Source organism: Schistocerca piceifrons, chromosome 2 (assembly GCF_021461385.2).
Source record: "Schistocerca piceifrons isolate TAMUIC-IGC-003096 chromosome 2, iqSchPice1.1, whole genome shotgun sequence".
NCBI lineage: Eukaryota > Metazoa > Arthropoda > Insecta > Orthoptera > Acrididae > Schistocerca > Schistocerca piceifrons.
Window position 1 is genome coordinate 728,558,802 of NC_060139.1, and position 288,358 is coordinate 728,847,159.

Sequence of the window (288,358 nt, forward strand, 5' to 3'; positions counted from 1 at the left end):
CAGCAACATCTCTCTCAAGAGACCACAGCACGTCATAGAACAGTGGTGCCGTGAGCGGCAGACACACGCACTTCCATTCGCCATAGTGAGCACACAGTGGTATCGCTATTATATCACTTCAGTAATACCATCGCGGACAACAGAACCATTCGTCAGGGGGACGGAAACAAATGTGTCTGTCACTCGTCGTATTTAGAACGAACGGAAGTTCCTGAGATTAAGAGCTCACTCCATCAGCGGGAAACATGTTCCCGCATCAGCAGATTCATCACTTGAGGGACAGAAGTGTTCGAAATCGGCGTTATGAGACGCGGGCGTTGCGATGATGGATGCAACATCGTTTCCGAGAGTTGCAGCTGACTATTCGTTTGCGATCAATCGCCGCCAGAAATATATTGACGCTCACCCCATCTGACCTTTCAGTTCCTTGTGATTTAATACTACACAAAGCAGCCGACTTGTCCCAGATTATCTGTGTTCTTTACTTAATATGTCGTATCCAGAATACAGTGCACTCGTCATGACGCCGTCCATGTAGTACGCCCAGAGTGCTGTTAAAGTCGGTCTTGCTAAGGTGAAGACGCTAAAATTCAACCGTTCTTTTTGTTCCTGTTTCTAACATTAAATAACACACAAAATATTTATGGTAGTAATTAGTAGAGCTTGTTTGCCCTACGCAAGCTAGGTTTGTTATTCATATTTTCAAAGACTCTTACGTTAAAGACTTTTTCTTCGTTTTATTTATGACATAACCTGAGACAAAAAGAGTACTAGGTAGTTGGTAGACTCCCTCCCTTTTATCAGTATCCACACGTGAGAGTGTGTAACTCACATGTCTCGTTCTCATATCAAGCTATTTCATAACGTACGTATGTGTGTGAAATTTTAAGAGATTTCCTAAATCACACTGAAGCACCAAAGAAACTGGTATAGGCATGCATATTCAAATACAGAGATATGTAAACAGTCAGAATACGGCACTGTGGTTGGCAACGCCTCTACAAGACAACAAGTGTTTGCGACGGTTGTCAGATCCATTACTGCTCCTAAAATGGCAGGTCACCAAGATTTAAGTGACTTTGTTATAGTCGGCACACGAGCGATGGGACACAGCATCTCCGAGGTAGCAGTGAAGTGAGGATTTTCCAGTACGACCATTTCACGAGTGTACCGTGAATATCAGGTAAAACGTCAAATCTCCGACCTCATTGCGGCAGTAAAAAGATCCTGCTAGCACGGCACCAACGACGACTGAAGAGAATGATGATTATGAAGTCCCATACTCCGTAACAGAGCGTAAGGGACGATGCGGGAGACACGCACTGCCGTTCTAGGCCATTTCCTAGTGGAGGTGGTTTGCCATTGCCTTCTTCGGACCGTAATGGGAGTGAATGATGACGATGAAGACGACACAACAACACCGAGTCATCTCGAGGCAGGTGAAAATCCCTGACCCCGCCGGGAATCGAACCAGGGAAACGAGAACGCCCAGGAAATGAGAGCGCTACCGCGAGACCACGAGCTGCGGACTCTGAAGAAAATCGGTCAACGTGAAACAAGTGCAACCCTCTCGCAAATAGCTGCAGATTTCAATGCTGAGTCATCAACAAGTGGCAGCGTGCGAACCATTCACTAAAAGTTCATCGATATAGGCTTTCGGAGCCGAAGGCTCACTTGTGTACCCTTGATGACTGCACCACACAATGCTTTACGCCTCTCTTCGACCTGTCAACACCGACATTGGATTGTTGATGACTGGAACATGTTGGCTGGTCGGACGAGTCTCATTTCAAATTGTATGGAGCGGATGGACGTTTACGGGTATGGAGACAACCTCACGGATCCATGGACCCTGCTTGTCAGCAGGGGACTGTTCAAGCTGGTGGAGGCTTTGAAGCGATATGCAACGCCTGATACGTCTAGATACGACTCTGAAAGGTGACTCGTACATTAGCATCCTGTATGATCACTCGCATCCATTCGTGTCCATTGTGCATTCCGACGGACTTGGGCAATTCCAGCAGGACAATGCGGCACCCGTACGTCCATAAAATTATTGAGCATATCTGGGATGCCTTACAACGTGATATTCAGAAGAGATCTCCACCCCTTCGTACTCTTACGGATTTATTGACAGTCCTGTAGGATTCATGGGGTCAATTCCCTCCAGCACTGTGGCTCCGCAAAGTTTCCCGGCTTAATAATTCGTTGTATATGTACCGGGTCTCCAGTAGGAACATCTCGTCATCTGGTCACAATAATTGGGCGGTTCTCCTGGCCGCCATCTTCAGGTGAGTAGGCCATCGCAATATCTCGCCTGAACTGAAGTGAAACACACCGTGGCGGCTCCTTTATACACCAACCGTGGGTCCACTGCGCGTGAACGAAAATAACTGCCCTCTAGCGACAGGCACAAAAGCGCACCGCAGGTGAAAGCTCGCGAAAACGATAAATCGATATCAAACACTACTGACAGTTTTTGAAGACCGAGACAAGGACCATTGTTTCTTAATGTCAAACAGAACAGGATTCCAACTCTTACTTAAAGGATACACCTTACCTCTCTTTATAATATTGTCAGATAGCCGGATTTCAGTGGCTTCTTTCACTACACAGTCCCAATACCGCGACGCAGGGCCACCACTTGTGTCTCATCGTACACCAGTTGATGTCCTTCCGTAAGACAGTGTTCCGCCACCACAGATTTTTTTTCTGGCAGCAATAAACGCTTGTGGCCATGATGCTCCACGCAACGATCCTGGAACGTACGAATTGTTTGTCCAATATAGACTTTCCCGCAATGGCAGGGAATCTTGCAGACTCCAGGATTTCTCAAACCTAAATCATCCTTCACTGAGTCCAACAGGAATCTGATGTTAACTGGCGGAAGGAATACACTTTTTGTTGTGGATTGGCAGGAGCCAACCCACGGGATTTGGAGGAAGCCGAAAGGCACGCGTTCAAGCTCACGCAGGCTGGCGTGAGGTCTGGAACAGGACACGGAAATGAGACTAGTAAAAAACGTACGTATCTTCTGGAATACTTAACTTTAATCCACAATTGATGAACATCGCTCTTGAAGGTACAGGTTTTACAGCATCAATAGTAACTGGTAATGGCGCCTTGCTACGTCGTAGCAAATGACGTAGCTGAAGGCTATGCTAACTATCGTCTCGGCAAATGAGAGCGTAATTTGTCAGTGAACCATCGCTAGCAAAGTCGGCTGTACAACTGGGACGAGTGCTAGGAAGTGTCTCTAGACCTGCCGTGTGGCGGCGCTCGGTCTGCAATCTCTGATACTGGCGACACGCGTGTCCGACGTATACTAGCAGACCGCGGCCGATTTAAAGGCTACCACCTAGCAAGTGTGGTGTCTGGCGGTGACACCACACTTTTAATATTAAATTTCTTTAAAATTCCACCTATTTTTGAAGAATGCTCCCCGCATAAGGTAGGAATGCCACAGATTTGCTAGTATCTTCCGTTGGTTTCCGCGGAGGTCCAAACTGTAGAGCACGACGGATCTGATTGTCAGTATAACTATTCTGCTTGAACATAGCTTTTAGATGCTCCAGTTCTTGTGTCAAACTATCTGCATCTGAGATGGCGTATGCTCTTTTTACGAATGTACGTAGGACCCCGTTGCGTTGCTACGATAGATGGCAACTAGATGTATGAAGATATCGGTCCGTATGCGTGGGCTTACGATAAGCACTTCGTGCTAATGTCCCATCATCCCTCCTGTAGACCAAGACATCTAAAAATGGAAGTTTTCCATCCTTTTCAACTTGCATTGTGAACTTAATATTGGGATGCAGGCAATTAAAACAGTATAGGAAACGAGTTAGAGCATCCCTTCCATGTGGCCACATCATAAAAGTATCGTCGACGTATCTCCAGAAGCAAGTTGGTTTTAAGAACGCCATCTTCAGCGCCATGTCTTCAAAATCTTCCATAAACAAATTGGCGACTATGGGGCTAATGGACTGCCCATAGCCACTCCGTAAGTTTGTTCAAAGAGACACAAGTGGTTGCCCCTGCATCGCGGTATTGGGATTGTGTAGTGTAAGAAGCCACTGAAATCCGGCTATCTGACAATATTATAAACAGAGATAAGGGGTATCCTTTAAGTAAGCGTTGGAACCCTGTTCTGTTTGACATTAAGAAACAACGGTCCTTGTCCCGGTCTTCAAAAACTGTCAGTAGTGTTTGATATCGATTTATCGTTTTCGCGAGCTTTCACCAGCGGTGCACTTTTGTTCCTGTCGCTAGAGGGCAGTTATTTTCGTTCACGCGCAGTGGACCCACGGTTGGTGTATAAAGGAGCCGCCACGGTGTGTTTGATTTCAGTTCTGGCGAGACAGTGCCACGACCTACTCACCTAAAGATGGCGGCCAGATGGACCGCCGAAATATTGTGACCAGATGACGAGACGTTCCGACTGGAGACCCGATATGAATGCAACCCTCTAGCACTACTTCAGACTTTAGTCGAGTCCATGCCACGTCGTGTTGCGTCACTTGTGCGTGCTCGCGGGGGCCCTACACGATATTAGGCAGGCGTACCTGTTTCTTTGGCTTTTCAGTTTATGTATTACTATGTAGCCTTTTTAAGAGAACATTAAAGTTTGTTCCTGGCGTCAAATAATAGCTGCAGTTTGGTGCACACCAAAGTGCAGCAAATGTCGTGTTGGAGTGCATGTGAGAGAAAGTCTCTGGTTGATCGCTTATGTCAGAGGAAGAGCTTTAAAACTACCGTAGGATACCGTTGACTATCATAGGTAAGCGTAAAATTCGGCAGGTTTGCTAGTAACTTTGGTCAGTTGATGTACTCGCCCCATTGCCTGTATATTAGGAGTGTTGCCTACCTACTGGGCTTTACTTCTTAATGAACGCTTTCTTCACGTGTGCGATCAGTGGCTTACTAGATTCCCCAAAAAATCGGAAGACATGAACAGTCTATAAACTTTGTGATGATGTATAAAGGGCTGGATAACCTCTGGAACATTTTTTTCTACATATTTATCCTCCTGTCTGTTGCTTAAAAGTAAATAAGACATACAGAAAAAGTGAGACCGTCAACGTTTAATTCATGTTTTAATCGAAACTTACTGATTTGTAACGTGAAACAGTGCGATATTACAGTAAAAATAAAGTATATGATACAGATTTATCATTTAGCGGTAGAAAACACATTTTCCTCATAAAGAGGTAAAATAAAAGAATCACGAAACAGAAATATATCAAACATCGCTCCACTTCTTCGAAGTTACATAAAACATGTTTCTTTTATTGTTATAAAGCTTTAGCACCTATCGATAATAACAGGGAACTCTCTACTTTGATTGCGATGTAGAACGTTCTGTTCAGTATAAAATAAGAACAATAATTATATAAATATTTTTTGTTTGTGCATGTAAACTGTGCTTTGGTAGATAAATGAGCAGCAATTACGCTAACCGGTAATTTTTATTACTTCTAAAATGCAATTTATATTCTGTAAGGTTATTAAATACGCAATGGATTAAAACAGAATGATGTGCAGTTCTAATTATGTGCAAAACAAACACCAAATAAACAAGAAAAGGTAGTCCTTGGTATGTTGCTAGCAGGTCTCAAGGCTGCGGGGGCTGAAAGGACCAAGTCCACACAGAATTTCCAACAACAAGCTTTATTCATCAGGTATCGAAACAACCAACACTGGTAATAGCACAGAGACACAACGATATTACAACTTACTATTTGTTCAAATATACGAAAAGCCAGAAATTCAGAAGACTCTTGCAAAACAACAAGCCTAACGTTTAAGGGTACGTAGGCAGAAGAAGCACTGTTACTACAGTGAGTTTGACGGTGTTAAATCGCGTAGAACAGGATCCAACAATAAGCACCAGACGAATCGCAAATGGACTTGGCGTGGATCGACGTCATGTCTCGTATGTCGTTCATGAGATTAGTCAACAACCTTTCTAGAGACAAAAGGTGCAAGTCCTGGGTCTGAACGACTTCCCTGGGCGTCTGGAATTTATTTGCTGATTCCAACAACGAGTAGGACGACAGCCGCACTTCCCTGAAGGTGTGTTGTCTATGGAGGATTCTTGCTTTACCCGTGCTGCAGCTACGTACGTCTTTAATCATCAAGAGCGATTCACTGTGAGCATGTAGGCGCAAATTGTGAATGGCTCACTTATTGATCCTTACAACCACAAGGGTTCAATGCTCACAAGTACTTTGTGTTTTTGCAACAAGTAGTTCAGCAGTTCTGGAGGATGTACTCTTAGAGTTAGGCAGAACATTTTGCTCCAATATGACGGCGCAACTCCACATTTTACATTTGCATCTGAAATCACCTAGACAGGGCATTTTCTGATGGATTGATTAGACGCTCTGGGACAACGAGGTGGCCTCCATGTTAGCCGGACTTCACACCATTAGATTGTTTCCTCTGGGGGACAAGATAGAGTGTGTGCAACGTCAGTCGAGGATGGCTCATATTATGGCAGCAGCATAAGTGATTCAGATTACTCCTGAGTTATTGCAGACAACACCAATCCCTATATCGCCGCTTTTTTCTATGCCGGAGTCAAAACTTTGGCCAGTTTGAACATTTACTTTCTCTTTTTAGGATATGTTCGAGCATGGAACATGGACATGTGATTGCTTTCATTTCTAAAGAAGTGCTGTATGGTACTACAAGTGCGATGCATATGTATGTAATGTCGTAAGCTTTTCTTGTTCTCATCGTGACGATCATTTAGTCCAAACACTTCGTACACGTATACATTGTCTGTGAATTACGATTCACTTTGAGTAAAGACGCCCATACGTCAGTTTTCAGTTCCGGTCATGTAGCGTTGAAAATAAGTAGCTGCGACCCCTAGTTCCCATACTCAAATTCCTTCACCTTCATCTACATCTACATCTACGTGATTACTCTGCTATTCACAATTAAGTTCCTGGCAGACGAGTCAATCAACCTTCAAGCTGTCTCTCTACCGTTCCACTCTCAAATAGCGTGCGGGAAAAACGAGCCCTTAAATTTTTCTGTGCGAGCCCTGATTTCTATTATTTTATCGTGATGATTATTTCTCCATATGTAGGTGGGTGCCAATAGAGTGTTTTCGCAATCGGAGGAGAAAAATGGTGATTGAAATTTCATGAGCAGATCCCGTCGCAACGAAAAAACGCCTTCGTTTTAACGAATGCCACTCCAATTCATGTATCATGTCTGTGGCACTGTCTCACCCATTTCGCGATAACACAAAACGAACTGCACTTCTTCGTGCTTTTTCGATGTCAACCGTCACCTACACGCACAGCAATACTCCAGAGTAAGACGGACAAGCGTGGTGTAAGCAGTATCAGTAGTAGATCTGTTGCACATTCTAAGTGTGCTGCCAATGAATCGCTGTCTTTGGTTTGCTCTATCACAACATTATCTATGTAATCGTTCCAATTTAGGTTATTTGAAATTGTAATCCCTAAGTATTTAGTTGAATTTGCAGCCTTCAGATTTGTGTGGCCCCGAGCGGTCTAAGGAGCTGCAGTCATTGGCAGTGCGGCTGGTCCCGGCGGAGGTTCGAGTCCTCCCTCGGGCATGGGTGTGTGTGTTTGTCCTTAGGATAATTTAGGATAAGTAGTGTGTAAGCTTGGGGACTGATGGCCTTAGCAGTTAAGTCACATAAGATTTCCCACACATTTGAACATTTTAGAACATTTGTGTGGCCGTGTAATCGAAATTTAGTGAATTTCTTTTAATACTCGTGTGAATAACTTCACACTTTTCTCTATTCAGTGTCAATCGCCACTTTTCGCACCATAGAGGCATCTGATCTAAATCATTTTGGAATTTCTTTTGGTCATCTGATGACTTTACAAGACGGTAAATGAAAGAATCATATGCAAACAGTCTAAGATGGCTACTGAGATTGTCTCCTATGTCGTTAAAATCGATCAGGAACAATAGAGGGCCTATAACACTTCCTTGGGGAACGCCGGATATTACTTCTGTTTTACTCAGTGACTTTCCGCCTATTACTACGAACTGTGACCATTCTGAAAGGAAATCACGAATCCAGTCGCGCAACAGAGGCGATAATCCATAGGCACGCAGTTTGGTTAGAAGACGCTTGGGAGGAACGGTGTCGAAAGCCTTCTGGAAATCTAAAAATATGTCATCAATTTGGCATCGCCTGTCGACAGCACTCATTACTTCATGAGCATAAAGAGCTAGTTGTGTTTCACAAGAACGATGTTTTCTGAATCCGTGCTGACTGTGTGTCAATAAATCGTTTCCTTCCAGGTAATTCATAATGTTCGGACACAATATATGTTCCAAAACCCTACTGAAAATCGACGTTAGTGACATAGGCCTGTAATTCAGTGGGGTGTTCGCGAGACCTAAGCAATTTTCCAGTCTTTAGGTACGGAACTTTCTGTGAGCGAGCGGTTGTATATAATTACTAAATATGGAGTTATTGTATTAGCATACTCTGAATGGAACCTGACTGATGCACAATCTGGACAGGAGGGCTTGCCTTTATTAAGTGATTTAAGCTGCTTTGCTACACCGAGGATATCTACTTCTATGTTTCTCATCTGGGCAGTTGTTCTTGATCAGAATTCAGGAATATTTACTTCGTCTTCTTTGGTGTAGGAGTTTCGGAAAACCGTGTTTAATAACTATGCTTTAGTGGCGCTGCCATCAGTGACTTCACCGTTGTTATCGCGCAGTGAAGGTATTGATTGCGCCTTGCCACTGGTGTACTTTATGCATGATCAGATTCTCTTTGGGTTTTCTACCAGATTACGATACAGAATTTCGTTGTGAAAATTATTAAAAGCATCTCGCATTGAAGTACGCGCTATGTGTCTAACTTCTGCAAAACTTTGCGAATTATTGGAATTTTGAATTCTTCTAAATTTGGCATGCTTTTTTCGTTGCTTCTGCAACAGTGATCTGACCCGTTTTGTGTACCGTGGGCGATCAATACCATCACATATTATGTGGTATATATCTATCAATTTCTGTCGATACTATCTCTTTGGAATCGTTCCACATCTTTTCTACGCTTAAGTGATGAGATCGGAAGGAGTGGAGATTGTCTCTTAAAAAGGCGTTAAAAGAATTTTTAACAGTTTTTTTAAATACACTCCTGGAAATGGAAAAAAAAACACATTGACACCGGTGTGTCAGACCCACCATACTTGCTCCGGACACTGCGAGAGGGCTGTACAAGCAATGATCACACGCACGGCACAGCGGACACACCAGGAACCGCGTGTTGGCCGTCGAATGGCGCTAGCTGCGCAGCATTTGTGCACCGCCGCCGTCAGTGTCAGCCAGTTTGCCGTGGCATACGGAGCTCCATCGCAGTCTTTAACACTGGTAGCATGCCGCGACAGCGTGGACGTGAACCGTATGTGCAGTTGACGGACTTTGAGCGAGGGCGTATAGTGGGCATGCGGGAGGCCGGGTGGACGTACCGCCGAATTGCTCAACACGTGGGGCGTGAGGTGTCCACAGTACATCGATGTTGTCGCCAGTGGTCGGCGGAAGGTGCACGTGCCCGTCGACCTGGGACCGGACCGCAGCGACGCACGGATGCACGCCAAGACCGTAGGATCCTACACAGTGCCGTAGGGGACCGCACCGCCACTTCACAGCAAATTAGGGACACTGTTGCTCCTGGGGTATCGGCGAGGACCATTCGCAACCGTCTCCATGAAGCTGGGCTACGGTCCCGCACACCGTTAGGCCGTCTTCCGCTCACGCCCCAACATCGTGCAGCCCGCCTCCAGTGGTGTCGCGACAGGCGTGAATGGAGGGACGAATGGAGACGTGTCGTCTTCAGCGATGAGAGTCGCTTCTGCCTTGGTGCCAATGATGGTCGTATGCGTGTTTGGCGCCGTGCAGGTGAGCGCCACAATCAGGACTGCATACGACCGAGGCACACAGGGCCAACACCCGGCATCATGGTGTGGGGAGCGATCTCCTACACTGGCCGTACACCACTGGTGATCGTCGAGGGGACACTGAATAGTGCACGGTACATCCAAACCGTCATCGAACCCATCGTTCTACCATTCCTAGACCGGCAAGGGAACTTGCTGTTCCAAAAGGACAATGCACGTCCGCCTGTATCCCGTGCCACCCAACGTGCTCTAGAAGGTGTAAGTCAACTACCCTGGCCAGCAAGATCTCCGGATCTGTCCCTCATTGAGCATGTTTGGGACTGGATGAAGCGTCGTCTCGCGCGGTCTGCACGTCCAGCACGAACGCTGGTCCAACTGAGGCGCCAGGTGGAAATGGCATGGCAAACCGTTCCACAGGACTACATCCAGCATCTCTACGATCGTCTCCATGGGCGAATAGCAGCCTGCATTACTGCGAAAGGTGGATATTACACTGTACTAATGCCGACATTGTCCATGCTCTGTTGCCTGTGTCTATGTGCCTGTGGTTCCGTCAGTGTGATCATGTGATGTATCTGACCCCAGGAATGTGTCAATAAAGTTTCCCCTTCCTGGGACAATGAATTCACGGTGTTCTTATTTCAATTTCCAGGAGTGTAGATGTACTTTGCGTTTCTTTTTGATGGTTTTAGGTGTTTGATACTGCCTTTCTGCCAAACGCTTTTGGACAATTTTTTTTCCCACATCCCTTACTAGTGACGTACGGTTTAAAGTAGCCAATGACTATCGAGTTTGAGATTTTGTTCAAATGAGACGGGGCCGCTGAAATAATCGTAGACTTTGTACCTCTTCGTCAACCAGTGACCGTCACACATCTTTCCTGAACTTGGCATATCTTACAGTCGGTTAAAATTTGTGATCTCGCTCCCTATACAGCCTGCACTTTGGGAGGAGGTTCAGAATTTTATTCATTAGGAGAAAAAAGGGGAGCATCTCACACAAGGAGCTTTGGGCATTCTATTGTGTCCGCTTTCCTGTTCTTGTTCTTCCTTGCGTTGTTGTAGTCACCGTCGTCGTCTCGTCGTCGTCCTCGTTCCCCCTTTATCCAGCATCAGGCCCAATTGGGACGTTTGTCGTAGAGTTCCACTTTCCTCTGTCTTTCCGCCATTCCTCTTCTTCAACTGTTTTCTTCCAGTCATGATTCCTTCTTCATAAAGTCGACTTTATTGAGGCAGTCCCTCTTACCCTCAAACGTGGTCTCCACCACGATTCGTTTTCGTCATCCTCCACTCTCTTTACGTGTCCAAACTATTTCAACCTGTTCTTCCCAGTTCTCTCAGTCAGATTTTCCACTTCAGCTTCCGTTCCTAACAACTTCGTTTATCACTCTCCCTCTCCTCGTTTTGCCTGAAATACTTTTCAGGAATTTCATTACAGTCGCTTGGATTTTATTCTCCTCTTTCTTTATTATTGACCAGGTCTCCAGTGTACACATATTTTGTCCCAGTTCAGTTAGGACTGCCTGTGTGCAACTCGAAACTGCGATGGTATCTTGTGGTGAGTTGTGGCGTTATGATTCTTGATGTTTCGAAAACAGCTGTGTAGAAAGTCAAAGCCCTAGCATTGCTGCAATAGACGTCCTAGCCTCAAATTTAACTCTATGTTTCTGGCACTCACCGGAAAATGGTATTAGTGCAGAGAGGCGCCATCAAGTTTTTTGAGTCCACCGGCTTTTGTGGGCGAGAATTAGTCGAATTCGACCCAAATATCTGGATGTATATTCTTGGTTGCTTCTCCATGACGACACCTCAGCCCGCAAAGCGAAGATTTGGGCAGCAAATGGACCACAGTCCTGGATCACCCACCGTATTCGCCGGATTTGGCCCCAGCTGAGTTCTGGTTATCGCCCAAATTGAAGCTATCAATTAAAGAATACAGTTATGACGCAGTTAAGCACGTCCAAGAAAATTATATTGCGCTACTAAATGCAACTCTACATCTACATCTACATCTACATGACTACTCTGCAATTCAAATTTAAGTGCTTGGCAGAGGGTTCATCGAACCACAATCATACTATCTCTCTACCATTCCACTCCCGAACAGCGCGCGGGAAAATCGAACACCTAAACCTTTCTGTTCGAGCTCTGATTTCTCTTATTTTATTTTGATGATCATTCCTACCTAAGTAGGTTGGGCTCAACAAAACATTTTCGCATTCGGAAGAGAAAGTTGGTGACTGAAATTTCGTAAATAGATCTCGCCGCGACGAAAAACGTCTTTGCTTTAATGACTTCCATCCCAATTCGGGTATCATATCTGCCACACTCCCCTATTGCGTGATAATACAAAACGAGCTGCCCTTTTTTGTACCCTTTCTATGTCCTCCGTCAATCCCACCTGGTAAGGATCCCGCACCGCGCAGCAATATTCTAACAGAGGACGAACGAGTGTAGTGTAAGCTGTCTCTTTAGTGGACTTGTTGCATCTTCTTAGTGTCCTGCCAATGAAACGCAACCTTTGGCTCGCCTTCCCCACAATATTATCTATGTGGTCTTTCCAACTGAAGTTGTTCGTAATTTTAACATCCAGGTACTTAGTTGAATTGACAGCCTTGAGAATTTTACTATTTATCGAGCAATCGAATTCCAACGGATTTATTTTGGAACTCATGTTGATCACCTCACACTTTTCGTTATTTAACGTCAACTGCCACCTGCCACACCATACGGCAATCTTTTCTAAATCGCTTTGCAACTGATACTGGTCTTCGGATGACCTTACTAGACGGTAAATTACAGCATCATCTGCGAACAACCTCAGAGAACTGCTCAGATTGTCACCCAGGTCATTTATATAGATCAGGAACAGCGGAAGTCCCAGGACGCTTCCATGGGGAACACCTGATATCACTTCAGTTTCACTCGATGATTTGCCGTCTATTACTACGAACTGCGACCTTCCAGACAGGAAATCACGAATCCAGTCGCGCAACTGAGACGATACCCCATAGACTCGCAGCTTGATTAGAAGTCGCTTGTGACGAACGGTGCCAAAAGCTTTCCGGAAATCTAGAAATCCGGAATCAACTTGAGATCCCCTGTCGATAGCGCCCATTACTTCGTTGAATAAAGAGCTAGCTGCGTTGCAGAAGAACGATGTTTTCTGAAACCATGCTGATTACGTATCAATAGATCGTTCCCTTCGAGGTGATTCATGATGTTTGAATACAGTATATGCTCCAAAACCTTACTGCAAACCGACGTCAATGATATAGGTCTGTAGTTCGATGGATTACTCCTACTACCCTTCTTAAACACTGGTGCGACCTGCGCAATATTCCAATCTGTAGGTACAGATCTATCGGTGAGCGAGCAGTTGTATATGATTGCTAAGCAGGGAGCTATTGTATCAGCGTAATCTGAAAGGAACCTAATCGGTATACAATCTGGACCTGAAGACTTGCCCATATCAAGCGATTTGAGTTGCTTCGCAACCCCTAAGGTATCTATTTCTAAGAAACTCATGCTAGCAGCTGTTCGTGTTTCAAATTCTGGAATATTCCAGTCGTCTTCCCTGGTGAAGGAATTTCGGAAAACTGCGTTCAATAATTCCGCTTTAGCGGCACAGTCGTCGGTAACAGTACCATCGGCACTGCGCAGCGAAGGTATTGACTGCGTCTTGCCGCTTGTGTACTTTACATACGATCAGAATTTCTTCGGATTTTCTACCAAATTTCGAGACAATGTTTCGTTGTGGAACCTATTAAAGGCATCTCGCATTAAAGTCCGTGCCAAATTTAGCACGTCTGTAAATTTTAGCCAATCTTCGTAATTTCGCGTTCTTCTGAACTTCGCATGCTTTTTCCGTTGCCTCTGCAACAGCGTTCGGACCTGTTTTGTGTACCACGGGGGATCAGTTCCATCTCTTACCAATTTATGAGGTATGAATCTCTCAATTGCTGTTGCTACTATATCTTTGAATTTGAGCCACATCTCGTCTACATTTGCATAGTTAGTTCGGAAGGAATGGAGATTGTCTCTTAGGAAGGCTTATCCGCTTTTTTAAATAAGATTATTTTGCGTTTGTTTCTGGTGGATTTGGAAGAAACGGTATTGAGCCTAGCTACAACGACCTTGTGATCACTAATCCCTGTATCAGTCATGATGCTCTCTATCAGCTCTGGATTGTTTGTGGCTAAGAGGTCAAGTGTGTTTTCGCAACCATTTACAATTCGCGTAGGTTCGTGGACTAACTGCTCAAAATAATTTTCGGAGGAAGCATTTAGGACAATCTCGGAAGATGTTTTCTGCCTACCACCGGTTTTGAACAAGTATTTTTGCCAACATATCGAGGGAAGGTTGAAGTCCCCACCAACTACAACCGTACTCCAATAAAGGACTGCAATGACCGTTTGAGAACACTTTTAAAACGATTTCAGCTATGTTTTGATTCCGGGGGAGACCATTTTGATTAAATACTGTAATTTTATGAACATAATATATGGCCGTTTTTTTGCATAGCCACAGTCCTACCAGAAACGGGACACATTGTGTATGTGTGTTAAGTATATCTTGTACACCATTTCCTTACACTTTGTTGGTAGCTACCTTCCTCGGACTAGGCCCGTCACACACTGTTAAAATGCACTGCTTTGCTATCTTGTGTCGTCCTATTGTACTTCTGTACAGCCTGATTTGTAATTGTAAGCTACCTGTCCTGTTAAATTCTGGATAGTTGCAAATATGTATACTGAAACATACGCCGAATAAGACACTCTCTTCTGCATCACGTTTGGTGGCAGGAAATGATGTTACAACGCTAGCTAACAGCAATTGTTTTAAGGGAATCTAAGAGAAGGACAGGTGTAGCTTACTTTACGCAGCGTAATGACGGAGGACACAAATAACCATCTGAATGGATTTCATGATTGTCCTTATTTGTCATGAGTTAACAGAATGGTTGTAAAACGTGTAAGTAACTCAGATTGTAGCCAAGTTACGTGCTTGGCTCAGTCTATTTCCTGTTTATCTTGTTCTTCTTCTTCCTCTTTTTGGTGGCCTTTGCCCTGTATTTTCATGTGGTCGACCTGTTAATTACTGGATTTATAAATTGTTAGTGGTAGAGGGCGACCGGATGTCCTACCTATCGATAAATCTGTTAATCTTACCTCTCCTACTTTGGACTCTGTAACTTGTAGACAGAAGACATCTCCGGCTGATGAATCACCTGATCGCTAAGAAAGCAAGGAGAGAAGTAACTGAAGCGTACTGCTGGCTTCTATTTTGAGAAAAGTTTATACCGATTGTAATAGTGGCTGAGAAAGATGGGCATTTCTGCAGAGAGTAGTAAGTCTATGACGTTACGTCAGGTAGTTAGATGTAGATTGGAAAGTACACACACTATCGTAGAGATATTAGAATCATTAAACAGTTGCAAGGCATCACGAATAGGCCACGGAATCTTGGGCTCAAGAGAGTATCATTTTATGTAAAGCACAATCACGGCCACAATGTAGCACGCAACCGTCCATGCATGAAATACGTGGTCCACTAGAACACGAAAAAAAGAATTTAACATGCTGAAAACAGTTCACTAGAATAGCTTGTGATGAATTCAACGGCCTTAGTGAGCGGTTGGACCAATGAACGAGCTTCAGTACCGTGCCTCGACAACTGGCCATCTCACTGAACAACGAACATTAAGTTTGAACGCTGATAACTGCACGCTAAAGACCTGGAAATTCTGCAAATACTAATACGCAAAGCGGCGCAGTGGAAGCCAGAATTTCGGCAAATATTTGGACGGAGAACTGAGAATAATCAACATTAGTGAGTTGAGTTCTACGTAATCCGTTTCTCAACCATAGCTGTGCCTCTGCACTCCGAGGTGCGCCGACGCGAACCCCAAGCAAGGCAAGACTATATGTCGCTTGGTCCATTTCAACTGCCATTTCCCAGCTGAACGCTCGGCACTCACGCTTCTGTTTGCTTCGAGTTACCGCTTGCGAAAATGTTTCGCGTAATATACCCCTGCTGAGTTCTTCAAAGACACTGGTAGCCTGAGAGACGGACAGCTCGGTACGGAAACATCTTTTCAGAATGTCTGCGATTTAGAGTATGCAGAAGAAAAACCCATACACTTACCAAAATACTAGATAACTCAATGGCGCTAGGCTAGCGTTCCAGTATTGAAGCCGCCACTTGCAGAGCAACACTGTATTTGCACTTAGTAATCTGATATAACGTTGCATACATAATGACTTAACGTATGCGAATAATTTTAATAACGACTCTGTTCTTCTGATGTTACAAAATAGGGTGAAAATGAAGTGGCTAGTTCAATTTATAGTGGAGACTACAATTATTGAAGTCCAAGCTAGTTGAATGAGAAAAACGATAAAATTGTGGAAACATAAATTAAATACTGGCAAACAAATGCAAAAGACAGACGCACAGTATGTGTCAGGAAATACTGAACAAGAATCGAAAGTAAGTGATAAACTAATCACACTATCTGCTTCTTCATAAGTTTCATGCAACTATGTTGTTCGAAAACTTGACGCATTTTCATTCGTACGTCTAAGAAACGAACCCTACGTTCTTGAGTAGATACTTATAAATTAAATATGAAGGATCCTGCGTCAAAGGAAGGAATTTCATTCATGGATTGGTTGTTCCTAATATTAAACTGTTGCTTTCTACAATCAACCGACCATTGTTGCCATGTGTTCCTGATTATCCAATGACATAAATAAATCGTAGCCATACATACCAACAGAATATCGTGAATTTTATAATGAACACTAGCTTGAACCTCCACAACAGCTGGTGACAAATTATGTTGCTAAACCGCCACACATAGATACAAGATGTTTATTCAATTTCTAACAGCGTAGCTTTGTGGTGTAACAGAACTGTCGTGAAATTATTTTACTTTTATTTCAAATAACATATTCTGTGTCGAAATTTGTGAATCATTAACAATAGCAATTTCTTTGTTACTGAGGATCCCTGGCATAGGATAGGAAGAATGAGTCCTATAACCTGTTAGCAGTTTAAAACTTTTCTGTTGTACGGGTTAAAGTTCCTAAATTCGATACAGACTGTTGTTGTTGTGGTCTTCAGTCCAGAGACAGGTTTAATGCAGCTCTCTATGCTACTCTATCCTGTGCAAGCTTCTTCATCTCCGAGTAACTACTACAACCTACATCCTTCAGAATCTGTTTAGTGTATTCATCCTTCGGTCTCTCTGTCCGATTTTTACCCTGCACGCGCCCTTCCAGTACTAAGTTGGTGATCCCTTGATGTCTCAGAACGTGTAGTACCAATCGATACCTTCTTCTAGTCAAATTGTGTCACAAATTCCTTTTCTCCCCAATTCTATTCAGTACCTTCTTATTATTTACGTGGTCTGCCCATCTAATCTTCAGCGTTCTTCTGTAGCACCACATTTCGAAAGCTTTTATTTTTTCTTGTCTGTTTATCGTCCATGTTTCACCTCCATACATGACTATACTCCATGTAAATACCTTTTAGAAAAGACTTCCTGACACTTAAATCTGTACAGATTTCTCTTCTTCAGAAACGCCTTCCTTCCCATTGCCAGTCTACATTTTATATCCTCTCTACTTCGACCATCATTGGTTATTTTTCTGCCCAAATACCAAAACTCATCTACTACTTTAAGTGTCTCATTTCCTAATCTAATTCCCTAAGCATCACCTGATTTAATTCGACTAAATTCCATTATCCTCGTTTTGCTTTTGTTGGTGGTTATCTTATATCCTCCTTTCTTCAGTCTATTAAAACCATTTTACAGCCTTTTGTTTTCTGAATTACTGCCGTTCATTTCAGAACCAGCACTTCTCCATCACTTTTAAAAATTGGACAAGATGTAAAAATACTTGCACTCAGTAGCAAGATAGCCCCAAAACATATCCATAGTTCTCCTCATTAGACTGCCCCTTACAGAATGATTTCATCTTTTCGTGCAGCATAAGACCGACTGAGTGGAGAACCGTTGTTACAGACAGGGAATCCATAGTTCTCATTAGACTTCCCCTTACAGAATGATTTTATCTTTTCGTGCAGCGTAAGACCGACTGAGTGGAGAACCGTTGTTACAGACAAGGACAAAAATATTGTTATTTAATATCTCAGAGCTAATTCTACTTTTACCTCCTACAGAAACATAATTGCTTTGGGTGGAATACTCGATATTGTATCGTATTAATTAGCAGACTACACATAAATCGGTATCCTTTTTATTTTATTTAATTTTAGTGATATGTTACATTACAGCATCACCGGTCTTTTGCGGTCTAGCTGTGTTGGTGAGGCCGTAAAATTCCACAGGGCAGTGACTGCATCACTGCTATTCACTTTGGGAGTGTGGAGATGGGTCTTGGCAGTAAATTTCCACAGGGCAGTGACTGCATCACTGCAAGCCACTTGGGAAGTGTGGCGATAGGACTTCTAGTTTCGTACCACCCTCTGACGGTTACAGTACACGGTTTCGTACATTTTGTGCAGTGCCAACGAAGATTTAGCTGCGAGTGCGTAGGTGAGTACCTATCATTCTTGTGTATCTCAGTCTTTAATGAAGCGACTAAAGGAATGCAACAAGTTTAGTGTGTGCGTTATTATATTAGTTTACTACCTTTTGGTATCTAGACTTGAGAGAGAAGGGAAGCATAGCTTTCTGCAGTATCGTGCCTATTGTTAAGGCAGTCACTGACGTCGATAATGTTAATTAAAACTATTTACGGCTCTATATGTGAAAAATAGCAGTTATTATCATTTGAAAGTAATTGAACGAATATAGTTAATACATCTGATGAAATGAAAAGGCAATGAATATTTTATTTACGACGAATTGAGTTTCATAAAACCGTGGATTACGAACGATGCCTTAGGAATTTCGGGAAAATTAATATTGAATTTTTTCGAGCGTTGCTGCAACCAAGGTCACTATTTCGGGAAGAATAATGGCCCGTGATTTTATTTGAGTATTTCGTTGATCGCAGTCGGACATCCACGCTTCATTTTTCACGAACCACATTTACATTCGAAGAGTCCCCAGAAGTTTTAACTGTGTGGTTAAGAGACATTTTAAGATTTCAGGCGACCACATATTCTTTCTACATGCTCTGCAGCTGAACGACGTGAACGCCAAGACAACCATTGGGGCATTTATTCATTTTCAGTATTCATCTCACATTACTTGACGGATAATAGTTAAATAAAATCATGATCGATACTAATTAAATTGGTCATAATTAAAAGTAAACTCAGCGGAAAACCAAAGAATAAAATTCCAAACTTTAAATAAGAGATAATTCCTGCCACTAATAATTGCAGTTTATGTGATTTGGCCTCTTAATATTTCAATACAATGACAGCTCTCTGATTGGAACGCACCTCCTTGACAGACGCCATTTTGAAGGCTGCGTCTAGCGCCGCCACCTATCGGAACTTCATGAAGAGGGAAGTTCCATGATGTCCGACAAAAAATTCCGCACTTTTTAACCGAATCTGGCTGAGAAAAGTGTGTTAAATTATTTACTGAACGACTCTCTTAACACGAATTGATGGACGTAAGAATCCAAATAGAAATATTTTGCAAAAATAAACACAATAAAATGTATGATGACAGTGGAAATGAATCTCACATATTTGAGAACTGTTTTAAAATATTAACAAACCAACTCATAAGTTAAATTTTGTTAATCCTGCAACTTAAGACTAACATTATTCTTTGTCTTTTGAAAATCTGAAGATTCCCTTGTTTTTCCACATTACATAAATTTATTTGTTATTGGAAATTTTTTAATCAAAGAGTGCTGAAAATGAGGAAATCTGAATGTTCAGACTGGGGTTTTGACGTCCAGTTTTACTCAGTCCTGCGCCTAAATGGGTGAACGAACCAAAATATCTATCCGGCCTACAGTCTAAATGATCGCTGGCTTCCTGGATGAGTCAGACGCTCGAGCTTTAGACCGGAATGTTTTATTTTGTTGCCTTGTAAAAACGTGCAAACGAAAGAATCTGTTTGCAATCGAGTGAAATAACCCCGCCTTATTTCCATTTAAGTAATAACAACTGCATCCTTGGCGTGAGGTGTTGACTTCTCGCGACAATATTTCGGCTGCCTTCGTATAGCCATCTTCAGGTGAGTGCCCGCCACTGGACGGTTGCCAGCCGAAATATTCTGGCAAGAAGTCTCCCTGGTCCAGCTGCAATCCCGCAACCTCATAGAATATTCAGTACACAGAGAAAACTTCAAGAATCGTAATGTTATCTTTTATGCAGACGCATTTACTCCACAGCGTAAAGTGCTTTAAAAATGTTACATGCGACTTATCTTGAGAATGATTGAAAGGTTTTCAGCAGAAATAGCGGCACGAGAGTTAATAATATTCCCGATGCAATCCCGAAAAATAATGGAATGTGGAGTGAATGATGATTGATAAGAGGCCGCCGAAGTTTAATCAAATATTAGTTTGACATTTCGGTTCTTCGGCAAAAATTTAATGTGATCTATGATGATGCGCCTTTGGTTTTATTTTAAACCCAGTTTGTGTGAAAGTATAATTTATTTTGCCTGATTACACAGTATTGTCGACGCCTAGCAATTAGAGGGCTGTTAGAGCTATGACCCTTTGTAGAGTCAGAGAATTTTCAGCGAAATATCATGCAACGTGGTAGTGATGCACAGAAAGTCCAAACTAATAATATTTAAGACTGAATTTCCAATTGTGCCATAGAATGATTGGACAAAACTACGAGAACACTGCGATTAATACATGCTTGAACATAAACTCAGATGCTAGCCAAGCCTGGAGGTTGCTCTCGTTTATTCGACTGCGGACGCCACCTGTGCAGTGTCCTTAATACGTTGCAAATTTCAATCGAGCTACGGACAGTGCTCTGTGTGGCTGTCAGTACATTATGTCGGAGCTAAATGAATTCGAACGCAGGCAACCGTTGGTACTCGTATGCTGGGTGCTTGCGTAACCAAGGCAGCCGATGTGTTTGGTGCTCCAAGAGCCACTCCGCTCTATCGAAGATTTATACTACACACAGGGAAAGCCGAAAACATTTTCCGCCAAGTCAAAACGCGAATGAAAGTGTGTGTTCAGTGATCGTGACGGACGGTCATTCAAGAAGAATTTGACAAAAATAGGGAGACATTAGCTGCAAAAGTCACTGCAGATCTGAGCGTCGCAATTGCGACCTTGTCAGCAGAGAAACAACATGAACGGAGCACTACAAGCTGGGAATTGCAGCGGGAGGTGGAATTCCAAAACCAGCCTTCAGTGATGCAAATGCCCTTAACAGGAAAATGTGGTGCTGAAGCCATAAAACTTGGAATGTTGGGCAATAGATGAAACCGGTTTGGTCGGATGAGTCATGTTTCATACTGTTTCGAACCACTGGGCGAGTTTACGTCCCAAGAGTGAAATGTGGTAGAGTTTCGGTGATGATTTTGGCAGCCATATTCTGATATTTCATTATCCCCGTGGTTGCCCTGCAAAGTCTCATTACTGCCAAGGATTATGCGACTATTTTGGCTGCTCAGATCCATCTCATGGTACGATGTTTGTTCCACAGTGGTGATAATATGTTCCTAGACGACAGCGCCCCTGTACACACAGCTCGCACCATCCAGGATACGTTTTGTGAACACGAGGATGAATGAGGATGAATCCTGGCTGTTACAGTCACCAGATCTCAATGTCCATGAGCATCTGTAGTCTACTCTGGAGAGAAGGGTACGTGATCACTATCCACCTCCATCGCCGTTACCTGAACTTGTCATTATTCTAGAAGAAGAATGGTATGTGATTTCCTTTTTAAAACCACACAGGACCTGTATTTATCCATCTCGAGAAAACTGGAAGCTGTTTCGAATACTATCTGTTTTCCTTCACCGAATTAATATCGTTATGTTTTGTGATTTTGGTGTTTCCATATTTCAGTACCGAGCGAGGTGGCGCAGTGGTTAGACAACGAACTCGCATTCGGGAGGACGACGGTTCAATCCCGCGTCTGGCCATCCTGATTTAGGTTTTCCGTGATTTCCCTAAATCGGTCTAGGCAAATGCCGGGGTGGTTCCTCTGAAAGGGCACGGCCGACTTCCTTCCCCATCCTTCCCTAATCCGATGAGATCGATGACCACGCTGTCTGGTCTCCATCCCCAACCAACCAACCAACCATATTTCAGTCCACCCCGTGTATCTTACAACCAAAGGAAATTGCCCGTAAATCTTGGTCACAATTGTGGTATAAGAACTATTTTTAGTTTATATGTGGAACAGAGAAAAAAATTTAAAACCCAGTTTGTGTGAAAGTATATTTTATTTTCCGTCATTAGAAAATATTGTCGATGCCTTGCTGGACATGGGCCTCGTAAGATGGCTGCGCCTGTGGATGGGACTGATATCTATCCTCTGATCACAGGATACGCACATTAGTCATCGCTTTTCCAACGGATCTCAAGTTTAAATGGTTCAAATGGCTCTGAGCACTATGGGACTTAACATCTTTGGTCATCAGTCCCCTAGAACTTAGAACTACTTAAACCTAACTAACCTAAGGACATCACACACATCCATGCCCGAGGCAGGATTCGAACCTGCGACCGCAGCGGTCACGCGGTTCCAGACTGAAGTGCCTAGAACCGTACGGCCACACCGGCCGGCGATCTAAAGTTTCTACAAGATGTTCACGTTCGTCTTTTATATGCCTGATGTGGTGGAATTTACGTATTCGTTCGCGTACTTCTTAGTTATATCGGTAACTGATAAGCGTTTTTCTGAAGTTGCAATTCCTCTTTCTGTCGTTACTAATAAGGACTCACAATTCAGAATCGTTCATCCGTGCCCCTGTCATCGAACTGTTCTTGTTGCTCTCTACAGTTGCCCTCCTTACTTTGTATCTTAAACTTATATTTATCATTTAAATTTCTCGACTTAGTTTTTAATATTAATTACCTCAAAGGATGGATATATAATGCAAGGAAGTAAGCTTTGAAACTTATTTGGTGAGACACCATTACTGAAGCGATGTTATATAAGTCCCTAGTACCCATGGAGCCTGTTTTACCGAGCGATATTTCAAATTTATTGCCTTCGATTGCCTTCTATAATTGAAGCAGAGGGTTGTTGGAACAAATCTTCGGAACAAGAAAGTATTACTTGATTATATGCAAGTGTCACGGTGCAATTGTAACTATTCATGTCGATTTCAGTATCGATTACCAAAAGGTTTATAATTCATTATCGTTTGGCGTAATATATGCATACATTAAATAAAACTGGTGTCGTAAAACACCTTTTCGTACACCCGTGTTAGTATACACTGAAACTATTTCTCCTGGACTCTTAATAGCTCATGTTTGAGTTTTATCGTAGATATTCTACGTTTTATGTATTTATTTATTTATCCACTGATCATCTTACAACTATATAGGATTATCATTATATCTGATGATATAATGATAATAAATAACTCAAATATACATACACAAAGGATTGTACGACAGATGGTCAACCATGGAAAATCTAAATCAGTAAGGCTGTGCAGCAAAATCTCCGTCTTCTCGAATATGAAATCGGTGTGTTAAAAACTGCGCTGCCCCATTTGATTGGTCTCAACTGTACAATTTTCCTTTGATTATACACAGTTTTCACAAGATAAACTACAATATCAAAAACACTCTTGGTCTGTTTCTTTGCATCTCTCTCCACTACCACACACCCGCTGGCTCCAGGACAACTAACATGCCGGTATGCCCCTTGCACTCTCTTCAGTCTACTAATCCTACGAACATATATATACTACTGTGGCTCATGCACGTCTCCACGCCCTTACTTCATTAAGTCTAAATTGGCACCCCTCCACCCTTGTAATGACTGAGATGTAGAGCTAAGGAAAATGGCAATACATTAGTACCATGCACTGTAGAACTTTGCACATGATTTTTTTAAACGCATTACATTTTTAAGTATGTGTGTCATTGTGACAGAGTGTCAATTTACTTTATTAAATCCTACTCTGATATTTCTACCTTTCTGTGCGTGATATGAATTTCTTATGAAAAATGTTTTAGACGCCTTTCTCAATATATGTGTTTCAGTAATATTTTTCTTCTTCTTGTAATATGTATCATATATTTTTTTCCCACATATAAAATTCTGTTGAGATTTTCCTGTTCTTCGTTGGAAAATATGAGTCTAACTCGATTTTGCTCAATGATTATTTGTAGAACTATTAGTGAACTAGTAATGCTGGACTATTATTTTTAATTGTTAGTCTTACTGTGTTATACTGCAGTGTGAAGACTGGTGTCCATATTCTGTACCTCTGATTTCCGCTAAAGAACACCACTGCAAAACGTTTAGGGCTACATTAGGTATCTTAAAATTCTGAGAAAAAGAGAGTGATGTATATAAAACTTTGGTAGTGTTATTTAATTGTTCCGTTATATGCACAGTACATATCATTCAGATAGGTAAAAGAGATTTCGTAAGAACAGAGTATTAGAAAGTACAAGAATAAAGTTCGTATCAAGTATATAACAAGTTTTGCAGAATTGACTTGCGAGGGTACAACTATTTCCAAGCCTTCTGGCTGAAAGCACATGTTTATGTGGTTTCTGTTGGGAAGATGTACCAAACCTGAGGATAATTCAAAGACATTTTGTGAGCGAACTACGACCTCTTCTATTGAATTATTCACCAATGAAAAGCAATCTATTGTTAGAACGTCCTGTTAACGAAGAAAAAATATTAGTTTTGCATAAGAGTGATGCTTAAGCTACACCATGGAATCGAAGGCTGGGACATAATATATCCTCGCAGACAATTCGTGCTTTCATTTAGAGATTAGGCCAGACGATCCTCCGACTTTCATTCCACTATAGTATGTGAGTCTTCTTGGTAAGTGATCCCTTTAAAATTATGTTAGCATAGTCTACTGACCTTACGCTCTTTAAAAAGGTTTTATTGACCTTAACTGCTAATACAATAAAAGACGTGTTCCTTGCACAAGTATATTTTCTGGATTTTTATGTAAAATAAATATTATTTTTTTCCATATCACGATGTATAACAGTTGCAGCCTTCACACTGCCTGTGTCGTAAAATGATCTGTATGTAGTTAATCATTGCTTTCTATTTTCGTTATTTTGTTACATTCATTCTAATGACCGCAGCATGATAAATTACTACGGTGTTGGGCCATTGTAAGGAAGCTGAAGTGGGTATATATCGTACACCAAATCGTTTTGCGAAACAGTAGCTGAAGGAATGATGAAACATCTAAAAATTCATCTTATTTGGTTTCCTGCATAACAGATCGCTTCACAATACAGGCAGTTCGCTGTTTACCTGAGATGGCGTCAAATTATCCGCTCATTACCTAATCCTATTGTTCTGTAACTGGATTATGAATTATAAAACTTCAAGTTTTAAAATATTCTGTGTTCAATACAAAAATTTCTAACTTTGAACTAAATTACGCATGCTATGCATACTTTATTTGTTGTAAAAAACTTTCGTTCTTTTGAAACTGTTTTAACTGGAGGCTTATTTCTTCAGTACTATCAACAATCATGAGATGGTTTTTGCGAGAAATCTGCACAGCTGCATAATGTCGTCGTGATACATATGGCAATCAGCAAATGTATGGATTTCTACGTAACGGAAGTCATGATATTTTGTATCGTGAACTGATTGGATATCACATTGTCACGAGGGGAGGGATATTATTTACTGCTAATTAGAACTCGTTAGAATTGAAAGGCAACACGTTAATGACAACAGTACCGTTCATCACACTGATTGGTTAGCAGTAAATGAGAAAGTTCATTTATAATTCTCTTGTCACTTCTGTTATTCAAATGGCACGATGCCCTCTATACTACCACTTCCGTCGTCAATAACACACAACTGATTTTTGAATTTATCTAGAACAGTGAACGTAGGACACATTCTGGTAGGTATCTGATATCAAATATTAAATTCTGAAGCAATCAACGGGGACTGAATTGAAATGGTATTTTGAAAACGTAATCAACGTTTTTATAGAGTCAATTTTCATATAAATTCAAAGACTCGGCTGGGTAACTTCATTTTATGGAATTATCTGAGAACAGTACACGAAAGGATACGTATATTCCACGGTCACTGTTTATGGAGAATGTAAATGTGAAGCTCCCCCCCCTCCCCCCCCCCCGCTTGTCCCCACACACAGTCAAACATTTTAAAATTTTCACAATGCTTTCTTGCGCTCGGCTTCAACAATAACTCATATCGTCTTATAAGCTTGTGAGCAATGAAGGTCATTCACGAAATTGGCTCTCCCATCCGATTACCAATACTGCTTGCTGTTTTTCTTTAGTGTTGCTAGTGATAGTACTGAAAAAATATTATTTACTAATATGCTCCAGTTTAGAATCGGATCAAGTATTTTACTCACGAACGCCAGGCAAAAGGATTGAAAGAATTATTTATATCGTGAAATTTTGCTTTAAACACGCGTTTACAAAAGCCAGTCGACAGTTTGCAATAACGATGCCCAAACATAAACGCCTTCACTGCTTAGAGGATACATTGCAGAACCGCAAAGATTAGAACACGTGAGGCTTTTTTAGCGTGGTATAAACCTATTATCTGAACTCTCTCATATATATCATGACAAAAAATTATGATAACTCAGTAGTTCTAAGAAATAAGGAAGAAACTAACTTAAACTAAATATTATATCTAAAGCTGCAATCTGAAGGCACAGTTTGCCCATTCTGACTGAATGTTTAGCCACATCGTCTTTCCTTCCAGACAGTGACAAGAGCAAATATCGTAATTCTGTAAATATATGTCTCTTTAATATATGGTATGATTCCAAAAAGGACAAATATATAAGGTGCTCCCAAACAATAAAAAGATATTGTCTTAAACAGTGCCAAAATTACACATTAGAACACTAACTTTACTTTCTGGTAAATATATGTAGTGTAAATCGTAGCATTCGACGAAAATATCATCACGCAACATTTCGATGACACGAGTTGACTTTAAGCGTGATGTCCTTCTCCTTCTTCTCTTCTTCTTCCTCCCTCTCATTCTTCACCTCTTCTCCTCCTCTTTTCACCAGATTTGACGAGATTCGAGTAGAAGCAGATGCTCAGGACTGGAAGCATAGCGTTAAAATAACGTCGCGAAAACTGTCTGAACATTACATGGAACATCTCAGGAAAACGCACCTTAAGTCCATGTTCCGCACCATAAGTCCACGTTCACCATCGTCCGTGTTAAATGAGCAGTTTTCACGTAATGAAAAGAATGCACAACCGGTCAGCAAGAGATACAGCTCTTGCGGAAACCACGGAATTCGGGCTGTGCAGTGGTGTAGCCAGCTGGTGGGTCTTGTAGAACGACTTTGCTGCCCTGAACAATGTCCTCAGCCTAGAACAACTGCGTACCGACATTAATTTGCAAGAAACACTTGTTTTTGATCTTAACAATGGGCACGCTTGTAAGGCCATAAATTCGAATTAACAAACCTCGTAGATTTACGTGTTAATTTTTTCTTTCCGATTTCAGCATTCAAGATTGATATTTGCGTTCTGTAAACTAGTTAAAGTCTTTTGAACATCTCTATCGGAAAGCCTCAAGTAATAAAGACGTTTACGTTTACTACTAAAATTTCAGAGCTCTTCAAGACTTTTCTGCTATCGTTCCTGTGGTGTCACCGCCAGACACCACACTTGCTAGGTGGTAGCTTAAATCGGCCGCGGTCCATTTAGTACATGTCGGACCCGCGTGTCGCCACTGTGTGATCGCAGACCTAGCGCCACCACAAGGCGGGTCTCGATATACGATAGAGCACTCGCCCCAGTTGTACGACGACATTGCTAGCGACAATACGGACGAAGCCTTCCTCTCATTTGCCGAGAGACAGTTAGAATAGCCTTCTGCTAAGTCCATGGCTACGACCTAGCAAGGCGCCATTAGCCTTACCTACTTTGAGAGTTATGGTATAAATGTCTCCAGAAGAACGCTGTATTCATGAACGAATAAAGTTAAGTATACAGCAGCTACGTACTTTTCTTGCTACCGTTCAATAGTTATCCTGTTCCAGAATTCACGCCCGTCTGCGTTAGATAGCTTGCCTATCGGCCCCCTCAAAATAACACTGTGTCGGCACTTCTGTCGACACATCAGTTCCAATAGTCATGCTGTAATTTGAATTAAGGAGGCATTTGTAGCACTTAGAGAAGATAATGAAGAATGGCACAGATCTGAGCAATCGAAGATGCATTCGGCGTTTGGAATGGAGAGGCTATTGATTGATAGAGGCCGTGTTCTGCCTCTTCATTACACGAAATAAAATAATCCATTTCGTACAAGTCGATTTAATTACCAGCGATCACTTTCGTCTTGAAGAATATAAAACTGGATTGTAATGTTCCTTAACTAACTTGTCAGTGGCATTGTAGGGTCATCAGGCTCAGCAGTGTAGAATTAACAGCGTTGGCTGAAGCGCTTGAAAACAAATACCGAAGCACGTGAACACGTGCTGATTTACAGAATCAACAATGTTACCTTATGGCTACTGAACTTCAGAAGAATTTCCAGATGTAGGAGACATCTGAAAGAGGTTTTCAGCAACATAGGAACGGAGTCGCCCTATTCATACGGAGAGATGACAGACAGGCAATAGTGAGTTGCAAGGTGTATACATTTTAGTGATTATTTCATAAGACTCTACATATTGTTGCATCTGTCTCTTACATCTGAATAAAAGTTACTCATGAGCGCACATGAGTTATTATTGCTCAATGTTTTGAATAGTAAGTTTGCGCTTTTGTTGTGTAGTATGTAAGTCAACAGCTGGACTCAAGTAATAGTTTCGCGTTTTCAGAAATGAATTCTTCGCATTGGATACAGAATCAGAATTATTGGGCCACTTCATAAGACATATTTTTACCGAAATTGAAAATAAATGAATTATAGCGTTAAAATTCAATGATGACAACTTAAATGAGCAGCCAGTAGGAAACGTATGTGCTGGTGTTGTTGGACTACACGGTGAAGTATGCCTGAATAGCCGCGTAAAGGCAATTTTTACACAGCGGGACGACCATTTAGACAGCAGTCTGGAAGTACTGCTACCACTACACTATTCGTCTGACAGTGACACGAATAGTATTTACGATAAAGGGTAAGGAAGAAAATGCGCAGGATGCCTGCACTTAAGCGTACACAAATCGACAAAACGGGTTATACTTTCCTACAGTACCCTCGAAAGACATTGTGAATAGGCTACCAATAAAAAGAGTTACCAATACTAACTCGAGGAAGACTACAGAGGAGCTCGCTCTTTGTATTTCACCCATACTGCAATTGGTACACAAACTGCTAGCTAATGATCCAACGGAGAGCTTAACGTCACGAAAATTTTATGATAATTGCTGAACAGGATGATAGTATATGGAAAAGCATCATTATGAGTTACGAAACGACACTGATTTTGTCTTGCGATTTGAGTGTGGGCAATGTTCAGAGATGACACGCCGAGAAACGTACATTTAGAATGAATGTGGCACCCAAAAGAGGACATCTTTTTGTGTTTACTGTAAGCTACATGTGTTTGGCCGACTTTTCTTTGTCGAGGGACAATCTAGCATCACGTATAGTTCAATTCTTGGGACCTCGATAAATTCCACATGGTAAAAGGAGAGTTACTCTCACCGCCAGACAGATCCACACGATTTTGTCCTTTAAATGCTAGACGATACTAAATCGTTATCTGGGTGATTGATTGGTCGTGCCAAACCCCTTAATGTGTGATTTCTTCCTGAGGGGTTTAGCAAAGCATGCGTCGCTGCCAGAACTGAGAGGCGTTCGAGGAACAGATCTGATTGACCAGATTCGGCTGTAAGAGACAATTGTCTGAATGTCTGCCGTACTGCAAGTGAAGTTCGCTTCTAGTGAATCCGAGATAGGCGTAAAAAATGATAAATTTTGCGCTTGAGTGGATGGTCAGATGTAGCGTAGGTGGACAATCAGCCTTATGAAATTACCTGGACACTGTCTGGCGAGAAACAATATCTATTCGATACACGACGTAAGAAATGTCAAACACTTAGTTCTAGTGGGGCAATGAGTGAACCAAACGGCGAAAGATTTCCCATCTTACGCAAGAGGTTCTCTTAACCGCCTGGGTTATTCGAGCACGTCCCCCGACCGATCCAAACTTCCATATAACTCACGCAACAGAGTAACGCCCCTTATCCATGAATCCACTTGCTCGCAGCCTAACTGTATTCTCGCAAGGTTTCGGATAGTGTTGTGCATCCGCACTGAAATATCGAAACGTCGTATGGCGTATACACTATATATTATATACGGATATTTTCTGTTCTTTTAGACACGCATGACCGAAATAACAGACAACATCCATATATTATCTAGCCGAATCTGGTGCTCAAACCGGCTAACGATATAGCATATTAAACGTATTGTGTACCAGTTGTGATTGAGCTGTGTGCACTGGTATATCTCGAATCTTCGAGCAGCTAGAAGGCAAGTCCTAGTCCGAAAAGAAGAGAGTGATACGAATCAAAAGAACGATGAACGAAAAAAGAATAGATCACGTCAGTACTATTCGTTGTAGCATTCGTTGTCGTCTTGGGAAGCATCACTGCGGTGTGGAGGGTGGTTCGGGGATCCAGTTTCCTCACTGCGGACAATGGTTTAAGTTTTGAATGTGAGCTCTACACTTGTAGGGTGGGACTGTATGTATAAAGATTTTAAAGTGTGCTTGAAGGAAGATCAGTGATTCTTCCAAGACAATAATCAAAGGCTACTTGGGCACTTATAAAAAATATATATATTCTTTTATTCTGCACGAAATACCAGACCATATTAACAGGACGTAATAGACGTATTATACTAAATCGCGGAGTGCCGTAATGTGTGTTCAAAGGTAGCTGTGGAATGTACAGTCCAAACTTGGATAACGTAAACAATGAAATGCCAACCAAGTGGGGAGATATGCTCATTCCTTTTTGATAAAGGCAGAGATTTCAGCAGAAGGAGTCTCGAAACATAAAAATCCGGAGGTGCTGCGCCATTCCCGACATTCTGAGACAGCATAGCGTCCAACGAGACCCACCAGCGAGCTGAGCTGGCCGCCGCACGTACCGCTTACGATACGAGTGCATCGTGTCCCCTCGGCCCGGCACCGACGTCCACACCCCCTCCGTGGGGGGCGGAGACGTTATAGTGCCCCGGCCAAGGGGACACGAGCAATCCTCACGTGCGCACGAACTTGTAGACGACGCCGAAGACGAGGACGCTGACGAGTACGAGGACGAGCGCCGTGACGACCTTGGCGAAGGCGTTGAGGCCCGACTCGCCGTCGCGGCCGAGGGGCGGCCCGCCCCCGGCGCCGCCCCCGCGCCCTGCGGCCGACCCGCTGCCCCCGCGCTGGTCGCTGCGGCGCCGCTTGCCGGCCAGGCCGCGCGCCAGCGCCGGGAAGGCGAGGCTCTGCGTGAAGGTGAGCTTGTGCAGCGACTCGCTGAGCGAGTACGGCCCCACGGAGCCACGTGCGGCGGCGCGCAGCAGCGCGTACTCCAGGTCGAGCGCGTCGAGCAGCGAGTAGCGCGCAGAGCTGCGCCGCCGCTCGCCGGCCACGCCACCGCTGTCCGAGGTGCGCGACGAGCAGGCGGCGCCGTTGAGGCCGCACAGCCCGTGGTAGCTGCCGCCGAACGCCGCCGGCAGCGCCGCGCCGGGGCCCGACGCCGCCGCCACGCTCGTCAGCGACGACGCCGACGACGACGAGCAGGACAGCGGCGCCGACGCCGCCGAATGGTCCTCCAGCGTCTGCAGCTCTGGCGAGCACCGCTGGGGCAGCTGCAGCGACAGCAGCCTGCCGGCACAGGAGGGACATTATACTGAAACGGGTTTCAACTAGAGTTCTAACACTACAGTAAGCTACTGTACAAAACCACTAGGGCTGTTCAGAAAGTAAGTTCCGATTGATCGAGAAATGGAAACGGCTGTGATAATCAAAAATGTTTTGTCTGCAACAGATAGCTACAGCTTCCAGCCACTGCTCTACACAGTCACCACTCCGACTTAAGACATTTGTCGTAGCCATGTACCAACTTTCCAATACCCTCGTCATAGAAGGCAGCCGCCTGTGCTTCCCGCCAATTCTCTACGCTCATCTATAGCTCGTTGTCTGTGCGAAAATGTTGTCTTCATAGCCAGTAGTTAATGTGAGCACAGAGGGAGCCAATTACGGGCTGCATTACGGGTAATCAAACACTTCCCATCGAAAACGCTGCAGCAGCATTTTCATTGCGACCGTGAATTGTCACGTAATAGAAACCGTATGACAGTTCTGTAGTGTGGGCTGCATAACATCAGGCGAAATCTCTCACCATGACCTCGTAATTGGCGGGAGACATTATTTTCTACGCATCTTTATGTGCTCACCATGCGCTCAGAACCGAAAGGAGCGAAGTGATGCAACCGACAGGCATACTAGAGACACTGTCGAACACGTATGCGCAAAGCTTTATTATATTGTTACAGTGGTTTTCATTTCTTGAGCGATCGGAACTTACTTTCCGCATATCCGTCTTATAACTAAGTGCAGACTACGGTAGTGTCTATGGTAGCTTCGGTCAGTTGTTGTCGAACCCGCGCTACCTGTACATTACGTGTGATGCATACCTGTTGGGCGTTACATATACGCGCTCAGTGTCTTACTAGACTCCACTCTAAACCGAAAGTGGTGAACTGTTGTAATCTCCCCACGGAAAATTACCCTCTACCACGCAATAATTAATAATGGTCAATCAAATCATCCACATTTATTTACGTCTGAAAAGTATCTGATCAGATTTTCTAGTAATATATGCGCCGACAGCTCGTCGACGCCAAGGTATTTTTCTAGTACGTTTATTCTTTGGAACAACAGAGGTACAGATATGTATACTCCATGGTTATTACAGTGGGAGAAAGGAACAGCTTCGGAAGTATTGGTTGGAAGATTGTCGGATTGCTAAAGGAGATTTTATTTACGGTACTCTTCTTCGCGCTAAAGCGAGCTAGGAAAGTTTGTGCCGCTAGCGTGATAGGTAGAGAGAAGAAAAAAACCTGTAAAAGAAAATTACATGAGACTTGGAACCAACAGAAAACGGAACATGTACGGAAATGGATTCAATATACAATTTTCCTTAGAAATAAGGTTTGTGACCATTTTATTCTAGAGTGAATGACGAATGAGTTCTCTGTCTGAACCATTGATGATTGTCTGGGCCCTGTAATTAATTGGGAAGTTTCAGCTGTGACGAAGAGAGCCTGCAATCTCTGAGTTTTTATAAATCGTCCAAAAAGGCTTCGTCCACATCTGAAATTTTAGATCTGTCGTAAACTGAACGAATTGTTCAAACGATCGATTTTCCCAACTGAATGCAGCGCTTAATAATAATAACAAATGTAAAGATCTATTCTAGCAAGCCAGCCGCTGAATATTAAGACGAAGGGCTCCACCAGAGACTCTACTAGGCTGATTTCACGTAATTAATATATTTAAACTGTACACAGATAAAGGACAGAGAGAGAGAGAGAGAGAGAGAGAGAGAGAGAGAGAGAGAGAGAGAGAGAGAGGCGAATGAAATTCTAGAAATTACTCAGAATCCTCAATTAGCATAATTGTTTGTCTGTCTTTTCACGGATCAGCCTAACTAGGAAACACGAAGCCCTGACTTTATTGTACCGATTTATGTGTGAGAGGGAAAGAGCGATAAAGGCGACAGATACACTTCTGTACAGACAAAACATTACACCAAGTTAGCGGCAAGCTGCATTCACATAGACTTTCATCATTTTCAGAGTAGAATTCATTATAATGGCCAATCCGTGACAGGACACGTTTTTGGACGTTGTTAAAATAATTTTGTTCTCTGTTTCATGTGAACTACGACGAGACAACTTAACTTGGAAAAGAGAAGAAATACTCGCAGGCAAAATAAAGTGGGTCTACAAATAAAAGCAGCACGCTGGGCGCAGACTAAGGGCCAGATCTATAATTATTTAGTAAAGCTTGCTAGTATTGAGGAAGTAGACGTAGATTTGAACATTTACTATTTGTGTTCATGCCAGACGTAGTTTGATTGACCTGCCCTAGTTGCATTTACCTGTATAAGTACTATAAGAAAGTAGCCACAGAAGTATTCCTGTGTGAAGGGAGATATATACATATTGACTGTAGAACATTTATATTTAGAGCAGAGCAACACGCAACAGCCTTCAGCTGTGAGCACGGATAATAGTGATCTAGTAAGAAGTGTTGTAGAACCGATCGCTACAGATAGCGCAATAGAACGCCCGGTAGACACGGCTGGAGATTTAACAGCAAGTATGCAACATGGATTAGATCCATTAGTAATTATCATGAGACAGATGCAGATGATAACCGAGAGCATGAATAATATGAAAACCGACATTAACGCGAAACTAGCCTCAGTTACTGAAGGGCAAGAAAATATGAAAACTGACATTAATGCGAAGTTAGCCTCAGTTACTGAAGGGCAGGAAAATTTGAAAACCGACATTAACGCGAAGTTCGCTCAGTTAATGAAGGGCAAAATGATTTGAATGCAAAGTTAGCCTCAGTTACGGAAGGGCAGGAAAATCTGAAAGCTGAGATTAAGCAGCAGTTACATGACAGTTTTTCCGAATTAGAGCAGCGGATAGAGGCGAAGACAAAGGAACTTAAAGATCAGGCCGAAGAGATGGAACGAAAATTAACTGCACAAATAGAATTGGTGAAAGCTCAATGTGAGGAATCTACTCAACGCGTACGTGTAGAAATGAAGGAGTATGTGGCTATTAAGATAGATACCGTACGGGAACAGGTGGATATGGTTCCGCAATTAGTACAAAAGCAAGATGCCATGTCATGTGCAATTGCGCAACTTCCTGAATTGGCACGTACGCAGACTAACCTAAAGGAAAGTGTTGAACATCTGACAGAACGTCAAGACGTTATAGACCACCAAATTAATGTATTAACGGGTAAATTATCCGAAATCACATTAGAAAACAAAAGGCTAATGTGTGAAAACGTTGAGCAAAATGTTAAAGCAGCATTCCAGAGTCTATGCGGCAAACAGGAAGAGAATTTGTTTGCGAAAGGACTTGAGGAAGTGCGACAGCAGTTAGGTGCTGATTTCGAGCATTGGAAACAAACGATAGAAGAGTCGATACGCGTTTCACAACAAGGCTCAGAACAAATGAATACCGGCCAGCAGCAGAAGTTGGCAGCGTCTGTAGAGCCAGTTACTGCACATTCGCACACGATACCGACTTGTGTGAGTAACTCGAATATTAAATTGCCACGAGCTAGTTGTTCGCGTGAAGTTTTATCTGACGGAGATTACGAAAGCCTTTGCCATGCTGAAGAAAAAATGATAAAGCATCGGCAATTTCAGATTTTTAACACTGACAAAAGGGGGGTCCATCCGATTGTTTTTATCCGAAGTTTTAGAGGAGCGCTACGCAGAAATTGGTCGGAGTGGCAGAAGATCAGTTTCGTTACTGGGTATATACAAGGTACGGGGGCGATCTGGGCCTCGGACATGACTTCTGTTTGCTCGACATATGACGATTTTGAGAAAGCGTTTTTAGCAAAATTCTGGTCAGAAGGGGTACAGGAACGCCTAAGGCAGGAGGTGCTCTACCCAGAGCCTTTCTCTTTTTCAAAAGGAAGCCTTAGGAAGTATTTTGAAAAATATATAAATAAAACTAGATATTGGGACAGACCTATGCCTTTGCCAGACATAATAAACATACTTAAGGCAAGATTACCAACTAACATCCGGAATCAATTAATTTACGGGAACGATAAAGACTTGGAGTCATTCCTCACGACGTTAGATCATATAGACATTATAGAAGAGAGCAACCAGAAAGCCCGTAACAACAGATTCCAATATAGGGAGATAGAACCTCCGCCAAATGGTAGGCAAGGGAACGCACAGAGATCGATAAATAGTGGAGAAACCCCTCAAAATCTCAATAATAATACCGGCAATAGTCTTGCGAGGGGCTATCCAAGGAATAACAGGAATGGGAAAAGATACAATCCCGTATGGGGGAACGAAAGGAATTTCAGACCGCAAGCCTGGAACAATAACAGTAATAGAAAGTGGAATCAACCGGGGGGAATAAACTCAAATAACCAACATCAGTGGGGACGGACATCTACGAATCAACCGGTAATTACCGAAGTGACGGACGATGTCAACCACCAGGCGAATCAAAATCCAACAAACTTGTAAGGACCCACTCGTGCCCCGGAGGAGCGGTCAACAATTGGTTGAGGGGCAACAGGATATGTGTACCAATGCTAACGTATAATGATGGACGATTACTGGCAGATGAATTGACCGAGGGCTTAGAACCCCAAGATGAGGATAAGGAACAGGTGGCAGTAGCCGAAGTGCGAGTCATTTTGGAGACTGTACCGATAGTGGCGGTTTTAGACACAGCTGCAACCACAAATGTTATTTCGGAGGCTCTATTCAACAAGATCAGAAATATAAGACGAGTACCAATTTTTCCAGTTCAAAATTGCAGAATAATAGGCGCCGTTGGGGCTAGATCGGCTAATGTAAAAGTGCAGTCACTACTTAGTGTAGAAGTCGGAAATGTAGCAATATTAAGCACATTCCTTGTTGTGAAAAATTTGGTGGTAGACTGCATTATCGGAGTCGACAGCCTACGTCAATACGGATGCAGAATAGATTTTAAAACAGGAAAAATTTGGTTAAATGTAAATAAACAAGAAATTGAGTTGGACTTGTTGAAAAAGGAAAGCCTTACCAGAAAATACAATAGTGGGATCAGTGTGCAAGTAATCAGGACTGCACAAAATTCTAAACAGCACGTGAATAATGAGTTCCAAGTCAAAGGAGATTTAGGCCAATTAGTGTATGAGAAGTTAAATGAATCCGACTGCATTATTGAAGATCAGAAGAAGCAGCTCAAAGAATTATTATTAGTGTATGAAAACGTGTTTGACGGAAGGCCAGGAGTTATTAAGGGATACATATGCCATCTCTACGTTAAGCCACACGAAACGTATTGTAGAACGTTCTATCCTGTTCCCTGGAGGTTAAAGGCTCAAGTTCAAAAAGAAATAGATCGCATGTTGAAATGGGGTTTGATCGAACCCTCTACAAGTCCATACTGCTCCCCATTGTTGGTCGTGCCAAAAGCAAAATGAACGCTCGTAAAAAACATAACAATAAAGTGTGTGTGTAGTGATAGAAACCTTTAAATTGAAATAGTTAATCAGTGACATAGAGTATAGAAATAGTGACTAACTATTATTATCGAGTGTTGTAAAGAAGATAGTGGAGATAGGCTTCACCTGTGGCTAGGGTGAACATAGAACTTTAGCATTGCTAATGTCATCAAGAATGATTAAGGATCTAACTGACCTTCAAGAAGAATGAAATGTTTCCCGCAAATGACGCGGAATAATCAAAAGAGGTTCCGAGTATAATCTCATGTGAACGCTTAAATGTGTAAACGTGTGAAGGTATGTGTTGTGGTAGTGAATCGTGAGCAAGCCAGCCGCTGAATATTAAGCCGAAGGGCTCCACCAGAGATTCTACTAGGCTGATTTCACGTGATTAATATATTTAAACTGTACACAGATAAAGGACAGAGAGAGAGAGAGAGAGAGAGCGAATGAAATTCTAGAAATTACTCAGAATCCTCAATTAGCATAATTGTTTGTCTGTCTTTTCACGGATCAGCCTAACTAGGAAACACGAAGCCCTGACTTTATTGTACCGATTTATGTGTGAGAGGGAAAGAGCGATAAAGGCGACAGATACACTTCTGTACAGACAAAACATTACACCAAGTTAGCGGCAAGCTGCATTCACATAGACTTTCATCGTTTTCAGAGTAGAATTCATTATACTGTCTAGAACAGGAGTGTCCAACCTTTCAGCTTACATGGGCCACATTGGAAGAAGACGGATATAAACGATCCTTTACTCTAAAATAGCAAGATGGAATTAATTTGATACTTTATCCATGAGTTTTCAGTGGAGGAAAAGGTTTAAAAATGGGTATAGGTGTAAATATGGGCACCCCTCACAAAGAGGGTATAGGAAGTGCTGCAGTCTGGCGACCGGGACTGTAAGCGGTGCCTGCGGTAGCAGTTCTAAGTTGGAAGCATAGTTTCAAGCAGCGTAGTTACAGCGTCGGTTATTGCGTGAATTGGTGTTTGCTCAGGACTGCAAACGTTTGGCAGGTATGTGAAACCGTTTTCTTTTTATATCCTTCTCGTTAGTTTAAAACAATTTCTCAGTGATATTCGGAATAACGGAATCCTAAGCTACTTTTAGAAGCAAGTTTTACGTTACACACGCTTTTAGGATAGACGTGATAGTGGCCTTGAGGCTTTGGTTGGTGTAATATGGGCCCATTGAGTTGCTGTAAAAAACGGCCCCTATTTAAAGAGGACCCATAATTACACCATCTCTTCTCTTAAACAATGTAAAATATTAAAATGATTTTATGGGGATATGGTTAGCCGAATTCTGTTTAAAGTTCATATATACAACTTACACAGCAACAAACAAACAAACAGAATTTTCAAATTGCGATAATAGGCCTTAGGGCTTTTGTTCGCCCTTGCAGAATGCCGACAACAAAGAAGCGCTATGAATATAAGAACCAGAGGCATCAGTAGGATAAATCTCAGATGGTATGTGCCATAGCAGCAGTGAAAGCAAAACGGTTATTGTGAAAGGTGCTGCAAGAACATTCGGAGTGCCTCGTACCAGTTTGCAGAGAGTTCTTAAACTTGATAAAATCCATGAGCAAGCGGTTCAAGAGACAAAGCTTGGAAGGAATCCGATTTTAACTGCAGACCTCGAAAAACAGCTAGTTTCTTATCTCCTTGAGATGGAGCAAAAATTCTTTGGGTGCACTTTGGCGAGTCTGAGAAGAATGGCATTTTTACTTGCTCAGAGAAATAGTTTGACAACCCCTTTCGAAGGAGGAGAAGCAGGACGAGCTTGAGCTGACCTTTTTCTTGAGAGACACAAGGATCAGCTGTCAATTCGTAAACTTTGTGGAACTTCATATGCCGGAGCCTTAGGCTTCAATAAAGAGAATGTGACGCTTTTCTTTGATTTATTGACAGAACGCTTTCAACAAACACTCATATCCAGCAGACTGAGTGTCCATTGCCCTAAGCAAAAATTCAAAAGTGATAGGGATGAAGGGGAAGGAGCAAATTGCAGCACTAACGTCTGCAGAAAGAAAGGCTACGATTTCAGATTTCTTGCTTAAATGTGTGAAAGTTGCTTTGTGTAGTCTACCATTTTGTATTATTGTAACCAATTTCATTAAAATATTTCAAAAGATTTCTTGCACCGTTTGGTGGCAGCCCGCATTTTCAGCTCTTTTTTTAAAGTTCCATTTTACAAGCTTTTTGTAAATCTCTGTTTTCGAATTAAAATAATGGATATTAATCATTGTTTCGCCTCTCATCATTTCTTGAACTTGTTATAGTTGTTAATGAAGGTATAAAGCCTAGAATTTTTACAAAAGAAGGTAACTTTAAGTCAAAAACAAAAGAGGGTGTTCATATTTACACCTTTTCCTCCAATATTTTGTGTATAAGTAACTTCAAAAAATGTGAGTGAATTCTTATGGGACTTAACTGCTAAGGTCATCAGTCCGTAAGCTTACACACTGCTTAACCTAAATTATCCTAAGGACAAACACAAACGTCCAAGCCCGAGGGAGAACTCGAACCTCCGCCGGGACCAGTCGTAAAGTAATTACAAATTATAGAATTAATGTGTCATTTTACTTTGAATATGGAAACTAATGTATCAGTATCAGGTTCAATAGAGGTGGCTGCAATTCTTATGGTATTCTCAGGATGTTAATCTGAGTGTTGGGCGTAATTTTTGCTGTGTGCTCTACTCTTGAAAATAACTTTTCATAGACGTATGTCGTTTCAAACAAGGTTGACATATATAGTGCATGATGTGCTACAACGGATATTTGTCTCTGGGCAGGTATAATTTCAGAAAGTGCAATAAAGAGACATGGTCAAATTTTTCTTTAAGTTGGATATAAGACTGCAAATTCTACGCATTCCACCTAAAATCTTGTAATAACGAATCTATACTTTTTGTGAAAGATGTCGTATAAATACAAACATTTTTAATAATTTTTGAGAACCTTTCTCTTGGAGAAACCGTCTTGTAGCTAAAAGTACTTTGAGAATGGAAAACAAACAGCATCGACCGCAAAAAAATTATTTCAATGGTAACCGGTGTTGGTCAGTATTTGACCATCCTCAGACCCTCATATCATGACGGTACGAGCGGCGGTGAATGGAGCAGGTGTTCTGCCTCAACGAACGTCAACTGCTCAGCTGTCTTTTTGCCGATCGCGTGATTGGTGCCCCTCCTTGGACCGCATTGATACTTGCTTTAGACAGCATGCGGCTCGTGGGCCGCAGGTTGTACACCCCTGGTTTAGAAACAGAGTGTGGAAATATAAATGGCTGCCTAGCCTACGAAACATTTTTGTTATTCATAGTTATCCTTCCGTGTGTTACTTAAAAATAAACAATATTTTCAGCAAAATTGAAATGGTAAATGTTTAATTCAGGTTTTATTCGAAAATGGTTCATTTGGAATATGAAAAAGAGGGCTGATTAGTAAAGACAAACAATACATATTTATCGTAGAGCTCTAGAAAACGCCATTTCCTCAACAAAAACAAAAAATATGAAAAATCGCAAAACAAAAATGTATGAAACATCACTTCAATACTTTTTCGAACTATGTAAAAAATGTTTCTGTTACCGCATTCATAAACAACTTTGGCATTTTTCAATAATAAGGAGGACTCTTGCCTTTGATTACGACGAAGAACGTTATAATGTGTACAAAATAACAATAATTTTGTACATTATGCTTGTGCATCAAACAGTGTATGATGTTTCTAAACGGTTCATCCATTTTGGGAACACTACACGATGGATAGACATTGAGTCCTAGTTATAACATTTCAGTATGAGTACAGGCAAATGCGTGTGATTGTTAGGATTTAGTTTTGTTTCAAGCCATAAACCGATGTAGCGTGGAAAAGCGTTTAGCTGTGACATTGATACATTGATTCTGGCGTCATTGTGTAGAACTTACCGAGCACTACCAGGACTCAGACTGAGACAATAAAGGTATCCACCGAAATATCAGCTAAAATCGGTGCTAAATTTAATTATAAAATAATGAAAGATGTTGTCTCATATGACTCTTGTATATGCTCGGAATTATAGAATACGGAAGCCAGAGGAAAGCTCGGGTCGAAACGATTGCAAAAATCCTGAAATGTCCGGTGCCGAGCGAATGCGAGTGCTATGACAGCGTCGAAAAAGAAATCAATAAACTGTGCAAAGCAATTGCATAGCTGACCCATCGGGATTATGGAGGACAACGATGGTCCAAAATCGTGATTTATATATTGTTTTACCATTACGCTACTCTGCGTAACCACTGTATGAAATACATTACTCCACTCCATTTTGGTCTGATGCAACAACACTGGTTAATGTTCCGATAAAAGAAAACAGTCTCTGATGCAAGTGTTTTATTAATAATGACGCGTTTTGCATCGGTACCGCCTATCTTCAGATTATCTTCGACAGTAGTGACCGCTCTTCAAGATAATCTCAAAATGCGCTAACCACTGGGAAAGCGTCGTTACTACGTAAACACCAGCAACAGAGTAGTTTCTATTTTCGGAACGTTGTATGAAAAAGACATAATTAATCTACATATTCATACGAAACTCACATGATTTCCCTCGAGAGTATGGCGCTGTATCTCATACTGCCGCAAGGGGCGTACAGGTCTCGAATTCCTCGATTGGCTTCCAAAGTCACCAACTCTTACAGTATGTAATTTTTTGTGGGTATTTGTGAAAGTTTCTTTGCATGTTACACCGTTTGCAACACCTTCGGGTTAATTGTGACGCCGTGTAGCGACAACAGCTAATGCAATAATCACAGATATTTCCACAAAAATAAGGGGGCAGAGTTTGCCTATGCACAAGTCGTTTGTCGTGCATCCGGCGAAACGCACATCGAACACTGGTGAAAGGTAAACAAAAATTTTGATCTTATACCTAATTTGCATGCATGTAACAGATATATCCTTGGGAAATCGTATGCTTATATTCAAAATAGAAAGGTAAAAGTATTTCTTTTGAAACAAATTATTTTCGTAGACTTACATTTTCAACAATTTTAATAGATGTAATAAAGATGTTTCGCGAGCCAACTTGGGATGGACGGAAAAATACGAGTGAGGTCCTAGAAAGAGCGTGCTCGCAATTCACGCCACATTCCAGCTTCAACCTGAGCGGAGACGGCAGAGACCGTTTGCTAACAGGATCCTTTGTTATTAATATGATAACGAATTATCGACGGTGTATCTATGGTCATTTGGAACGATTATTGTTATTATTATGCGAACCAAATCGACATGTTTTTGTAAGTTGTACTCAGTGATGGTTTCTAACGTTTCGTCCAACTGTGTTCTAAGGAAGGTCATTGTCATGCCCCATGAAATATTTTTGGCAGCGCATGTTGTCCCCTAGAGTACATTGCGAGACGGTAGTAAATCATTTCCTGCAGTTATTTTCGTAGCGTTCACAATAATCATCGAAGACGAGTCATTAATGAAACTGTGACTACGCGATACCTAATTATTCAAGGAACGCCTCTAGAGGAGAAAAGATCAGTGACTTTAGAACTTTTGTGGCATGTGCTACACGTGTATAATTTAACAGTTAGTGGAATTGTGTGACATCTTAAATTCTGAGTTCATAATATTTATAGTGCTTCGACCTCAAGGGCACAGCTGCGAAGATGGCAGACATAGTGGATGCAATCCAGCTGAAAGGAAATGTGACAGAGATTTTCATCGCCACAAACACAACGTAACTTCAGTGATAAACAATGTATGTATCGAAGATTTTTTATAGTTTGTACATCATTATTTTTTTATTTTCTTAAATGTAAGGAATTAAATGTATTCTGGAAATAAGTTGCTGTGCTCTCGTATACAATAACGTATAAAAGAGAATGTTTTGGTCCTATTGGAGAAATTCTGTCTGTGTGAAAATTTTGTTAAGACACAAGAAACAAATTTATTCGAGTTATTAGAGCTGGGACATGGTTGTGCAAAGAAGAACGGGAGGGACAATGTCGTTTAAATTGTGAAAAAGAGAAAAAATTGTGAAAAAGAGAAAAATTTGTGAAAAAGAGAAAAATTTGTGTAAAAGAGTAATAATTTAGCGGAAGGGAGGCAGTTTTCTTTGTAATAATAATCTAAGGTATTACTGTAGACTGCGATTATACTTCTCAGACAATAAAAGCAGTTTGCGCACGGAAAGAGTAACGGAACCCTGGAGTTGCCATCAAATTCTCATACTTACTTTTGAATGCATTATGGGAACAGCAGTGATCAATAAAATTGTAAATAATTACTATTAAAAACAGTCTTGATCACAATTTATTTTATTTTATTTTATAAATTGTGATCAAGACTGTTTTTAATAGTAATTATTTAAAATTCTCATACAGCAGCATTAATGCAGTAAAATACCAAAATGTAAGGGGATACGCGATTTTTTTGTAAGTTATAAACGGAGAAGTGAAGACAGAAGAGAAAGACGTCGCAAGAGGCAAGATCTAAAGACTTAAAGACTCTTAAAAGATTTTTTCAGTGCGTCTCGTTCTGCGGGACGGTGCTCAAGAGCCGAAGGGGGAATAAGCAGCATTTACGTAAGTTAATCTGTTAATTTACAAGACAGTTCGCCACCATATTATCGTCTTTCCATGGAGGAAGGAACACCTAACGTACTGCAGCTCTTGCGACAGTCGGCTTCTGCAGAAGATGCATCTCAGGTGAGCAAGCAAGTACGTTTCTCTGGTGGCACCGTTATTTCGACGTCAGTGACTATTTTGGAACAGAACATTACGTAGTACACTTTTTGCAAAGATAAATGACAGTGAAGAACGCTGAAACCGAATAAGTTATTTGAGAACAAGAACAATAAATCGGACTACCTTAGATTTTTACAAAAATGGTTCAAATGGCTCTGAACACTATAGGACTTAACATCTCAGGTCATCAGTCCCCTAGAACTTAGAACTACTTAAACCTAACTAACCTAAGGACATCACACACATCCATGCCCGAGGCAGGATTCAAACCTGCGACCGTAGCGGTCTCGCGGTTCTAGACTATAGCGCCTAGAACCGCACGGCCACTCCGGCCGGCAGATTTTTACATTCAGATGTAGAATTATCTCTCAGTCAAGTATTCCGTCTCACTATTTAGCCGGTGCAGCGATATCGTACTCACTTGACAGAACTATATTAGATAGACATCGTGCTATTCAACTGCTGTTTGTAATTTTGCAAGTTTTTTTGGAAAAAACGTCTATTGATACCATCCCATGGCAACATATATTAACAAAACTGGACATTGACACGATCCCACAAACTGCAGTCAACAATCTTTCGATAGACACTTCATGTCTCAAGTTTCATTCCGATTGTCATTTATCACAGTCTTTTGATTGTCATTTCACGTACAGATTGCGTAATAAATCTGAATTATTCACATTAATTTGCACATTTTTAGTCCTAAACATGAAAAGTCGATCTGACTGTATAAACACACAGCAGTTAGGTAGAGACAGAGAAGCAATTTATCTATCGCAATTGTTATATAAATACTATAGCGATTCAATATTTGTACCTGTTTCATATAAGTCTAATTGTGTACTTGTATGCGAAATTAAGTCAGCCTCACTTAAATACGGCGAAGCTATTAGCCGTATACTGAACTGTTTTGGCGAAACAGTAGCAGACGAAGAGGTAGCATCCTGCGTGTGTTCATTGAAAGTAATTTCCAGTTTTACTCAGGTTGTCTATCCGGCATATCCTGCGTGTGTTCACTGAAAGTATTTTCCAGTTTTACTCAGGTTGACTATCCGGCATATTAGTTTGATAAATCATTTTACAATTCCGCGTCACCGCGATATTTGTATATGTTTCTACGTTGGTTACTGAGGTGCCCCTGAAATTTCATATATTCCGATTCCTGCATATTTTAACCTTCCAGCAGACAGTGCTAAGTCTTTCCTCCTCCCCCCCTTCCCACCCCTCCTATTGCATCCACACTATTGGCTCTTGACAGATCGTCAATCTTTCTATGAGCGTATTTGCATTGCAACACTTCGCAGAATGCTTTACGAATGCGGTAGATGGAATGTGGATTCTCGCCGCGCTCAGTGTATTTGATGTGATATGTGCCCTTTGGGCTATGCCGAATGGCGAGCACGACAGAGAATTGCGGGAATCTTGGGACTCTTGAGCGCCTTCGGTCCCTCGGGACAGTGTGCTGTGCGAAGGTAAAGTGATATGTCTTACCGAATGACGAAGATAAACTCTAAGTGGCTGAAAATATTGGGGAGAGCTATTTAGAGCTAAGGTAGCCTACCGGGGTCCGTTGTAAAGAACAGTCGTTGTTAACCAGCTTGACAGTATGATGAAACCCCAGGAAACGACGTCAAAATAAGCAGTTTACGATTCCCTGCTACTTAAAATAATGACTCCTCGATACTCGATGACGCCTAATCGAGTGAACGCTCAACTCCTCTCATTATTCCTCCCCTCCCCCCCCCCCCTCATTCCCCTCAGTTTATATTCCACAGCTCTTACCAAGAAAAATTATGGACAAAAAGCTATGGAAAAATTACTCCTACGTGATTGCGAAAGTGAAGACTGGACATATGTTGAGGAATTGAAACTATAAGTATATTGGGTTTATTCGAGATGTTTTTAAATCAGTTGATGTCCCTGAGCTCAGGGTAGAAGGCCTGCATCCCTTTCCCTTTTACAGCAGATATTCAAGCAGCTGTGAAAGTGTACATTCCATTTATTGCTTGCCTATGACAGAACACTAAGGCTATTGGAGCAATGCACAGAATGTGCGGTTCAGAGAAACGGGCGTGTGTGAATTACAATCATTCCCTCTGTGTTTATAACTTATCTGACGTTAAAATGAGGGAGGCTCTTCAAAATTTTTAAGCAGAATGTCACTCTACACAGACTTTTATATTTTGTGTCCTCCTATATGCGTGAACGTAATTAAGAATGGAACACACTGAGTCAGACTTCATTAAGTGATCTGCCTTTTAGAACTCAATTTTTAATACTATGTCAAAATTAATTTCAAAGTAAATTAGTAAAGACAGTGATAACCTTGCTATTTTTTGTTTAAATTACAACACCACCACCATATACTTGCGGATTTATTCGCTATTTGCTTCTTATAGCAATACTCATATCATTCCAGAGTGAATTTTCATTCTGCAGCGGAAGGTGTGCTGATTTGAGACACTTTGACCCGTTCTGTGTGCCAGAGCGGGACTCGAACACCAAAGCTTTGCCTTTCGCGGTCAGATGCTCTAGTGGTTGAAGCAAAGCCATCGCGGCGGTTCGTTAATAGTGCCTGGGTAGCTCAGCCGGTAGAGCACTTGCCTTGTAAAGGCAAAGGTTTTGGGTTCGATTCCCGACCCAGCATACGGTTTCAATTTGCCACGAACTTTCCAATAACTGATGAGTATGTTGGTGTAATGAAACAGTAATCTTCACCTTAGGAAATATCGATGGAAAGTGACGTAATGGTTTAGTTTGAAGTGTAGGGAGAACAAACGCGGCACCGCACGCTCACACAGAGCTCGCCGCGAAGCCACGGCAGTAGACGCGTTGCGAGGGCACCCGGCAAGTGCTGTCGTATCATGCGTTCCCAATCGCACAGAGCTCTCGCCTCAGTGGTTTGCTGTGCGGCCTAAGCCGCAGGCGGCCGTTTGCGTGCTGCGCGGTCAGTGCTCTTTCATAATCGGATTAAACGGCCACGAGCATGTGGTCAAACTGCCCGATAAGAGAATAGCTGGCTAAAGCTCTCGCTGGCGTCCAGAGTCACGCGCACATGCGTAGGCATCCCGCGAGAAAATGTTTTCCAACTCACAAGCCGCTGCAAAAACCACTCCGCATTTCGATGACTTTGTGAGCTACATGTATGAGAACAGTCAAACATGTGATTCAGTATTGAGTCAGCAGATGACTCAATATCTCCAAACATAATATGCTTTTACAAGTTTCTTTCTGCTGGCTACTCAGCCATCTGCCTTCTTAACTAATAAAATGCACTGAAAACTCAGCATACGTTTGCGTTTTCGTTTCTTCATTCGCTTACTGTTTTCAATTTTTCCTCGTACCCTTTGCAATTTTATTTTCTCACATCGTCTTGAACATATTTGCTAGTTGTTTCCATTCCACAAAATGTAGTAACGTTCTGTACAAATAACTAAAGATTCACTTAATATCTCACTGAGCTCATGATATGTTTTTAGTTAAACATCTCTAGCCTCTCCTAAAGTGAGTGAACAGATTTCTCTAAACCGGAATTGCCAGTGTCATGGAGGAGCGAGACATCTTCACCTAAGCAGTGATTAAAGAAAGCATTCGAGCGCCACCATCCATTTTCAAGCTTACTGATGGGGCTGCCAGGGCAACGAAGTGAGTCTCTTGCAATCAGACTCACAATCGCAGAAGACGTGCTGAACAAAATGTGATCAGTTTCTGAAACCACTTTTCTGAGAAAGAGTCACAAGATGGATTTCAGCAAACAGATGAAGTAGCTTAGTCAGTAGCGTACTAAAATCTCATACGGGTTATCCGGATTCGATCCTACCTGCAAGTTCGATTTTATTTTGTTTTGTTTTCTTAATTGTTTTAAAAATTACAGTAACTTTCAATCTAAGTTAATGACCTGAATTATCATCAACTAAATCATCAAAAATTGTATTTTGTTTATGAAATGACTGTCACAGGCTACATAAAAAGTGAATAACACCCATTAATGCTGTATTTTTGAAAAGTTGAATAATGTCAAATACATTTTGATGGAGGTAAATTAATTACCACTGTCACAAAATTCTGGGTGGAGTTTCAATTAAATAAAATTTTTTACATTATCATGTTCAGTTGTCAATTTTGTATTTTACGTGCAAGCACCAGAATGTTAATTGTCGTAAAAACATTGAAAACAGAAAAAAATATTTTGGCATCTTGTAATGTGCAAGCACCAGAATGACATTGAAAACAAAAAATATTTTGGCATCTTGCACAATTTATGGAGGACGATTGTTTACAGGAATAATTCTTTTTTAAAAGTTCTGTTGGAAAGCATGCCTCATTGACATCCCTGAAAACTTCTTATTCTTCAGAAAGCCTGGAAGCATACCAAGCACATCGGATAATTCCTTAAAGATTAGCGATAATAGTGCATCGAGAATGGCTAGCTCCTAGCCGAAATCTAGATCTGCACAATAAATTTAAAAAGGACGACTGATCGCTACAATCTATAATTTACAAGTAAATACAACATTCCCAGTGATGGAAAAGTGAATGTCAATTACATCCTGCGGATCCAGGTGAAGTTCTGAATTTCGTAACGCCTTTGGACGTGCATATTGTGCTTGGTGTGCGACCTTGATCTTTATCCGGAGGTAAGAGTGTGCTACGGCGCTCTCGTAAGAACGACTCAATACACGAAACCCCGGCGAGAAGTGAACAAACGCGCGCTCGAGCTCCACAACAGCGGACGTCCATACCTCACGGCTGCGCGAGCCGAACTGCAGGTAGGATCGAAACTGGAACGGCCGTATGACATGCTAGCACTCTACTGAATGAGTTATTTCACTTGTCCAATGGAATGTTACTTCTGATTATATAAGAGATGTGTATGAGCTTACGCTTTACGCTTTCTAGCCCTTTTTCTCAGAATATTATCGATAGTGTTCTTTAAGCTTTTATGAGTGGACCCCCGTTGAGATGTACTACCAGCCTGCAAAATTTCATCCCGATTTGAGTTTCCGAGACCGGAAGGTCCCCTTGTAAGTCAACTTCGCCTGTCAGTATAGAGTATTCGTTTTGCGTCCACGCGTCCACACATTGACATTTGACGTGCTGCTCAGGGGAAAATAAGCATTAATGGCTTTCTCTTTCCACGTATACTTGCCGGTACTAACAAACATAAAACGCACGAGTTGTAATTGCGATACTTATTAGCCTGTGAACGACGTAAATACTGATGTAATGTTTTTCAGTAAACCGTCCTCAGTCACCAATTGAAATATCTGCAGTTCTACTCGTTACATCCTGCACACTGATAAGCCAAAACACCATGACCACTGGCCACTGCGACGTTGGATGCAGCCTGGTAGTGTTGCAGGCATCTAACGCGGTAACAAAATTATGCAAGTGGAGCAGAAACGGACAGAGGATCACTTTAACGAAGATATACGCTGCAAATGGGGAAATCCATTCAGATAAGCGACTTTGAAAAAGGGCAGACTATCATTACGCAGAAACTGTGAACGAGTATCTCGAAAATGGCGAAGCTGGTCGAATGTTCACGTGCTACTGTCGTGAGCATCTACGGAAAGAGGTAGAAGAATAATGCAACCACCACTAGGCGCTAAACGGTTGGCCGTCCACGACTCTTCATAGAACGTGGTGTTCCGTGACTTATCTGCTCTGTAAAGTAGGATATATGGTGATTTGTGGCATCTCTGCCGAAAGAGCACAATGCTGGTACACGCACAAGTGTTTCGGAGCACATTGTCTGCCGTACATTGTTGGATATGCAGCTCCGCAGCAGACTACCCCTACTTATTCACATGATATCCCAACGACATCGTCAATTACGATTGCCGTGGGCACGAGACCATCTGGATTCGACCGTCGATCAATGAAAACGTGTCAGCTCTTCAGGTGAATCACATTTTTGCCACACACGGTCGATGGTCGTCTCCACAAACGCCGTCATCGAGGTGAACGTCGGCTCGAAACGTGCAGCGCGCCACAGACGCAAGCTGGTGGTAGCTGTATTACGTATATACTAACAAGTAAGAGGGACGTTCTCCTGCGCTTGTATGAGACCTGTGGTAGTAATTGAAGACACGCTGACAGCTGCGGACCACCTGCATCTCTTCTTACCCGATGGCGATCTCATCTTTCAGCATTGTAAATGTTAGTGTTTCGGGGCCAGAACCGTGCTACAGTGGTTTGAGGAGCATTGTAGTGAACTTACGTTGACGTCTCGGAGACAAAAATCTACCTCATGAAAATCCTATGGAGACCATCTGGGTCACTATCGGGCGCCTCCACCGTGCGCAAATCAGCGGCCCGTCATTTACGCGGACTGCATGACTTGTGTGTAGATATTTAATGCCACATACCTCCAAAAACCTACCAAGAAACTGTCTAATAGCTGATACTCAGAATCTGTGATGTATTTCATTCCAAAGACGAACAAACAAGCTATTAAGTAGGTGATCATAATGTTTTGACTCATCAGTGTGTATCGAACTCTACAGAGGCGTTCATCAAATAAAGAGTATTAAAAGGTTACTTCATTCCATTTGGAACTGATATGCATCAACATCAGTTGATCTGTGACAACCACAGGCCTAAATACACTATTGGATTGTTTGTAGCATGGAAGCCAACAACTTCCTAATGTTGTGCTAAGGAATCTCTTGCCATGGCTGAATCACGTGCAGGGTCAGCGCATGAAGATTACCGATGGGAGGCTGGTATGTATGTATATTTCTTTCCATCGTATCGCAGACATATTGTATGGGTGACTGTTCAGACAAGTCAAGGGCCCGGACATTCCTCCAGGCATTTGTGGTGTGAATTGCAGGAATATGTCATTTCGAACCTGATGGTAAAGATTTTGACAACAGTGTTTACTACACTTTTCAGTTACTGGCGTGCATTCAGCATCCATTCAAAAATTACCAAATTACTCCTGTTGTCGTTTCCAATACATCCCTACTATCTTATCTAGGAATTGGAGAGATATGGGTCTCGAAAATCGCTTGTTTCTTTGAGCCTTCATCTGATCAGCCACGGACACTTGTCGATCTGCCAGCCACAAAGAGAAGTGAGACACAGCGCTGAACACCACAAATGGTTCAAATGGCTCTAAGCACTATGGGACTTAGCATCTGAGGTCATCAGTCCCCTAGACTTAGAACTACTTAAACCTAACTAACATAAGGACATCACACACATCCATGCCCGAGGCAGGATTCGAACCTGCAACCGTAGCAGCAGAGCGGTTCCAGACTGAAGCGCCTAGAGCCGCTCGGCCACAGGGGCCGGCTGAACATCACAGAAAGTCGCTCAGTCTACTAGTTGACTCCGGCTATACACCATATTGTCTATGGTACGACATCAGTGGTAATGGTGCACGAGAACTCCAGATCTCAACTCAGCACCCGGTAATTTGTTCCGATGGTTTGTCGTGACACACTGCCTGAAACGTCTGCCCGGACTTCAGCTGTTGCCATTTTCAGAGCCATTCTAACTATTCTACCGTCTTATGATGATGTATTCTGGTATAACCCATGCCCACTCTTCTATCCACACTCTTGACCACTGTCATCAATCGTTCTGCAGTCATTACACAACAGCTGTCTGTGATATCCGTCGGTATAAACCTGCCGTATCTTACAAATCAATGATTTCAATCTCAGATGCTGAAAGTTGGCGACAAAATGCACATGCACATCCATGGAGAATACTGTATTACGATATCCATCTGAAAAGATCCAGTAAAATTAGTCACACTGAATAGCCATCAAATACTCGCTCCTTTCTTTATCTATATAAATAGGTTTTCTCTGTACTGAAAATAAGTTAGTATAAGCCTAAAATTTTAATCAACGTATTCCACAGGTTTGGAAATACTGCAGTATCAGCCTCTTAGTGTTCAGTCAAACTGTTCATTAACCGACTCATCCCACTTTTGTCGGTATAGAGTAATATGTGCAGTGTATTTGGCACAGAGTGTGAGTGCAGATACTTCTATTGGTCACTGGGGGCAGTGCAATGAAAAAGATTACATTGGCATTTATATCATTTGCATACTAATCATTATAGCTATTACAAGTCATATGTTTTAGGTTGGTTAGTACCTCCATGTACGTGTGGCACAAGAAAGCTATTGATGCTTATTTTCCCTGAGGCAGTAGGTCAGGTGTTGAGGCGGGGTTACTTGGACGCAAAACGTTTAATCTATAATGACAGGCGTAGTCTACTTGGAGATGCGGGTACGACCATGGAGAAATCATCAGGTCCTAAAGCTCGTTACGTGTTTGTGAGAAGACTGCTCGACGCAGGGAAAACGCAACCAACAGATTTATGTGTGTACGTATTAAGGTATCTCACATAGAAGTATCTGCACGTATACCCGTTCACCGTGTGTGTTACTTAGTGTGGTGTATGAACGCACCTGGCGTGGTCGGGATGCAGCAACGCGCTGGACGGCCTCCTGGGTCCAGGCGAAGGCGAACAGGCGGTCGAATTCCCTCCCCCTGCCCCGCCACCGCCAGGCACACCAACAGGGTGCGCGCCGCCGCTGCAGCCGGGCGGTGCAGGTGGGTTCGTCGGGCACGGGCTCACCTGCGGCAACATACAAGACTCGCTCACTATGACCCAAAAAAAAAAAAAAAAAAAAAAACACCTGGCGCTGCTTCAGAAAACTGATGTGTTGGTTTCAAAACACGAATAAATCGATAATCTAATTAATCTAGCTGCACACAATCCAAGTGTATCGTAAATGTGTCATAAATACGGATGTTACAATATCAGAGTAGATGCTATATTTGATATCGACAGCCAACACCTAAAGTTGTATCGATACCTCGATAATATTGGAACACTTGTAATGACACCGACAAAATCTAAAGGTGTTTACTGCTTTAGTAGGTATTTTTAAGCTTCTCCTTAATACAAAGGAGTTTATTTAGAATACAATGCGAAATAGATAAGCTGTCCTATGTTTTCATGTAGAAACTTGCATGCAAGGCTGATTCTAGAAGTCGGTCAAGCGGGGGGAGCTAATGGGGAGGGGGTGGGGGTGTTTGGGGGAATGGAATATGATATAACAAAAGTAAAGTTGGAGTTCTCTACCGACAAATTGGTAAAATGTGGTGTTGCTTAAAGTAGTCTTTGGTAACTGTTTTGGAGTTCAGGATAAAAACTGTGTATTAATAAGTAATAAGATGCCTATTTTAAATTAAATGATATTTATTGGTTTAAGTGGTAAGTTATTTGCCACTCTTATTATTTTGTTAAAATGTGTTTGGAATACATTGCAACATTTATTGCTACATAATTATAAAAAAATGATTGAATCTCTTGAAGTAATATAATCGCTGATTTCTGAAGTCATTTTATCCATTATAATATGATATTCCATAGGGAGTACCCCCCGTCCCTTGCCACCGCCCCTGCTTGCATGTAACGTAAAATACATACTTACACATTTTAGGACGAATATTCCACACACAGAAATTAGGCATTTACAAAGGTAATCAGTAAATACAACCATTCCAGCCTGAAACAAAATAGTACCTACACACTGTGCTACACATTCGCACTAGTATTACAATGTAGTATCATAAGCTTTTCTTTAAAGCAAATGCATTCGTTTAGAACAAGACTTTTAAGGGTAAAACATTATTCTAGAATATGTACGTACTGCGATGCGTTTGCATGAGTATAAAATCAGTATTCCAACTACTTTTCCAAGCCAGTGGGTATATATTTAATACTACTATGTTGTTGAAACCTATTTTGTTCATTAGAGGCAGCAAATGTCACCTGGTTTTAACCATTGCCATTTTGTTTTCTGTGTAACACAAAGATAGTGCACAAAATTTAATTATCATTAAATAGTAGTGCAAACTTATTATTTCCCCCAACAGCATTCAATACTTAAGGAACTGATAGCCTGACATTTCTTGCAACTGAAATTATCGAATACTTGTTATCGTAACTGACACCACATACTGTGTACTCAAACAGCAGAGTCGGTATTTACTTAGTTCAGTGACTTTTCCCAGACGGCCGAGGCCACCTCCGGGATTAGGGTAGGCAAGCCCGCACCGTATCGAATCCACTTCAGGGATTAGCGAAGTTGGGCCAGCCAGTCTAGGTACGGTTTTTAGGCGGTTTTCCACATCCAAGTATGTAAATATTAAGCTGGTCCCCAAACCCATGCCCTGCCTCTGCTACACAATTCGCAAACAATTGGAGAAGGCTCTCACACTTGATCATGAGATTTACTGTAGACGAAGACAGATGGGGTGCTCAGATTCCATCCTCGTGGAGTGGTGGCGTCAGTAAGGGCATCCGCGCACCAACTGTCGCTAATATTACCAAACCCGTGTAATTGTACCGATACACTAGAGAAATTGGAAAACGCAAGAGAAGAAGAAGGAGACGAAGGGGAAGAAGACTCAAATTACAAATATCGTTAAGTCCCTGTAAATCAACAAAGGTTGGGACCACAACACGCTCTCATTTTCACTTTCAAACTCTGGCAACGGTACGTACAAGATGTCCAAATACTCTGTTACCTAAACCTACAGTGTGACAGTACAGATCCGGGAAAACGAATAGAACAAGGTTTTATACTACGATGATTGGCTTATGTGTTGTAGCATAACAACCAATCATATGTGCCATGCATCCATCCATCATTAAACACTCGTAATTACGCATTATACGTACACGGGTTGAGACAGCCAAAGACAGGCCACCCTAAATACACCCAGAAAGAATAAGTACAGGGTGTCCAGAAACAGCCTGAAAAGCTTGTAAGGGTGTTCCAGGGTAGGTTATGCTGAGAAACAATTGTTAAGAAAAAAATGATATACGTTGCTCCTTTTCTGAGTTAATTAGAATTGAAGTTAGCCAATCAGGCCGTTGTGCGCTCAGATTCAAGCGTCCAGCTAGAGACGGTGTCGCCAAATTTGTTCTTCGTTTGGTTCCCTAAAACCGATCAAGGGGGCGATAGAAAAATAAAACATGGGACGGTAGTATGTATCGCACCCGAGCCAAAGACTGAGCAGTCTCGTGCGCTGTTATTTACGCGATGAGAACAACTGACACTAATTGTATTTGGCAGGCCTCTTGAATTTGCACGCACAACGGCCTGATTGGCTAACGTAAATGCTAATTAACTCGGAAACGGCACAATGTATCGAATTTTCATCGTAACAAATATTTCTCAACAGATCGTATCCTGCAACACTCTTACAAGCTTTTCACACTCTTTCTGGCCAACCTGTGTATTGACGAGCGGTTTTCCCGAAGTTATAGCGGACAATGCGGCGAATTTTCCGACTATCTCTAGTAATTTTTATCGTTTATAGTCGCCGAATTGCGACTACCACTTTATTTTTTCTAATAGAACTGTACACGTCTTTCTGTGATATTTGAAAGATGCGTCTATGAGAACTTCAACAACATAACTCATATGGAATTCTATCAAATAGTATCAAGATAACAGCGCACGAACAACTGTCCAGCCGTTAGGAGAAAAGGTTCCACAAACGTCTACCCTGTTCTACCAAATACAAATGAGCATGTAACTCGGGTACGGTTCGCGTGTTTAGTGTCACGGCTGTCTATCAAATGCTCAAAATGTTGACCTTGACCATTGCTGCACGCTATAAAGTGATTCTGGAGAAACAGTACCGTACGGTGAATTTCAATTGGAGTTAACGCCAGCATAGACCCATGTTATGAAGTATTTCATGCCTTCGGGAATTGTCAGTGTTTCTTAATAGTCCTCTTGTTTTAATTTTCTCTGCAGATAAAGTATATAAGCGTTAAGTCTGGTGACTGTGAAGACCATTTTGCATTTCCCGAGTGAGTGTTTGTCTTTACATGTACGGAATGGGAGAGACATCTGTCATTTTGGTCCCACACTAATGCGTCATGTCCGTGGGCTCTCTTCCAATAACTACGGCAGCAGCACATTTTAGAAACTCAAGGTACCTGAGCGTATTAAGATTCCCATCAATGAAACAGAGATCAATGATGCGGATCTTGACAAACATGCAACAAGAAAGTTGTTTTTATGCACTTCTTTGAGTCAGCGTAGGTTTTCAGATAACAATTAGTGCATATTGCGAAGATTGACTTTCCCATGGTTTGTAAACGATGCTCCTGCCTTAAGCAAAATTTGTACAGGTATGACCCATCACTATACGCTTTTTGTAGATAACATTTGGAGGACTGCAATCAATTTTTAAAGTCATTGCCATGAATCTGTAGATGTAGCGGAATGTGAAGGGAATGAAATGCGGTGGCATGTAGTGTTCACGGAACATATGTTTGGTTGATTCCTGTTGTACTTCCCAGATGCCTCTTAGGAACATTTGTATTGCGTGGTACTGCTGATGAAATGTTAGTTTCATTTGTCTCATCGGATGCTCTTCTATTTCTTTGCCGTATTTTATTCTCCACGCTTAAAGTTCTAAAACTCCTTTTTATAATGTTTGCAAAGACAGTGCATGGAATGTTCTGGATACACTTCGGCATACAACCGCTCCGCTGCTTTAATAGTTTGCCAATATTTGCGATAGAAGATATTTACTTTTTCGACTGTCGTATCACTGTGAACGCCTCAACAACGTTATGAGTGTGTTATCTGATTCCTACAACGGCACAACCCAGACTGATGGGCTTCGAGCGCACAGGCAAACACAAGAACCATATCTCAGTGTCCACGTGCTTAGCTAAGTGGTAACGCGCTTGCCTCCCGTAGAGCGGGCTCGGGTTCTATTCCAGCCCACGTTGGAAATTTTCTCCTGGGTGTTGTGCTGTCCTCATCGTCATCTCATCATCGAGGATTCGCGAGTCGCCCAATGTGGCGTCATCTACACTCCTGGAAATGGAAAAAAGAACACATTGACACCGGTGTGTCAGACCCACCATACTTGCTCCGGACACTGCGAAAGGGCTGTACAAGCAATGATCACACGCACGGCACAGCGGACACACCAGGAACCGCGGTGTTGGCCGTCGAATGGCGCTAGCTGCGCAGCATTTGTGCACCGCCGCCGTCAGTGTCAGCCAGTTTGCCGTGGCATACGGAGCTCCATCGCAGTCTTTAACACTGGTAGCATGCCGCGACAGCGTGGACGTGAACCGTATGTGCAGCTGACGGACTTTGAGCGAGGGCGTATAGTGGGCATGCGGGATGCCGGGTGGACGTACCGCCGAATTGCTCAACACGTGGGGCGTGAGGTCTCCACAGTACATCGATGTTGTCGCCAGTGGTCGGCAGAAGGTGCACGTGCCCGTCGACCTGGGACCGGACCGCAGCGACGCACGGATGCACGCCAAGACCGTAGAATCCTACGCAGTGCCTTAGGGGACCGCACCGCCACTTCCCAGCAAATTAGGGACACTGTTGCTCCTGGGGTATAGGCGAGGACCATTCGCAACCGTCTCCATGAAGCTGGGCTACGGTCCCGCACACCGTTAGGCCGTCTTCCGCTCACGCCCCAACATCGTGCAGCCCGCCTCCAGTGGTGTCGCGACAGACGTGAATGGAGGGACGAATGGAGGCGTGCCGTCTTCAGCGATGAGAGTCGCTTCTGCCTTGGTGCCAATGATGGTCGTATGCGTGTTTGGCGCCGTGCAGGTGAGCGCCACAATCAGGACTGCATACGACCGAGGCACACAGGGCCAACACCCGGCATCATGGTGTGGGGAGCGATCTCCTACACTGGCCGTACACCACTGGTGATCGTCGAGGGGACACTGAATAGTGCACGGTACATCCAGACCGTCATCGAACCCATCGTTCTACCATTCCTAGACCGGCAAGGGAACTTGCTGTTCCAACAGGACAATGCACGTCCGCATGTATCCCGTGCCACCCAACGTGCTCTAGAAGGTGTAAGTCAACTACCCTGGCCACCAAGATCTCCGGATCTGTCCTCCATTGAGCATGTTTGGGACTGGATGAAGCGTCGTCTCACGCGGTCTGCACGTCCAGCACGAACGCTGGTCCAACTGAGGCGCCAGGTGGAAATGGCATGGCAAGCCGTTCCACAGGACTACATCCAGCATCTCTACGATTGTCTCCATGGGAGAATAGCAGCCTGCATTGCTGCGAAAGGTGGATATACAATGTACTAGTGCCGACATTGTGCATGCTCTGTTGCCTGTGTCTATGTGCCTGTGGTTCTGTCAGTGTGATCATGTGATGTATCTGACCCCAGGAATGTGTCAATAAAGTTTCCCCTTCCTGGGACAATGAATTCACGGTGTTCTTATTTCAATTTCCAGGAGTGTAAAATAAGGCTTGCAACCCTGCGCCTAACTTCCCCGGACAAGGCCTACCGGCCAATAATGCCACACGGTAATTTCATTTCATATCTGAGGTACGTTATTACGTACAATAGGGCAGACGTGTGTTGAACCTTTTCTCCTGACGGCGGGGCAGTGGTTTGCGGCGATCTCATCTTGGTACTATTTTATCAAGTGCCGTACATGTTAGTCGTTGAGACGGCTGGTGTGGCCGTGTGGTTCTAGGCGCGTCAGTCTGGAACCGCGTGACCGCTACGGTCGCAGGTTCGAATCCTGCCTCGGGCATGGATGTGTGTGATGTCCTTAGGTTAGTTAGGTTTAAGTAGTTCTAAGTTCTAGGGGACTAATGACCACAGATGTTGAGTCCCATAGTGCTCAGAGCCCCCCTTTGTTAGTCGTTGAAGTTAGAAGATTCTTTCAAATGCCACAGAAAAAAAGTATATAGTTCCCTTAGAAGAAAACACAGTCGGTGCCGTAATTTGGCGAATATAAACGATAAAAATTACTAGCTAACCTCAGGAAATTTGCCAAATTGTCCTCTTCAATTTGTTGTAAACCACACGTTTATATATTTATTCATCGTGGATGTTTTGGAGTGATCGTCTTAGCTGCCTCGCCGTATTATTTCGATTTATTCACATACTATGACCTCAGATTTGCTAGTTATGTAGAACACAAAATGTTAAACCACATTTAAAACACACAATGAAGCTCGACGTTGGACTTGAACGGACGATCTCAGCGTTATGAGACAGCAACATCACCCATGGAAGTGCAGGGCATGGTAACGTGAACACACAAAACATGCTTGTTCCTCACTTGGGAAAGGGTTTCAGGAGAGAAAATCGATAACATTCGTTACTACATGTTACATTTGTTACATAATGACGTGTTGCTAGAAGAGCTTGAATTTGTCAAATGGTTCAAATGGCTCTGAGCACCATGGGACTTAACTACTGTGGTCATCAGTCCCCTAGAACTTAGAACTACTTAAACCTAACTAACCTAAGGACATCACACACATCCATGCCCGAGGCAGGATTCGAACCTGCGACCGTAGCAGTCGCGCGGTTCCGGACTGCGCGCCTAGAACCGCTAGACCACCGCGGCCGGCTTGAATTTGTCACCCTATTCACTAATAAAAAGTTACTTCTTAGGTAAGAGATTACCTCAAGAAATATAGCCCAAAGTATGGTATAGGAACTTGCTGGGTTAAGTATCGGGTTCTGTTCTTCTAATCCGGTACACCCCAATTTATCTGTCACAAGCATCAAAGGACGTAGGAACACCATTGTTCTTGAACGATGTGTTTTGATGAACGTTCACCATTACATTCTCCTGAAGTTCTGGCGATAAATGACTAAGGACGCGTAATACATACGTGGTGGTAGCATGTCCGGCCCAATAAGGTAATCACTAAGAATATATGTATGGTGTTTCATTAGAGACAACTATTTGTAGACACGGAATAGGTTCTCTCGTGCCAAGATGTGTCTCTTGTACATTCCTTCTCGTGTAAACACGGCTTGATCCAAAATCCATATCCTCGCAATAGATCTGTGAAAGCAGACCGATATTTATTGAAACACTAAAGAACCATTTTTGTAGAGGCGACAATGCATGTTCTCAGAGAACCTCTCACGTGATTCGGACACCATGAGAGACCCAAGGTGGTAAGTGTCCTCGTGGAAAGTCCTCGGAGACACATTACGCAGAAAATTCCTCGTCTCTCAAATTATCGGAAAATTGTACTCAGGAAGAAGAGAGACAGCTTAGCTATAGAAGTTGTTAACAACCTCTCGAAGAGAATCCCAACTAAATCCACATAAAAACATGTTGGAAATGGCTCGAAGAATCCATTATGAATGGTATCATATAAAATCTTCTTTATATAGTTACAAAATAATGAAGCAATTTGGTACAGATGGTAATACGACATTTCTCCTCGTTTTGGTGCCAGTAAGCAGCACCAAATGTTTGTGAAAATGTTTTTGATACACTCTGTACATTCTCCAATTCGCTGTGCAGTAAATGATCGAAGGTGTCTCTCATATTATAAAACATTTCCGCTGTTGTTCTGTTTGTCTATAGGGAGATTAAAAGTTGCCTGCATGTTTTATCATTACAAGAAAATACATGGTGTTCACAAAAAAAGTCGAATACTTTGAGAGGTTGTAGTACTCATCGGAAGAAAAAGAATAAATCCAATGAACATGGATCCATAGATGTATACTTTCTGAGATAAGACCAAAAATATGAGTCGGAAAAGCATAATTTCTCCGATAAACACGTCTTTACAGGAGGTGTTTAACGTGGCGTTCAGTCGTGACAATGCACCATCCGGCATAAGGAATGATGCACCCTTTGAAGTATACCCGGTTGTTGTTGTACGATTACCTGCTGGCACGCATTGAAGACGCAAACCTATAGTGTTCGCTCATCGTTGACTGGCGTGGCGTAGACCAGTTCCTTCAAATGTCCCCGTAACCAAAAGTCTAGGGAACTGAAGTCTGGTGAACGTGCAGGCAAAGATGCACCCCCCCCCCACCGCCAGCCCCGACGAATCCAGCGGTCCTGAAATGCCTGCGTCAGATGTTCGCGCACATAGTGACGAAAGTGTGCTGGTGCGCCATCATACATGAACCACATTTGTATTCGTTGTTGCAAAGGAACAGCCTACAACACGGTAGGCAAAACATTAATGAGAAAGTCCACATAATACGCCCCAGTTAACCATTATGATAGCACGTACGGCCCTGTTAACCTGTCGCCAAGTATTCCCGCCCTTACATTGACTGATAATCGGTGTCGATACCTTCTTTCCTGAATTGCTTGGGGATTTGCTTCTGTTCATACATGCTGATTACAGAAGTTCATACCATCATCTCTTTTGAACCCTGCCTCATTGTTAAATACAATCTTGGATGTGAACAGTTGATCTGCGGAACACTTCTGCAACAGCCATTGACAGAACCGCCGTCTGCCATAATGATCCTGTAGCCTTAAGGCATGAACGCGCTGTAGATGATATGAGTGCAGCAATTGTTCATGAAGTACCCCAGGATAGGAGAGTGAGGCATGTTTTCTGCTGCTGCTATCCGTCGGACACTGGTCCCAGAGATTTCTTCCACTGAACGTACCAACATTCCCCCATGTCACGCGTGCGGACTGTGCAGCTCGTTCCAGTGTCCTCTACCGAGGTGCAAGGATACATTTTTCCCTCAGATGGTGGAAAAGTCTGTAGAATACCTTATCAGGGAGCACTCTGCACTGTGGAAAATTTTCAGCGTAGAGGGCACGGGTTCGAAGGCTACGTCCATTTGCTAATCCATAGCAGAATGTCATATCCGCTTTTTCGTTTGTCGAATTGTAGACGTCCATTGCTAACAATTGGTGGAAGAGAGAAAATGTAAATGTACTACGTCGTTTGTGTGTACAAACAGCGCTATAACAGTAAACATGTAATTGAATCCGCGTTTGGAAAAAGGTAAAACACCATGTTACGTGCCCAGGGTTCACAGTAATGTACAATAACGCACACAAACACGACGAAAACTAAAGTAACCTGCAACACGACTCGAGCCACACAACCGAGTACTCTGAGTAAGACATCGTAGTACCCTCTGCCGACACGGCTGAGGATGCGCCAATGCATTGACTGTGCTAACATCTGCAACCAAGAGTCGCGCAGCCCTTCCTATAAACACCTCCCGCGCCCGGGTTCCCGGGTTCGATTCCCGGCGGGGTCAGGGATTTTCTCTGCCTCGTGATGACTGGGTGTTGTGTGATATCCTAAGGTTCATTAGGTTTAAGTAGTTCTAAGTTCTAGGGGACTGATGACCCTAGATGTTAAGTCCCATAGTGCTCAGAGCCATTTGAACTTCCTATAAACACGTGTTTATCTCGTAAACTATGCATTTCCGGACCCATGTATATTGGACTTATTTTTCTTGTTTCGATGAGTACTACCACCTTTTAAAGTAGTCAAGATTCTTTTTCTAGTTCCTGTATAAAATGTCAAGCATGCGAACTGTACAATACCTCCACTGTCAGTCTTCAAAGGTGCAAGGGTACATGTGTCTCTCACGCGCTGGAACTGTATAAATACTGCTTCCTTAAATTAACAGCTTTTTGAGAAGAGAATGTTCACTTTTCGTCAGTAAGTTCCTGTATGTTCCCCGCGGATGACGGAAATATTTCATTGTAGACTACAGGGGTCAGTTACTGCCTTTCGACAGAATTACGAATTCTTCAAGCTCTGTTTTTAAAATGACGTCATGAAGACTACGCTCCTCTTAGCAGAGATTAAAAAAGGTCTCTTTTAGAGATATATACCGTTTTTGAGAAATTTTCCAATAAATTGGCATTCCATGCGTTTTTCTTACATCTGGTTTTATTTCTTTATTACACTTGGCATTACTTTGTATTACTGAAAGAGGTGGTGCAGTTACCACATTAGACTCGTACTGGGGAGAGCGACGTGTCAAACCCACGTCCGGCCATCCTGAATTAGCTTTCCCTTGATTTTCTTAAATTACAGTGCGTGGATAATATCTTTGAGAGGGCGCGGTTGACTTCTTTCCCAATCCATTTTAGTCAGAATTTGTGTTCCGCCCCTATTGCCCACGTTGTCGACGGGACGTTACACTCCCATCTTCCTTCCTTTTCATTTTTCTTGTTTCGCATTGTTACCTCTACATGTTTAAAGTCCTTACAGCGGTCGTTGGATTGTAACAAAATCCGTTGTCGGATTCAATGCACTTTCATGGATTTATTGTCTTTCATTTATTGACATTTGAAGAGAGTTACCGTTCCGTTCACCATGTGCAAAAATGGCTCTGAGCACTAAGGGACTTCACATCTGAGGTCATCAGTCCCCTAGACTTAGAACTACTTAAACCTAACCTAAGGACATCACACACATCCATGCCCGAGGCAGGATTTTAACCTGCGACCGTAGCAGCAAAACGGTTTCGGAATGAAGCGCCTAGAACCGCTCGGCCACAGTGGCCGGCCTCACTACGTGCAGATATTGTCTAAGGCATTCTGGACGTTGGGACTGTTATTGAGTGATCATTCTTCACTATACATATTAACATGATCAGGGAAGAGCTTCACGGTCAGCTCGATTACAAATAGGAATATTATCTGCAGTCCTTCTGCATTTTCTTCTCTCACCTCACAGCAGGGACCTACACCGCATGCCCGCCTGCCATCTTCAGCACTGCATTGCCTTCTGTTCGTCCATAGTGTTTCTACTAGATCACATATTAGAACAGAAACTCCATGTTGTCGTATATTTGTTACCTGTTGACAGTTCAGCACAGTGTCGAACGCTTTTCTAGCAAGGTGCAATGCACTGTCGTGCTTCAAGAAAACGAATTTTCTCTGCCGGCAGACCTATAAGTCAGAGCAAAATATAAAATCTTCACATATTGAAACTGGTCCGGAAACGTACTTCAAACTTTCTCTAATAGCGGGAATGTTGAAGTTAGTGGAGTTAAAAGAGTTTTGCGCCCAATGACGGCATGAGAAAAATGGGCATGTCGTAATTACAAAAAAAAACAAAAAACAACCATAGTCTGATACTTTATAGACCTCTATGAAGAGACAGAAATATATGCTCATCTGAAAAGAAATAACCAAGGGAAAAACCCTTAATGGGTAATGGACATTAGGGAGCACCAATTTCTTCTATATCTGCCGCCCGGTTATTGATAACTTCTTTAAAGATCTTCCATAGGTTTGCAGCTGTAGCTAGTTGTTCGTAAACATACTTCTGTAAGTAAATGAAGATGCGTCTAGACTATGCGATAGCACTCAGTGGTTTCCGGTAGTTCTAATTTTACTCGTTAGAGGTCATAACCTTACGCTAGACTCGGACATCTGGAGCATTGAAAGTATTTTACACTTTTATTGATTCCAAATAATTACTTTCACCTTTTATGTTTAAAAACATGCACTCATAATTCTGAAGCACGTCGGAATATAACAGTTTTATCTACAGCATGTTAACAGTTTTTGAGATTGAACGTTTTTATAATTACGAAACACCCATTTTCTCATGACGTCATTGAGCACAAAACTTCTTTAAATCGACTAGACTTCACTGTGTTTATCATTTGATGTTGATGCTCTACAGCATAACGAAAGCTGTGTATTATTTCTGACTTATACTGAATACAAAAAATGGTTCTGAGCACCATTGGACTTAACGTCTGAGGTCATCAGTCCCCTAGAATTTAGAACTACTTAAACCTAACTAACCTAAGGACATCACACACATCCATGCCCGAGGCAGGATTCGAACCTGCGACCGTAGCGGTCGAGCGGTTCCAGACTGTAGCGCCTAGAACCGCTCGGCCACCTCGGCCGGCGCACTTGATTATGGCCTAATATACAGGCCTAAACCTGTCTTGTGAATTTAATACATTTCTAAAAAAAGCAACGCTTTTTATTAAATGATCAGTGTTGATTCAAAAAATGCCGCACTATCAAATGGTGATAAATGCGTGACTATTTCATTGTAGCAAATTTCTGCAAACGTAAGATATTTCAGCTTAATATACGTTTTACACAATGTTACCGCCAAAAACATATTTAGCAATTTGGAACGGATCTTCATAAGATTAGGCATTCTTTAATAGACGGTAGGTATTCACATGCCGCTTGAAACGAACGCGGCTTATTTTTCGGTCCTGCCACAGGTGCCAACGATGACAGCCGCGTAGCAACGCAGGTGCGCCGCGCCACTTGTTGCTTCCTGCTTTGTGTAAGCCCACTGGTGAAACGTGATGTAAACAAACTCGCCTAATGCGGAGGGACATAGGCCTTCAGGCCGACCAAGCGAAATCGGATTCTCCGTGAGGGTATCACTGTGCCGTTGAGATATGACACGCAACAGCTATAGGTGTCCCTGAAATGAAACCGAAAGAGAGATGTTAAAATAACTCTCTATGGCTGTTGAAGTCAGTAAAAGCTCTAAAGGTGCAAGACTGGGGAAACAAATCATTCGTGGCGTTGCGAAAAGAACCATTACTTCATTCGCTTTGCGTGATTTGCGGAAACTGTGAGAAACTTAAAATACGATAGGAGTGCCAGAGCTTAGAAAATTTTTCTGGAACAGAAGAGCAGTTTGCAAACCACCGTGGCAGCTATGTGGTTCTCTTTTCAAGAAAAATATAAAGGAGTACTCTAAGTAAATCATTTATACAACCCGCATTTTTCTTCTTCAAGTAGAAGTAACTCAGATGAGACACATAAAGAGCTCAGGATACATATAATCTTAAGATGATTTTTTTTTCTTTTTGGTCATCAGTCTACTGACTAGTTTGATGCGGCCCGCCACGAATTCCTTTCCTGTGCTAACCTTTTCATCTCAGAGTAGCACTTGCAACCTACGTCCTCAATTATTTGCTTGACGTATTCCAATCGCTGTCTTCCTCTACAGCTTTTGCCCTCTACAGCTGCCTCTAGTACCATGGAAGTCATTCCCTCATGTCTTAGCAGATGTCCTATCATCCTGTCCCTTCTCCTTATCAGTGTTTTCCACATATTCCTTTCCTCTCCGATTCTGCGTAGAACCTCCTCATTCCTTACCTTATCAGTCCACCTAATTTTCGACATTCGTCTATAGCACCACATCTCAAATGCTTCGATTCTCTTCTGTTCCGGTTTTCCCACAGTCCATGTTTCACTACCATACAATGCTGTACTCCAGACGTACATCCTCAGAAATTTCTTCCTCAAAGTAAGGCCGGTATTTGATATTAGTAGACTTCTCTTGGCCAGAAATGCCTTTTTTGCCATAGCGAGTCTGCTTTTGATGTCCTCCTTGCTCCGCCCGTCATTGGTTATTTTACTGCCTGGGTAGCAGAATTCCTTAACTTCAATCCTGATGTTAAGTTTCTCGATGTTCTCATTTCTACTACTTCTCATTACCTTCGTCTTTCTCCGATTTACTCTCAAACCATACTGTGTACTCATTAGACTGTTCATTCCGTTCAGCAGATCATTTAATTCTTCTTCACTTTCACTCAGGATAGCAATGTCATCAGCGAATCGTATCATTGATATCCTTTCACCTTGTATTTTAATTCCACTCCTGAACCTTTCCTTTATTTCCATCATTGCTTCCTCGATGTACAGATTGAAGAGTAGGGGCGAAAGGCTACAGCCTTGCCTTACATCCTTCTTAATACGAGCACTTCGTTCTTGATCGTCCACTCTTATTATTCCCTCTTGGTTGTTGTACATATTGTATATGACCCGTCTCTCCCTATAACTTACCCCTACTTTTTTCAGAACCTCGAACATCTTGCACCATTTTATATTGTCGAACGCTTTTTCCAGGTCGACAAATCCTATGAAAGTGTCTTGATTTTTCTTTAGCCTTGCTTCCATTATTAGCCGTAACTTCAGAATTGCCTCTCTCGTCCCTTTACTTTTCCTAAAGCCAAACTGATCGTCACCTAGCGCATTCTCAATTTTCTTTTCCATTCTTCTGTATATTATTCTTGTAAGCAGCTTCGATGCATGAGCTGTTAAGCTGATTGAGCGATAATTCTCGCACTTTTCAGCTCTTGCCGTCTTCGGAATTGTGTGGATGATGCTTTTCCGAAAGTCAGATGGTATATCGCCAGACTCATATATTCTACACACCAACGTGAATAGTCGTTTTGTTGCCACTTCCCCCAATGATTTTAGAAATTCTGATGGAATGTTATCTATCCCTTCAGCCTTATTTGACCGTAAGTCCTCCAAAGCTCTTTTAAATTCCGATTCTAATACTGGATCCCCTATCTCTTCTAAATCGACTCCTGTTGCTTCTTCTATCACATCAGACAAATCTTCACCCTCATAGAGGCTTTCAATGTATTCTTTCCACCTATCTGCTCTCTCCTCTGCATTTAACAGTGGAATTCCCGTTGCACTCTTAATGTTACCACCGTTGCTTTTAATGTCACCAAAGGTTGTTTTGACTTTCCTGTATGCTGAGTCTGTCCTTCCGACAATCATATCTTTTTCGATGTCTTCACATTTTTCCTGCAGTCATTTCGTCTTAGCTTCCTTGCACTTCCTATTTATTTCATTCCTCAGCGACTTGTATTTCTGTATCCCTGATTTTCCCGGAACATGTTTGTACTTCCTCCTTTCATCAATCAACTGAAGTATTTCTTCTGTTACCCATGGTTTCTTCGCAGCTACCTTCTTTGTACCTATGTTTTCCTTCCCAACTTCTGTGATGGCCCTTTTTAGAGATGTCCACTCCTCTTCAACTGTATTGCCTACTGCACTTCAAACGTATCTCGTCGTTCCTTAATACTTCCGTATCCCACTTCTTTGCGTATTGATTCTTCCTAACTAATGTCTTGAACTTCAGCCTACTCTTCATCACTACTATATTGTGATCTGAGTCTATATCTGCTCCTGGGTACGCCTTACAATCCGGTATCTGATTTCGGAATCTAATTGAAATCTTCCCGTATCTCCCGGTCTTTTCCAAGTATACCTCCTCCTCTTGTGATTCTTGAACAGGGTATTCGCTATTACTAGCTGAAACTTGTTACAGAACTCAATTAGTCTTTCTTCCCTTTCATTCCTTGTCCCAAGCCCATATTCTCCTGTAACCTTTTCTTCTACTCCTTCCCCTACAACTGCATTCCAGTCGCCCATGACTATTACATTTTCGTCCCCCTTTACAAACTGCATTACCCTTTCAATATCCTGATGCACTTTCTCTATCTGTTCATCTTCAGCTTGCGACGTTGGCATGTATACCTGAACTATCGTTGTCGGTGTTGGTCTGCTGTCGATTCTGATTAGAACAACCCGGTCACTGAACTGTTCACGGTAACACACCCTCTGCCCTACCTTCCTATTCATAACGAATCCTACACCTGATATACCATTAAGATGTTTAAAAATGTGTAGATGCCTGTCCAGAGTTGATGGAAGTCATTCTTAAAGTTTATTGTGCATTACGGAATGGTGTGTCTAATCGTTAAACCTGAAATATTTTAGGCAACTGAATTTGAAATCACCGGCCAGCCATTCTGGTATTGGTTTCTGTGGTTTGCCCAAACCACTTAAACTTTATATCGAGATGCCCAAACATATATATCATTGCTCGAAGGAACTTGGACCACACATAGAAAGAACAGCTAGTGAGGATAGCTGAAAGAAATATGCCATAACACGAACAGAAATGACATATTTATTCAGAGACAATACTTGCACTGAAGTCAGCGAATTATGAAGGTCCCCGTGACATTACAAACGGCGATACATAGTCCATAATACCATGTGTGATCAGCGCGGACGGCAGCGCACGCTCTGCAACGTGCTTCCACGTTGGCCATAAGGTTGGTAAAGAGTTCGTGTGGTAGGGTGTTCCGTTCCTCCATCACGTCTTTGTCAGTTGCTGGGTGCTCATTGGGGCACGTGGTCGCGCTTCAATACGTCTCCTCGACGCAACTCACGTGTGCTTTGTGGGATTTCAGTCGGGGGAACGAACACGGCAGCCCATTCGTCAGATTTCCTCTCGCTCCAAAAGCTCCGCCACGTGCGTTTTTCGATGAGGTCGCACATTGTCATTCATAAAAATGAAGTCAGTGTCGAATGCACCGCTGAAGAGACACACATGTGGAAGGTGTACAGTGTCACACTAACCTTGATCAGTGAATGTATCACATTCAAAGATTTGGAAGTCTGTACGCCCATGCAACGTTATGCGCCCCCCACACTAAAAGACCTGGACCACAAAAATGATAATGTTCGCCAATGTCCCTGGGTGCGTTACGTATTTCCCATCCTCCAGCATTTGGAACATGATCGTTTTGGTGGTCCAGGTGTTATGGCATAAGTGTACTGGCCTCCAAATCTTTCAGCATCTTACACCTACTAGTCAACGTTATTGTGACACTTTTCTACGTCTACATCTACATAGATACCCCGCAAGCCAACGTACGGTGCGTGGCGGAGGGTACCCTTACCACTACTTGTCATTTCCTTTCCTGTTCCACTCGCAAATAGAGCGAGGGAAAGGCGAATGTCTGTACGCCTCCGTATGAGCCCTAATTCCTCGTATCGTATCTTCGTGGTCCTTACACGCAATGTATGTTGGAGTCAATAGAATCATTCGGAAGACACCCTCAAATGTCGGTTCACTAAGTTTTCTCAATAGTGTTTCTCGAAAAGAACCTCGCCTTCCCTCCACGGATTCCTGTTTGAGTTCCCTAAGCTCCTCTGCAACACTTACGCGTTGTTCAAACCAACCGGTAACAAATCTAACAGTCCGCTTCTTAATTGCTTCGCAGTCCGCTGTGACCGAGTGGTTCTAGGCGCTTCAGTCCGGAAGCACATGGCTGCTACGGTCTCAGGTTCGAATCCTGCCTCGGGCAAGAATGTGTGTGATGTCCTTAGGTTACTAAGGTTTACGTAGTTGTAAGTCTAGGGGACTAATGACCTCAGATGTTAAGTCCCATAGTCCTTAGAGCCACTTGAACCATTTTTTGAATTGCTTCAATGCCTTCCTTCAATCCGACGAGAAACGGATCCCAAACAGTGTAGCAGTACTCAAGAACAGTTCGCACCAGCGTCCTATATGCGGTCTGCCTCACAGTTGAACCGCTCTTTCTTGAAATTCTCCCAATAAACCGAAGTCGATCATTCATGCTCGTTCCACCTCATATCGCTTTGCAACGTTGTTCCTACATATTTAAATGACTTGACTGTGTCAAGCAGGACACTAGTAACACCGAATCCGAACGTCACGGGTTTGATCTTTCTCCTCATCCGCATAACTTACATTTTTCCACATTTTGGGCTAGCTGCCATTCATCACGCCAACTGGAAATGTTGTTTAAGTCGTCTCGTATGTTCCTACAGTCACTCAACGTCGACTCGTTACCGTACACCATGGCATCATCAGCAAAGAACCGCAGGTTGCGGCCCATCCTGTCAGCCAAATCATTTATGTATGTAGACAACAACAGCGGTTGTATCACACTTCCCTGGGGCACTGCTGACGATATCCTTGTCTTGATGAACACTCGACGTCGAGGACAACATACTGGATTCTATCATTTAAGAAGTCACAGAACTGTGAACTTATTCTATATGCTCGTATCTTCGTTATCAGCCTGCAATGGGCAACCGTGTCAAATGCTTTCTGGAAATCGAGAAATATTGAATCTACCTGCTCTCTTTCTCTACGTGCATCTTTTCAGTGGTGCTTTCGGACCTGGCTTCGTTGTTATGGACGCGAATGCATTAACATAACGAACAGCTCAGGTGGGAGCGCTGTTGGAGCGAGATGATACTTAGTGATTAGTCTGACGTGTCCAGCCTCCCGGCTGAAATCCTATCGGGGACGTATGGGATGCGTTGGGGAGGGCTACTGCAGCACCTCCACGTAGACAAATGACTACCCAGCAGTTGTCAGTTGTCAAACGTGCTGGTGGAGGAATGGATCGCTGTACCACAAGAACTACTTATCAACCTTGTGGCCGGCATGGGAGCACGCTGAAGAGCATGTGTGGGACGTCAGTGGTGATAACACATCCTATTAAGAACCATGTCCCGCCGTTTGTAATGTCCAGGGCACCATCTTAAATTTTGATGACTTCAGTGTAGTTACCGTCTTTAAATGTAAGTGTCGTTCTCCCGTTTCATGTCCATTGTTTTGCTTACCTTCCGCACTATGCAGTAGCAGTTCTTTCTACAAATTTTTATTTGTGGGACAGCCACAACCGTTTCCAACATGTTCTCTGAAAATAGATCCTCCACAATTGTAAAACTTTTTTGCTGTCTTGCACGACGGAAGTCGCTGTACACTACATATACATCCACACTACATCTACATCTACGTGAATACTTTGCTATTCACAACTGACTGGCAGAGGGTTCAATGAACCACCTTCAAGCTGTCTCTCTACCGTTCCAATCTCTAACGGCGCACGGGAAATAACGAGCACTTAATTTTTTTTTTGTGCGAGCCCTGATTTCTCTTATTTTATTCTGTGCGAGCCCCGATTTCTCTTATTTTATCGAGATGGTCATTTCTCCCTATGTAGGTGGGTGCCAACAGAATGTTTTCGCAATCGAAGGAGAAAACTGGTGATTGAAATTTCATGAGTAGATTCCATCGCAAGGAAAAACGACTTTGTTTTAATGATTGCCACTCCAACTCATGTATCATGTCTGTGGCACTATCTCCTCTAATTCGCGATAATACAAAACGAGCCGCCCTTCTTTGAACTTTTTCAATATCATCTGTTAGTACCAACTGATACGGGTCCCACGCCGCATAGCAATACTCCAGAATAGGGCGGACAAGTGTAGTTTAAACAGTCTCTTTAGTAGACCTGTTGCACCCTCTAAGTGTTCTGCCAATGAATCGCAGTCTTTGGTTTGCTCTACCACAACATTTTCAATGTGATCGTTCCAACTTAGGTTATTTGAAATTATAATCCCTAAGTATTTAGTTGAATTTACAGCCTTCAGATTTGTGTGACTTATCGCGTAATCGAAATTTACCGGATTTCTTTTAGTACTCATGTGAATAACTTCATACTTTTCTTTATCCAGGGTCAATTGCCTCTTTTCGCACCACATAGATTTCTTATCTAAATCATTTCGCAATTCATTTTGGTCATCTGATGACTTTACAAGACGGTAAATGACAGCATCATCTGCAAATAATCTAAGAGGGCTACTCAGATTTTCTCCTATGTCATTAATATAGATCAGGAACAATAGATGGCCTGTAACAATTCCTTGGGGAACACCGGATATTACTTCTGTTTTACTCGATGACTTTCCGTATATTACTACGAACTGTGAACTTTCTGACAGGAAATCACGAATCCAGTCGCACAACTGAGGCGATATTCCACAGGCACACAGTTTGGTTAGAAGACGCTTGTGAGGAATGGTGTCGAAAGTCAATTTGACATCCCCTGTCGATAGCACTCACTACTTCATGAGTATGAAGAGCTACTTGCGTTCCGCAAGAACGATATTTTCTGAATCCATGCTACGTGTCAGTAAATCGTTTCCTACGAGGTACTTCATAATGTTCGAATACAGTATGATTTCGGAGTCTTAGCTCCATCGTCAGATGAATCTGAAAGCTAGCAGTAGTAGGATGTCATGTCTATGCCCAGACAACTATCAGATGTTCACCTACTGGTTGTTTGGACAAAGACATGACGTCCAACTACTGCTAGGTTTCAGGTACATCTGATGGTGGGTCTAAGACCCCGAGGCCGTGGCAGTGCATAGTGACTTCTGTCGTGTGAGATTTCGGTGAGTAAAAGCTTTTCACAACTGTGGCCTATTCGTTCACCATCAACAATTTCTTTGTATGTAAGGTCGAAGTTTCATCGAGCTACGTTATTTGGCAGTGGCACATCATGCGAAAGTTACTTTCGTTCTTTAGTTACGCACATTAATAATTACTACTTACTAATTACTGGACAATCACTATCGCAGATGCAGTATATGGATCAACATTCTTTGTTGCAACAGGCTTCCATGCACTCCATTTAATTATTGGAAAAATCTTCTTAACAACATGCCTACTTCGACACTCAATAAACCAATTCTCACCAAGACACCATTCTGGATTTGAAGCTGCAACATGATATACTAAGTAGTATAGTATGCCTCGCTACTTTTGAGCAACCGAGAAAGAGGCAGGTTGTCGACGAGAAGCTAAAGTTTCTTCTTTATTTTTTCTCAGAGAAAATTCTTCCTGGGTCCCTCGCTGATAATATATCAGGAAAAATTTCTTGGACAGTTTCAGCGAGCATGAACACTTGATAATCAGCTTTACAGCTCAAGACTATTTGCGTTTAAATGAATGACCAGCTGTGGAAGAGTTAGTTCTTCAGAAAGTTATATATTAAACCATTGCCCTGCTACACTCCTGGAAATGGAAAAAAGAACACATTGACACCGGTGTGTCAGACCCACCATACTTGCTCCGGACACTGCGAGAGGGCTGTACAAGCAATAATCACACGCACGGCACAGCGGACACACCAGGAACCGCGGTGTTGGCCGTCGAATGGCGCTAGCTGCGCAGCATTTGTGCACCGCCGCCGTCAGTGTCAGCCAGTTTGCCGTGGCATACGGAGCTCCATCGCAGTCTTTAACACTGGTAGCATGCCGCGACAGCGTGGACGTGAACCGTATGTGCAGCTGACGGACTTTGAGCGAGGGCGTATAGTGGGCATGCGGGAGGCCGGGTGGACGTGCCGCCGAATTGCTCAACACGTGGGGCGTGAGGTCTCCACAGTACATCGATGTTGTCGCCAGTGGTCGGCAGAAGGTGCACGTGCCCGTCGACCTGGGACCGGACCGCAGCGACGCACGGATGCACGCCAAGACCGTAGAATCCTACGCAGTGCCGTAGGGGACCGCACCGCCACTTCCCAGCAAATTAGGGACACTGTTGCTCCTGGGGTATAGGCGAGGACCATTCGCAACCGTCTCCATGAAGCTGGGCTACGGTCCCGCACACCGTTAGGCCGTCTTCCGCTCAAGCCCCAACATCGTGCAGCCCGCCTCCAGTGGTGTCGCGACAGGCGTGAATGGAGGGACGAATGGAGACGTGCCGTCTTCAGCGATGAGAGTCGCTTCTGCCTTGGTGCCAATGATGGTCGTATGCGTGTTTGGCGCCGTGCAGGTGAGCGCCACAATCAGGACTGCATACGACCGAGGCACACAGGGCCAACACCCGGCATCATGGTGTGGGGAGCGATCTCCTACACTGGCCGTACACCACTGGTGATCGTCGAGGGGACACTGAATAGTGCACGGTACATCCAAACCGTCATCGAACCCATCGTTCTACCATTCCTAGACCGGCAAGGGAACTTGCTGTTCCAACAGGACAATGCACGTCCGCATGTATCCCGTGCCACCCAAGATCTCCGGATCTGTCCCCCATTGAGCATGTTTGGGACTGGATGAAGCGTCGTCTCACGCGGTCTGCACGTCCAGCACGAACGCTGGTCCATCTGAGGCGCCAGGTGGAAATGGCATGGCAAGCCGCTCCACAGGACTACATCCAGCATCTCTACGATCGTCTCCATGGGAGAATAGCAGCCTGCATTGCTGCGAAAGGTGAATATACACTGTACTAGTGCCGACATTGTGCATGCTCTGTTGCCTGTGTCTATGTGCCTGTGGTTCTGTCAGTGTGATCATGTGATGTATCTGACCCCAGGAATGTGTCAATAAAGTTTCCCCTTCCTGGGACAATGAATTCACGGTGTTCTTATTTCAATTTCCAGGAGTGTATTTTTTGCTCAGAAATTACAATATTCTCTCACAGACCAGCACTGCATTAACAACAGGTTTGTATTTCCTTATTTGATCTTAGCCAGAATCTATTAATGTTAAGTGAGCTGCCCTGCTACTGGTGATCGTCGGATATCTTCTCTCTGCGATGGACTACCGTTTGTAATGTTGTTGCTGAATGTTGTACCCTCACGAAAATCACCAGAAAACCATCACTTTTAAGCCAGATATAACCTACCATGATTTTAATAAATCATTTAAGTTGCAGAGAGTTTAATGAAGGCAACAGTGTAGAATCATGGTGCACATGTTGTGGTATTTCATCATACCAGGTTCCAAAGCATCCCCGCTGAATGATATTTCTGTTACCTTCATACAGTGTACAGTATTTGTCAGATTGTTGGAGTACCGGAGTAAGACAAGTGAGATGAGTGAACATGCCACTGCAAACGAATTCATCTTACACGTCGTTCTGGCATAGGCTCGGGTATTTTTCTGACGAAATGCCTCTTCTTGAACGTGCTATGGAGGGGCACTATCTTGGCTTCTATGACGTCCGTGGCGTAGTGTCCAGGCTGCAGAGTTGACGCTATTCAGAGCAGCTCTGATCGCTTATGGTGTCCATGGTGCACCAGGTGTTTATGCCAACAGTTCCCCCACTATGACGTTGTGTAAGACGTTGCACGATACGGGCCTCATGTATATGTGTGTGAAGCAAACTCCAAAACCATAGTTGTTTAAATTCGATACATATCTGAGAATTCGTTTTACTGCTCGAGTCCTCCGCGACAGAATGAAGGAGTAAATCATTGCGATTTCAAACTGCATGTATTCTACTAAGACCCTGAATTACCGACATGTGTCACCGTCCATGTCGTCAGCGTCCTCCAGAACCCCCATAAGCGGGCTAAAGCAATCGCTTGTAATGACTGATAGCAGATTCCTTCATGGAAAAATTGTAAAAGATTCAACTCGGTCTCAGTATCCCACTCTTACGCAGCGCTCCGATAGTCGTTCGCCGAATTCAAGCTCTGCCCGATGTTCAGTCCCATGACAATTTTCATGACTGCTCTAAAATCATTTATTCATCTCATCCTCTATTGAATACAGTCGCACTAGTAGGAACTTTTACCCAAGTCCTTGTAATTCATACGTGACTTTGTGTCTGTTCCCTAGGCAAATAATTTTGATGAATCAATCACAGTAGTCACATATTCACTCACCTTGTACCCCAAGGAACACCACCTGCATTAATGTCATTTATAGTATAATTGAAACAATTAGAAATGTTATCTGACCAGGTACATCAGCAGTATGACTAGTAGCAAATATAATCGCTGGACACCTATTATTAATCTTATTAGGAAATACAGGACCATCTATAGCAATAAATCTAATTTCATTACTAATTATTGGGCAAATACTCCTACTTATCTTAGAATCAGCCGTAGCTATAATTAAAGCTTATGTTTTCTCAATTTTAAGAACTCTATATTCTAGAGAAGTATACTAAACTTATGTTAACAATTCACTCAAACCAACCATTCCAATTAGTAGCCTATAGACCTTGACCATTAACAGGAGTAATTGATGCAATAGTCCTAGTATCAGGATTTGCAAAATGATTTCGCCTATTTAACATCAACCTATTCATAATTGGATTTGGAATTACCTTATTAACTATAATTCAATGATGATGAGATGTAGTACTGGAAGGAAAATACCAAGGATTACATACAGGATTCATATCAATTTCATTACAATGAGGAATAATCCTATTTATTGCATGAGAAGTCCTATTCTTTGGATCATTCTTCTGAGCCTTCTTTAGCAGGAGACTAGCACCAGCAATTGAACTAGGCATATTATGATCTCCAATAGGAATTCAACCCTTTAAACCTATAGAAATTCCATTACTTAATACCGCCATTTTTTAGCCTCTGGAGTAACTGTAACATAACCACAGTGTTATGGAATCTAACCACATTCAAGCACTGCAAGGGCTATTCTTCACAGTACTATTAGGATTATATTTCACAATACTTCAAGCATATGAACATTGAGAAGCACCTTTCACTATCACAGATGCAGTATATGGATCAACAAACATTCTTTATTGCAACAGGCTTCCATGGACTCTATTTAATTATTGGAAATTCTCACCAAGACACCATTGTGGATTTGAAGCAGCAGCATGATATACTTCATAGTATAGTTTGATTATTCCTATATATCACAATTTATTGATGAGGAACATAATTGTTTTTCTAGTATAATTAGTACATTTGACTTCCAATCATAAATATTGATATAAATCAAGAAAAACAATCATAGTTCTATCTTCAACAGTTTTCATTAGATTCATTATCCCAATAATCGTTATAATCCTTGCAACAACACTATCAAAAAATTAATGAATACCAGATAAAAAGATTACCATTTGAATGTGGGTTTGATCCAAAAAGATCAGCAAGAATACCATTCTCTCTCCAATTCTTCTTAATTGCTGTAATCTTCCTAATCTTTGTTGTATTAATCGGACTAATTCTACCATTTTTAATTATTTTAAAATCATCAGACATTATAATCTGAACAGCATCAACAATATTCTTCATTTTAGTCCTATTAGGGGGGTCAAATCATGAATGAAATCAATCATGCTCTAATTATAAGCTATTTAGGTATAATAAAAATAACATTACTGAAATAAATATCCAAAAAATAAAAGTTAAAAGATAAATTTTAAAATTTGAATTGTATCAACCTTGAATGAATCCAATTAAGTAAATAAATAATCTGCACAACCCTGACCGCCAAATAACTTACCCCATCCATAATCAAATAATTTTGTTGAATAATAACCTAAATTCAAAGGAATATATCTAACAAACTTAGTTGAAAGGAAAGGTATAAGTCACATAGAACCAGCAAATCTAACAAAAGAAAGCATTCTTAAAGAAAACAAATTGTGAGAAAAATCAAACTTAGAAATAAGATAACCCAAATAAACACCCAAAATTGCAACTGTAATTGACAAAAACTTTAAATAATAAGGCAAAGGAATGACATGAGGAATAGGGAATGTCAATCAAGATATAAGGCTACCACCAAATAGAGCAACAAATAATAAACCAATTATAGCAAATGAAATATAATAATCCTTATTGTCAAAAGAAAATCTTGAGTAAAAATTATTATCTCCAGATATTGAATAACAACAAAATGAAAGAATAAGAAGCAGTTAAACCAGTGGAAAAAATAAAGAAAGAAGTTAAAAAGTAGTTCATCTTAAACAAACCATCTCAAGAATTGAATCCTTTTAATAAAAACCAGCTAAAAAAGGTATACCACATAAAGATAAACTAGAAACATTATAACAAACAGAAGTCAAATGCATAAAATGAACAATTGAACCCATAAAACGAATATCCTAAGAATCTTATTAATTAAAAATTATTGAAGAGCCCATAAATGAAAAAGCTTTGGATGACCATTACCCAAATTTCTTGTTATTAAACCAAGTTGTCTTAAGGTAGAAAGGGCAATAATTTTCTTTAAATAAAATTCAAAATTAGCGCCCAATGCAGCCATAAACATAGTTACGCAACCAATAAAAGTAAAAGCCAACCACAAATATAAGTATTTAACATTGGTCTAAAACGAATCAAGAAATAAACCCCTGCAGTAACAAGAGTAGATGAATGCACAAAAGCAGAAACAGGAGTAGGAACAGCCATAGCAGCAGGAAGGCAAGAGCAAAAAGGAATCTAAGCTCTGTTGGTTATGACTGCCAAAAGAATTAATATAGTAATAAGCTTTATTTCAAAAGAGCCAGAAATAAAATCATAAAAATAAATATAGTATCAACCACCAAAATTTAACATTCGAGCAATAGAAATTAAAACAGCAGCATCACAAATCTGATTAGAAAAAGCTGTTAACATACCAGCACTATAAGATTTTACATTTTAGTAGTAAATAACTAAACATTTACATTACAATAACTAAACATTTACATTTTGGTAATAAATAAGTAAACAATAAAAAAACCAAACCTAAAACATCTCATCCTAATAAAATTCTAACTAAATTAGGACTAATAATTAAAAACCTGATTGAAAGAATAAATATTAAAACAATAATAATAAAACGATTTATATTTTTTTCATCGAATATAAAATCCTCTCTATAACAAATTACCATAGAAAAAATATATATAACAAAAGATATAAAAAAAGAGATATTCAATCCAAAATTAAAGTCATAACAACCATAGAACGATTTAAATTAAAAAGTTATCACTCAACAAAAACTCTATAATAAATTATTAAATAATAGACACATAAAATAAAAATTACAGTTCTTTCAAAGAACAAAGGAAAAAAACTCAAAGAACAAGTACAAAATAAATTCATGGCTTAAAATGAAAAACTTCATATCATTGTCCCATAAACCAATATTTTAAATTAAAAAATTAAGCAATTTAAACAAAGAAGTATTCGCCCTTGAAACAAAAATGCAAAAGTAAAAGATAGTATTCCCAAAAATAACCAAGAGAAGAAGTATAAACCCCAGAATATTAATTCCCATGCTGAGAATAAGAATATATATATATATATATCTTTTTTAGAGCTGTTTATTATATATATATATATATATATATATATATATATATATATATATATAGTATAAACAGCTCTAAAAAAGATATAAAAGTTAAAGCAAAACATCTGAAAGAAGACCAAGACCTAATTCAATTAATTCAGTTTAATAATTTAATGATGCAGGAGCAACTATGTTTGACAATCTTAAAAGAAATCACCACAAAGCCACTGTAGGCAACAAATTATACATACCCTTGTTAGTAATGGCTCTGAGCACTATGGGACTTATTATCTATGGTCATCAGTCCCCTAGAACTTAGAACTTCTTAAACCTAACTAACCTAAGGACATCACCAAACACCCAGTCATCACGAGGCAGAGAAAATCCCTGACCCCGCCAGGAATCGAACCCAGGAACCCGGGCGTGGGAAGCGAGAACGCTACCGCACGACCACGAGCTGTGGACATACCCTTGTTAGTAATCTTCATCTACCTAAATGGTCATAAACAATATTAGACAAGCAAAACAAACCAGAAGAACATAAACCAACACTGACTATTAAAGAAAGTGAACCTAACAACCCCATCAGTTCATAGTTACAATCTACCAATAACCATTCTTATATGAGCAACAATAGAATAAGCAATTGAAGCCTTTAAATCAACCTGACAAAAACCAATAAATGCAACAATAACTCCACCAGATAAAATCAAAGACAACCAGAAATAATTAAACTTCAATCCCAAATAAGAAATAAACTTGATTACTTGAAAAATTCCATAGCTACCTAGCTTCAATACACCAGCAAGAATTGTTGTACCAGATATAGGGGCCTCCACATGCGCCTTAGGGAGTCACAAATGAACCAAACATATTGCCATCTTAGTTAAAAAGGCCAAAATTATAAAAAACATAAAATATAAAACAATAAGAAGCAAAATCAACCAATAAAGGAAAATACAAAGTATTAGACTAACAAAAAAAGTAATCTAACTACCAAAGTATAAAAAATTAAATAAACATCAGCCTGCAAATGCTCAGGTTGATAATCCCAACCTAAAATCAAAAGCAAAGCGGGAATAAATCTACCTTACAAGGATAGAAGACTTAATCTAGCAAATGAACAATAAAGAATAATTATTAAAATCAAAACCATAAAATCAAATAATTAGAGTGATAAGAACTTAAATTAACTGAAACTGTAGCAGTAATTATTAAAGAACTAATCCAGAAACTCAACAAAATTAAACTAAAAGAAAAATAATCAATACCAAAATAATATCTAATTGTATTTAAATCAGCATAAGAATATACACAAATCATAAAAACATAACTTGACAGGAACATTAAAGAATGAACCAGCCATTAACAATTATTTAATAAACAAAGAGGGATCAGAAACAGTTATAAATAAATATTATAGCATAAAGACAAACCAAAAGAATTGAAAAAATCATTACCATGAGATCGATTTATTGAAACCAAAATAGTAACATCTAAAGTCCCTTCACGAGCAGAAAAATTAAAAAAAACATGAAAAAGTAATCATAAATTCAATATGAAAAACAATAATCAACATAAATTAAGAATGAACAATATATTCCAATGTCAGAAGAACCATTATTGAATGCTTACATTTAGAAGAAAAAACATAAACATAAACACCAGCAAAGTATACCAATAAAGAGGTAAAAATAGAGAATATAAATAATAGTTTTAATATCTAAAAAAAACACCATTCTTCTAAACTTGAAATAAGTCTAGCCCCCACTTTTAAAACTTCATGGGTGAAAAAGCTTCCTTCACTGGCCCCCAAAACTGATATTTTAAATAAACTAACCCTGAAATGATTAAAATAATAATTATATCACTATCAAATGTAATAAATATTAATTTTATTAAATTGAGACACCCAATATCAATAATACTCTTAATTTTCCTTCAAACTTTCCTTGTTGGGTTAATAACAGGAACAATAATGGAAAGTTACTGATAATGATATATTTTATTATTGACATTTCTTGGTGGTATGTTAGTTCTATTTATCTATATTGCAAGAATTGTATCAAATGAAATATTTCAACCTAAGTACTATAATCATCACTTTAACAATATGGGTCCTTATCATATCAACACTAATTATTTTAGTCATAATAACATTTATAGGCTTCTTCAAAAATACCAAAACTGTAAATATTGATAACTCAATCAATTATCAAGAAATAACCATATCTTTAGAAAAATTATATAATAGACCAATATTTATACTTACAATAATGATAATTATTTATTTATTTTTAGCACTATCAGCAGTACTTAAAAACACTAATATTAACCTGGAGCGTATTTGTAAAACAAGAAAATTTACTAATGAATAAACCCTTATGATTAAGACACCCTTGAATTAAAATTGTTAACAATTCCTCAGTTGATTTACCTGCACCAACAAATATTTCATTTTGATGAAATTTTTGGTCCCTATTAGGGCTGCGTTTAGTAATTCAAATCGTAACTGGACTATTTTTAACTATACACTATACATCAAATATTGAAATAGCATTCAGTAGTGTGATGCACATCTGCTGGGATGTAAATAATGGTTGAATCATTCGAACTTTACACACAAATGGAGAATCTATATTTTTTATTTGCATTTACTTACATGTAGGCGAGGAATCTACTATAGATCTAATATGTATATTCACACCGGAATAATTGGGACAGTAATTCTATTCCTGTTATAGCAACTACATTTATAGGATATGTTTTACCTTGAGGCCAAGTATCATTGTGAGGTGCAACAGTAATTACTACTTTATTATCAGCAATTCCATACTTACGAACATACTTAGTTCAATAAGTATGAGAAGGATTTGCTGTTGATAACGCGACATTAAATGGATTCTTTACAATTCATCTTGTACTAACATTTATTATTGCTGCTATAGCAGCAATCCACTTATTTTTACTTCATCAAACAGGGTCTAATAACCCTTCACAGCTAAATGGAGATATTGAAAAAACTCCATTCCACCCATGTTTTACTTTCAAGGATTCTATCACATTTGTATTAATAACATTGTTATTAATTATATTATGCCTAATTAATCTTTACCTCCTAGGAGACCCAGATAATTTCGTACCTGCGAATCCATTAGTAACACTAGTCCATATTCAACCAGAATGATATTTTCTATTTTCCTACGCAATTCTACGATCAATTCCCAATAAATTAGGAGGTGTTAGTGCACTATTCTTATCAATTAGAATCAATATCGATTAGAATCCATACCAATTAGAATCTTACTAATTTTCCCATTTTTCCATTTTGCCATTTTACAACAAAACACCATTTCAAGGTATTCAATTTTACCCTATTAATCAGGGTGTCCCCCAGTAACCCCCTCCCACCCCCCACCGTAAGTGGGCTAAAGCACATTTACATAGAAAGCAATCGCTAATAATGACGGATACCAGAGTCTGTCATGGAAAAATGTAAAAGATTCTACTCAGTCTCGGTATCCCACTCTTACGCAGCGCTCCAGTCTGTCTTAAACGTAGTCATTCTCCAAATTCAAGCGCTGCCTGATGTTCAATCCCATGAAAATTTTCATGAGTGCTCTAAAATCAATTATTCGCGTTATCCTCTATTGAATACAGTCACAATACAAGGAACTTTTACCCAAGTCCTTGTAATTCATACATGACTTATTCTTTGTTACCTAAGCAATAACTCTCTGCAGCTTATATCTCTGTATTCCTTAGTCAATGCGACATTAATATTTTTTTCAGCACTACCCGCAGTTGTAATACAGATTTCATTATTATTATTCCCACATCCACCAGGATTTCTGCTTGTGTTGATAGAAAAGTAGTAAGACATCTTTTGTTTGACGAAAGAATGAGGTGACGCTGGTTTCATAACAAAGAGGAGCGACGTGTAAATTCCCTTTCAAAATTAACTTACCACGGGCTTTTCAAAATCGCTTTGAGCGAATACTCGGCTAGTCCCTACATTAACGCTGCAACTAATTTCCTTCCTTATACACGTCTATCTTTGGTAGAGTCTTCTTTCTTATGACCTTGATGGCTTCTTGAATTAACATCAGCACCACACAGCGGAAAACAATAGTCCAAGCGTTTCAGCTGTAATAAATGCACAGCAACTGTGTGTGTGTGTGTGTGTGTGTGTGTGTGTGTGTGTGTGTGTGTATGTGTGTCCGCTCTGTTATTCGTCATCATGTGAGTCAATATCTGTCCTTCATCCGTCCTCCTACGACGATTTCTTGTGTGCTACAAGACTTAAAACTATTGTGTTTCTCACCAACGACTACCTCACGTGTCATTAGCTGTGCTTACGACCATAAGTCGTTACAGGTTACGACGACTTGAATTCCCGCGCGTGCCTCTCCTGTGCTCGCTGCAGTGCGGCGCCGCCTAGCTGCGGCTGTTTTTTACTGTCACAGCGGTGTAGCGGTCTTGGTGTTGAGCCTTCGGCCCTTAATTACAAATACTGGGCTCGGTCTTCCTGCAGGACGCCGCTCGCCATACCGCAGCAAAGTCGTCTGCTTGGTCCGTATCGGTGATAGCAGAGGTTACCATTATGCGTTAATACTGTCTGTTAGTTGGCGTTCGTGCTTAAAAAAGCTTGTTTGTTGATATACGAGTTTTTTAATGCCGCTCAATGACTTGGCTGATATTTTTGTGCAGACGTTGTGGCAAGTACACTGAGGTAACAATAGTCATAGGACATCTACTAATATTGTGTCCGACCTCCTTTTGCCTGCAGTAGTGCTGAAATTTGACATGGCATTGACTCAACAAGTCATTGGAAGTCCTCTGCTGAGTTACTGAGCCATGCAGCCTCTATAGGTGTCTATAACTGCGAAAATGTTGCCGGTGCAGGATTTTGTGCATGAACTAATCTCTCCATTATGTCCCATAAATGCTCGGTGGGATTCATATCGAGCGATCTGTATGGTCAAATCATTCACTCGAACTGTTCAGACTGTTTCTCAAAGCAGTGGAGAACAATTGTGGCCGACGAAATGTCTCATTATCATCCATATAAATTCCATAATTCTTTCGGCGCATGAAGCCCATGATTGGCTGAAAATAGTCTCGGTTGTTTCAGTTGGACCAGAGGACCTGGTCATTTCCTTGTAAATACAGCCGCTTCCGGGCGGGGACTACTCAGCAGGACGTTGTTATCAGGAGAAAGAAAACTGACGTTCTACCGATCGGAGCGTGGAATGTCAGATCGCTTAATCGGGCAGGTAGGTTAGAAAATTTTAAAAGGGAAATGGATAGATAGATTAAAGTTAGATATAGTGGGAATTAGCGGACTTCGGTGGCAGGAGGTACAAGACTTCTGGTCAAGGTTATAAACATAAAATCAAATAGGGATAATGCAGGAGTAGGTTTAATAATGGATAGGAAAATAGGAATGCAGGTAAGCTACTACAAACAGCATAGTGAACGCATTATTGTGGCCAAGATAGACACGAAGCCGACGCCTACCACAGTAGTACAAGTTTATATGCCAACTAGCTCCGCAGATGACGAAGAGATTGATGAAATGTATGATGAGATAAAAGAAATTATACAGATAGTGAAGGGAGTCAAAAATTTAATTGTCATGGGTGACTAGAACTCGATAGTAGGAAAAGGGAGAGAAGGAAACGTAGTAGGTGAATATGGAATGGGATTAAGGAATGAAAGAGGAAGCCGCCTGGCAGAATTTTGCACAGAGCATAACTTAATCATACCTAACACTAGGTTCAAGAATCATAGAAGTAGGTTGTATACATGGAAGAAGCATGGAGATACTGGAAGGTCTCAGATAGATATAATGGTAAGACAGAGATTCAGGAACCAGGCTTTAAACTGTAAGAAATTTCCAGGGGCAGATGTGGACTCTGAACTGGTTATGAACTGTAGATTAAAACTGAAGAAACTGCAAAAAGGTGGGAATTTGAGGAGATGGGGCCTGGATAAACTGAAAGAACCAGAGGTTGTAGAGAGCTTCAGGGAGCGCATTATGGAACGATTGACAAGAATGGGGGAAAGAAATACAGTAGAAGAAGAATGGGTAGCTTTGAGAGATGAAATAGTGAAGGTAGCAGAGGATCAAGTAGGTAAAAACACGAGGGCTAGTAGAAATCCTTGGGTAACAGAAGAGATATTGAATTTAACTGATGAAAGGGAAAATATATAAAATGCAGTAAATGAAGCAGGCAAAAAGGAAAACAAAAGTCTCAAAAATGAGATCGACAGGAAGTGCAAAATGGCTAAGCAGGGATAGCTAGAGAACAAAAGTAATAATGTAGAGATGCATATCACTAGGGGTAAGATAGATACTGCCTACAGGAAAATTAAAGAGACCTTTGGAGAAAAGAGAACCACTTTTATGAATATCAAGAGCTCAGATGGAAACCCAGTTCTAAGCAAAGAAGGGAAAGCAGAAAGGTGGAAGGAGTAGATAGAGGGTCTATACAAGGGCGATGTTCTTCGGGACAATATTATAGAAATGGAAGAGAGTGTAGGTGAAGATGAAATAGGAGATATGTTACTCCGTGAAGAGTTGGACAGAGCATTGAAAGACCTAAGCCGAAACAAGGCCCCGTGAGTAGACAACATTCCATTAGAACTACTGACGGCCTTGAGAGAGCCAGTCCTGACAAAACTCTACCATCTAGTGAGCAAGATGTATGAGACAGGCGAAATACCCTCAGACCTCAAGAAGAATATAACAATTCCAATCCCAAAGAAAGCAGGTGTTGACAGATGTGAAAATTACCGGACTGTCAGTTTAATAAGCCACAGCTGCAAAATACTAACACGAATTCTTTACAGACGAATGGAAAAACTGGTAGAAGCCGACCTCGGGGAAGATCAGTTCGGATTCCGTAGAAATTTCGGAACACGTGAGGCAAAACTGACCCTACGACTTATCTTAAGAAATAGATTAAGGAAAGGCAAACCTACGTTTCTAGCATTTGTAGACGTAAAGAAAGCATTTGACAATGTTGACTGGAATACTCTCTTTCAAATTCTGAAGGTGAGAGGGGTAAAATACTATTTACAATTTGTACAGAAACCAGATGGCAATTATAAGAGTCGAGGGACATGAAAGGGAAGCAGTGGTTGGGAACGGTGTGAGACAGGTTTGCAGCCTTTCTCCGATGTTATTCAATCTGTATATTGCGCAAGCAGTAAAGGAAACAAAAGAAAAATGCGGAGTAGGAATTAAAATCCATGGAGAAGAAGTAAAAACTTTGAGGTTCGCCGATGATATTGTAATTCTGTCAGAGACAGCAAAGGACCTGGAAGAGCAGCTGAACAGTATGGACAGTGTCTTGAAAGGAAGATGTAAGATGGACGTCTACAGAATTAAAACGAGGATAATGGAATGTGGTCGAATTAAATCGGGTGATGCTGCGGGAATTAGATTAGGAAATGAGAGGCTTAAAGTAGTAAATGAGTTTTGATATTTGGGGAGCAAAATAACTGATGGTGGTCGAAGTAGAGAGGATATAAAATGTAGACTGGCAATGGCAAGGAAAGCGTTTCTGAAGAAGAGAAATTTGTTAACATCGAGTAAAGATTTAAGTGTCAGGAAGCCGTTTCTGAAAGTATTTGTATGGAGTGTAGCCACGTATGGAAGTGAAACGTGGACGATAAGTAGTTTAGACAAGAAGAGAATAGAAGCTTTCGAAATGTGGTGCTACAGAAAAATGCTGAAGATTAGATGTGTAGATCACATAACTAATGAGGAGGTACTTAAAAGAATTGGAGAGAAGAGAAATTTCTGGCACAACTTGACTAGGAGAAGGGATCGGTTGGTGGGGCATATTCTGAGGCATCAAGGGGTTACCAATTTAGTATTTGAGGGCAGTGTGGAGGGTAAAAATCGGAGACCAAAGGATGAATACACTAAACAGATTCAGAAGGATGTAGGTTGCAGTAGGCACTGGGAGATGAAGAATCTTGCATAGGATAGAGTAGTATGGAGAGCTGCATCAAACCAGTGTCAGGACTGAAGACCACAACAACAGCCAACATCATTATGGACCTATCGCAGAATTGCCCAGTGCCTTGTTGACAACTTGGAACCATGGCATCGTTGGGTCCGCGCAACACTCGAACCCTACCATTAGCTCCTATCAACTGAAACCGGGTCTCATGTGATTAGGCCACGGTTTTCCAGACATCTAGGGTTCAACGGATATGGTCACGAACCCAGCAGAGGTGCTGTAGGCATTGTCGTGCCGTTGGCAAAGTCACTCGCGTCGGTCGTCTGCTGCCATAGGCCACAAACGCCAAATTTCGCCGCACTCTCCTATCGAATGCCTTTGTCATTCGTCCCACACTGATTTCTGCGGTTACTTCACGCAGTGTTGCTTCTCTGTTAGCAGTGGCATCTCAATGCAATCGCCGCTGCTCTCGGTCGTTAAGGGAATGCTGTCGGTCACTGCGTTGTCCATGGTGAGAGGTAACGCCTGAAATATGGTGCTCTCGACACAGCCTTAATATTGTTGATCTCGGAATACTGAAGTCCGTAACGAGCCCCAACTAACATCCCGTGTTCAAAGTCTGTTAATTCCCGTCGTGCTGCCATAATCATGTCCGGCGCCTTTTCACATCAGTCACCTGAGTACAGATGACAGCTCTGTCAATCCGCTGTTCTTTTATACGTTGTGTACCTGATACTTCTACCATCCGTTTATGTATATATCGCTATTCCAAGACTTTTGTCACCTGAGTGTAGAGCTCGGTGGTATGTTACTACAAGCAATGAAACATCGTTATAGCTGCCTGAAAGCTACTAGGGAGTAACCAATTTTGAAATTTGCGAGCGCTACCGATCTTTAATCTTCAGAGAAGTAATATTATCTTTGTTGCTAGCAGAACTAGTTATTCCAGGCATGGACAACAGCATGTTGTTTGATAGTTGAGTGTGTTGCAATATACTGTCCAGTTAAAATATTTCATCGTTAAAAGGATGCATTCTCTAAATTCGTTTACACTGTGTTTCTAGCTTGGTTAACCGTCATAAAATTTTACCGAAGTTATCAATTGCAGATAAGTGTTTTAAAATTCAAGTTTGTTATAATTGTGTGAAATATAATTGTAATTAACATTTCATAGGGATTTTCACATTAAAAAATTGTAATAAACAGATTGTCACTAAGAAGTCTTTAAAATTATATTAAAGAGTTGAAACTGGGCACTGAAATTGCAATAAACGCAATGTGCTTTAAATGAATATGTCACGACCACTTTAGCCTAGCCCTTCCACTCACTAAAACTCTTACAGTAACGACACGGTGAACTAGATCAAGGAAGTTCGTTCATTCGATCTTTCTCAAACTTTGGTAAACATTTATATGAAGTTCTGGTTACATGTTATAGCCCTTACAAATTCTGAAACGTACTGAGAGATTAAAACTGTCTGTCGAGTCCAGACTCGAGCTCTGGATCTTTGGAAACGTCCCGAGTTCCAGTCTCGGTCCGGCACCTAGTTTTGATCTGCCAGGAAGTTTCAGGGCACACTCCAGTGGAGAGGGAAAATTTCAATCCTTTAAATTCTGCTTGCTTTCATGTGATGTTTTCCTCTAATTTTAGCAGTTCTGATTATCACAACAGTCATCTTCAATTTAATTTAATCATCTTTTCAGTTGCTACGAATGACTATTCAAGCACAAGATTTGAAAAACACATCATATCGCGATGAAGAAGGCTATTATGATTTAGTTCTGATTTTAGTCATGTATATTCACGCTACAGAATGATACAACAGTCACATTCAGACTTTGAAATATTCCTGACTTTTCTAGATGAGTATTTATCAAAATTACCAAGCTCGGCTACCGTTCTCCGTCGTGATATAATATCGTTCCTTTCTCGTCGTATCTCTAGTAACTTTCGTGCTATTTGGGGACATCGTTCCTGACGAAATTTCCACAAATGATTTTGTGTTTTCTCTATGAACGAAGCTGCTATTGTGGAAAGAAGTTAAGAACAACAAACTACTGGCTATTTCGCGAAGCAGCGAGCTAAGCTATTTGGGCGGTGTAATTACATCTTATAGACGTTGCAACCCTAGTTGTCGGTGTTACTGAATAGCGCGCAGGTGTGCTGTGAAGAGGCGGTTATTTAGAAGGAAGGGAGTAAGTGGGTGCTTCGTCGCTGTATTGTAACAGAGCTCCGCTGCAGTGGCCATTAGCGCTAATTACGTTGCAGAGCTTCTGAAGGCCCGCAGGAAGTGACTCTTTAATGACACTCTGCTGACTCTGTCAGCTTGCGAAGGTATGCAGGTGCTTTGAAGGTGAAGTCTGTATGATCGCTAGATGAGAAAGTTAAGTGCAGAAGCACATTGCAAAGCTAAACATCGAAACTTACACTACAAATGAACATTGAGTATACGTTAATGTAACGGCTTGCAATGTAAGATGGTTGCAGTTCACATTTTATTTTTTTCATATAAATAAAATTTGTTTTTAATAGAACGTTAGAAGATTGAAAAAGAGATAGTTGTGCTTCTTGTATGATTAGATTTTCTGAATTCAGAAAAAAATTATATGCTTTGAATCTGTGTAAACACTGCGTAACTGCGGAATAGTGAAGTTAAATATGGCTAAAGACGAGAACTACACACATCAAAAACGTTTTCCATCACCTCGGTTCCGATAGTTCCGGAACCTGTACAGCAAATTGGAATAGAGATAAACACAAAAATCATTTTCAACCTTTTTATTGCTCATGAAAACCACACGTTGCATGTTGTGCCACCGGACAGCGAGATCTTCAGAGGTACTGGTTCAGATTGCTGTACATACCATTACCTCTAATGCCCAGTAGTACGTCCTCTTGCATTGATGCATGCATGTATTCGTCGTGGCATACTATTCACAAGTTCATCAAGGCACTGTTGGTCCAGATTGTCCCACTCCTCAACGGTGATTCGGCGTAGATCCCTCAGAGTGGTTGGTGGATCACGTCGTCCATAAACAGCTCTTTCCAATCTATCCCAGGCATGTTCGACAGTGTTCATATCTGGATAACATTTTGGCCACTCTAGCCGAGTGATGTCGTCATCCTGAAGGAAGCCACTCACAAGATGTCTACGATGGGGACGCGAATTGTCGTCCATGAAGACGAATATCTCGCCAATATGCTGCCGACGTGGTTGCACTGTCAGTCGGAGGATGGCATTCACTTGTCGTTCAGCCATTACTGGGCCTTCCATGACCGCCAGCGGTGTACGTCGGCCCCACATAATACCACCCCAAAACAGCAGGGAACCTCCATCTTGCTGCACTCGCTCGATAGTGTGTCTAAGGCGTTCAGCCTGACTGGGTTGTCACAAAACGCGTCTCCGAAGTGTGTCTGGTTGAAGGCATATGTGACACTCATCGGTGAAGAGAACTTGATGCCAATCTTAGAGTGGTCCATTCGGCATGTTGTTGGGCCTCTCTGTACCGCGCTGCACGGTGTCGCGGTTGCAAAGATGGACCTCGCCATGAACGTCGGGAGTGAAGTTGCGCATCATGCAGCCTACTGCGAACAGTTTGAGTCATAATAAGACGTCCTGTGGCTGCATGAAAAGCATTATTCGACATGGTGACTTTGCTGTCAGGTTTCCCCCGAGCCATAATCGGTAGGTAGCGGAGATCCACTGCAGTAGTAGCCCTTGGGTGGCCTGAGCGAGGTGTGTCATCGACAGTTCCTGTCACTCTGTATCTCGTGCATGTTCGAACAACATCGCTTTGGTTCACTCCGAGACGCCTGGAGACTTCCCTTGTTGAGAGCCCTTTCTGACACAAAGTAACAATGCGGACGCAATCGAGCCGCGGTATTGCCCGTCTAAGCATGGTTGAAGTACAGACAACACGAGCTGTATACCTCATTCCTGGTGGAATGACTGAAACTGATCAGTTGTTGGACCCCCTCCGTCTAATAGGCGCTGCTCATGCATGGTTGTTTACATCTTTTGGTTTAGTGACATATCTGAACAGACAAAGGGACTGTGTCTGTGATGCAATATGCACAGTCAACGTCTATCTTCAGGAGTTCTGTGAAATGGGGTGATGTAACACGTTTTTGATGTGTGTATTTTCGTGTAGTCAATACGGAAAAGGAGTAATTAACACATATATTATAGGTAACCACTACTCAGAAAGTATTGATTCAAGCAGGTGTCGTGCAGATCAGTTCCCAGATGCCTTTGAATGTGAATTGTTACTGCAGATACTTCCCTTGTAACATTAAGAGTTTACAGGTTCCTACTAGGAAACTTTCAACCATTTACAAGAACCTTGCGGGATGTAAGGCCGTGGTCCATGAAACTCTTCAGCTCCTAACGTTTCGTCCAGTGCTTCGCTGGACATCTTCAGAGGGGTGTTTCTCCTCCGGTGAGTCTTGCCGACTGACTGTCGGTCGGCAAGACTCACCGGAGGAGAAACACCTCTCTGAAGATGTCCAGCGAAGCACTGGACGAAACGTTAGGAGCTGAAGAGTTTCATGGACCACGGCCTTACATCCCGCAAGGTTTACCAGAAGATATGTCATCCTGTCGTGAAAGCCTTCATACTATCATTTACAAGAAATTTAGATTCGTTGTCGTGATAATTGTCAGACCAGAAGAAGAAGTCAACTGTTTGTTAATGTTGTTATCTAATATTATTGCATTAAGGATTCTCTCAAAGATACAGAGACGGAAATATTATTTATCTGCTGCAATCAGATTTCAGCAGTGAAGATTTAAGCTTGTGTATAGCAAGAAAGCGCAGCATTCGGTAATAACATTTTCATAGCCATTGCTCATGATTAAAAAGTATACATTATTTGTGTACTAACTTACCACGATGGCAAGTAATATAGGAACGAGTACTGCGACACATATGTACGAATCAGTGAGATTAACTGACTCCAGGACAAAATGCTTTATTTATAATGTAATGAAAGTGGAGTTGGGTTAGGTACACATGAAAAGAGATGTCAGCTTCAAATATAATGTATTTGGGAAGGAATGTATATCAGTATCTGGAAGTAGCTTTCCTAAAAAAATGTACAAAAATCATATAAAATGGAAAAGTAAATATACATAATATATAGAACCAGTATATGTTAGGTATCACTCACATTGTACAAAAATTATTGTACTATTTTTGAAAAAAGTTACTGAAAGTTCCAGAAGTATATGTAAAATGACATTATACACATATACCTTAACATATACACATACATAAAGTAACATAAACGAATAATGCCAACAACAGAATTGAAACCATATGAAAAGTAGTAAAATGTGATACAGAGCTAATAGCGAATGCACTAGATAGTATCACACTTAAACTAAATGTCTGTACTGTAACTGGTATTTCAGAAGTGGCAATGAACTTAAAAAATTCATTAAAAGTATGGCTAAATAATTCACCTAAAAAGCTAGTGGCTTCAGTGGAAATTTTATTAAAAACTTGATGCATGTTTTAGTAGTGCCAACTTCTTACATAAAAATTAACAGAACTATAAGAGTACACAATATCAAAAGCTTCAGTTTTAAATACAGTTATGAATAGCTGTTGTAATTTAAAAAGTATATTTGCTTTGTGGCTATTACAACTTTTTTATAATAAAAAGCCAATAGGAAAAATCTCTGGCATCATCATGTAACTGAGTGAAAATTATTTGCTGTCTGATGCTACAAATCTAGTGTAATGTAGCGTGTTAACTGTGATCTTACTTTACACATCTGGAGATTATTTGATATAATGTTGTTACATGTGATGCTCTTGTAGTCTTGGGTCATTTTACATTTATGTTTCACCAAGTGTATAATAAAACTGAGATATACTGCTTGTACAGGATTAATGACAGTGTGACATAAATCATAAAAAACTTTATTCTGTAATCTGAAGATGGCTAACAACTTACAGTGAAATTAGTAATCAGTAGAAGTAATAAATTGTGATCTGGAGGGGGATTAAGGATTTTTCTGAATCCTGTAAATGATGTAAAAAATATAAGTAATTATCATCCAATTTCCTTACAAACATTTTTGAAATATATGCATGAGTTATGTGTTCAAGACTAAGGTCACTTTAACATAGAGATAATTCCCTCAGGGCAACACAGTTTGGGTAACAGAAGGTCTGTTCACCTAAAAATGCCAATAAAACGTCTACTCAGCATATATCAGAAACCTTACACAATGAAAGTCTGTCGATAACATTATCTAGTCAAGGGATCTGAGATTATGACATTCTTCCAAGAAACAGGCACGTATGAACATCCATCATATGTGATAAAGTTAATGCAAAAAACACTTTTTAATGGTTCAAACAATGTTGGAAGGGGAGATGGTTCACTGACTGGTGATTAATCATGAATGATGTTTCACAAGATTTGCTATGTGTTTACTCCTGTTCTAGATATATGAAAGATACTTCAAGTAGGCATGATACTCTTTGTAGATGACAGAAATGTGATTACTAACCCAATCAGATAGAAATTGCTAATAATATTTTTCAAATAATTGGTGAGTGGTTCTCCACAGGTTATTTCAAATTCATTTCAGGAAAACGCTGTGTATCCAATTTTTTACAACAGACAGTAACCATTAAAAATAATCTAGCACATAAATATGAGTCAATCAATGTTTCGGAATGTTTCGATCTTTTAGATGTTCTTATTGATAAAAATCTGAAGAGCAACAAATATATTAACAAGCTCCTCAATCAGCTAAGTTCCGTAGTCTCAGCGTTTCCAATTTTTCATGCTAATGAAATCTGCCATAAGAAAGCTAAGGAATCTGAGATTAATTGTAATGAGTGTAGCTACAGCATTAGAATAAAAAATTACGATTATTCATTACCAAGTATGTCAATGACTTGGAAAGAAGTTCAACATGAAGGAAAACATATCTTAGATCATTTGCCCTGTAACATAAAATGTGTGTCAAACAGCTCGGAAAATTTCAAATCGGCTCAGAAAGCATTTATTCTGGACTAATTGTATTTTGTTCACAAATATAAGATTAAATGCTACTAGCATTTGTAGCGTAAGATACAATGGTAATTACCATACTATTATATTTCTATTTATTTGATAATGTTAGTAGTGACAAACACCATTATATTTAAGCCAAACAAATCATGTATACATAGCCTGCAACTGACATGTTCCGCTTTTCTCTCTCTTAATAAAATATAGAAATCGTAGGTACCATTCCTACTTTTTAGTTAATAGTTCAGTCAATTACCTCAGATTAGGTATTTTGCAGAGTCTCTTACAATGGATTGGAGCTCTCACACCTCATAATATAAATATACTTCATCATTATGATGATAATCTTTTAACTGTCATCCACAGCTGAAAAGGCATCCTCTAAATTTTTCCATCATCATTGTTACATATAGAAGTAGCCAATATATGTATTCTAATTCCATCTACTGCACTTACTATTATGATGTCAGCTCCATTATTTCTTATCTCTTGGATGTCAGCAAAGAAAATATTTCATTCATTTACCATTCCATTCACTTCACTGATCTCTTGTTTATGCTTCTGTATTTTCTAGCCATATCCATTCTGCACCCCTGAACTGATCACTAAAGAATTCGAAGTTACTCAATAATTTCACAATAAAAAGCCATTGCTCTCTAGTAAAATATATTTACTATTGGGTTTTGGCTTAAATACGTTGGAGTCTTCACTGTGAAAACTATAGTTCAAGAAATGCACTCCAGTTTTATTTTGATGGGTTTATTCCTTTTGCAGAGGTTTCAATCAATGTCTTCAACTTCTCCAAATATAAAAACTTGTCAGATGGATCTATGACATTATTGATAATTTGCATGATTGAAGTGCTTAAGCATGATTTTAGTCTCACTGTGATTAGTTTGCAGTCCTACTTTCAAAAATTCTACTTTGGCAGCAAAATGAAGGAGAGTCAAGTGTACATCACTGCCATTTATTGCTTTTCTTTTTTTCTGGTTTCAGGACTGAAAGTTCCTTTAGTTTGGCTGAGAATAATTTTAAATATACGGAGACTGGCGCCTGAGTATTCATTTCTGAATTTACTGTTATTCTGATGATGTCTAATGGAATGTTTAACATTGTATATTTTATTTATTGTACAAAAAATGTTGAGTTAATGTCATCTTTCTCAAGAGTTGGTAAATCAGATTTTGTTGATCAGAATAAATGAATATGACAAAAAGTGAGAAATCGTACTCATCTGTCGCTGTGTGGGATTAGCCAAGCGGTCTTAGGCGCTGCAGTCGCAGACTGTGTGGCTGGTCCTGGCAGAGGTTCGAGTCATCCCTCGGACATGGGTGTGTGTGTTTGTCCTTAGGATAATTTAGGTTAAGTAGTGTGTAAGCTTAGGGACTGATGACCTTAGCAGTTAAGTTCCATAAGATTTCACACACATTTGAACATTTTTTTTTGTACTCATCAGTCCATTTCGTTTCGTTCCACTGTTCTACATTAATTTCTAAAATCAACTTGTTTTTGATTGATTAAATCTCTATGTTTTTGTAATGCTGTTGATGATATTTATGTGATTGTATTGCATATTATGTAGAGTATTACTCTACATATGAAATTTGACTGACATACATCCTTTCTGTGGCTCCAGAATTGTTTCTGAGTACTGTGTCTTACGCCTATAACTGTATTAACATAGCTCAACGAACGACTTAGATGATTTACCAACTCTAATTTTGCAACATTGAATTTTAATGGTCCATTGCTGCCAATTATGGTTATTTTTCTAAAGTACTTTCATATTTGTTCCAAGCAAGCAATCGCTTTTTAATTGTGATTTTATGTAAGACATGTTTTGTTTAAAACCTTTCTTTTCTTCATAAGGGAAGATAGGATCTGATATATAATTTTCCGTAATGTCCAATCTTTTTACAAAGTCTTTTTTAGAACATCTCTTTATGAAATCATAGAGGTCTTTTCTTGTCATAATTTTGGCTTTCTAATGACCTAGGACAAAAACAAAATGCTTCCAGAATTCATTTCGGAGATGACATTTTTATAGCTGACAATTCATTAATGTAGAACGATCGTACAAAATCAAATTTCGGTACTATGCGGCTGCTTTTTTAAATTTCCAGTAGAAGAGAGACTTTGTCAGACTGTATTGACAAATATGCAGGAAACACACTGAATTATAACACAACGAATGATTAATAATAAAAGTAGTAAATAAAATGAATGAAAATAATTATAAATAACGGCACCTACCGGAATCTTCTGAATCCATTTTCCTTTTCACCACACTTCAGTAAAAACACATCTTAACACATTGGCAAACGCAGAGTGATTTCAAGCCAGTAGAGGAGCTTCAGATACACTGCAAGCAATGCGTAAATACAGGCTACCTCTGCTGCATATCAGTGCACAATAAGGAAATAAAACAGTCCCAGTAATGCCGGATATTTCATACTACCGCGGGAAGTTATGCATTCAGGAAATTACTCAGATTTTAAAAGTGAAATTTGGCTAGCTTTTAGGGCAAAATACATCTATGCTCAGAAGTGCGCTGCAAAAGGAGTAGTGTGTTTCTGGCATGGTGCGGCGGGGAAAGGGGGGGGTGGGGAGGGGAGGGGAGTGTTGAAACCCACATAGGAACTTTCGGGAATACGATCTCGTTTTGCTGCCAGGCCACTTGGAGAACTACAAGTTGATTATCCATCAAACTATGCAACTATCATCTTAGTTTCTTATTAGGTGATTTTTAGTGTTCCCTACTGGTTTTCGTTTCGTAGCAAACAACAGCTAGTTTCATCGCACTGTACGGGTACGACTTCTTGCGCGTATTACACGCTTTGAATTGTATTGTGAATTGCTGCTCTTATTCTGCTTCATTTTTACTCGTATCTGAGCCGTGCAAGGTTCGTGTTCCCGCCATCATCTATTTAACATCCTGTTTTTAACGTACGTCCACCTCAATACGTTAATTTACTACTGTCACTGCTTTGCCTAACCATGAGCGGCGTTAGCAGCGCGTATCGATATATCCGCTCTCGTAGTATCTTTGTTCGACTGCTATTACTTCACGGTCGTTATCTGTTGTAGACCAGTTCGGGTTGCGAGTTCGGGTCGAGAGTCAGTTGGAACGCTTCTGAAGCCCAGACCGGACCTGCCAGTCGGGGAGTTGCAATGCGGCACTAGTGCAGTCGAGTTGGAACAGCATTGAGGTCTGCGTCGACATGGCTCGTCCGACCATTGCCGCCACGCATCACTTGAGCTGGGCCGCGGTCTTGGTAGATCATCGGTCGGTCGTCCTACCGGATGACGCTTTTTGGCTCGCCGATCGTTCATGAGTTATCTGTGTCTATGTCCATAGACTCCCGATTTGTCTTCGTGCTTACTTAGTTACTGTTGTGTATTGTTCAGGTCTTCTTGCAAGTGTTTGTCAGATTGTGTGTGTAGTTGGCGTTATTTCCACTGACGACGATTTTAAATGTGGTTGGCATTCTGAGGCGAGACGGTCGGTTGCTGCGGACCAGTGAAGTTATCTCCTCCGGCTGCAGTCGGCCGGGACCACAGGCGGTCCTTGCGCAGTGTCCTAGCATGTTTGGAGCTGTCCGATCGCTACGAGCTTCGTGGTTCACCGACGCCAGAAGACTTCGACAACTGCGGCCAGCGACAATAACGACGGCAGCTGAGTCTTGCAGTACCACCAGCGACGGCGCTGTCGCTGGGCGGTGTGGCCCTTCTGTCTCCGCGACTGCAACGCATGCGCGGCAGTACTATCAGCGCACTATATAAGACGGAGCGGAGAACGTCTTCGTCAGTCCTTGTTCGGCTCACCTGAAAATGTCTGGCAGTTGACCAGCCGAAATATCGTACAATGAAGTTTACGACGACCGGCTGCAAACCCGACATCTTTCTGAACGGCATGTAATGCGTTTTTTCAAAGTTTAGTGACAAAGAATTGGCTAGGAACCGGTGATTAATGTCCAAAAATATTTTATTAGCCGATATTTCCAAGACTACACATGATTTGCTATTTATTGCAATGTTTGTATCATCGGCAAACTACGCATCTGGTAATGTTACTGATGAAAGGTCATCGATATACACAAGAAAAAGTAAGGGCCCTAAGATGGAACCTTGTGGGACCTCACATGTAATTAGTTCCCTGATAGCTTAATGCATGTCTCTTTTCTAATAACACCCTTTGTTTCCTGCCAGGTTACTATAGTGTGAACATGATTCCACCATATTGCTTGCTACTGCATTTAGTAAACTCTAGTAATAAAGAAGTCAACAGTAGATCCAGTGATGAAAGCATAAGAGTGTGTGTTATTTGGTTTCAAGTTTTCTTTGGAGTGGGAGGATAAGTGTAGTATACTGTTTTCCACTAAAATGTACTCGTATTGTTTGTAGTACCTATTAATAACGTGTGAACGAATTTGTGTAACTACTGCTACATTTTTTGCATTTGCAACTAAGAATACCCTAGTCTCTAAAGTTACAAGGCATTCTCAGTGGAAAGAAGCAATACCATTGAAAGCAGAAGTAACTAACTTGAATAACAATTCTGTCAAAAGCTGCCCTCGTGGAGTTTTCTATTAAATGCAAGGAAGCATGAAAAATGGATGTGAACTAAAACAAAGATTCGTAAGCAGGAAAAAATGTACTTGAGTCCACAGAATACTACGTTGTAAAATCTGTTTTATATGATACAGAAACATATATGGAATCATATACTGCAAAAATTATGCATGTGAAAATACAATGAGCTGACAAAAGTCAGGGGATACCTCCTGATATCGTGTCGGTTCTCTTTTTACCCAGCGTAGTGCAGCATCTCGACATGGCATGGACTCAACTAGCACTGGATATGCCCAGCAGAAATACTGAGCCACGCTGCCTCTATAGCGTCTTTAACTGCGAAATTGTTGCCAGTGCAGGATTTTGTGCACGAACTGACTTCTGGGTAATGTCCCATAAATGCTCGTCGGATTCATGTCCGGCCCCTTGGATGGCCAAATCATTCGCTCAGATTGTCCAGAATGTTCATCAAACCAATCGCGAACAATTGTGGCCCAGTGACATATGGCATTGTCACCCATAAAAATTCCATCGTTGTTTGGAAACATGAAGTCTATGAATGGCTCCATATGGTTTCCAAGGAACCGAACAGAACCATTATCAGTCAATTATCGATTCAGTTGGACCAGACGATCCAGTCCATTCCATGCAAACACAGCCCACACCATTATGGAATTGCCACCAGTTTGCACTGTGCTTTGTTGATTAGTTGGGTCCATGGCTTCGTGCGGTTTGCGCCACATTCGAATCCCACCATCAGCACTTATCAACTGAGGTCGGGACTCATCTGACCGGACAACAGCTTCCCATCCGATATGGTCACGAGCCCAGACGAGACGCCTTAGGCGATGTCGTGCTGTTAGCAAAGGCGCTCGAGTCCGTCGTCTGCTGCCACAGCCCATTAACGCCAAATTTCGCCGCACTGTCGTTACGGAAACGTTCATCGTAGGTCCCACACTGATTTCTGCGGTCATTTCACGCAGTGTTGATTGTCTGTTAGTATTGACAACTCTACGGAAACGCTCTCTGTCATTAAGTGCTCTGTCCACGAGGAGAGGTAATGCGTAAAATCTGGAATTGTCGGCACATTCTTGACTCTGTGGATCTCGAAATATCGAATTCCCTAAGGATTTACGAAATGGAATGTCCCGTGCTCTAGCCCCAGCCAACATTCCGAGTTCAGACTGTGATAATTCCCGTCTTGCGGCCATATATCATGTCGGAAAACTTTTCTCAGGAATCATCTGAGTACAAATGACAGTTCCGCCAAAACACGGCCATGATATATCCTGTGTACGTGATACTACGGTCACCTCTATTTTTTCATATCGCCATCCCATGACTTTTGCTATCTCAGTGTAAAGCAGAATACGAGCAACACACGTATAAGTCGTAACCAGGAAAATAATGTGATGCAAACCAATTTCTTATCAGATGTCTTTACGGTTTTGACATGCGCCAAGGTGAATTTTCTTCCACTTTATAATTGCCATACAGTCAAAATTACAATATTTGGTTTTACAAATAAATAATTTTATATGATAATGAGACCACGATGTGGTTCACAAAGTTTTCGATGAGTTTATACTCGTCTAAATTACAATAATCTTAAAGCTAAGAGTAAAAAAAGTTGAAATTTTTCGAACATATTACTTCGCAGGATCACGAAAACGTTTCAGTTTCCAAGCACGTACCTTACTACTTACACTACGAGACCAACACATAAAATATAAATGAAAAATATCGCGTATTTAGAATTGAAAATACGGGTTTTTGTGCCATACTTTCTCGTATTCGGAGTTCATTGCCAAGTCACTGCCGTTCTGTGCGTCCGTATTGTAACATTGGCCCTTGGTTATATTCTGGTGTCGCGTGGTTTTTGGCTGGGGCAACAACAAACTGGTGGCAGGCTTCTCTCTCTTGGCCTGTTCGAGTAGACAGCAACGAAGCTGTGGATGACTGGGGCGTGCTGTGAATCTGATGGGGAGGGTCATGGTGTGGGGCTCCAAGCGGCTCCTGACCGGAAGAGTGTATTCAGCATGTTGATTATGAGTTACTACGGTGGTTGTATGTAGGGGGAAATACTATCAATTGTTCGCAAAGTGCTGCTATAACTGATTTTCAACTTTTTCTTTAATATCTTGGTTTGTGGAGTTCTTTTAAGATTCTTTCCGTCACCAGGTAATTTTATTATCACTCCAAAGTTTTAATAATTTAAAACTTAAGCAGACATAACTAAATTTCATCTATTCCAAAGTGGAGTTTGAGATATTAGTTTCTATGGAGTGAGCTTTAGATTGTTTGTTTCCTAAATCGTTATGATTTATAAGGGTTGGGATGTAAATAAAGCTGCCAAATGGTTCTGGCGCTGCAGTCTGGAACCGCGAGACAGCTACGGTCGCAGGTTCGAATCCTGCCTCGGGTATGGATGTGTGTGATGTCCTTAGGTTAGTTAGGTTTAACTAGTTCTAAGTTCTAGGGGACTAATGACCTCAGCAGTTGAGTCCCATAGTGCTCAGAGCCATTTGAACCATTTTTTGCTAAATGGTTCAACAAATGTTCTTGGTCACAACCGAAACCAGCCTTCCGCTCTCCAGCTTACCTAATACGTGTGTTACAAAGACAGCACTTTTATCTGAGGGGAATGTGTCTGACGAGTCAGCGAGCATACGCAGTAGTCTTGTGCAACAGAAGACACACAGGCTAATAGTGACATAGAAGTTGCGAAGACGTTTCTAGATACGGCAGGATGTGTGTTAATGGCTGTATTTTGGATGCTTAGGGCACAGTTGAGCTGTAGGATTTGTTACACCTTGGCTGATCTAGCGTTGGATGTTTCTCCTCCCCTGGAATGTTCTCCGTAGCTGTGGAATGATGTTAAGGACAACATGTAATTCCTGATCGATCCATACCATACTGCGTCCAGCCATCAATAAACTAATCATCAGTAAAGTTATAGTGTCAACCAAAAAGTATTCCCTGCTCCATTAAACCTACGACTTGTAACTGGTGTGCAAAGTAACTTCAGATGTTCAGTTCCAAGGGGCTGTTGCTTGACCTGCACTTAGCAGTCTTATAAAGGAGTGCCGTGAGTCTCAGCTCCTACCGAGTGCAGTAAGGCCTCCGCTTGTACTGCACCACGAGGAATGTCTCAGTTTGGCCAGTGAGTCCGAAGAGGCGTACAGTATGACTAGCCCTACTTTTCTATCCCTGCTCTGCGGCGATTAAGACAAACCGTCCTTGGATTATCCTAGTGAGTAGGATTCTTTCTTCCCGTTTTTCTGAAAAGTTCTCGAAGTTTATGTCCCCAGCAAAAGCAGGGATGGCGCTCAGCTTGTACCTCGTTCTTACACTCTTGTTGTTTCGCAGCCTTTGGTACATATTCGTTAGCTTGCACATTACTCGTTTATTTATTAATAAGATCGATTTCTGCCATTGAAATATTGTCGTAAGGAACTTTACTTGTGACCAGTAGGCTTCATTGGATGAATATCCGTATTGTAAAAAGCGATTATTATTAACAGATATTTCTTAAGCAAGATTGCTTAATACCCGCGTAAATAACAGTGCTTTACCTACATACCTCGCTGCTGACGTAACGGGCGTTCTCGTGTCTAACCACTGCGCCTCATACCATCCTCCACAGGCAACGCCATGTAGCCCATCGCCTCCTTCAGCTAGCGTGGGAACTGAAATCTTACTCCCAACAGTGTCCATTCAGCAGTAAATCGACAGTACCGTTTTACTTACTGAACGCCACATGATATGTACATAAGCAATACAAAATTATAAAGATGGTTCAAAAATGGTTCAAATGGCTCTGAACACTATGGGACTTAACTCCTGAGGTCATCAGTCCCCTAGAACTTAGAACTACTTAAGCTTAACTAACCTAAGGACATCACAGTCATCCATGCCCGAGGCAGGATTCGAACCTGTGACCGTAGCGGTCGTGCGGCTCCAGACTGTAGCGCCTAGAACCGCTCGGCCACACCGCTCGGCTTTCCCAAGGTTACCCCAGAATTTAGTATTCAGTCTTTCCTCCATTATGTCACTGCAAGTATTGGTCCACGAACCCAGATATTGTGTTGCTAAGTTGCCACCTAGCCAGTTTGCACGAAAACTTGTCCAAGGTCATTTCAAGGACACACGCACACCAGGTAACATAAAAACATTCGTTTCTTGTAGTATTACAAACTTATAATCAAAAACAAATTGTTCTGGGACTTTTCTGGCAAAGGGAATACTTCAGCTACCCTGTCGTGCCCTGTCTTTCCAGCTCCATTGGTGAATGTTGGAAGAACCAAGAACGACTGTCGCTGAGCAGAAGTACGAGCTCGAACTTTCGTGTCTTCGACGTTTGGTCATTTCGTGAGATACATGACAGATGAAGTAATATATTGTTCGACTGTTAGTCGAAAGTGCTCGTAATACGTCATTGTGACTGCTGAAGACACAGCATCGTCATGGTCCAGTATTTCTTGTCGATCTCGAGGATTCCTTAATTTAGAAACGCGAGGGAATCGCACAGACGAACTGCGCTCGTGAGTCCTTTTCACAGGTTACAAATTTGCGGCAAACAGCGGTAGCGACGCGCTTGCTCACCTGCACGGAGTCGATGCCCGAGTCGTGCTGGTTGGCGGAGGCGTCGCAGCAGCCGGGCTCGTCGTCGCGGGCGGCCGCCACCACGCTGGGCACCAGCGCCAGCGGAGAGCCCGGCTCCTCCGAGGGGAACACGAAGCTCTGGCCGTCCGCCTCGCCCCGCGGCGAGTCCTGGCTCGGCCATACCTGCACCCGACACAGACACATTCCGCACTCAGCCGTCCCGTACACACTGCCGTGTACACTACTGGCCGTTAAAATTGCCACACCAAGAAGAAATGCAGATGATAAACTAGTATTCATTGGACAAATATGTTATACTAGAACTGACGTGTGATTACATTTTCATTTGGGTGCTTAGATCCTGAGAAATCAGTACCCAGAACAACCACCTCTGGCCGTAATAATGGCCTTGATACGCCCGGGCATTGAGGCAAACAGAGCTTGGATGGCGTGTACAGGCACAGCTGCCCATGCAGCTTCAACACGATACCACAGTTCATCAAGAGTAGTGACTGGCGTATTGTGACGACCCAGTTGCTCGGCCACCATTGACCAGAGGTTTTCAGTTGGTGAGAGACCTGGAGAATGTACTGGCCAGGGCAGAAGTCGAACATTTTCTGTATCCAGAAAGGCCCGTAAAGGACCTGCAACATGCGGTCGTGCATTGTCCTGCTGAAACGTAGGGTTTCGCAGGGGTCGAATGAAGGGTAGAGCCACGGGTCGTAACACATCTGAAATGTAACGTCCACTGTCAGTGCGAACAAGAGGTGACCGAGACGTGTAACCAATAGCATCCCATACCATCACGCCAGGTGATACGCGAGGATGGCGATGAGGAATACACGCTTCCAATGTGCGTTCACCGCGATGTCGCCAAACACGGATGCTACCATCATGATGCTGTAAACAGAATCTGGATTCATCCGAAAAAATGACGTTTTGCCATTCGTGCACCCAGGTTCGTCGTTGAGTACACCATCGCAGGCGCTCCTGTCTGTGATGCAGCGTCAAGGGTAATCGTAGCCATGGTCTCCGAGCTAGTAGTCCATGCTGCTGCAAACGTCGTCGAATTGTTCGTGCGGGTGGTTCTTGTCTTGCAAACGTCCCCATCTGTTGACTAAAGGATCGAGACGTGGCTGCACGATCCGTTACAGCCATACGGATAAGATGTCTATCATCTCGACTGCTAGCGATACGATGCCTTTGGGATCCAGCACGGCGTTCCGTATTACCCTCCTGAACCCACCGATTCCATATTCTGCTAACAGTCATTGGATCTCGACCAACGCGAGCAGCAATGTCGCGATACGATAAATCGCAATCGCCATAGGCTACAATTCGCCCTTTATCAAAGTCGGAAACGTGATGGTACGCATTTCTCCTCCTTACACGAGGCATCACAACAACGTTTCACCAGGTAACGCCGATCAACTCCTGTTTATGTATGAGAAATCGGTTGGAAATTTTCCTCATGTCAGCACGTTGTAGGTGTCGCCAATGACGCCAACCTTATGTGAATGCTCTGAAAAGCTATTCATTTAATCACAGCATCTTCTTCCTGTCGGATAAATTTCGCGTCTGTGGCAATTTTAATGGCCAGTACTGTATTTCAAATAAGGCATAACTACATAAAGCCTTTGCCGGAACATTTGTTTTGGCGTAAATGGTGAAAAATGGTTTGTAACACGAACAACACTCGGCAAGAAATGATTTTACAAGCCTCACAATTCGAGCTGTTAAGAAATGTGTCAGGCAGTATGAGCCATACCACAAAAGTACGGCGTGTTTCAGAAGTCCAGGAACACTTTAAAAAGTTTATTGGAGCCAAATGAGTAGCTTTACAAAGTAGCAATACAGGGAGAACATTAATAAAACCGACAATTGCAGGGACAGACTGCTGACCGTAAATGGAGGAAAAAGGTCCTACGAACATGTGTCCGGAAACGTCTCGTTGCCACGGTAGCTGGCGCTGACGAATGAAAGTTCCTCTGACCACGTGTAGTGTGTTCTTCATTTGTTGCAGGCCGTGTTGTTGACGCAGCATATATAAGCACCAGAATGGCCCGGTATTCCTGTCCGGAACAAGCCGAGACGGTGTTTATGTACTGCCAAGCACATGGAAACGGTCGAGAGGCAACACGGCTATAAGAAAACAAGCACCTTCACAGACGTCAACGACATTGCACAAAGTTTCAAGCCCTTTGTCGGCCTTTGTGTGTTCATGGGTCATTTTGCACAAACTACCGTGTAGAAAGACAGCAGACTGCTTATACCAGGTTTGGAAGACCGGGTTCTACAGGATCTTGAGACTAATTCTAATACAAGCTCCAGGCAAGTCGCCTGCCAACATGTTGTAAGCCAAAGCACGATTATGTGAATCCTGCATGACAGGCATGTCTGAACGCGTGCATCGCATCCCACGGAGGCCATTTTGAACATCTGTTGTGACGTGTATGAACAACTTGGTGCTGTGTTCCGGGACGATTTTTTGTCGTTGCACTCTCACCGTGCATTTCCGGACACCTGTTTATAGGATCTTTTTTTCTCCATTCCCAGTCAGGAATCCGTCCCTGCAGTTTGTCAGTTTTATTAGTGTTCGCTCTGTATACATAATTTAAAGAGTAAACTTGTAACTTTTTCCTCATTGCAGTCGAGAAGCTCAAAAATGGCTCTGAGAACTATGGGACTTAATATCTGAATTCATCTCTCCCCTAGAACTTAGAACTACTTAAACCTAACTAACCTAATGGCATCACACACATCCATGTCCGAGGCAGGATTCGAACCTGCGACCGCAGCGGTCTCCCGGTTCCGGACTGAAGCGCCTAGAACCACTCGGCCACAGCGGCCGGCAGCCCTGAAGCGTATTTTTATGTATGATCGCTTCGTGCTATCGTTATCAAGACGGCACTATCTGGAGCTGAGAAGGCTTTCGGCATCCTAGAACTTCACAAAATAGAGACTGAAACTGAAATCCAACGACAATTCAGGATGAAGTACGGGAAAGTAGTAGCAACCACAAAGACAATCTACAATTGGCATGTGAAGTTCGTTGAAACTGGATGTTTTTGAGATAAGAGGAGAAGTGGTCGGGAAAATGTGAATGCAAATGACACTGAACGAATGAGAGGTTTCACAGGGAGTCTGGCAAAGTCTCTACGCAGAGCTTCACTTGAGTTGTAAATGTCAACAACGACTGTGTGGCCTGTTTTGCGTAAAAAATTAAACATGAAATCACGTAGACTACAGTAATGCAAAACTTATATCCTATAGACAAAGCACAGCGCTTCGAATTTTGCTGTACATTGCAGGTCGAAGATGATGGTGTTGTAAGTTCGATAATTTTTTCTGACGATGCGACATTTGATATAAATGGGAAAGTACAGAGGCACAATTGTAGGACTTGGGGAAACTCTCATAACATTGTTGAACACGAGCGCGATTCTTCGAAGATCAGTCTTTTTGTGCCATGTCTCATAAGAAACTTTATGGACCTTTCTTCTTTGAAGAACAGACTATTACTCGAAAGTCCTTCCGTCAGATGTTGAATAACTGGTTAATGCCATATTTGCAAACAGAATCAGAGGACCTTGTCGTTCAGTTAGATGGTACATCTCCACATGTTCACCGTGATGTCATGGCACATCTGAACACAGTGCTGCCCAATCGTTGGATTGGTCGTTATGGAGCAGCAGACCAATACGTGGTAAAACGACTTCCTATCTCCCTGGATATTGTAACTTCTTTTTATTGCGTTACGTAAAGTATCTCTTCCAGATGATGTTTTGGAACTGAAACGGAGAACATAACTAGCGACAGCCACAGTCTCGGAAGGCATGTTGGCCTGTGTGTAGCAAGAGTTTGTTGGATCACACATGATTCCCACATGATGTATATGTGAAGCGAATGTTGCTGAAAAGAACTTACAAGTTTGCTCGAGTTTCCTGGAGTTCAGAAACGCGCTGTATAGGTATTTTAAATAAAAAAGGGTGTTTGTAGTGACAAACAAATTAATACATTTTATATATAAAAATACAAGATGATAAATAGCAATTGGTTACAAAAACCTTTGAACTTGTGGTGCACTGAATCTGACACAGCACATTAAACTTGTGGGGTGATGTTCCCTGTAAGACAGTTCTTGGTGCATCATACTTCTTAATAACACAGGCACTGCTGTTTGTAATCTACAGGGTGTATGGAACGTAACTAGGTTTTATAAAGTCGTACAAGTTGACGGAAGCTTAATGAAAATAGTGTGACCATATAGGTCATTAAATAAGGTTTGCATTTCTGCAGTCACTGTGCGGGCGTGTATCAGCTGGCTCCGAGGTCATATTGCCATACCGGCGACGATACAGCTGCAGACATCTGGTTACCAGGCCAGACTTGCGCTTCATATTCGGCATTTGTTCCATCTTCTTCGCTTCCTTCCTTCCTCTTCTTTTCCCCTCGCCAGGCTCTTGTTTCTTCATTTTCTGCAGTACAGAAGGCTGCCGGGAGAGGAGGTGTACACACCATGTGGAGAGATGGCCGGTCGCCTGACTGTTGTTCAACAGCGAGCACAGAGTACTGGACGCTACGAAGTGTGGAATTCCAACGTTCTCGTACAGAGACGGCGGCATACTGTGAATAGTGTCAATGCCACAATTCACCCAGGGAGAAAAAAAAATTGTCACAGAAAGTTAATGACCAGAGGGTCGGTGAAAGATGCTAGAAAAACTGGTGGTCCACCTAAGCTTGGATCTGATGATAAAGTGGCGAGTGTGCAGGAAATGTATGTATACAGCCTTTCGAAATCAACGCGCCATGCAGCACGAGAAAGTGTACTCAGAAGGTAAGCGTATCTCAGGTCCTGCATAAAGAACTGAATTATCGAACATGGAAACCGTATCAAGTGCAACAGCTGACGCCGGAGGATTGTGGTCGCAGAATGAAGTACGGGAACAATATTTTCTAGAGCGACAAGACCGTATTCCATGTGGGAAGCTTTATCAATCGACGCAGTGCCCACTATTGGGCAAAAGACGATCCTAATATTACAGTGGAGAAGATGCAGCCTCGCCCAAAAGTGACTGTGCGGCGTGGAATGACTGTCACAAATGTTATTGGGCCATTTATTATGCGTGACACAATGAGCCCAGTACGCTACATGCATATGCTTCAAAATTGTGTTTAGCCCCGAGTATTAGCATGGGAAAACATCGAAGACATTATTTTTATACAAGATGGCGCACCTTCTCGCTTTGCAAATGTACGAGCGTGGGTGGTTGAGGGGTTTCTAGGGCGTTGGCTAGGAAGACAAGCACCTCATGAACGTATGAACGGCCTGAAAGAACACCTGAACTGGACCATGTGACTTCTTTTTATGGGGCTGGAAAAATGAGAAGTGTATCGTACAAAACCTTACACAATGGAAGAATTGGAAGCACGGATTCGGCACACTATCGGCAGTATTCCACACGACCTCCTCCAGAGGACTGTGGATTCCATACACCGCACTTTGAGATGGTTGGTCGACGTCTAAGGCACCTACATTGGATTCTAAAGTAAGCAGCCACATTCTTATACAACAATGTATGCATTATACTAATTTTAAAGAAATCAGTGTTATAAATGTAGAACTTATTTGCCCTTTTCAATACCTACTTACTTTCTAGGCACCCTGTACATTAGATTACTTACATATTAATGCTAGCACGATAACATTACTACTGAATCTTAAAATTTTGAACTGATACTGAAAATTACGTCGTTTACAATTTTGACTCTAAAAAGTAATGAAGTTAACAAATTTGTGACACAAACTCGACAGTTACCTTACGCAAGTTCTAGAAAATGACGGAGTGATGTCTGCGCTTTATTCTAAGCAATGCATGCTTCCGCTCTTTTGCAGCAAACCCGAGAAACACCAAGTGGTCCATACTACCTGTCGGCCCATACCAGCCGCCGTTCCCCTAGTAATGAAAACAATGACTCTCTCGGTGTTAGTCTAGAGAATGGGAGTAAAGCCGTTAAAGGAAAGATGCATACAGAAGCTGGTGTTTCAATACAAAATGTGACTACAAGAGTCGAAGTAATAGAAGAAATTTAAAAACTACTTACAGAATATGTGAGGAGGAATACTGTTCTCCAAAACCCGTAAAAAATGTGGAAAATTTTCTCTTCGCCTGAAAGGAGAAAAGCAAGAAAGTCCATAAAAACACTAAGGACTTACCTGCCTTCTCTTCGTAATTTACTAGATGTTCGCTAATACTAACAACGACCACATTTCAGAAACACAAAATTTAGTCAGGGGAAGGAAGCTAGTTTTCGAAGTGATTATATTAAAATGAATCGTATATCATTCGTGGAGGAGGAAGTATATTACCACTTCTAGTGGTATCACTAAATTTGTGAAAATATTTGGCTGCGTTTCAAGAAAATGTGTTGTAACAGCCATTAAGAAATTTAACACTGAATCAACATCTCTTGGTATAATAAAGACTACATAAAATAATGCTAAACTTCCCATTAGACTTAATCTGAATTGCACATGGAAAACTGAAAGAAGACTCTAAACCTTAGATTACAATTTATCAAAATTAATTTCAGCAGCACTAAATGGACGTCTCAGGTCTTTAATTTGCGAAAAAGGATAGCGAATTAAGAAGAAACATACCTTGTCTTGTTATGACGACACGCTTGAGATTCAAATACAATAGATCAAGATTTATTTTTAAATAGAAAACTGAAAAGAAAATTAAACAAATTGTCAGTGAAGTCATATAATCAGTTGGTAAATTTTAATTTCGAGAGCAGTTTCAGACAACGGGTAGAAAGACAGCACAAGGTATATAATAAGGATTAAAAATGGTCGGTATTGCTTTTGGTAAATGAGTTTTCTCAATGAAGATTTGAAAATTTCTGATACGGGAAGTTCGCCGTTAGCTTGTATTACCAGTTGTGACTTAAGGATGTGAAATATGGAATTTTGATACGAAAACTTTCAATATCCAAGGTTTGATCGGCAAGCATTCGAGAGGTGAATGTTGGGAAGCGTTGCGAGGGACAGGAAAAGACACACATGAATCTGGGACCCGATTAGAATGGAAGCTGTGATTGTGAACGTAATGAAAGTGAAGTGGATGTGTGTGGAACACGCATGCCAGCACATGGAAGGTAGACGATTCAATTAAGATCTTAGTCTGAGGAAATGATAAAATGGAAGGTGAGTTGACGCCATCAAGGATAATTCCAAAATGTTGTCTATATGACTTGACATTGACTCGGTATTGTAGCTCTTCACAGCCTGATGTTCAGAACAAAACGGCTCCAGTGAATCCACGCTCGGATATAGGGAGACTTTCCCAAAACTCACAGAAGATGAACTGCTGCAGCTTAAGTCAAGTGTCTGCTTCGCTCTGAATAGGGTGTGCACTTTCAGCTGCATGAGTCCACTAAGCGTCGAGCACCTAAGACACTAAGGCAATTCCGTTACAGACAGGCTTGTTGTTAAGCGGCCCTCCTTGATGGCTCGAGAATACAGAGAAACGCCTGAAGGATGGCCTTTCGCACGATCTGATGCTAGAATTTTTAAGCATCCAAAAACGTTCCTCGTCTTACCTTATATTCTAAGTATAAAGTCGCAGAAAACACATGCTGCGAGCCTGTTGGGAGCAGGGGAATGTCCACTAGAATCGGAGAGGAAAATAACATCGTGTCGGCCACACAGCGGCTTCCTACCAGGACAGGGATTAGGCAGGAAACACAGTCGAAGATGTTAAGCAACCAGTGTTGCCTCCAAAGCCATGGTACATGAAGACTCAAGCTGCAGGTTGTCAGTCAACGCCCACACGACACCACAAGAGATCTGTTGACAGATCAACAAATCACACCACCCACACAGGCTTGCATGTAACACCTACTCCTTCATGTGGTGCTATGAAGTAACTTACTGCTGCCTTCATGCCCAATTACTGAATCGTGTCTATGCCAAGTCAAATCGGTCCTGATTCTATTTTTGTTATGATGATTTGTAAAAGATTATAATAAAAGACGTTAGTATTTCCTTGCTTTATCGTCAATTTGCAATTTTAATTTCGATTCCATTACAGCATACATATAAAGAAATACACTTACAAATGGCTTTCACACTTATACTGGATATCTCGTTGCAGTGTGTGATAGAACGATGTTACTTCACATCGCTCATAGTGTGTTACGAAACGTGATTTGATGATTTACGAATATTTCATGAGACTCATACAGAGAGACGTAATCACCATCCTGTGAAAGTGTAATTTGATGTTATGTATTTATCCGTTGTTGCAGCCTTAAGTACACCAATGAACACGAAATGTGTAAGATCACAGCTTATCCTAAGAGCAGTGAAATTATGTTTACGCAGTGCGCAATATTCTGCCAAAGAACAGTGGCAGTCATTAGCCCTGAGGACGGCCGAGCGTTTCCCCTTGTTGTCCTGTTTTGTAAACACCTTTCCTATAAGAGGTAATGCGCAGTAGGCTGAGCTGGTATACAGCGATGAGATAGAGTGGCAAGTGTGCCTTTGTCGTTTTCCGTTTTGGCAACGCCTTTTCTCTGGTAAGAGGTGTGGTATCGATAGCTAGGATGCCACGGCGTAACTGCCAGTTAAGTTGGCAATACGACAGACAACGACGACAGTGCCCTCTAGCAGGCGCTGTTCAACTCTACAAGCACCACGCCATTTGATCAAGAGCACACGGCCGGGACACTTCGCAGCTCAGTGCAAAGTTATGTATGCTTCTGTATATATTCAGGCTCCAGTAAACCACTTTGACTTTCTTGCGGTACCGACGTGTATTACCTTTTCCTGCTCCTGCTCCTACCCTATACAAAAAATGGTATACGACAGACGGACTGGGCTGTGGAGATTACCGTACTGGAAGCGAGCATAGGAAGTCAAGTTGCGGTGCTCACTGCAAGGCATCGACTATTTGTGCTAATTTTGGCACAACCGATTGGAACAAGTAGTTACGAGCACTTCCGCGTATGAAAGTTGTCTCTATTATATCGCTGACATGGATGCAAGATTTTTCCAGGCATTATTAGGTATTGCAAATACGGTACCATATTGTTTTAAGTATTCTGCTGAAGGGTTGAGATTATTGTACTTGATCTAGCCAATTTATTAGAGAAGTGAAGAATATGCAGGAGTATGTTAGCAGCAAGTCCTGCATTGCATCTGGCAAATTACAGACATTTTATTCTCTGTTATAGTGTTCAAGAGCCAGAGCCACGATAATTCAAACTGTGTTAAACGTGGTTTTAACTTAATACAGTGAGCCTTAACGAGTGTCACCGTTTCATTTCAAACATTTCAAACACATATTTCACTTTGCCTAAGTAATATCTTGAAGTTGGTTGGAAAGTTGCACCACTGAAAACAGTGGTGTTCTTGTGTATTAGTGCAAGAAAACGAGTATGGTAGATTTGATGGGTCACATTGTTTCATTATGTGCTTAACTTTCATTAGCCTAAGTTCCTTCACTCAAAGTTCAAAATGAAAGTATGAATAGTCTAAAAACCAGTCCAAACTGGAGTTTTATTTAAAACTTACTTAAAGTAATACGTAGGCGTGCTGAAAAGAAATGCCTACGAATTTTTTGTGTGACAACTCTTAATGCTTTAAAAAAACAAAAAACAAAAAAAAAAAACAAACGCTCTTAACGTTTTCCATGTTTACTCTTAATGACTACATATTTGCAGCCGTCTGCCGCTACAGGGCTCCGAATCGAAGCGTGTAACACTGTCGGTACGTGGGAAACAGCGCGCTGTAATGGAGTTTCGAATTCGCAGACTCCTTCCACACATGGAACTCCCTCTCCTTAAGCATTGCAATAGAAGACCATTCACGAGCGCTGAGGTTTTTGTTCTTCAGTCGTCAGTCTCCTTTCATGCTGCCTGACACGAGTTTGTCTCCTGTCTCAATCCACTCATCTCAGATTATTCCTTGCAGCCAACGTCCTCAATATTTTGTTTGATTTATTCCAATCTGTTGTTCTCTACAGATTTTACCCTCTGCAGCTCCCTCTAGTACCATGGAAGTCATTCCGTGATGTCTTAACAGATATTCTATCGTCCTGTACCTTCTTCTTGCCAGTGTTTTCCAAATCTTTCTTTCCTCGGCGATTCTGCGGAGTAACTCCTCATTCCTTACCTTATCAGCCCATCTAATTCTCAACACTCTACTCTAGCCCCAAATCTATTCGGTTTTCACATAGTGCATGTTTCATTATCATAAAATGCTGTGCACAAAATATACATTCTCAGAAATTCCTTGCTCAAATTAAGGCGTATGTTTGAATACTGCTAGATTTCCCTTGGCCAGGAATGCCCTTTTTTCCAGATAGTCTGCTTTTGATGTCCTCTTTGTTTCGTCCGTCATTGGTTAATTTGCTGCTTATGTAGCATAATTACTCAATTTCGTCTACTTCGTGACCATCAATCCTAATTTTGCGTTTCTCGCTGTTCTTATTTCTGCTACTTCTCATTACTTTCGTGTTTCTTCGATTTAATCTCAATCTATGTTCTGCACTCATTATACTGTCCATTTCATTCAGCACATCATATAGTTCTTCTTCACTTTCACTGAGGATAGCAATGTCATCAGCGAATCACATCATTGACATCCTTTCACCTTGAATTTTAATTATAGTCTAGAACTTTACTTTTACTTCCGTCATTTCTTCTTCGATGTGTAGATTGAGCAGTAGGGGCGAAAGAGTACACCCCTATCATAAATCCTTTTTAATAGGAGCAGTTCATTCTTGGAAAAATTTGGAAATTTGTGGTAAGATCTTATGTGACCAAACTTCTGAGGTCAACGGTCCCTAAGCTTACACACTGCTTAATCTAACTTGCGCCGAGGGAGCACTCGAATCTCCGACGGGGGGAGCCGCGCGGACAGTAGCAAGACGCCCTAGACCGGGCGGCTACCCCGCGCGGCTTTCGTTGTTGGTCTTCCACTCTTATTGTTCACTCTTACCCAACTTCTTCGCCCACTGATTCTTAAGCTTCAACCTATTCTTCATCATTACTAGATTGTGATCTGAGTCTATATCTGCTCCTGGGTAGGTCTTACAATCCAATATCTCATTTCGGAATCTCTGAAATCTTCCCTTATATCCCGGCCTTTTCCAAGTATACCACCTCCTCTTGTGAATACTGAACAGAGTATTCTCTATTACTAACTGAAATTATTGCAGAATTGATTTAGTCTTCCTCTTCTTTCATTCCTACTATGTAGCCCATATTATCCCATCCCCTTTCTTCTACTCCTTCTCCTGAAACCTCATGCAGCCGTTCATGACTATTCGATTTTCATCTCCCTTCGCGTACTGAGTTACCCGTTCAGTATGCTCTAGGACCATCATGTAACGCTGTATTTTGCGAATAGGAAAAATCCAGACAGGGTCGGTGCAAGGTGTTCTGACCAATATTTTCCGGAAGTTTCCGTTGGTTGTAAGGCAAATGTCGCGGCTGTAAATCCACTCTCAAATAGGCTACTCCCAATTTCAACGTGTCTGCCCCAGTACCGGATCTTTCACTAACAAGGCCCTGACTCAAGAATGCATCAGAACTCGAGCAGTTTGTTCTGTCTGTAGGACAAAAGAATAATAAAAAAAACGATCTTTCCATTGCAATCAGTATTTTGTACTGGAGGGCGTGTTCCGCGACTCCCCGGCTGTGGCTGAGTCCCTTACCTGGAGCAGCGGGAGTCCGCCGGCGGGCGCAGTTGGCCTCTGCGGATCCCCGCAGGGCGACAGCGACGAGTCCCTGGTCCCCGACCCCGTGCCGGAGCCGTTGGCCGCTTCGGCCCGGCCCGCGCGCAGCCCGCTCCACAGCCGCCGCAGGCCCAGCTCCTTCAGTGGCATCTACAGCACACCACACCACATCAACACTGTTACCAAACGGCGATATTCTCATCTACACAGCAACAAGCACATACGATATACGAGGTTCACTCCAAAAGAAATGCACACTTTTTTTTTAAATCCATCTTTTATTCTACATGTTTGAAAGTTTTACAGTGCATAGATATATTCTTTAGGAACAATATTTTCATTTCTACACATAATTTCCATCCCTCTCAACTGCCTTACGCCATCTTGGGACCGGCTCCTGTATACCTGTTCGGTAAAATTCTGGACCAACCTGTTGGAGCCACTGTTTGGCAGCGTGCACAAGGGAGTCATCATCTTAGAACCTTGTTCCACGAAGAGTGTCTTTCACAGGGGCGGGCAGGAATCCTGCACGTGTGGGGTGCACTTGCACGCGTGCTGTTAACAGGTGCGTGCACACAGGGGCAAGCTGGCCTCCCGCTTACCTCCCCACCCCACCATACCTTCTGTCCTGTCCTTCCTCTGTAATGCGTTTTTTTTCCTAGCTTGCTTAATTGAATGAAGGAATAAGGTTAGTAGGAGTGCTTGAAAGAAATCATGGTTTCAAAGAATACCTATTACCTACGATACGTTTTATTTAATTATCACAAGTGGAGTTTACAATACGTTTAATATCTGGAACAAAATCTCTACATACACACAAACGCAAACAGTTACGTAAATTTTCATCACTGATGTTTGCTCTTAACCGAGTCTTATTAATTCAGCAAATAGTTTTCCAGCTCTCGCTGTATTAAGCGCAATTTTATAACTTGCACGTACCGCTGGGCTATTATTCTTGTCGTCCTGAAAAATTGAAAACAGTGCTCCATAAAATGTTAAATCAGTTAGATGAGAGACGTGACGAAAGAAAGTCGCAGATCTCTCGTGACAACAGCAACTAGGACAGATTCATCTAATATCGTCAAATCGCTCTTCTTAAGCTCAGTCAATTTCCCCATCCGCTCAGAATCCGATAGTAAATTGTACTCGTCCTTGTGAAATTTATTATAATGGCCTTCAATACTAAACTTCCGCTGACCAGCGAGAATACTCACACATATTAAACATTTCGAATTTTCACGTTTCTGCACTAAGGAAAAAATGATTCTCCCATTACTTTTTAGAAGATAGCAGATCTCCACTTCCCCGTTTCCTTGTTTCACTCTGCATTTTCCGGTTGTTGAAATACAACGTCCGCGGCTTATCCTGGCACTACACTGCCGCAACCTGCCGGCTGTCGCCACAGCCCCGGTCGACGCCTGCACGCGAGCAGCACACGTGCAGCGCTGTGCGCTCATGAGCTGCGTGCAACGTTTGCCCGCCCCTGGTCTTTCAGTTTCCCAAAGAGATGATACTCACATGGAGCCAGGTCAGGACTATAAAGCGGGTGTTTCAGTGTTGTCCATTCGAGTTTTGTGATCGCTTCCATGGTTTTTTGACTGACATGTGACCGTGCACTGTCGTGCAACAGCAAAACATCCTGCTTTTGCCGATGTGGTCGAACACGACTCAGTCGAGCTTGAAGTTTCTTCAGTGTCGTCACATATGCATGAGAATTTGTGCTGGTTCCACTTGGCACGATGTCCACAAGCAAGAGTCCTTCGGAATCGTAAAACACTGTAGCCAAAGCTTTTCCAGCAGAAGGTGTGTTTTTGAATTTTTTTTTCTTCGGTGAATTTGCATGATGCCACTCCACTGATTGCCTCTTCGTCTCTGGTGAAAAGTGATGGAGCCATGTTTCATCACAATTCATCCAAGAAATTCATCTCAACCATTCTCGTACTGTTCCAAAAGTTCATTGCATACAGTTTTTCTTGTTTCTTTGTGAGCCACTGTCAACATACTGGGAACACACCTGGCACAAACCTTTTTTAACGCCAACACTATTCTGCAAACACTTTCTTCCCGTATCCCAACGTAGCGTGACAATTCGTTCACTGTGATGCGTCTGTCAGCAGTCACCAATTCGTTAACTCTCTGCACATTGTATGGAGTGTGTGCTGTACGAGGCAGGCCGCTGCGAGGACAATCTTCAATTTTATCGTGCCCGCTTTCATCACGTAACCTGCTTGCCCACCGACTAACTGTACTGCGATCGACAGCAGCTTCTCCATTCACCTTTTTCAACCTCTTGTGGATGTTTCCCACTGTCTCCTTTTCACAGCACAGGAATTCTATGACAGCACGTTGCTTCTGACGAACGTCAAGTGTAGCAGCCATCTTGAAGACATGCTGTGATGGCGCCTCTCACGGGAACAGGTTTAACTAAGTTTGAAAACAAGCGGAAAGGATGTATCTACACACTGTGAAACTTTCACACATGCAGAATGAAAACTGTATTTTTACAAAAATAGTGTGCATTTCTTTTGGAGTGACCCTCGTACTTACAAAAATCTGTGCGCCTCTCGTGGCGTCAAAGCGATACTAGGTTTCGTTAAGAAAGAGTAGGTGAGGAGGAATGGAAAAGAACCATGACGATCTGTAATATGATGATCAGCTACGTTTTCGGAAGGCAGCAGAGACGCAGTTCTGACGTTGCGCTTGACAACCGAATCGTGACTTCAGAAAACACGTCAAATGGTGCAAGATGCTTGAAATTCTGAGAAAAATAAGTCTAATCTGCAAAGAAAGCCATCTAATATACAGAAGCACATAAGAACCAAAAACTAACTACAAGAATATAAGACAAAAACGAAGTGCTGACAGTAAAAGGTTGTAAGACAGGGATGCAGCTATTATGTTCCATTGTTCAGTAGAAATAAAATATTGGTGTGTACATGCAGTTTGTCTAGGGAGGCAAGCGGAAGTGTTTAATCTCAGAAGAGTGTTCCTGGAGACACTCTGTAGCAATTCTGGACGTGTGATGTGTCGCATTGTCCTGCTGGAATTGCCCAAGTCCGTCGGAATGCACATTGGGCATGAATGGTTGCAGATGATCAGACAGAGTGCTTACGTACGTGTTACCTGTGAATGTCGCATCTAGACATGTCAGGGATCACATATCTCCCCAATTGGACGCGCCCCACACCATTACAAAGCCTCCACCAGCTTTAACAGTCCCCGCTGATATGCAGGGTCGATGGATTCATGAGGTTGTTCCCATACCCGTACACGTCCATCCACTCGATACAATTTGAAACGAGACTCGTTCGACCAAGCAACACGTTTCAAGTCATCAACAGTCCAATGTCGGTACTGACGGGCCCACGCGAGGCGTAAACCTTTGTGTCGTGCAGTCGTCAAGGGTACAGGAGCGGTCCTTCGACTCCGAAAGCCCAGTTCGATGATGTTTCGTTTTAAGGTTCACACGTTAACACTTTTCGATGGCCAAGCATTGAATCTGCAGCAATTTGCGCAAGCGTGGCACTTCTGTCACGTTGGACGATTCTCTTCAGCCGCCGTTGGTCCTGTTCTTGCAGGATCTTTTGCCGGCAGCAGCGATGTCAGAGATTTGATGTTTTACCGGATTCCTGATATTCACGGTACACTCGTGTAATGGTCGTACGGGAAAATCCCCATTTCATCGCTACCTCGGAGATGGTGTGTCACATCGTACGTGCACTGATTATACCACCACGTTGAAGCTCACTTCAATCTTGATAACATGCCATTGTACAAGCAGTAACCGATCTAACAACTGCGCCAGAGACTTGTTGTCTTATATAGTCGTTGCCGACCGCAACGCCGCATTCTGCCTGTTTGCATATTTCCGTATTTGAATACTAGTTTCTTTGGCGCTTCAGTGTATGGGCATCATATATGTTTCTGACTGGAAAATGTCTCTGGAACCTTGTAGTTTCATTTCGTAAAATACCAGTTCAAGACGGTGAAAGACATCCATTGGTGAAACTGAAAGTCTCAGTGAAAGTGATGAAGAGGTATATGTTATGCAGAACGAAATCAAAAGTCTACTAATAGCAGAATAAGGGTAGAGAGCAAACCGAGAAAAGACGAAAGTAATGAAGTGCAGCAGAAATGATATCAGCGATTAACTTAACGTCAAATTTGGGGACCGTGAAGCAGACGAACTGAAGGAATTCTGCTACCTTGGAATCAAAATAACACTTTGGAGAAAATTTAATAGCTAAGACCACATTCAGTGCTATTCGTGATTACCGCTTTCAACAATGCTGTCATCTTCCGATCTTTAAAAAATTTGTTGTTATACGCTCTGCTCTGTTCTGATTGTATCGCATATACTATGTTGACATTCTAGTTGTTATTTCATTCCACGCAGGTGCTACATAATATCCGTCTGAATGTAAACATCGTATGTGTGTGACAAACAAAAAAATTACGGATAGCTACTTTTTATTTCTAATTATGAGACACTTCAATCAAAATAACATTTGTCGTTCTTGAATATCTCCCAAATCGTCATGCCGAAATAGTTAACGTGTCAACGGGCGGATGTCCGTGCAACGGGCACGGCATTCCGGCAAGCAACCACGTTTTCACCTTTGGGGGTACACCTGACATGTGGCTGTTAACCCGTGAACCATTTCGTCAAAATAGCACTTGATGGATGAAGCATGGAGGATATAAAAAGCAGGCACGCACAGGGAAACACGGCATTCCTGGTCCAAAGAAATCCCCTATTCTCAAACACTGGCCCTAAATTGGGGAAGAAGTATCACGTTTGGAACACAGCCGTGTACCGATGTGAATCACGGGGTGAGACAAAAATCAGAAGAAAGTCGTTGCGTTTGAGATGGGGTGCTGTAGAAGGATGTTGACGATTAGGTATGAGAATAACTGAGGACGTTGGGTACAAGTGCTATCTAAGATCAAAAATATGACAAAGATTAGGAGTCCGTCACGGGCCTCTCAAAACTAACCGGAATACTGAGGTGAAAGACATCTAGCGAGACTCTTACCAGAAGAACGGACAGCTTAGTGCAACTTCTGCTGCGGAATCCAGGAATAGTTAACTTGTCGTTGAAAGCAACAATGGAGGAAAAATTTTTAGTGACAGACAAAGACAAGAATATGGTAAAGAGATATGAGAGGATGTTGGGTGTAGCAGCAAAGGTGAGATGAGAACATTAACACAGGATGGGAAAAGCTTGAGGAAAGCTTAAAGTATTGACACGGATAGCGAAGTAATAAAAATCACAGTAGGAGTTTGCATAGGGGCTGCAAGCCACGTAACATCAGTACGTACACGGGCACAAATGGCTGGAGAGGAATGACTGTCCCTAGGGGCACGAGGGATGAGCTGCACATCGCAAATGATACGTTCTGGCGCCAACTGCGTTAATTTTCACTGGCACTGCTATGGTGGCTGCAGTTAACTCTGCGCTATTTTGCTGTACCAATCTGTTGTGCAGTAAATTTAATTTTCTGGTTAATTACTGTGCTAGAGAAGGAAGTACTTGCAGTGCCCTGGAGTAGAGTATCTCTGGATGTGACGGAAAATCCGCCTACATATGGCAGACAAGCTCTTCGCCTAAATAAATTAATGTAAGGTACAAATAATTCCGATAAAAATATAAGGGTAACACCAAACTATGTAAAACGTAACATTGTGAATATGCTCATCATAAATACCAGTTTTAGGTACTAGATGACGGTCGATATGTAATAACAACAATTATTATGAAATAAGTAATCAACGTCGTACCACCTCGTCGCTCCTGTCAGTGTTATAGGTCGTTTGCAGCAATAGCACACACCACCGCCTTGTGACTGAGCAGAAAGTTTGTGTGTTTCATATAACATCGTGGGCGCACAAGTCATATGTGAGACTGCACGTAAGTGCTCTCTGCAGACCACTGCCGCCCTCAGCAGTGGACGAAACCGAGTATTTTAATATTTAGACTGCAAACAGTCCGGTATTTTCACAGTAAAATGCATGTACATGTCGCCTCCGATGTGTATCAGATCCAAAACCGTAGCTCAGGGAGCGATGGTAACCCAGTTGCACACCATCGCCATTTCGGAAAGTTCTGCTTTGCTAGTTAAATGCCTTATAGTTCAGCCGCCATAATTAGGTGGGTTTACTTTGTAGCTCTGTATCAGCTCATTTGTCTTACTCAAATCCAAATCATCAGACCACTGCGCTACGGTTAGCTCCAACAGAGGGAACACTGCGAGCTGGATATACAGTTTCGCAGACAGTGGACAGCATTGTGTTGTCCAAAATTGACAGTTAGATTACGGCTTTCATGACACGTGAAACTGAAACTGAAACCGGAGGAAACCAGGGAAAGGTGAAGCATACCATATTATCTGATCCACGTATCTAGCAGTATCTCTCAGGTCACAACATCAATCGGAATACTACAACGTCCGAGTCGTTGTCCTGGGATCAACTGCAACACATTTTGCACGTGCAGGAAGCTTTCAGTTTCATGAGCACTGGACCATAAATAAAATAATGCAGCTGTGAAATAGTATCCATGAATATAGGAAATAGAAGTTGGTTCAACTGAAAGGATGTCGGAAAATGGATGGCATTATTCATGGAACCATCATTGTATCGACCGTATGTGATTTGGCAAGATGACGTAAATATCTGTTGTAAAACCCGAACAATAATCTAATCCCCGTTGTGTTATTAAAGTATCTTAACCATTGGTCTACATTTTTCAGCCACAAGGTCTTGTCGATCCTTTCGAAGGTTCCCATCTCACAAAGGTTATTGTTTTCCCGAATGGCCTGTGACATGTATTAACACTGTGTCGCCCCTTGTCACCCACCGAATCGCTCTATGTTAGACAGAGTAACTAAATGTGACTGAAATCTGTCCGAAGGTTTGATAGGCAAGGGTAACTACTGTCACAGGCAATATCTGCCCACTTTTCGTTGTATATTTGCGTAAGTGGACTACTAGGGCGTGCTCAGAAGTAATGCTTCCGATGTTTATATGTGAAAACTCTTAAAATATTTATAAATAAAAGAAATGTTACTAACGTTCAAAATATTTATTCTTCATGTCTGCCAAGACAAATGTTCAGACAAAGGCTTTATGGAGTTACGGCTTATTTGAAATACACTACTGGCCATTAAAATTGCTACACCACAAAGATGACGTGCTACCGACGCAAAATTTAACCGACAGGAAGAAGATGCTGTGATATGCAGATGATTATTTTTTCAGCGCATTCACACAAAGTTGGCGCCGGTGGCGGCACCAACAACGTGCTGACATCAGGAAATTTTCCAACAGGTTTCTCATACACAAACAGCAGTTGACCAGCGTTAACTGGTGAAACGTTGTTGTTATGCCTCGTGTAAGGAGGAGAAATGCGTACCATCACGTTTCCGACTTTGATAAAGGTCGGACTGTAGCCTATCACGATTGCGGTTTATCGTATCGCGACATTGCTGCTCGCGTTGGTCCAGATCCAATGACTGTTAGCAGAATATGGAATCGGTGGGTTCATGATGGTAATACGGAACGCCGTGCTAGATCCTAACTGCCTCGTATCACTAGCAGTCAAGATGACAGGCATCTTATCCGCATGGCTGTAACGGATCGTGCAGCCACGTCTCGATCCCTGAGTCAACAGATGGGGACGTTTGCAAGACAAGAACCATCTGCACGAACAGTTCAATGACGTTTGCAGCAGCATGGACTATCAGCTCGGAGAGCATGGTTGCGGTTACCCTTGACGCTGCATCAGAGGCAGGAGCGCCTGCGATGGTGTACTCAACGACGAACTTGGGTGCACGAATGGCAAAACGTCATTTTTTCGGATGAATCTAGGTTCTGTTTACAGCATCATGATTATCGCATACGTGTTTGGCGACATCGCGGTGAACGCGCATTGGAAGCGTGTATTCGTCATCGCCATACTGGCGTATCACCCGGTGTGATGGTATGGGGTGCGGTTGGTTACACGTCTCGGTCAGTGGACGTTACATTTCATATGTCTTACGACCCGTGTCTCTACCCTTCATTCGATCACTGCGAAATCCTACATTTCAGCAGGATAATACACGACCGCATGTTACAGGTCCCGTACGGGCCTTTCTGGATACAGAAAATGTTCGACTGCTGTCCTGGCCAGCACATTCTCCAGATTTCTCACCAACTGAAAACGTCTGGTTAATGGTGGTCGAGGAAAAGGCTCGTCACAATACGCCAGTCACTACTCTTGATGAACTGTGGTTTCGTGTTGAAGCTGCATGGACAGCTGTACCTGTACACGCCATCCAAGCTCTGTTTGACTCAATGCCCGAGCGTATCAAGGCCGTTATTACGGCCAGAGGTGGTTGTTCTGGATACTGATTTCTGAGGATGTATGCACCCAAATTGTGTGAAAATGTAATCACATCTCAGTTCTAGTATAGTATATTTGTCCAATGAATACCCGTTTATCGTTTGCATTTCTTCTTGGTGTAGCAATTTTAATGGTCAGTAGTGTATTTCTCAACAGAGTCATCCTAGCGACGAACACATTACTATCAACGAGAGACCAGTCTGTTGATATCTATCTGTAGAACGTTTAGAACTGTTGACAGAGCCAGAACCTGTCCGTCCGCTGTTTGCACCGCTTCATCGCTATCCAAATGAAGTCTTCGGAGGTGTTCTTCAGGTTTTGGAGACAAATGAAAATCGGATGCGGCCAAGTCGGGACTCTATGAAAAATGACTGATAGCAGCGAACGCAACGCATCAGACTATTGCAGATGTCTCAGAACTCGTGTGCTTTCTGACACTGTCGTGCTGAAGGGAAGGGTGCGCCTTGTTCCGACGAAGTCTTCGAAGAAACTCGATTACAGCAAGCAGTTTCCCGTGCAGCGACATAATTACGTTACTCGTAGTCATGTTATACGCTATCGGCAGAAGGCCGGAACTTGCGAAGCGGGAAATTCGACCAAGTAATACGTATGACATGTAACACCTCAACAGACAATGAGAAGAGAGTAAAAAGTTCGAAGCATTACTTTTCCGCACGCCCTTGTAGATATATTTCGTATCAGGCGTTTTCTCAATTTGTACAGAAACCAGATGGCAGTTATAAGAGTCGAGGGACACGAAACGGAAGCAGTGGTAGGGAAGGGAGTGAGACAGGGTTGTAGCCTGTCCCCGATGTTGTTCAATCCTTATATTGAGGAAGCATTGAAGGAAACAAAAGAAAATTTCGGAGTAGGTATTAAAACCCATGGAGAAGAAATAAAAACTTTGAAGTTCGCCGATGAAATTGTAATTCTGTCAGAGACAAAAAAGGACTTGGAAGAGCAGTTGAACGGCATGGATAGTGTCTTGAAAGGAGGATATAAAATGAACATCAACAAAAGGAAAACGAGGATAATGCAATGTACTCGAATTAAGTCGGGTGATGCTGAGGGTATTAGATTAGGAAATGAGACACTTAAAGTACTAAAGGAGTTTTGCTTTTTGGGGAGCAAAATAACTGATGATGGTCGACGTAGAGAGGATATAAAATGTAGACTGGCAATGGCAAGGAAAGTGTTTCTGAAGAAATTTGCTAACATCGAGTACAGATTTAAGTGTCAGGAAGTCGTTTCTGAGAGTATTTGTATGGAGTGTAGCCATGTATGGAAGTAAAACATGGACGACAAATAGTTTGGACAAGAAGAGAATAGAAGTTTTCGAAATGTGGTGCTACAGAAAAATGCTGAAGATTAGATGGGTACATCACATAATTAATGAGGAGGTATTGAATAGAATTGGGGAGAAGAGAAGTTTGTGGCACAACTTGACTAGAAAAAGGGATCGGTTGGTAAGACATGTTCTGAGGCACCAAGGGATCACTAATTTAGTATTGGAGGGCAGCGTGGAGGATAAAAATCGTAGAGGGAGACCAAAAGATGAATACACTAAGCGGATTCAGAAGAATGTAGGTTGCAGTAGGTACTGGGAGATGAAGACGCTTGCACAGGATAGAGCAACATGGAGAGCTGCATCAAACCTGTCTCAGGACTGAAGACCACAACAACAACAACAGTGTTTTCTTCTTGATCTTTCGAAAAGTATTTGAATCAAGTGTTCCTAATTCGTAAAATGTATCACCCTTTCGACTCTGCTGTGGATGTTTCTCAATACAAGGTTAACAGCCTTATTTAGTTAGCAGGCGAGAAGTCTTCCATTATCATTTTTGTTGTTGTTCCAGAGAATTCCACTGTCTGACCATGGAGCGGATTGGCAAAATGGAACCGGCCAGGAAAACAATTACCAGACTGACTCGAAATTGAGCCTTGTTAATTATCAGGAAAATATCACACTAATCGCTGGGAACCGCGATTTACGAGCAGCAGTCAGTTGCTGTCACGTGTCTACACTACGAATCTCCTGCATGTTCTATCCTTAGTACATGGCTGCGCATTTCGTTTGAGTGAGTGAGTGAAGCAGACGTGTTTAGTTACCAGCTCGATACAAGACAAAATGGTGTTCTCGATAAAACAGCGTAAGTTTATTGTCAAATGTTATGCTAAACACAGTTCGTACAAAACGTGTGTGGAACCATTTGCGTAAGAGCTTAAAACGTGCAAAGTCTGCAATGCAAAATTTTGTGGCACTAGTCGAAAAGAGTTCGAATCTCAGAAAACATGATTCGAGAGAAGAAAAGCCTGGAACAATGTCCGACGACATCTCAGTATAGTTTATGTGTGCAAGGGGGATTAAGAGATCATCGTATCGAAACATGATCCAAAAGAATCAGCATCCTTATACTTCAAAATTTATTACTGTTCTTGACTTAACAACGTCCAGAAAAACTTTCATATTTTGATATCTACCAGTCGTTTCTGGGTGAAGACGTTTTGGATCTTAGTTTTTCATTTTTTCAGATGAGGCCTGGTACAGCATGTCAGGGTATACGCGATTATGCATCAGAAAATCTCCATCAGTACTCTGACAAGCCGTTGCATAGTCTCAAGACTGGTGTTCGGCGTGCAGTGTCTGGTGTCCGCATCATAATACGATTCTTTCACCATACTGTTACGGCTAATCGGTGCATCCAGAAACTTGATGCAATTTTGTCATATGATGACATAATGGAGACCATGGCTGTTGTTTGAACACAAATGTTGATTGTGTTGGGACAGCAACCAGCCACAAATTTACTTTCAGATCTTTTATTCAAAGGGTACCGTTACCGGTTTCGAATCCTTGTGATTCATCCTCAAACGGTTTACACGCTTTCTTTATGACATGTGGTGTGTTTTTTACAGATAAATTGTCCTAAAATATAAATAACACATAATTATAAACACGACACACACAGATCGTTGCGTTACAGATTTTCGTTGCATGTGACTTAAGTGAAATGTCGGTTTGGAGTGTTTGTTTTCATAACATTCGTCCAGCAGATGTGAATACATTCCCACTGGATTCTTATTGTTGCACACGTAAACTTTTCTCACTGAACACTTTAGATTTATCACTGAGAAGATTTATATCATGCACCACATGTTTTGATACATACAAAGAGCTTACAAACATATGAGTATCAAAGCTGCTATGATATAACGTAACATTTGACGATGATGTCCAATGTTTGGAAAGGATCATATATTCATTTACGCAACTGTAATGCCTTTTACACTAGTACAGAGTCATTGATTTTTTTTATATTGTTACATTAATTATTAAGTTTGAACTTTATAATTAACTAAATTTGTGGCTGCTTGCTGTCCCAACACCAGCAACATCCAGAAACTGTTTAATCCATATGTGGATCAGTTCACAGGAAATGAACAACTGTTTGGATATTTTCAGCAAGACGGAACAGCAGCACACAGCGCCTTGACAGGCTCGTCACAAGCGCGTGAGACGTTCGTCGAGGAGAGTATAATCCATCTCTCTTCCTATGATTTTTGCTCCGGGCTAAATTGAAGGGACAGGTATACTCATACAATTCTCTATAACTAGAAGAGCTATCAATGGCCTTGCGGCAGTGATAACTCTGGAAGCCGTGACATCACACAAATTAAGCGTTGTCAGGCTCGGTTAGCACTTAGATGGGTGGCCGTCCAGGTCTTCCGAACGCTGTCAGCAAGTGGACTGCACTCATCCCTTGTCTGGTCAATTGAGGAGCTACTTGATTGTGAAATTTCGATTTCGGCAACGAAAACTGGAAACGGTTGACCACATGCACCTCCATATCCGTATCCAGCGACGCCTATTGCTTGATGATGACACGGCGATGGGTCGGTATCTTTGGGCGTTCCGAGGCCTGTTCGGATGGACTTGAGTACTTGACTTTTTATTAGAAGATAAAAAGCAGGACGCTGACAACATATTGCTGAAATCTCTCAGGTTGGCATGTCAACGGTGACAATTCCATCTTCTGTGTTGTTCATTAACAAGGGTCAGGCCTATGTCTGTCTGACAGTAATGTTTTCCTGGCCACTTTCATTTTGACCACCTTGGATCTTTATTTACACTACTGGCCATTAAAATTGCTACACCACGAAGATGACGTGCTACAGACGCAAAATTTAACCGACAGGAAGAAGGTGCTGTGATATGAAATGATTACCTTTTCAGGGCATACACACAAGGCTGGCACCGGTGGCGACATCTACAACGTGCTGACATGAGGAAAGCTTCCAACCGATTTCTCATACACAAACAGCAATTGACCAGCGTTGCGTGGTGAAACGTTGTTGTGATGCCTCGTGTAAGGAGGAGAAATGCGTACCATCACGTTTCCGACTTTTATAAAGGTCGAATTGTAGCCTATGGCGATTGCGATTTATCGTATCGCGACATTGCTGCTCGCATTGGTCGAGATCCAATGACTGTTAGCAGAATATGGAATCGGTGGGTTCAAGAGGGTAATACGGAACGCCGTTCTGGATCCCAACGGCGTCGTATCACTAGCAGTCGAGATGACAGGCAGCTTATCTGCATGGCTGTAACGGATCGTGCAGCCACGTCTCGATCCCTGAGTCAACAGATGGGGACGTTTGCAAGACAACAACCATCTAAACGAACAGTTCCACGACGTTTGCAGCAGCATGGACTATCAGCTCGGAGACCATAGCTGCGGTTACCCTTGACGCTGCATCACAGACAGGAGCGCCTGCGATGGTGTACTCAACGACGGACCTGGGTGCACGAATGGCAAAACGTCATTTTTTAGGATGAATCCAGGTTTTGTTTACAGCATCATGATTATCGCATACGTGTTTGGCGACATCGCGGTGAACGCACATTGGAAGAGTGTATTCGTCATCGCTATACTGGCGTATCACCCGGCGTGATGGTATAGGGTGCCATTGGTTACACGTCTCGGTCACCTCTTGTTCGCATTGACGGCACTTTGAACAGTGGACGTTACATTTCAGATGTGTTACGATCCGTGTCTCTACCCTTCATTCGATCCCTGCGAAATCCTACATTTCAGCAGGATAATACACGACCGAATGTTACACGTCCCGTACGGGCCTTTCTGTATACAGAAAATGTTCGACTGCTGTCCTGGCCGGCACATTTTACAGATCTCTCATCAACTGAAAACGTCTGGTTAATGGTGGCCGAGGAACAGGCTCGTCACAATACGCCAGTCACTACTCTTGATGAACTGTGGTTTCGTGTTGAAGCTGCATGGGCAGCTGTACCTGTACACGCCATCCAAGCTCTGTTTGACTCAATGCTAGGGCGTATCAAGGCCTTTGTTACGGCCAGAGGTGGTTGTTCTGGGTACTGATTTCTCAGGATCTATGCACCCAAATTCCGTGAAAATGTAATTAGATGTCAGTTCTAGTATAATATATTTGTCCAACGAATACCTGTTTATCATCTGCATTTCTTCTTGGTGCAGCAATTTTAATGGCCAGTAGTGTATCTTCGCTGCTCGTCGTTAGTAAGCTTGCACTACGGGCTGATCAGCTTAAAAACCATCGATTTACATCAACAATGTTCGATCGTTAACGTGGTAGGTAATAACTACTGAATTCTGTCATTTGCCTCTTAGAACACAGGCTACACAGGTTTTTCCTGGCTTTTCTGTCATCATCAGCATCATTTAAGACTGATTATGCCTTTCAGCGTTCAGTCTGGAGCATAGCCCCCTTATAAAATTCCTCCATGATCCCCTGTTCAGTGCTAACACTGGTGCCTCTTCTGATGTTAAACCTATTACTTCAAAATCATTCTTAACCGAATCCAGGTACCTTCTCCTTGGTCTGCCCCGACTCCCCTAACCCTCTACTGCTGAACCCATGAGTCTCTTGGGTAACCTTGCTTCTCCCATGCGTGTAACATGACCCCACCATCTAAGCCTGTTCGCCCTGACTGCTACATCTATAGAGTTCATTCCCAGTTTTTCTTTGATTTCCTCATTGTGGACACCCTCCTGCCATTGTTCCCATCTAATAGTACCTGCAATCATCCTAGCTACTTTCACATCCGTAACCTCAACCTTGTTGATAAGGTAACCTGAATCCACCCCGCTTTCGCTCCCATACAACAAAGTTGGTCGAAAGATTGAACGGTGCACATATAACTTAGTCTTGGTACTGACTTCCTTCTTGCAGAAGAGAGTAGATCGTAGCTGAGCGCTCACTGCATTAGCTTTGCTACACCTCGCTTCCAGTTCTTTCACTATGTTGCCATCCTGTGAGAATATGCATCCTAAGTACTTGAAACCGTCCACCTGTTCTAACTTTGTTCCTCCTATTTGGCACTCAATCCGTTTATATTTATTTCCCACTGACATTACTTTCGTTTTGGAGATGCTAATCTTCATACCATAGTCCTTACATTTCTGATCTAGCTCTGAAATATTACTTTACAAATTTTCAATCGAATCTGCCATCACAACTAAATCATCCGCATATGCAAGACTGCTTATTTTGTGTTCACATATCTTAATCTCACCCAGCCAGCCTATTGTTTTCAACATATGATCCATAAATAATATGAACAACAGTGGAGACAGGTTACAGCCTTGTCTTACCCCTGAAACTACTCTGAACCAAGAAATCAATTTACCGTCAACTCTAACTGCTGCCTGACTATCCATGTAAAGGCCTTTAATTGCTTGCAAAAGTTTGCCTCCTATTCCATAATCTCGTAGAACAGACAATAACTTCCTCCTTGGAACCCGGTCATATGCCTTTTCTAGATCTATAAAGCATAGATACAATTCCCTGTTCCACTCATAACACTTCTCCATTATTTGCCGTAAGCTAAAGATCTGGTCCTGACAACCTCTAAGAGGCCTAAACCCACACTGATTTTCATCCAATTGGTCCTCAACTAATACTCGCACTTTCCTTTCAACAATACCTTAGAAGATTTTACCCACAACGCTGATTAAAGAGATACCTCTGTAGTTGTTACAATCTTTTCTGTTTCCATGTTTAAAGATTGGTGTGATTACTGCTTTTGTCCAGTCTGATGGAACCTGTCCCGACTCCCAGGCCATTTCAATTATCCTGTGTAGCCATTTAAGACCTGACATTCCACTGTATTTGATGAATTCCGACTTAATTTCATCCACCCCAGCTGCTTTATTGCACTGCAATCTATTGACCATTTTCTCCACTTCCTCAAATGTGATCCTATTTCCATCATCATTCCTTTCCCATTCTACCTCGAAATCTGAAACATTGCTGATCGTATTTTCACCTACATTGAGCAACTCTTCAAAATATTCCCTCCATCTGCCCAAGGCATCCACAGGATTCACCAGCAGTTTTCCTGACCTGTCCAAAATACTTGTCATTTCCTTCTTACCTCCCTTTCGAAGACTGCTAATTACACTCCAAAATGGTTTTCCAGCAGCTTGACCCATAGTCTCCAACCTGTTTCCAAAGTCTTCCCAAGATTTCTTCTTGGATGCTGCAATTATCTGTTTGGCTTCGTTTCTTTCTTCAACATAACTTTCTCTGTCTACCTGGGTTCTGGTATGTAGCCATTTTTGATACGCCTTCTTTTTCCTTTTACGGGCTGCCTTGACTGTATCATTCCACCAAGCTGTTTGCTTCATCCTACTTTTACACACTACTGTTCCAAGACATTCTTTAGCCACTTCTAGTACTGTGTCCCTGTACCTTGTCCATTGCTTTTCCAATGACTGTAATTGACTACATTCAACTAACTGGTACCTTTCTGAGATCGCTGTTATGTACTTGTGCCTGATTTCCTTATCCTGAAGTTTCTCCACTCTTATCCTCCTACATATGGACCTGACCTCCTGCACTTTCGGCCTCACAATCCCAATTTCACTGCAGATTAAATAATGATCAGTGTCATCAAAGAATCCCCTGAATACACGTGTGTCCCTCACAGCCTTCCTGAATTCCTGATCTGTTAATATATAGTCAATGACAGATCTGGTTCCCCTGCCTTCCCAAGTATACCGGTGAATATTCTTATGTTTAAAAAAGGAGTTTGTGATTACTAAGCCCATACTGGCACAGAAATCCAAGAGTTGTTTCCCGTTCCTGTTGGCCTCCATATCCTCTCCAAATTTACCCATAACCTTTTCATACCCTTCTGTTCGATTTCCAATCCTGGCATTAAAATCACCCATGAGCAGAACACTGTCCTTGTCCTTTACTCTAACAACTACGTCACTGAGTGCCTCATAAAAACTATCCATCTTATCTTGATCTGTCCCTTCGCAATGCGAATATACTGACACAATCCTAATTTTCTTGCTAGACACTGTCAAATCTATCCACATCAGTCGTTCGTTTACATACTTTACTGCAACTACGCTGGGTTCCATTTCTTTCCTGATGTAAAGCCCTACACCCCATTGTGATATTCCTGCTTTGACTCCTGACAGGTAGACCTTGTATTCTCCCACCTCCTCTTCTTTCTCACGCCTTACCCGAATGTCACTAACAGCTAAAATGTCCAGCCCCATCTTACTTGCAGCCTCTGCCAGCTCTACCTTCTTCCCAGAGTAGCCCCCATTGATATTAATAGCTCCCCATCTCATTACCATTTGTTTGCCAAGTCGTATCTTAGGAGTCCCTGGTTTGTCAGTTAGAGGTAGGACTCCGTCACCTCCAAAGGTCCGAGGCATTTTGCTCTGATTGTTGCCAGCATCATATTTAATGTACCAGGGAAGCAGGTTGCTAGCCTTACTTACCCTGAGTCCCATTGAGTTTTACCCCTAACGGTTGAGGGATTAACCGGTGGATTTCGTAGTCTTTGCCGTATGAGCACAAAGGTGACCACGACTCAGAATATGTCCGAGATGCCCAGCCTTATTCCAAAGTAACTGGTATCCCGACTGTCGGGACTACTTACTTGGCCACTCATACGTTGCCCGTGGTTCATGAACTAGGACATGACTACAGGAACCCACACCATCAAAATAATCAAATCAGTTTGGTGGGAAGTCAGGTACACCGTTATATCGAGATTCAAATACCGTGCTATTCAGCGTGTTTCATGATTTCCTTTAGTTCTTCCAACTTTTAGTAGCGTTCTGAAGTTCCATTTTGCTATTTTAAATTCTCTGTTACTTTCCGTTTTTCAGGTTTTCTGTTGATGAGGTTAGCGTAAAAGCGGGTGATTCCTCGTTGACAGTCAACAAGGCAGTGCAGACGGTGAGGAGAAACCAATCTATTAAAGTTTTATAGTCACGAAAGAATAGATACATAGTGGAATTAAGTTGTGAATATCAGAGCGCAGAAACGTAAAAGAAAGGTAATCCGGTAAGGTTTCTTCGTAACAAATAAGCTTGAATCACCACAGAGAGTAGCACAATGAAAATTTTTATCTCTTTAACGCTGTCAAAGCTTATTTAAGATAAGTGTAGCTTCAAAAAAGTTAGTGGCAGGTTCTAAATTTATAAGATAGTAAAATTTTTATTAACTCGCTCACTACTGTATTTTCGCATCCATTAAGGAGTCGTTTCTTACTTGCTCCGAAATTAGGTGAAAAATTACCTTAAACGCCACCGACGTTGTGCTAAAAAGAGAAGTGCGTATAAAACAGGTTACGTACCAAAGAGTTTCATAAAATTGCTACACTTTTCCACCCAATACAGTGGACCGGAAGTAGCAGTTACATTGCAACGTACTGCAATTTGTCATGCGTGAAATTTTCTGCAGCGCGTGTGTCGCAGAATCCTCTCCCACTAAGAGAACATGCTGGCAACGTATCCACTCGCATCTTCCGCGCTGGTAGTTCTGCTTGCCTGCTGGAAAACGATTTCAACTTCTAAGGTAGCACAGAAGCACTCGCTGTGGGCGTATTTTTCACCGTAATTCCAAATAACAGAAGCAGATCGTTTCAAAATAGAAAATGATTTGCTTCTTTGTGGCCATTTATATTTGTGTGTAGGTGCAATGGGTTGTGTAATTGCAATAAGTGCGGTGGTAACCGTTGCAAGGACCTCAAGATATCTCGGCGTCTATCCAGAGCAAAGGAAACTTTTCATCAGCTATGGTCGACGATGTTGTGCAATATCGAACCTAAGTGATGCCCCAGCACTAGAGGAAGTAGCCCAGTAAATCAGATTAAGAATACGTGATCAATATACAATATGCAGCTAATGAGCTGCGAAATGAGTATTTCACAAAGATGGAGAACAATCGTGTCTGTTGAGTGGCACTTTAGGTGGTGTTTATGGTTCTACAGATATTGTATCTAGGTGTTTTACGTCAGTATCTCAACTGTTAAGGAACGCCGAAAAGGTAGCTCAACGTGTTCGGTCAGAGAGCGGGTTGGCCTCTGTAATAAAAAAACTGAGTGGAACGATCAACAAACGAACTTGACCGGATGTCATGTGACGTCCGCAACGAACAAACACAACGATCAACAACGAACAAAACGGAGAGGAAAAAAAAAGGAACGGCATCTCTGTTACGTCGTTAAGCTTACATGAACATAGATAGTAAATGTACAGAATTATAAGGGTCACTTTTTATGAACCCTGTAATTGTCTCCCATTGCAATGTAGAAGTTTTAGATTTGGTTCAAAGGTGCTCACAACATTCCTTTGTAATAATGCTGAAGGATGGCACCCTGTGACGTCATCTTCGGGCACGGGGATGCTTCAAACAGCAAGGAGTCTACACATGTGAAAAAAAAACAGAGTTAATGAGTTCATATGACTTGTAATAATGTCACATTGGTAGCACATTTTACTAAAATTCTTTCTAAGGGCACCGTGAATGTATGGAGTGTTGAAAAAGGCGTCACAGCCTCTCTTACCCAAATTTCGACCCTCCTTTCGACACCAGAACACGACACTAAGCGTTTAAATCATCTGGTTTCATTGTGAGTTAACGAGAAAAACGTTTCAGATACACCGCCGCTCGGAATCGACACGAAAAGACCTCTGGGCGTTTATATCTACCAACTTCACTGTCTAGACGACAGTTCGCAGTGCGATGAGCAATATGTTGACGACATTGATAATATTTGACACTGCTGACAATCTCCGGACGATTCAACTCTTCTCTAAGGACATCGTGATCAAGCAAGGGCGACTAAGCCTGATCGCAGCACGCCACTTTGAGCACAATGCAGCACGAAGAGAAAGAAATATGGGGCGTACGACAAACGTATCCCTTATGACAGTGCGGCGAAATTTGGTGTTAATGGTCAGATAACCGACGTGAGTGTCTTTATTAACAGCAAGATATCACCTGCAGTGGGCTCGTGACCACATCGATTGGACCCTACAGAACTGGAAAACCGTGGGCTGGTGAGATAAGCCCCTATTTCTGTTGGTAACAGCTGATGATAGGTTTAGAGTGTGGACAGACCCCACAAAGCCATAGAACCAAGTTATGAACAACGCACTGTTCAAGCTGTTGGTGACATCATAGTGGTGTGGACTGTGTTTAAATGGAGTGGACTGGGTTCTATGGTCCAATAGGACTTATAATTGGCTGGAAATAGTAAGGTTTGGCTACTTGGAGATCATTTGCAGCCATTCATGAACTTCATGTTCCCAAACAACGATGGAATTTTTATGGATGACAATGCAACTAGCCACCGGACGACAACTGCTCGTGATTGGTTTGAAATACGTTCTGGGGATTCGAAGGAATGGTTTGGCCTCCCTCATCACCCGACATTAATCCCGTCGAACATTTGATGGATAATCGAGAGGTCAGTTCGTTCACTAAATCCTGCACTGGCAACGTTTTCGTGATTATGGACGGTTGTAGAGGCAGCATAGCTCAACATTTCTGCAGGAGCTTCTAGCGACTTGTCCAGTCCATGTCACGACGAGTTGTTACAGTATGCCGAACAAAAGGAGGTGCAACACAATATTAGAAGATATCCCGTGACTTTTGTCATCTCACTATAGTAACTTACTAGGACTCGAAATTAGATACAAATTGTCTGGTTATTCCTTATACTGTCAACTCATAGAACAAACATGTTATTAACGCTGAAATAAACATTTATGTTTGTGAGTCATTTATTCTTTAGTGTTATGAAATGGTTCGAAGTTGAGACACTACGCAATTCAGGCGAAACAAAAAACAGAATTTCAATACGTTTGTGTCTCTATTGTGTAGTCAACGTGAAAAAATAGAATCTTAGACAAAATAGAGGCGAAGACGTTCCAAACTTTGTCGAATACGTACGGTTCCACCACCCTCGAAGCATTTTCCACTGACTGTAACCGCGGCAGCACCAGAACAGCCGACCAGCTTCGCCCCTTCTAAGACTTTCGCTCCCAGATGTTGGGCCATAATATATAGCTCCTTGTTAAAGTCACTGATATCAGAATATTTTCCCTTTTGCTGCCCATCCTTTTCAGGTCTTCTTATTATAGCTAGCTTTCCGCATCGTGTATCCACAACACCAGCATTTAGTATTCAATATTCTCGAGGTCAGAGGTCATAATGTTGTTTCTCATCAGAGTATTTCTCTAGTTGTCCAGTATCATGGTCTGGGTGGTGAGAGCTGAATGGAGAGCTAGATTGTGGCGCAGAGCCCACGAAGCCGTGGACCTAAGTTGTCAACATGGCACTGAGCAAGCCGTTGGCGTCTCCATAATAGTGAGGGCTGTGTTTACATGGAGTGGACTGGATCTTCTGGTTCAACTGAACCAATCATTGACGGGATATGGTTAAGCTCGGTTGCTTGGAGACCATTTGCAACCATTCATGGATTTCATACACGCAAACAATGACGGATCTCAATTGTTAGCGCTTGCTTTGAAGAACGTTCTGGACAGTTCGAGGGAAAGATTTGGCCGCACAGATCGCCCGACATGAATCCCATCGAACATTTGCGGGGCATAATGTAGAGGTCAGTTCGTCCACAAAACCGTGCACCGGCAATTATGGATGGTTATAGAGGCAGAATCAATATTTTTGCAGGGGACTTCCAGCGACTTACGGAGTCCATGCCACGACGAGTCGCAGCACTACGTCGGTCAAAAGGAGGTCCGACATGATACTAGGAAGTCTCCCATGACGTTTGTAACCTCAGTGTATGTGGAGAAATGAGTGCATTTTTGACCTAAAACCAATGTATTTCGTTGCCAGATCTCAGTTTTCCATCGTATACTTGATATGCAATGCCTTCCTGTTTCGATTCTGTAGAGAATATTATCTGGCAGTCCTATGTAATAGGCTTGTATGTGTGTCGAAAAGCTACACGTCGAAGCTCTGTCTACAAGAGAAATAAGTGATCCGCTCGTAAGCTGATTCGGTGACTTGGATCCCTCTATGTAGCAAACGACTGGTGATTTGTGAAAAAGGAGTGACAGCGCTTCATGTCTGAAATGTCTCTCCAGTGATGTAACTGAGTGGAATGAAGGTTCTTGGGCAGACTGCTGCAACAGCATACCATGTAACATGCTGAAATAGTCACTATGGTATACACCATTACAGTAAGAATCACCTTCCAAGTTGCAGAAAATACGTTGTAGACGGTGTGTGCGTATGTGTTTACGTACAGAGTGAAAATTTTTGAACTACATGAAGTAAAATCGTCATAACTTCTGAACTGTTTGCAGGACGTTCATACTGCACGGTTGGCCGCGGGGCATGATGGGAGTTTGTATACGTATGTATGGTTCGGTTTAGTGACGAAGCTCCTTTCATTTGGGTGGGATCCTCAATAAGCAAAATCGGCGCATTTGTGGGACTGAGAACCTGCATTTCACGATCGGGAAGTCTTTTCACCCTCAACGAGTGACTGTGTGGAGTGTAACGTCCAGCCACAGAATAATCGGTGCGGTATTCCTTGATGGCACGATGACAATCGAGCGGTACGTGTAGGTTTTGGAAGATGATTTCTTTTCGATTATCCGAAGTGACCTTGATTTCGACAAGATGTGGTTCATGTATGACGGATCTTGACCCCATCGAGCAGGAGAGCGTTTGATGTCCTGGAGGAGCACTTCGGGGAACGCATTCTGTCTCTGGGATACTGACATGGGCCTCTATTAGCAGTCATATTCTCCGTATCTGAATACATGCAACTCCTTTTCGTGGGGATATATTGCAAACAAACCACTTCTGAGCTAAAAATATTCAGGAGGTCATCGACAGCATCGATGTTCCGACACTTCAGCGGGTCGTGCAGAACTTCGCTATTCGTCTGCGTTACATCATCGTCAATGATGGCACGCATATCGAACATGTTTAACCTAAATCCGAATATCTGTAGTGACGTTTAGATGCTGACTAAAGTGTGCGCAAGCCGCAGATCGTAAATAATTTACGTTTTTTTAACACAGTTTAATAATTGTCATACTGTACGTTATTGTTGTGAGCAGCTTTTGTAAGCTGTGAAAAGAATGGTAAGCTGGGAAATTCAGTTCTTAGAACTCTGCTTTCTTGAAGAAAACCCTTTCTCATCTTTTATTCCTGCTCTTGATTTGAAAAGACAGCTTGTAAAGAAAACGCTGCAACTCACTTGGGAGCAAGTGAGCTACAAGGAATTGAAAAGCAAGCGCTGTTTCTCCGCTTTCTGTTCCCCTGGCGCTTACGTTTCTGTTATTTTAAAAAGCACATCATAACAGTAAATATTTTTATTTTCACATATAACGTACTTTTCAGTTCTTCATTATGTAAGTCAGATACAGCGCCTTGGTCTAGAAGACCTTCAAGTGATATACGGTATCATTTTAGCAAAGTGGATAAAAAAAGGAAAACGCGGCTACTGCCAGCAGATAACTTCCTGTTCTTCTGGCCCATCAAACCGGAATATGCCCAAATTCCTAACATACTCTGGAACATTGTGGGTCAGAAAGCCGATAAATATTGTAATCAACCGATTATTCTTCTGCAGAGATTTTAGAAATGGTTTCTCGTGGTTCATCCTCATCGACGCCTAATTCCACTTCAGATGAAGTTCTTCTTCCAGGGAGTCAAAGTGGTTCTAAATCTGAATCCAGCCCACGAATGTCGCTTGGTTCCTAATCAGATGCCGATTTTTTTTCTTTTTGTGATGGTCTCAGCTCCAACCGACTTTCGTATGCAACAACTCATAAATCTGATCGTATTAAATCATGTTATGGCATTATATACACAATTTTTAAACAATTGTACATACGGTTTTCGAAATTATGTTTTACAAATTGCTAGCCGCAGTGGCCGAGCAGTTCTAGGCGCTACAGTCTGGATCCACGCCACCGCTACGGTCACAGGTTCGAATCCAGCCTCGGCATGGATGTGTGTGATATCCTTAGGTTAGTTAGGTTTAACTAGTTCTAAGTTCTAGGGGACTGATGACCTCAGAAGTTCTCATAATGCTCAGAGCCATTTGAACCATTCTACAAATTCGAAAAATTTAATGAAACTCTCTAATGCCCAGTTATGTGATAAAATTAAAAAGGATTTGACAGCTGTAATGGAAACGACAGGTAGACAACTGTAAATAATAGTTTCTGTGACCTCACGGCACATTTCATAGAAAGAAAATCTCAAGTTTTTCATTTCTGACTGCTTCCAATATGAAGAAACACTACAGAAAATATTTCGAGTTGGGTCAATGCTGTTACCAACAAATATAATATCGAAGTTAAAATCACTGTCATAATAAAGGATGATGCTTCAAACTTGAAATCAACTACCATACTTCTGAACCTTCCAGATATCTCTTGCTTTGCACATTCTTTAAATCTCGTGCAACACGCAATACAAAAGACAGAGGTCGAAAGAGCAGTTATATGTTCAAAAAGAGCAGGTTTACCTTAAGAAATCTTGAAATTAAAAAAAAAAAATCTCACCAACCAATAACTGCTGTACAGATACGAATTCTTCAGTTTAGGAGTTCAATTACACCATCAGTCAGCTCCAGGAAAACCAGGACCCAGGACGTGCGGCGAATGTCGAACTAGAAGTCTCTGCCTGAGATATATTTACTTAGAAGCAGAGATCCCTTAAACTTATGAGCACCCAGATAGCTACTGTATCCACCACTTTATCAGTTGGTTCTGGGAAGGTTATTTATTATAGACATATCTGCGTCCCGCGAGCGTAGCTGTTCAAAAGGATCCGACTCACTTCATGTAAATTTGGTCAAATTTTGTTTATAACTGCACAATAATTTGTTTATTATTGATTAGTTTCTTCCTTCTGGACGTGGATATTGTCGTGTTGGATGTGAACGACAGCAAAATACAGTTTCTGAAGGTAAAAAATTAATTTCAGTTACGATGTAGACTTTATGTTATATTTAGTTCTCAATAAAATTATAAAAAAAGCATCAACAATGAGTTTTATTTTCATAATTTCCCCTTGATAAAAATATCAAGAATTACTTTGTGATATTTCAAATTTTTACCGAAGACAAATGAAAAGAGCTTGTAGACAATTTTGAAACTACAAGGGGGGCAACAGCAAATAATTAATTGTCTGTGTTCTTTCAAAACATGTTAAAATAATGTAAAAATACAGATACATTGAATTAGAATGACAAGTCGCCTTTGTTTCATTTTACTATGTGAACGGTGAATGGCGAGTTGTGAAAACATATAGTTCATTCCAGTGAGTGAGTGATTCTGATCCGATCCCCAAAAATAACAGTTTTTTCCACCTCTAGAGAGTCGGAACATATGAAGAGAGAATACCTTTAAGATTCTTGTTCTCCATTGTCCTCTATGTAGAATGGTGTCATTATTGCAGATTTGCAAGTAGAGGACAGTGCATAGTACTTACTACAAACAGATCAAACCCTTCAGTAATCGCCCTCATGGAGTACAGCTCAACGAAAGAAGCCATAACATTTACCACTTTAATCTTGATAGGCAACTCGTAGCATGCGTTTATAGATAAATCATTTTAGATCTAATGATAATGGATAAATTCAGAAGATTTGCCACTAACACTTGCTCAAAATGGAAAATGGTATATTATGGTCTAAGACTGAGTGCGTATTTCATATTTATTCACAACTGAAGGCGTATTAGAATTATGATCGTAAGGGCTTGCTTCCACCGTGAGGCGAATATTATTTTTTCTTCCTCTGTACGCATAACCTACACATATTTCATAACGTTAACATTACACCTACGATTTTGTCTGTGTTATGTAAATGGGAGATTCTGCTGTGGGCTTGCATTTGAGTCTGGCTCCATCAGTATGATCTATATCGTGTTACCGACGTGGCACTGATATTACGAAGTTGACTCTGTTAAGAACTATCAAAACTCTGTTCAAAGCTGCCAACTGTAGTTGAACTCGACTAGCCTCATTCAGAAACCCAATCAAAACTTTTTACTAGCGAGATGAAAATCGTCTCCTAGCATTGTAACCATTGTAACATTGAGTGACGTTACATATCCGCACACCATGCAAAGTATAGATACTTAAAGTGCCTCTGGATTATGAACACGAGGGTGTCCATGTTTTTCTGTTTTAAATATCAGCTGGATAGTCAACGCTACATGACTCCAACCCCAGTTTCATTAGACGCAGCAAACGCATGGTGTTATTGGGAAAAATATCATTCGCCCAGCATTTAAATGCGGTCCATCTGGGGAAGACTGTAGCTAGAAAAGCGTCTCCTTCCTCCACTACAACACACCACAGACAAGATATTGTCTACAGTTCTTTAGTTTCACGGCGAAATATATCAAATACAAGAAGGGTCAAGTAAAACAGAGCTAGAAAATGTTTACAATTCACAATAAGGTTGAAACAGGAGTGACTCCTTCGGATAGCCACAGTTTTTATTCGCTACAGACCAGTTTCGCGCCATTCTTCCACTAAGTTTTGCACTGCAGACTTTTATGAATGTTTTGCGAACACTCCTGGTCTTAATCCCCTGCGCAAACAGTTTTACACACGTTTTCCATGGAGTGTGCTTCGCATGCCACTCGACAAGGAACACCAACAACAACCGTGAGCACTATTTTCTGTTGCATTCATCAAGTGTCTAAATACACTCCTGGAAATTGAAATAAGAACACCGTGAATTCATTGTCCCAGGAAGGGGAAACTTTATTGACAGATTCCTGGGGTCAGATACATCACATGATCACACTGACAGAACCACAGGCACATAGACACAGGCAACAGAGCATGCACAATGTCGGCACTAGTACAGTGTATATCCACCTTTCGCAGCAATGCAGGCTGCTATTCTCCCATGGAGACGATCGTAGAGATGCTGGATGTAGTCCTGTGGAACGGCTTGCCATGCCATTTCCACCTGGCGCCTCAGTTGGACCAGCGTTCGTGCTGGACGTGCAGACCGCGTGAGACGACGCTTCATCCAGTCCCAAACATGCTCAATGGGGGACAGATCCGGAGATCTTGCTGGCCAGGGTAGTTGACTTACACCTTCTAGAGCACGTTGGGTGGCACGGGATACATGCGGACGTGCATTGTCCTGTTGGAACAGCAAGTTCCCTTGCCGGTCTAGGAATGGTAGAACGATGGGTTCGATGACGGTTTGGATGTACCGTGCACTATTCAGTGTCCCCTCGACGATCACCAGTGGTGTACGGCCAGTGTAGGAGATCGCTCCCCACACCATGATGCCGGGTGTTGGCCCTGTGTGCCTCGGTCGTATGCAGTCCTGATTGTGGCGCTCACCTGCACGGCGCCAAACACGCATACGACCATCATTGGCACCAAGGCAGAAGCGACTCTCATCGCTGAAGACGACACGTCTCCATTCGTTCCTCCATTCACGCCTGTCGCGACACCACTGGAGGCGGGCTGCACGATGTTGGGGCGTGAGCGGAAGACGGCCTAACGGTGTGCGGGACCGTAGCCCAGCTTCATGGAGACGGTTGCGAATGGTCCTCGCCGATACCCCAGGAGCAACAGTGTCCCTAATTTGCTGGGAAGTGGCGGTGCGGTCCCCTACGGCACTGCATAGGATCCTACGGTCTTGGCGTGCATCCGTGCGTCGCTGCGGTCCGGTCCCAGGTCGACGGGCACGTGCACCTTCCGCCGACCACTGGCGACAACATCGATGTACTGTGGAGACCTCACGCCCCACGTGTTGAGCAATTCGGCGGTACGTCCACCCGGCCTCCCGCGTGCCCACTATACGCCCTCGCTCAAAGTCCGTCAACTGCACATACGGTTCACGTCCACGCTGTCGCGGCATACTACCAGTGTTAAAGACTGCGATGGAGCTCCGTATGCCACGGCAAACTGGCTGACACTGACGGCGGCGGTGCACAAATGCTGCGCAGCTAGCGCCATTCGACGGCCAACACCGCGGTTCCTGGTGTGTCCGCTGTGCCGTGCGTGTGATCATTGCTTGTACAGCCCTCTCGCAGTGTCCGGAGCAAGTATGGTGGGTCTGACACACCGGTGTCAATGTGTTCTTTTTTCCATTTCCAGGAGTGTATGTCTGGTCCTCCCAATCATTCAAACATACTGAAACAGTTGTGGTATCACGTGCAGATACCACCCAATTAGAGTTTACTGCCGGTAACGAAATAGCAAGTTTTCGTTTGACTCTGGTAGCGGTCGCGCCGGATCTGGCGGACCCAATGGGTCGAGCCCGCTGAGCCACGCCTGCAGCAGCTCTGGACTATGAGCGTCTTCTCCCACCACGATACGGGACTATCGGTGCCAGCCAGTCAGCGCACTCACATTTGGAATCTCTTCCTTGTGACATTGATAGCTGGACTCTGTTTCTTGTTGCATTATTTGTAATGAGTCTTCCTACACTTGGAAAAATACAAGTTATGTTAATATTCTGTTTGCTGTGTTTTCTTGTTCGCTATTAATTTCTGCTCCTGTCCAGTTCCTTACAGCGACAGTTGCCGCACCACTCTGTAGACCACCTCTGCTTATTGTTGAGTACGAGGTCGTACACAAAAGAAGAGCATGCAAGAGATGCACATGAACAGACATGTGACAGCATCAGATTTGTGGACCGTAATCACGGTTTGGAGCCTGTTCTGTGATATGTAGTTCTCCTGTTTATTAGCAATACTCAATTCCGCTTCAGACTCACTAAAATATTTTCTAGTTAATTTTCTTTCGCCCACCTGTTGCGTATGCTATTGTAAGCGGTATTTTACATGCTTCTGTAGCTCGATGCACAGAGCGCCCATATCTTAAAATACTCCTGTGGTCTCCTTGACGCGGTCATTTTCTGTTGTTACTGATTGTTATCAAATTTTAATCGCTAAATGTCCACAGAGACTAACAGTAATATCTCGATTGTCTCGACGTAGGCCTTCCAGAAACGTAGAAGGAAAACTAAAATATGTGAAACCAGAGTATCCAATAAAATGAGATCACAGCCTTTCTGGAAAAGGATGCAATACACTACGGGAAGTCGCTTAACCTCGATTTTCATGCATCCAAACACGTTCATGAAGTTAAAGCAAGGACATATAACATACGGCAAGAGTAATGGGGAGAACCACTATGACCTGGAGGCCGCGAATACTCTTTATTAAACTTATGTCTGCCCCGGTAGCTGAATGGTCAGTGTGACGGACTGTCAGTCCTTTGGGCCCGGGTTCGATTCCCTGACGGGTCGGGGAATTTTCTCCACCCAGGGACGGTGTTGTGCTGTCCTCATCGTCATCCTATCATTCTCATCGACTGCAGGTCGCTGAAGTGACGTCAAATTGAAAGACCGGCGCCCGGCGAACGTCCTGTCCGTCGGGGAGCCCTAACCATACGATTAAATAAATAAAATTAAACTTATTCTCCACAGAAGATCGCGTTTAACGGATTGGAATGGCAATAGATGAGGCCTACTGAATGTATGTGGGTGCGCGCATATCCCACCAGCTTCTCTGTCGTGACAAATAAATAAAAACACCTACAGCCGTACTTATGATTTTATTTTATTTTGTCGCTACCAGTTTCAACGGCAGTCGTCCAAGAGACCTCCTGCTAAAAGGATGGACGTACAAAACTTTCTTTGTCAGCTACAATAAATAAGTGATTTAAATTAGTTATTCTGTTGATGTGAGAGGAAGGAATTCCCTTTATGGAAGAGGCTAAGCAAACTGATAAACCAGCTTCCCACTTGCATCGCTAGTATCATCGCACCAGAAAAAAAAACAACACGCAGACTCATCAAACGTGATTTGAGGTACTGAAAATTTCTATTTAATTGAGTGCTTATTCCCATGAAGAGCTTATGTACCGTCCCAGAAAGTTTAAGGGAATGGTGCAGTATCTACATCTACAGATTGCTTAATTGATTATTTTAGGTCATTATGAGCTACTCCTTCACTACAGTGAAATAAGTAGCATCCTAGACGGATGATGAAAATGACTCAACACAAAAGTAAAGGGAAATTTAGTGAAACGAGTTAATAACTTATGAAACGAAAACTACCTGAAAAAAACTCCTTGATTATAAATCACCGTGAATTCTTAGAATTAATAGGTTTGATAAAAACGAACAAACAGCTCCTTTTATCACTATTTGAACTCAAAAAGGTGCCATGCTATTTATTAGAAACCTCTTTTGGCTTTCGCGTCTGGGTAGAGCGATCGATGTCGATGTAACTTTGTTAACACGTGCATCATGACAATGCTTCGAGTATCCAGAAAGTACTTGCTCAATTAATGTTAGTAAATATAGGTATTTCATACTTCCATTACTTACTTTGGAAATTATCTGACTCAGATACTGTTATCTGGACATGAAGAGATGTACAGGTAGGCAGGAGTGGAGAGAAAGTGGGCGTCCGTAGTTTGGTGATCGAATGAACAACAAGATATTTGCTACCAAAAACTGACTCCCAAAGAGGTTTATTGCTAAATGTGGGTATACATCGGTGCCTAGAGAAGGGAGAGGTGACCAAGGAAACTCTAAGTGCAACACAAGACAGTCTAAATCACGTCACTGGTGAGCGGAACAGGAGCGTTTAACAGGACGCGCACTGGCGAACAAAATATGGATGCGCCCCTGCACAGTTTCTCGCCCGTTTGCACCAAAGGCAACCCGTGATTCCTCTCGCGCAACCTCACTGGCCAAGGAGGCTGAACAAAGTTCACTGTCGGCGTCCTTCGTTCAGTACCTATCACTGTGACAACTCTGATGGCGTGAGACCGTGTCACAGCCCAGCTTCCAAGCTGGCTACCATCTCTCAACACGGAGAAAAGAAATATTTTTTTCCTGTTAATAACTGATAAGATCTGTCCTTTCCAATGTGGAGGGCACCAAGAACAGAGAGACAAAATATATATCAGGTATCATAGAGAAATCCTGTGTATAGAGAATGGGGGAAGGTGCCAACTGAAGCAAAATTTGTTTTGGGAAACTGTAGGACTGCAAAGGTAGGGAGCAAGAACATTGAATATTCACGTATCATTTGCATTCATTTCAGTTCGTCGAAAGATGGCGAAACCAGTACTAGAAGACACGAACTCAATCACAAATTGACAAGTTAGTAGAGTGTCCTGTAAGTCGAATATGTTACAGTCTATTGTGCTGCTAACCACTGAGTACCATACTTCGGGAGCCAAATGCATGCAAACAGGGGAAATGATGGACTTACGAGTTAAGATTCCAGGAGGTACGACAAAAAGTGAAATGTGCGTATGGCATCGTTGGCCGTGAAGCCCCATTCGGGGAAGTTCGGCCGCCAACCGCAAGTCTTATTTCAGGCGACGCCACATTGGGCGACTTGCGAGCCGATGATGAGAATGAAATGATTATGACAACTCAACACCTAGTCCCCGAGCGGAGAAAATCTCCAACCCGGCCGGGAATCGAATCCGGGCCGCTTGCATGGAAGGCGAGCACACTACCATCCAGATAAGAGGAGATAAGATATTGTCATGGGACAACGATAGAAGAAGGACGAATCTGATAGTATGAATCAAGCTCCTTTTTCCTCTACGCCAACAATAGTAGAAAAATAAGGCTTTCGGTGCTAGCAGTATTCTTTTGTTCACTGCGACTCCCTACATATTATGATCATTCCAGAAGGTTTTGATCTGCATCAGTATTGTGGTTTCAGACTTCATTCCCTCCATAAGTGATGTCTTTCTGACCACATATACAGAGCTGTGAGAAACAGTCTTGAAAGTTCGAAAGTGTGTTGCAGAGGAGGAGAAATAATTGTTTTTCAGCAATGAAGTTAGTGAATCAGACAGTTGGGTTCGCAAATTCAAGCAGACTGCCAGAGACGGTGTCATCAAACGTGTTCTTCGTTCGGTTTCCTCAAACTGAATAAACATAGCTTTTACTCTCCTACTTACAATTTATCACTTTCGGAAAATGTACATTTCAACTAGGTAATGAGCCTTTCAACAAGTGGTAACTCACGGACCCACAGGTATCTGCGGACTACTGCGTATTAGTCTGTGCAAGTGTTTGAATTTGCGCGTGCAACCATCTGATTGGCATATTTCAACGATAAAAAACTCGGAAATGGCGCAACTTATTGAACTTTTTCTTCATAATTATTTCTCAGCACAAAATCCCCTGCCATATCCTTACATGCATTTTAGACTGTTTCTGACATCCCTGCATAGAATATCCCAGGAGCAAAATTATGTCACAAAGTGAAAGTTACGGTAGAACAGCATTAGGAGAATAATGAGTAATTCCAGGTCTTTCGTCTCCTTTTTCCTGGTTTTATTCGATATCTTCGCGGGGCTGGCATGTTAACAAGGAAAGAACTCTGTGTATCCTATTTTCTTGCATCTAATGTTATCCCATGTGAATGATTGAGAACGTTTTCGAAATCAACGTGAATCGTGTAACCGAGGCTGAACATGGGTTCCAGTCCGATGTTCACCTAGTAGCGTGCGGGAAAACGCCTAAAAATCGCATCCCGGAAGTCGGCACATCAGGCCTCGTCGTAAAGCTGGCGCGCTGTTTCGACCCAGGACCTCCGCGTCTCCTTGATTCCCGAAAGCGTCTGCTATTGGTGCGGATCTGATAATTAACTTCAGCTGAGTTTTTAAATCTTGCTTCACCCCTCCAGAACATAAATTCTTATCGAGCTCCAGCTCATATTGTTCAGACCAACTGGATTTTCGTTGTGTGTGCTGTCCTTAGGTTAGTTAGGTTTAAGTAGTTCTAAGTTCTAGGGGACTGATGACCATAGCTGTTAAGTCCCATAGTGCTCAGAACCATTTTTGATTTTCGTTGTGTAGCATACACTTACACCTCCGATATGCTCTACTAGCCTCCAGCGATGTGACAGAGATTGCAGAATACATGCCGCATCGTACTGAAGCTACTTTTAGGGCCAAACATGGACCAAAACATTGTTAGGTAGCAAATCCAGCTGAGTGTTGTCATACAATAGACATAAGACAGGATAAAGAAGATCAAGGATGTGATCTAAAACGTAGCCTGCAGTGGTCTTTTAACATGGCAGATCGTATCCACTCCCACTCCTTGAAAACCATTCACTAGATAAAACTACAGGTTGATTATAATTAAACTTCCAGTACTTCAGCTGGCCCCATGAAAAACGAGTGATCGTAGGACAATGGAAATTTGTGGAAACATTTGTAGTGGCAGAAGGGAGAGAAGTAACGAACAAACCATTGAAAGAAACACATTTTAATTACTATATGAGAGAGTAACGATTGTTAACTGCGTACCGCGTTTACATTCCATGTAACAAATGTTGTTCAACTGACGGCTGTCTGAATCGACGACAGCCTGGAACAGCGCTGGAGATACCATTTCACAGTTGTTCGCAGCACTTATCGAACGGTGGATCATGGAATGTTCAGCTGCGTGCACTGCTTGAAGATCGCACACTACGTCGAGCATTCTTAGCCACGGCAACAGCATCATGGACATTTTGTGGCGCAATTGCCCGTCGGCCTCTCCTGGAGGCAATTCCCAAATCGCCAGTTAATTTGAACGTCCGAATCATGTTCTTCAACCCCAGTGCGGAAAGAGGAACTATCCTTATTCCTTTAAAGCATCGACAAGCGCGAAGAGCAGCATCACTATTGCTGCTGTTTTGATAAAACAGCTTTACGAGGAAAGCCCAGCACACTTTGTCCACCATACAGTGAATAGGTCTCCATCGACACTGGCACAAGTAGAAAAAGTTTAGTTATAACCACTCTGTACTTACATAAGTTTTCAAGGCGTTAGAACCTAGATAAAGTTACATTTGTAACGTCAATCCCTCACCCTGATTAATGTTTTCTATTAGTGCATCGAAAAAAGATCAGTACCGGAATGGAATATGTAAAGAGGTCACTCGAGAATCGTCTTTCATTCCTTTTAAAGTGACGTGCCTTCTGTATCGCCACGTCCTCAAGCTGATGTTGTGTAGTACCAATCCATTCGTATATCTTTCTTCTGATTTTGGAATCCCAAATGGTTGCCACTGCAAGTTTAGCATGGTGTTTTCAATGTATTTGTGATACGAGGTCGATCTTTTAAGTAGGTTCCCGCGCATAAAATACCACAGCACACAACTGCCTAGTATCAAGTGAGCATAGGCGCTGTAATACCTCAAAAACAACGCGTTAAGTTGCTACTTACAGGTTTTATTCTGCAATCATGTCTTATCATCTATTGCCACCAATGTTCAACTAAGGCTTCCTGACTGCGAAAGCCAGCAGAGTGAAGCGATTTATTCACGGGGGAAATTCTTGAAAGACAGGGGGTCATCATTATAAGGGTTTTTGAATTGCATTAAGGATTATTTCATGGCAAATTTGTGAGGGATGGCGTTATATGGGTACCTCCATTGCTTTCGCGTTACAAGCAATGGATTTATCACTTGCGTGTTCAATGGGGTACTGCACCTAATAAGTAACATTGGCTACGAAATTCTGAAAGTATCTTGATTGAACACGTTGTGATAGGCAGAAACATTTATGTTCATTGCTGTGTCTTGGAATCGTCAACTGGCTACGTCTCTGGCTATATATGACGCACCATAACTAATTTTGCTAGCTGTTTTCAAACATTTTTGTTTTGGTTGAAAAATGACTGTGATTGTATTATGCCTAATGAAATGGACAAGGTTCTTTTAGGACTATCAGAATATGCGGCATATGGATATGGAGAGCTGTGCATTAAAATGGGGTATCGGGAAGACCCATACGGTCTAACGTTTTAAACTGCATGAAATATAAAGGGTTTCCCTTGCGCCAGGATACATTCTGCTTTCAACTAGTTCGATATTAGAGCAAATTTTGTTCAACAACCATTAGAATTTGAAAACTGTTCCTACTTAAACATAGGCCTTGCCTATTCTCAAAACAGCTGGCGTATGGTGCTCGAATACATATCTTATACGAGAACATATTTCTGGCATAGGTTTAGGCTTTTTAAAGAGCATTATTAATATTAACTATTAACTAATACAGTATCCAGAAATATGTTTTTTCTACAAGATATAAAAACTGTTGAATTCAGTGTACGTAATGTGATTACTGTCACATTTAGTCTTTTTTTGCACTGAATACACTCCACTTAAAAAATACAGTAATATGTGCAGTTATCATTGGGTATTTCATTTTAATTTGACAATGTTAATACTACACTGACGAAATTTGAATAGACATCATATTCGAGATGTACAAATTCGGTTAACAACTTTCGTTTATATCGCACAACACCAAGAGTGTTCTTCTGATTTTGGAATCCCAAATGGTTACCACTGATTGTTAGCATGGTGTTTTCATCACATTTGTGATACGAAGAGTGCGATAAAAACCAAAGTTGGTAGGCGTGTTTCTACATCTGAAAAATGATGTCTATTCAAATTTAGCATTAGTCGTGTAAGAGTGGCGTTAGTAGAACCACTATGAGGATGCAAATCAGGTTTGCTTTAAATATAAGAAGTATCGTTCGTGAGCGTTAGCTACCTTTGAAAATAGACGTGGTAAGTTGATGTTAATCAGAAATCCGTTAAGGCTACAAAGACGCAGTTATCAGCGTCTCACTGAATCTGAACGAATCTGAACAGGGTATAAGAAGCTGTATCTTCCTTCTGCGATACTGCACAAAGACTTTGTAAGGATGTAGCCTTTCTACACGACTGTTGGCAGCAGTCGTCACGAGAATTTACTGTCGCAAGAAGACCAGGCTCCGGGCTCCAGACGGCCATGTGGAAGACCATCGTGTTCGGCGTATGGCTCTGACGCATCGTATTCTGCAGCAGCAGTTTCAGCAGCAGCAGTTGGTACCACAGTGACTCAACAGACACTTACAAAATGTTTACTTCCAAGACACCTCCGAACCAGATGCTGTGTAGAGTATATTCCAAAACCACCGCCATTTGAGACTTGTGTGGTGTCAAGCGAGAGCTCATTGGAGGGCAGGGAGAAATTCGGTTGTGTCTTTCTGATGAAAAGTGGTTCTGCCTCGGTGCCAGTGATGGCCCCACGTTGGTTAGAAGGAGGCCAATTGAGAGACTGCAACCAACCTGTATGCGTGCTAGACACACTGAACTGTGGTCTGGTGTTCAACGTCGTATGACTGCAAGAGCACTTTCCTGGTCATACCACCCAATCTGACTGCAAAGTTGTACATCAACCTGGTGGTTAGATCTGTTATGCTGCCATTCATGAACAGAACTTTAGCGAGTGTTTTCCAACACGATATCGCTCATCCACATACCACTGTTGCTCTAAAGAGTGTCGACATGTTGCCTTGGTTTGCTCAATCAACAGGTCCGTCTCTAATCGAGCGCGTATTAGCCATCATAGGACGGTATGTCCAGCGTCATCCACAAACAGCGTTAACCATCCCTGTATTGTCCGACCAAGTGCAATAGCCATGGAACGTTATCCTACAAACTGACATCCGGCACCTGTATAACGCAATGCATACACGTTTGCTTGCTTGTATTCAACATTCTGGCGGTTACACCTGCTGTTAATGTACAACATTTCACATTTGCAATGGCTTATCTCACGCATACATTAACCTATGATCTTGCTATGTTAATCACATAAATATTTTACCTAGACAAATGTATTCCAGAAATTTCATTACCCTACACTAATTATTTTTTGGTATTGCGATTCTTTTTCCGTCAGTGTATATGGCCTTGCTACATTCAGGCTCTTCTGAGTTTGAGAATCACTTAAGCCATCGGTCAGCTGAATAATTTGGTTTGAAAGGGAAGCCCTCTGTAGCCTAGGGCTTTGAGTGTTAATGAGTAATACTAAATTCATTTGGACTGTGTGCATTACAAAGTGTCGCTGAGTGGTTTGGTGGGTGGCTGTTCGCGCGCTTGTCATGAATAAATCTGCGCGCCTGACGCCATCCGTTCCCGTTATTCATGAGTGGCGGTCCTAACAGAGAAACTGATTTGCGTAAATAGCTTAATCCACGAGATCATTAACTGCCTAACTACGACCACAGTTGCTGGGAAATGAAGGCTATGCGCCAAATAACCTGAATGACGTCCACTGTTCTGGAATAATTAACAGTTAGTGCGTGGAATTGTGCAGCGTAATAGCTGCCTGGCAGAGCTAGCTCTATTGCTGATGACATATTGATGTCACCTGCTTTCGGTTATCGTGGAATAAAGAAATGTAATGACGAAAAACTCAACTGAGAGCATAATGTAGTATATTGTTAAACTGGCTTGGTGAAAGCTGGAGCCGGCCGGAGTGGCCGTGCGGTTCTTGGCGCTACAGTCTGGAGCCGAGCGACCGCTACGGTTGCAGGTTCGAATCCTGCCTTGGGCATGGATGTGTGTGATGTCCTTAGGTTAGTTAGGTTTAATTAGTTCTAAGTTCTAGGCGACTGATGACCTCAGAAGTTAAGTCGCGTAGTGCTCAGAGCCATTTGAACCATTTGAAAGCTGGACGGCAAGTTTTTACAAAGGAGTAATCTAAGGCAGTAGTTGTAAAGCAACAGGCCGTTTGTGAAAATTATAAAATCTTCACCGGGCTACACACCATAAACAAAACTCAAAATTGTGTGATGAGAGTACTCTTTCACTGGCAGCGTTCTATGTATGGTTGTAGACAGGTCGTTGCATCCCTGGGGAAGAAAGGAATGAAGTTTCCATGTGAACATTTTAGGTTAGACTTAATCGTGGTGACTGAATACCAGTTTGAAAACAAATATACCGTAACAAATATCGTTATTTGCAGTACTTTGATGGGAGTCAATGTAACTCACCGCCAAAATCATAAGAGTTTATTTGACATTAATATTGAACACAAATTTATTTTATATGTGAAATGCTGTGGAAAGTCTCCCACAGTATATACAGTCGTATACTTATTTCGTACTTCAGTTTTTATAAAACGTCTCTGTACTGTTAGTAAATGAAGAGGTTATATTACGGCTCGAACGAACCGCGTAACTTCCACTTGGTACGACCTGTCTACAATCATACTTAGAATGCTGCCAGAATTTCGCAATTTGCCCAAAATTGCCCCTATGTTCAGTACACTAACTCCAAAACTAGTGGCATGTCTTCGATTCTCTCTTGGACACTCCCCGCGTCAGTAACTCAACATGTAAAAGTGTTAGCAATGTTAAGCTAAGGAGCAGTATTACATACTTATTTATAAACTTAAAGAGTGGTAAATTATACCTGAAATACAGGGTGATTCAAAAAGAATACCACAACTTTAAAAATGTGTATTTAATGAAATGAAAGAAACATAATATAACCTTCTGTTATACATCATTACAAAGAGTATTTAAAAAGGTTTTTTTTTCACTCAAAAACAAGTTCAGAGATGTTCAATATGGCCCCCTCCAGACACACGAGCAATATCAACCCGATACTCCAACTCGTTCCACATTCTCTGTAGCATATCAGGCGTAACAGTTTGGATAGCTGCTGTTATTTCTCGTTTCAAATCATCAATGGTGGCTGGGAGAGGTGACCGAAACACCATATCCTTAACATACCCCCATAAGAAAAAATCGCAGGGGATAAGATCAGGGCTTCTTGGAGGCCAGTGATGAAGTGCTCAGTCACGGGCTGCCTGGCGGCCGATCCATCGCCTCGGGTAGTTGACGTTCAGGTAGTTACGGACAGATAAGTGCCAATGTGATGGCGCTCCATCCTGCTGAAATATGAATTGTTGTGCTTCTTCTTCGAGCTGAGGGAACAGCCAATTCTCTAACATCTCCAGATACTGTAGTCCAGTTACAGTAGCACCTTCGAAGAAAAAGGTACCAAAAACTTTATTGGCTGAAATGGCGAACAAATGTACAACTAAATGAAACTTTATAGCTCCCTTAATTCGCCGACAGATAGTGCTTACCTCTGCCTTTTGTCGTTGCAGAGTTTTAAATTCCTAAATTTGTGGTATTCTTTTTGAATCACCCTGTACTCTAACTGTCAGAAGAAAGACGAAAAAATGTTTAAATAATATGAGGTACATAATAACGAGTTCCATTTGCAACTACTTCTATTAAGATGTTTTTAAGCTAACGATAACGTTTAAACTTGGCATGCAACACACGTCAATAAGTATAATCCTTCCATTTCAACATTTTGCTGTTGCAACATTTTATCCGGATCAGTACTTGTCTTTGTTGGCTTTGTTCTCAGTTTTTGGTAATGAATCAGACCCGAGAATATTTAGTGGAATGCAGGCGTCTAATGCACTCTTCTTAATTTTCTTACAAAAATGTGTTATGGTTAGTTAATTTAAAGAAAGTGTTGAAACGGGAATAAAAATTCACGCATGTATCTGTCGTTCTCCAAGGCGCAGAGGACTCCTCCGCACAAATGTACACTGATTAGGGAAAACACTGTGATCAACTGTTTAGTAGCGTGTTGGTCCACTTTTCAAATCCCATACGGCAGCGACTCTTCGTGGTATGGATTAGTAAGTTCTTGGTAGGTCTCTAGAGGTGTGTGGCACCAAGTGCCTATGCACAAGTTACGTAACTACCGTAAAAAGGTGGCGCTCCGCCTGATAGTATTGTAAGTAGGCTGTTTAGTTTTTTACGTTGGTAACGCCACGTAGCGCTCTGTGTCAAAATCAGTGACTGTGCTGTGTGTAGTCGGTGGCTGGTTGGACCCATTACTGGAATATTCGCTTGTGTAGTGTTGGGTTGTTGGATGGGAATAGCGCGTAGCGTTGCTCAGTTGGAGGTGAGCCGCCAGCAGTGGTGGCTGTGGAGAGAGAGACGCCAGAGTTTTGAGAGGTTATTATGAGCGGACGATCTGGACGTGTGACCGCCAGAAAAAGGAAATTTGTAAAGATGCAGGTCATGAATTTATTAAGATAAATACATTGTTTGTTCTCTATCAAAATCTTTCATTTGCTAACTATGTCTATCAGTAGATAGAGCCTTCAGTAGTTAGAATCATTTATTTAGCTGGCAGTATTGGCGCTCGCTGTATTACAGTAGTTCGAGTAACGAAGATTTTTGTGAGGTAAGTGATTCATAAACGGAATAGGTTATTGTTAGTAAGGGCCATTATTTTGTAGGGATTACTGAAAGTCAGATGGCGTTGCACTAAAAATATTGTGTGTGAGTTTAACGATGATCAGAATAAGTAAAGAGAGAAATGTCTGAGTACGTTCAGTTTTCGTCAGCTGTTTAAATGTCAAATAACGTAGAAGTTTCCAGCACAGCAATTACAATTTTCCAAAGGGGACGTTTCAGAGTCCCATAAATATTTCCCATCAGCTTCAGATCGGACGAATCAAACCACTGTAGTCCGTAGCCTGTGCCTTTCTGTAAGGTGCCATCAGCGCGGGGAAGACATCAAGCATGAAGTGATACAGGTGGTCCGCAGTAATGTTCACGTAGTCCCCAGTTGTAATGGTGCATTAGATTATCAGCACAGTTTCCGCGGAAGCCCGGGTGAATGTCCTACATAACACAGTATTGTCCCCACCGGCCTACCTGTGTGGCGAGCTCCACGTAACGATTGATTATGGGGGTTATGGGACCCACGTGTCGAGCAGTCGTTCTCCTTGGTTATAGGTGTATCAGAACACGACCATCAACTTGATGTAAGAAGAAACGCAATTCACTGGCTGGGCGATACGTTTCCATTATTTCACGGTCCAGTGTCGAGGATCCCGTGCTAACTGCAATCGTAATCGACGATGCTGTTACGTCAGCACTGGAACATGTGCGGATCGTCTGTCGCGGAACTCCATGTTCAACAATGTGCGATGAACGATGTGCTCTGAAACTTTTTCCTGCACTAGAACTGTGCTCTGTCGTCAGATCCCCCAGAGATTGCCGCCTATTCTGGTTTACGGAGCGGGGAAGCCTTCATCCGCCATGCTCTGTGATGTCTCTAATGCCTTGCCGCATACTTGTTGTTTCACCGTCCTTCAACCACTTTCCATAGATGCTCACGACAGTAGCATGTGAATAGCAGAACAATTTCGCTATTTCCAGCACCGATCCACAGTGATCTCTCCTCTGTCGAAGCCGCTTGTGTTGGTGGATTTCCTCATTTATGGCTCGTATTGTTACTGGCCATTACAATGAATCTTTGATCGTCTCTGCTCAACTGTTAGCTACTCATGGTGATGTTGATTCTGATCACGGGGCTCCGGATTAGATTCCCGATCCTGTCGGGGAGTTCCTCCACTCGGGACTATCTCTCTCTCTCTCTGTGTATGTGTGTGTGTGTGTATGTGTGTATGTTGTCCTCATCATCATTTGATCGTCATCGACGTGCAAGTCGCCGTAATACGCACATTTTATTTAATTTCTGTTCCACTTATTTACTTCCCTTACCACGTCGCGCGACCGCAGTGTCACCAGACGGCATTCCGTATCGCGTAGGGCGGTGGGTACAATGTTTTTGCTCGTCACTCTACGTACGCGCTTTTTTATCTGCGGAGCTGTTTGCAGAATTCAGAGGAATTAGTGGATCATTACTAAACTTCTTCTGACTTGCACAGCTCCTGTCCGCTAAGAACATGGATAATTATATTTCCTCCACAGTTCTCGTCCATGTTCTCCATGCTCGCTACTTTGAGATTCCCATACGAGGCCGAACGGTATTGTGCATCCGCACTGAAGGTGAAAGAGTCATTGCCCATCGAGGCGAATCAATTATATGCCCTCGGGCATGGGTGTGTGTGTTTGTCCTTAGGATAATTTAGATTAAGTGAAGTGTAAGCTTAGGGACTGATGACCTTAGAAGTTAAGTCCCACAAGATTTGACACACATTTGAACATTTTTGAACAGTTATATGAATGGGTGGTGTGTGTTCTTTCGGACATAAATCCACCACCTTCAGTGCGGATCCACAGTTACGTTCGACCTCCAGTGAGACTCCCAAAGTAGCGAGCATGGAAGACATCGACGGGAACAGTGGATAGGTGGCACGAGGTGGGAATGTGGGTCGGCCGAGGGGCGTGACGAGATAATCCACGCATTGCGATAAATACTGTGTCCGGATGGCGCAGATGTTAACGCAACTGCCTAGTAAGCAGAAGAACCAGGATTAAAATCCCAGCCCAGCACACATTTTCACTCGTCGCCACTGATACCGCATAAAGTGCCCAAGCAGCTGACATCAACAGTTCCTTCCCTTCCATTTCCTTCCCTTTACTTCCCCCTCCCCTTCCCCCCCCCCCCCACACACACCTCACCTTCAGTTTATACAACAAAGATAGAAACCCGCGCTCGAGGACGAGCTGATGAATGGATCTTACGATATTTAGACGGTTTTCGATAAATCTAGTCCAGTGTACATGATAATAGTAGAAGTATCTATTAACACACAGTCATACAATTGTTAGGCACGTCGACTTACGTACCATACGAAGGAAGATATTTTGTTGGAACTCAATACGAATTTCCTAATTTTGGTCCCTTCATTAAGCCCTCAAAACCACAGGGTCAGTAATTTTCTTCATGGAGCTGTGGGACTCAAAATAACGACACGAATTATTTGGTTAATACTTGTACAAATATTGAATATAGTGCCTCTAAATGATAGATGAAATCAGTATGACATTATTTAGCAGGGGAAATTAGTCGCTGAGGTGGCTTCCAATTGCACCTGGCTATTGAGCCGCACGAAATTAGGGGAGGTTATCACCAGGCTATTATGTGAAGCTTACAAATTCAGAAATAATGATACGATTAAATCCAAATTTGGAGGTTGAATAGAATAGTGTATGAGGAATATGTTATTGAAGATTCCGACGAAATGATGTCGTTGATGCTCGGCAGCGCCTCCTTTTGTGTGACTGGGAAGATGGCTCTTACACCGAGGTTGGCCGTCAAACGAATGGAGAAGTGAAATCAAGTGGCACTTTGCAAATACATGTGCCATGACTTAGTAGGAACATATCTGGCAAAATGCGGCGGGCACAACTGTCTTTAAAGAACGAAGGGTACTGTTGTTTTTCTCGCCTGCAAGATTAACTTACGTCACCTATCGAACATGAGTAGGACATCTTGATACTTGGTGTAAAAATAGCGAGACAGATATTCATGAGGAATATACCCATGGTGTTTAGAGGCTGTGACTGCACCATGTGGAGGTTTTACACCACGTACCAGATATTATGGCACAGCCTCATGCACCCTTTCGGTGCCGTAGATTGCACAAACGTCATTGTTTCATTGGAATGTTGGCTACACGATGCCAGTTGGGTTCCGCCTCTTTATGCACACCACAATACTCCGCATATTATTTTTCATGTCCAGACATATTTCTTCACATCTGTGTCATTATCAGTGGGCTCGTATTCTATTGTTGATTAGGCTTTGTTAGACCTAATCAATTACAAATGAAAGTAAGAATTTGGCAACAGATTAAAAAAAAGTAACCCTCATTTTTCATTCAGGAATTTTATCGTAAAACTTATTTTCAGACTCCTATGAAACATAACAGCATTGACGGTGGAATTTTTATGCTGACATAGGTTTGAGTACTAATTGTATTATTATAAGATTCCGTGGTTTATACAAGCTGGAGGAACCGAATTCTCATGATTCCTTATGCGAACACGTCCCTGAAGAAAGACTCACAAGGTTGATGAGAGGGATCGGTAACTGCGATGCTACTTTGACATGGACTGTGGACCCAACAGAATCCTCCTACCAGGTTCTTCAGTACCAGCGTCCTAATAAAATAAATCGCAATGTCTTGCTGTACGAGTGACGCAGAAGATAAGTTTTAACCACCTAACTAGAACGGCATTCTTTCTTTGAGAACAACAGCACGCTTTCTTCGTGAAGTGTAAGAATTTTAGTTTGAGTGTGTCTGTCAAGTGTAGCTTAACGAAGCGAGTATCTGTAGAGTTTTATTGTTGCATTTGTGTTTCTGGAGTGTCTACGAGTTTTATTGTCGCATTTTTGGTTGTCATGACCGGTGAGGGTAAAGCCCCGTGCCGACAACCAACCACCCATTTCTCGCGCATCATCAACGAGATCTCCGGGCATAACATCCTCATCCGAATGGCTGATAACCATCGTCGGTGTCATAACTGCCCCCACGTCATGAGACACAACGAATTCAATCCAACATATTGACACGAAGTCTTGTGACGAGCTTAGCGAAGCTACATTGACAAATTCATATGCAGGGCATCCGCAGCTGGTGAAGAACGAAAACACCGCTGATAGCTGGTAATAATTGTTTCTGATTGACCAACCTACCTGTTTCGCTGCCTCGTCTTCAGGTGCAACAAAAATTATTATATTACGCCATCATAGGTAAACCCAACGATCTTAGCGAAGGTATTACAGTTCTGAGGATACTGTCGATATTTAAAAAGAGTAGACGAGCGAAGGCCGCGTGGGAAGATGGTCCATATGATATCCTCAACTAATGTTGCCAGGGACATTACGTGGACCACTTTCTCAAGTAGCCTTCTTTAGTGTACTTTTTAAATATTGACAGTATTCTCCCAATGGCAGTACCTTGCGTAAATTTGTGGGTTCCCCCTCGTATAATGGATTAATACAGGTTGTACATAAAGTCCGGGAACACTTTCAATTATTTGTAGCACAAGAACTAACCATTGTACAGATGTCATATATATTGCATTTTGAAGAGAAACTCTGAAAGGTTTTTTTTACAAATATTCGATATGCGAACCATGAGTGACCCGGCAGACGTCAATACGATAATCGAATTCTTGTCATACCCGTCCCAGCATGGTATCGTCGACTGTGGCAGTCGCTTCCCGTATTGTCTCCCGGAGCTCTGTCCCCACAGAAAACAGCCACACGGAGTGAGATCTGGTGATCGGGGCGGCCATTTCATGAAACAGCTCGCTCCACACCTGAACTCGCCATGTTTGCGACTAGCGCCGACTATCGGCAATTACCAAAGTACGCTGTGGCCGTATATATGAAAAAACCTTGAGAAGTTCTCTTCAAAATAACATGTGTAAGCCGCGCGGGACTAGCCGAGCGGTCTTAGGCGCTGCAGTCATGGACTGTGCGGCTGGTCCTGGCGGAGGTTCGAGTCCTCCCTCGGGCATGTGTGTGTGTGTTTGTCCTTAGGATAATTTAGGCTAAGTAGTGAGTGATGACCTTAGCATTTAAGTCCCATAAGATTTCACACACATTTGAACATTTTGACATATGTATGATATCTGTACAATGTTTGGTTCTTGTGCAATAAATAATTGAAAGTGTTCCCGGACTTTATGCACACCCTGTATTATAATGTTTGTAACTGTCTGACATTTTCAGAAGAAGAGTGATCTCTGTATCATTGTAAAAAAAGTTCCAAAATATAAGCTTTATTGCCGACATTGCAGTTGATGTATATTCTGGTTACTAGTTCGACGAAGTGAATTATGAAGCCGCTACATGTGGTACATTGCCATCTAGCCTGATGGCAGTGTACCACATGTAGTGGCTTTATAATTCACGTATTCAGTGATCTGAAGATAGCAACGTAACTTTGCCGAAACTAGTAACCAGGATTAGTATCAATTGCGATCTGGGCAATAAAGCTGCTACTTTGGAAGCTTTTTTAAATTCTTATAATTTTTGTTGCACCTGAAAATGCGACTGAAAGCCGCGAAACCGTTAGCGTGGTGACTTAAAAACAAGTTTTACCAGCTGTCAGCGGTGTTTTCATTCACCAGAAACTACACTGGTGTGCGAAACCTGAGGACGAAACTAACTGTCGCATGATGTGACAGTGCCAAGTAACACAGCTCGATGAAATTTGGTCCGTACGTAGAAAGAACTGCTAGAGTATGGTACATAAGATAACTGCATGAAATGCGCAATGGGACGAGCAGAAATGACACTTTTATTCAAAGGCTATAATTACACCGAAGTCACCGCGATTTATGATGTTCCTCAGGACATTAACAAAGGCGGGACATGGTTCTCAATAGGGTGTGTGATCACGTGGTCCCATGCCGGCCCCGAGGTTGGTAAGAAGCCCTTGAGGGAGGACGCTCCATTCCACCACCTGCGCGGCTGATGGCCGTTGGCGCAAATGGACTTCCAGCAATACGTCTCTCCAGCGCATCCCACGCATGCTTTACGAGATTTAAGTTGGGGGAGCGGACAGGCCGGTCCATTTTCTGAATATCCCTCACCAATTGAGCGTACATAATTCACACAGGGACGTTGTCGGACATGAACATTTTGGTTGTCCCGGTATTGTGGAGTGGAGAGACATAATGTAGCAAGGGCGTAGTGGCTTCAAAGTCTCTAAACACGATACACTCGCCAGTCACAGTTATTGTGTCACTGTACTCGTTCCCCCTTGTCTCTTTTATGGATGGCAGTGCACGACATCATCAAAGAGCGCAAGTGGAGGAGCTCCTGGAACGAGAGGAAATTCGGCGAATGGATTGGTCTACCAATTCGCCCGACTTGAGTCCATCGACCATGTATGGGATGCGTTGGGGAACATTTTGTAACACGTCCGCATGCTCCAAGGAGCATCTGGCAGTTGTCATCCATGCAGGTGGCTGAATGGAACGCCCTATGACAAGAACTCCTCACTGAACTTGTTCGAAGCGTAGGACCACGTTGCAATGCGTACATCGCCGTCCTTGGTGTTCAAACGCGCTATAAGAATCTTTTGTAATGTCCAGAGGACCATCATAAATAGCGGTGGCATCAGTTTAACTATAGTCTTCTAATAAAAGTGTCATTCTTCGTATCACTGAGTATCTCTTTCAGTTACCTTCTGTACTGTACTATGTTGTACTGTTGCAGTTCTTTCTATAGATGGCCCAAATTTCATTGGGATTTGTTATTGGCAATGGTACTTCATACGAAAATTACTTTTGTTGTTACGTTTTGCACGTTAGTGTAGTTACCACCCTCTAGCGGGCCAAATACGGCTGTGAACATTTCTTGTATTAGGCTTCGGAGCAAAGACCTCCGAATCGAGTGCGACCATATGGACATGTGCTACTGGCTTCTCATACAGTGGCGGTTGTGTTGGCACCTCTCCACTTCTACATGATTACTCTGCAGTTCACACTGAAGCGTTCAGCAGAGGTTTCATACAACTACTTCGAACTATTTCTCTATCATCCTCTATCGAATAATACACCTAAATAATCCCGTGCGATATCTAATTTCTCTTGTTGTATTATTTTATTAGGATGGTCATTACTTGCTCAGTAGGTGGGAGTCAACAAAACGTTTTGAGATTCGGAGGAGAAAGTTGGTGATTGAAATTTCGTAACAATATCCAGCGGTAACGAAAATGGCCTTGTTTTAATGATTGACACTGCAATTTTTTTTTGGTCATCAGTCTACTGACTGTTTTGATGCGGCCCGCCACGAATTCCTTTCCTGTGCTAACCTCTTCATCTCAGAGTAGCACTTGCAACCTACGTCCTCAATTATTTGCTTGACGTATTCCAATCTCTGTCTTCCTCTACAGTTTTTGCCCTCTACAGCTCCCTCTAGTACCATGGAAGTCATTCCCTCATGTCTTTGCAGATGTCCTATCATCCTGTCCCTTCTCCTTATCAGTGTTTTCCACATATTCCTTTCCTCTCCGATTCTGCGTAGAACTTCCTCATTCCTGACCTTATCAGCCCACCTAATTTTCAACATTCGTCTATAGCACCAGATCTCAAATGTTTCGATTCTCGTCTGTTCCGGTTTTCCCACAGTCCATGTTTCACTACCATACAATGCTGTACTCCAGACGTACATCCTCAGAAATTTCTTCCTCAAATTAAGGCCGGTATTTGATATTAGTAGACTTCTCTTGGCCAGAAATGCCTTTTTTGCCATAGAGAGACTACTTTTGATGTCCTCCTTGCTCCGTCCGTCATTGGTTCTTTTACTGCCTAGGTAGCGAAATTCCTTAACTTCATTGACTTCGTGACCATCAATCCTGATGTTAAATTTCTCGCTGTTCTCATTTCTCCTACTTCTCATTACCTTCGTTTTTCTCCGATTTACTCTCAAACCATACTGTGTACTCATTAGACTGTTCATTCCGTTCAGCAGATCATTTAATTCTTCTTCACTTTCACTCAGGATAGCAATGTCATCAGCGAATCGTATCATTGATATCCTTTCACCTTGTATTCTAATTCCACTCCTGAACCTTTCTTTTATCTCCATCATTGCTTCCTAGATATACAGATTGAAGAGTAGGGGCGAAAGGCTGCAGCCTTGTCTTACACCCTTCTTAATACGAGCACTTCGTTCTTGATCGTCCACTCTTATTATTCCCTCTTGGTTGTTGTACATATTGTATATGACCCGTCTCTCCTTATAGTTTACCCCTACTTTTTTCAGAATCTCGAACAGCTTGCACCATTTTATATTGTCGAACGCTTTTTCCAGGTCGACAAATCCTATGAAAGTGTCTTGATTTTTCTTTAGCCTTGCTTCCATTATTAGCCGTAACGTCAGAATTGCCTCTCTCGTCCCTTTACTTTTCCTAAAGCGAAACTGATCTTCACCTAGTGCGTTCTCAATTTTCTTTTCCATTCTTCTGTATATTATTCTTGTAAGCAGCTTCGATGCATGACCTGTTAAGCTGATTGTGCGATAATTCTCGCACTTGTCAGTTCTTGCCGTCTTCGGAATTGTGTGGATGATGCTTTTCCGAAAGTCAGATGGTATATCGCCAGACTCATATATTCCACACACCAACGTGAATAGTCGTTTTGTTGCCACTTCCCCCAATGATTTTAGAAATTCTGATGGAATGTTATCTATCCCTTCTGCCTTATTTGACCGTAAGTCCTCCAAAGCTCTTTTAAATTCCGATTCTAATACCGGATCCCCTATCTCTTCTAAATCGACTCCTGTTTCTTCTTCTATCACATCAGACGAATCTTCACCCTCATAGAGGCTTTCAATGTATTCTTTCCACCTATATGCTCTCTCCTCTGCATTTAACAATGGAATTCCCGTAGCACTCTTAATGTTACCACCGTTGCTTTTAATGTCACCAAAGGTTGTTTTGACTTTCCTGTATGCTGAGTCTGTCCTTCCGACAATCATATCTTTTTCGATGTCTTCACATTTTTCCTGCAGCCATTTCGTCTTAGCTTCCCCGCACTTCCTATTTATTTCATTCCTCAGCGACTTGTATTTCTGTATTCCTGATTTTCCCTTAACATGTTTGTACTTCCTCCTTTCATCAATCAACTGAAGTATTTCTTCTGTTACCCATGGTTTCTTCGCAGCTACCTTCTTTGTACCTATGTTTTCCTTCCCAACTTCTGTGATGGCCCTTTTTAGAGATGTCCATTCCTCTTCAACTGTACTACCTACTGCGCTATTCCTTATTGCTGTATCTATAGAGTTAGAGAACTTGAAACGTATCTCGTCATTCCTTAGTACTTCCGTATCCCACTTCTTTGCGTATTGATTCTTCCTGACTGATGTCTTGAACTTCAGCCTACTCTTCATCACTACTATATTGTGATCTGAGTCTATATCTGCTCCTGGGTACGCCTTACAGTCCAGTATGTGATTTCGGAATCTCTGTCTGACCATGATGTAATCTAATTGAAATCTTCCCGTATCTCCCGGCCTTTTCCAAGTATACCTCCTCCTCTTGTGATTCTTGAACAGGGTATTCGCTATTACTAGCTGAAACTTGTCACATAAATCAATTAGTCTTTCTCCTCTTTCATTCCTTGTCCCAAGTCCATATTCTCCTGTAACCTTTTCTCCTACTCCTTCCCCTACAACTGCATTCCAGTCGCCCATGACTATTAGATTTTCATCCCCCTTTACATACTGCATTACCCTTTCAATATCCTCATACATTTTCTCTATCTGTTCAGCTTGCGACGTCGGCATGTATACCTGAACTATCGTTGTCGGTGTTGGTCTGCTGTCGATTCTGATTAGAACAACCCGGTCACTGAACTGTTCACAGTAACACACCCTCTGCCCTACCTTCCTATTCATAACGAATCCTACACCTGTTATACCATTTTCTGATGCTGTTGATATTACCCGATACTCATCTGACCAGAAATCCTTGTCTTCCTTCCACTTCACTTCACTGACCCCTACTATATCTAGATTGAGCCTTTGCATTTCCCTTTTGAGATTTTCTAGTTTCCCTACCACGTTCATGCTTCTGACATTTCACGCCCCGACTCCTACAACGTTATCCTTTCGTTGATTATTCAATCTTTTTCTCATGGTAACCTCCCTCTTGGCAGTCCCCTCCCGGAGATCCGAATGGGGCACTATTCCGGAATCTTTTGCCAACGGAGAGATCATCATGACACTTCTTCAATTACAGGCCACATGTCCTGTGGATACACGTTACGTGTCTTTAATGCAGTGGTTTCCATTGCCTTCTGCATCCTCATGTCGTTGATCATTGCTGATTCTTCCGCCTTTAGGGTCAATTTCCCACCCCTACGACAAGAGAGTGCCCTGAACCTCTATCCGCTCCTCCGCCCCCTTTGACAAGGCCGTTGGCAGGATGAGGCTGACTTCTTATGCCGGATGTCTTCGGCCGCCAATGCTGATTATTTATCAAAATTTAGGCAGTGGCGGGGATCGAACCCGGGACCGAATACGTTTTGATTATGAATCAAAGGCGCTACCCCTAGACCACACCCCAATTAGATTAGCATAATTTGGACAGTATCTCCTATCTTTCCTTGTAATAGAAACTGAACTGATCATTTTTGAACTTTGTTGATATCCTTCATCAATTCTATCTGCTAAGTACCCCAGCAGTCGAGAAAAGGCCGATGAGCAAAGTATAAGACGTCCGTTTGTTGCATCTTCGCCCAATAAAAAGCTGTCTTTGCTTTCTTTCACAACAATTTCTATGTTATAGTTATGGTGCAAATTGTTCAATTGTTCCTAATCGTAATAGCTATGTACGCTCTGGAGAAAAAGAAACGAAGTACCACCGCAGCACGAAGAAATTATCCGAATCGGACGGAAATCGGTAAATGTGTTGTGCATGCAGGGACAAACTTGACTATAATTTCAGAAATATTGGATTATTTATTCAAGAGAAAGATCTTCACAAACTAAGCAAGTCAGTAACGCTTTGGTCCACCGCTCTCCCATATGCAAGCAGTTGATTGACAGAGTTATTGGATGTCATCCTGAAGGATATCGTGGCAAATACTGCCCTGTTTGCGTGCTAGATCGTCCAAATCCCGAGTTGGTTGGAGGTACCTGCCCGTAATGCTCCAAACGTTCTTAATTGGGGAGAGATCCAGCGATCTTCCTTGCCAAAGTAGGATTTGGCAAGCACGGAAACAAGCCGTGTGAGGGCGGGAATTATCTTGCTGAAATGTAAGCCCAGGATGGCAAGCATGAACGGCAGCACAACGGGACACGGAAAGTCGTACGGGTACTGCTTTGCTGTATGGGTGCCGTAGATGACAACCGAAGGGGTCCTGATATGAAATGAAATGGTGCAACAGACCATCACACCTGGCTGTCGAGCCATATGGCGGGCGACATTCAGGCTAGTATCAAGCCGCTGTCAAAGGTGTCTACAGACACGTCTTCGCTGGTCATAGGGGCTCAGTTCGAAATGGGACTCATTTTGCTACGAGTTGTCTTTGTGCTTGTCAAACTCTACCTTGGTCTCTGAACATTATTGAACAACACGGTTAACTTACTGAGGCTTCATTATTAATTACGTTCAGTTATATTTTCAGTAAGAAAACAAATCCGGTAATGATAGTCTTCTACTTGTATTAGTCTTCTTCATCTTTAAACAACGACACTCGGGTATTCGATAAGTGGATCCAAAGTAGGTGACAATGGTTGAGGATAATGACAAGATTCAGTACCTACAGTTTTTACGTATGTTACTTATTAGGCAACTAAAGTCACTCAGATTCTGCCACAGGGTAATGCCTCACAAAGTTTTAAACATGAACGAAAATCAAACGATCTTACTGATCGATGCAGATGTTAAGCCGCTGTCTTCATTATTTTTGGGAGCCAGTTATGGGGCAGGATCTTGATGTTGTTGGTGCCTGTCACATCTGCCCACACTCTTCAGGCTCTCAGTGCCTCGCTGGTAACAATTCCGTGGATTCACTCTCACGTCTCGCAACCAAGTCAGTCTTGGTGCGCTCTGCTCCGACTTCACATTCGCGTCCAGAGAGAGCGCTTCTTTGCAAGTTTTTGCTCTCCGTCAACGATGTTGCTTTTCTCATTTTCCCTAATGGCATTAACTCAGGATATTTACATCATAATACAGAATAATTTATGCAAGTTACAGTACAAATTAAATTTCCAGTTAACACGCAGTATAAGGCATCATATTTACAGTGAATATTACAGACAAAAAATTTTAATTATCACAGCTGTATCGTAGTGTCACAACTTCCTGTTAGTTCTATGAACTGTGACATTTCTTACAAGAAGCTGCGATAATTGTGTAGGCTTCTGCGGCCAGAGATAGTTGATGTAATAGTTTTCTGAACATCGTACTGCGTCGTAATGTAAAAGCTTTACTGCAGAAACCAACATTTCGGACACAGTTACAGTGACATTCATCTGGGTCTACTGATGAGACCCAGCAGAAAACCTCTGTAGCTGTCGCGAAACGTTGGAGCCTCCAGCATAGTTTCTTTACATAATGGTGTGATGCGATACCCAGAAAACTTCTATGTCAAGAAACCACTAATTAAATCGCATAGCTGTGGCAGACAGCTCAATTTAACTAACCCAGAATGACTCTTAAATTATTCCTGCTCTGGGTTGGCAACGATCATTATTGGTAATTAAAATGTGTTGTGGATGTTGCTCCTGCATGCAGGTCATCCTCATTGCTCAACTGTTCTGTGAAAATAGCCGAGTCCACAATTACAGTCCACTCCACAATTACTGTTCACTTTTGGATATCGAATACAGTGCCGGCTGATTTTAGATTACGCCTTACGCTCGGTGGCACCCATTCTTTCGCAGTGCCAGCGTTAGGTCAAATATTGAACGTGATAGTAGAGAAGGGACACAATGATCCAGCGGCTTGTCCAGTTTGGAACAAGAGAGAGAGAGCGAGACAGAGCTCGAGACAGAACGAGAGAGAGAGAGAGAGAGAGGAGGGGAGGGGGGAGATGAGATAGAGTGGAAAAAGGGAGGGGAAGAGGTGGGGAGGGTGTGACACGTCGTAAAGGCGGCGCAGTGCAACAGATGAGCCCCGTGCCCCGCTGGCTGCGAGGTTTTATCGCCGCTTTTAACGGCGGCGTAAACGCCCGGCCCACGGCAGCTGCTAGCCGTATGGTTCAATTTCCAATTTAGGCCGCCACCGCCGCGGTGCGCCGACGGGACGGCCGTAAAGTCCGCACGCCGCCACACCACGCCACACAACGCCAGCACCCCGCAGCGCGTGCTCCTTATTCGCCAGCACTGCCGTTATGAAACTGGTCTGATCTGTCGGGTGGCCTACGTCTAAATTCTCGTAGTCGTAAATTTTGTTAAACCACATCACTCTGGAAGGAAAACATCAAACTTTTCGCGGCTGATTCGGTTATCTGCAATGAAGTAATGCCCGGGAAAAGCATCACAAATATTCAGTAAGATCTTGATAAGATTTCAGACTGGTAAAAGTATTGCTTTAAGAGTTCAGAACGTAACGAAATGTAAAAGCGTAGTGTTCCTCGATTACTACTTCAGTGTATGACAGCAGGGATCTGTGAATAAGCACAAATACCTGGGTGTAGCAATATGTAGGCATGTGAAATGGTGTTATCACGTATGCTCAACTGTAATGTTCAGAACGTAACAAAACGTAAAAGCGTAGTGTCCCTCGACTACAACTTCACTGTGTGACAACTGGGATCTGTGAATACGTACAAATACCTGAGTGTAGCAATATTTAGGGATGTGAAATCGTGTTATCACGTAAGTTCAACTGTAGGTATAACAGATGGCCGACTTTCCTTCATTGGCAGAGTAGAGGGAAAACGTAGTCTACAGAGGAAACTGCCTGAAAAACACTCGGAACCCTTCCTAGACCCTTGCTCAAACTCTGTGTGACCCATACGAAATAGGACTAAAGTACAATGTTCAACATACACAAAAGAGATCGGAATAAATGGTCGCCAGTTTGTTTGACTCATGTGAGGACACGATTCTGAAGAATTTGAACAGGAAGACGCTTCAAGATAGATGCAAACTATCCCGCATAGTCCAACTTAAAAAGTTCAGAGTACCAGCATTAAGTGAGGATTCTAGGAATTTCCTTTGTTCTCCTACGTATCGCTGCCTTAAGATCCGCTAAGACGTAATCAGTCTAGTTAAGGCGTGCGCGGAGCCATTTAAGAACGTGCCCGGGTATGGGCGCACGTTAGCATGCTGCTTCCAGGATTCGGGGAGGCGCGCTGGCTCAAATCGGTTCCGCTCGGGGGCTGACAAGGAGAGTAGGAGCGGCAGACGGCCTGAGTGGTTTTTAGACGGTTTCCCGGGTACCCAGGTGCCACTTCGCTTACACGATTCGCGTGGACTTCGAAAACGTTCTCACACTTTCACGTGTGATAACTCTAGACACTGTAGTTGCAGTACAGGATTATTTTCGTCCATGTTCGATTGCGTTAATGATTTGTATCTTCTGACTATTTTACAGCGTAATCATCTTTCTGATTATATTGCATTATTGGACTGTATCTAACCTTTTGAATAGTTGTGCCCAGAGCAGAGGTGAAGACAGAACTACCTTCTGAAGTGCAGTGGTGAAAGTCTTTTATAATTTATAAGTTTAGAATTATGTAAGACTCCAAGTTAATGTCATTCCTGTTATACTTATTGGTTTCAAGTTTTCAAGACAGCTTGGTCAGGTTGGTTCATCTTATTAAATGATACATAAATTAAAAGTGAGATAAATATTTTTGAAATTTGTTTTCAATTATTTTTTGTGGCGTGGTACCTATGAATCCTCTTTAGCTGTTTCAAATGCCAGCTGCAGCACTTAGATACACAAATGAAGCAGTAGTTGTAATACCGAGGATGTTATAAATAGGCATAAATGAGCAGCGCCTATTAGAGGGAGGGAGTCGGACAGCCGATCACTTCCAATCAGTCTGCCGGAAAGGAGGTACACGGACCGTGTTGTCTGTAGTTCAACAATGCCTAGACGGTCAATACCGCTGTTCGATCGCGTCCGCATTGTTACTTTGTGCCAGGAAGGGCTCTCAACAAGGGAAGTGTCCAGGCGTCTCGGAGTGAACCAAAGCGATGTTGTTCGGACATGGAGGGGATATAGAGAGACAGGAACTGTCGATGATATTCCTCGCTCAGGCCGCCCAAGGGCTACTACTGCAGTGGATGACCGCTACCTACGGATTTTTGCTAGGAGGAACCCTGACAGCAACGCCACTATGTTGAATAAAGATTTTCGTGCTGCAACAAGACGTCGTATTACGACTTAAACTGTGCGTAATAGGCTGCATGACGCGCAACTTCACTGCCGCCATCCATGGCGAGGTCCATCTTTTTGCAACCATGACACCATCAGCGCGGTACAGATGGGCCCAACAACATGCCAATTGGACCGCCCAGGATTGGCATCACGTTCTCTTCACCGATGAGTGTTGCATATGCCTTCAACCAGACAATCGTCGGAGACGTGTTTGGAGGCAACCCGGTCAGGCTGAACGCCTTAGACACTCTGTTCCCTGCTGTTTTCGGGTGGCATTATGTGGGGCCCACGTACGCCGCTGGTGGTTATGGAGTCGCCGTACCGGCTGTACGGTACGTGACTGCCATATCAGCAGCATATTGGCAAGGCACTCGTCTTAATAGACGACAGTTCACACCCCAATCGTGCACATTTTGTGAATGACTACCCTCAGGATAACGTCATCGTTCGATTAGAGTGGCCAGCATGTTCTCCAGACTTGAACCCTATCGAACATTTCTGGGATAGATTGAAAAGGGCTGTTTATGAACGATGTGAACCACCAACCACTCTGAGAGATCTACGCGAAATCACCCTTGACGAGTGGGACATTGCATTACTGGACTGTGTCAAACCTTTTGAATAGTTGTGCCCAGGAGCAGAGGTGAAGGCAGAACTACCTTCTGAACTGTGCTTGATGGACTTGTGGATAGTACGCCACGACGAATACAGGCATGCATCGATGCAAGAGGACGTGCTACTGGGTATTAGAGGTATCGGTGTGTACAGCAGTTTGGACCATCACCTCTTAAAGTCTCGCTGTATGGTGGTATAAAATGCAACGTGTGATTTTCATGAGCAATAAAAAGGGCGGAAATGATGTTTATGTTTATCTCTATTCCAGTTTTCTGTACAGGTTCCGGAACTCTCGGAACCGAGGTGATGCGAACGTTTTTGATGCGTGTACATGAATTCACATATTAAATGCTGCCTGGCGGTGTTGACTGCCTATTTCGGGTCACCGAGGGGAGGGTTGGCGAGGTAAGTGACGTGCTCGGCGTGTATAAAGAGCTGTTCGACAGAATACAGAGTAAAGTTGAGCTGCTTCAGAGTAGTCTTCCATAACACTCTCAGTTGTGCCGGATACAGTCTTATCTCAATCATCTCTACACTAGGGTTGGGGATACGTGAACTGTTTATTCTAGTCCCGTTAAAATGCTACTAACTAACCAGTCGTCTGAAAAAATACTTTGAATAGTAAATAAATGTGGTTTAGTGGGCGGAGTTTACAGATGAGGTTGCAAGGCTGTCAGAGATCTGTAGATATAATATCATATGTCATTGAATAGTAGATCGACTGAGGCCTGGAAATCATTTAGTAAAATGATGAATATTACCTTTTCTACAGGGTACTGACTAGCTTTGAATTGAGACGTTGGTGAATATTCTTCCAATTTTGTATTGCTCACTAGATTAACGGTTCATGTTAATGTTTCTCAGTTTGTTCATGTTATCATCTTACAAGTGATGTATCAGTTAGCTGAAGGGCGGCTAGCTCGAATGATTAATAGTGTCATCCTGGATCTGAATCATTGAAATATTTATGAAATAAATTTATTAAAAGAGTACTTTCTGAGTGAAGGGGAAATCAACTCATTAACGAATATCACTTCCGTGTTCAATCGCCAACTGAGACCTTTTCGAAACATATTGCTCTAAGCCTCCAGTTCAGTGCAGATCAGGATATTAATGATATCTTTGAGGGCACGCAGGAGGAGGATCGAACGGTAGTGTCTTTCCGTGAGAAACAGTTTCAGAGATCTTGACCACATTTGTAGCACTATTGAGGGAATACGTTCTAGCGATGGGAAGAAGAATAGTTGAAACAGCGTCGCCCAAGTTAAAAGTTCAATCAAGACAATTATTCTTTTCATTGCAATGATTGAGGCCATTCTCTTCGAAACTGTCCATCACTTAAGAAGGCGACTAATACCAGCTGCCGCCATGAGCGGTCCCCTCGACTGGGTGTACGACCAAGGCGTGACAACATTAGTGCCGTGGTTCGAAGTTCATGGCCGTGTGTATCCAACTTAATTAGCCAAGAGTGCATTGTGGGATTGGGGCAGTAATTTATGTTTAATGAATTTGTGCTGGCTTTTGAGATATAAAGGAATTTGTAAGTTTACATCATTAATTGCAGTTCAGCAAAAGTGCTGCTCAGTCAATGGCGAGTCAGTTCCTATTCTTAGTCAGTTTAGTGGTGGCATTAAAATTCGTGATTTGTATGCTAAAAGGTTTGTCCGTGAATGTCATATTGGGCTGTGCCTTTCTTGGTAAGGCAAATTGTGTATTGGATTTATATAATAGTACACTTTGGTTTAAGTTCAGAACAGAGGTATCAGTTTCATAATCATTCCAGATTTGGGGCTAATTATGTTCAAGTTAGTGAAACAGGTTTTGATGTTTCTCATTTAAAAGGGGAAGAAGCAAGATGCTTGTCGCAGTTATGGGCGGAATTTCCCAATGCTCTTGCCAATCGTTTAGGGGTTACGAACCGTCTACACTATCAGATTCAGTTGTGATAAAATTCCTGTTTCCCGTCTACTTTGAAGATTATCTCTACCTGCGGCGGAGGAGATGAGAAAGATTATCAAAAAATTTTTGCAAGAAGGGATCATGAGGCTATCAACGTCTTAGTACGTGTTACTCATGTTTCTTGTTCCCAAACCTAGGGGCGAAGGTTAGAGACCCTTTGTCGACTAAGGGGCACTAAACGGTAAGGTAGTTCTATAGTGGGTGCCTCTTCAAGATCTGCACGACTGTTTTACGTGTTTTCCTGGGGCACTTTTCTTCGCGGTGTTAGACCAACCGTACAACCAGATTCCTCTCACTGAAGATTCGAAACCACTAGACAGAATTTCGTACCGACTTTAACTTATTTAAATTTAGCCGAATTCCACTCGGTTTGTCCGTTGGTGCAGCTGTTCTCTCCAGACTTTTGGATTCTGTGAGTTCAAGTTCCGCTTTGCTTGTAGTTATTTGGACGACGCAGTTGTGTATAGTCGGACATTTGAGGAGAATGTCGCACACTTGCGTCAGGTTTTGGATAGGTTAGGGAAGCCGGCATTATGATCAAGGATAGTAATGTGAATTTAGCACGTTAAGAGATATTGGGTTTGGGGAATTCGGCTTCAGTAAGTGGGGTTGAGTCAGATACAGAGCGTACAAGAGCCATTTCCCAGAAGAACGTTACCGCTCCCTTACGGGATGACAAGAATCAATTTTCCTTCTAGCAGTGTAGAATAGCATTGGAGATATACGTAGTGCCTGTCCAGAAGCGTTTATTGCGTTAGTATTATTGCTGATTCGTATCGGCATTCTATGTAGTGTTAATACATTTTGTGGAAGGTAAACACGCCCTGCGCATTTCTGAGTCGCAGTGATTCATGAGACGCGCTAAGGGGGTCAACATGATTTTGTGAAACACCCTGTAGATGCGTCTTCTGACGTAGCAGGGTATGTGTGGTGGTGAATTGCCTTCTCGCTCTTTGGTTTGCAGACCTATGAAGGAGGGAAGAGTATGACCATAAGCCGGTACCCTATCTGCCCTCGTGTTTCTGCCTTCCCTCTCTGACCACTCCATCCTGTTACAAGCGAGAACAGAATTTATCCCTTAATATAGCTCTGCTGCACTGGTACATACTGGTACACATACTTAATATTTGTTTTTGACCTAGTTTATTTAACACTGAACTTTAATTTTATGCTATAATAACACTATCTTTATTTTTAATAATCAGCGATTTTTCCATCCCTAGAGAAAAAATGAAGAGGACCGTTTTCGCAGAAAATTTAACAGAGTTTAATGTTGTATGGAGAAACATTTTCGCTAGAATCTGCGATTTTTTAGTTGTTCAAGAAAACGTAAAAAATTGATGTAAAATGTATCACCCTGCCCCAACGCTCACACCCCACAGGTGGGGATGTTTGGTATTTTATTCATGGCACCCCACCCCTCCTATCAATGTGCAAAAAATTTGTGGCTACACGAATTTTTCGTTTTTTTGGTCATCGTTGACTTGGATGAATGGAATTATGTATTGGTTCGGCGCGTGGGACCAAAGTGAGAGCAGCTGGATCGTCACGGCAAGCTAGCGACAGATCATCGGTAGTTTTCCTTAGGCCGCAGGAGTTTTGGGACGGCTGCTAGCCGTTTGTAAGCGTATAAATGGGTCCTAAAATAACATCACTTGAAACACGCCAGAATATGCATTGAGATACTCATATTATGTATATCACAAAAAATGCTGAAGTTTGAATGTCATAGTGAGTGAATACTTTTCCAAATACCCAGTAAAGTGTAATAACTCTTGAACGCTTCATATAGTCTTGACAAACAAGGTAATCAGTCTATCGTTTCAAAATTTTTTGGGCTTCCCAAACTTCTTTGGTCTTCCGCCTGCTACACTATAGCTTGCTTTGGTTGACGCTAGTTTCTGATTTTTTGACACGGCTATGTAGTTATTGGTGAATTCTTAATTGTTTTCAGATTTTGATAATTTGGTTATTTAAAATCTTCGTTCGTGATGCGAACCCTGTTGATTTTCCTTAAATGTCTTTCATCAGCAAACGACACTGCAGTAGAGGTAGTTAAAATATGACATTTGTTTAAATTGGGTACCGCTTAACCATCCTCTGGCTGTCATTATTTCCTTTTCTTTAGATAACACCATTTCAGTTAGACTTTTCGAAAACTGGCAGGCATGGGGCAGTACACATTCTGCTAATGCGCCACCTTGGTCCAATGCGAATAGGTCGAGCGGGGCGAGTACTATTACCTCCCGATCACGTGACCTTAATCGTACTGATCTTTCTGTTTGGGATCATCACAAAAGTAGCATGTGCAGCATTCCCACAGATATGTTTGAAGAAATGAAACAGTCAATTGCGCACTCTTGTCAAGATTTACGAGATGATCCGGGAATGTTTGAAATAATGTTTGGATCGCTGCAGAGGCGTATAATATTGCATCCAAATCCTAGGGTAACGCAAGGAACACCCCCTTCATCGCCCCCCCCCCCCCCTTCAACGCCTACAAGGGTACTGTAAACAGTAACATGTAACATGCTGCAGTAGTCAAATATATCTTATTAAGGTTGGCCATACGAGAAATGTGAGCCTTGTTAAATAGATACTTAATGTAAAAGCTCACATTTCAAATCCTTTCGTGGAAACGAGGACTGTAATCCTCACTCAAGTCAATACCAGCTCGTAAGCACACATTCGCAACTGTCTAGTAAACATTTCGTTTGCGAACCCAAGTTTACCGGGACATTTGCGCTTCTACTATAGTACACTTACTTAATTATGATACTTCCTATACAAAACGTTTACAATTTGCCGATTTTATACAAATCTTATCGTTAGTATTTGTTTTATTATTATTACTTCGACTACGGTTTTTTGGACAGTTGAATAAGCCTAAGGGTTAATGACTTGAAAGTACATCACCTGCGCTATAGGTGAAAGGCTTTAAACCAGTCGACTGGCTGCATAGACAAGATAGACGTTGTCTTTTCCCGAGCCGGCTGCGAACTTCCTGCACTCAGTAGTGAGGGCAGAGCTAATCTCACGCGAAACCTTGGGTTACGCTATAGTAATCGCTTAAGTTGCACGAAAGCTTCAGTCTTATGACTGTTTCGTGCTGTGAAGGTCCTTTGGAGAGAAATAGCGAAGTTTATAGAGACTTATACATTAATTCTATGGTCAAATATTCCACAATATTACTTTCGAGTACTTATATATACTATAAAAATTACAAATAAATTTACTATGTACGCAGCTCCGTGTTTGAATCAACCTCTCATTCAGATTACTAATCAACTTCTCATACAGATTATTCAGACGAGACAGTTTTTACCAAAAGACACTTACCTGTGATGATACGCAATAAGAAATGTTATTTTTATTTGCTGTAAAAATTATGTTCTTCGAATGAACGATTACATATGGGTATAATTACTGATATATATCGTCGTTATAAATTTCATGACCTACATTAATAATATTTTATATTAGATAAAGCAAGCCTCTAATTGTAACGTGGAAACATCGAAATATATCTGGGTAGCAGTTACAAAAACAAAGAGAAAATGTGTTGCTTAGCGGGGTGTACACATTGTACACTACAATTAAGCAAACACGAACTTTAATAAACATGATACAATGCAATGGTGATAGTTCACGTTTACAGAATTTCCTAATTTTAATCAAGAATTTACTCTTGTCCCACAGTAGAACTAATAAATCATGATGTAGGTCTCTTAATGTGTGGAAGTGAATATGTTTCTCATCCAACAACTACCGAAGTATAGTTTGCCAGAAGTTGTTGGCCCAAGCACACTCCGCCGCAGACTGAATGCAACATGTCTATTAAAGATGGAAGTTAGAGTTTCATCCAGCGTCTGAATCTGTGAACAGAATTCAGACAGCGTGCAACGTACCCTGTTTTCCCAGTCTCAAGTGAAATAATATTATATCGTAAATTAATTTCTTCTATTTGTCCCAAGTTCAATTCATGAAAGAAAATTGTAGTACCGGTTGGTGGTGTAAAACATCTCCCCCATCCCTTCCTCTCTTCCTCGTCCTCTCTCTCTCTCTCTCTCTCTCTGTCTGTCTCTCTGTCTCTCTCTATCCCTCTCTCTCCCTCCCTCTCTCTTCCCACCTCCCCCCTGTGTGTGTTTGTCCGTCCTGCCTTTCTATCTCATTACATGTCGTCTTCGTGCTGCCTCTGTTTCACTACAAACAATGGCACGGGCACAAGATTTACGGTCCTTTCATTCGGCGATCGCCCTTTTATGCAGCTACCCCTTAGAGTCTCCGTTCTTATAACATGTATTCGTTTACAGATTCATCGATTTCCTTGTGGTGAGATCAATACAACTAACTTCGTATAAGCACTTGAGAGTAATAATGATGACAACAAATGACAAGAAGGCGCATATTAAGTCGGAGTTTAAACAAATGGCAAATTTTGGTCAGTCGGTTGGATAAGGACAAATTGCATTTTGTTAACAGAACTTAGTTCTTACATAGTAATAACACAATGTACAGCGTGATTCAAAAAGAATACCACAATTTTAGGATTTTAAAACTCTGCAACGACAAAAGGCAGAGCTAAGCACTATCTGTCGGCGAATTAAGGGAGCTATAAAGTTTCATTTAGTTCTACATTTGTTCGCTTGAGGTGCTGTTGACTAGGCTGAAAACCAAACTACCCGAGGCAGCCCGTGACAGAGCACTTCATCACTGGCCTCCAAGAAGCCCTGATCTTACCCCCTGCGGTTTTTTCTTATGGGGGTATGTTAAGGATATGGTGTTTCGGCCACCTCTCCCAGCCACCATTGATGATTTGAAACGGGAAATAACAGCAGCTATCCGAACTGTTACGCCTGATATGCTACAGAGAGTGTGGAACGAGTTGGAGTATCGGGTTGATATTGCTCGTGTGTCTGGAGGGGGCCATATTGAACATCTCTGAACTTGTTTTTGAGTGAAAAAAACCTTTTTAAATACTCTTTGTAATGATGTATAACAGAAGGTTGTATTAGGTTTCTTTCATTAAATACACATTTTTAAAGTTGTGGTATTCTTTTTGAATCACCCTGTATATTGGAGCACTGCTAAAGTGTGGTTAGACCAAAAAGGGCATCAACCGTGTACTGTTAAGGATAGCACAAAATGCCACATGCATACAACACGCAGCCGATGAGCCTCTACAGACCAGTAAATGTGAGTGGCCTTACATATTCACATCGGCCAGTATTGACGTCAACAGTGAAGCTGATAACACCAAAAACACAGACGAAATCCAAACACCATCTGCATAGAGAGGCTGATTTTGTAATCAAACTGCTCTCTCCGATGTCGGCTACGGTATATAACAAGAAACAGTCCGCTGCAGTCGGCACAGGAGACGTCGCAGATGCGGAGCAACAACAGAAGCTACTCAGAAAATAACAAATCAATGCATGTGTAAATGAACTGCCGCAGCTGGAAAGCACAGTCCAGATGCTGCTCATTACACAGAGATCATTTCGCATGGCTCACCGCCGCACGTTTCCCCTCTCCCCTAAACCGCTATCCTTCACAAACTATCCGAGTGCTATCTCACTGATGAGACCAATGAGCGTATGCGTCCGAAAGTCTGAACATCACGTTCACATAATTTGCGACACATCGACTGCAAAAACTGAGGGAAGTTGGTGTGCCTTGCATTTGTACAGAAAAAGAACAACTGGAAAAGACCTGAATAAATAAGGCATTTCAAAAACGTTCCTATCAAACTTCCAGACATCGGATTATTGAAAGGACACGGCAAATATTTGCCAGTCACGTATACTTCGCTTCCCAAGGCATCGTGGAGACAACATTTTCCTAATGAATGTTGACTCATAGACAATCAGTTTCCTGACGATTGTGTTCAAATGTTCAAATGTGTGTGAATTCCTAAAGGACCAAACTGCTGAGGCCATCGGTCCCTAGACTTACACACTACGTAAACTAGCTTATGTTAAGAACTATACACACACACCCATGCCCGAGGAAGGGACTCGAACCTCCGGCGGGAGGGGCCGCGCAGTTCGTTGCAGGACGCTAACAGGATGTATACTGGAGCACTGGACCAAAAGGGGCATCAACCGTGTACTTTTACGAATAGCACAAAAGGCCACAGGCAGGCAACACGCAGCCGATGAGCCCCTAGAGACAGAAGCCACTCTGCGCGGCTACCTATTGTGTGCAAAGCATTATTAGTATGTTGCACATTCTTTGAACCGCTATGTGATGAGCGCCGGCGCGGTGGCCAAGCGGTTTTAGGCGCTTCAGTCCGGATCCGCGCGACTGCCACGGTCGCAGGTTCTAATCCTGCCTCGGGCATGGATGTGTGTGATGTCCTTAGGTTAGTTACGTTTAAGTAGTTCTAAGTCTAGGGGACAGATGACGTCAGATGTTGAGTCCCATAGTGCTTAGAGCCATTTGACCTATGTGATGATTTTCAGTGCAGAGATGTAGAGACTTATAGTAGCAAAACTGATACATTTTCCGCATGTCGTCTTACTTTTGTTGGGAGCTCCGGAAGACAATTTTTTCCCTTTTAGTGTTGTATGAAACGTACACTTCTTTGCAGTTTGGAATCTTTTCCTCATCAGCATTTTTTTGTTACTGGTAATGCTCAAAGTTGAACCCTAAAATTGACAGGCAGTATTTCGGACTCTCACTGTGTTGTTAACATCTTCGGGCAAGGAAATAGGTCAAGACAGATAAGTGAACTTCTTTCTTTCTGGCCCTTGTTTACAATATGCAACAGGATATTAATATGTATCGTATCAGAATGCTTTCGAAAGCTATTTACAATAAATTTATGTCCCCTTCTATCCCTTATCTGTACTAATCATAAAACTGAAAAAACCGTCGTGTCTGTTTGAACACACTTATCAAAACTACTAGACAATTTTTCATAGCGTTTCCACAGATAACTTGAGCACAGCCTGGAGCAATGTATAGCCTTTATTTAATCAAAATCAGCTAACGAAAAGATCTGATATCATGAAAAATGTCGTATATGTTAGCCTGAGCACGCTAATTTTTAAAGTACTGGACTAACTTTCATGGATTTTCACGAGTAACATGAGCGTCGCTTGGGGCAACATGTAGGCTTCATTTAATTAAAATCGGATCACGAAAAAAATATATATGTAATTTAAAGTTTTATCTTGTATCTATCTGTATGAACACGCTAATCGAGAAGCAGTAGAGATGGTTGATAGAACCCTTAGAGATATTCGACAAAATCATTAGCAGACGTGTATTGTGGTCATATTACTCAGACATTACTAGTCGTACCACTGGGAACAAGGGCGGATGAGGTAAAAGCATGCCTGAAAAGCTCAATCGTGTGGCGATACATCTCGCTGACGCACTTAACGATGAACATCTGGCCACGCACAGGAGGCAGCACAGATGCACAGAAGTTCCTTTAATTATTGTTAAGAACTGGATAGAGCACATTTTCGAAGGCACAGGGCCAAAGGCTGTGCGTGGCGCGTGTGCATCTTAGTGATAGCTGCTTTTCGCACGCCCGGCTGTAGATAGCTGTCTCCTGTGCTTTTTTGCAGTGTTTATGCATAATCTCAGATTCCGACAGCCTTGACTCTGAATATTAGTACATTTCTCATTGAACGCGGTCATTAACAAGCGTTGTATCAGTATCCTCATATTTTCAAATCTTTTGATGTTAAAAAGTGCACCATTCCATGTAAAAAATATGTACTTGCTTCGATATCTCGGTTCGTAACAGAATTAAACGCAGTAACTATGTAACGGAATTACACTCCTCTGCGAGTATTGTAATTTGTCGAAGACATCGTTTCGACATCTTGAACAGTTCAGAAAACAACACAAGTGTTAACGTCTTACGAGACTCACCCGGTGTACTAACAGAGCAAGAGAACGTGCAACGAGGCTGCGGTACTGAAGAAGTGATGTGAGCGGTGATAGCTGCCTCGGACTGCAGAGATCAATGCGGACCACCGCAAGGAGCGTCGTCCGTAATGTACCGAACCACCAAACCCGTCTCATCCGTCCTCTTGCAGTAATGTTCAGAAGGCGAACACCTAGGTAATCAGCTTATTTTGATCGAGCACGTGTTCATCATACTTTCACTACTCATTAAAACATTAATTTACGTTACAGCCTTTCAATTCAATTATTATGATGTTTGTTTAGGCTACTTTTAGGCTCGCTACTGGAAAACGGCGTCATCAAATTATTTCGATTCTTCAGCCTCCAAAATTACGCTGTAACAATTGTCCGCAGAATTCGCACAAACCCAATCTGTTAACGCCTTCTTATAGGTAGAATTAACCGATTAGTTTCCCAACACTCCAGACAACTACAAAAATTTTTTGGAGGATAGGTGTTAATTCTCACAGTAGAGGAATGGACCACTAGTGTAGATCTACACACCAAAAACAAGGGCGTTTGCCACACGCCCGTAGCCTGGTGTCTAGACCGTCCATTTCTTTAGGTACACTGGTGTCCAAAATTAAAGCAACAAACGGAAATTTTGCAAGGTTGCGTTTATTTTGCCACAAAGCAGTATAAACAGGTGAGAGTAAAATAGAAACAATGTAAAGAATACAGAAATTAAACAACTCCAACGTATATAACGGTACACAAAAATGTTGTTCGCCTTTTCAATCTTAACATATTTGCACACACATTCCGACAACTTGTTAATGTGCTCAGTATGGGGTGTGGCCACCTCTGGCAGCAATACAGAGCTGACAACGACAAGGCATTCTGTGAATGATATCATCAGTCTCAAGTTGAGGCAATAACGTGCATTCTTCCTACAGAACTGCTAGCATTCTTCTAGAATGGTTGGTGGATGCTGACGTGATGCAAGCCGTCTCCCTAGTGCATCCCAGACATGCTCTATGGCATTCAAATCGAGAGAGCGACTAGGCCGCGCCATACGTGTAATATCTTCCGTTTCCTAGAATACATCAACCACTCGTGCCCTATGAGGTCAAGCATTATCGTCCATCAGTGCGAAGTCTGGGTCTACAACATGTCGCAACAACTGCAGATGAGGTCCCAAGATCTCGTCACAATACCTGACAGCAGCTAAACCTCGCCAGTACAATTTCATGAAGCGAGATTCGAGTAGTAAACAAAATCTCTCACCATTAGGGATCCTCCTCGATATCGGTCTCTTTCCACATGTTTGGTTCCCGAAATCGTGTTCCGCGTTCCCTCCAGTTGTGAATCCATCGCGAATCACTAAATCGGGAATCATCTGTGAAAACAACGTTGGTCCACTGTCGACCGTCCAGGTGACATGTTGGTGACTCCACTCTAGACGTTTCTTTCTGTGAAGATGTGTCAGAGATAGACATGCAGCAGGTGACAGTAACGGTCACTCTGCCGAAGCCTTCTGCACACCGTTTGCCTCGATACAACACGTCCAATGGATGCTGACCGTTCACATGCCAGTTGCCGTGCGGTACTGTCGTACACTTACAGCCAAATAACGGACTTCTATTCTGACGTCACGCGTAGTCAGCCCTGCCCTCGACTTCGGGGTACAGTTTCGGTCCCTATAAATTGTTGCCACATCCGAGAAACAACAGAACGATGTACACTAAGGCATCGGACCACATCAATTCGCGACTGACCTACTTCATTTCTTTCTATGACCCTCCACCGCAGAGAGTCTGGTAGGCATCTTCTCTGTGCCATATTGCACCGTCTGTGACTATGTACACAGCGATTGTGGATGTGGGGCTACCCAGCAAACACTACCTCGTTTCATAGGTGACTTGACGTCATCGTTGGCATGGTTGTCAATTAATCACAATGCCAACTTCCGTGCAGAACACGATTGTACGGACATCTGGTCAACAGTTTATATCTCTCATTTTAGTTTTTGTATTTTCCTATTACAATCTTGTTCACCGGAATGTGAGTTTATAATCGCCCGATAATCGGTCGTGATTAAACCAAGAAATGTAAATACAGCTGGAATGACTGGTTCCACGAAGCTTAGTTGTGGATGGCCTTACAACTAAATCTTATGTAAACATATCTCTTGGACAGTATACATAATTTGAGGCATTTTTAATGGTTATTGTTCGTATCTAGTTATAGCTGAACTGAAAATCTGTATTTTTTGTTCAAGCTCTCACTGTGAAAGAATTTGACGAGATGGTGACTCCACACGAACATGTCTCAGACATTGAAAATGATTCAACACTTCATATGATGGCAGTATGGTCATTATGTGTTTCTTACGGCAAGAAGTAAGAAATTTTAGAATAATTGAAGCTAATTGGCAAGAAAGAGTTCACGGAAAAATGCACGTAGGGCGATTTGCTTTGTCGTTTATCGAAATTAACGATTCTTCCTCTACAATTAGTACTTTGGGGTATCACTTCCCAAGCTTTGTTCTGTTCGCTCTTCAGACATATCATTCTTGACCATCTCTGTACATCTATTTCCTCTTCAGAAATGTTGCTAATAATATGATCTCATTAAAATGGTACTAAAACATTCGCCGGCCGTTGTGGCCAAGCGGTTCTAGGCGCTTCAGTCTGGAACCGCGCAACTGCTACGGTTGCAGGTTCGAATCCTGCTTCGGGCATGGATGCGTGTGGTGTCCTTAGTTAGGTTTAAGTAGTTCTAAGTTCTAGGGGACTGATGACCTCAGCTGTTAAGTCCCATAGTGCTCAGAGCCATTTGAAATGAAATGAAATGAAATGTCGTGTGGCTAAGGCCCCCGTCGGGTAGACCGTTCGCCTAGTGCAGGTCTTTCGATTTGACGCCACTTCGGCGACCTGCACGTCGATGGGGATGCAATAATGATGATTAGGACAACACAACACCCAGTCCCTGAGCGGAGAAAATCTCCGACCCAGCCGGGAATCGAACGCGGGACCTTAGGATTGACGGGGAATCTGATTTCAAGTTTTTTTAACCACTTTTTTTTCTTTTTTTTCTTTTTTTTGTAAACATTTTCTTTTCTTTTGAAAACCCGTTAATAAAATGGAACTAAAAAAAAAGTGCCACCGCCACTTTTCATCCTATAACAAAAAATTCTAGGCCACTTCAGGCGTTGGCTCCTGATTAAACCTACCCCTGAGAGCTGCCTATATGCCAGGGGAAATATGGGAAATCAAGGTTTTTCTGATTTTTTTTTTTTTGTGTAAGTGATCAGAGGCCTTCTGCGCCTCGCTGGTAATATGTTGAGTCACGTCTTCTCGAAATTGATGTGTTCCGTTCAATTGTTCAGAAATGTTCATTGGTTCAAACAGAAAACCTTCTTCTCTCTTGGCTTAACACATTCCAGCTGCGAGGCGGCTCGTGGAAATCACTCCCAAGGAAGTTCGAGAAAAATTGTCTGAATTTTGGGTGACGGACAACGACATAACGACGGTCATTGAGGTATGTCTAGAAATCGAGTACAGAGTCTACAGTTTGTCCAAATATGTAGTGAATGGCATGTCCGCGAGTCCAATTCACAGCATTGGTCTTTGTCCGAGGAAAATAGTCACGTTCCGAAAATAATAATGAAAGGGGAGTAATCCGATCCGGAATGTCCCGCGTTAGAAAAGCCACAATACGTCGAACCAAGTGCCAAACCTCCGCCGCCGGTCCGCAAATAAACCGATGTTCATCATTGTCTGGCACTCCACACGTGGAGCATAGAGGTGATTGGGCGAGAATTCGTTTCATCGGATAGGCTCTCTTCAACGTCGACCTGTGGGGGCGACGATGCCAGTAAGGAGGGGTGTTCGTTGCCAGTGGTCGCCTGTGGCGGGTCTTTCGCATCAGACTTTTGGTCATCAAAGAGCGGTTTGTCGTCCATCTTCGGGTGTGCATCCCTGGTATCCATCCGTAGAATGGATTCATCAGGGGGTGTACGGCTACGTTTCTTTCTCTTTCGTGTCTACCCTTGTTTTCGAACAGGTCGTTCAGAGTCCGATTGCGGGTGGCTTTCGTCTGACTCCGGACCAGTCTGAAGGAAAGCAGAAGTAGGTACCACTCCCGGATCAACGTCCATCTCAGTAGCATTTTCAGTCAAAGTGCTGCGATGATTCGGCAGGTCAGGATCTGGCGTCTGGGGCACCTCAGAAGGAATCTCAGGAGCGGTTGCATCTACATGATCAGACGTCGTCAACGGGCAGGAAGACTGTGTAGACGTGCTACCTTCCTGGGCAACCTTGGCGTATGTGACAGGGATCTGAGTCATCACCGCTGGGGAAGCTTCCTCGCCGACCGGCGTCTGGATCAGGCGGCGTCGCATGCAGGCGGATCTGACGTGGCCTTCTTGTCCGCAACCCGCACATGTTCGGGGTTGGCCGTCGTACATGACAATGGCTCGCACCCCGCCAATGGTCAGGTATGATGGTATATGTTTTTTCAGTTCAATTTTGACCTGACGCACACCATTAAGGATATGGTAGGTCGTGAAGGTTTGCCATTTTTCCTCTACGTAACCGATGATGTTACCGTATGGTTGTAACGCACAGACAACTTCGTCCTTCGGCACTTCAAAAGGTAGTTCAAACACCCTAATCGTGCGTTGACCGTACTCTGCGAGTTCAAGTGTTAACTTAAGTCCATTGGCATGGCGGCGAATAACATCTTCACACACCTCGGTGTTTGTCATTTTAATATGAACGACACTACTCGTGATCGAAAAATGGATTCCGATAACGTGGTTAGGATCTAAACGAACTTCTTCACGTATGAACGTTTCAACTTCATGTGCACGAGGTCGCGCATGTTCAGCTGGGAAGGAAACTTTAAGGGTCGCACGGCGGTAAGCGCTCGACATGTTGTTCACGGTGGGCGGACACAAGCCTTAAAGCTACGACGCGGAAGTAAACAACGCCTGCAGCGGAGCACTGGCCGGCGCGCGGGGCCGTCCGCACGCTGCCACGGCTGAGAGCCGACTGATCATTCAGCTACCGGGGCCGGACCTCAGAGCCATTTGAACCATTTGAACTAAAACATCCAATTCAGGGAGTAGTTAAAAGAAAAACGAATTGAATTCTTTAAAAATTTCATATTTATTGGCCGATACCGGGCCTGCGACTTACAAATGAAATGGCTCCACTATATGGGAATAACATTAATTAAATGTACGGTATGAAAATGGACGAAGACATACGGAACTTTGGGTCTGGCAATGAGTCATGCTCGGACAGTCGAAGTTGTCCCACCCAGCACAGATTCTCATTGTCGTCATTCCATTATACAGCTGGAGTTGTTTCATATTCGCAAAGTCTGCCTTCGGCAGCTTAACGCCACGGGCATGTTTGCATTCAGGCCCGTCATCGTTCCCGTGGTGGTGTTAACTTGTGTGCTGCACCGCATTTACGTGAACTACAATGGCTCTTTCTTACCAAAAGCGAAGTTCACTTTTGATGCACGGTATACACGACCGAAGTATACGAAATTGAACGTTTGTTAGGCGATTTGGTGAATCTCGATCCAAGAAGCTGATAGGAATCCACTTGTCTATTGTTCCCAATATAGTTTACGTCAATCTCTTGGGTGAAGCAGCGTGCGACAGACTTCTTTTGCGATCTAAGGACGATTACGGTTTTTGCCACTCAGATGGGAACGTGAGTGTAGTTTCAGTTGATCATGCTGGCATGGAAGTTAGGTCTGTTCGTGTATTCGAATTCCCATTCGACGTTCCGATGGACATGGTTACTGACGTTTTCCGGCCGTATGGAACAGTCCCCAGCCATATTGGAGAGAAAAGGCAAGTTTCGAGACTTACCAGGTGCGTGTGCCAGATACGTTTCGAACTCCGGAAGCACATACCACCTCATGTGTATATCGGAGGGTGTTGTTCCATCGTTATAGATGACAGACAACCAAGGACTTGCTCCGGCTGCGTAAGGGAAGCTCATATTCGATCTGAGTGTCTCCAGCAACACTAGTTCAGCTCCCTGATGATGGTCAGCAACTTCCACCACGGATGACCTCATTACCTTTTACGTATGTAGAGGTAGTCAGAGACGAAATGATCAACACGCGTGACAGGCCATTACTTAAAGGGTCTCCGCATCGAGCCCCTGACCACCTGTCGACGTCTACGACGACGGACCAGCCGCAACAACATCATGACGACAGACAATAGTTGCGGCGTTCAGGTTCCTCTACTTTAGCGTCGGCTCAGTCATTTGACTTGGAAGCTGGTCTGCAGAAGGAAGACCATACGTGGAAAAAAAACAGCAGTCGCTGAAGAAGCGGAAGAAGAGGCGGATCACGGTGGAAGAAGAGCAACATGGTTCGGATGACAAACAAGATAGCGGGAAAGAGTGACATCTGGATACAAGGATGACAGCCAAGACAGCGGGTACGAATTAGTTCTCGATACAACAACAGACATGGGTGGAGTCGCAACCACGTGGTTGTCGCTCCGTAGTGACGGAGCGACAACCACATGACGGTGAGAGGAAGTGGTGCAGTCTGTCCTCCAGCCTGTCATGGAGACTTCCTCCCTCCCCCTACACCCCCACCCCCCTCCACAATAGTGAGCGCTCCCGTCGTGCCAATGAAGGACTGGGCTCAGGAAATGGAGATTTGACTGGAGATGCAAGATGTCGATGTTATGTCACTGGTTTCCACCGACACAGAGTCGGAACGAAGCCAGAACTACGGCAACTAATGAGGCAGAGAAGGGAGTTAGTCAGCCACAGAGGAAGCTACACAGTCATGTAAATCTATGTTGTTCGGAGCGCCAACAGATCCAGCTGATTCTAATGTCACAGGCTCATCGCACCGGTACTGTGAACGTCAATGATACTTGGAATCCGATAAACGTAGAAAAGCTTAAACATATGTTGCAAGTAGCGGACATGGACATTGTGTACGCACTGGAAGTACGAAACACCACCCCACTGAAGTTTTTTGGATATGATGTTTATGGTTTAGTGGGTGACGAAGTCGGCGGTAGCAAAGAAATTTTATTACGGTAGGGACTAGTCGCGAAAGATGTGACCTACTTACCATCGACCTGTGGTGTTGCTGTTACTTTAGGATACGGTCTCTTGGTGAATGTCTGTTCTCCTCCTGGATTGACGAAAGGACGCAGAGGGACAGCCTTTTATATGGCGGATGTGCCAGCTCCCTTCGCAGGTGACGATTTCAGTTGTGTCCTACAGCCCAAGGATCAGCATCCACACTTCGTTCCCTGCCTGGCGGTACAAGCACTGGTCCAGGAATTTACTCTGTCCGACACCTGGGAACTGAAACACGGTGACCACCACGGGTTCACAAATGTTATGAGCCATTCGGCGAATCGCTGAAACAGTATCTATGTGACGTATGAGATACGTGCAGCAACATTTGATGCTGAGGCATGGCCAACGGCCTTTACAGACCAGCAAGCTTACAAGTGCACCATCGCTCTGCAAAAACAAAGAGCATAGCGCAGCAGAAGCCCTTGAAAACTTAATGTCATACACGGGATGACGACTGTTCCTGGGAGATCAAAAACAAGTGGCATCAATATCCACGGGATCAAGGAGCAAGTGATTCGAAACTTATGTGGTGATCCGCTGTATAAAGCCGGCATTAAGATAGGTTTTCCTTGGATATGGCTGCGAAAACTCATGATTGCATCGGACGACCACCGAATTTTACTTCACGGCCCTACGGGAACTGGCAACGCCACTTCCCTCCTCCGCATGGCAGATGGCTGCTCACCGTATAAAGGCTCAATTGCCGTGACTTACAAGTATCATCGATAAAGAACTCGAGCTACGTGTGAGAATGCTAGATGCGTTATGCAGCGAACGACCATCGTTACATTACGTTGTGAGAGAAAAACAGCAGCGTCGTTGATCTCCCATCAGGGAAGCTGAAACGGACGAATCTACACGAATTACATCACAATGGGACATTACACGTGCTTTCACCGACCATTATCGCAGTTTCTACGCGGGGGAACAGTTGGACAGAGCAGAAATTCCGGACATACTGCGCTACATGCTCGCGGCCATCAGCCCCACTGAAAGTGGACGACCTCTTGGCGGAAACCAGCATGGAGAATAAGGTTGACCTGAAGTGCGGTGTTTACAACATATCACCTGGACGAGATCGGCTCCCGATTGAATTATACTGAGCCTTTTCTGCTCTGGTGGTAACGACTTGGATACGGATATACAGCGAACTTCTGATGCTTACATTCCAAATCCCCTCCGAATTTACGATGGGTGTTATTGTATCCATTCCGAAAGCACTTGGTTATGTTGTTGAACGCCGATACAGGATATTTACACGTATTCTTCGGGATCTTCTCCACTCGGTGATATCGGACAAGGTGTATTTCGGTAACAAATGTCTCAATGGAAGGAGTAACATACACATGGCACTTGAATGTAACACTGATGTCAGCTTACAGATTGCAAGGCTCCGTGGTGGTAATAGATTCTTACTACCTTTCGAGCGGGTGGACCACGTTGTTTTGACGCCATCATGGAACGAATGGGAATCCCCCAGCAGTTAATTAATGTGATCTTGAAGTTTTTTTACGGTTCAGAGTATCGAGTCTTGGTAAACGATGCTAGCCTTGAACAGCACCAAATTCAGCATTAGGTGCAGCAGGGTTGCCCCCTGTCGGCCATTTTGCTTGCAATCGCTCTCGAGCAAGCACTACACGGACTCCATTTCCGGACTGCATCGTTTCTATGCTGTGCACACGCCGACAAAGTTGTTCTCCTTGCCAAATCCGGATACGACATCCAGGCAGCGTTGGGATGGTTTCAGCAGTACGGGGCGATGGAGCAAAGACCCGTCATATGGATATGGGTAGGGGATGCGACGACAGACACCGGTACCTTTCATCAAGGTGTCCCATCTTAAATGTTTGCGAATGGTGTTTGACGGCAATACGCGATTTTCGAAGGATGCTACGACAGATTCGTGCTGTAGTGCGGCAGCATGTGCTGGATGCCACTAATATCCTAAAGAAAGTAGTGCATTAACGTCTATTTGGAAATCTTGTGGGTGCTTGCCTGCCATTCATAACCCGATTCGATACACTGATGCTGCCACTGTGGGAAGGAGTCTTCGAACAGAGCGCGGGCTATAGTTTTGAGTACAATATATCGATTTTGGGGGAGCGAGGGCGTCACTTCAACGGACACTGTGATAGACGAAGTTGGCCCTATAGATTCGGCAACCGATTAACATTGACCACATTACGCCGCTTCTCGCTCACGTCCAGTCCTTCATTATTGACTATAGTTACCTTCGGGAACAGTTGCCGATGGCCAGGCAGTCCAGAAAGACATTCGTCGCTGCTTCCTACGACAACGCCCACGCAATGTGGTTGAACAGAAATACCCTGCGATACGGTGGAGAAACGTCTGTTGCTCTGCTCATCACTCCTCTCTTCCTACGACGGTGGGCCTTCTGTGGTGTATCGTGGTGAAGGCAAATTACCGAACTGTCAACGACTGCAGGTCACTCATCTGGTAGATACGCTGTTGTGTGTCCAGTGTGCGGTTACCGACTCTAACGAACACCGTTTGGTTTGTGACACAGCCAATGAGTGTTGGCTGTTAATGACGAAAATGTTAACCTTGTTGTTGCGTACCACGCACACAGCGATTAATGTCATCGCCCAGTTTTTCCAGAAAGATACCTATTTCAACCCTACCAGGGCAAACAAAGTGAAATGGATAAAAGGGATCGCAACACGTTATCGAGAGTGTGGTAAGGACGGCTTAGAGTCGTGGCATAATTACGAGATGGATATACGATCCTACAGCGACACGAACAGTATAGAACGGTTTCACCACTTATTTAGGTGCATTATTCGCAGATCCTCCGGACGGTTCGACTGTTCCAGGTGCGAGAGGAATATGAAGATAATGTGCAGTTAGCAGGTCAAGTATACGCCTTCGGTACGCAGGGACTATGTTATTCTTTATCAAGTGACAGACTGGATTCACCGACTAGCTCGTCGTCGCAGTGTCGTGTTTTTCGTGTGCTTTCTTACATAAGAAGGCGAAGAGCGCCTTGTTTCCCCCTATTTTACGTTCCGTGTCGATTATTGGAAGGCAAGTTTATAACCATGTTCAAAATGGCTCTGAGCACTATGGGACTTGACATCTGAGGTCATCAATCCCATAGAACTTAGAACTACTTAAACCTAACCAACCTAAGGACATCACACACATCCATGCCCGAGGCAGGATTCGAACCTGTGACCGTAGCGGTCGCACGATTCCAGACTGAAGCGCCTAGAACTGCTCGGCCACACCGGCCGGCTTTATAACCATGTAATTCGTTATATGTAAAATAAAGAGATCCAATAACAAAATTGTCCGCGGTGGTCTATATTGTGTAGTGAAGGAGCTGGAAGATCTTAAGCAACCGCCTGCGTAAAGCGGGAAATTCCGGTTCGATTTCCAGTGTGACAGAAATTTTCATTGTCGTCATTCCATTATAGCTGCAGATGGCTATTATTCTCAACCGCGAATATGTCTTACGGCAAAAGTAGTGCTATATACCAAGGGTACCATTTCCTAGTGGACGTTTGCAAAACTGAAAAACTTCAGTAATGAATTCCATCTTTTCAGATATATGTGGTAAAGTTTCCTCATTTCACTTCCCTTGTTGTACGCAGAAAATCCTGGAAGTAGTTCAGAATTCTTCGTTGTAAGATGCTATTTGTGTACTGTCGCAAAAAGTCTGTTTTCAGGGATTTTTAATTTTTTAGTTTTTAATGCTTACAGTCTTCGTTAACGTTTTCTGAATTGTAGTTCTACGGCCGATTACCTTGGCCACATACGGTACTACGGAGATCGAGGAATAAAATAAACCCATCACTAACCTCTTAATGCTGAAAATACTGAAATAACAACTTCGTCAAGCTCATTTCAACTTATGTAATGCACCCTGTGGAGTGGCGAGTTAGAGATCATTGAAGAGTAAGGACTAGGCTCGGTTTCTTCTCTCCTGCGACACAGAAGTTAGTTTCTCAGCCACATATGAACGCCATAGTGGAAAGCAGAATGTAAGCAGGAATTACACTGCCTCGTTACTGAGCATGCAAATAAGGAACCCAAGACCTGTTTGTATGCAGACAGCGGGGCTAATTTAGAGGGAGAAGTCTCCGCAAATTACGCTGTGTCCCGTTCCCCACTGTTATTTGTCATGTGGCACCATGAGGCCCGTCACCGTTCGTCGCGGCTTAGAATGACGTGTAGCCGAGGTCTGGCTGAGATGTGCGTCGACATAAATACTACAGCGTGTTGCTGCCCGTTACCATATCTCCACGTCGCAGTCAGCGGTAATTACAGCCTACTCAAGAACACTTATGCTGGTGAGAACGTTGGCGGCCGGCGGTACGCAGTACCCTAATTTCACTGTGTTGTTTGTTCAGCACCAATAAAGATACGAACATTCTCAACCCACACTCAAAACTCATAGAACTCTGAGGTTTGTTAGAAAGTGGCCACGGAGGCACAGTGAGTGTCATCACAGATTTAATCGCAGCTAAGCTCTTGTTGATAAAAAAAAAGGCTGAACGATGGCAAAATAAGGCCAAGGAGAGCAATGCGAGAAGCCTTCAATGAACTGAAAGTGTATCTTTGCCGACAGATTTGACGAAAATTCCGAAGTCTAAAGCTAATAAACTGATCGAATTAATCTTTTATAAGCTCAGCGATAATACTGGAACAGAAACGGAATGTGATAAACAAAAATCCGAAGTACTGACTGCAGTCCTGAGATCGTTTCACAATGGAATGTCGTAATACGGGTCCTCATTCAATCATTGCACGGGAAATCAAATGGTAATTATTGAAACAAGTGATTGTCTAATACAAAATCAATTACAGTCGCTCAAGAAACAAAAGGCTAATGAAACACCTGTAAGATTCTCTGGAAGTTATGTGTGAGATATTACTCTCCTTCTCGTAGGTCACATTGGAGGTTACGTGAGGGTGTAGACCAGCGCCGGATTGACGAGTGCTGAAGAGGTTGGCTTTATGTGTCACCTTTAAAAGTTTGTCGGGATTTAGCTAATGGAGTCTGAAATATTGCCACTGTTTCGTTTATTTTTCGAAGGAGATTTTTTTTGCATTTACAATGTCGTCGGGCCACGGCTATATATTAATAGATTTCTGTAATCAATATTATTAGTTGGTTCGCATCCAACCTCTTCTACCACATCAAGGGTTATCTCTCAGAGGGACATGCACATATCCCACAAAAAATAAATTACTACAAACTTGAATTTTTCGTTTGGACTTGGAATAGGTTAATTCAAGTCTGTGCGAGGTAACACGGAAGTTTCCGGGAAGTTCTTTCTCTATTTACTGACTTCTCTGAAAGTTCTATCAGTCAGAATATTAAATATCGACATTGTAAAGCTTCCAAATTTTTGCTGAAGGTAAGAGAATGCTTATATATTATTTATGTTCCGCGGAAGAAATATTTAATGGTGATAAACCTTTTGATGGTATAGGTATAAAACTTGTACACTATACTGACAAAAGATAAGTTCATATTATCGGAATGAAATATGCGGCCAAATATCTTCTATGAATATCTGCACATAGATTGTTATCCAGTATACTATGGTAGAACGATTTCGTGTCGTAACATGAGAAAGAGCAGGGCTGCTTGCATTGCATTCTATAACTCCAGGGGCGTTAAATCTGGTCACGTCCGCCCAGGGAAGGGACCCGTGCATTGACAACCTCAGTCCCTCGTATCACATCATTTATTCAAAACACATCTATTGGTGGCCGGCGAGGAACAAGGAAAATTCTACAACATACTGTGTCTCAAAGCAAATAAACCACAATAAAACTGAAGATGTGAGAGACGTCTATAAACTGTATAATACGTTATCTGCGCCGAGCACCCACATAATAAATCGTCTTAGGGCTTTTCCACATTATGATCAAATACACTACGCTCGCGGTTGGGATCTTTATTATATAAGAAGAGAAAGAAATCATCATTTGTTCTCTTTAAAGGGTACATATACTTTTTTGATAATGGTCGAAGGGATAATATTCTGACCTGCCTCTACTGCTTCAACACTGATTCTACAACTACGAATGATTTGTTTGCATTTGTAATTAAGCTTCAATATTCCCAAACTGTTCTGCAAAATAAATTTATTTTGTAGCAGCGTGGTGATACACAATGACAAACAGTATCCCTGCACAAAGTATTATTGCACTAGTGTTTTATAAAACAGTAAACGTGACTGAAAGAACTGCGCATTATTGAACTAATATGTTGCCTAGCCTCGGCTACAACACCGTCCACTGCGACAGATCGGAAAACGACGTAGCTAACTATTTTCAATGCTGATATCATCGGAAGAGGCAATGAAAGCAGGTCATATAACTTTTGACTTGCCAGATCGTACCTAGCTATTGACAATTCAAAAATAACAAAGCAGAGCAGGCAAGACACTTGAAAGCTACCTGTTCACCAAAAGATTACCCTCAAACGTCAGAAATAGAAGTTTAAGGTTTCCCCCCTTTCCATTCCCACCGTCAGAAGAGGTCACTAAGCTCTGTTTGTAAAAATTGTTGGTAAAGGACCTACGTTTTTTTAAAGTGATCAATAGTACAAGAAAAAGCGCACGTAGAGACAATCATGACTCAATTTATTCTAGTGGTTCGACCGAGTTTCAGAAGATCAGTTACTATCTGGGATCAAGAAAGTTAAGGATGTCATCCATTGTCATCGAGAGAAGCTACATAGAGTTGTAGCTCTGAGGAACCATTGTGGAGAGGCCATGATTTGAAACTGTTGCCTTCTATAATGCCAGAAAACCAAAATAGTCCCTACTTGCCGCATACCATGCCACTGGTCACCTGTCAGCTGCCCTCCCCCGCCCCTCCCCTCCCCTATTTAATCACATGCTGTAACCTCTTCTACCCCCCCCCCCCCATCTTAAAATATATCTACTAGCATCAATTTTTACAGTTCAGTCTATGTTATCACTCTGCGCACAGTCGTTAAAACCTGTGGTGGTAGTGGTTTGTCACATGCTGCTAAGTGACAATATACAGGGTGGGGCAATTAAAAGTGGCCAGGTCACCAGTTCTGTCATTGTGCGATTACTTTCTGTGGGAAGCACTTAAGCGTAAGGTATACAGCAACAAACCTCATAGTCTACAAGAACTACAGCAGAACATTTCGGATGAGATTGCAGTAATTCAAGCAGCCCAACTCCAACCCGCCTTCAGCAGTTTTCTGACCAGGGCCCAAAAGTGCCAAGAGATGAATGGTGGCAACTTTTAACATCTACTGTAGGCATGTTAGTATTTAACTTCCTTTCCTTGAAACAGCAGGGCCTGTGAATTCTGGTATTTCAGATCGTGTTTCTTCCAGTCGGTGAGACATGCCACCTGCAGGTTTTAGTCAGTGGCAAGACAATGAAGGAAAAGTGGAAGGTTTACCATCAGCAACTCCCATGGGCAATGGCCACATGACTGAGCCGCTTTGGGTGTCTTTTAAACCAGACTATTTCAAAAGCGCCTTTCAAAGCAGTGATAGCCACATGAGCAGCTAAGAGATTTCAACAAAAGCCCACAAATTGTACTACGAGCGGAAGCAGAGAACAGAGCCACTGTTACGTGTCCACGAACGGTGTGGGAAGTGAGCTGCATATACTCGACAAAACATCGTTGCACCAATCATAAAGCAAGGGCCAACTTTTAGTTTGTACACTGCCAACTTTTAGTTTGTTGACAGAGAATACAACAAGTGTTGGAGAAGAAAATTCTGCCTGCTTTCCCTGAATGCCGTCGTCACTGTGAAAACCTTGCGATTTTCTCCTCTCCTACCGTAGCGTTGATAAATATGTCAGACTAAACGTTAAGTAGTCGGTTTTTGGGCTGGCAAATAGCGGAATATTGCATCTTGTTGTTGAAGAGTTGCTGTTCGGTGTTCTGCTGCAACTTGGCGCTAGTTTGGCTGTTTTGGAGTGAGCACCGTATTTAGCATTTGTGTTGTATTTACACGGCGTCGCTCATAATTTTCGAGTCTATTTTATAACCTGTGGCAGCTTTTTTCATTAGTTCTCTATCTTGTACCTGACTGCAAGAATTTTTTAAAAGAAAGGGGACTGCCATGCAAAGCAATTTTCCTCATGGATAATGCGTCCTCACATCCAAGTGCAGGAGAACTGCAGTGCGACGGTATCCGCGCCTTGTTTTTCCCACCAAACATTACCTGTCTCATTCAGCCCATGGATCAGGGCGTTCTGGAATGTCTGAAAAAAAAAGTATCGATGGCGACTGCTACAGTCATTCCTGCATTCCGAAGACAGCGAAAGCATTGTAGGAGCTTTGAAGAAAGTGACTTTGAAGGACGTCGTGTACTGGATTAGCGAAACTTGGAGCGAAATTAAGTCAGACACAATTTGTAAGTCATGGAGGAAAATTCTACAGGAAAGTATGCCAGACACAGAAACTGAAGATTTAGCAGATGAGGACGATCAACCATTGTGTAATTTAATCAGAAGATTGCCAGGGTGTGAAGAGACAGGAGAGGTAGAAGTAGGCGAGTGGTTCAATTCGGACGAACAGCTGGAAGTGACAGACTCTTCTCTAATTGACATGGTTAACATTCCATCGCAGTGTGAGAATGACGAGGATGACGAGGTAGAGGCTGCACCGATGATGAGTCACACCGATGGCTACGCTGCTCTCGAGACCGCCATATGCTACGTGGAACAGCAGCCTGAGGCGACACCAACTGACCTACTGCTCCTGAGACGGTGGCGTGACATTGCCGCGAGGAAACGTTGCAGCTTCGCCAAACAAAAGACACTTCACTATTACTTGTCTAAATAAATAATTATTGTTATCCTGCCAATGCAAATGCATGTGTAAATACTTTTATTTTAATAAAATTCATATTTTGACCTGTATTACTTACAATATCATAATATTTCTTTGTCCCATTTAAATTTCGATTGTCCGAGTTTTCGATAGTCCTACGTGGTTCCTATCTCGTTCACCTCGAATTGTCGAGACTCTACTGTACCACTTGGGGGTTCAGAAAAACACTTAACATTGTACATATATTTCTTTTTACATTTTTTGAAATGTAACTTAAGTCAGTTCATCTTCAACTTGACCAAAATTGATTGAGCGCAAATGAATTAGTATTCTCAAGACAACATTTTCTCACTCCATCATTTCCTCACACAACATTATGATGAGGTCAACATTTCATTCCATTAAAAATAAATATCATCAGAGGACTCTAGCTCACTGAATTGCAGTCTCACTGTTTCCAATGTAATAGGTGACATCACAAGAAACATATTGTTTCCTTTTAATCTGGAAAATTAGCTGGGTCCTTTTTAATTATATGAACTGAATAAAATTTTATTTTGTGTGTACGGAAACTTCAGTTGTATTAGCTCATAGCAGCGTGAAAAATTATCAGTTTCACGTTTGTACGATTTTGTAGGATTCTGTATGAACATTGAATCGATTGTTTGGTCATTTGTGTGTTGAGTTCGCAAGTGTGGCAGACAGCTTGCGCAAAAAGACTTTGAATCCCGATAGACTCACTCATAGTGCAACAAGTACGACAAGAAACAAACATTTCAAACTACGCTCGATCTTTTTTGTCCTTTCCCAAAGGAAAAACTACCTCTAATGGCAGTTGCTACAAGGCAGAAGCAGTCCACTGTTTCGCTTACTACCGCCTCTGTACAGAACCCCACTAGCTTGTCCGGTAGTGACAAGAATGAATTAATACTTAAATAATTTTATGTAAACATGAGTCCACATGTGCTAGAATGTGTCATTGGTTGGATCCAACCAGTTGACAATTGCATGTGGTCAGGGACTCATTTCAGAAATAATAAATCTCCACTTAAAAATCTTGTACAGTAGATTTTTCTTCGTTGTGAGACATGGTCGTTTTTTCTGGTAAGACTGTCTTCACAATCCTGCAAAATTACGTCAGTTAACTGTTGCCACATTCAGATAGTTAGACATTCTAGAGAACGTAGTTGTATTTACATTTGGTTGGCTTTCGGGTGGAGTTTTTACTAGGGGGCAAGCACATCGTACTACCGTATACAAATGGAATGCATTACGTTTTTGCTCTATACTGTCAGGGTTTGTACACAGCTGAAGGAAAAGAATAACTACAGCTTTGGAGAGTTAACATTAGGATGTCACCAAATAATTTGGTTGGAAGTGAGATTCAGAAACTTTGCTGAGCACCTTGAGGAAGCTATAAAACTATTGGAATGATGAAACTGAAAATACTGGCTAGTTGATACTTATTTGTAAATCCAGATTAGACTCAGGCAAATGGGAAGTATTACACAATAAAGCGCCAGCTCGATATTTATCAGACTTTGCGATGATTTTAATCATGTAATGGTATGAACTGTCTATTCCAAACTGAAGCGCATCGCCAACACTATGACGTGTGACCTCCGGGCCCAAATGCACTCCATCTTTGTGGTATTCTAGGAAACAGCATCCCCATATCATCCACAAGAATTTCCCGTAGTGCTTGAAGCATATGATGCATAAGTTAGCCTAATGACGATTGCTAACTGGAGGGTAGTTTGATAGTATAAATTTTCCAGTCGCATCCCAGACATGCTCTGTGCGTGATAAACTAGTGAACAGGATAGTCCGATCAAGGACAACATGTTCTCATAGGTTTTGTGATGTGAACAGCAGTTTGGTTTCCGGTATTACCCTGCTCCAGTATACCATTTGGTAATTTGGTCTCCTGTACGGTATGGCGATGGGGCTCACCGGTCTTGCCACCAACTGAATAGCTTTTGATCTCTCTTCAACAACTACCAATTCTGTTCTGTTGACATTTGCAGTAGCTCTTTACACCATGATTCCAGGATTTGGAGAGCTATGAGTTTCGAGAGCTACTGCTTCCTGAGACATTTCACCAGGCTGTGTGGCGTGGGCGTCGATCTGACAGCCACAGATACAAGGGACGCTCATCACTTAACACCTCAAAAGACACTCAGTACCCATTTGACTTTGGCATATTGTTGTCAGTGTTATAAGTCAGCTGAAAACGGCGCTTGACAAGTCTAGTCCGTTACAAAACATTCAGAAATCTGCCAGTCGCGGTTCGTGGCACCCTCTGCCTGGTCGGACGTGGTGTTCCAGAGACAAAGCAGGTGAGGTAAGAAGGAGAGGTCGGGGGAATGAATGCAAGTATAACCACTGAGATTTCAGTCTGCTTTTAATATTACCTGCACTTCTCAACGACATAAACTGTCGCTAGAATTGACACATGGTTCGGTTTCACGTCACACTGTAAGTCGTCTTTGCCTAGTCAGACAACAGTTGTAGATTAGAGATACACCAATAACCGAAGTGGCATCCAATTGAAAGACTTGCACCTGCCACATGAAATTACATCCTCTGCCTGGATTTCAGTTGTTATCACCAGTCTATTTGAGCAAGCCTGTCGAACAACTCCTTGATCTTCTCAGGCTGAAGTACTTCTGGGAGGACCTGTACTCACACCTCTTGCCGCACTATTGTGCTGGGTCCATTGTGCCACCACTTGATCGTTCGTGCTGATATGTTTTGGGTAAGCCGTACGCCATGCTTTGACTTGGAGTTGACTGGCACGCCAGGAGAGAGTGCTGTTTCTGGATAGGCGTTCCCTCGAGATACCGAACAAGCGCAAGAGACACTACAACTTCTTTCATTGTAACGGAGTTCGTTTTGGCGTATCCACAGGGGCAGCCTGTTAGATTCTGTGACGGTGGACCTAAAATTTATTTTATTTTTGCTGAGCATATAGAGCAGCTTAGGCAAGTGCTTAGGCTTGACCGTTGAGCCGTTGAAAATGAATCTGGCTAATGGAGATAACTCTTTCTTGGGGGATGTGGTATCAGCCAGGGGAATTAGTGTAGATCAGGCCCATATACAAGATATTTACAAATTCCAGTCACTCAGGGACAACAGGGGCGTTGCCCGAATCATAAATCTAGTGAATTTCTTTAGAAATGTATCCACAGTTTTGTACAATTTGTGCCCCCACTCAGCAAGTGTGTCGAAAAAATGAGAAATTCCAATAGGGAGAATTTCAACAGTAAACCAATGATGCCCTGAAACATGCGTCGAGCAGTGTACCAGTAACAGATATTCTAGATTTTAATTCACTGTTTGTTGTGCATACAGATGGGTCCACATGCAAGCACTTGATGGACAGTGGAGGCCTTTAGCGTATGCTTCGAGAACGTTTCAGGTGCGGAAATAAATTATTCTGAGATGGAAGCTTGGCCATCCTTTTCGGCCTAGAAAAGTTTAACTTCTACCAGAAGCATAGGAAATTTGATACAGGTAACCAGATGCTGAGTTTGGTTCCCGTCAGGGCTCGTAAGACCAGAAGAATTTAGCGGTGGGAGATCCAAATATCAGCCTTCCAGTTTGAAGAATAGTACGTATCAGGGAGGAAAATAATCAAGTCGCGGATGTGCTTAATCACATATTTCAGGAGATTGGCCTGGAATCGCACGATGATGTAGAGGCATCAGATTTCATATTAAACGCAACAGAGGTTCCTTTACCGTTTCTTGATCCTAAGGAGAGACAACAGCAGGATAGTGAGTTGGGCGAAATTCGGCCAAAGCAAGAGGTGGGTGACTCGATGGACGGCTATTCCTTGCAGAGGCATATGATGCTATGTTTTCTGTACTCCTTGTGATAGGAAGCTCAAGATCTGACCCTACCATTTTCATTTATCTTCATTGTCCGTTGCGAGGGAAGGATGGGGTGGGGGCACCCGGGACTAGATAAAACGACGATGAAAATTAAAGTCTTCACCTGAAAAAGTATAAACTCAGATATTAACAGGTTGGTAGGTCTTTGCCAAGAATTTCAAGACCGTTAAGACTAATACTAACACTGTCACTAGACTGGATTTTCTGCAGAGTTCACTTGAGAATATCAGTCTATTGTTTGTTGATTATTTGGGGCCTGTCTCATATATATCAAAAATGGTAATACCTTACTTGTGGTTGACGCTTTTACAATTTTTATCATGTTGCCTAGAAAGGAATGACGACCGCCATTAGTATCTACAACTTCTAGTGTTATATTTGCCAGTTCTGGACATTCTAAACTCGTAGTGACAATGTTCCTGCATTTAGGTCACGTGAATACAGAAGATACTGTTTTAATAACAGCAATTCTCTCGTGAGAACTACCCCATATGACCTTCAGTCGTCTTGTGGAATATATTAACATCATTTTCATTCACAGAAACGTCGGGATAATTCCGTGAATTAGCCTAGCCTTATCTTTATTATACCTGTCATGAGACCCATAAGATAACGCCAGTCAAATAAACCATTTAGCATTAACATTTGCAATCGCTCTGCCTATACGATTAAGATTTATATTATTTGGATGAGTTAATCATACTAACAACTCGATGGAGCATATGGAACGTGAGAATATTGGCGCTAAATGGGAAAAGGCGAAAAATAACATTAGTCTTGCACATCACAGTCAGGCTCCTAGGAATAATCAAAGGAGATACATGGCTTCAGTGACGGTGGGGATATTGCCGATATGAAAGATTTCTGGGGGCAAAGCTAGGGACCACGGGGGATCATAGACAAAATGTTGCTCCAGTTTCTCAGGTCTTGTTAGCTCGTTAAGACTGTCCCAAGTGAAGAAGCCACTCAAGTGCAAGAGGGGACAGAGAAGGGGTTGGTCGGTAACTCTGAACAGACCGGCTAGCAGCACACGAGGATTGTCCAGGACAGGAGCGACTGTTACCTTGTAAGAGTTGCAGCATTTCCTATTCGGAGGTGGCTATGTGATGGACAGCTACGTATGAGCCCTTCATTTCCTAAGTGGCAGTTACTTGTTGGTTTCGAGCGTTTTCATGGGGAAGCCTGCATCCCATCAGTCGTATTACATCTTAATGGGGGACAAAGTGAATGAATTTTCGTTGGTGCAGAGTTCAGTGTTGATAGCGCTCGCAGGAGCATGGCTGCCTCAGCATTTAAGTGCTCCTTTATTTAAAATTTCTGAAAGGGAGTGACAGTGGTAACTTGTGAGTATTTTTGGTGTTTCGTGTAACTGTGACTACTCACTGTCTGTGTGGCACCTTACGTTAAGCTGTTTTGGTGCTTAACTTTCTGAGCTGGCAGTCAGTTTATCTGGTAAATTCATTTGTGTTCTCAAATGTTAAAAAGAAGAGGGGGTAAATGAATACTTTATCTCCTACATCTGCATCTACGTTGTTAACCTGCAATTCACAATTAAGTGACTGGCAGAGGGTTCATCGAACCAGCTTCAAGCTATTTCTCTACCGTTCCACTCTCGAACAGCGTTTGGGAAGAACGAACACTTAAATCTTTCCATGGGAACTCTGATTTCTCTTACTTTATTGTGATGGTCATTTCTCTCTATGTAAGCGGGCATCAACAAAATATTTTCACACTCTGAGGAGAAAGTTGGTGATTGGAATTTCGTGAGAAGATCCTGCCAGAACGAGAGATGCCTTTGTTTTAATGACTGCACCCCAATTTGTGTATAATATCTGTGCCACACTCTCTACTATTATGCTGTAATACAAAATGAGCTACCCTTCTTTGAAATTTTTCGATGTCCTCCGTCAATCCAATCGGATCTGAGTCCCACACCTCGCAGCAGTATTCTAGAAGAAGGCGGACAAGTGTAGTGTAAGTCTCTTTAGCAGAATTGTTGCATTTTCTAAGTGTTCTACCAATAAATCGTGGTCTTTGTTTTTCCCACAATATTATCTGTGCGATCTTTCCAATTTAAGTTATTCATAATTATAACCTCTATGTATTAAGTTCAGCCTTTGGATGGTTCAAATGGCTCTAAGAACAATGGGACTTAACATCAGAGGTCATCAGTCCCCTAGACATAGAACTACTTAAACCTAACTAAGGACATCACACACATCCATGCCCGAGTCAGGATTCGAACCTGCGACCGTAGCAGCAGCGCGGTCCCGGACTGAAGCGCATAGAACCGCACGGTGACAGCAGCTGGCCAGCCTTTGGATTTGTGTGCTTTATCGAGTAATCGAAATTTAGTGGATTCATTTTATTACTCATGTGGATGATGTAACACTCTTCATCATTTACAGTCAATTTCCACTTTTCGCACCATACAGATATCTGAAATTACAATGAAATCCAGACCTTTAGCTGCTTGCGGGCGTTGATAAGTATCAACGGAGACAGTTGAAAATGTATGCCACGACCGCGACTTGAACCCAGGATCTCCTGCTTACATGGCAGACGCTCTATCCATCTGTGCTACCGAGCCGACCGGAGAGGCCGAGCGGTTCTAGGCGCTTCAGTCTGGTACCGCGCGACCGCTACGGTCGCAGGTTCGAATCCTGCCTCGGGCGTGGATGTGTGTGATGTCCTTACGTTAGTTAGGTTTAACTAGTTCTACGTTCTAGGGGACTGATGACCTCAGAAGTTGAGTCCCATAGTGCTCAGAGCCATTTGAACCATTTGTGCTGCCGGGAACACAGAGGATAGTGCGACTGCAGGGACTTATCTCTGGCACGCTCCCCGTGAGATCCACATTTCCAACTTACTATCCACACACTATACTTGTAGTGCCCCTGCCCCCTATATTCATTACTCGCGGCAGTCAATTTACCGATCCCCGTAAGAGTTCGGGCAATTTGAGCGCATCCGCACTGAAGAAGATCATTGGTCGGCAAGCTTTATGTATATGAAGATGGTATCTGTTCTTTCGGACATGTCCGAATACGGGCATCACAATATCGTATTGATGGTAGAAAAACAAGTAAACTGTTTGTTATTAGATCTACAATTCTGCTTCCACCGTTTTGCAATATATGGCAGTAGCGAGAAGTGGTGGCGCAGGTGTTAGGTTGTAAGTGTCGTATAATGAGCATTTATAAACATAACACCATCAGAATATTAGTCCATTTGCGATTGGATCATAAAGTTATTCTCGACTGAATATGCATGGTTTCGAGCCCAGTTCTCGTCATTTGCGGGAAGTTTAAATTTTCTGCTTTAACATGAAGAAATCTGCCGCTGAGGGTCATAGAATGCAGTGTAAGACCTATTAAGAAGCACCTGTAAGCGAAAGAACGTGCAGAGATTGGAGGATTGGAGTTTTGACGCCGCAAACCTGGTTGGCGGGGGAAGAGAGGAGGTTCCTGAAGCTACTGAAACAATCACAGGAGATCGTTATCGATGTCGAGCACTGAACGACAAAGGGTGACAGTACAGCGATAGTCATGTAAATGTGGTTTTGCAGCATGGAAATGGTCGAGCGAGTACCGCACGGCCTGGCTGACCAGCACCTCAGGTCATATGAGAGAGCGCGAAATTGGATCTATTCTCGGATTTCTTCAAAAGACGCTCAGTTCTTCTGCTGCGGGGTTCGTATGGCACCCGAAAGATGCAACGGTTACCTAACCTTGGAGATGGTTAGTACATTTAATGCCTGTCACTGTAATTCATTTTGTTGATAAAATTGTTTGTTGAACCTGCTTGCAGCCACGCCCAGTTGATGTGGCTTTTCCTGTTTTCTGGGAACTCTATATTTACGATTTCAAGACTTGCTATTAATACTATAAAATGTTAAAATTTGTTTTTAATTAATTGAGCCTGTTCAAGTTTCTTAGACTGTGAGAGCTATGATTCTTTTAACAAGTTTTTTAAATTTTAATGATTATATGGTTGTTAAGTGATAAAAATGGCGGAAGATGTGGTTCCACTTTCGAGGTGTTTTCTTTAAAGCTATCCCAACCCTAGTTATGAGGTATCAGTTGTGTTTATGAACAATAAATGTTTCGCTTTTTTATCTTGTTTCACTGACGCCCCCAGGCATTAGACAGGGGTCCACTCACCTAGCCACTACCCACCCATGTGTATGGTTAACAGTTGGACAGCTTTCTGAGCTCGACCTGCCCTCAACAGCCACCCACCATTACGTCTAACCCCATGCATGTTAAAATTCTCTCAAAGAGACATGCGCTCGAACTCAAAAGTAACCGAGTTGTAGAGATAGAAGTGAAACTGTCAGGGCATGTCGTGCGTGGAATAGGGAAGATATTGAGTTCTAGTCTCACTACAGCACAAAGGCTCACTCTTCCAGAACGTTACAATAAAGTGCACACATTGTGGAAAACAATAACTTATCCTGTGGCAAAGTCGATGCTTCGCAATATCCCTTCTTGCATGAGTGATAGTCCAACAAGCACTGTAAAATTAGGCAAGTAGGGGAGAGGTACTGGCAGAAGTGAAGCTGTGGGACTCGTCTGAGTCGTGCCTCGGCCGTGTCCTCGGAGAGTGAGGTACATAGTTGAGCTTAGATTCGACAGTTTTAATCTGCCGGAAAGTTTTATGAAAATCAGTGATAAGTTTTACGTATCTTTTTCTTAAGTCTGGGATCTCGAATTGCAGAATAAAAGGCCGTTATTGAGTTAGTACATCGAAAAAATATCGCACTTTTGTAAATGCTAAATGACTGATGTGTGACAGACAGAATTGCTGAATGAAGCTATCGGCTGCTTCGTCACGTAATACTCTGCTTCCTACCACTGCAGTCCTTGGCCACATTATTGAACGCATCTTGAGTTTTTAACGTTATACGAGTTTAAGAGGTACAAAAAGCTGCAAAGATTACTTTATCAGTCCAAACAAAGCGATTTAATTTCTTCAAACATTACATGTTATTAATAACTGATAAAGTAAATAGTTTTAATATTATTTTTTTGTTCAATAAGCCGAACTAGACTCGACTTCTGAACAGTCTGTCACGGTGCCTTTAGCAGCTATTAATGCTTCAATCCGCCTTGGCACACTGATAATACAGGATTTTGCAGTGCCCTGCAGTTGTGAATGATGATTCCAGACTCGAATATTTTTTCTGTGAGAAGATTTCCTGTGATGATTGTTTCCTCTGCCACTTCTCTTTTCACCAGTTCCCAAACATTTTCAGATGGGTTCATACCAGGTGAGTTTGCTGGCCACAGTAATAATGGGACATTTTCTTGCTGTTTTTTGTGATCGTGCTGTGTGACGTGGAGCTTCGTCCTGCATAAACACAAATGGATCTCCTTTAGAGCCCCATTCATCTATTCGAGGTAATAGCCTCCGCCTTAACACCTCCTTGTACTGGTCTTGCTACAATGTTCCCTCAGCCAAACGCAGATGTCCAATGTCTTTGTCACAGACGATAGATCACATCACGACTCTGGTGGTACGTTCCACAGTCTGCACAATACAGTCGAGATGATTTTTGTTTCCAGAGCGCTTTCGTAATATCTGAGATATATTTAGCAAAATTTCGAATGTGGAGTCATCAGTAAAGCAAAGCTGAAACGAAATAAAAAAAAAAAAAACTATTACGATGTGCTTCAGGATTGGCCTTGAACACAGAAAATTTATTTATCACTATTGTATGAAGGCATATACTGTCTAATTTATTGATACTAGCTGATTTTCAGAAGTCCAAATCTCTATGCTTATGCTCCTTTGCACATTAGACGTTTTGACATGATAGCATCAGTTAATTTTGGCTTTCAGGTAGGACTACGAGCGTTGAATTTTAGTTGCGATGGACTGCGTCTTATACTCCTTTCAGATGCAATAATACTACTGTGTTCCAGCTTCATTTTAATTTCTTTTGTACAAGGAAACCAGTTTTCACGGTATATCTTTCTCAAGGAACGCTAAGATCTCGCTGAAAATATTTTTCCTCTGCCACACCTCTTCTTCCTTTGAAAGACAGTTGCACACCAGAATCTATTTTCTTCTCTAAACGCCTTATGGATGATTCTGATATGCTCAATCTTCGAGAGATTTGAATACATATCTGTGCTTTAATCTTCAGAACTTTTTGAGGCATCTAATCATTTACTTTGCCCATAATTTTCGTATGTTACAGTACTAAAATCTCTCAGTAATCAATAAACTTTATCTTTAGAGGCTACAGAGGGTAAATACATCAGGAAAGAAACGCTTTTAGATGTTAATAATGCACTCACAGTTCAAACACGTCAGCTGTTCCTATTCTCAAAACTGTAACTGGCAATTGTTCATCAACGTCAGCTCACACAAGATGGATGCAGGAGAACAAATGAGCTCGCTTCATTGCATAACAGCTCTTAAACAATATTTAACCTATTAAGCAATGATAGGTGAGCCATGATACAAAACCAATTCCCAGAAATAGAAGCATCGTCAAAAAAATCAAATGCGTCGAATAATACACTGACGAAAAAAAGTCGCAGCAGAAAAAACTTACTAACGCAGAGTAATGACATTTCGGGAGTGCATTTGTCTAGGTAAGATATTTAAGTGATTAAGGTTACAAGATCAGAGGTTAATGTAAACGCGAGATAAGCCATTGCTAATGCGAAATGCTGGTAGATTAATAACCGGTGTAACTACCAGAATGTTGATTGCAAGCATGAAAACGTGCATGCATTTTGTTTTACAGGTGCCGTTTGTGGGATCTCGAGTTGTCGTCCGATGATGTCTTACAAGTGGTCGATTGGAGACAGATCTGGTGATCGAGCAGACCAAGCCAACATGTCTACACTATGTAGAACATGTTGGCCCCTTCCCCCTCCCCCTCACCACACGGCTCCTATTCGTGAATGGCAGACAGCACAATCGGTAGAATCGCCACACTGACGACGTACAAATTTGCAATCAGGATGCATGGGATAACCACGAGAGTGCTCCTGCTCTCATATGAAGTCGCTTTCCAGACCATAACCCCAGGTGTAAGTCCAGTGCGTCCAGCATGTAGACATTTTGGATGCAAGACCTTCACTGGTCTGCTCCTAATCAACACACGGCCATCATTGGCACCGAGGTAGAAGCAGCTTTCATGTGAACACACGACAGACCTCCGTCTTGCCCTCCAATGATCTCTCGCTTGACTCCATTGAAGTCCCAAATTGCCGTGGTTTCTGATCGCTACAGGACTTCTTGCTCGGATCTGTCTTTGAAGTAACCAACAGCTCGTTGTGTCACTGTGGTGCCAACTGCTGCTCAAATTGCTGCTTTAGTTGCAGTACGATGTGCCAGAGCTATACGCCGAACACGGTGGTTTTCCCTCTCGGTAGTGCCACGTGGCCGTCTGGAGCCCGGTCTTTTTGCGTCCATACGTTCTCGTGATCACCGCTGCCAGCATACAGTGGCTACATACCCGCCAGGTCTTCCTGCACCAGAAGGTACAACCAGTTTCTCGTAGCCCTATTACAAGACCTCGTTCGAACTTGGCGCCTTAAAGGCATTCTTGACTAACAAAAACTCACGACTTCCAGTCTAAAAAGTAACTGACACTCACACCCATTATAAACCTGATTCACATCCTCATGTGTCTGCAGCTCATGGTCTCGCGGTAGCGTTCTCGCTTCCCGGGCATGAGGTCCCGGGTTCGTTTCCCGGCGGGGTCAGGGATTCTCACCTGGCTCGAGATGAGCCCATTACGGTCGGGGGAAGGCAATGCCAAAGCACCTACGCTAGGACCTTCGCTAGTACAGCGGTGCGGGTCTCCCGCATCGTCCCCTACGCTCTGTCAAGGAGTACGGGACTTCATCATCATTCATGCTCATAGTGGCTTTACTAGCTCCACTCTTACGCAACTGGTCGAAATTAGAGCAGAAATCATTTCTTGGATGTACAAACACACCTACCAACTTTCGTTTAAGTCACACAACTCCTTATTATTGTGATTTTTTTTCCGTCAGTGCATTATGACCAGGGATTGTATGTACCTTCACACCACCCACGTCTTCGTAAATTTACGACCCGAGAAGGTACTGGTTCCGTTCGTGTAAACATTTCGCTTGTGAAAGATGTGGAAATTGTAAATCTCAACTGTCAACTGTCCTTTGCTGACCACGGTTTCCCCGCTGGCCCGAACTGTCCGCGACGTCAGTGGGCAGTGGGCAGGCAGTACCAGCAGGGACGGGCTGCCTGCAGACGGCAGTGTTTTGCCGCCCCTTTTTAGCCGACCCGGGCCGGCCACGACGCGGCGGCAGCCCACGGCTTCCGCAGCGCCGCACATTGTGAGGCGGGATTTACGGCTCTCCCGCTCCCGACACACCGCCGTAATCGTCTTAAGGCGCGGCGCAGGGCCAGCCGGCCGGCCCCGGACAGGGATTACGGAGGCTCCGCTATCCCGCAAAAACACCCCCAGAGGTTAAGGGACCAAGCAGGGCGCCAGTATTAGACCACCAATTACTGCAACAATGAGTATCGCAGATAAATTTGGTTGTGCCACTCAAATTAAGCCCCACACACTACCTCCGTCCCCTCTTCTCTCTCTCTTTCTCTCTCTCTCTATGTCTCTTGATAACACATCATGATTTAAGTGGGAGTCGGCATTAGCATTTGTAATGTGGAGTTCGTTGAAAAGTTCTTAGTGTTCCGTGCATTACGAGTTCCTCCAGTTCCACTGTGTAATATCACTTTCTAAAACAATATTCATTGTATGTAAAAATCCAATGAGTCGATTAACAGTCAGAGATTTCATGTGTTAATTCTTCTGTAATAACAGAAGGGGCAGCCTACAGATCTTTGGAGAATAGCTACGAGAAGCTTGGTTGTTCGCGTTTGTCTTTCCTGCTCCATCCGTTAGAGTGTAACTATCGTGGGCTGTAACTATTAATGACTTATAATACAAGGAACTGAGTTTGAGCTACCAACGTGTTGCATCTTTATTACATCCACCATATCATACGATTATGCGAATATGTATTACGTTACAATTTTTTCAGCTTTTTCCGCAGGCCAGACACGACACTTCGATGTGAAACCGATCCGCCATTGGCGTCATTTTATTACTAATTTAGGAATTTCATTTTTGCTTATCGTACAACCAGAGCCCGCCGTCATTCAGAGAAGATATCTGAGATTTTTTTAAATCAATCATGCAGCATAGAGTGGTTATCAAACTGCAGTATGCAATTTGTATCTTCTGAAATTCCGTTGATACACTTCCTCTCCTGAGCCACTTCCAAAACCGATCTGGAACACTTACAGGCTTCCTTCACATAGTTTTACTTGAAATACTTCAGTGAGCGGAGGTGGAAACCAACTCACAGAAACCACACGACAAAAAATTTTCCTATTTTTGATTTGTTCACATGCTGCATAATGTCTTTAAAACTTCTTCAAAACTGACGCTTCGGCGGGATTTCGTGGAAGCAAACAATGTTACTGTGGTGTCACCGCCAGACACCACACTTGCTAGGTGGTAGCCTTTAAATCGGCCGCGGTCCGTTAGTATACGTCGGACCCGCGTGTCGCCACTGTCAGTGATAGCAGACCGAGCGCCACCACACGGCAGGTGTAGAGAGATGTACTGGCACTCGCCCTAGTTGTACAGCCGACTTTGCTAGCGAAGCTACACTGACCGATACGCTCTCATTTGCCGAGACGATAGTTAGCATAGCCTTCAGCTACGTCAATTGCTACGACCTAGCAAGGCGCCATAATCCTTTGCTATATATATTGTGGTTACAACATGTACCGTCAAGAGAGATGTTTTACAATTGTGGATTAAAGTTAAGTATTACATCATCTACGTACCTTATTTGCAATTCTGAAGATATTGTCCTGTTCCAGACCTCACGCCAGTCAGCGTGTAATTAAACGCGTGCATTTCGGCCTCCTCTAGAAACACAGTGTTGGCTCTTCTGCCAACACTACAGTTACATCTCGTAATCTTAAAGTTTCAATCAACCGACTCAGATGAGGGAACTGTTCGGTGTACAAAGGTGGAACTGCCGTCTTTGTGTTATGGAGGTGCTATGCTGAGTTTTCATTTTACTTTTCTTTGCGACAAAGTATTTAACATCCTGTATGGAAGGAAAATTTAAGAAAATTGATTTCCTAACGACGATTATGAATCAGGACGCCTTTTTTTGGCTTTCAAAGTTGTTTCTATGTATAATATAAATCAATATATTCATCTGATCCGAACCGAAACTTGGCAGTTGATCAGCTATGCGGTCGGCGTTGACTTCATTACTAGAAACAGACCGCTAGATTTGTAACTTACAAGTTGCTGCTTTTACCGATAAGGTACACGGTAGTATCTTCTGTCTTCATCAAAAGGTATGGCCAGAAAAATGTCCGTAGTGAGGGCACAGACTATTCACAACGGTAAATAACGATGTGAATGTTCAGCGAAAAATACCTGCTCCTTAAGGGTGATCATTTACGGAATTCCTTTGTGCAATGTTATCGTAAATGTGACGTTTTGCCCTCAGTACAGCAAATGAATCTATTTTGATAACGCGTACAGAGTTTTCCCACAGAGTTTCCAGTTTGCGTGATTTTATGGCTTCTTCTTCATTCTCGAACGTGTCCTTACCAATTTTCACACGAGTATTTTTGTTTTTATTTAAATCTGCAGCAGATCTTTCGCGCCCCCTGTCAACGGAGATAAGCAGGGCTCCTTTTTTTTTTTTTTTTCTTGAGCTACACAGATAGCCTGACAAGTATTTCTCTCGACTGACCAACATCGATCCCGTGCCCATGAAAATGACGTCGAACTTTGCCTCATAACATTTGATGAAATTGCTTTTGCCATTTTCAGTACCTCGCAACAAGCAATTCTAATAACAACAAAAGTTAGTAACTACGACAAGAAGAAAGAAGCGAGTAAAAAATCACAGCACACAATGAACGATCACTCACAATACCAAGCTGCGTAAGCCTGAAGCCTGTTGTAAGCTGGCTGGTTCAAATGGCTCTGAGCACTATGGGACTCAACTGCTGTGGTCATCAGTCCCCTACCACTTAGAACTACCTAAACATAACTAACCTAAGGACATCACACACATCAATGCCCGAGGCAGGATTCGAACCTGCGACCGTAGCGGTCGTGCGGTTCCAGACTGTAGCGCCTTTAACCGCTCGGCCACTCCAGCCGGCCTGTTGTAAGCGGAAGGCTTTGTAAGTTTGATAATAATGAGAGTGAAGATCTGGCGCTTCCTGATACATGTGGTTACTGCGGCCTTGTGTCCTCGTAATTTCGAATAAGGCGCAGGCAGTGATGTTTTTCTTCGTGATTTTTTTCTTCATGATTCTGTAGTGAGACTGGCTTTAATTAAAAGCTTGTCTTTTTCTTTTTGATTTTTGTACGGTCATAGTATTACCTAACTGATTCACGTCTCCATTAAAATCGTTGTACATCCGCATCACAATAATACAACAAGGCAACAGGCAACGAAAAATAATCCATTGATATTATAGAGATAATAAGTGTAAATATACTGATTGTTCTCAAGTTGGTTCAAATAGCTCTGAGCATTATGGGACTCAACTGCTGAGGTCATTAGTCCCCTAGAACTTAGAACTAGTTAAACCTAACTAGCCTTAGGACATCACACACATCCATGCCCGAGGCAGGATTCGAACCTGCGACCGTAGCGGTCTTGCGGTTCCAGACTGCAGCGCCTTTAACCGCACGGCCACTTCGGCCGGCTGTTCTCAAGTGATTTTTGATATAATCATGTGGATGTGTGCTGGGTGCCAAAAGCTTTGCCACAGTGGTAACACCGGTTTTCGTCACATCATCGAATTTAAGCGCTCTCGGGTTTGGCTTGCAATTGGATGTGTGACTATCCGGTCAACCGAGAGCTTTTGGCAGGCGAAGTGCCCTCAGCCCTTGTGAGACCAGTTGAAGAGTTACTTGACAGGGAAGTAGCCGCTCTGGTTTCGAAAACTGATAACGGCTGGCAGAGCGGTGTGCTGGCCACATGCTCCCCTGCCCATCTCTCCTGCCCCCTCCCCCCCCCCCCCCCCCACCACCACATACGCATCCAGTAACGCCTATGGGCTCAGATGAGACGGCGGTCGGTCGGCACCGTTGGGCCTTCAACGTCTGTTCTGTCGGAGTTCAGTTTAAATACGATTGGTTCCGTAAGGTAGATATTAATCCTGTTTTATCACAGCGGTGTGGGAAAGGTCACGCCTTGCTATTTATAGAACCCTTGCGCTGTGGCTGGGATTGCTACTGCTAGTTTCTAGGTTGCGGGAGCCACATTTTAGACGGTGGATTTCTTGTATCACACACAAATTGCGTAAAATGATACACTTAATACTCAGATATTTGCTACAGTTTTCTATCCCTCTGCACTTGGATTATTGAACTGGAAGTTTTACCTATTAGTCACAGTTATTGTTCAGTTTTCCAGCACCAAAAGGAGAAATCTAAGTCCTATGAAACAGTTCCTAAAGCAGGTATCTGTGAACGTCATAGTTGAGAAGAGCATAGTGAAACACATAGTGTCGAAGTTCAGCGGAAATAAGTGTAGTACTTTCCGACAAATTATACCCACAAACGAAGACGCTTTATCACCTGTAATGTTAATTAAATTCCTAGAGTTCACCTTATATAGAATAATAAGTAGAGCGTTAAAAATCTGGAAATAAAGAGTTACAACCAGTGGCAACGTAGTGTATTCGCCGAAAAAGTATACCCGGCCCAAACCAAATACTAGAAATCATCTACATACAGTCAAGATCATCATAACATCGAAAGAATGGTTATATATCACGCGCACTAAAAGTGAAATTTTTCAGGTCCAGTACACGGTGCGAAATGAATCTGCTAGATATTCTAAGAGAAACAGAGCACTGTGCTCTTATGCGTATATCGTACGAAGATTCTTCTGTTACCAGGTACTGGAAAGGCCGTCTGTGGTAGGGCCCGCGCTGACAAATAGCCAAGCGGCTCTTGCAGCACTAACTGAGAATACACTGCACGTGCTGCACCGTTCTAGACCATCACTTAAACGTATCAATCATTTTGGTTGTGCGAATTCTCTATCCAGAGTAACTGGAGTCACACTATTTGTTATGTAGACAGAGAGTCACGTTTGTGTGCTGCCAAATTGCTCAGAAAAGAATTTAACATTCTTAACGTGGGAAATGAAAGTCTAATCGCAAAACGAATCTTTCAAAACTGAAGGATGATTTAATATAACAGATATGGTTGATCTGATTTTGATAGCAGACTTGACCGTGCATATAAGTCACATTAAAAGCTTCTTCTGTTTTAAACGGTGGTAATTACACAAGTCAGTCCCAACTGATATAATAAAATGTGCAACACATGAAAAAAGCTGTTGAGCAACTCAAGGTCTCTACATTTGGATACATATTTTTACTCAAAACATCAAATCAGTCCCTCACTAATGGAAACATACAAGCAAAACAATACATGAATATTATTCGTTGTCATAAGTTTAGTTGGTTGGTTGATTTTATTGAGGGAACCAAACAGCGAGGCATCAGTCCCATAGGATTAGGGAAGGAAGTCGGCGTGCTCTTTCAAACCAACGATCACTGCATTTGCCTCAAACGATTTAGATTCAAATGGCTCTGAGCACTATGGGACTCAACATCTTAGGTCATAAGTCCCCTAGAACTTAGAACTACTTAAACCTAACTAACCTAAGGACATCACACACACCCATGCCCGAGGCAGGATTCGAACCTGCGACCGTAGCAGTCCCGCGGTTCCGGACTGCAGCGCCAGAATCGCACGGCCACCGCGGCCGGCTCAAACGATTTAGGGAAATCACGGAAAACCTAAATGAGGATGGTCCCCGACGCGGGATTGAACCGTCGTCCTCCCGAATGCGAGTCCAGTGTGCTAACCAATGTGCCAACTCGCTCGGTATTAAGTTCAGTATTTCACAGACGTACAGCGAAAGTGTGATCAATAATATTTTTTCATGGATCTATGTGTGCATTAACGTACAAGAAAATACATCTTTGCAAAGATAGACACCTAGAATAAAAATATAAACACGAACGACCGAAGACATGTCTACCAAATATCTAATATGAATATAGCGCTTGCCGGTACTATGAGAGCTCATGGTAGGCTAGCGTGCGCACCGTATAATGAAGGACTCCCCTTGAGATTAGAGATGTTTGTTGCGCGCGAAATTGCTACCTGGAGATTACGTAATTTGTACTAAACGACACCATGTATGTGCACTGAAACAGAAATAAGCAGAAAAATAGAGGAACTAAGCTGGAGGATCTATAATCTTTTACGTTAAGTGTTTGCAGATTATCATTTTCAGTTTGGCACCGGTCTGCATCGTTGCATTCTATTTGACTGCCATCTGTTGGTATTTTTTTATTTGTTAATTTGCAATTCTGGTGGAATTGTTGATGTACACTCGCAAAGTCATTGTTTATGAATTTGGGAAAAGAAACTGTAGTCAAGCTAACACAGTAAATGATTGTCCTGTATCATTCGATGATAAACTGGAGAAGTCACAGTAATATTCAGTTAAGAAAGAGAGGGGGAGATAAAAGGAATTTTCGTAATTATGAAATGAAGATTATTGCCACATGCACCTTTCGATCACTGAAATACTATGCAACAGTTCACAACTTACTCAAAGTTAATCAAAAACTTAGTGTTGTTCATTTGTACATTGTTTCAACTGCAAGTATACTGCCCCGTCCATAATTTCCGCGGAACCATCCTTGTCTATTCAGCTGAGCATTTCACCGTCAACCATCGGTCTCCTGCCGTCCCTATTAATCAATTTCACGCGTTATTTTCAGCGCTGAGCAGCACCGCTGCACACGAAAGTAACGAGCAGCTGTGCGGCACCATCACGATTTCGCGCCTGATTCCTTCTATGGATAGAGCGCTTTTAATTCCTGTTCATGCTCTCACAGGAAAGGAATTAAATCAAATAAAACGAAATAAATAGACAAGAAATCAATTATTATTTACATTCGGTTTACATCGTTACATCCGGTCTCTGTTTTTGACACGATTCTAGCACTTACTTTAAAGACTGAACCCTGCAATGATTTGATACAGTTACAATAGTTATATGGTTTTGCAAAACTATTTATTTATTCACCATGCGACGAACTTCCTTTTAATCGAAATTCTGCTTCTAACGGAAATTTCAGTTGTATCATTGTAGCCTACACAAAAATGACTGCAAAATTACCACAGTTACATAATTGTAAGAAAAGTTTGTGATATTTCTTTCACACGTAAATGTATTTTCTTTAAATTCTTGTAATAGGGTCCGAAACATGTTAAAAGAACGTCACATTCCGCTCATGGCTTCAGGCAGCAAGCGTAGCACTCTCGCTTCATTTGCGGTGCTCTAGCAGACAAAAATTCTGTTGGGTCCGGTATGCACGCCATATGCCTCTTTTTGTGGCGGTGTTCGTAGCGACAAACACTTGGCTGTAGAAATGGCTTACGAAGTCACCGCCACACTTTTAATAGCGGGCCGACCGGTCCGCTGGAACAGTGAACAGAAAGATGAAAACCCAAACACTCATATTAAATAAAGGTCGGTACTTATCTTTTATTAATGAAGATACAGTAACACAGTAGTGAACTCGGTGTCTACAGAAATCTGTCTAGTTCGAGTCGGAGCGGCTAGGTCAGCGTCGGCTGACGACAAACAACAACTCTGCTGCGATGAACACACAACTGACTACCAAGTACACAATTCGGAGGCGAGTATACAACTGAGCGGCGAATACAGAACTGTCCTAGCGCTCGCGACTCCAGCGCTTAAGAAGCCAGAAGCCAGCGGTGGCGCGCGCAGACTTGCGGCGATTTGCTGTCTCGCTGGCGCTGCTTATGCGGACGGCGTCCGGACTTTGATGCTGCCAACCTTTTGGCAGCGGGCTCGGGTGGCATTACTGGCTAGGACATAACACCTCTGATCTCATAACTGACTAGCCCAAGCAATTGCAAGGCGCTGCTTAACGTGCCATGTCAGCCACAGAGCACCTCAGTCCTTCGCATTATGAAGAACTACCTTAAATTCCAGGAACAGCCCAAAGACCAACTACTGATCTAATCCCAGACCCGCCCAAGTGTATCTAGAGACTTAGAAAATCGTTGAACCTACTCCTAAAAACATGTCTTGGAGATTTTAAAGAAATGTCTCCTACTTCTGATTATCCAGAATTCTTGTTTCACTTTTCGACGGGAAAAAAGCCGACAGCTAATCTTTTTGCTTTCGCATACGCTCGAAGTTCCATGAAGTATGGCCTGACACTGATACCCTACAAGTGAGTAGCTACCCTACATAGGCGATACAAATGTAAAAAAAGCAGTATTCTTCGCAGATATTCTGTTTTCCGTTAGACACACGCTTAACATTGAGCTTTAAAATTTTCGCGGCGAATTGAATGTTCAAACAAATTTAAGGTTTGCAGTCGGTCGTCGTTAATTCATCGCACGATATTTCGACTGGGCCCTACCACTGATCTTCAGGTCGTTCTACGTAAGACTCACGAAGATCTGCTCTTTTCCGCAAACATGCGTCAAAATCAAGTTGACAGACAGGGCAGCGACCTCGCTGGTGGAACTGCGGAACTCAACTGTCTCTTGTGTGACTTTCACACTCTGTCGTCTTCTATTACAAGAGATCGTGGGGGTCATGTACCGTCAAACTATTAGCCACTATCGTGGTTCATAAGACATTCCGCCAGGCATATTTCCACTGATTCTTTGATAACGGAGACCCAAAAAGATGTTGCTTTGGTCAGAATAAAAGTTATAGCATACTCTACTCAATGCCTAATGGAAATATAGTGTTCGGCAATGGCGGACTTGCTTGGTTGCAGAGGGCGAGTGCAACGTTGATGTTTATTGCAGCGTTCTTTCATAGTGCGTGTGGTCAGTTCTATGTAAGCCATACCAAGTTGAGAAGACCTTCTGCAGAAACAGGTTTTTCTTCACTAATCCACAAAGGTCTGCAATTGAGATGGTGGACCGAAAATCACTTTAACCTTAAATTTACAGATGATTCTTGCTGTATTAAACGAAATGTTGCCCACGAAAGGAAGAAAAGCTTCAGATTTTTTCGGCGTGTTCTCTTCTCTATTCATTTCCTGATTCTTAGTTTTAGCTGACAGTATCCTGTTAACCTGCTGCCAGAATATCCATTTTTTCTTAACACCGTCTTTAGGTGGACGAGCTCTTTAGGTAAACTATCCAGATCTCAGGCACTGTGATCTCTGCGAACGAGTGTTTCTAGAACGCTCACAATTTACGACGGGTGAGGACAGCTTGAAGCTTGAAAATGCAAACCAGTATGAGTGGGCTTACGATAAACTGAATGCTCCAGAGAGCTATCATTCTTTCGGCTAACAAACACATCCAAGAAAGGCAGACAACCATCTTCCCTAATTTCCGTAGCGAATCGATTGTTGTTGTGAATAGTGCTGAGGTGATGAAGAAACACCACCAGTTTGTTTTCTCCATGAGACCACACTACGAAAGTGTCGTCCACATACCTCCAAAATACAGTTTGTTTAATGGCAGCAGATTAAAGCGCTCTCTCCTCGAATTACTCCATAAAAAGGATCACCAATGGAGGCAGAGGGTGCCCATGGCGACGGGGTTAGTCTACAGTCTATTGAAAGCATTCTCGGTTGAACGTAAAGTAGGTTGAGGTTAGAGCACCTTTATAAATGGTTCAAATGGCTCTGAGCACTATGGGACTTAACATCTGAGGTCATCAGTCCCCTAGAACTTAGAACTACTAAAACCTAACTAACCTAAGGACATCACACACATCTATGCCCGAGGCAGGATTCGAACCTGCGACCGTAGCGGTCGCGCGTTTCCAGGCTGTAGCGCCTAGAACCGCTCGGCCACTCCGGCCGGCTACCTTTGAAAAAATGATACTACATGAAAGCTAACAAACGGTTAGAACTGCTTCGACGGAGACCACAAGTCTGTCGATAAATTCACTGAGCTACGGATGTGATGTGAGCATTTGGCATTTGCCCACCAACGGTCTAAGTAAAAAAAGCTAGATTATTTGATAATTCATACGTAGGAGCTCCGATATTGCGCACAATTGGACGTAATGGAACACTTTCCTTATGAATTTTGGAAGGCCATACAGTGTAGGTGGTATACAAGCATGTGTTCTTAACCTCTTGAGGGCTTCTTGAGGTAAGGAGGAGGAATTCAGTAGTGCAACAGTTTCCGTTGCACACACCCTGTGGGATCGTAATGGATTCTCCTAGAGGTAGAGTCACTTAGCAAAGCATACATCTTATCGTCATATACACTACGAGGTAACGAAACGATTGCATTACCTTCATCAGCCTCCAGTACCACGACATCAGTGTCCTCTCGTAGATTTCGTAGTGATGCCCTTCCTGAGGAGGTTAAATTACTACGCTGCGGAGGACCTTTCAAAAGGTCGTGGCAAGTTTCCCTTCTTATTTATTCTTTTGACTTCCGCTACCGCCAGTCTCCAGATAACTATGAAAATCCTCCGAAAAACGTGGTCAGAACCGGGAGATTGGGTTTACTTCCGGGACAATTTTGCAGACTGTACCAGTGTGTTGCACGTGAGCATGCACGTGTGTCAGGGGGAGTGTGTAATTCCCTCTGACCCACTCCGGCACCTCTGTAATGTGCAGTACATAAAACAGACTGCTCTGCACCTTGGAACAGAGAATGAAAAATTTCTGTTAGGTACACCCGGAAACGGTCTGTAAAAGGCGGCCCAATTACGTATTGCATACGCTGTTTATATGGGATTTATCCAGTCGCAAGTCGAGTCGTCGTATCCGCACCTAGTGGCTCCGTTTTCTGTTTGCTCAATTTCCCCAAAAATCAATGAAGCGTAACGTGAAGGCTACGTGCAATACATCGCCGCTCCGAAGATTGGAGGACTCGCTTATGAACAACGTGATACAGCATAGCACAATCCAATTTTAAACTGTGCAGTGATTGTCCGTGTGGTGTACAGTCATACTCAAAAGTATCCGAACGACCTGAATTGCATTTCACCTGACTCGCATGCAACCGGCATAAACCAGTTGTCTAGCAGGTCCTCTAACCGCTCCTTGGTACAGTCGTTTGACTATAGAAAATGGTTCCAACAAGTCACCACTAGAAATCACTGCTCTGTATCGCAGTAACTCAAGATGTAAAGTAATATCACGATGCTTCAGATATCAGGGAACACCTTATCACAGATAAGATTGTCCTTAAGGATTGTAAGCTCACATTTGTTGCAATAAATGACATGCCTGAAATATTACCACGCTCATTATTACGTCAGATAGGTAATGCATGTAGTACGTTCGTCGTATTCATGTAACATACAAAGTAACATACAGTACTTATTATTTAACACAAAATTACATTAAAAATTTAAATTATCCACGAGCAGCTAGTTGAGAATATGTATGAACTTCAAATGACACGACGAACCGTCTCGTTCTGCATTTAGATTCAAACGCAGGTCATTCAGACTAAGCAAAGATATCGCGACTGGCGCAAACTAACAGTCATTCCTGATTAGGCATACATAGAGTGATATACCTCGATTTTAGGCAGTATCAGTTAGCAAATATCAACTTTAAATTACATAACGCAGCCGGCCGCGGTGGCCAAGCGGTTCTAGGCGCTTCAGTCCGGAACCACGCGACTGCTACGGTCGCAGGTTCGAATCCTGCCTCGGGCATGGATGTGTATGATGTCCTTAGGTTAGTTAGGTTTAAGTAGTTCTAAGTTCTAAGGGACTGATGACCACAGATGTTAAGTCCCATAGTGCTCAGAGCCATTTGAACCATTTTTGAACAAGACGAAACATTAATTTTTTCCTTCCCAGGACTCCAACCCGGCACCTATCGCTGTTATATTCTAGAGAAAACGAACGTTAAATATGGGTTTGTTGCACCAGCAGCGACATGTGAGCATGTTTGAACTAGAAATAATAGGACGAAGAATTCAGTGCTCACTGGGAATAGAGCCCCACACATATCGTTGTTGACTACACACACAGAGACGTCAGCTACCGAATTTTTCTCCACCAGCAGCTCGGAATAACATCTTGAACTTACAGTGATCTCGCAAATAGTTCTGTGTCCCACTGGGAGTCAAAGAAATCAGATATCGTTAGTGTTGACAAAGAATGAAAAAACATTAAAAATTAAAATTATTATCCACCAGCAGATAGGTGTTCTCATGCTAGAGCTTGATAATACATAATGAAATATTTAGTGCCGGGCCTGGATTAGAACCCATTCACGCGTAATATACGGTGGTGTTGAGGAATCTGCAGTTTTGAACAAACAACAAATTGTAGCCGAGCTGTATTGTAACGAAGGGATCAAATTCCGCGTTAAGGGCGGTCTAAGTTGCATTCTCAGTTCAGAACCAATTTTATCGACATACAGAAGTCAGATAAAAGATGGAATAAGTGTCCTGTGACCCTACATAGCGTTTGTTTCGTCACTAGAAATTAATAACTGGTATAAGAAAGGTTACTGGTGATAGAGTTTCTACATGTCGCCACTTCAGACTTTATTGTGGTTCAACCTAACGTCTACTTGGCAGAGAAGGAATATCATCTTTAATGTGAATTTCAGACCACACTGCCATTATATCTTCTTCACTTGGTGTAGCCAGAAGAGAATGGAATCTTTCTCTCCCTATCTAAAATCATTGACAGAAGTGGGAATCGAACCCAGACCATAGGTATAAGAATCTATCATCAGTCGAACAGACCACCAAATCCTCTTTTCTGTGACTCCTTTTTCTATCGTAACTCCGTTGCGCCACACTGAATGAGAATTCTGACACACAGGCTCCCTGTAGTAATTTGCAGCATGTTCAGTAAATTCATTTACTTGGTTGACCGAATCACCATGAACTAGCTGCCTCGGCTACCCAGTGCATACATTCGACTCTATTTTGTAATCACCGAAATAAAATCACGTAACTGCCACCTACACAGTACTACCAACAGTGTAGGATGCAGAAATTTAAATAGGAAGTGTTGCTTTCCACTTGAGCTATTCTATTGCGCTATCTGTTTGTAAAAAAAAACGTCGTGCAGCGCAAAAGAAAAGCTGTAGCTGTTTCTCTCAGAAGTCTAGACCCAGCCATTTGCATCATCTCGCAGCGCTGTGGTATACAGAAGTTCTGGAGGAAGTGTGGTTCAGCTCTGGAGCTATTGTAGCTATGTGTCAGCTAGTAGCGGAATGGTAAATGTCGTGCACCGTAGATAAGATGTTGCGAGTTCGAATACTTTTTTTTTTAAAACACAGTTCTGCTGTCTGCTGAAGTTACCAATCTAATGGAACTTTGAACATAATTCCCTCCACTTCTCAACCCAAAATAGTCGCATGTGGAAAAAGGGCTAACTTCTGTGACATTTTGTTCTTTTCAGGTTTAATAGGCAGCCAGGCAGCAGATGCATCTCGAAGCATTTGTATTATGTATGGGAGAGCGCACCGTGCCCAAATATTAGCTGTCGTGTGGTAGTGGCATTTTATTCTTCTTCAAATCTTGTTTGACAGCTTTAACTCAGAACAAGTTTCTACATGCATGTAATCAATAAACTGCATGTGCATTGTCAGATGTTATAGATAACATTAGAGAATTCGCATATATCGTTGATGATTAATTTCGCTCTCATCTTTACTATTATTTCAACAACACTAAAGGAAACCTTACGAAAATTGTGCACTGTATTATAAGAAGTGAAATAAAACTACCCACGATAACCTTACGACGAAAGTCTGTTTTAATAAAACTGAGTATCTGTACCAAAGCATGCCTCTATCGACACGAATTAGTGAAATACTACTGACTTAGATTTTGATTGGGTCTGTGTTTAATTGGTATGCTGTGTCATACTCAACAGGTATGCAAATGTGGCATTTCATAAATATAGTTAAGTATTTCTAGAAACCCAAAATTCGCTTGTCAGCAGCGGAAAGAGGCGTTACCTGTTGTGCAGCATTGTAAGTTTTTCACCATTGCACTATGAGCCGAAAGTATTTTCTTGCGATTTCCTTATTGATGTTTAATCTGACTGCTTGTAGCTCTTTCGCAAAAGGGGTAAAATCGTTGACGTCTGTGAGACAGGAACTGCGAACCCTAACAGACGCTTTTTACAGGTCAGCACGTTACCACAGAGCCTGCGAAGAGGTATGTGTCTTAGCTTCCCCTTCCGAGGCATTTCATAATACAACTCATAATCCGCTATTTCAAGGATGAGATTAGTTGCAATTTCCACCTGCAACGACTTTCCTGGGCTGAAAACCGTAAGTTTACAATTTTGTTACAGCTCAAGCGACAATAATTCAGATTACTCAATGGAAATGACAGGTAAAATCAAGTGAACTTTGAGGCTTAATTGCGTGCACACCAGGAAGTAACTCGCCGATCACAGAGTTGCCAAACATACGTTTCCTTGTTGCCAAATCTCAGTTACAGTACGAGCAGGAAGAAGACGAACCGATGTGATCCTACAGCTGGCTGGGAAGTAACCATAGCTGGTGTCTCCAAGTCGCAGCTGCTACGGCCTGGAATACGTAATGCGTCTGATTCGCATTTCTGTAACTAGGTTTAGGGACTGGAGCGTAGTTACTAAAAATACTCAGAATTGACTGAAAACTAAGCATCATAAATCAGTAACGCTCATAGTTGTTTTTATATTTCTTTCGCAAGTGTACTCAAAACTAAGAAACTCATTGACAGGCGTTTTCGTGCCTCGCCGATAGTCGAGCACAACAAACAAATAAAAATAAAAAAGAATGTGTGTTTGTGTGTGTGTGTGTGTGTGTGTGTGTGTGTGAGAGAGAGATAGAGAGAGAGAGAGAGAGCGAGAGACAGAGAGAGAGAGAGGGAGGGAGGGAGGGAGGGAGAGAGACAGAGAGAGAGAGAGAGAGATTGAGAAATAAAAAAGAATGAGAGAGAGAGTGTGTGTAAAAAATTGTTGTAAAGAAATTGAATCATGGTATGTAAAGAAATCTTTCATTTAAAATGACACGTTTCACATCATTACGAAATGTCGTATTCATGATCTATGGAACAAGAATTAATCTAATCTAATCGCATCATATTGATGACTAGCCCTGAAGAGTCATGAATTACCGAAATTTTTGCCAATGCCAGTAGCCAAATTTAAACTTGAAAATAAAAGACGACAATTTTTGTAATGAATTGGGACTCCTATCAAGAACCTTTCGTCCCTGTCAGCTAACCACGAAAGATGTTTGATATATCTCCATTCTGATGTAACAAAGTGTGCATGCATTTAAAGATGAAATGTATGATGTGAAGTTCTGTGAGGGAGATACGAACCCAACTCGTAATCGGATTGTTAACTAAGAAAAATCAAATTTTACGTATCGGTTTCTCTTACGAGCTGCTAGGTGTTTGAATCTAAAATAAGGATACAAACTTTTGTGCCTAAGCGACAATCTAACTGCACACCCACCGTGCATCCACGAGTATAGCTTAAGAATCAGTTGCTTACTCGCCAACAGTAAGATGTGTGATTGTCTGACGTCTCTTTGTGTGTAATCAACAACGATATGTGTGGGGCTCTATTCCCAGTGAGCACTGAACTCTCCGTCATATTATTCCTAGTTCAAACACGCTCACATGTCGCTGCTGGTGCAACGAACCCATATTTAACGTTAGTTTTCTCTAGAATATAACAGCGATAGGTGCCGGGTTGGAGTCCTGTGAAGGAAAAAATTAATGTTTCGCCTTGTCATTTCAGTTGAAACATCTAGCTACTGCCGACGAAATCCGATATGTCACAGTTGGTTGTGTTTCGATATCAATCCAATTAGGTTCTAGGTTCGAATCCCTGTCCAACACAATGCTTTACCTCACGGCATTTCAAGTAAGTTACTTGTGAAGAAGCAATATTTAACATGTCTCGTAGTTCTTTAACAGGGACAAGAGATGCTGGGTAGGAATTCGCGCCCGTTAAAAATGTTTGCGTTATGTAAAAAAATGGTTCAAATGGCTCTGAGCACTATGGGACTTAACATCTGAGGTTATCAGTCCCCTAGAACTTAGAACTACTTAAACCTAACTAACCTAAGGACATCACACACATCCATGCCCCAGGCAGGATTCGAACCTGCGACCGGAGCAGTCGCGTGGTTCCGGACTGAAGCGCCTAGAACCGCTTGGCCACCGCGGCCGGCTGCGTTATGTAATTTAAAGTTGATATTTGCTAACTGATACTGCCTAAAATCGAGGTATATCACTCTCTGTATGCCTAACCAGGAATGACTGTTAGTTTGCGCCAGTCACGAAATCTTTGCTTAGTCTGAATGACCTGCGTTTGAATCTAAATGCAGAACGAGACGGTTCGTCGTGTCATTTGAAGTTCATACATATTCTCAACTAGCTGCTCGTGGATAATTTAAATTTTTAATGTCATTTTGTGTTAACTAATAAGTACTGTATGTTACTTTGTATGTTACATGAATACGACGAACGTACTACATGCATTACCTATCTGACGTAATAATGAGCGTGGTAACATTTCAAGTATGTCATTTATTGCTGTAAATGTGAGCTTACCAACCTTAAGGACAGTCTTATCTGTGATAAGGTGTTCCCTGATATCAGAAGCATCGTAGTATTGCTTTACATCTTGAGTTACTGCGATACAGAGCAGTGATTTCTAGTGGTGAACCGAGCGAGGTGGCGCAGTGGTTAGACACTGGATTCGCATTCGGGAGGACGACGGTTCAATCCCGCGTCCGGCCATCCTGATTTAGGTTTTCCGTGATTTCCCTAAATCCCTCTAGGCAAATGCCGGGATGGTTCCTTTCAAAGGACACGGCCGACTTCCTTCCCCGTCCTTCCATAATCCGATGAGACCGATGACCTCGCTGTCTGGTCTCCTTCCCCAAAAACCAACCAACCTAGTGGTGACTTGTTGGAACCATTTTCTATAGTCAAACGACTGTACCAAGGAGCGATTAGAGGACCTGCTAGACAACTGCGTTATGCCGGTTGCATGCGAATCAGGCGAAATGCAATTCAGGTCGCTCGGATACTTTTGAGTATCAATGTACACGGATCTTCAAATGAGCAAATCTAAGTGTTTCGGTAGTCAACGTAACGACTGAGAGAGAATCCCTCTTTGTAGTTAAGCTTTCGTGTTTACCATGTTCCTCTCCCACAGTTTCCGTTTCCTCTCATTTATTGGTAGTATATCGTATTTCCATTGTCTCCTCAATCACTTACACTGCCTCCATATTTCTTTCCCACTGACAATCTCTCCAACATATCTAGGCAGCTCAAAAATTCTGATGGTCCAACTTATTTTTTTCCCCTATACTCCCTGTTTAAAAGGTCGGTAAAAAACACGCCATCTACTGTAACTAATTGTTGAAGTTCGCCCGTCTGGGAGGGTCTCTCACCCCCTCACCCTACCCACCCCCCCCAGTCAACACCAAGCTTATGTATGTGCTCTACTCTTCTGTATTTTTCACTCTCATTGTCACTTCTCTCTTTCCGTACCACTGCTATTGTCTTCATCCATATCTTTCTCTCTTTGACTGCCACTTTCTCTCTCCCCCCATCACTGTCTGCTCTCTCTTTCTCTCTCACTGTCATTGGCTCCTCTTGCTTCCACCATCACTGTCTCTCTGCTGCACTCTTACAGCACAAGTCTGCCCGAATATGTTCACATGCCACAGTTTCTGCTGCGAAAGCGGAAAGTGGATTGCGGCTGCTGGTTCCCCTCTTTTCTGTTAGAGCCTTTTAAAATAGAAGATATTCACCTTTGCTGTGCTCCAACAGCGGCATTTTTCCGCCTATTTCCTTATTTTCCGCGCTAAAGCAGTGCTTGCTGCTCGTACAGGGTGATCGGAAATTCCCGTTACAAAGTCCAAGGACTTGTAGAAGGGAGTAAGTACAGAATATTTCATATATGTTCCCATGTCCGCTCTACGGTGGTTTTAGTTCAGACGTGTAACGCGTCCACATCTGTTGAGGGAAAGAGAAACGTCTCGGAGGTCCTTGGCCTGGTATGCAGCGGAGCACACAGGATGACGTGTACTACGTCAGACGGTCACCTGACGTCACTTGGCGTTTGCCTTGGTGCGACACCTACTCAATGCCTGTGTGTCTCCTATTCATGTTCTCGGAATACACAGACATGCTCCTCGTGTTCGGCGGGGCTCGAGGTAACGGAAGAGCTGCTAGTCGGCTGGATCACGAACATTTCCCGCTGCGTAGCAATGCAATCCCACAAACCTTTTGCCGTGTTACTTAGCTGCTCGGAGAAACAGGTACCTCCAGACTGAGGAGAAATGTGGTGCTTCACAGAAACGCCTCACGCCCGAATTTGAAGAAGATGTAGTGCAGCACGTAGAGGAGAACTCGTCAACGAATACTCGAACAATTGCCCATGCAGTGGGTATTAGTCACAGTATCGTATGGGGCGTTCAGAATGAGCAACAATTACATCCGCACCACCTACGAAGGTACACGCAATGGGCCCATTCGACTTTCCACAACGTGTTGCCTACTTCAAGAGGTTGCTACATCACTAAATCGACACACCCCCTTTCGCAAGTCGAGGTGTGTTCGCAGATGAATGTACGTTCACTGGGGCTGTCTCCAGAATCCGCTAAACAGCCATATTTGGGCAGACGAAAGCCTTCGTGCCACTTATGTTCAGGGATTTCAGCATCAGTTTGGTATTAAGCTTTGTATACGTATTCTAGACGATCATGTGATTGGCCCACACGTCCTTCCTCTCTAGCTAACTGGGCCTACATACTTGATCTTCCCACAAGTATGGAATGCTTTCTTGGAAGCTGTGCCACTGCATGTCCTTATGTCCTTCAGGAGATCTGGCTTCAGCGTGATGTTGCACACTTCAACTTCCACGTACGGTTCAGGGACATCTTACCATACCATATAGTGAAAGATGATACGTCGAAGTGGTCCTACCACGTGGCAGCCATGATCGCCGGATTTAACAACTATGGTCTATTTCTTGAGGGGTCGTAGGCAAAGTTTAATTTACGAGACTCCTGTAGAGACAGAGGAAGATCTGCTGTCACGAGTTCTGCCCGCCGGACTAGAAATCGAAGAGACGACAGGTGGGATGGAGAGTACTTACCAGAACACGCTTCGTAGGTATGATGTGTGTAATGCATCATAGGTACAGTGTCTGTAACAACGTTGGTGATCACCACATCGAGCCGCTATTGTAAAGCATCAGAACTGCTCTGCCAGCCCCGATAGGGGGAGGGTGGGGGAAATAGCTGACTGGTCAGCATGATGGATTGTCTTCCTACGGGCCTGGGTTCGATTCGTGGCTTGGGCGGGGATTTTCTCCCCAGGGACTGGGTGTTGTGCTGTCTTCATCATCATTTCATCCCCATCCGGCGCGCAGGTCGCCCAGTGTACGCCAAACAATTTCCATTTTTAAGTACTGTTCTGTACGTGTAGTATGCTGGGTTCTGTTTTCTTACGGAATAATGTAAACAAGTAATGTTTAATTAAGAATACAAAGAAATCTACTTAAGTGATGAATGGATGTTTCGTTATGTTTTCTTTCGAATCGTTATCTAATAACTACTACACCACGCCTAACTCAGTTCCTCAAGCAGAAGTGGATGAGTTAAACATCTAAACTGAAACCGTCGTAGAATGGAAACGGTATATTTCCGGAAATGGGTTCCTTGAAAATATTACACACTCACTCCTCTCTACAAGTCCTAGAAATTCGTAACGGGAATTTCTGAACGCCTAGTATAAAACGAATTTTATAGGTTAGTGAAGTTTTGACAGTTTATTTACATACTTCAAAATTTTTATGTCTTCGACCCGTATAAACAAAAAATAAGTACCATAAAATAATGTGGACAAAGAATCGTTTGCTTTACATTTACTGTTTATATCTCGCCCATCGATTGCGATTCATCGAAAAGGACCAGTTTATGATATTATTGACTGAATACCAAGTACACTTTTTTGTTCTACTGCGTTTTGTTTATTGAGACCAGTTTACGACTTATTGGGACATCTTAAGGAAACAACTGCCTTATGTCTTGTAGCAGCACTAGTTCTTAAATGACCAAACGTCAGTAAAGGTACAATCTACTTGCAATTAGTGCTGAACTTCAAACTTATTTCTAAACGTTGAAATAACACTTTGCAAAATATATAACATTAAGCACCATACATAATTAAACTAGACATTATTACGGCTTAAATGGCTCTAATACTAAGGTTTGCGAGGTCTTGACATTGACTCCGGAACAGTTAAAAGGTTTAACAGTTCCTCAGCCAACACACAAAAAAGCATTAGATGAACAGTCACACAGTGCTCTACCAAGTGATTGATAAACTTAATTTAAAAAATATTTCACAGACATAGTTTCAGAAAACTTCCCAAAATCAAGAAAAGGCAGTATGACAACCGTTTTTTCTGCAATGTACGTAGTGTGTCCGCTGTCAAATTGTATACTCCATATTTGGCTCTTTGACCTGCAGACGATTTAACTAAAGACTGAAAATTTTCAAGCGATAGAGATACGAAACTTTCCACTATCAATTAAAAACCATTAATATAAAAATCTTATGCACAATGTCTGTCAGGGCATTAGGCGCTCTATATTTCCAACCTTTTAAAATTACAAATATTTTAAAATAGAGATCATAATTTGTGGAATTAAATAAGATGACTTCCAGAATGAGATTTTCACTCTGCAGCGGAGTGTGCGCTGATATGTAACTTCCTGGCAAAGGTCCCGAGTTCGAGTCTCAGTCCGGCATACAGTTTTAATCTGCCAGCAAATTTCAAGATGACTTCATTGAAAGATACATCATTTGCTCTTTGAAAATTGTTACGCTTTTCTTCCTGCGTGCAGCACCACCTCGACTGTTTTTGTGACTACAGCCAATCTTTGCAATAAGTATCAGTAGCTTAACTTTAGTAAACTTCGCTGTTTTCAGAATCACACAGTGAATAAATCTGCAGCTACACACATAGCTAATGTGCAAATTTCCTGCTGCATGTTCCAAAACTTTTGTTAAATTCCACCCGGTACAAATTAATTTTTATTTAACATTTACCAATTCCTTTGACTGGAGAGATTTCTGCATTTCACACAAATCTCCCGAACCACGTCTCTAAAAGTCTTTCTGTCAGTGGCGTTCTGAATATCTGAATATCCCATCAAGGTTATAACACAAAGACGTCCGTAACAGAGTTATACTGTGTACTATAGCATGACTACTTCCTTTTTCGGGACCTAAGCCCAGAACCCTCGGTTCGAACGCTCATAAGGCTCAAAAGTTCCGGAAGTCGACATACCGTACGTCTGTCCACCATAGTCGGCAACCATTCGCCGTCTTCTTCATCCACCGAGTGAGGTAGTGCAGTGATTAGCAAACTGGACTCAAATTCGGGAGGTCGACGGTTCAAAACCGCATCCGACCATCCAGGTTTAGATTTTCCGTGATTTCCATAAATTTTCTGGGACAAATGGACTGGTTCCTTTGAAAGGGAATCTAATGACATCGATGACGACGAGACGTTAACGACATAATTTCCTCCTCCTCCTCTTCGTCATCCACAATGGCGACACTCAGTCCAAGTGATCACTTGGCACACCGCGGACCAGTGTCGACAGTAGCACGGAGTCCACTGTTCTTGTCGGTCTCGTCTGTAGACCCACTCCACATCTCTTCTCGCGTGGCGCGCGCAGAAGGATTCGCCTTCGCTGACCAGAGACAACTTACAAGCATTACCAACTGTTGTCTTTGGCAACACCACCCAAGCACCTCGAAGATGAAAAACAAATCGACTATATGTCATTGTTCAAGAAAGAGTTCCCTAGACTTTCGGCGAATTTCTCACCTTTTTTTTTGTCTCCTGATCGTTCCTCGAACTCGTGTGATGATACCCGGTACATATCCCCCTCCTGTGCCAACCTCTTCATCTCACAGATGACGTCCTTAATCGTTTTGCCGTCCTCTACAGTTTTTACATCTACAGCTCTATCTAGTACCATTGTAGTTAGTCATTAATGTCTCAACACATGCTCTACCAAAATGTTCCTTGTTCCTGGTGGTGTTTTCCTCATATTCCGTTCCGCACCGTTTCTGTGGAGAACCTGCTCATTTCTTAACTTATCAATGCACCTAATTTAGCACTCTTCTACAGCACCACATTTTGAACGCTCAGATTATCTTTTCTGTTTTTCCCACAGTCTGTGATTAAATTTCACTTACATTCTCAACTTACGACCGATGTTTGTACAAGTAGTCATTTTTGGCCAGAAATGATTTCTTTTCCCGTTCCAGTGCACTTTCTATACCCCTCTTGGTCTGTCCATTATGCCTTTATTTACATCCGACGTGGTACTAATAGAGTTCATCTACTTTGTGCTCTCCAATTTTGATGTTAAGTTTATCGATAATCATGGCTGCTGTTCGTTACTTCCTTCGGTTTATTTCAGTCTACAGTGATAGCTCAGACTGTTTATTCCATTCCACAGCTCATGTAACTCTTCCACAGTTTTACTGACAAGGGAACCTCCACATCACACCCCCCTCAGATTTAGTTATAAGTTAGCACAATGGATAGGCCTTGAAAAACTAAACAAAGATCAATCGAGAAAACAGGAAGAAGTTTTGTGGAACTATGAGAAAAATAAGCAAAATGTACAAACTGAGTACTCCATGTGCAAGACAGGCAATATTCAGGAGAACGTACACACAGGGGCGTCGTGGTCCCGTGGTTGGCGTGAGCACCTCCGGAACGAGGGGTCCTTGGTTCAAGCCTACCCTCGCCTAAACAGTTTTAATTTCTTTATTTTCGCAAGTTATGATCTGTCCGTTCATTCATTGACGTCTCTGTTCACTGTAATAAGTTTAGTGTCTGCGTTTTACGACTGCACCGCAAAACCGTGCGATTAGTAGACGAAAGGACGTGCCTCTCCAATGGGAACCGAAAACATTTGATCGCAAGGTCATAGGTCAACCGATTCCTCCACAGGAAAACACGTCTGATTTATTCTATACGACACTGGTGACGGCATGTGCGTCTCATGACAGGAATATGTTGTCAACCCAGCTAACTTGTACACTTGGCGAATTGGTAAAAAGATTCTTCTACCATGCCCGATTTAGGTTTTCTTGCGGATGTTTCGATGTTTGTTTAGGTGTAGCGTCCCAATACTACGGCGCAGTTACCTCGCATCGGACGGACGGACGGACAGATAATAGTTGTTTGAAAATAAAAAATTAAACTTTTCACTCGAGGGAAGACTTGAACCACGGACCTCTCGTTCCGCAGCTGCTTACGCTAGCCACGGGACCACGGCGCTCTTGAGCTTACGTTCTCCTTGAAGTTGCCTATCTTGCTCATGGACTACTCAGTTTGTATAATTTGCTTATTTTTTTCAAAGTTCCACACAACTTCTTCCAGTTTTCTCGATTGATCTGTGTTCAGTTTATAAGGCCTATCCACTGTGACAACGTATAACTAAATCTGAGGGGGGTGTGATGGGGGGTTCCCTTGTGAGAACAGCAATGCCACCAGGGAACGTTATCATAGATGTCCTCTCACTCTTAATTTTAATCCCACTCCTGAACTCTCCTTTTGTTTCGGCAACTGCTTAGAGTCAACAGGAGGGCCAAAATTCTACCTCGCTCTCTTATGCAGTTTCAAAACCGAGCATTTCCTTCTTGGTCTAGAATTATAATTTTTTCCCAAGTTTCCTGCTTGTCACCCCACTCCTACACCAATTCCTAAGTAATGCCTACGAATATTTTATTCTGTTCTAATATCGGCTGAGGTATTACATGTCACATATATTACTCGGTCGACTTTGCCGCTTCGCTAATGCAAGTTGCAACCCACGGCTGCTGAAGCGCTCCTGATTTTATTGTGTATTTTTCGGTGTGTGGCGTAACTGTATAGGTGCGTGGGGGAGCCACAGAAAACAGAAGGTACGAATTCGAAGAGTTCTTCCACACATGGAGCAACCTCTCCTTTAGCATGAGAATGCCAGACCACCCACGAACGCTGTGATGTTTACAACAATCCGATGCCTTGGGTTTACAGACATCTATCATCCTCCATACTAAGGGTACAGACCCGACTAGTCCCCATCCGATTACATGTATTTCCAAAACTTACTGAACAACTTCGAGGAGTCGACTTTTGTGATGAATTGGTGAAAGCAGAAGTGAAGTTTTTGTGCTTCCAGATGGATATTTTCTACAGTAACGGTATCAACAAACTCGTCTCTAGTTGGGAGAAATGCGTTAGTCACCACAGTGACTATGTTATGAGGTAAGTGTGCAGACATGAAGAATAAAGGTAAAGAATGTGAATAAAATACGTTTATATTACGACAAATTTTTAAAGAGATCCTTATTCTGTATCTCATTCTTGTCAGCAACTTGGACTGACTATGCAATAGTTTTCGCACGTATCAGTCTTTGCTGTCTTCAGGATTATGAGTTAAATGTAAGAAGATAAATAGCGAACTTCCCTTTTCAGTGAGGCCATGTGATACCAAAGATAATTGTTGGGTGTCGACATAAATTGAAGGACCCACAAAGTACCATAGTATTGGGAAGAAATAGCTACTTATCAATACCTGCCTTGCGCTTGTTTCTTCTCTCATGATCAAAAATAAAAATGCAGTCTTCCGCTCCACAACTTTTTGTCATAGTTATTTACTCCAAGCAATTAGAGACACAACAACCAAACTTGTAATAAAAAGGCACCAATGTGTGCGAATAAGTTTTCTTGTGTTCTCATAGCTCCAGGAAATTTCAGTTTACTGAAAAATACTCTCTATAGACGGTCTTATCATGACTTAGGAATAAGACAATACCCTCCAACGTTTACAGCGTTCTTCTTCACTGAGCTGTATAGATATCCTAATTAGAGTTACTGTACTTTGATCAAAATGTCAGTTTCCATTCAGTTTCACTGTAACTGCATACCGCAGTATTACGTATAAATGGTCGAGTGTTTTGGTTGGCCCTTGGCCTAGGAACCATTTTGATACTTATACAAAGACGGGCATACTGTATATTTCGTACAGTACCAATACTTTTCGGTACGGAAAGTACCAATTGTGTGCCGCCACTACTTTAATTTCTGTTCATGGCAGATCGTCGAAGTTTTTACCATAGGTTCTTAACATCATGTTCTAGGGCAAGTTCTAAACATTTTTCGATATTATTATCCATTACCGAGATTCAAAGACTAAGGTTACCGTAGTTGTGGAGAAAAACCGCAAAAACAGGATTTTAGCCGTCTTTGAACAGTGGGCTGCAATCAGCTAAAAGGCTAATCATAGCAAATGGCTCAAATTGTAACTGCTCATTCTTTAGACATTAATCCAGAAATGCTATTTTCTGTTTTCGAAAATTTGATGCCTTATCAAGATCTATCCGAAAAACCATGATTTTCGTGTGTAAAAAGAACCAACTGCGGGGATGGCCACTTCTATAATTTCTATTCATGGCACATTTCCATATCTTCTTAAAATGATGTTCTCGGGAAACACTGGAACATTTTTCAGTATCAATCTCCGTTAGCGAGATACAGAGGCTCAGAATTACCGTATTTATGTAGTTCAAACTTGCAGGTAATGGAGCGACAACCTAATTTTTGCTTTCACCGTTTTATCATCATAAAAGAGAATTCCTGGAATTTGTTCAGTAAGTTTAAGAAACAGATGAAAATCGGACGGGCAAAGTCGCGGATTTTGGCCCTGTTGTTAAATCTATATGTAGAAGAAGCAGTTACAGAAACAAACAGAGAGTTCAGGAGTGGGACTGAAATTCAGTGAGATGTTATCAATGATAAGACTTCCTGATGTTATAGCTATTCTCAGTGAAACTGTGGAAGAATTACACGAGCTGTGGAATGGGATGAACAATCTAATCTCTCACTATAGATTCAACGTAAGCCGAGATTGTCGATAAACTTAACATCAGTGTTGGAGACCACAAAGTAGACGAAGTAAGGGAATTCTACTACGTCAGATGTTAATAAAGGCATAATGGTCGGAGCAAGGGGAATATAGAAATCGCACTAGAACCGTAAAAAGAAGTCACTTCTGGCTCAAAAAAAACTACTAGTACAAACATCGATCTTAATTTGAGGAAGACGATTCTGAGAATATAAGGATAGGGCACAGCATTGTATGAAAGTGAATCGTAGATTGTGGAAAAAACAGAGAAGATAATCTCACCGTTCGAAATGTGGTGCTGTAGAAGGATGCTGAAATATAGGTGGATTGATAAGTTAAGAATTGAACAGGTTCTCCACAGAATCGTCGAGGAACGGACTATGCAGGAAACACTACCAGGAAGAAGGAACATGTTGACTGGACATTTGTTGAGACATTAGGGACTAACTACAATGGTGTTAGAGAGAGAGATCTATCGACGGCCGGCCGAGTGGCCGAGCAGTTCTAGGCGCTACAGTCTGGAACCGCGCGACCGCTATGGTCGCAGGTTCGAATCCTGCCTCGGAAATGGATGTGTGTGTTGCCCTTAGGTTAGTTAGGTTTAAGTGGTTCTAAGTTCTAGGGGACTGATGACCTCAGCAGTTAAGTCCCATAGTGCTCAGAGCCATTTGAACTAGCTATAGACGGCAAAAACTGTAGAGGACGTCAAAGGTTGCAATATAACCAACAAATAATGAAAGACGTTATATATGTTACTCTGAGGTGAAGAAATTCGCAAAGGAGAAGAATATGCGCCAGCAGCATCAGACCAGTTAGAGGAACGAAAAAAAGCGCTCGGGCAGTTTAGAGAACGCTTCCTTGAACAATGATATGTGATCGATTATATTTATTCACACTCGAGTCGCTTGGATGATGTTCCCAAAGACGACAGTTGGTATTGCTTTGAGATGTCTATGGTCTGCGTTGGCCCATCCTTCTGCGCGCGCAACGTGTGAAGAGACCTGGAATGGGACTGCAGACGTGGCCGACAAGAACGCTGGACTCCGTGCTGCTGACGACATCTGGTCAGTAGTGTGTCAAAGTAAGCACATGGATTGAGCGTCGCCATTGTGGATGAAAAGAGGAGGAGGAAAAGGAGATTAGTGTTTGACATCCGGTCGACGTCGATGTCATTAGATTCGGATTAGGGAAGGATGAGGGCGAAAATTGGCATCGTCCTTTCAAAGGTACCATGCCGGGGCTTGCATCAGATGATTCAGAGAAATGACGGAAAACCTAAATCTCGATGGCCGGACGAGGTTTTGAACCGCCGTCCTCCCTAATGGAAGTTTTGTGTGCTAAGCACTGCGCTACCTCGCTCGGTGGATGAAGAAGACTAGGAGTATTTGTCGAGAGATGTTTGTGAACAGATGAACTGTATGTCGACTTCCGGAACTTATGAGACTTGTGTCCATTCGAACCGAGCGTTCCGGGTTTAAGCCTCGCCAAAGGAACTAGTCATGTAGAAGAGCACAGTAGAAATCCGTTACGGACGTTCTTGTGTTGCAAGCTTGAAGGGATATTCAGAACGCCACTGAACGACAGACTTTTAGTTTTAGATATGTGGTCCGGGGAATTTGTGTGAGATGCGGTGCTCTGTCGAGTCGAAGGAGTTGGTAAATGTTAAGTAAAAATTAGTTTGTCCCGGGGAGAATGTGATAAAAGTTGTAGAACATGCAGCAGTAGAATATTAAGTAGCTATGTGTGTAGCTGCAAATTTATTCAGCATGTCAATCTTGAAACAGCGAATCTTATTAACGTTAAGCTACTGGATCCTTATTGCAAAGATTGGCCGTACTAACACAAATAGTCGAGGTGGCGCTGCATGCAGGATGAAAAGAGTAACAATTTTCAAAGGACAACTGATGTATCTTTTGAATTAAGTTATTTTATTTGATTAATGTTCCTCAAAATATGATATCTAAGTTCAAAATATTTGTATTTTTAAAGGGTTGGAAATGATTACCACCTAAGGTGGTGACGGATATTTTAAGTAAGTTTTTTGTATTAATGCTTTTTAATTGATAGTGGAAAGCTTCGTATTTTGTATCTGCTGAAAATTTTCAGTCTTTAGTTAAATCGTTTGCTGGTCAGAGAAACTAAATATTTGGTATACAATTTGACAGCGGACTCATTATGAAGTTTACTAGTAAAATAGGTTACATATTGCCTTTTAATTGATTTCGGAATGTTTTCCGAAATAATGCCTATGAACTATTTTTCAGTTACATTATCAGACACTTTGTAAAGTATGGTGTGTCTACTCAGTCAACGTTTTCTTTGTGTGTTGGGTTACTTAGTGTCAATAAAGTGTTAAAGTTTCTTTTTGGCTTTCGTATACCACTACCCCCAGGTCTATGTTTTTACTATACCAGTTCTGAATGATGACATCTCTTCTCCCCCTGTTGGAAAATTCTTTCTGAGAGAAACCCTTTGCGTCACCATTCGTTAGGTGCCTCATTTATGGAGTTATCTGTGAAATTTGGGTGACAGTGGCGAGTGCGATCAACAGTTTTGCAGTAGTACTTCCACGTATAACATGGTCGTACATGTGATAAAATGTGGTGGTGAGAAATTGTAAATCTTGCTTTCCTCTGCCGATATAGACAGATTAAGATATGGGCGGATCGATGGCAGATGTGTGTGTGTGTGGGGGAGGGGGAGGGGGGGGAGAGGGGGAACGGTGGGTGATGGGGCATCTCGGGGTGTGGTCATGGGGCCAAACTATTTTACTAAAATCTTTTCCATTTTCACATTTTCCAGTTAATTGCCGGAGATGCAGCTTCTGGATCACGGGGTTCTGGGTTCGATTCCCGGTCGGGTCGGGGACTTTCACCGCCCGGGTACTGAGTGTTTCGGTTGTCCTTACCATTTTATCATCGTTGGATAAAATGGCGAGACCGAACTGTGAAAAATTTTGGATTTGTACGGGTGCTAATAACCACGCAGTTGAATGTCCCGCATATCAAATGTCATCATCATCATCAAGTTTGGGAGAATGAAGTAACGTCAGAACTTCGAGTCTCTAAAACGGCGAGGCTTCTAGAAATGTACAAGGTATGTTGTAAGCAGTATAATTTTCAGCTGATAGTCGATGTGGCTAATCTTGCGGCCTAACCACCTTCCCAGCTCGATAAAGATGACCTTTCTCAAGCTGACCGTACCAACTACAAATCCTACACTCTTCGTTAGCCACAGACTTGAACCACCAAGCCACATAAGTTGTGTGTGATTAGAGAAAGAGCGAAACACCCATAAAAAACCAAAGAAAGAAAGGTAGACGGAAACGACAGAGTAAAACATCTCACATAGCTATGGTTTGCAAATTTTGTTCACAATATTAGCGGTAAGTGGATACTGATAATGATGAGTGCTCACTTTGATTGTTAAAAAATATAAATTACGACATTGTCTTGTTCAGGAATGCTTGCTGCTATTATAGTCCTTAAGCCAACTGCATAGCTTATATAAGTCATATTTTCGGATGAACGCATTTGAAATTATATGTTTCTCTGAGACGTATTTTCTAGGAGGTAACGTGAAAGTGGTGTGTTAAACATTGATCTAAACAGCTATAACATTTTCACGTTCTTATTATTAAACTTCGGCATTAAAAAAGTGAGCCCCCCCCCCCGCAACAAGAACAAAATCCTGAATCCACGCCTACACCATGCAACAATATGAAGTCCTCTAGTTGAGGTATGAGTTAGATTCGGTGTGATCGGGCCAACGCTCGGTGGAGGAACGATAGGAGACTTTTATCTACACTGGGAAGGCGTTTTAAAATATCGCTGCACTCGCGGCCGGGCCTGGAGAGCCTAGCAGCCCATCCATCTCTGGCACCGCGCCGAGTCTGCTACATGCTACAGCACACAGGGGAGAGGCGCCGCGCAGCGCGGTGGAATGCCACGGTCCCAGCCGCAGGCGCCGCGTAGGCAAGCCCGCGGCACAGGCTGACCCGTAACCGCAATGCGAACAGAATAAAATGGCGCCGTGTGCTGGGTTTTTAATATGAGTCTTCTTTAGGTACGTCATCTCTGCTGTAATTCTAATATCAATGGAAAAGTTACGCCGTCCTTTATAATTTGCTGTACAAACTGACAAGAAGAACTTAATGAATTTCTTGATCTACGCGAAATATTGTTATTTCACACTTCTTTTAAACGTTTACTTTTCTAAAATGCTTACAAATTATCCCAGTCCATTATTATATTTTCTCTTGATCATTGTCTTTTTGTTGGCTTGCTCATAGAACTATGCAAATACTAAGTAAAAGCACGTGATTCAAGCAGACAGTAATAACACGTGCTAAACTACAAAAAACTATGCGAAAATTTCTTCGAGAGAATTTGAGAAACTACGAACAAATTTAATAAAACAAACAGTTAAAAAATAAGAGTAAGAAAAGGAAGTGGAAACTTATGTTGAATGAAAATCACGTTTCGTCTTTTAAGTTTATGATGGAGCAGTAAAAAAGCATAAGAAGGCATTTGGACAAGCAAAGATTTCCTCGAGATGCGCCTGCAAAGATGTTCATAGATTATATCATCTTCTTTTACTTTCGCTGGTAAAGGAGTTTATGTAGGCTCAGAAAGCAGCTCATTGACAATAAATTAAGTAAATGAGCAAGTGCATCTAAAGACCAAGTGGAGTTAAATACACTAAAGGAAAAAAATTCTCAACTCCAAAAAGTAATTAATACAGAGTAATGAAATTTCGAGAATACTTTTCTGCACGTAACATATTTAAGTAATAAACATTCCAAAACTACGGGTTAATGTATGCGAGAGATAAGTCATTGCAAATGTGAAATGTTGGTTAATAACAGGTGTACCCATCAGAATGTTGAATGAAAGCAAGCAGACGTGCATGAATTGTGTTGTACCGGTGCCGGGTATCAGTTCCTGGGATGCAGTTTCATGCCTGTCGGTCAATACAGGGACGTTTAAGACTGATTGTAGAAGACGCAGAATTTGTCCGATGAAGTCCCATGGGCGCTCGATTGGAGAGAGATGTGCTGACGGAGCAGGCCAAGGCAACACGTTGACATTCTATAGAGCCTATTGGGTTACAATAGCAGTCTGTGGGCGAGCATTACCCAGTTGGAAACACCGCCTGAAATAGTGTTCATGAATGGTAGCGTAACAGGCCAAATCACCAGATTAACCAACAAATTTGCAGTCAAGGTGTGTGGGACAGTCACGAGAGTGCTTTTGGTGTCACATTATTGAAAGGCTTTAAAGAGAAAGGTTTCCCAATACACATCATTTTTCAGTGTGGGTGTCTGAATTTGTAGGCTGGGACTGCTACATATTGTTTCCTATTAATCAAGAAAAGAAGGACCTGCAAACATTAGATCCACGTTCATACGTGACTTGGTCGAAGAAGACCTGGTACCTTTTCCAGTGAATCCCACTACAAGTTAAGCTGTTGCTGTACATGCAATGAGAGCTTCGCACAGCTGTGAGTGCCGAGTGCTTCTCGAAGGGCATTTTCATCACTGGTGCAAGACTTGTGGCAGAAACAATTCACTTTTCCAGTGCTACTGGCAGGTATTGCTCAGCCAATTTCATTCAATTCTAAGCATTAGCCATTCGCAATGGTATGATGAACGGAAGGAACATCTATGTATGATGGCAACAGTTTTCTTACGGCACAAGCATGTCACATCACAAAATGAATATTTTTGAAACAGCTAATGACATAACCTGAACTGATCATGGATTCCTGCCGTGGCCTGTGGACTCGGATATGTAATGGATCATAAAATTGCAGGACTTTGGTATCGTGTTCGACATCTTGGCTTCGCATCCCTGATTATTCTAGTTAAACTACCTAGTTCTGTTTTGGGCTCTAGGGGACTTCGACTCGGCGCATACAGGTTATGAACTAGTTCCCCTGTTTTATGAAGCTGTTATTTCAGTGTGTATTAACTAGACTATTCATCAAGTAAAATGTGGACTACTTCAGTGATCAATACAGTTGTTGTTATGAAGAGTATAATCAATTAACACCTGAAAGTTAAACCTAATTATTGCCGGCCGAAGTGGCCGTGCGGTTAAAGGCGCTGCAGTCTGGAACCGCACGACCGCTACGGTCGCAGGTTCGAATCCTGCCTCGGGCATGGATGTTTGTGATGTCCTTAGGTTAGTTAGGTTTAACTAGTTCTAAGTTCTAGGGGACTAATGACCTCAGCAGTTGAGTCCCATAGTGCTCAGAGCCATTTGAACCAAACCTAATTATTGTACTATAGAAGCGTGACGTGTAAGAAACTCAGGTTCACGTACAGAGAATTGATAGAAACAATAGAGGAAAGTACCCAAACCTGAACCCAATTTTGTTTTTTAATAAAGTTTCTTAAAGAGCATGTAATCTTTACTTTATAATATCATGCATAATTTACGCTTCACTCTTAGAAAATATAATTAAAAGTTATCAAAAAAGTGGTTTTTGAAAAACCTTTCACTTACGAGTTTGAAAAATAGTTTTAAAAATCAAATCCCTTCTAAAAATATTAAAGCAGTGCTAAACAAAACTGGAAAATGTATTATATCACGGAAAAAATGATTTAGTTCAAAGTAGATACATACAAAATCATCCACAGGGTGACAAAATTTGTCTGTGTTTTTTCTTTGATGAAACCAAAAATCCTGGCATGGATGGCTTTCTTTCTGACAGTTTGGTTTTGTGGCGTTTAAGAAAAAATGTAACCCTCTTATTCACAGCAATTTCAGTTTGAAAGAGTGTATAGTGTTACTTCTGATTGTCAACTGTACAAAAATTATTCTCTATTCATTATATGTAAGCCCAAAGGAAGAAGCTTCCATAACAAGACTGAACCCACTCTTGTTCGAGATGTTTGCCAAAACTGGATAAAGAAACTGATGAAGAAACAGAGAGTCCTGGCTGCAGGATTTTAATTATTATTTATTTAGCAACAACGCGTTTCGCTTGATTCAGGCATCTTCAGGTTGGACTACACAAGAATTATACATTTTCTTAGAAGTGGCATGAGCCCATCTTGCTAACTGGAGTTAACAGCAAGAAACTGTAACACAACTTAGTGTCATTAGACGGTGTTAGGCACTTAGAATACCGAATATTATCCTCATCAAATATTCAGAAACTTGCGCAATGTCCTATAAATTCTGGTCAGCCCAGTGACCGGTCTGTCGTAATACAACGTATAACACACTATGAAGAAAGAAAAAGGGGAAAACAACAGATTACCTTGTAAAGGTATGAGTCTTAGTGCAGTGAATACCAAACACTAACAGGCCTTCGTAGATCTGTCACCATGTAAACATGTTAGAGCTGTTGTTGCTCGTATTCGGACAACACAAATAGTATAGACCGTGGGACGACACAGAAGCATGCGCCAAGTGTCCATATTTCACGAATCTTGGGGGTCTCTGAGTTTTGAATTACAGAGTGTTAATTAATTGCCAGATATAAACAAGTGTTAGACAGCAAAGCCTGAGAGCTATCACGAATCACATAAAAATCTGATACGAAGCTAATCGTATGAAAAATTGTCTGTAATCTGCTTACAGATGTGGGCCAAATAAGAAGGTAAAAAATAATAAATGAAACTGAATGTTGTACAGTAGACGTGAATACGCATAAAGGACCGTTAATTTATAACTGCAATCGGCAAAGATGGATGAAAGAGGTAACTGGTGTTAAAAAGCTTAAAATTGAAATAAAATTGTACAATTAAAAACTAGAGACCTAAAACGCTGCCATTGTGATGCACAAAAATCATAAGCTCCTCCCTAGGGAACAAATATGGAAGCATTTCTTAAGGACCAAAAAATTTTCCTGTGAAAAATGCAGGAGCCGAATGCTAGCAGTAGTGGGTGATCCATAATCTACAAGGCATAAAGTAAAACCATCGCCAATAAACCAGTTATGTGTGTTCGTTTATTTCCATATGTGTGCACCAGCTTGTCTGTTGAGTTTCTGTGTTGTCCCCAGTTGTGTAGTATAATACCTATAGGTGGACGAACAGGAAGTTTGACGTTTATAGTAGTAAGTTAAAGCATAATCCTCGAAAACAAGATTGTAAGCAAAAGACCATACTGTTACAGTGACCACTGAAGATGCTTCAGAATATAGCAAACCCATTTAGTTTTAATAAGACGTTCATTACAGTTTCAAAATATGCTATTTAACTTAAACAACTTGTATATCTACAAATTTGGAAAAAAGAGGCCGACAAACAAAGATGACAACACATAATTTCTAGCTTCCCTGTCTTACGTATAGCTTTATTACTTTGTATGCACTTTGTATTCTATACGGTACAGATATGTTGGCTGTCACACATTCATGAAATCCGCATATGATATTGATGCTCCCTAGGATTTTTTGTGGCAAATGCTGATAATATGACACTTGACCATACTTGCATTTACACATCATTTATTAAGCATAGAATTGCTGCGTACTTTCGAGATAACGGGTCGCCCACCACTGCTAGCACTTGGCCCCTGCATCCCATCACAGGAAAATAAAAAGAAATGCTTATATATTTGTTCCGTATGAAGGATCTCAAGATTTTTGTGCACCTCACATCGGCAGTGCTTTAGGCCTCTAGTACTTAATACTCAAATTTTATTTAAATTTTAACGTTTTTAATTTATAGCCTTTTAATTTTTACAAGTCTTTGTATTTTTACCATCAATTACCTCTCTCTTCCATCTTTGACGATTGTCATTACCAATTAAGGGTCCCTGATCCGTTTTCACGTCTTTGCACTATAACACTAACAAATGTGTTTATTATTTGTTATCTTATTATTTTGGCCCACATCTCTACGCAGATTACAGACAATTTTTCGTATGATTAGTTTCATATGAGATTTTTATGGGACATGTGATACCTCTCATGCTTTGCTGCCTAGCTCTTGTCTATATCTGGCAATTAATTAACACTCCGTAACTCAAACCTCAGTGACGCCATGTTCTGTAAAATACGGACACATGTCGCATGCTTCTCTGTGTTCCCACGTCCCGTATGAGAAACTACACCTCTAACATGTTTATATAGTGACAGATTTCTGAAGGCCTGTTAGTGTTTTGTATTCACTGCACTAAGATCCACACTTCTACACGGTAATTTGTTGTTTTCCCCTTTTTCTTTTTTCTTAGTGTGCTGTACGTTGTATTATGACAGAGCCGGTCACTGGGCAGACCACTTTTTGCCTATCCTATCAGTAAACAGAATTTATAGGACACCCCCCAGTGTTTCTGAATGTTTGACGAGGACAGTTGTTTGCTAGTACGTATCTCACGTGCCTAACACCGTGTAACGTCACTAAATTGAATTACCATTTTTGCCAGTAACTCCAATTTAGCAAGTTGGGGTCATGCCACTTCTAACATAATGCATATTTTCAATAAATTAAAACAATCATGCAATGATAAACGCTGACCGACTGAAATGAATTCTACTGACTAATACTGTCAATGCAGCATTAGCTATAACTAATTATACTGTTTGTCAAACTAGGTAAATCGCCGAGATGCATCCGTATAATATCGGAAACTACGGGAATCTTCCTCAACTTAGACAGGGCGTATGAGGACCAATTTCCTAGTCTTCTTAACAAATGCTCGGTCCTACTGTATTTTGTGAAGGAGGCATGTAGAAGTAACTTTGTTTTGTTTCTCCAGACAGCCACAGATATCTAATGGATATGCATCTTCCCCAACGAACGGGATAAGAACTACTTGCGATGGAATTCAAAGAAATAGGTCGCCAATTATTGCGGTTCTTGCAGCGTGAAGAACAATATTACGATTTGGTCTAAGTTATTTTATTGTGACCACAGTTACCAAACTGTACGGCGATTCAGAAGAATTAAACTAATAGTCTTGAAACATTAAATAATCTCTTAAGTTCTTTACGAGAGTTATCGAAGCTTAGTAAATCGCTGCTGTCAAGTATGTGTCTCTTTTCAGTCTTAAGTACAGCTACTGACTGATATACATCTCCGGAGAAAACTATAAAAAACAGACTGTCACGTTTTCGAATAAGCTCTGAGCGCTTTCTATCTATGTCTACCACACACTTCACTTGTCACCTCGAAACTTTAAAACAGGCAGTGTAGTTGTTTCTTATGAAGATGAGCCAGAGAGGAACGCACGAAGCGAGAGAACTAGCCACTCAGCACACAAACACACACACACACACACACACACACACACACGCACACACACACACACACACACACACACACACACACAGAAACACAAACACGCAGGCAGGCAGTGAGCAGGTGAAACGTCTGCAAGCAGGGTATAATTTTCTGCATTTAGAGATATGAACGACTAAGTGGTTTGTTACTTCAATGGAGGAAACGTTAACAAAATTTAGAGAAAACGTTTCCCGTCTATTAGTTAACATAGTTAGCGCACGAGATTTGTTGCTGACTGTATGAACGTGTTGGAAGCAAAAATGAAATTTTTGCAGTGAGGTGAAACGATGAAACAATCTAAATATTGCGAGCATGTCATAAACAGTTTTGTTCTCGTAAAATGCTATTGCCCGCAGGAATATTCCCATTTTATTAATTGTGCTATAATAACAGTTGACTATAATGCAAAATAAATGAAAATATTTCTCTCTAATGAATATTATACTGCTAGGTGTTCCTGTAACAAAATACTAGTTTTCCAGTCGTTGTAATCTTTCAAATCGTACGCCATGTTTATAGGATGCGATCGTGTATTTCGACGTCTGCTACATTCCATACATAACACTTTATGTCGCTGTCACTGAGAAGAAGGTTCACGAACATGGCCACTACTTTCGAATCTAGCCTCCAACGTGTTGGACAGCTGTTTCGATGAATATCCAGTCACCTGCCTGTCATAATATTCGTCTAATTTCACAAATTCTGGTCGTAGCTGTGTTTTGACAAGTGTGCATATGTTTATTAACCCTATATCACACTGGAAATTTTCCACATGTCAGATTATACACTGCTGCAAAGAATTAGTACACCCTTTTAGAATTTTCCAATTCTGTCTACATTCATTGCTGCAACAGTGGATATGGAGTATATGAAATCATGACATTTACAGATCAATATAACGAGCGGTTCTGAGGTATTAGGTATGGGCTTCGCTGAAGCACCCATATTAGTACGTGGTGTAGCATCTACACGTGACAATGCAGGCGCTGACTCTGGCACCCGGATTGCGAATACTGTCCTGGGATACGTTATACCATGCCTGCTTGACCTGTTCATATAGCACTGTTAGAGTTGTTAATGATGAGTCGCACGAGTCCCTTCTCGTGGCATGGCAACACAAAGTCCAAAAATGGCTCTGGCCAGGGAAGCTGGTACATGTCTTTCACTGCACGTTGAGTTTCACGGGTAGTGTGTGGGTGAGCGTTACCCTGTTGAAACAACACATCACACTTCTGTTACAGTAACGAATCTGACAACACTGCATCCACCGAGCGCTGGTTAGCATCCCCTCCAGAAACAACAAAGGTGAACGGAAGTTATAGCTCAGACCATAAGGCCTGGGATGAGGACAGGGTGTCTTGGAAGAACACAGTCTACGAGACAGTACTCACTAGGTCTACGTCGTACATGAAAACGACCGTCATTCCCTTGGTGACAGGGTCGGATTTCATCACTGAAGACCACGGCGCCTTATTCCATCTTTCAAGTGATCCTCTGACGGCTCCAGCCGAGCTGTGAACGTCGATGCTGTGGCGTGAGTGAAAGATGGCTTACAAGTGTGGTGCCTGTAGTCTCACTGGTAACAACCGATTCACAACAGTTCGTGTTCACATGTCTGGGCTCGCAAGTCCTCTTATTTGTGCTGTGCTGTGTTGTCTGTACGATCTGCCACTGCTCCCTTTACAATACCACTATTCTGGTGGGTGGGTGTGCTACGTGGACGTTCAGAACCACGTCTGTGGGCGAGAGAATATACTTGTGACCACTGATACCAGCATCGTTGCACAACTGACCCAGCAAGTCCAACTTGTGTGGCAGTTATCGAAAAGGACAAGTCCACCACTCGGAAGGTCACAATTTAACACCTTCCAAGCTCACTGAGTCGAATGTAGGAAGCAGTATACATCTCTGTAGCATGGTTGCCTGCTTACTTCACATATTTGCACCACACTGAAAATTCTGGCTGTGAGCATTCCCTGCTAAAGGGTAGGAACATGTGGCGCTCTGGTAACTATGCCACTGCGCTGTCGGCGGACGATTTTGAAACTTTATAAATACATATACCATCCCCCAGGTGGCATGAGCCGCCATCGGATCAAAATCGACGTCGTTTTCCAAGTATACTATTACTGAACACACTTATAGCTTTGGATAATTTCCTTTACTGTCCACAACCACGCAAAAATATTTCTTTTTCTTTACGCTAATAGAGACGTTAATTTAAGTTTACCACAAGCTTATCTCCATAGGATCCGCCTCCGGAACCGACTCGGGAGTTAAACCATTTCGAATTCTGGAGGTGGAAGAAGTTTACAGTGCCACTCAGAGGCCCCCTTATTGATTTTCGAAAGAAGCAGGCTATGTGCTGGCACCGGGTTTCACCTTCTCTCTTCCCTTCATCTACCACAGCACAAACCCTACACCACACTGGTCAAACACTCGTCAGAGTCTCCACATGACTCAGATGCACACTTGACATTTCATAACGGGTCGGACGAAGGCACCGGCAAACCACCTCCATCAGGCCCTTGCCATGACCAGTGTTGCGGCTGTCCTGCATATGGTCCCCCCACCCTCGTTCACTGAACATTGGACGATTTATTTTTATTATCTCCGTAGGAATTGTACGAGACAGTCTATAAAGATATTTTGCGCGGAGAATTCCAGCATTTTGCAGCTCTAGGAACCTGTAGACTTATTCAAAAGAGTGGGATAATGGGTCCAGATTGTGTCCATCGAGTATCACTGTTGTCAGGCTGTGCCTCCCTTACAAACAGAAAAAAACTAAAAAAATAACAGGAAAAAATAATCGTAATCAAATTCAGTAAGAAAAATAATAATTAGTATAAATAAAGAAAGAACAATACAAGCGTTTTGTCCTGATAGATGTTGTGATCACACGTTAATTCTGCGAACATCTGTTTTTCTGTTTAATTTTACTATTGAAGGTGAGAAATTTCCATTGAAATGTATTACTATAGAGACATATCTTTTAAAATTCATGAGTTGTTTTGCTGCGCCAGTATGCAAAAATCTGATACTAAAATATTATTTTGAGTTTGTTTTTATGAGCAGTGTAGCATAAACAAAGTAGTGGCCGCTTATCTGGCACTACATTAATTTAATACCATCACATGTCAAGCTATAGCTCAACACATTTTCCCACTCAAACACAGTCGTTACTTACCAATAAAACGAAGAAATTTATGAAGCACAACTAACAGTTTACTGAACATCTTCCGAATTGACAACACTATTCTCTGTCCGCCTTCGTTTATTCAGAGTTTAATTTCTCCTGTTGTTTTAGGTTTAATACACATTTAAATATCATTTCATAAGTAAAGAAATTAACAGACTTTGCAAAGTGTCAGTTTCAAAAAGGGATTACAAATATAGAACGTCCATCATTACACAAATTAACAGACAAATCTAGTTAGAAGACGCTCTCATCACAGAAACGAATCAAATAATGACAGGACAGTCAAAACACAAATTAAATTTGGAACAGACTTCATCACATAGTTTAATGGAAGTTCTAACGCAAAATTTAGATACGACATGTAGGGAACTAGTTTGGAAGTCTAGAAACACTACTGATGCTCTATTCTGTGGCCGAATATTATGATGCTATGTGAGCTAGAAGCACTCACACTAACAAAATTGATCCTAGCTAAACGATAAAATGAAAAGTGTCACTGTTAAGCTACAGTTAATATCAGTGCTTCATGTCTTATCTGATATAGCAGCACCAGATATCAGGCGACAAGAGAAAGAGGCTCAAGAACGGCGTAAGACATATAACGGATCAGTTACTAAAAACACTCCAATCAACACAGTTTTATCTTATCTACTACAAAGAACTAGAAGCATTAGAATTTAACAATTTACGATTTGCAATTTAAAATGCGCCGCAGATCTCATCGGCCAATGGTTCGCAGCAGACTTTGAAGTCAGGGCAGCGACAGCCTCGATATACCATTTTGAAAAGAAATGACCGGTTTAGCTGTAAGTTTTTTATTTATAGTCACTATCGGTTTCACAGCATTTCAGCTGCATCATCAGATGTAATCTGTACAAGGTCATAAACAAAGGCGCACGTAAGGTACAACAAAACATAAATAAAATGAAAAAATATATACGAGATTGTCATACTCATAAAATCAAATCAAGTTCCAGGTCAAAAAAGAGAATGGGGTGACTGGGTGGTCATAATCAGCTAATTTTCGCTACGTGGAGGACGTCAAAAATAAAAACACATAGAACGCTCCCATGACACCTAGCAAGGAGCAAACTAATAAAAGGAAATTCCCAATAAGGTACTACCAGGTAGGTAAAAGACTCGTACTAATAAATCCCAATCACCAAGAGTGTCGGTATCTGCTGAGCTATCGGAGTCTCCACATGCCGAAACGGCGATCAAAGCACAGTCACATAAGACAGTGTTTGCTGGAGAAGGTCCAGCAAATCATATGAGCACCAACCGTATCCTCTACGACACGATGTCAAGAAGAAAATGGAACCGCCTCAACCGCAACAGAAGCAGGCTGTAAATCACTCTTTTATCTATGAGGACTGTTGCTTGTGAATACCCACAGGTAGCTTTAAGCAGACTCCAGCGGCTGAATAAAGGCCTCTACAGACACTGTTCTATGATTAACTTGCTTGGACAAAGCTCTCACATTTCTAACGTTTCTGAATGACCATTTTCTACAATTTTAATCGTGTACGTATAACACTTTGAGAGTTTTTGTAACAGTGTTCCCTATTATTAAATTTATAAGATAGTATTTATAAAAATAGGTATCTAAAGACAAATGTGTATTCCAATGCAACTTTGTGTCAAAATTTCAAGCCATTCGGTCAAAAACCTTCGAAGTTTTAGGGATAGGAATATTTACTGCTTCTATATAAGTGTGAACATAGAAGTTTTTCTTCAAAATCTCAAACCTCCGGAAGCTCTTCATGCATTTCTTTGAAAATTTGACATGTCTGAATTCTCACCTGTTTATATATATATATATATATATATATATATATATATATATATATATATATATATATATATATATTGTTGTTGTTGTGGTCTTCTGTCCTGAGACTGGTTTGATGCAGCTCTCCATGCTACTCTATCCTGTGCAAGCTTCTTCAGCTCCCAGTACCTACAGCAACCTACATCCTTCAGAATCTGCTTGGTGTATTCTTCTCTTGGTCTCCCTCTACGATTTTTACCCTCCACGCTGCCCTCCAATGCTAAATTTGTGATCGCTTGATGCCTCAGAACATGTCCTCCTACCAACCGGTCCCTTCTTCTAATCGAGTTGTGCCACAAACTTCTCTTCTCCCCAATCCTCTTCAACACCTCCTCATTAGTTATGTGATCTACCCATCTAATCTTCAGCATTCTTCTGTAGCACCCCATTTCGAAAGCTTCTATTCTCTTCCTGTCTAAACTAATTATCGTCCATGTTTCACTTCCATATGGAAAAGTATCTTGCGAGTATTTAATAAAAGGGGAAACTTCATAAAAATGTAAATGTTGGTTTGTTCAAAATCGTTAATCTCCAAAAGTTCTTGTTCAGTTGCTTTGAAATTTTGACACAACATTGAATGCTAATACGAGAATATTTTAGGTTCCTTTTTCTTTAATATACGTGTATTTTTAATACATATAATACTGTATATGTAATGTAAAATATAAAGGGAAAAACATTGTTACCAAAAATCTTAAAATGTACCTTTCTGATATACTTCAAATTTTTTCACGTTTGTGCAGATATAAACTATACGCTTTTTAATATATAAATATATATGCATAAATATACGAGGGCTATCCACAAAGTACATTACGTTTTGGAATTAAAATTAAATAAATTATTGGAAATTTTTTTTATTATATACAGATGAAAGCCACACTTAAATACTACTTTCCTACATAGTTGCCATTTAAATTAAGTCACTTATCGTAGCGATGGACGAGTTTGGAAATTCCTTCGTCGTAAAATTCGGCCGCCTGCGCCTTCAACCACGTGGTTACCTCTTCTTGAAGCTGTGCGTCGTCATCAAAACGCTGCATAACCAACCACTTCTTCATTGCTGGGAATAAGTGGAAGTCGCTCGGTGCCATGTCGGGACTATACGGCGGATGAGGAAACAACTCCCACTTAAAAGATTCGAGAACTTTACGAGTGGCATTTGCCGTGTGGACCCGGGCGTTGTCGTGAATCAGCAAGATCTTTGAGCCCAACTTTTCCCTGCGTTTGTTTTGTATTGCTCTTCTGAGGTTGTCCAGAGTTTGGCAATACCTTTGAGAGTTTATTGTAGTGCCTCTTTCCAGGAAATCCACAAAAATAACACCTTTTCTGTCCCAAAAGACAGTCGCCATCACCTTCCTTGCCGACATTGTCTGCATGCATTTCTTGGGTTTTTGGGGGGAATTTGTGTGCCCCCACTGCATTGACTGCAATTTTGTCTTGCAGTTCACATGCTTAACACGTGTTTCGTCACGAGTAACGATGCGATCGAGTAATGAGTCGCCATCTTTCTCGTAAGCGTCCAAAAATGTTAACGCTGCACCCATTCGCTGATTTTTGTGAATCTCTGTCAAGATTTTTGGTATCCATGTTGCACAAAACTTGTGGTAACCAAGCTTTTCGGTAATGATTTCGTGCAACAAACTTCGTGAAATTTGTGGAAAACTCATAGAGAGTTCCGTTATTGTGAAAATACGGTTTTCACGGACCGCGGCATCGACTTTTTCGACAAGTTCGGCAGTCACTATGCTGGGTCTTCCACTTCGCTCTTCGTCGTTAACGTTAGATCGGCCATTTTTAAATTTTATGACCCATTGATGTACTCCACCTTCTGTGATTATGTTGTCCCCATACACTTCACAAACCTGCCGATAGATTTCTATCGGTGTACAGTTTTTTGCAGTCAGAAACCTTATTACAGCACGCACTTCACACTTCGCGGCTTTCTCAATTAACGCTGACATTTTAAACTGTCACAGTAACTCAACGGAGTACAGCACGAACCTCTCACTAGCACGGCAGGATGCCGACTGAGTGGCGGAATGCCATGACACCAAGATGGCCGCGCTAGCCTCGCCCCTAACGGATACAAACGTAAACGTAATGTACTTTGTGGGTAGCCCTCGTACAATAGGGAAACGTCGTTAGCAGACAGGAAAAATGGTTCAAATGGCTCTGAGCACTATGGGACTTAACTTCTGAGGTCATCAGTCCCGTAGAACTTAGAACTACTTAAACCTAACTAACCTAAGGACATCAAACACATCCATGCCCGAGGCAGGATTCGAACCTGCGACCGTAGCGGTCGCGCGGTTCCAGACTGAAGCGCCTAGAACCGCTCGGCCACCAGCGGCTGGCAGCAAACGGGAAAGTTGTATGCATTGCTTATTGGTTTACAGTTGCAGTACTGCTCCTACTACTACAGAATCTGAATTTCAACTAACAATAAATAAGACTCAAGGTCAGAGAAAGTGGGAAGAGGAGATGGACATAGAAAACTGGAAGGAGGAGATAGACAGAGAGAGGGGGCAGGAGGAGATGGAGAGAGAGAGGAGGAAGGAGAAGATGGACAGAGAGAGAGAGGGACGAGTGGGTGATGGAGTGAAAGAGGAGGAGAGGGAGGCAACAGGAATAGGTGGTGGGAGGGTGGAGAAGAAGATGAACGGAGAGAGTGAGAGGAGGTTGTGGACAGAGAGAGGGTGAAGGGGGAGGAGGAGATGGACAAAGAAAGTGTGAGGGGAAAGTGGATAAAGACAAGGGAGAGAAGCAGATAGGATGTATATCAAATTGCCATACATATTAGAAACGTGTGCTTTCTCTTTTCTTTCTTTTCTGTTGAAGCAAACTGAGCCACAGCGAAGCATAGTCGAGTGCAGCTAGTAACGTTAATATTCTTGTATGATTGTTGTACGTCTTAGTTGTTTGCTTCAGATGCGTTACGTTTCTCTGTAGCTTTCCCATGCGATAAATAAATAACAACTACCGGACGACAGTTATTTGCAACATATTTCTGAAGATGACAATAGACAATTTGTTAGCGGTTCCGTAGGTCGACAACTTTGCTGTCCCACCAATCTCAGAAAAACCTTCGGAGGCGTTGAAGAATAGAACGAGTAACCCGCTCTAACAAGATGACTATCAGACTGTTTTCGAATTTAGTATTACATCTCTTCCTTATCGTACATTTCTCTTGCATCTGCCTGATGGAAGCTCTAAAGCCGTAGTGGCGGCTACTCGTATTGCAACGGCGGAGACTGTCTGTGACGCAGTCAGTGTCGCGGCTGTGGCTGTCTCCCCGGGGAGGCGGCTGGTGCTCATTACGTGCCTCAGCGCTCAGCGCTCAGCGCTCAACCCCCACCACCGCCCCCGTGCCCGGCCCCCGCTCCTTACAATGACACTCACCGCAACACCGGCTGGCCGCTCCAAATTGAAATACAGCCCGCCACAAAAGCGACTCCGCCTTCCATTTCCGTTTGCTTTTACCTGCCTCTCTTTGTCTGAGGTTTCTTTTCGCCGGACGTGTTCCCAACGTTTCTGAAAAAAAAAAAAAAAAGGGAAAGAAGAGTAAGCTGGCAGGGAGTGTCGTTTCGCTTCATTTGAGGTGAAATCCGACACTTCTCTCTGCCCTTACATGCGGAAGAACTATCTGCGTGATCAGGCGGTACTCCTGTTGAACACGTCGCAGGTTCATGCTTGTTTTCCGTGAAGATGACGGAATAGCCCACTGATGGTTGTACTGCAGAATCAAACGTTCTTATTTTTAACTCATCAACGGAGGACAAAATGATACATCTTATGCTCCATTCCTTCGGCAGTGCAATTAAAACCGGAAATCTGTGTGCAACGACTGAAATTCAATTCTGATGAAAATCTCTGTTTACGAGCCGCGTCAATTCGAATAAATTATTCAAAACGATGCAGCCTGAAAACCGAGAAGATTTTATTCAGGCATGCCATCGCGAAACAAACCTAAGACACAGAAATTTATTTCGATGAAACGTACTTAGCTGCAAAGAGAGACAATGCACATTCCACATAAGAACAACGTCTTGACGTATTGGAGCGTCCACTCGCTAATTTAAAACTTGCACAGACATGCCGTGCTGTGCAGAAATCTACGATGTCTGGAAATAGGAAAACCCAAATCTTCAACTGAATCTCTAGTCCATATTGAGGATATAAACGACTATTTTGATGAACGCAAAAGGGTGCAAACCATCGATTCCTTTGAAGTATCGCCGGCCGGTGTGGCCGAGCGGCTCTAGGCGCTTCAGTCTGGAACCGCGCGACCGCTACGGTCGCAAGTTCGAGTCCTGCCTCGGGCATGGATGTGTGTGATGTCCTTAGGTTAGTTAGGGTTAAGTAGTTCTAAGTTCTAGGCGACTGATGACCTCAGATGCTAAGTCCCACTGTGCTCAGTGCCATTTTGAACCTTTGAAGTATCAGTTGGTGCAAATGGAAAAAAAAAATTTCTGCAGCCGGTAAGTCGTAACACGGTCGGGAGATCAGTTGCGCGAAGTCGTTCGGTAGATGTAGGGCACGATAATATAACAGTGCAAATAATGGATTTTCCCGCTACATCCTCTGCTGCCCAAAATAACTGATATTTTTAACCATTCTCTGAACTCCAGCATCTCTCCAACAACGTGGAAGCGGGGACTCATAAAACCATTACCCAACCAAGAATACGCCAAACAGCGTTCCGACTACAGATCCGTTTCTATTTTACCAGTGCTATCTAAGACTTACTAATTATTTAATATAAAATAATCTTTTAGATGAATACCACTCCGATTTCCGGCAAAATCGCAGCAGACTTATAAAAGTGACAGACGAACTGAAACAAGCCATGGATGAACAACAAGGCAACTGTTATATGCTTTTTGAATTTCAACAAGGCTTTCGGAACAGTCGATTTTGGCATTCTACTTGCTTAACTCAGAAGTCAAAATTTTTTCTTCAAGTGCTGTGCAGTGGTTCCACTCTTGCCTTACATATCGCCAACATGTATAATGATACGAGCAAAAAGATCACAATGGAAGGATGTGGTACCAGGAGACCCACAAGGATCAATTTTGGGCCATTACTCTTCTCATTATACGTTAATGACAACTACTCTCTCCCACTGCAGTTATCACCTACTCGCAGAAGACATTCAGTTAGATCTAAGTTCAGTACAACAAACCTGTGCACAGCAATCCGGCATGTAAGTACTAACTTACTCGCCCTACCAGTGTGGGTGCAGAGCATAGGATTGAAACTTAGCCAACCTAAAACGCAAGTAAACTTATTGCCTCTCAGTTCAGGGAATATCTTCCACCATTAACCCCGAATGGCGCAGAAATAACCTTTTCTTTTTCTGGACGGAACTTGAGGATAACTCTGGAGAATAATTTAGACTGGACTGAACACACAACCACAGTCTTTAAGAAGGTATCGGCGTTTGTTTCACTCTCTAAGGAAATATAAAAAATATTTCCTTTAGATGTTAAAAAGAAGCTCGTAGACATCATTATAGTGATTACATTCTCCAAGGAATTTCGTACGGAAGCTCACGCAGGCTGCAACTGGCGATAAATGCTTGTGTACGATAGATTTGTGACGTACGCGTTATCGACTATACGACACCAGTCTGCGAACAATTATGATGACCACATGCCGATAACCGTAGAGAGTATTATACTCATTGTTCGCTCTATCGTCTTCACTATCACTGCACTCCCTCTTACTTATCTTTAACTCCTAGTCTACTATCTGAACAGCACAGCAGATATACTTGTTCTCAATAAAGTAAAATTCTCAAGTAGCACTGCCATGCTTTCTAAATCATTTCTGTATCGGGAACCCGACTCTCTAACAATTTTCCTCAATATATCAGAGGAATTAAATTCCTTCCAAACTTCGAAAGACAGCTAATGGTCCACCTTCTATCACAGTAGCCATCTCACCTACATCCTGTGCATCTCGTTCTCCCCAGTCCCCTTCTCCAGAGCTTTTCTCTACCAATTTTCGGCAGAATTCTCTACTTATATTATTTTTTCCCACCAGTCATTGTCATTTCAATCCTGTCACCTAACTTTATCCATTCCTCTTCTCACACTACTAAACCTGACATCAAATGTGCAAAGCTAATCTATATCATTCTAAATGCTCTTTACTGTTACGAGTATTATTATTATTATTATTAGTATTATTATTGGGCAGTTTTATAACAATATCTTTGGTGGATGGTGGTCCTGGTCAGATGTAAGAGAGGGCCCTGAGGCCCTAATCTGGTCAGGCTAAATAAGTAATAAATAAATAGATATTGTTTCTGCTAGTAAACCTTGTACACGTCATGCTTTTACTTAGGTGCATGGGATAAAAAGCTCCCTCTTCTTGTTCGAAATTCTAGATGATGATATAGAAACCAGCTCTGAAGTTGACGAAACATGCTAAACTGCAACTACCATACCTAAGACAACCTTCTGCAAAAAATGTGGCACAAGACGGTATAGATCTCTGCGAAAAGGTCAGCCATTCCGACTGACGTTCCGGACGCTGAGGCAACAGCTAGATGCAGTAGTCTAGTAGTAGACGAGACGAAGTGTCCCGGCGCAGTGCTAGCCGGCGCGGCGCAATCGATACGAGACCACACGGCCGATACCGGAGCTGCGCTTCCCAATTTAGACTCCCAGTACGTCTCTCATTAGACTGGCCAGACCAAGCGGCGCCTTACTAGGCCTCATTCACAATTGCACTTCGTATAAAGACTAAAAGCAGCAGTGGTCTCTAATTGCAGAAGTTAGTGAGAAGTTTTACTTCCTGTAGGGAAAAGGGAATTTTGGCAGTAATACCACTAACAATAGAAAGCGTGCTAAACTGCTTGCGATGCACTGTTGAGTCCACAATTATCGCCACCTCTGTCTACGTTGCCTAGCTTATGACGTATGGAATACTATTTGCCGTGGCGAAGGAGGTGGAGGACAGCATGTTACTTTGCATTGCGTGTCGTTCACTGCTGTCGTTCATGAAGTACGAGTACATCGAAGGATTCGGAAAGACGAATTCGTAGCCCTCGCAAAGAGATGTATTTGTTGAATAACGAGGAAAAGGATGCTGGTAGAACTGAATTACAATCAGTATGGTTTTAGAAATAAATTAAAGTTGCCGCCACCCAGGCCGTAAAAAAACCGTAGCTAACTGGATGAACTATATACCGTTAGTAACTGAAGACGGTTATTTCGACAATCTGTGCTGGCCCATTAACTTCACCAGAAAATCTCAAGAAGCGAGTACCTTGGGTCTGAAGAATTACAATACAAATAGAATTGTAATACTGATATGCCATGAAACGAGGAACAAGAGACAATTATTAAAAGTTCTCCATTAGTATCTACCTCTGCCTTTGTAATGTGGTAAATATTTACAGAATTAATGTGCTGACGAATGTCGGTTGCAAAATCGTGGAATGAGTCGTTGCAGAAGCAGATGATAAGGTGACGCTTGTTACAGGAAAGTCTAGAGCTAACCTGGCACGGAAATGGATGGAACCTCTCTTCTAGATGCAATGCTGAAAAAAAGGAAAAAAGTGAGTAATACTGACATCCTGCAATTAAAGGAATGTTCTCAGGCACAAGAAACCAAAGTACGAAAGTTCTGTTACCAGGAATGAACAGAGAAAATTCAGTGCGCACTTGACAAATGTTTGTTCAAATGCCTCCAGCAACTTCCAGATGTTAAGGAACGGAAGAGAGAGAAGCACTAAATGCAAAAACCTTTGAAAATTGAAACTGAGACAAGATAATCTGTGTCCGTATTACTACAGGTTCTTTTGAACACAGATCAAACAATGTAGAGAATAACACAGTGGTCGCCGAGTGAAGGACGAAACTAAAGACGTCAGTGTATTCTTGTACGGTACTGTCAAAAACCGTTGATAAATATTTGTAAACTGAGTTACATTAATGCCAGCATTTCGGAGTGTACACATGGCATGAGGTGCAACGGGTAGTTGCACATTAGGAATTCGAACAGAGATAAATACACTCTAAGACAAAATGGAAAAAAAAGACGCACCAAGAGAAAATTAACCGAATGGGACGGAAATCGGTACATGTGATTTAAATATACAGTGAAACAAGTGATTTCAATTTTAGAAACATTGGCTGATTTACTCAAGAGTGAGAGCTACACCAATTGAGCAAGTCAATAACGGGCTGGTCCACCTCTGGCCCTTATGCAAGCACTTATTCGGTTTAGAATTGATTGATGGAGTTCTTGAATGTCCTCCTGAAGGATGTGATGCCAAACTGATGTCCAGATGGCACGTTAGTTTGTCAAAATCCCGAGGTAGTTGGACGGCCCTGCCCTTAATGCTGCCACTCTTCGCAACTGGGGAGAGATCTTTCGATCTTGCTGGCGAAAGCAGGTTTTGATAAGCACGAAGACAAGCAATAGAAACTCTCGCAGTGTACAGGTGGGCGGAACTTTCTGATATGTAAACCCGGGACGGCTTGCCATGAAGGGCAACAAAACGGGACGTAGAATATCGTCGACGTACTGTTGTGCTGTAGGGGTGCCACAGATAACAACCAAAGGGATCCTGCTATAAAAAGAAACGGCAGCTCAGACCATGACTGGGTCATATGAGTTGGTGTTCCACTGCTCTTCGGGCGTCTCCGGACTTGTCTTCACTAGTCATCAGAGCCGAAGTGTGACTCATCACAGAACACAATTGCAGTCCAGTCAATGAGATTCCAGGACGAAGACGTGCCTGGAGACTCCTGAACAGGGCCGGCCGAAGTGGCCGTGCGGTTAAAGGCGCTGCAGTCTGGAACCGCAAGACCGCTACGGTCGCAGGTTCGAATCCTGCCTCGGGCATGGATGTTTGTGATGTCCTTAGGTTAGTTAGGTTTAACTAGTTCTAAGTTCTAGGGGACTAATGACCTCAGCAGTTGAGTCCCATAGTGCTCAGAGCCATTTTTGAACTCCTGAACAGCGGGGAATACCGATCTGATGGTCGCCTACCATAAGACCCAACAACCAAAAGCGATAGTCTCTACTGGGAGTTCAGAAAAGTTTTCCACCACACACATATCGCATAGTTCGTCCTCTTTAGCGGATACTTCTTCCTCAATACTCTTTTGACCATAGGAAATCACAACGTATAGACACTTGTCTAATAGAGGAAACTGCACTCTCAGGGCAAGTTGTTTTTGCAGCCGTTAACGGGACAGGTCAGCTTGTGTACACTGTTCATACTGTCAACGAGTAGCGAAGGCTCATTTCAAGGTCAGGCCGTGCTCCCAACGCTTTTTTCCTCCATGAAGTGTAGTCAGCACGGTAAGTTGATCGCTGAACTGGGAGAGCTCTGCCTACCCAGATAGTATGCAATCGTGTGTCCTCGGAATCTTTCGCGACGGCATACAGGAATAAAGCGTTATCGGTTTTCAACCCGCTTTAATTCGAATAAAATCCTCGAGCTTTCGATAACCATCCCCGCCATCGTCGTTAGGAGTTCACTGACTACCGGGGCTGCTACGGTATCTCGCTTATATAGACATGATGACATCATCAGCAGCCAATTAGATAGATGTTTTGGTTGAGAGGAAGGCAGGAGGCTTTTCGGGGAAAATGGATACAGCAATAGAGACATCGTAAACGCTTTCAAGGGCCGCCAACGAAAGACACCTGGTGAATCAGTAAAAGAGGCCAAACGGACTGCATTCCTGCCATAATGTGGAGCAACTAGTAGCAAGTTAGTACGTCTGCTGAGGAAACATGGGCTAAGACCAGTGTTCCGGCCCACCCCCAAGATACGAGATGTATTGCGCCCTGTTGAAGACGATATTGCTCTTCGAGTGTCCTGCGCGTATGGTGTAACCTGAGAATGCGGCAGCATGTTTATCGGGCAAACAATCCGCACGGTTGCGAAGCGTTGTACTGAGCACAAGCGCCATATAAAACAAAGGGAGCTTGACAAGTCAGCCATAGAGGAGCATTGCCTAGAAAACGGACATAAAATACAGTTCGAAAATACAAAATCGTTGGCTCATGCATCTACATATTGGGACTCAGTTATAATGGAAGCGACCGAGATTCGTTTAAACAACAACAATTTTAAAAGAGACCGTGGGCGCACACTCAGCAGGGCATGGGGGCGGGCGATGGACATCGAAAGAAAGCAAAGATAGATCCGCGACGCGGGATCGGCAGTTTCAAACGTGGCGCCTGCCCCTGATGCCACCAGACGCCAGCGGTGCCACCACGGGCAATAGCTTCGCTAGCTGCATGGGTTGACATAAGCGCCCGTACCACATTGGGTCTGTCTGATTGGCTGCTGATGATGCCATTATGCCTATAAAAGCGAGAAACCGTAGCAGCCCCGGCAGTCAGTGAACTGATGGCGAAGATAGTCATCGAAAGCTTGAGGATTTTATTCGAATTGACGCGGCTTGAAAACAGAGAATGATTTATTCAAATATGCAACCGTATTCACACAATCAGCTTAGCCTCTTTAGCGTTCTTTACGAAGAATGAACTCACATCCTCTTCTCTCAATTAGTGCATGAATTAAGTTTCCAAGGGAGCACGTGAAACACAACATGTATGAACAGTTTCCGGATCACTGACGCCTGGTGACGGTGGCAACAGCCAGGCACTAGCGCGCCTCTCAAGGGTACAGTCCCGCGGAACTAGCGGGGATGTTGGTTGGTCGTTCTTTGGGCCGTAACCGGGTGGGATGTCGGATGCCTGCTCTGTCCCAACCGACCAACTGCCTACTCCAGTACGCAGACAGCATTCATAACCGCTCAGTGGGAATCACAGAAGCTACACACTGTTACACGTAAACACTTACACCAAAAACTCCGACAATCCTAAAACCAATCACTGTGGAACAACAAGGAGAAATCACAAGTCGACATACACAAAGTTTCCATAAGCGGTCGGCGACCAAATACATGTCGTCCAATGAGACGACCGACCGAACGAGCAACCAAGGTCGTCCCCAGTCAAGTTACGTGTGTCGGCAACGGTCGGGCGGGTCATCGCTGTCAGGAGCTCACTGCAGTTGCATCCAGACTCCCTTGATGTCCGTTCGGAACTTGGAGAGACGGCGACCCGGGCGCACTGGCTCGGACCCAACCATGCAGAGGTAACACTTGCCCATTGGCTGTCGACACCTCTGCACAAGGAAGGAACCGACCAACGTCGGGAAAGATGACCAACTGATGGGGCCCAGAAACGGTCAAAAGACCTAATAGACGTTGCCCGATGCGACGACAAACCGAACGACCAACCAACGATCGTTCCCGCTCCAGTCTCCTTCCGTCGGACAATGCATGTGTGTCCCAAAAGGTCGGCGAGTACTCAAACAATAAACGGCATGAACACGAGCCGCCCACGGCTCGGTTCCTCTGACCTACACTTTCTGACGAAAAATTGAAGCACCCAGAAAGAATGGAGAAAACGAAATCAAACTTCATGGACTGAAGAGTCTATGTTGTTATTTCAGTGATCAAATAAAATTTGCAAATAAGTATGTGCCCACTTATCGGTATGAAGTTGCATCTCCTCTTGGCGGGATGCATGCACTGATTCGATTGTAGAGTGTGTGGTAAAGCCGTTGTATCATCTACTGATTGAAGCTGGCTTACCACTTTTGTATCAGGACCATACTTAATGTGTGACGGAGTTAACGTCCGAGGCTATCGCCGGGTTCTGTGGGGAAGAGGTTTTGGAATCTTTCTGGCCATGTGAATACCACAGAATCACGGAGGCAGTTTATAGGCACACCTGACGCATTGAAATGTGGCACCACGACACTGTTGCTTGGAAAGTGACACGTGAGGACACTGGTAAGCTAAATGATTGGTAAGTAGAGCACATGGGCTGCTGGAGTGGAATACTGTTCCCAACAAAAATTTGTTTTCACCACGTTAATTGAAACAGAGCACTGGTAACAACCCAATGATTAATTAGCACTTTCAAATAGCGGTGATCTGTACCGATTATTCAATTGTATAAAAGCAATGATAATAATTCAAAAACACTTTAAAAGGAGAATTACCTTGTGCCCCCAACTTTAAATTAATAAAAAGAATTTGCTTTACACAAATATAGTTTTAACGTTACTGCAGATCTGAGCTCACTAGTTGTGAAATTAAGTCAATTATCAGGCCTTGTAACTATGAAAAACAACGATTTCTAAAATCTATTAGGTTTAAAAAAAATGCTCAAATAGCAAGATCTCATAAATACGTGAATTAACTATTATGTTAAAGCCGGCAGCGGTGACCGAGCGGTTCTAGGCGCTTCAGTCCGGAACCACGAGACTGCTACGGTCGCAGGTTCGAATCCTGCCTTGGGCATGGATGTATGTGATGTCCTTAGGTTAGTTAGGTTTAAGTAGTTCTAAGTCTAGGGGACTGATGACCGCAGATGTTAAGTCCCATAGTGCTCAGAGCCATTTGAACCTATTATGTTAAACATTCGGCAATACGATGTTACGATAGCCTAGGAGATCTACTTAGTAATCAGCACATTCTCGACGCTCGCGTCTGAATTCCGTGCTCGAGAGCGCAAGTGACGAAAACGGGCAGGAGGGCCTGCGCACACCAATCCCAGTATTAATACACAGTTCACTAAAATACTAAAACTAACAGCCAAGCACTGGGTAGCGCTAAATGCAGGAAGGGATGTTAAACGTTACAATTGAAACAATCTCCAATGACGTGGAATTTCACTTGTCAAATTTATAAACACAACTAGCTCAAGGAGATATTGACCAGACAACTGGCACACAAACTTGAATACCAAAGCATCGTTTGACTGCGCAAAATTGTTACTATTACAGTTGCCAATAAGGAAGAAGTTGGCAGTTCCAGTTTAAATTGGCAGCTGAAGTTTTTTATAGGCAATAAATTTTGATTCATAAAATTAGCCACTTAACATGTTAACAATAATAGTTAAAAAATGTAATCGCCGTATATAGGCCACACTTGTAATTCAAGATAAATGCAACGGGACCAGGGCACAGCGCACTTACACGGACTTGCAGTACCAAGTATCCCGGAACCACGCCCAAGTGTTTTAAGGAGTGATTAGCGAAAATCAAAGTGGCTACACGGAACAACCACATTCAGAAGATTCACCACAAAATGGCTCACCATTTAAAGTTAGTCCAGGAGCTCGCTGTTAACAAGCACGCCACGGTAAACTCCTCAGGAATAGAGATAGATGCGACTCTTAAACAGAGCCTATGTTGGCCGGTGACTGCTTCCGCACTCCAGTTCCGCTCGCCGCCAGACCCATTAGCGAGAATGTCAACACCATGCGTCTTCACAGTACATTAAACGCCAACTGATTACTCGCGATGCTCCGTGCGCTGTCTTCCTCTGTCACTGCTGCCGACCGAGTATCCTTCACTGCACCCTACCGAGTCTCTGTCACTGTCCCCGACCTAGTCTCTGTCACTGTCTCCGACCTAGTCTCCATCACTGTCCCCGGCCCAGTCTCCATTACTGCCCCCGGTGGAGTCTCCAATACTGCCCCTGTACGAGTCTCCGTCACTGCCCCCAGCCGAGCCCCTGTCACTGCCCCCGGCCGAGTCTCCGTCACTACCCCCGGCCGAGTCTCCGTCACTGCCCCCAACCTAGTCTCTGTCACTGTCCCCGGCCCAGTCTCCGTCACTGTCCCCGACCTAGTCTCCATCACTGCCCCCAGCCGTGTCTCTGTTACTGCCCCCTGCCAAGTCTCCGTCACTGCCCCTAGCCATCACTGCCCCCCGACCTAGTCTCCGTCACTGCCCCCCGACCTAGTCTCCGTCTCTGCCCCCATCCGAGTCACTGCCTCCGACCTACTCTCCATCACTGTCCCCAGCTGAGTCTCTGTCACTGCCCCAGACCTAGTCTCTGACACTGCCCTCGGCTGAGTCTCTGTCAATGCCCCCGGCTGAGTCTCCATCACTGCCCCCGACCTAGTCTCCGTCACTGCCCACCACCGAGTCTCTGTCACTGCCCCCGGTCGAGTCTCTGTCACTGCCCCTGGCCAAGTCTCCATCACTGCCCTGGCTGAGACTCCATCACTGCCCCCGGTCGAGTCTCCATCACTGCCACCACCTGAGTCTCCGTCACTGCCCCCGGCTGAGTCTCTGTCAATGCCCCCGGCCGAGTCTCCATCACTGACCCCGACCTAGTCTCCGTCACTGCCCCTGACCAAGTCCGTGTCACTGCCCCCGCTCGAGTCTCAGTCACTGCCCCCAGCCAAGTCTCCATCACTGCCCCTGGCCGAGTCTCCGTCACTGCCCCCGGTCGAGTCTCCGTCAATGCCCCCAGCTGAGTCTCCGCCACTGCCCCCGGCTGAGTCTCTGTCAATACCCCCGGCCGAGTCTCCGTCACTGCCCCCGACCTAGTCTCCGTCACTGCCCCTGACCAAGTCTCCATCACTGCCCCTGGCCGAGTGTCAATACCCTCGGTCGAGTCTCCGTCACTGCCCCCGAACTAGTCTCCGTCGCTGCCCCTGGCAGAGTCTCGATCACTGCCCCCTGACCTAGTCTCCGTCACTGCCCCCGACCTAGTCTCCGTCACTGCCCCTGACTGTCTCCATCACTGCCCCTGGCCGAGTGTCAATACCCCCGGCCGAGTCTGTCACTGTCACCGAACTAGTCTCCATCACTGCCCCTGGCCCAGTCTCCATCACTGCCCCCAGTGGAGTCTCCGTCACTGCCCCCGTCCGAGTCTCCGTCACTGCCCCCAGCCGAGTCCCCATCACTGCGCCCGGCCGCGTCTCCGTCACTACCCCCGGCCGAGTCTCCGTCACTACCCCCAACCTAGTCTCTGTCAATGTCCCCGGCCCAGTCTCCGTCACTGTCCCTGACCTAGTCTCCATCACTGCCCCCAGCCATGTCTCTGTTACTGCTCCCGGCCAAGTCTCCATCACTGCCCCTGGCCAAGTCTCCATCACTCCCCCCGACCTAGTCTCCGTCACTGCCCCCCGACCTAGTCTCCGTCACTGCCCCCAGCTGAGTCACTGCCTCCGACCTACTCTCCATCACTGTCCCCAGCTGAGTCTTTGTCACTGCCCCAGACCTAGTCTCTGACAATGCCCTCGGCTGAGTCTCTGTCAATGCCACCGGCTGAGTCTCCATCACTGCCCCCGACCTAGTCTCCGTCACTGCCCCTGACCGAGTCTCTGTCACTGCCCCCGGTCGAGTCTCTGTCACTGCCCCCAGCCAAGTCTCCATCACTGCCCCTGGCCGAGTCTCCATCACTGCCCCTGGTCGAGTCTCCGTCACTACCCCCAGGTGAGTCTCCGTCACTGCCCCCGGCTGAGTCTCTGTCAATACCCCCGGCTGAGTCTCCGTCACTGCCCCCGACCTAGTCTCCATCACTGCCCCTGACCGAGTCTCCATCACTGCCCCTGGCCGAGTGTCAATACCCCCGGCCGAGTCTCCATCACTGCCCCCGACCTAATCTCCGTCATTGCCCCTGGCAGAGTCTCCATCACTGCCCCCCGACCTAGTCTCCGTCACTGCCCCCCGACCTAGTCTCCGTCACTGCCCCCAGCCGAGTCACTGCCTCCGACCTAGTCTCTGTCATTGTCCCCGGCCGAGTCTCTGTCACTGCTCCCGACCTAGTCTCCATCACTGCCCGCGGCCGGGTCTCTGTCAATGCCCCCGCCCGAGTCTTACCTCGCGAGCCGCGGCCGTCCAAAATAGAGGCGCTAGCCAAACAGGACGCCGCAGAGCGCGTGATTTCGATAGAGAAACTATCCTGCCGAGAGCATCGCAGGAAGTTACGGCTGAGACACAATACGGTCGTGACAAACCACTGTGCCGCCAAAGGCCCAGCTGTGACGTGAAGCCATGTCAGTGACTCCCCATACTGTGACTCCGCAGTAACACCTCTGTACCTTTCCAAAATATTGGACGAATATTTCTCCTCAGATCACTGCCATACTCTCCGAGGAAAGGTCATCTTGCGTGGTGCAGAATCAAGATTCAGTGCTGAACGCAGTGTGATGCCATTCATCAGCATTCTACGCTTCCCAGTCACTGCACCACTCCAGCTGTAGCCGTCTGTGTTATGGGGTTAACAGCATCCTAATCCGGCAGCTCCTAGTTAGCGACCAACTGTGCAGGAAGACTCAGAACGTTGCAGGGAGTCCATACTTGTTGTCGGATGTATAATCTTAACAGTAACGAAAACTGTGCATACACACTAGTGACAAAGCTTAGAGGAAAGCACCCGAGAATGCAACAAAATACTATTCAAATAAGACATCTAGGTCTTTTTAAAATATAACAAAACGCCTTGGTGATAACGCTAAGTTCAGACGGTAGCGGCCGTAAGACTGGGACGCACAGAATTATTCAGTTCACACTACACGTCGCCAGCGCAATGTGGCCACAAACAGACCTAAAGGCTGCTTAAGATAACAGGTCGGCCTTGCCGCCTTGGCTAAATGCGTCGCACAGCAGAAAGTTTTCACGTGTACAGCGTCCGGCCGCTGTGCGGTACCAATAAGTAATCAGACCAGTTGTGTGGTGTGGGTTACCGAGCCTTCAGTGCGACCGTGCCGCGGTCAACCCAACAGTTGAGATCAAATACGCTGACGGAGAAAAAGCGCAACATCAAGAAGGAGTTGTTTGAAATAAACAGAATGTTGATAGGCGTGCTCCACTGAAAGATGATATCTATTCTAATTTCGCACCTGCCGCATAAGAGTGGCAGTAGTCGCGTCACTATGAGGACGCAAATCACGTTTTCTTTAAATACAAGCTGTGACGGTGGTAAGAGTCAGTTATCTTTGAGGCTGGACGCGGTGAAATGATATTAGTCACGAATGCCTCTAAGGCCATTATCAGCACCTCACTGAATTTGAACGAGATCGTGTAATAGGGCTACGAGATTCTGTGTGTACCTTCTGCGATACTGCAGAAAGACTTGGAAGGAATGTAGTCACAGTACGCGATTGCTGGCAGCGGTGCTCACGAGAATGTATGGTCGCAAGAAGGCCTGGGATTCCGGACCGCCACCTAGCACAAACGAGAGGTAAGATAATCGTGTTCGGCGTTTGCCTCCGGCGCATACGCAGCAGCAATTTGAGCACCAGTTGGCACCACAGTGACACAGCGAACTGTTACAAATCGTTTACTTCAGGAATATCTCCGGGCCAGAGGCCGTGTAGCGTGCCCAAACCACCGCCTTTTGCGACTTCAGTGGTGTCAAGCGAGAGTCCGTTAGAGGGCAGGGAAGAGGTCTGTTGTGTTTTCTGATGATAGATGGTTCTGCCTCGGCGCAAGTGATGGCCGTGTCTTTATTAGAAGGCGACCAGGTAAACGCCTGAACACACCTGTCTGCGTGATAGACACACTGGGCCTACATCTGAAGTTATGTTCTGGGGTGCGATTAGCTATGACAAGAGGAGCACTCTCGTCGCTACCCCACGCACCCTAACTGAAGCTCTGAAAGTCTTTCTGGTGATTCGACCTGTTGTGATGCCATCATGAACTGCATTCCAGGGAGGGTTTTGCAGCAGAATAACTGTCGCCCAAAAGTCGATGTTGTAGTCCAAACTTTTCTGCCGAGTCTCTGTCTCTAATCGAGCACATATAGGGCATTATCGGAGGACAACGCCAGTGTGATCAATAACCAGCATTAAGAGTGTAATAGGCATGGATCTCTACCCCGGAAACTTGCATCCTGCACCTATACAACACAATGCATGGACATTGGCATGCTTGCATTCAACAGTGTAGCGGTTACGCTGATTATTAATGCGCCAGCATTTCACAATTGCAGTGGCTTATCTCGCGGTTACATTAACCTGTTATCTTGCACTATTAATCACTTAAATAAGTTACCTACACAAATGTATTCCAGGAATTTCATTGTCATACGCCAATTATCTTTTGGTGTTGCGATTTTTTCCGTCAGTGTAGCTAGCAACAGTGGTGCACTACTGCTAAGTTAACCAAGCAATAGTACAACTACTGCACGTTACGGTGCCACAGGAAGAATCCTGGCAGGAGACAGAACAGCTGCAGAATATTAAATCCTTTTGAGCTAATCAACAGGTTGGATGCTACTCAGTCATTACCAGACCGAAATTATTTGAAAACACGACTTCACATCAGGAATTGTTTTACCATGCAACAACACTATACAGGGCCACAGCAACCCTTCCACATCAAATGTCCGCTGGCTCATAACCAGACCAAGATCAAGTGACTAGCTCCGCTAAACATAACCAAAGAATCAGTTGCAGTAGACTACCACACCAAGGAAGTGAAAAGCATACAGATTACAGTTGTTCACAAACGCAGCAACATTCTGCTCTGATGTTCAAATACGTGAACTAAGCGTTAATCAACACTCCATCGCCAGCAAATCCAATTTGACACCAACTAACCTTGTTGTTACAAACAGTCTTTAGTGTAAAACGCAGCAAATTTAAAACTCAAGCGCCGCAATGGGTGGAAATTGTGGGGTTTAGAAAAAATGATCCTATAATTCCGTTGCGTAGTGTATATAAATGATGGCTATGATGTGGGAGTTGTCATAGCGGGGTATTCTGCCGCAAAATTGCAAGATGCACTTACATTCCGTTCGTCAGAACTCGAATTTAAGAGAAATAATCTGAAAGTTCTGGTAAAATCGAATTTTTGCGCTTCGAAAAGTACGCATAAATAACTCTGGGTCTGAAACTGCGGCCAGCCGGGGTGACCGAGCGTTTCTAGGCACTACAGTCTGGAACTGCGCGACTGAAACGGTCGCAGGTTCGAATCTTGCCTCGGGCATGGTTGTGTGTGATGTCCTTAGGTCAATTAGGTTTGAGTAATTCTAAGTTCTAGGGGACTGATGACCTCAGAAGTTAAGTCCCATAGTGCTCAGAGCCATTTGAACTGAAACTGCGGAACACTTTGGTCTCTTTGATTTGCACGATGAAACTTCTTGCAAATCTCATGCACTACACAGTTTCTCAGTAGTCGACCTTCTCTGTAAGACCGTAAGTAAAGTACCGATGCAGTATTCCGGTAATTATCAGCCTATGTACTTCTACTGGGGGGGAAGACCGAGGAGGAGCAATGCTTTGGGGAGCGGTTTCGTGCAATTCAGATATATTGCTGTTAACCGTAACTTACTCATGCATGCAGTGGGAACTCGTTAATTAAGAAGTAGAAACCGAACTTTTCGGATCTTTGAGGTAGTGCAGCGTAAGACTCTCCGGGGATGCTCTTTGTTCTCGGGCTCCCATTCGTCACTTACCCTAGGCATGTTCGGACACTCTGCCACACACCATCTGAAAAAAGGCGGTGCGCTCGGGGACTGCGACTCCCTTACCGCACCTAAGTCGTACTAAGGTGCGCACACTAGCAAGACCGTCACAATAACTTTCTAATAAGATGAATCACTGTGAATTTTTATGAAGTCCGGTTCTTCGGGTCATGCACGTCGGATTCGACCTAAGCAACTCACTTTGACTCCAATTTTCCAACCGGGAACTATGGCGTTGTTCTCACATTTGAATAACGCGTGGTTCTGGTCTCTGTCAGGTCACTAAAGAATAATCGAGAGAACAGCAGGAGCCGCTGGTTTGAATCGGCCCTGAAACATAATTCCCCACTATGACTAAAATGACATAGAATCTGGAGATCAATAGCTGGCAACTTGGCGCACGACCTCAGTATGGTTAAAAATGATATGAAGAGCGAAGGTCCAGATAGGAAAGGCACAAGGTTGAGAGAAGTTGCGAATTACAGTTCAAGTAAGCGAGTGTTGCCGAAGTTGTGAATACTAAGATGCATAAGAAAATTGGTTCAATTTTTTTGGTACAAGCTACGGAGACGTCCGCAGGTACTTAGAACGGCACTACGAGAAAATTGGAAATATCAAGGATAATAAAGCTCGAAATGAATAAATTCTTAGAAGAACATAAAAAGGAAAGATTTCGCGCAGCAGTAAAGCGGAAAGGAAGAGAGAAATTATTTGGTCACTTTGGTCAACGCAACAGATTTCTGGCTAATTTAATGGAAGGAATGATTCAAAGCAAGAGAAGAAGTTGAAGATAGTCACCAAAACACTCCAGATACTATGCAATAGCAGTCAGATACGACAAAATGAAGGGACTAATAGGCACAAAAAGAAAAGAAGAATTGTTGCCAACCAATTTTCGAATTAATGTTTCTCATTTTGTTTTCATCAATTCACTGTTACGGGACATGAAGTGAGACGAATCCAAACTGCAATACGATGTGTCGCGATTTTATTTCAAGTTAATTTACTCAAAGGAATGTGGTAATTACGGCAAATTTGCCAGAAATGTGCTTAAGGAAGACGTTATGGAGTGGTTTCTTCTGCAACAAAGCGTGTGTACGGTGTGCTACGCTTAGACAAAGAACGAAGCAATTTGGAAGGTAAGTTATACAAGTAATTCAAATAAAATTGAGTGTCTAGTCTTGCACGTATGAAACTGATGGTTGTGTGCATTTCATCTCCACCCCGACTGAGTAATCTGCCATAAACTCTTCTATAAATCTTGGTTTTGTGATACCGATGTACGATGGCAAATAGTCACACTTTTAGCGTCAACAGTAATTTAAACGGTTAATTTTGCGATATTTAAAACACAGTGGCGTGGAAGCAAGGTCGGAGGGACACGCGGTGGCAGGATTTCTCATCACACAGAAATATCGGGTGGCAGAAGCAGAAGGTTCCTGGCTTACAGCTCTGGTTACCCAAAACACTAACAGCAAAGAGATTTAAACAAAATAAACTGTATCGCGAAACAATTTAGAGTGCAGTAAGCAAAGATATTTAGAACTGACGCACAGTGTTTAACATTTCCCATTTGATGTGGTAAACCAACTTATTTATTCAGAAGTATTCTCAGAGGCGAAATTTCACGATGAGAGAGAGAAATAAAACCATCGGTAGAGGTGATGAGGTGATGTACATCAACAGAAAAAAAAATAAAATAAAATAAAAAAAATTAAAAAATAATTTAAAAAAATACAATTTCAGAAAAAATGGATGATTTATTCAAGAGGAAGACCTACACAGATTGAGTAAGTCAACAGAACATTCGTCCACCTCTGGCCTTTATGCAAACAGTTATTCGACTTGGCGTTGACTAATGGGGTTGCAGGATGTCCTCCTTAGGGATGCCGTGACAAATTTTGGGCAGCAGGGTCGTTAGATCGTCAAAATCCCGAGCTGATTGGAGGGCTCTGCCCATAATGCTTCAAACGATCTCAGTTTGACGGAGACATGGCGATCGTACTGGACAGGGAAGGACTTGGGAAGCAATAAGACAAGCAGCAAAAACTGTTGCCATATTCGGCCGGCACTACCTTGCTGAAAGGCAAGCTCAAAATGGCTTGCCATGAAAGGCAACAAAAAGGGCTGTGCTGTAAGGATGCCGCGGATGACACCCAACGCGAGCCTGTTTGTTATGAAAGGAAATTTCAGCCCAGACCATCACTTCCGGTTGTTGGCGGTATGGCGGGCGACAGTCTGGTTGGTTCCCACCACTGTCTGGAGGGTCTCCAGACACGTCTGTGTTGGTCATGAGGCTTAATTCGAAGCGGGACTCATCATTGAGGACAATCCTACTCCAGTCAATGAGATTCCAGGCCGAAGACGTGTCTGGAGGCGCCCCAGATAGTGATTGTATACCAGCAAGACTGTCGCATTCCATTCTGCCCATCAGCTGGGTGTGATAGTCTGGGATGCCATTGCTTATCATAATAGGACCCCTTTGGTTGTCGTCTGCGGTAATACGTCCACGATGCTGTGCACCTAGTTTTGTTGCCCTTCATAGCAAGCCATCGTGGGTTTACATTTCAGCAAGGTAATGCCCACTTGCACATGGCGAGAGTTTCTGTGGCTTGTCTTGTGCTTGCCAAAATCTACTCTGAACATCAAGGGTGGCGGTTCTGTCCTCAGTTGAGAACGTTTGGAGAATTTTGGTCTGGACCCTCCAACTACCTTGGGATTTTGACGACCTAACGCGCCAACTGGACAGAATTTAACACTATTTCCATCAGGAGGACATTCAACAACTCCATCAATCACTGCCAAGCCGAACAGCTGCCTGCATAAGGGGCAGATGTGGACCAACACGTTATTGACTCACTCAATTACTAAATCTCTTTCTTCTGAATACATTGTCTAATTTTTCAAAAGTTATAATCATTTGTTTGTCTATAAAGGTACATCACACCTGCCGATTTCCGTCAAATTTGGATAATTCCTTCCTGATCCGCCGTATCTTTTGTGTAAGAATGTACTTTTTGGGTGTTTCCTAGATGCTAGTGTGTGGAGTTAACATTGCACATGCGGCGTTATTGTCTCTCTCATATAAACTCTCAGAAAATATCTCTCTCAATAAGCTTTTTCACCGTGCAACTAAAAATAAAAGCAGAGCATCAACATACAACTTAAATACATTGATGTCTTTGTAAAACAACTAACTCCTATTACGTAAATTTTATATTGTTAGTGTTGTGTATTTGGGTGGGTACATGAGTGTTGTGAATTCAATTCCTGCACCGAATGAAAGGCTAGCAGTCGAAGAACAAACCTAATAGTAAAGCAAATCAGAAACTATAAACTTGATCACAAAACTATATGACTAAATATTGGGTACTCCTCTCATGTCTTGTACATCTACATCCCCTGTCGTTGAACATTCAAGAGCTTCGTCATGGAATATAGACACTTAAAGTATTAGTCCTTCAGCTACCTGGTATTACATTTATGTCCATTGTTCGAAGAAAGTCTAACGGATAATGCAAACATTTTGCGGACGCAATGATACGATGAAGATTTGTGACAAATCGAGATTGTGGTCCCATTGGCCATTCTATACTTCTTTTCTAGCGTTGTGAAAATGCTCAGTAGTACACATCTCATAAATTACCTCAAAGCTTCAATTTGTCACGATTTCGTCTCCATACAGCCCAACCCTTCCGACACTCAAACGTGCAAGTACGTGCACTCACCCACCCATTCTCCAACTGCCCCATCCCCCCTCCCCCTTGCCACTCACGCACAACACACACACACACACACACACACACACACACAAACACAAATACGAGAAAGAACTCATAGAGAAATGCTGAAATCAACAATCGTCAGATGATCGCTCGAGCTGCAAAGTAGAATATATGAAGCATGAGTTTATTAAAATGTTGCAAAAACGTGAAATAATTATAAATTATGAATCGCACAATTTCATAATCACTGTTCGGCGGTATTTGCGTTGTTTTGTACCCGTCTACTTGTTTGATCGGAGTGACACACCGCTTGTCACTTTCTGGAATTAAGAGTATGACTAGACAGAAATCGTAAAAAAAGGTTGTTCGTATTATCTAGGGCAATTTCTTTGTAAGATGGGAATAGATTCAAATAGGTCTTTCATTGTCAATCAGCAGAAACCTGTCGAAAGCTTCTGGACGAAGATTAAGACTCAACGGTCTGTCGACGACATGCTCGTTACGGACTGATCACCAGCTTGTGGGCCGGACAGAATGGCTGAGCGGTTCTAGGCGCTACAGTCTGGAACCGATCGACCGCTACGGTCGCAGGTTCGAATCCTGCCTCGGAAATGGGTGTGTGTGATGTCCTTAGGTTAGTTAGGTTTAAGTAGTTCTAAGTTCTAGGGGACTGATGACCTCAGAAGTTAAGTCCCATAGTGCTCAGAGCCATTTGAACCATTTGAACCAGCTTGTGGCAAGAATAGGGAAGGACATCAGTAGTGTCGTTTCCAAAGGAACCATTCCGGAAGTCTTCTGAAACGATTAACGGAAACAACGAAGACCGAAATCTGGGTTGTAGGATGGAACTTTAACTCACCTTATCTCGAACACAAATCCAGTGCTTTAACCAGTTCTCCACATCGTTCGGTGAGCGAAAAGAATTACCTTCGTATTCACACTTTGACAAACTAAAGAAGGAAGGAGTTTTAGGGCTTAGCGTCTCGTAACAATGAGGTGACTATAGAGGGAGCACAAGCTTGGATTGGACCGGGACGAAATTATCATTCGGCAGTGAGCATTTGGAGGAAATTGTCCCGGCTGAAGCGATTCCGAGAACCCAGTTAATACCAGATCAGTATTTGGAGCCAGTTCTTTCTGAAGTCGATCCTAGTGCTTTAACAACTGCCTATCCTGGATTAAACAAAGAAGTTTATGAATTTTTTGCGAGTTGCTTGTAAAGCTTTCTGTTGTTCAGCCGGGTGCAGTCGTTTACGAAACATTATATTTCGACTGTGTATCTTGTCATCATCTTCAGTTAATATCGCTGGAAAGAGCCTCTTTGTCACAACGTGGCTTCTTTACACTCTTATCGCCTCCTTCCCTACACCCCACTACCCGGCCACACACGGCATTGTCTGGCGGGGGACAAGGGGGTGATCGCCGACTGCCGGGCGCGAACTCCGGCCAGTCAGTGCTCCTGCTGTTCCTCTCGGGCGCGGAAGTCGGTCTCGGCTGAAGTTATAACATGAGATGGCTGGGAGTTGGGTCCCACACAGTACTGGGAGTGAAGCCACTGTCTCTTTCGATCATGCCGTCGGCACTAGTATCACAACAACCTTCTTTAAATCACAGTCCTAATGCTACAAGTTGTGTCTTAGCAGTTCTATTTGTTCATACTTCATTGAGTCACCTGTAGCTATGCAGTGTACCGTAACAGCTGAATTTGTGGGTTGGTTGTGTTCAGTGTATCTCTTCTGCTCCTGACACCTTTTATCTACTATCCACACAGCATACCCGATGTAAGCCTTACCATAATAGCATGGAATAACAGTCTACGTGATTTAAGCCTTACCACATTTACGTGAAATGCGCTTTTACACATGGTTTACGGATCATCATGTCATCTTTGACCGTACCTATCTGTGCACGAATTTCAGAGATGAAAAGAAAACGCATTTAAATAACGGCGACTCAGGATGGGAACTGTAACAACGTTCTACAGTAAAGGTTAACGGAGCAGTCACTTCAATGGATCTCATCGACATGTCAGTACCTACAACTTGTTATTTTTCCGTTTTGTCCTGTAAGTTGTTCATGAATATGTTGCCAAAGACACCAATGTCGAAGATCCTCGATTAAATACAAAGTTATTTCGATGACATAGTATGCCTCATCGATGAACTACGTACAAATGTGAAACATCTAAACAATGAAATAAACAATTTGCATCCAAAAGTAACCTTCACATTAGAAACAGAAAGAGATAACACAGTAAATTTTGTGGGTTTCACCATAAAAAGAGTAAACAATACTCATGACTTCATAATATTAATGGAAGTACAAACACGAACACCACCATTCACAATCATACGAACCACCCCACTGCACACAAATAAGGAAGCTTCAGATTCATACTTCACGCATTAAACAGAATATCCATAAGCAGACTGAACTACACACAAGACCTAGAAACAATAGATCAAACAGCAGCAGGAAAATTGTTATGATATCCAAATGATTAACAAACTAAACCAACAAATGTGTAAATGTAAAAGGAATGAGCAGGTCACATGCAACAATACCTTGCTCAACAACAACACAGAAGGACGAAACACGCGAACAATGACCACTTGCAAGACACAACATAGCAACAATATTAACTTACAATAGTGAAACAGTTCAAAGAATAAGCAACATTTAAAAAAATAACTTCAGATAGCATTCAGGACAGGCAGCAGAACACAGGAAATACCTGCAGACAGATTCAACATATCAGGCATAAATGAACTTACAAGCAAAACTTCTCAGTCAATACAAACGGCAAACATGCAGGAACTTCAAAACAACACTTCAGAGCTCTAAATCGTAACAGTCCCCGAAGCACAATTGTTGTGATCACCTAATAGCTGATAAACGTTATCCAACTAAAATAGAAACATTCGAAAATACTAAACTCCAGCCACAGCCTATATCATAATCTCACAGTAGAAAAAATTTTCCACATACAGAAGCATTGTCATAAGGGAAACAGATTATAAACAGCTCCACTACACTCTGCAAAAGGTACAGTCTTTAACAACTAAAAAGAACTTTACAGGAAAGACGATGCAAACAAACATAATCACGCCAGGGGTGGTGAGAGAGACGATAAACCAAACTCAAAGTCGGCGCAACATACTTGAGAAAAGCGAGGTCCAACTGAGACTGGACACGCAACAACAACTTTTACCCTGTGTTTTGACGAAGTGCCATCGGTGTTATTTTCAAATGAAACTCTGCAAATATGAGTAGTGTTTGTGTGTACATATCAAAAACTCAAGACAATGCAAATGAAAAAGTATTTACGAGAAATAAGTGTAAGTAATAGCAAATATACTCGCGAAATGTCTTAGCACAAGGAAATTACGTTTAGATAGGAACTGATGAGTTAATTCTCTAACAAAATTCATATTACTGAAGCCCGAAATTATCAGAGTGCAGACGGCGGTCTCGGTGCAATCTGTGAGGTAAAAAGTTTTTAATTTAAAAGTTTTTTTAACGTCTAGACAGCAGTCTTTGTTCTTAATTAAAGCACGATAACTATTTTCGGTTGCTTTCTACAACCATCTTCAGATCATCCAAACCGTGAAAAAGCGGCTAATATGCAATAAAAACGTCCATCATTAGCTGCAATCATGCAATACATCCATTGACCCATAGTACGAATGTATGCATTGTATGATTATAACTGATGATGATAGTTTTTACTGCACATTCACAGCTTTTTTACAGTTTGGACGATCTGAAGATGATTGTAGAAAACAACCCATACTAGTTATCGTGCTTTATATGTTTAAGGCAAACACTGCAGTCTAGACATTAAACAAAATTTAAAATAAATACTCATATTTTCTTCTCTCACAAGTTCACATTAACGTAATGTAGCTACCAGTACACAATAATGAACAGAGGGTCCTGCATGTCCCTTTGATGGAAAACTAAGGTATTGACGATATCAACAAACAAAAACTGTTTTAGGTCTAATTTTCGTACGTTAAATGTCACTGAAAACGTGTTACAATTTTACGGACTGAAATAAAGAAAACACACTGAGGATGGCGCGAAAGTTCTGAAACAAATTCGGCGTTTTGGTTAACAGATCGACGTTATATTCAGCAGTTTTTATGTGCAACACGGCCAATGCAAGAGCAGTCAATCCTAATCATGAATAGTATACCACGTAAATCTTTTTGTGCGAGCACCGATTTATGTTATTTTATTAAGATGGTAATGTCTCTCTTTCTAGATGGTAGTCAACAATACATTCTGGAGAGTAGATACTATTTCAGTCATTTAGGATTCTATGATTGGAGCAGTTTCGCAAATAGAGCATATTCGTCTACTATTTGCAGTTTTCTGAATAATAATATTAACCCGATTCTAGCTTCTATCTTGGCGTCAGCAAAAGTCATACATAGAAGCTCATGGAGATAAACTCGTGCCTGTTGGTGCGTTTACCACATAATGCCTAATCCTGATAACTTCGCTGAAAATTCATACGTACCAAGACGTTAGCAAATGTGAGCCCTTACAAAAACTAAGAAAATGTTAAGTTGTTCAGTATGACAGCTGGAATTCGCCGAAGGAGTACGTATGCCTGGGATGTATAGTGGGGTTGACGACTACTTTATTAAGCGCTCAGCCGATCAGCATAACTTTATTCTTAAACACGTTATAATAAACGAATGGTAGTTCCGTTTAATTACTCACCATCCACAGTTGTGTAAACATTCTACGTTTCTTTCATCTCGACAATTACGTTGCTACGCGCCTGTAGAACACTTCGCTAGAACGCGTTGGGAAAATCGAAGCACCTGTACTCCACCTCCTGGCGAATCTGCCTTTATCGAATGTCAATAATCGATAAATACGTATTGTAATAAAATCTTCTGTGGCTCCCAGTCACGTCACTTGGTTCAGAATCAACGCGCCTTCAGCCACGTTCTCTCAGACTACCGTCACTTTTAACTACAGACTGAACTGTGGAATCCTTGAGAACTGGTCCAGTGTAGTCATCGTTACGTCACTGGTGCCTAGATAATCGCCATGATTATAAGACAATACTGTCGCTCTTTTCCTGCAACTTCGCGGTGAATGGGTCCCGCACCTTGCCTATTTCAACTCGTAGTCTTCGATTCGTAGTCCGTTATGTCACCCTACGACGCAAGTAAATTTTGTTAATCTGTACCGTCACCGGGTAGTTTGAATTGAGATTTTTTTTCGTGTCTAGGAAAACAGTTGCACCTGTCTATTCGAACAATAAGCTTCATTGTTAGTCCACAGTGAAATTCCTCTCTGTTGTGACAGAAAATTTAGCCAATGTCTTCATAGACATGTTTGTTGCAATGATTAACGTATAATGAAAATTAAACGGCGTGGAAGAATTTCACTCTGGACTAACAACGAAGGTAGTTTCTTCACTATGCAAGTGAGACTGCTTCACAACGACGTAAAGTAAAATCTCGACGAATCTTGGAAATAGTGACGGATCATTCGCTCCGAAACGACTAACTCAACTCCGACCGAGCAGGCCATGAAGACCCAACGGTCCGACCGGCCACCGTGTCGTGCTTAGACCACAGGCGTCACTTGACGCCGATATGGAGGGGGCATGTGACCAGCACGCCCCTCTCCCGGCCGAATGTCAGTTTTCGAGACTGGAGCCGCTACTTCTCAGTCAAGTAGCTCCTCAGTTTGCCTCACAAGGGCTGAGTGCGCCCCGCTTGCCGACAGCCCTCGACAGACCCGATGGTCACACACCCAAGCCCCAGCACAGACCGGCATCGTTTAACTCGGTGATCTGACGGGAACAGGTGTTATCAATGCGGCAAGGCATTCATAGCTGTATTCACAAAATGTATACGTTCCTACGTCTCACATGAAACCTTTATGAACTGCTTAGCAGAAAAAGAGTATATTACTTACGTTTTGGTACCATGCACGAGCTTTCTGTTTCGTTAGTCTCTGCGATATTATGTGACAATTTGTCACAGTGTACGTGGACAAACAGCCGAATTCCCTAACGGGAAAGACGATAAGTAAATTAACGGTATTGAAACAGTGTAGAAGTGGAAGGAAGACTCTGGTTTTATCGTTTCTTCGACAGCTACGAAGTTTCAGACGGAGCACAACGCGAAAGAGAGAGAAATAATTTGTCAGAATCAAATCTAGTGGATAAATCTGAATAGCCTGCTCCTTCTCCTGGGAAGACCGTTCAATACACTATTCTTTTTAGAATCTCTTCACTTCATACTGCACACATCGACTTAATTTTCTACATCCACCCATTTCAGTCCAATTCAAATGCTTCTAGTTTCTGCTTCTTCATTTCCTACGCTTGACATTTCAATTCCTTACTACGCTACGGAAACAATTTTTGACCAGTCAGTAACTGATAACGGTAAAGCTCGTTTACTGAAACTATATTCGACCACGCCAATATGCTTTCTATGAATTCAAAATCCCTTGATAGGAGTGATTCACTTCTACTGTGTCACCTTAATTATGATGTTTAGAGCATAGGTATTTTATTACCTACTATTCTTTTTCCTTTTTCCTTTTATTTAATGCTGAACTGGCAGCTCGCGTCATGCATTAGGTTTTCTGTCTCTTATTTATGGACAAAAGAAGTTATTCCATGATGTCGCAACAGATGTCCTATCATCCTGTCCCTTCCCCTTGTCAGTATTTTACATGTCTTCCTTTCCTCTTCGATTCTAGGCAGATCCTCCTCATTCCTTGGCTTATCTATCCACGTAATTTTCAACATTCTACTGTTTTGGTTTTCCCACAGTCCGTGTTTCACTACCATACAATGCTGTGTTCCAAACGTACATTCTCAGAAATTACTTCTTCACGTTAAGGCCCATAATTGATACCAGTACACTTCTCTTGGCCAGGAATACCCTCTTTTCCAGTGCCAGTCTGCTTTTTATGTCCTCCTCGCTCCGTCCGTCATGGGTTATTTCGCTGCCTGGGTAGTAGAGTTCCTTAACTTCATCTTCTTTAACTCTGATGTTAAGTTTGTCGCTGTTCTCCCTTCTGCTGCTTCTCACTACTTTTGCCTCTCTTCGATTTACCCTCAGTCCACATCTGTACCCATTAGACTGTCCATTCTATTCAGCAGGTCCTATAAGCCTTCTTAATTTTCACTGAGGATAGCAATATCATCCGCGAATCTTATCATCGTATTCCTTCACGTTGAATTTTAATTCCACTCTTGAAACTTTCTTTTATTTCCATCATTGGTTCTTCGACGTATAGATACAACAGTAAAGGCGAGAGACTACATCCTTATATTACATTCTCTTTGATCCGAGTACTTCGTTCTTGGTCTTCCACTCTTATTATACCCTCTTGAGTCTTGTACATGTTGCTATTACCCGCCTCTCCCTCTAGCTTATCCCTTGTTACTTCAGAATTACGAACATCTTGCACCATTTTTCATTGTCAAACGCTTTCTCCGGGTCGACAGATTCTATGAACGTGTCTTGATTTTCCTTTAGTCTTGCTTCCATTATCAACCTTGACGTAGGAACTCTCTCTCTCTCTGATGCTTTTACCTTCCCTAAAAGTCAAACTGTTCGTCAACTAACACACGCTCGATTTTCTTTTTCATTATTCTGTATATTATTCTTATCAGCAACTTGGATGCATACGCTGTTAACCTGATTGTGAGATAATTCTCGCACTTCTCAGCTCTTTCTATCTTCGAAGTTGTGTGGATGATGTTTCTTCGCAAGTGACACGGTATATCGCCTCTCTCACACGTTCTACATACCGATTCCGCTAACGATTTGAGAGATTCTGGTAGAATGATGTTATCTATCCCTTCTAACTTATTGGATGTTAAGTCTTACGAAGCTCTTTTAAATTCTGATTGTAATACTGGATCCCGTACCTCCTCTGTATGAACTCATTCTTCTTCTTCTATCACATCAGTCGAGTGTTCTCCCTCATAGAGGCTCTCAATGTACTCTTTCCACCTGTCCGGTCTCGCCTCTGCAATTAACAGTGGAATCCCCATTGCACTCTTAATGTTACCATCCCTGCTCTGCATTTCACCGAGGGTTGTTTTGAGTTTTCTGTATGCAGTGTCAGTCTTTCCGACAACCATTTTTCGATTTCTTCACATTGTTCATGGACCCATTTCGCCTTATGTTCCACACACTTCCTATTTATTTCATTTCTAAGGGACTTGTATTTCTATATCCCTAAATTTCCCTGAATATTTTTGTACTTTCTTCTTTCATCGTTCAAGTGAAATATTTCTTCTGTTAACCATGGTTTCTTCGCAGTTACTTTCTTTGTGTCTATGTTTTGTTTCCAACTTGTGTCATTGCCTTTTTTAGATATGTCCATTCCTCTTCAACTGAACTATTCCTTACTGCAGTATCTACAGTCTTAGAGGCCTGCAAGCGTGCCCTTAGTACTTCTGTATCCAATTTCTTTGCGTCCTGCCTATTCTCTTAAGCTTCAGATTACTCTTCATCATTACTAATTCCTGGGAATGCCTTACAATCCAGTATTTGATTTCGGAATTTCTGCCTGACCACGATGTAATTTAATTGGAATCGTTTTGTATCTCCAGGCCTATTCCAAGTATACCTCTTCCTTTTGTAATTTTTCAACAGAGTATTCGCACCTTATGTAAAGATAAATGTGGTTTTGCCTCTCACAGGTCGAGAATAGGCTAAATAGTGATAGCGGATTGCCACTAGCGTCAGAGAGATGGGTGGATTGCAGCCAGTGTGCAAGCCAGAAGTCACTAAGAGAGCTCTAAGCGAGCAGGACGTGGCGCAATGGAGGAAGGCTGCCCGTAATACGTACGACCGACTGAGCGTGTTCCCGACGCCGCGGGTTGACCTTCAGCAATTTAACAATCTTGACAAAAGGGTTTATTTTGTAGTGTTTTATTAAATATCTGGGTCGTACCGCGAATAAACTTTTCGAGTGAAGCGCGCCGGTAACGTACATTTGGATTGAAGTGAGGGCTATAGTGTGTTTATGCTAAATATTGCTATAGCGAGAAGGTATCAAAGAGTGGCATGTAATGAGTGTAACCGTCATTAAATTGTGAGGCGAAGGGAGTAATCGCTTCACACCTGTGTGAAATCAAGAATGTAACACTTGATTAAAGCGGAAAATTATTACAATAGAACCTTACTGACTGTGTTAATTCATTATTCAGCAGCCGAAACACTGATACGAAATAACTCTCACAGCAGTACTAGCCGATCAGCCTTCATTCTTAGAATGCAGCCAGTACAATTCATTTATTAGGCTGCTAATCGGTGATTAATAATATCCAAAACAATCGGGAATGTTTCAGTCTCATATCGTTGACGTGCAGATAATAACACTTAGCTTAAAGCCACGTACTAATTACTAGTTCACCAGTCTATAACGTCGGATGTTGTACGGATCGGAGCAAGTGTGTAGTTACGTTGAAGCTGGTGACGCATGTAGAAGCTGTTAATGGATTAAGACGAAGACAACGCACTTTCTTAACGTATCACTGACTGTGTTAATACTTTTTAATTCTCATTCTGAGTATGAACTTCACGTAACTAACGTTATTCAACTGAAGACAGAACAGATTCTCGAAAGTCACCGATTTTAGTGCGAAATGCATCGATAAACTGTGCCGTTGAGCCAAGCGACAATTCTTATTAATTATTAATATTTATTGTCCCGTTTCATTCGTGTTCTGAAATTTTCTTTCACTTTCTCCGCTCTTAATCAATATTCTATGAAACTGAAACTTCCTGGCAGATTAAAACTGTGTGCCGGACCGAGACTCGAACTCGGGACCTTTGCCTTTCGCGGGCAAGTGCTCTACCATCTGAGCTACCCAAGCACGACTCACGCCCCGTCCTCACAGCTTTACTTCTGCCAGTATCTCGTCTCCTACTTTCCAAACTTTACAGAAGAGACGAGATACTGGCAGAAGTAAAGCTGTGAGGACGGGGCGTGAGTCGTGCTTGGGTAGCTCAGATGGTGGAGCACTTGCTCGCGAAAGGCAAAGGTCCCGAGTTCGAGTCTCGGTCCGGCACACAGTTTTAATCTGCCAGGAAGTTTCATATCAGCGCACACTCCGCTGCAGAGTGAAAATTTCATTCTGGAATATTCTGTGAATTTAGTAGTGGCTGTAAGGTCAGCCAAGCACGTTCTTCAAACTAACTTCAAACTTAGATTTTCAACTTGTGGCATGTACTCTTCATACGTTTATACATTATTTGATTAAAAGTATGCGGACACCTTTATTTAATGCGGAATTGGCCACTAGATGTCATGAGAGGCGGACCCGCCCACATAAAAAGCGGAACGGAGCATCGTTGTGTCAGTAGAGGAACAGTGACAGCAGAGTGGGTAGGTCAGCAGAGCTCTGTGACTTCTAATGTGGACTAATCAATGGATGTCACCCTAGTAACAAATCCCTCAGGGTTATTTCGACCTTTCTAAAGCTGCCCTGGTCGATCGGTCATGCGACTATGAAGTGGAAACGAGAAGGAACAACCACGGCTTCACCGAGACCAAGCAAACGTAATGTACTGACGGACAGGTATGTCGAGCTACGACGAGGGTAGTTGTAAAGAATAGCATGAAATCAGAGAAAGGAATCGTTCCTGCATTCAAAAATGCTGCCAACAGTCCTGCTGGCTCAATGGCTGTGCCTAGGGAATTAGAAAGAGCGGGGTACAATGATTCAGCAGTTTCTCACGAGCCGTGCATTACTGTGATCACTGCTAAACGACGCTGCAGGCAGCGTAAGGAGCGACGCCACCAAACGACTGATGACCGGAAACAACCGATTTGGAGTGGCGAGTCACACTACACCTCGTGCTAATGCGATGGAAGACTTTGAGTTTGGCGAATGCCTTGTGAAGGTTAACAGAAATGAAGCAGACTACCAACAGCGAAGTACGGAAGAGATAGTGTTATGGGTTGTTTTTCGTGGTTATGTACTTTATTGTGAAAAGGAAACGCTAAATCTGGAAGGATATGAACGTATTTTATATCACTGTGCTCTGCATGCGGTAGGAACAGTTTGGAGAGTAGGATTGTTTGTATCTACATGACCATACCCTCTGTCTCTTGTGAGGCAATGGTTTATGGACAATAACATAACCGAAATTAAATATCCTTCCTACGGTACCGAGCTGAGCCCAATACAACGCCTCTTGGATGAATCTGAACGTCGTCTACGCTCCAGAACCCAGCGTCCCACATCACTATCTCCTCTCCTTTCGGATCTTGAGGAAGAATGGGCTACCATTCCTCCAGAGGTATTGAGACATCTCACTGGAAGTGTTCCCAGCAGAGCTTAAGCCTTCATAAACGCGAAGTTTGGGCACGATATTAACGTAAGTTGCTAAGAGTCGACAAATAATATGAAATCGTGAGTTGTCTCTTAGTTCTGAGGAAAGTGAGACTCGTAGCGGTAACTGAAGGAGTCAAAACTTGAATGGACTACGTCAACAGCAGAACTACAGAAGAAGACCTCTTCAAAGATGCGTCCTTCGTAACCTGGGAAAGCGGCACCTTGGCGCGGGAGAGTATACTTTTCAACTTTGCGGAAAATATCTGTCGTATATCACCCAAAGCAATAAAAGCTTCGCTTGAAAGTAGATCCTCGTGAGTTTCTTTGGGAAACAAAAAGCAAGTCAGAGATCAATAGCGATGAAGTTATTTCTCCTACCGCGAGCGGTCCGACAGCTTTGCGCTGCCGATAAATCGTATGAAGAAAAAATACCTCCCGCTGAGGCCTTTCCCCAGGGAGCACCACATCAGCTGCCAGAGTCAGCATGCGATGCCAACGAAGCCAACATCGCGACGCACCCACGCACACTCACTCTCATACGCGCACGCGCTCACTAATTGTTTCAGGACATCAGAAACTTAAAGATATTTGTTAAAAAAATATATTACTATATATTACTGGGGTAGTTGAGTGGGGAATAGGAGGGGGGGGGGGGGGGGAGAGTTGACTGAGTGTCACACTCCAAGGCTCTTGGTTCACAGTTCACCCCCACTCACCTTCTAGATTTTTCTTGTGGTTTATGGCTTCGTCACTTCTCACACTGATTTATATTCATAGTCTTAAAAAACAGTGATGTTCTGCAATAATACCGGTTAAACTGTATAAAAAAACAACCTATCAACTTGTTTTCGGAAACAATTTAGTTGGGTTACTGGTCATTCTGTCCTACGATTGCGTATCTTATGACACTACAGGAATGATGAGGAAATAGAGCAGATGCGAAGAAGAGCAGAACGTTACGTTACACTTTCATTTAGTAAGCGCGAAAGCGTGACGGAAATGCTCAGCTAACTTCAGTGACAGACGCAATAAGAGAAGCGTTGCGCATCACATAGTGGTTTTTGTAAAAACTCCAAGAGCGCACGTGCCTATTAGAGTAAACCACTATATTGCTACCTCTTAGATATATCTCATTAATAGATAATGAAGGTAAAATTATAGGACGTCGAGTTCACACGGAGGCTTACCAAAAATTAATCTTACCTTGCACCATCGCCTTCTGGAATAGAAAACGAGGAAATTGGCTAGGGTAAGTAAGCTACCGTCTTGCACACGCCGTAAGATGACTTGCTGAGTGTATGTGTTAATGTAGCTGTAAATGTACAGGAAATCCCCAACGCGGTCGCTTCTCATTTTAACGCTTTTTTTTTTATTAAGTCGTTTTCCTTATTGTCTATTCGGTACAGATTTTGAAACTGATTTCGCGCCAACATTCCGATGTGCTAGAGACCTGAAAGTTTCAACATTCTTCAGAGATGGATGAAAATGCAATTCTAACTCGCTTTATTCTCCCCAGTGAGACGGAGAGTACATCGTTATTCTGTTTGTTTTGCAATTGATTTTAAAATAACTTCCCTTCCAGAGTTTCTGGATACTTGAAATTTTCAACATAGCTCATAACCGCATGAAATCGCTTTCTTATCTGATGTGTGGCGGATGGTTCTTTGTGCACCACTGCTGTTTCCTCCTTTTCGTGCTGTGTTCGCGAATGTTTCACGGTAAGAACGATTGCTGGCAAGCCTCCCTGCGAGCTCGATTCTCCCTTCTTTCTTTCAAGTTTTCGCGAAAAACACATAGGAAGAAGCAATATATAGGTAAACTCAGTCAAAGGGAAACTGAACTTTCAATTTACATTTCTGTCGTGATATCAACACAATGCTTTAAATTGAATGAAAAACTTCACCACGCATCACTAAAAAGCAGAAAAGAAGTGTTTAAAAAACTTTTTAATATAACACGGTTTAGAAGGAACTAAAATGCATAAAATAATTTCCATTGGCCCCATTGCTACTCGCACTCACTGACACTCAGCCCTTAAAATTCAAGCTTACGAATTTTTAGTAGCTATGCAATATTTGTAAAATTTAAAGAGAAACGCGTGGCGCGTGCAATAGATAATAATAAGGAGTGTAGAGAGTAGCTGTCGTTGAGAAATCACATGGCAGTTCATATTTTTTGCAGTGCAGTATATCTGTTAGTAATGTAGGTGAACTATTCATGCATCAGTTGGCTACTGAATGCGCCCCACGTCTTTGTATTAAATTTCACAAGCATTGTCGTAGCTATTAAAAATTCACAAGCACGAATTTTCAGGACTATCTGTGTTGGATTAGGAAATCGGACGGGGCTACGAGATATTATTTTATACTTTACACAACATTATTTTATACATTATAATTATTATTTGCACATCCTTCAGCATTCCTTCTGGAAGAATAATGAACGCGTACGCATCTGTTTGCCCATTAATTTCATCACACGCGGGTAACGTGCACTCCTGAAACGTGTACATGTTGCTGATGAGTCTGGAATTCACCACTGCTTTAAGTCTCCATATCGCTTGAAATCTAAGAGATTAAGTTCAGGTGAACTAGAAAGTGATGCTACTGCATCGAGAAATCCCTCGATCAACAATCGTTTGCGTTAGGCACTGTCGTATGAGTTCTTGAAAATGAAGCGGTGTAATGTCACCCATAATGTACATCGCTTGTCTTTCTACAAAAGTAACGTTCCAGAACAGGTCTCCATTTCACTATTTACATTGCTTACACTGCAGGGAGTCATTGACCTCGTTCTGATGCCAGGACAGCCTCAAAACGATGGTTGACAAGGGTTCATGTAGGAGAAAGTATCTCAGAGGACCGAGCACACCGACAGACACAACCATGCTAGACAGGAAAACAACCTACAGATCTGAGGACTGACCGTTCTCGATACAAGCTAAAATGGCGCATATTTCAATAAGTATATGTCTCCGGCCTTGTTTGCGCAACACGTTTTTCTACGTAGTTTTGACGGGGTTCACCTCGTGTGAGACTCTAGAACAGTTATAACGTGAAAACACGCCAAGATGCACCGTGGCTTTTAATTTTGAAGAGGCGCGGTATTTTGACCATGGAAAGGTAGTATTTATTGTCTCTTACTCCACGTTAAATTTTAGCTTGCATCTTAAATGGCTGGGTAAGTTAGCTCAAAGTTCGACGGAATGGAAGGACATGCCACCTACGAAAGAGACTATCCATAGCAAAGAAATGAGGTGCTTAAGACAATCTTACGGTTGCGTCTAGTCTTCCATTAATATTGACGCCTGGATGAAGGGTGGTTCAACCCATTATCTAGATAATGTCTAACTTTTAGTTATTTCTGCTGTTTTTTATAGACAAAATGCGTCTTCATAGCATGGCATGTGGAAAGTGAGCGTGGAGGGTAGCGTTGTGCTGTGATGTCGGTGGGACCCTGGATGGGATGAATTTCGATATACATTGATAGAAAGCTGATCAGGTTATATGAAATACAGTAATGCAATCAGTTTCGTAAATAATGTAACAGTCTCAAACTAAAAGTTTTCTCTCTAAGATTTTGAAACAGAAACAGTACTGAAACATCCTGACAGGTTTAAAAACTACGTACTATACCAAGTCTCGTTCCCAAACCCTTGTAATAGTAACTGACTATCCGGGCACTGTGGCGGTCGTTGACACGCAATAGTTGGCCTTTGATTAATCATCAAAGATTATCGTGATGTCATGCACAGCAGTCGACAACTCCGGTAGGACAATTAGTCCCAGAGGATTCCTCTGTAGTCTCTCAGTGCTGAGAGTTCATATTCATGTCAAATCCAAAGACTGTACGTGCTTTTAAGGTTAAAAACTGGACTTTCTGATGTGAACAGCCTCCTTAATGAATTATACTACGCTGTAAGTTAGTGGAATAATGCTTTCGTCTCCGTCTCTAACCTCTGGCCAAATATACAAGGGCGTGCTGAAAAGTAATGTCTCCGATTTTTTTTTCTGAAAACTCTTAAAGCTTTTACATGAAACAAACATTACATCTTTATTCTTCATGTCTACATATCTTCAGTCCTGTGCCGAGAGGACTCGAGAGGACTCTG

The 288,358-nt window shown here is 42.6% G+C and overlaps 1 protein-coding gene and 1 non-coding gene across 2 annotated transcripts; one reads left to right on the forward strand and one right to left on the reverse strand.

Annotated features, from left to right (window-relative positions):
- Positions 1-31,240: 31,240 nt before the first annotated feature.
- Positions 31,241-208,934, reverse strand: LOC124775801. The gene is made up of 5 exons (XM_047250631.1): positions 208,767-208,934; positions 115,148-115,318; positions 103,422-103,604; positions 52,438-52,607; positions 31,241-31,856 (listed from the first exon to the last, which is right to left on the reverse strand). Exons 1-5 carry the CDS (start codon positions 208,932-208,934, stop codon positions 31,241-31,243), a joined length of 1,308 nt encoding a protein of 435 aa, XP_047106587.1.
- On the forward strand, positions 46,576-46,650 carry Trnay-gua. Its single transcript has one exon. It is a non-coding gene; the product is annotated as a tRNA-Tyr (tRNA).
- Positions 208,935-288,358: the final 79,424 nt, after the last annotated feature.

Bases quoted from the DNA above. Each gene is read 5' to 3' on its own strand.
- LOC124775801 (XM_047250631.1), bottom strand. From the start codon at position 208,934: ATGTGCGGCGCTGCGGAAGCCGTGGGCTGCCGCCGCGTCGTGGCCGGC. The intron at 115,319-208,766 runs GTCAGCAAAGGA...GGTGTGCTGTAG, and splicing joins GGGCCAGCGGGGAAACCGTG to ATGCCACTGAAGGAGCTGGG. The intron at 52,608-103,421 runs GTGAGCAAGCGC...ATGTTGCCGCAG, and splicing joins CGGGCATCGACTCCGTGCAG to GTGAGCCCGTGCCCGACGAA.